Source organism: Cydia amplana, chromosome 3 (genome assembly GCF_948474715.1).
Source record: "Cydia amplana chromosome 3, ilCydAmpl1.1, whole genome shotgun sequence".
Classification (NCBI taxonomy): Eukaryota; Metazoa; Arthropoda; class Insecta; order Lepidoptera; family Tortricidae; genus Cydia; species Cydia amplana.
In genome coordinates, this window is record NC_086071.1 from 7,385,068 (window position 1) to 7,634,172 (window position 249,105).

Consider the following 249,105-nt stretch of genomic DNA (forward strand, 5'->3'; position numbering starts at 1 on the left):
TTTTTTTACCACACCAACGACGCGAAGAAAATAATAAAAATCAAATCCAATTCACCGCTATTAAATATGTATCTCTCGATCCTAATGTAGCTAATTCCAAGTTTATTGACCGAAAATGGTTGAGTTAGAGTATCCTGTGGGGTGCCCGGGACGGGAGGGGCCCGGGCGCCGCCGCTGGTCACTTCGCACGACCCGACGCATGAGTTTTAATTGAGTCGAACCGGAGGAAGCCTACACGGTCAAATGATAGGGTGGCCAGATATATCTGGTGAGGTCAATGTGGCTAATTCCGTCATAGGGACTATTGCGTCTACTAGCGTTTTTCTCGAACAACGCACAAAATTGATAATTTCATCGAGAAAGCAGCGTTTGCTTTTAGTTTCAGCAATCAAAAGCAGATGTTTTTTTTTCCCTACGATTGAAAAGCAAAGAAATATACGCTCGTACACCAGATATATCTGGTAAGTAGGTATATTTTTCTCTGAACACTGTCGACGCATTCAGAGGCACAGTCGACGTAGCGCTTCTTTTCTCTCTGTTTTTGATTGTCGATTGTTACCAGATTGATGCTTTGGCACTATGCCTATTGGGCCACCTTTAACCCTCTTCAACATTATTTTAAGGAAGCAGGGGTGACTTTCCTTCAAAACTAGGAGTCAATTAATGGTACTTTTCAGTGTCAATCGTTGTCTATATATCCTACCTACAAGTAGGTCATAATAGGCTTATAATAAAATATTTTTTTTTACACTCAAGAGCAACGAAAACGGGTCCTTTGTGTGGAATTCTTGAATGTACTGATTTGATTTATGAAACGAAGCAGTTACTCGTACCTATTTATAAGGAAAATACTCAATAGGTACCTATCGGACAGATTAAAAACCAATAGAGTTTTTAGCGGAATTCGTAGGCGAGGCGCAAAAAGTCAATTTCATTTTGAATGGAATACGATGTAATTGATCGAACGAAATTGTGAAAAGTCACTGTCCTAGGACAGATGCTTGGTCACTGTTCTCGTGCCACCGAATGCTTCTGGACGACTGAAAACTAAAATGATTTATAATGAACCTTATGTCTGGTCTGTAAAGACTAAAAGCTTTGTCTGAAACAGTAGAATTGTCGGAGTGCGCGCTGAGACAGTCGTTGCTGTCAGCGTGCGACAAATTGCTTTGTTTATGGGTGCTTATCGAATTGTGTCCTACGGCCGAACTGGAAGGCCCGCCATCCTGCGCTAATGTAATTAGGAGGAAAACGTACTATAGCTTAATAGCAGGCAAATAGACACATTGGCTGAGTACTAAAATCCATCGTTAAATAAAGTGTCTCTGTAAAAAAAAAGTATTGATACGAAAAAGTAGTTAAACCGCATTGTATATAAAAAATCTTTGGCATTTGATACTTCCTCAGCATTAAAGCCTATTTTACTATTTTCCATCAAAAACAAAGCAAGAAAAGTGTTACGTACCCATTAGTGCTCACGGACTCCATATTTGTCTCCGAGAAATGCGCCAGTATTAACTGCCTGATGGCGAGTCTATTATTAGTCGGAGTAATGTGAACTACGGTATCCATAACATAAATCGAAGCAGCAGCCTTGGGAAAAACTTCTCTCAGGGCTAGTTGTGCTGGAAACAAATGAAACCTACAGAATGGTTAAGGAGAATCAACAATTAATAGCTCTTAATTAATTACCTTGCACGCATTCCCTCGATCGCTACGATTAGTTTTTGCGAGCATTCGAAGGCCCGTCGGCCCCGGCGCTGCCGTGCAGCGGATTCGCACCGAACTCACTTAACTTTACTTGCATTCCTCTGATAATAATAGGCACCTATATATACTCTGGGTCCGATAATAATTGAACTCACGTCGGTTATGTTCGGCTGGGCCGTTCAAGACACCCTTATTAGCGTAAAGATTATTGCATTTATTTAATAAAATGCATCGTATGGTAGCTATAAAGTGTTATACATATTATTTGTATTCACGATAACGCCCCCATGGGCGCTTGTAAAGCATTCGACCGACATTGATAAGCGCCCGTGAGTAGTTCAAACTAAACCGATATAGGTAGGTACTTATTATAATACTTGACGTTTACGAAAAATTTAAAACCTAAACTTATTAACAGTGATTGATGATTCCATCCCACACGCCCACGATTATGATAATTTATAATAGTACCTGTTATTTGGATGCTGACAATATCCACTAATGGGCATCTACCTACCCTACCCCAGCATTAATTTTACGCATACTGCGCATACTTAACTTACCAGGAATGTACCATGATCGAGCGATAAAATTGATTTGACCGCTACAAAACTACAGCTACTATTTGGAATGGGCTTATTTTAGAAAAGTCAAGGCTGGTATATTATTTTGTTCATACACATATCGTGATACGTTATAAGTACATGTCGTGATATCCCATAAGAATCTGTATGAATTGACAAAACGTGAAAATAGAGTTGCTGAATAAGCAGTGACAGAGAGGCCGCGAATTTGGTCTACGAGTAAAGCTAGTAAAGGCGAGGTATAGGTAGCGAGTCATCGCCACGGCAGGGCCCTGTGCCGCGCCATCCTCCAAATTAATGATGCTTTATTTATAAAACCATAAAAATACGTAACGTCAAACGTAAGTACATAATTCCGGCCTTGGCCGTGAACTCACTGATTCTATTTCCTGCGTAACTAAAGAGGTAGCTATGATCGCGCTAAGGGTAAACGAATTGCCGAAATCTAGTACAGTCAGCATCAAATAGAAAGTGACGGCCAAAGTGGCCTATAACTATATCGTAACACACCTTTGTTACCACAGAAATAAGGATGTAACTATACTGTATTCTTATATATTTGGCTTTGGCCGTCACTATCTATTTAATGCTGACATATCTACGTTACATTACATACCCGACACCCGTACACTGACAAAGGGCGACGACAAGGCAAAATCAGCAGTCATTTTAAATTGTACACCTCTCACTAAAGACGTTTAAAGTTATATGGTTAACCTTTGTAGTTTATCTTGGTAGCGTAGTTAAGGAAAATGTATAAACATGGCAATTAAGCCATTCTTTCTGTATTTACAATCCCGAGATTCACAGTTACTTATTACCAGAATTTTACTTACAATTTTGGATGTCTTTTGAATTGGATTACAGGACGTCTGGGGGACTCAAGATATTCGTAGAATCGATTTCCATACGCAAAAAGGCAGGTGCGTGACTAATGTAGGAAATTCCGAATGAAATATGGGAAATCAATGGAAAATAAGTTTAGGCTGGTACCTAGTGTTGGGGTTATCTGGGGTGGCGCGGCGGCGAGCACTCGCGAGAGGCCCCGTAAGGACGCGCTGACTTCGTTCCCAAAATAGAGGCCACTTTTATTGTTCGCCGAACCGATTCGAACTGGTTTTCTGAATGTTGGAGTGCCTCATTTGATAGGAGGCGCTAACTCACCCCAGCTAGTTCAGGGGAGAAGTGGCTTGTTGGAATTCAGGACAGTCAGAAAGGGTTACTGGCAACAGAGAAATAATTGATTGTAAATATATAGGTAGGTAGGTAATTGCTAAGCGTTCAACTGAAATATCCCATGAACATTTAGGTTCAACTTTGTATAACAGCATGATTAATTTCGCTTTGTGCTAGTTTTGTATGTATGTATACGAACTTAAGTAACAATTTCAATCAGAGTAGCAGTTACAGCGAGAGGCTTAACGTAAAAATTAAGTTTCGAAGTTCGAAGAGATATTATTTTTTCTGTAAGAAATTTACACTCCGGTAAACTCATTTAATATCGGTACTGGCATATAACATAGGTACCTATTTGGAAATGTCTAGTCGATGTACGTATGTGGTATATAGGTATACTAAAGGGCTAAATACAGCGGCATTACGTTATCAGTGTCGTTTTTGGCGAGCATCTGCTGGAGTCTCAATCTGCGGGTAGCTACGCCAGATAAACCAGCGCGGGTTCACGGTCATCATGCGATCATTTGCGAACATGTACCTAGTCCCCATGTGGACTTTTTATTCCGAGGATTCGTAAAAACACTTTATTATACATACAAAATGTACATTGAACTTTATCACGTGTTTAACATAGAGTAGGCCTGTTATGCTATGCGTTCTTTTAGATAATCCGCCAATGTGTTTATGCGTTAAAATTTGTTTAAATTCATCTTTAATACTGACGATTGATTTATTGTGTACCTACGTGATGGTGGTGGTGCTTCTGAAAGGCATTTTCCAGCTTAGAACAGTGATCCGAATAAGTTAATATAACCCAAGTAGCTTTTGTTTAGATACATCTATGTATACGGTATACCTATTTCCAATACAATAAGTTTTAAAGGCTATGTAAGGAGAAATTCGGCCGAGCTTGCTGGTGATTTTTTGCCATTTTTATATATTGTGACCTTTTTTACCACTTTGGTGTTACCTATTTCTACTCAGAATCACGAGCTCTTTCGATCCTAGTGGGATAAAAAAATGTCCTAGAGTTTTTTCCTATTGTGTTACCACATGGTAATACCCATATACTTTGTATGGTGGTACCAAAAAAAAAAGGAAAGTTTGAAAAAATTATGGAAATTTTAGGACACTTATTTTCCTATAAGGATAAAAAGGGCTCGTGATCCTGACTAGAAATAACAAGTGGCAAGAAATGTCACAATATATATAAAAATGGCAAGAAATAAAAGTAGCGCTTCTGTGGAGCCTTGCTCATGCTCACTCTTATTTTGCCTCTCTGTGTCCATTGTACAGATGTGCAAGTTGCGGAAAGTTTCCATAAAATTCTATAAATTCTCGGAAATTTCATGAAACTTTCACTGGGAAATATGGGAAATTTAAATTTAAAATTGGAAAGTTTCAATTCTCATACAAAAATGTAAGAGATTCTCCGAATTTTTCCTACGTTAAATTTCCGAAACATTTCGCAAGTTTGGAAAGTTTCCTTAGGCACATCAGTAGTTCATTGACATTTTGCTGACACAATAGTGTAAAATTCGCTACGCCGGCCTGACGCGTTCCTATAACTAATGATCTATCTATAAGAACCAAGCAGCTACGCACAAGTAATACTTGTATCGGTTGTTCGTGAGAAGCTTGCCAGTCCGCAGCTTATACAATACGCAGTGCATCATTTATTTCAGTACTTACTGTTTTAGCTGGTTGGTTGTAAATTTTGTAACGTACAGGGTTGGGCAGTATTTCAATTACATGTATTTGAAATACGTATTTGAAATACAAATTAGTATTTTGTATTTGTATTTCAAATACTACCTCAAAAGTATTTTGTATTTGGTATTTCAAATACTGCACTCACATGTATTTAGTATTTTGTATTTCAAATACTTCAAGCTTCAAAATACATTTCTATAAATACATTTTATTAAATTCTATAATCCTAAAATGTCTAATCTCTCGCACAAGCTGTGAGCCGACCGCGAACCTCCGATCCAGCCGAGATACAATTTTCATTGGCTGGATACTGGATCTATATTAGGTCAACTTCTGCGTGGAACTTTTCGTTTAAATCTAGGGGATAGGGTCATTGCAGTAGTTTCCGTCCATGCACTAGTTTTCGACGACTTGACGGATTATCAAATATATATTTCATTTTTAATTTACTACTTTTTGCGAAATTTTCATCTTCCTCGCGTTGTCCCGGCATTTTGCCACGGCTCATGGGAGCCTGGGGTCCGCTTGGAAACTAATCCCAGTAATTGGCGTTGGCACTAGTTTTTACGATAGCGACTGCCATCTGACCTTCCAACCCAGAGGGTAAACTAGGGCCGTAATTGGAATTACTCCGGTTTCCTCACGATGTTTTCCTTCACCGAAAAGCGACTGGTAAATATCAAATGATATTTCGTACATAGTTCCGAAAAACTCATTGGTTCGAGCCGGGGTTCGAACTCGCGACCTCCGGATTGCAAGTCGCACGCTCTTACCGCTAGGCCACCAGCGCTTCTTTTTTGCAAAATATCATTGTTATATGTAGACAGATATATTGCTTAGACGCCTTAGACATAAGGATTGAAATCAGTCCAAATTTGTGCAGGAATGTAGGTATATATTCAAATTTCGTCAAGTGGACGTAAACTAGAGCTGGACGAAAACTAGCGCAATGACCCTATAAGTTTATATGAAAGGATATTCGTTAACGTTAAAACTAAATGCTAAACAAAAAAATAAATAAAGGTATATTTTGTAATTGAAATACATTATTTTAAACACTGTAATTTGTATTTTGTATTTCAATTACCCGTCACCAAAGTAGTTTGTATTTTGTATTTCAAATACTTTTAAAAATGTATTTTGTAATTTGTATTTCAAATACGTGGAAGCCAGTATTTTGCCCAACCCTGGTAACGTATTACAGTCGATGCAACTTTACCGGTCTATAAATCGTCTTATTTAAACCACTTAGGTGCATATTTAAAGTCGCATAGCGAACCGCGCTCTATGTCTCTTTCGTATTGTGTATTATTCGGGTTACTTTTTAAGTAGTGGTACTCCGGCACTAGAGCTTTAGGTTGGACGGTGAACCGATGAAGGGCCAATGATTAGTCTAAATATCAACTAACTATAGTTTGTGTGGCGGTAACTACAGAGGTGCAAGTTGGGGAAAGTTTCCAAAAAATTTTATAAATTCTCGGAAATTTCATAAAACTTTCACTAGGAAATATGGGAAATTTAAATTTAAAATTGGAAAGTTTCAATTCTCATACAAAAATGTAAGAAATTTTCCGAATTTTTCCTACGTTAAATTTTCGAAACATTTCGCAATTTTGGAAAGTTTCCTTAGGCACTAGGCACTAGTACTAAACTAAACAGTATTGCTCTACATTAAGCGACTACTACTTAGTCCCTACCTACTAGCGACCCGCCCGCCGCAGTCTGCGCACGGATAGACAATTTTAGGGCTCTTACACACTAGCATTTCTGCGTCGCGTTTTCTCGGCGGTTCCGTACTAATCGGCACGCCGCGTGAACGTGAACTCGGCGTCTCCGCGGCGTTTAATTATGTATGGAAACGCCTAGAAAACGCGGCGCAGAAACGAGTGTGTAAGGGCTCTTAGGCTTGCCTTATTTTTTCATTAGCATAAAGCCGGAACCTCACGGCTGCGCGCGGTCAAGCTACGCACAAAAAACGCTTCGTACCAAAATGTAGACCGTATTAGATACTTTAGTCTAGTCCAGGGCTCTCCAAACCCCGGCCCGCGGGCCAAATTCGGCCCGCGAAGCGTTCCAATCCGGCCCGCGGGAGCCAGGCTCCAGATGTTCAGCCCTAACAGCAGCAACCAGATACACCCCTTTGAAGACCCCTGGTCTAGTCGACAAGTTCAAAATGTTGAATAATAGAGATCCCACCAAAAACATTTTCATGTAAAATGTTGCCAAGACGAAACCACAAGGCTCACACTGACAAAAAGTTATCAGATCTCTTGTAGAGCCAAGCTTCTAACTCTACAAGCCCTAACTTCACAAACTCTACACCTTAGTCAAAATATGTGGCTTGACCGTTTCGCTACTGTCACATGGACGTAAGGTGAAAAATGTATTCACTATTCATTATTTTTTATAATACAATAGTTCTTGGAGTAACAAAACGGCCAAGCCACATATTTTGACTAAGGTGTAGAGTTTGTGAAGTTAGGGCTTGTAGAGTTAGAAGCTTGGCTCTACAAGAGATCTGATAACTTTTTGTCAGTGTGAGCCTTGTGGTTTCGTCTTGGCAACATTTTACATGAAAATGTTTTTGGTGGGATTTCACTTCTTTTTGTAAGTTGCTTCCATCCCCTAATTTAAAGGGTTGCGCGTGTGATTTAAGGTACTATTAAAAATCCTGAAATACGTACCTCGGGGCATCTTTTATACATCTGCTTTTTACTGATTCCCCATACAAACTTCAACCCTCTTTTTCCCCTAACGCCCTTTTCCACCCCCTTTTCGTCGCCCGTTTTGGGGTTGAAAACTATTCTATGCCATTCCCCATTACAAAAACTATCTACGTACCAAATTTCAACTAAATCGGTTCAGCGGTTATTGATTTCCCATACAAAAATCCACCCCCCTTTTCCTCCCCTTAGGGGCAAAAAATTTCAAGTTTTTGAATTATTTTGTTGTTTGTGTACTAATACTATCTTACAATACCAAATTTCAGCTTCCTAGGACTTCAGGAAGTACCCTAGAGGTTTTGATGATCAACAGTGAGTGAGTGAGTCAGTGACGAAATTGGGGTTTTTTTAGATATGAATAAAATCTTAAGTATAAGAGCTATGCAATTGAAATTTTTTATGTTTAATAAGTCCACTATTGACATCATATCCCGAGAATTTTGTTTATCTGGTATAATCCAAACCCAAGTTATGAGGGTTCAAAAAAACGACGAAGCGCTTCGAGAAAAGGTAGGTAGTGCCCTTGCGCTTCGCTTTGCTCGTCTTGGCGGGGGCACTACCGTGCCCCCAGATACGTGTGGTACCTCATTGGATTCGGAATTATGTACTTACATATAGAAAAATGTATTCGAAGCGTTTATTAGCACACAAAAAAAATTCAAAAGTTATACACAATTAAAGGCGGAAAAAATAATATTTTTCGACAATATATGAAAAAGTTTGAATATTTAAGAAATGTAAATAGATTTTTTATTAAATAGGAGAAAATTTCCAATAAAAAAGTCCTTACCTACTCGCAGAACTGTATCTCCAATTCTCCATTATATTTATAAGTAAGTAGGTACTTTTTATTTTTGCAGGTTACAGGACTTTATGCTCGTAGAACGCGACCCTGTTGCTTACCTACCTGTTTACAGTTCGTTAGTGGCATTGTCACGAATTCCAAAACCCCCACCCCCACCACACATAACAACAACCGTAGGTACCATCAGCCATTGAATGTTTACCATATTCTCGTGTAGCACAATATTTTTTAAATCCAATATCTTATTAAACATTTTATTAAATAAATGAAGTTACATAAATCGTCAATTAAAAAAAATCAGATTTTACTGTGTAATTAAGTATTGATTTATTTTCTGTAATCCATAAAGACTTCTGTATTGCCAACGTTGAATTCAACGTCCATACCGGGCTTAATTACAATATATCATGATCTACTTACTCATAGAGGTCCAGTGGCTGACAATATTATGACTTGTACGTGAACCTGAGCAGGTTGGGAGGCAATTTCATAATTATCAGCGGCGTTCTACGCAGACAAACGAACGTAATATACCGATTACATCGTCTCCATCAGGACGAAAGATTGCGTGCTGAAGCAGGCCCCGCCCGAAATGGTGTCGTGCTCAAAAAAGCTCGCTAAATTGGCCACATATCACGCTACAAAGCGTAAAATAAACTCGAACACGAGGCGCAACATCAATTATATCGATCAGACAATCATCGGAGACAAAACGTTTCGGCCGACGTTTCCCACGGGGCGGGTGCCGCCCGCCATTCCGGTTTTTGCCAACTTTTAAATGTTTGTTGTCAAATTAATCTCAAGTCACTTAGTATGCGCGGTCGTGGACTAGTCGAGCGACTATTCATTCATAGCGGTTGGAATTCTAGATAGCTCGTGGCTTGCCTCGACCGACCTTCGCCGCCGGCGCGCGGCAAAAAGTGTGTGAGCGCCAAATAGCCTGCGCAGCCGCACCCAAGTATGCGCCCGAGTCGGCGCTGCTGCACTCGTTGCGCTGTTACATTACAGGACATTACTCTCGCCGTCTACTTATTTTAACTATGTACTTACTTCTCTTCGATAAACAACAACTGATTGAGTCTAACAATCGGAAACCTTGTTGTACTTGGTGAAATAGACACATAATGGATCAACGCATTTGAATTTTCATTTATTTTAATTAATATTTTCATTTCATTTTCATTCATTTAATTTCATAAGCCACTAGGTAGGCGTTTCTAATCTATGTATAATTTACCTGATAGGGTCTGTGCGGAAAGAGAAGAGTCTTAGCATAGAATGTTTTGGTTTCCTTAGGTACCTATATGTATTCATTCCACGACTCTACTCTTTCCGCGCAGACTCTAAAACTTTTGGCGCTAAACTGTTATTGACTTCCATGAATTATTTTTCTCGATCCTAAAGATCACCGATAAGCTCTACTTACTTCAATAATAATAATCCATTTTTTTATCCAAATGGCATAGGTGGAATGAATTTGATGCGACTGGCTCGTTTTTATTCCGCGAACCTAATCGAATCAGTGAGGAATGACGTATGAACAGTCTATAGCACAGGTACAGCGTCGAATGTGGTTTAACTTTACTGTAGGGTGTTTAAAAGCAAGTTCAAATTCCGTGATACGTGCTGCAGTGGCCGCGAAACATTTTTCGCCAAGTGTATGAATCCGGCATCGCGCTCACGTAACCATTATTGTGATTGGGCATTATAGCGCGGCGGCTTTCTTTTAAGCGTTTTCATTGCCGGGATTCGTGGCGGTTAGATGGTGGCTCTGGCTGGCGAGCCAGTCACTAACCTCATTATCGCCGCATGTGAGAGAATTTTAATTATTCATTATCAATACATTTTTCATAATTACCTGTTAACATATTTGCGTTATCTGTAAATTTGTAAGTTATAGTATTTGAATATTTTGTAAGAACGCATATTTTAGGAACTTCCATGTTTATTTTGAGTAGGTACCTATAAAGGCCAGGGCTGTTAGAGTCTGTGCGGAAACAGAAGAGTCGTGGAATGTAGGTATGTAAGTATGGTATGGGCCCCAATACATTCCACGACTCTTCTCTTTCCGAACAGACTCTAGTTTCCGCAGCCATTTTCCTGCCACGTTGTCTTCCACTATACATACATACCAGCATACATACACACAGACAGACAGCGGGAAGCGACTATGTTTTATACTATGTATAGTGATGATGTTACCGTGAAAACACATTTTTTATGGTTAAGTCTATAGTCTTAATACTATAGTATTCCAAATTCGCCTTGGTGAAAACTAGTATTAACTAGGATTTCTTAGTAAAAGCTGTTTGCTGTTGGCAACGTCTTGGTGAAAACTACGAGTAGTTTTGACTAATTGTTACAAAAATGTATCCATTAAGTCTAGTTTTGACTAAAGAAAACTAGGTTAAACTAGTTTTCTCGATATTCTGTGCGACGTAAAACAGGTGCGACGACGACCGAAGCGAGGAGGAACGTGTTAGGTTAATCGTGACCAAACAGCGACAGACTTTTTTTATATTTTATTATGTTAACTTAGAGAAACCGATTTTGACCGAGGCATTTCTGAAAACTAGTTTTCACTAGAAATGGGTTTTTACGAAGGCAGATCATTGTAGATATTAGGTAGCTATTGCACATTAAAGCATTTATTGTAAAAATTCGGCCTGAGCGCTCGGCCTCCGCGCTGAAACCCATCGGCACCTCCGTGACGTCACTCCGGCTCCGGATACCGCCGAGCCCGCCGACAAGGACAGTAAACATTCGCCAGGTCAACGCACGCTGCTATCGCTAGCACAAGAGCTTAATTTGCCCATAAAGTACCCGCTAGTGGCGGCGATCCGCAGGATGTGTGTGTAACGAATTCACATGTTTAACCGTTGAGTTTGAAATGGGCTATCACTACCTACCTAACCGATCGCACGGGAAAATGCAGTGTTTGCTTTTATTACCGGCCACTTCGATATCTTTTATGAATGTAAGCATTTTATTTTACACGACAAGTATCGTATACAACAAAATTTTCAATAGTCTGTACCTATAACTAGTTATGTAAGGTACTGTGAAACCCGCTTAAGATGAAACAGGAGCTGAGATTTAAATATTTTAGGTAAATATACCCGTCTCGCTAACGGAAGTGGCTCCTAAAACTAGTGCGATAAAGACAAGGCGAAAAATCCTGCGTAAAAATCTCAAAAATCGAGGTTTCGTACTCGATTGTTTCCTCCTCCAAAACTTAACCAATCGTAACCAAATTTGGAAATCTAAATGATTATGAAATTATCTGTGTCGGACCGTTTTGCTTTTTTGGCTAATTGATGTCAGTTTTGAATACCACGCCTCTCATTGCGGCATAGTCAATTAGGCCATTTTTGAAGGGCTCTAGCGCCTTAAAAACAAAAGTATCAAAAAAAGCAAAACGGTCCGACACAGATATTGACAATATTAATCTGTGTTGAAAAAATCATTGCTCTAGCTTCAAAATCCACGGAGGAAACAGTCGAGTACGTTTGTATGGAGAGATGACCACCTCTGTTGGCTCTTAAGAAGATTCTGAAGGTAAAACGTCTTAAACGTGGAGAAATGTATAAAAACAAGTTGCAGTAACCAATGTAAAATGCCTTAACTATTAGGCATCATCATCACGGGAAATCGTATTAAACGGGTTCTAACTGTATATGTAGGTAGGTATTGTAGGTGGGGATGTAGTGTTTATTAGTGCGTCCCTTCGCATTTCGATAAGTGTTACATTGTCTATAAGCCTAATTATTCCGTACGCGGCGGGAAGAAGTTGATAACTGGTGAGAAAAATTGAAGAAATTTGAACCTTATGTAATTTTATTTTAAGTTTAAATTTTACCAATAAAAATATCTCGAATTGTCAACTTCTTGACGCCGTGTACGGTATTATTTTCAGATATCCCGGGGCTTCCCCTGGTTCCTGTATGTTTCTACCCGACGTACAAACACAACACACACACACACACACACACACACAACCAAAGTAATTTTAAATCGACTAATAGCAAACCGCGACGGTTGCATAAGGCACCGCATTGTTTGTAGCAATATGTCTGACGACTTAGGTAAACTTTTATCGTGGAGATAAAGTATTTATACCGCTTATCATTTATCCGACCCATATTCGTAGCTAATTCTTAGATAGATAGATAGATAATAGTTTATTCATCACACATGGTAATAGGTACATTTAAAATATACATAATGTACCTACACAATATCTAATTATCTATACTACTAACAAGTGCGACTAGTCAAAAATTAATTATTAAACTAAGGTGCATGCATGTCATAATTTGTAACATTTACACGTCATTAAATTATTTTATGCTATACAAAGTCTTTGTTAATAATAGGTCTTTCACTTGAGCACTAAACAGTCAATCTTGATTCCTTTTTGAGATATTCAGGTAATTTATTATTAAATTGTACAACGGGACTTAATCGCGTATCTAAGTTTTAAGATTTACCTCCGACGTTTCGAGGACGGCGTTGTCTCCGTGGTCTCGGAGAAGACTGGCTTAAGTTGACATCAGCATCTTCTAACCGCGCGAGTTTTTCGAACTACCCGCACTTGGTCTTGTTTACACCCTCCTCCTCCTATCCTTCCTCCAGTCCTTACAACCTGGCGGGTGCTGCTTCTGCGTGCGTCCCATGACACGGGCAATGGCAGCACCCGCTCGCCGGTGTACCCCTTAAATATCATTATATATAGTGTCCAAGGGGGTCTACGTGTCGGCGTTGGTTGCGTGCACGCTTCCCAAATATCCGGAACATCATTGTCTCGTGATGGTTAAAACATACAAATACTATATAGGTAATCTATATATATAAATGCAAGTGTCCTGACTGACTGACTGACTGACTGACTGACTGACTGACTGATTCATCAACGCAGAGCCGAAACTACAAAAGATAGAAAGTTGAAATTTGCACACTAGGTTGCATTTATAAAGTGTACAAGAGATAAGAAGCGATTTTGAAAAATTCAACCCCTAAGGGGGTTAAAAAGGGGATGAAAGGTTGTATGGGGAACAAGTTTTATTTTAAGCTAAGAATTTGAAACTTTGTAAAAATGTATTATATTAAAAAACAAGAAAACTAATTTCAGCGTTTTTGAAAATTCATCCCCCAAGGTAGTGAAAAAGGGGTTAAAAGTTTGTATGGTGATCAAATATTTTTGTGAGTGTGGGACTTGAAACTTTGCATATGGGGATATTATTATAAGACAGGAAAAGTAATTTCAGCGTTTTTGAAAATTCATCCCCTAACAGGGTTAAAAAGGGGTTGAAAGTTTGAATCCATTACAAATGCTTTGAAACTTCTTAGAAAGGCATAATAGCCGATTACAAAAAAAAGTAATTGCAACGTTTTTGGAAATTCAACCCCTAAGGGGGGTTAAAAAGGGGATGAAAGTTCGTCTTGGGGTGCAAATTTTATTTTGATCTAGGAACTTGAAACTTTGCAAAAAGGTATTAAATTAAAATACAAGAAAACTAATTTCATCGTTTTTGAAAATTCATCCCCCAAGGTGGTGAAAAAGGGGTTGAAAGTTTGTATGGAGATCAAATATTTTTGTGAGTGTGGGACTTGAAACTTTGTATATGGGGATATTATTATAAGACAGGAAAAGTAATTTCAGCGTTTTTGAAAATTCATCCCCTAACAGGGTTAAAAAGGGGTTGAAAGTTTGAATCCATTACAAATGCTTTGAAACTTCTTAGAAAGGCATAATAGCCGATTACAAAAAAAAGTAATTGCAACGTTTTTGGAACTCAACCCCTAAGGGGGTTAAAAAGGGGATGAAAGTTCGTCTTGGGGTGCAAATTTTATTTTGATCTAGGAACTTGAAACTTTGCAAAAGGGTGTTAAATTAAAATACAAGAAAACTAATTTCAGCGTTTTTGAAAATTCATCCCCTAAGGTGGTGAAAAAGGGGTTGAAAGTTTGTATGGATATCAAATATTTTTTCGAGCGCGGGACTTGAATCTTTGCATTTGGGGATATTATTAGAAGACAAGAAAAGTAATTTCAGCGTTTTGTATAATTCATCCCCTAATAGGGTTAAAAAGGGGTTGAAAGTTCGTATAGGGTTCAAATTTTATTTCAAGCTAGGAACTTGAAACTTTGTATAAAAGTTATTAAATTAAAATACAAGAAAACTAATTTCAGCGTTTTTGAAAATTCATCCCCTAAGGTGGTGAAAAAGGGGTTGAAAGTTTGTATGGATATCAAATATTTTTTCGAGCGCGGGACTTGAGTCTTTGAATTTGGGGATATTATTAGAAGACAGGAAAAGTAATTTCAGCGTTTTGTAAAATTCATCCCGTAACAGGGTTAAAAAAGGGTTGAAAATTCGTATAGGGTTCAAATTTTATTTTAAGCTAAGAACTTGAAACTTTGTAAAAAGATATATTTTTAATATGCAAGAAAACTCATTTCAGCGTTTTTGAAAATTCATCCCCTAAGGTGGTGAAAAAGGGGTTGAAAGTTTGTATGGATATCAAATATTTTTTCGAGCGCGGGACTTGAATCTTTGCATTTGGGGATATTATTAGAAGACAAGAGTAATTTCAGCGTTTTGTAAAATTCATCCCCTAATAGGGTTAAAAAGGGGTTGAAAGTTCGTATAGGGTTCAAATTTTATTTTAAGCTAGGAACTTGTAACTTTGTAAAAAGTTATTAAATTAAAATACAAGAAAACTGATTTCAGCGTTTTTGAAAATTCATCCCCTAAGTTGGTGAAAAAGGGGTTGAAAGTTTGTATGGATATCAAATATTTTTTCGAGCGCGGGACTTGAGTCTTTGTATTTGGGGATATTATTAGAAGACAGGAAAAGTAATTTCAGCGTTTTGTAAAATTCATCCCCTAACAGGGTTAAAAAGGGGTTGAAAATTTGTACGGGTTTCAAATTTTATTTTAAGCTAGGAACTTACAACTTCGTAAAAAGGTATTAAATTAAAATACAAGAAAACTAATTTCAGCGTTTTTGAAAATTCATCCTGTAAGGTGGTGAAAAAGGGGTTGAAAGTTTGTATTGATATCAAACATTTTTTCGAGCGCGGGACTTGAATCTTTGGATTTGGGGATATTATTAGAAGACAGGAAAAGTCATTTCAGCGTTTTGCAAAATTCATCCCCTAATAGGGTTTAAAAGGGGTTGAAGTTCGTATAGCGTTCAAATTTTATTTTAAGCTAGGAACTTGAAACTTTGTTAAAAGTTATTAAATTAAAATACAAGAAAACTAATTTCAGCGTTTTTGAAAATTCATCCTGTAAGGTGGTGAAAAAGGGGTTGAAAGTTTGTATTGATATCAAACATTTTTTCGAGCGCGGGACTTGAATCTTTGGATTTGGGGATATTATTAGAAGACAGGAAAAGTAATTTTAGCGTTTTGTAAAATTCATCCCCTAACAGGGTTAAAAAGGGGTTGAAAGTTTGTACGGGTTTCAAATTTTATTTTAAGCTAGGAACTTGAAACTTCGTAAAAAGGTATTAAATTAAAACTGCAAAAAATGTATTTCAGCGTTTTTGAAAATTCATATCTCAAGGTGGTGAAAAAGGGGTTGAAAGTTTGTATGGAGATCAGATATTTTTGTGAGTGCGGGGCTTGAATTTTTGTACAGAGGGATTTATTAGAATACAAGAAAAGTAATTTCAGCGTTTTTAAAAGTACATCCCTTAAAAGGGTTACAAAAAGGGGTTGAAAGTTTTTATGGGGTTCAAATTTTATTTTAAGCTGGGAACTCGAGACTTCTTAAAAGGGTATTTTATTAAAAGAGAAGAAAACTTATTTCAGCGTTTTTGAAAATTCATCTCTCAAAGTGGTGAAAAAGGGTAAAAAGTTTGTATGGAGATCAAACATTTTTGTGAGTCTTTGTAAAATGGCATTTTATTAAAATACGAGAAAAGTAAATTCAGCGTTTTTAAAATTCATCTCTTAAAGGGTCGAAAGGGTGTTGAAAGTTTGTAAAGTTGCAAACAAACTTGAAACTTCGTAAAAAGGTATTTCATCAAAAGAGAAGAAAACTAATTTCAGAGTTTTTGATAATTCATCCCCATGGTGGTGAAAAAGGGGTTGAAGATTTGTATAGAGGTCAAACATTCATTTGAGTGCGGGACTTTAATCGTTGTAAACTTTGTATATAGGCATATTATTAAAATACAAGAAAAGTAATTTCAGCGTTTGTAAAAATTCATCCCCTAAAATGGTTAAAAAGGGGTTGAAAGTTTGTATAGGGTTCAAATTTTATTTAAAGCTAGGAACTTCAAACTTCGTAAATAGGTAGTTAAGTAGTAGGTTTTATTAAATAGTTAGGGGCTTGAAGCTTCGTAGGTTGTGAAAGACAAGTATCATGCGTTGTAATATTAATAATTAACCAATGATTAACAGTCTTACTGCGATCTTTTGCTGCATAATGTTCTAAGCTAATGTAGAATATATAACCACCAATATACAAATCCACGCGTACGAAGTCGCGGGCAACAGCTAGTAGACGTATATATTTATATAGTCGTAGGGACGTGACGACCCCATCGCCCGCTGGTTGTACCAGACCAGGCCAGGGCAATGTTAACGCAGGGCATCTTGTATTTTTTTTTAACTTAAAAGTACAAAACTAAGTATCGGCTCATAAAATACAACATTCAAAATTTCATTCAAATAAATCGTAGAAATACGGAGTGAAATGGCTACAACAAACGGCTGCGGCATTATAAATTATTATTTGACTACGGAACACTAAAAAAAGTGCACAATGGAAGGGAGTAAGACCTATTGGGATACCCTCCTCCAATTGAGGGGGGATTTAAATCTTCTGGGGGCAGAGGTGTAGGGTTGGAGCCGGTGTAGCTTTTATTTGACGTTCATAAGCGCATTGTAATTATGCCTACTTGAATAAACTATCTTTATCTTAGTAACTAAATATGCTCTCATTTGAGATCTGTTCAACTTCAAAAATCCTTGCGAACTCATTTCTAAACAAGACTTCGCTTACGCGTGACAAAATGGTATCACGTACCTATATTTTAACAACAGCCCTAGTAGCACGGTCGCATTTTTATCGTTTATCACCATGCCTGTCACGTTCTAACAAGTATGTAAGTGCGAAAGTGACGGGCATAGTGATAGTCGATAAAAATGGAACCGTACTGAGCCCGCGGTGAATGGCCGTTGTAAGTACGTGCAGCCGAATGTTGCCAACCGAGGTTTGCCGAGCGGGCCTCCCGCCGCTACGGCTGGCAGTGCTACGTCGTCGTAGCATTCAAGGTGAACATTGCTACAAAAAACTGTCTCTACAAAGAAATGTAGTGCAAGTTGCTAACTCACATAAGTATAAGCGTATTTCGCTAGGTGCACGACTGGTGCTGCCCTCATTTTGGCAGACTTTCTACGTTAAATCTTATGGAGTAAAATTAGTTCAAGCGGCTGCCGCTAGTACTAATGGCGGCCATTCCATAAGATTACCTGTGTTTGTGACGATCAGCGCCACTTCCCCCTCCACCGACTTCGCACCTTGCCAATAAGTTATGACAATTGTATATTACTTTTACTAGTATTTTTTCTTAATTAAAAGGGTGACAAGCTACTTTCACGCGTCCTTTTTCCAGGATCTGATCCGGACGTTCAGGTTTACGGAAAAAAAATCAACATACAATATGTCACTATATAATTATCACATAGACATATTAATATTACACATACCGTATGCTTATACATACAATTGCTACATATAATATAACACCGGACATAACTATGTATTTAGTAGTAGTATATAATATGTCACTGCTTCATAATATACCTAATTATTTACAGTTACATATACTTTATTTATCTACACACAATGACACATATTATAACTTTATAAGCTCTCTAATATGATTTTATTCAGGAACCGCATATTACGACCGGTGTTACGGCATGGTTGCTCTGTCGTAGATATGGTGTCTCCGAAATATCTTGATCGCTTATTTTACACGAAAGTGGTGCGATAGCTTATAAACAAAACAAACTACTTAACTAAAAGTTAAACTGAACCTGTAGGGCTAAGATGGTCGGCTTTTTATCATTTGTCATCATGCCTGTCACGTTCTAACAAATATGTAAGTGCGAAAGTGACGCATGGCATGACAGGTGATAAAAATGTGACCGTGATAACGTCAAATTGATGTAAATGAAAACTTTTTTACGCATCATGTCACGTAACCGTGGGTTTTTTTTATTCATTTAATGACTGACTAGAGCCAGCCAACAACCTAGCATATTGTTCGATATCATGTATACTTGGTCAACCAGATCTTGACAGTAGAAAAAGGCGGCAAATTTGAAAAATGTAGGCACGAAAGGATATCGTCTCATAGAAAATTTGAATTTCGCGCCTTTTTTAGGGTTCCGTACCCAAAGGGTAGAAACGGGACCCTATTACTAAGACTCCGCTGTCCGTCCGTCCGTCCATCCGTCCGTCCATCCGTCCGTCTGTCACCAAGCTGTATCTCACGAACCGTGATAGCTAGACAGTTCAAATTTTCACAGATGATGTATTTCTGTTGCCGCTATAACAACAAATACTAAAAACAGAATAAAATAAAGATTTAAGTGGGGCTCCCATACAACAAACGTGATTTTTGACCGAAGTTAAGCAACGTCGGGCGGGGTCAGTACTTGGATGGGTGACCGTTTTTTTGCTTGTTTTGCTCTATTTTTTGTTGATGGTGCGGAACCCTCCGTGCGCGAGTCCGACTCGCACTTGGCCGGTTTTTTTACTGACAAGATTTGGTTGACCAGCTTTATCAAGTAGTATAAATAAATAAATATTATAGGACAATCTTACACAAAATCGACATAGTCCCACGGTAAACTCAATAAGGCTTGTGTTGTGGGTAAGACGACGGTATACATATATAATATATAGATACATATAAGTACTTAAATACATAGAAAACATCCATAACTAAAGAACAAATATTTGTGATGAACACACAAGTAAATGCCCTTACCGGGATTCGAACCCGGGACCTCCAGCTTCGTAGGCCGGGTCACTACCGACTAGGCTACGGAGGCCGTTACCAACATACGAGATTACCTATAACATACGAGACGTACGTACGTTACGTACGCTAGTATAACATACGAGATTTTCAAGTTTGCAATTGACATTGCATTTCGAATATAACGTCATCTCGACTGAATTAATTTGCTTTGTTTTTCAGAGTTGTTCGAAACTTGAATGTAATAATAAAATCGTTTTTTTTTTAATTATAATACGTAATTAATTAATATACAAAAAATTTACAGATAAGGAATCTGTATCTTAAAGTGTCATTCAATAGAACTTGAACTATGTAAACAAACCGCCATACTAAAATTGACACTGAGTGTCAATTTAATAGTAACTTTTGTTTACATGGTTAGCAAGTTCTATTGAATGACACTTTATGTACTTAGGTCGTAATTTGCGCTTTTTGAATGCAGTATGGTGGCTTTATTATGATATGTGTGTAGATAAAATATGTGTACCTAGCGATTTCTTTACCAACTGATAAAAGAAGACTCATATTTTGTGCGATTAAGTACAAACAGCAGTTCAACACTCTTAATTTTCCATCGGTGGACCTTATTGCAAAAGGCATAAGATGGACAGTTAACAGTGTGGGCGATGGTAGTAATAGGTATTATAATATTAAATGTTTACGGTATTTAATTAAAAAACAGAGATGAATGCGTGTTTGTGTCATGTGCATTAATAATAACGCATCAATTTCCAAATTAATGATGTGCCGCGTAAACTGTTCAGAATCACCACACTTCTGCCACTTCCCCAGACGGTTAAACCATCTAGCACATGTCTTCCGTTCACGCATATTTTGTACTAATCTTAGGGTCAAGGTATACTGGCGATTCGCTCAAGGAATCAAAATATTTTGTTACTAGATAGGCAGCGCAGAGGTCATTCAACTCCCTCGCAACACTAGATGCAGTCTGGTGCACCGAGTGCACCAGGCGCGGCCAAGCGCGACACCGGCTTTGCCCGCTAACTGTTCATAACACTGATCAGCTGATCAGATCGGAATTATGGTTTTTATGTCTACTGTAGCAAATACCTAATGGGGCTTCCATGAACTCAGGTAATAGAGGTCATTGACGTATACGTATGTTAATTAGGCAGTTATCGTTTTTATTCCTATTGTTTGTCTTATGTAAAACGCATAGTTTAAGTCTAGAAAACTGCACCAATCTTTATTAGGTTGGGTATTGTAATGGCCCTGCACAATACCTAAGTACATACGTAGTTGCTTAGGAATTTATTCAGAGTTACCTTTTGTGTTAGGTAACCAAAGTTTCGTGTTGTTAAAGTTAACGTTGTGGTGTTTTGTCATTGTCATTTAGAGAAATTTTAAATATGTCTCAATTACTTACCTATTATTCCCACAAATCAAGTTCTAATAAACTAGTTTTTGTGCCCGACCGAAGTTTTGGCTTCGGCATAAAAATCGTGATTCGTCCGAAGGTTCGGTTTCAACCAAAAAACTACCGAACCTTTCGACCGCGCTTAAACTTACATCATTGTATTTTCGGTAATGTCCGACCGAAGTTCCGGTTTTGGCAGGTTTCGGCATAAAATTATGTTTCTGAAACCGAACCATCGGCCGAAACTAGAGCAAATCCGAACCGGTTTCGGTCTGACACTAATACCTACAATAGTAGCATCTTAGTAGAATGTGAAGAATTTGATGTCGATCAAGGGGAGAGGCACATTAAGTACATAACAGTAAATACTCCTTAAAATTTCCTACAAATCGGCCTAACATATGATATAGGTACCTAATACTTGGAATTTACGGTCATTATGTAATTTAGAATCGGAAAGTAGAAAAAAAGCTCATTTTAATTTTTCCAATATTTCTAGTTCCTCCCATTGAAACTCCACATAGGGAACCATACCTACATAATTAAGAAATTCGGCCTCTATAAAATGAGGTATCTGCCAATATATCCTTTAGGCAAGCACGAACGCCTTTGAACCAACCGCTCATAACGACTTAAGATAAAACGCAAATAGATACCTAACCATTTTATGAGTAAAAAAAGCGGCCAAGTACGAGTCGGACTCGCCCATGAAGGGTTCCGTATTTAGGCGATTTAAGACGTATAAAAAAAAACTACTTACTAGATCTCGTTCAAACCAATTTTCGGTGGAAGTTTACATGGTAATGTACATCATATATTTTTTTTAGTTTTATCATTCTCTTATTTTAGAAGTTACAGGGGGGGGACACACATTTTACCACTTTGGAAGTGTCTCTCGCGCAAACTATTCAGTTTAGAAAAAAATGATATTAGAAACCTCAATATCATTTTTGAAGACCTATCCATAGATACCCCACACGTATGGGTTTGATGAAAAAAAAATTTTTGAGTTTCAGTTCGAAGTATGGGGAACCCCAAAAATTTATTGTTTTTTTCTATTTTTGTGTGAAAATCTTAATGCGGTTCACAGAATACATCTACTTACCAAGTTTCAACAGTATAGTTCTTATAGTTTCGGAGAAAAGTGGCTGTGACATACGGACTGACAGACAGACGGACAGACGGACAGACAGACAGACAGACAGACATGACGAATCTATAAGGGTTCCGTTTTTTGCCATTTGGCTACGGAACCCTAAAAAGCTAACTATAAGTTGGGATTGGATTTACTCAAGGTACTTAACCCACCTACCTACCTAATCAGCATTTTGTTTGTGAACTGAAGCCCGCGTTTAAACAAAGACGACCAGATTCCTTGTCAGAGAATGGTTAGCATTAGCAGGCCAACTAGGTAGCCGGTGCCGAACAGAAATGGGTAGCTCAGCGGAGTTTAGGAAACGGCGGGTTGATTCTGTGCGTTCGAACGCAAGTTTTAACCCAGGAGCTATCACGTTCGCCGCATTCCCTTTTCACCAGCCATGAATTTGAGCTGAAACGCAAGCTTGGTTCGAACCCGTAGGGTCAGAATAGGGAGGCAGGCCGGTTGCATTCCTTTTCGCCGCGTTGCATTACGTCCCTCGTGATTCCGAGAAAGAGTGACGTCCCGCTCGCACATCGTATCCGCTGATATGCCTATGTTTTGGAATGCTGTTCATTGTTTGTGCCCGGTTTGCTTTAATATGTAGGTATAGGAAAGTTAGGTTCGGTAGAGTTTTATCCAGTGTTCGAAAAGCTTTATTTTTCTCAAACATGCAATGAAATGTCGTCGCTCCGGGCGTTATATCAGGCTTCGAAGTATCACGTTTAGGGCGGAGCAACTCCAGAGAACTGTAAAGGAATTTCATACGAAATTGAAGGCCTAGGCCGGGAAGTAATTTTTTTTTAAATTCTAATGTAAACATGGGGTCTGTGTCTATGAACAGGCTAAACAGCCGAATTCTATTTTTTTTTTTTATATTTTTAGTGTATGAATGGTTATTGGACCAAAATATCCGTGTTAACGCCTGTTATACACGAACGTACTGATATTAAGAATACGAATCTGTATGATTCAATGTGTTGATAAATAAATTTAAAATCTTGTCTATACGTAAGTCACCAGAGACTATAGACAATATTTAAAATCCTCTGCATTTATTTTATTTATTGAAATTGAGATTCTTATTATCAGGGTGTGTATAATGGCCCTAATAGGGTCTATTCGAACACTACACACGCGAAATACGGACGACTTCCGTAAAAAAAAGTCATTATGGCAGGATTGGAAGGAAAATTAAAAAACTTTTGTCGTGTAGCTATTGGTGGTTGATATTTATCATTTGTTTTTTTGAATGGTGAATTTTTTTATTTCATTGCGTATGTTTGAGAAAAGCACTATACATGCCTAGCCGTGAAAAGGTCTTGCCGGCTTCGTATCACTATCCGGCCTCCCTACGGTCGGCCGTCTATACCTACTCACCCGGCAAGCCCTTCTTTCCCGGCGTCTGCAGTAATGTACTATTACTTTACTTACGGAGTACTGAGATTTTATATTGAAATGAAACGTTATTTTCTGAATGTATTAACATCTTTAGAGTGTAAGTAATCAATATCTTCGTCGCGATGGCTTTGTTTTCTTACCTACTTATGTATATTATGTAGATATAGATAGATATAGAACAGTGGTTCCTAACCTGGGGGTAATTACCCCCCTGGGGGTAAAACTGGTATTTTACGAGGGTAATAAGCTAACCTAATATAACAATACAACAAACGTACAGTCGTACACGTTTTATTTTTTATTACCATTGGGAGGAGGGGTAAAATCAGGTTCCCTAGTTAGTTATAGGGGTAACCGGACTGAAAAGGTTAGGAACCACTGATATAGAAGATACAGTCAGCAATACTATTAGTTTAGCATCTTTGCATACAAACCTTTTCTCTGCAGCTGACTACATATAGGTATACTTACACAATGTGTAAATTGTGTATATGTAGTCAGCTGCAGAGAAAAGGTTTGTGTGTATAAATGTATGAGTAGGCTTATCTCGCACGAGAGATAGACTACCCGTCCCTATACTAGAGCTACAGTTAGAAAAAGACAGGTAGTGTATCTTGTGGGCGAGACACTATCACGGCTGTATAAGTAAGTATGTAATAAATAGAAAACATCCATAATTCACAATCAAATATAACACATGATTAATTTTAATGGGAAATTGGTGTTAATTTTTTTACAATCTTTGGCAGAGCAGAGGACAGAGGTCACAAATTTACAATCTAAAGCAAAATGAGTTTTTGACTTTTTGACAATAATATACCTAGATGCTGCTGTTGGCAAATCTCTTACGCCGTATATATATATATATATATCCGTCATAGCATAGTGCGAATTCATAACAAAACTCAAATGTCATCACAACCGCAGAATGCGCGTCGCCAGAGAAAGAGAAAAAGAATGAAAAATGAATGAAACAATAAAAGTGTCGCCCTTATGCGCGCGCCGGCCTAGCATGCGCGCCGCGGGCTCCCGCGGAGCAGTGCAGTATAAAGGCTTCGTCACACAGGCGGGTTTTCCGGGCGGGGCGTGAGCGGGGCGCGCCGCTTTTACATATAAAACGCTCACGCCCCGCCCGGACAACGCGCCTGTGTGACGGCACCTTAAAACTACATCTTCCTCGATGTGTATAAAACCGCATACTTAAATTAAAACCCTATGTGTTCATCCTGACAACTAAATGGTATACTCGCGAGCTCATATCAGGGTCCTATTAGATAATATAATACAATACAAGCTAATACTATTAGTGATACTGATTTTACATACAAAATCACTATAGTATTTTTGCGCCAGGTGAACTATTTCACTCCATAAATCCAAACAGAAAAGATCACCAAGTAGGATAATGTCAGGTGATTTTTTCTGGAAGTCTCCTTCAATTTTCTTACCACTGAAAGCGTAACCTTTCTCTATTATAGGTAATGTCTGTTATTAGTAAAATAATTGGAGCGTTTCAGATACGAAACGTAGCTTAGAGACAAATGTAGCCTGAACCGCTTCGAGAAAAGGATGGTACGGCCGTGCCTCTTTGTTTTGCTCAACTTGGCGGGGGCACTACCGTGCCCCCAGATGATGTATGTATCCCTAATTGTAGGTAAATCTACTAGACTAGCTAGAGGATAGCAGCTGCTATCCTCTAGCTAGTCTAGTAGATTTAGTGTAGGTAGTAGGGATAGTAGCTACTATTGACGAGTTATTATATTCGCTGCAATTGAGGCTGACTACTTATTGACAGAGTATTACAGTTATAGACTAGACTGGTCTATTTAAGCTAACACGAGCTATTATATTTAGTTACTCTATTTTTGAGGATAATTACATAGACACAGACACACCTCATTCGGTTCTCGTATGCTATTTTATTTTTATTGTCATTTTCTTACTTAATGAATGTTTTAATTAGGTATACAGGATTTTGACTCTTGGAGACCCTATACATCTCTAAGGATAATTTGATTGACTACTATATATTGTAATCTTTTAGTTATGATGACACTTAGAGACATTTATACATCTCTAAATAATTTTAGATTATAGTTTTGTATCTTTGTGTTCTTTTTTTCAATATTATTGTTATAGCGTTTTTTTTTGTAATTCGACATTTAGAGACTTTATACATCTCTATGTAATACTTCAGTTTGATTTTATATTTGCGCCCTAAAAAGTTGTATTTTATAATTGTAGATGTGTTTTTTTTTTGCTGTATGTAAATTCCATGTTGACGTGTAAAAGTGCCCTTGTGGCCTATTTGCTGAATAAATGTTGATGTTTGATGTTTGTTTGATTTATAACTAATAACTAATACACTGCGAAATTCATTAAAAGATTGAAAGTATACCTACATAACAAAAAAAAGCGCCAATGGTACAAAATAAACAAAAATAACAAACTTAATACATAACAGAAGATTCCCGTTTATACACACGAGACAGTGTCTTTAGTTAGCAGTGAAGTCGGATGTGTATTGTGTAGTGTCTATTGTCTCCGAGTTTGACCTTTCACTGGCATGTGACTGACACTTGACAGTTATAGGTAGTAGTCCCCTGTGCTCAAGCCATAAAAAGGTCAAATACGGCGTTCTCTGAATAGATATCCTTTGGCTGAATGAATCTCTGTCTGCTAAGATGAGTAATATGTATTTAAGAAGTGGAGCCACCCAGGTTTTTGATGTAAATTTTTAGGAGGGGCTCTCAACTTTATCTTGATATGTATACCTATCATGTAAGCTACTAGGCCAAGTTTGGTATCGTTTTCGTATAAAAGGAAGGAACTATTTTTTTTATGATATAGGAGGCAAACGAGCAGACGGATCACCTGATAGTAAGCGATTACCGCCGCCCATGGACACCCGCAACACCAAAAGGGTTGCAAGCGCGTTGCCGGCATTTAAGATGGGAGTACGCTCTTTTCTTGAAGGTTTGAAGGTCGTATCGGTCCGGAAATACCGCAGGCGACAGTTAATTCCACAGTTTGGCTGTGCGAGGCAGGAAGTTTTTGAAGAAATGCACAGTTGAGGACTGCCAACCATATAAGTGGTGAAGATGGTAATGTTGTCGCGTAGGGCGATGGCGAAAAGAAGCGGCAGGGATTAATCCGAACAATTCCTCGGAGCACTCCCCGTTATACATGCGATAGACAATGCAGAGCGAGGCCACATCTCTACGCAGCGCCAAGGAGTCAAGCCGTTCCGAAAGACGCTGGCAGTCGACAATTTGAGCCGCTCTTCGTTGGATGCGGTCCAGAGGGAGAAGCTGGTATTGGGGTGCCCTGCCCATAGATGAGAGCAGTATTCTGGGCAAACCTGCGCCTTATAAAGCTTTAGGCGCTGGGCCGGTGTGAAATGCTGTCTCGATTGAGCACACCGAGCTTCTTGAAGGCTAATTTAGCCTTACCCTCTAAATGACCGCGGAACTGGACTTCACTCGAAATGTCGACACCAAGGATTCCGATACTGGCTGCGGCACTCAGGGGAGTGCTTTCAAAACGAGGTGACACGACAAACTAACTTTTTTGCGGTAAACGCGCAAACCTGTGTCTTGCTAGGGTTAAAATGCTACTGACCCATACACATAATCTTTCGGGAAGCCCATAGGATGGTAGCTTCGAAAGAAGTCCTCTGTGCCAAACGCGATCGAAGGCCTTCGCAATATCCAAGCTAACAGCCAATGCAATTAAAATAATCATTTATAAGAGTGCAACTGGCTATACAATATATTTTATAATACAAGTTAAATAGTTATGTTAGCCGATTATTAGTTAATATCTGGGACACCGAGCTTTGCTCGAAAAAACATATAAAATCTCAAAAATTTGCGTTTTCCCAGAGATAAGACCTAGCTAGATCGATTTTTCACCCCCGAAAACCCCCATATGCCAAATTTCATCGAAATCGTTAGAGCCGTTTCCGAGATCCCCGAAATATATTCACCGTGTTTTTTTTGATTTCCGTTAATTTCAAGGGTGCATTCCTGAGCTTAAATCAAGTAACTTTCTCAAAGACACCGATATTCTAATTAACTCCATTTCGGAGATAATCAATAATTTATTTTTTTTCTTATAAGGCCTCTACAAGCGTGTACACTTGCCTTGGGGCTGGTTTACATATTGTTACATATGTTCGAAATTACATTGATATGTCACAGATTTCAGTTGTTTGGTTGAGTTAAATGTAAATCCCGTGTTACAACAACGCTATATGCTACATTTAATTCGTTTTTAAACTTTTTTTTTTGTTAAAGAAAGCAAAAAAAATATATTTTTTTAAATTAACTATGCCATTTAGTTCTCTTAAACGTACTTAACCATACCCCGAAGTTAACGGAATTCAATAAAAACACGGTGTATATAAATAAATAAATATACAAGAATTGCTCGTTTAAAGGTATTCGATACATAGATAGATATGTACATTATGTTTAGAAGACCGCAAAAGTTTAGGGAAATGTAAATGAGTAAACGATTAATAAAATTATAACAGTTATAGAATTTACAAATGATTATCCCTACGTTCCATAATAGACGACATATTATACAGCCAAGAGTTACTTTTTCATTTTATACAATTAAACTAATAGATTAGATACCTACTGTAAGTACTTAAATATTACTTTAATTTTACGTAGGTATATGTACCTTTAAAAAATCCGGCCAACTGCGACTGCGAGTCGGACTCGCGTTACAATGGTTCCGTATATTAAGCCCGACTCACGCTTGACTGCACATTTCTAATAGGTTTTTCTGTCATCTGTAGGTAAAGAACTACATATAATAGTATATTTTTCAAAATTTTTGACTCAGTAGCTTCGGAGATAAAGGGCGAGAATGGTCGGACAGACATACAGACAGACGCATGAGTGATCCTATAAGGGTTCCGTTTTTTCCTTTTGAGGTAAGGAACCCTATAAAGGCTCAATATTTATTACCTATACCTATCTCTCTCATCTTAATGTACATACCTACTTTTGGTCACATCACATTATCTGCTGCTGCTGCAGAGCCCAGGGTCTTTCCGACTTCTTCTCCTTAGGGGTCATCCATTAATTACGTCACACGAATTTCTAGGTTTTTTGACCCCTCCCCCCCTCCTTGTCACACTTGGTCACATTTGGCAAACCCCTCCCCCTAGTGTGACGTCACATTTTTTCTACGAAATCGCCAAATCGAATTAAGTACTTAAGTACCTAAGTATTATTAATATTTTATCAAAATATTTTTGACTATATAAATATTAGTAATTTTATAACCCAAAACTGCTTAGGAAAGAAAATTAAACGAATAAAAACGATTATCGTTTTAAAAACTTGTTATTTAAATTTAAATATATGTATATGCATTTTATGAACTTAAAAAGTAAAAACTAAACACTATTTAGGCGACAAAACGGCGTGGCTCCGTTGAATCGTCTGGTCTTGTGTCGGATTCGGCAGTTTGCCCCTGAACCTCCGAAACACGACACCCTTTGGCCAGAAGTTAACATACCTATGTTATCTTACCTATTACTGGGGTTTCCTTAATATGTATATTATGTATGTATTATGTTTATGCTCGCGAGTTTATGCTAGCGCGGCCACCACGAAGGAAGCCGCCGAGCGGTGATTAATGTCGTGCGGTTATAGCGCACTTCCTGCGCAGTGCGCAGCACTTGCGCAGGCTCCCATGCTTAGGCCAGGCTGAGCCAAGCCGGCCCAGGCCAATCAGGAGTCAGGCCACTCAGGCCTTATCCCAGTGCTTAGTTTATAATGTATTCAAAACCAGTGCCCAATGCTCCCCTTCACTAATAATTCATTGAAATATTTTTTGTAGTCTAATATTTTACCTGCATGATGTACTTATTTGTTTGTTAAGTGTCCCAAAAATTCCATACATTTTTCGATCTTTCCATTCCGCGACCGCCATACAAAGTCTATGAAAATGGTGACGGAATGGAAATAAAAACATAAGGACACTTTTTTTCTCCTCTTAGGATAGAAAGAGCTCGTGATTCTGAGTAGAAATAACATAAAAAATCCCAAATTTGAAAAAAAAAGTGTAGGGGACAACTTTAAAAAAAAAACGCCATTTGTACCTATACGATTAATATTAGCTTTCAGAAGCACATAGGTAATAGGTACTATACGATAAATAAATAAACTTACGCGCCTTTTCCCAGATTACGTTGTTATATTTATTGCAAACACGAGCGAAAATCGTCTTTTTTTCCTCTTTCGTTCGTTTGTAGTCGTATGCCATGTCTGGCCACGTAGCCAACATGCCAATCGCAAACGCTCCGAAAAGATAGGAACGCAACTATGGCACTAATATGGAAGAGTGATAAAGAGACCCAAAGCGTTTCGTTGTCGAAGCGATAGCGATTGTAACTTTGTCTAGGCCGGCAGATTAGATTATTGAGCTTAATTTCATTACTGTTTCTTGCCTCACTTCACTTAGGTAAGTAGGTACGTGTAATAAACTGTTTAATGGGAAAACTAGCGGTGGTACGATTTAACCGGCAGTAGGATACAGCCGAATCTCCAATACCTATACATTTTCTTTAAAATGATCCCGTATTTCATGGTAAACTCTGTATTTTATGGCTTAATTTTAGGGTTCCGTAGGTACCTCAAAAGGAAAAAAACGAAACCCTTAAAGGCCTGGCCAGACGGGGACAATTTTTCGCCATTCTGATTAAAGCTGTGTCCAGACGGGCTGGGCCGACTTGATCGACCGATTTGATCAGGAAAATAATTGGCGCCAATCTCATCTATCGTCCACACGTGACACGCAGGGTTGGGCAAAATACTGGCTTCCACGTATTTGAAATACAAATTACAAAATACATTTTTAAAAGTATTTGAAATACAAAATACAAACTACTTTGGTGACGGGTATTTGAAATACAAATTACAAATTACAGTGTTTAAAATAATGTATTTCAATTACAAAATATACCTTTATTTATTTTTTTGTTTAGCATTTAGTTTTAACGTTAACGAATATCCTTTCATATAAACTTATAGGGTCATTGCGCTAGTTTTCGTCCAGCTCTAGTTTACGTCCACTTGACGAAATTTGAATATATACCTACATTCCTGCACAAATTTGGACTGATTTCAATCCTTATGTCTAAGGCGTCTAAGCAATATATCCGTCTTCATATAACAATGATATTTCGCAAAAAGGAAGCGCTGGTGGCCTAGCGGTAAGAGCGTGCGACTTGCAATCCGGAGGTCGCGAGTTCGAACCCCGGCTCGAACCAATGAGTTTTTCGGAACTATGTACGAAATATCATTTGATATTTACCAGTCGCTTTTCGGTGAAGGAAAACATCGTGAGGAAACCGGACTAATTCCAATTACGGCCCTAGTTTACCCTCTGGGTTGGAAGGTCAGATGGCAGTCGCTATCGTAAAAACTAGTGCCAACGCCAATTACTGGGATTAGTTTCCAAGCGGACCCCAGGCTCCCATGAGCCGTGGCAAAATGCCGGGACAACGCGAGGAAGATGAAGATTTCGCAAAAAGTAGTAAATTAAAAATGAAATATATATTTGATAATCCGTCAAGTCGTCGAAAACTAGTGCATGGACGGAAACTACTGCAATGACCCTATCCCCTAAATTTAAACGAAAAGTTCCCCGCAGAAGTTGACCTAATATAGATCCAGTATCCAGCCAATGAAAATTGTATCTCGGCTGGATCGGAGGTTCGCGGTCGGCTCACAGCTTGTGCGAGAGATTAGACATTTTAGGATTATAGAATTTAATAAAATGTATTTATAGAAATGTATTTTGAAGCTTGAAGTATTTGAAATACAAAATACTAAATACATGTGAGTGCAGTATTTGAAATACCAAATACAAAATACTTTTGAGGTAGTATTTGAAATACAAATACAAAATACTAATTTGTATTTCAAATACGTATTTCAAATACATGTAATTGAAATACTGCCCAACCCTGCTAACACGTACACAATTTAATCACCAATTTGCATTCCATAGATACTAACTTCGAAAATTGGCATTTTTGTGTCCGCACCTGCTGATTTCATCGGGGAATCAAATTGGCATTTGCGTCCGCACGGCCTGATTCGATCGGACAATTTCATCAGATTGGGGAAAAATTGTCTCGTCTGGACTCCACTCAAACTATCCGATCATCCGATTGGCGAAATTTTTTTCCCGTCTGGTCTGGAGTAGTCTGGACAGGCCTTTAAGGATGACTCGTGCGTCGTGCGTCTGTCTGTCTGTCCGCCTGTCACAGCCCATTTTCTCCAAATGTGACCCAAAGACGGACATGTAACGTAAACGAATGAATTTTAAACATGGGGGCCACTTTTGGGGGGAAATGAGAAAATTTAAAAACTATAGGTATCAAATGAGAGAGCTCATTTTGAGAATCTCAATAAAAAAAATGAATTTTAAAATAAATAGAAGTTATTTAAGAAAATAGCCAAAAAATTACCACAATAAAAAGTGTCTTTTCAAGATTGTTTACCTTTTTTCTAATGCAAAAAAAAAACGGACTACGGGTAGATTATGTAGGTGTCTTTATACAGTAGATTCCTACGAACAGGTACAGGTTCTAAATAACTTTAGAACAGGGTCGTCTTCAAAAAATAATAAAAATCTACGAAATCTCAGATCTGCTTTAAATAAATAAAAAGTTTGACAAGCTCTTTTAAATACTTGAATGCTAACAGTGAATGAGAAATAAGATTTAAAGCAATCCTACGAGTGAGCGGGTGGGAAAACAATGTAGGTACCTATTCGATTTGAACAGCAATATGAAGTCGAGTCGAGCCGGGCGGGAGAAACCTGCGTGCGGGCCTCACGGGCCCCGCCCCGTGCCCCGCTCCCCGCCGATCATATGTTCGGCGCGCCGGCGCGCAGCGACCGCTCACTGCGACTCGGGCACCCGCCGTCGTCGCAACGTCACGAGCTCTACGTACACGCCCGCGCAGGATCAGCTGTCGCGACTGATACGCACCGCACGGCGAAGCCCTGTAATAAGCCGCAGTGCGGTGTGCCATGGAGCTGCTTTGTGCGGAACGCGTGAGCCCGAGCACCGAGGGCGCAGCGGCGCCGGCGCCGGGCCCGCGGGCCGCCGTGCCGGACCCGGTGCTGCTGCGGCGCCGCGTGCTCGACAACCTGCTGCGCACGGAGGAGCGTTACGCTGTCACCAGCAACTACTTCGGCACCGTGCAGACGGAGATCACGCCTCACATGCGTCGCCTCGTCGCCGAGTGGATGTTAGAGGTGAGCGCGACGACCATGCCGCACCCACACCCCGTTCGCCATCTTGTCGCGCTCGCAGGCCACGTGTGTTATCGGCTTCCCGGCGGCACCAGTGGCCCTCGTATGCTTTCGCCACTGTCTGCCCTCGGCCGCCGTCGCCGACCTTCGAACCCCCCCAAGCCCTCATCGACGATCATGTGTTCTATTTCCAGCTGCAGCTCGGTGACATTATGGTAAAGATAGCACGTATACTCGCAACCTGCCCCGTCCATCTATTAAAAAGTAAATTTAGTGACTTTGTTTACACGATCAGCTGATTATTGTTTTCGTAGCTCTGATAGAATCTTATTAGAATATCTCTGAATATATTACGTCGTTTGAGTCGTTTCTACTTAGAATTTGTAGCGTTTTGATTTTAATTTAACGTTATATGAATAGGTAGGAATAATTGCAGTCGGTAATGTGTGCGCGAGGGGCCCCGCGCGGCGCCGACATTCTATTTGAATAATCAGCTGATTTTGACACGCACGCACACAGCCGGACGCGCTTTTATCATTTACGCGCATTACATATAGGCACAATTGCTATCTCGTGTACAATACAAGCGCGGGACGGGTCAGTGACCTCCAATGACGTGAATTTAAATGATTTTAGCCCATAACTATCATGCACCAGTGTGCGAGCTAATTACGAATTAAATGTTGTTTTAAGCACGTCACGGATTAGTTAAAAGAGTCAGTCGTAATTAAGTTGGAAGTGTAGTGTACGAGGCTGGACTCTGACGAGTATAAGCAACGAGTCGTGTAGTTTGATGGGGAAGGCAGTCAGCTGTGAAGCGGCCACGTGGTCGCGCGGCGCGACGTTGGCGATGACGTCACGGAGTGCGATGTGCTGCGCCGGCGCCGCGCCGCCCGCGTCTTGTCCGCACAATAGGGTTGTTACTTGTTACATGCTACATGTAATTTTAAATAAAACGTAAAATTATTCGTTGCATCTCAATTTTGGGCTGCCAGTGAAAACGAATATAGGTAGTAGGTACCCAATTGGACGTTTTTATGGATGGAATCAGACTTAAAATCTGGTCAATTTGTATATTGCTTTCGAACACGAGAACATAGCGCCTACCGCGAACCACGTTCGACATGTGGCCTCTCTGTCGCACTTGTAAATTCGTACACAGCCAGTTCGCTTTGTTGTGCGACAGGGAGGTAACACTTCGAACGTGGTTCGCGGTAGGCCCTTATAATACAGAGGTCACTGGCCTTAGGTATTATGCCGTACCTGGGGTCCCTTTGTTTCCCATAAAGTTTTAAGTCATAATGTATTGTTTGTCATATTATCATTCATTAGTCCTAAAACTGAAACCGTTAACTTTTCAGGATTTTCGTAAGGTTATCCTATAGATAGGTTAGGTTTCTTTTATGGCAATCCTGAGAAGTGACACGTTTCTGAACCAAATGGAAACAATAGTGACCCGCCGTACCTACCTACTTGCTCAAAAGTTTAGCATTGGCACTCGTAGGTAATTGTTAGTAATTAATATCATGTAGGCAGACATCGGTTATCAAAATCGGTACCTACCTACCTAGGTATCACAATGGACACGAGAAGTTTGCTACAATTGCTTAAACCTAGACATTATTTATTTCATCAGCATCACATGGACTCTATTTCGATATTTATGTTAACATTGTGGTGCATTCCAATTCCAACATAATTAGCATTTTAATCATAAGGAAAACATTCTCACGTCTCTTTTGCAGCACACATGTAGTTGAGCTTAGTTAGCCTAGATAGGAATCCTACCTGTCGTCTCGAAAATAAAATTTCTTTTGAACCTGTATTGCATTGAAATAGTTGGTTAAGGACGTTTTATATTTATTAGTTTGAATAAAGCAATGTATTTCCAAGAACGATGCTTCAGGAAGAATCAGCTGACGATCTCGAGCGTGGGACCATCGTGGGACAGTCGGTCAGCTGTGACACGTATGTCTAATCTAACAACGTCTTGGTTGGTGTCATAGCACGTTACTCGTTCGTTCCTTTGGTCCGTGAACGCGGGCGAGTCGAGCTCTCCGGTGAACCACTGTATCTTGGCCCCGTCCCTGTAACATCAGGTTGACTGATCTTATGTTTGTTCGACTTAGCGCGTACTTTGGTTAGCGGTTGAAATTTGAAATGTCATCTCCGGACGGGCGCCTCGCGTTACACCGTGCGAAACTATGCGGGCACGATCCCGGCACATGACACTCGCTTCATTAAAGGCTTCGTCACACAGGCGCATTGTCCGGGCAGCGCGTGAGCGGGGCGCGCCGATTTTACATATAAAACGCTCACGCGCCGCCCAGAAAACGCGCCTGTGTGACGAAGCCTTAAACGTTTGTCATCCGCTTTCGCTTTCCCTGTGCTTTTCATTTCACAATCCCCAATCAATATTTCCATAAAACCGATTCCCACCGCCCGAGTACACGCTACTTTCCTGTGGGAACTGGCTGTAATTGAAATAAATACTTCTACAGTTATTAGATAATGATGTCTTGTAAGATTCCGTTTTACAATAAGACTTAATGTTATTTCTCATAGGAATCTTGGAAGCCACATGGGATCTACATTGAATAGTTGGTTTCATTCATCGTTAACACCGATAAGGAGTAGGTATAGGTATAATATATGTACATTGTAGCCATTGTAGGTGAACTGTTCAACTCGATTTTATCGCTACGCGTATTTCCATTTTAAATATAGGTTATCAGGAATTCCGTGTGATAAACAAGGAGCTCGGGTGTGTTGTTACTTCCTTCCAATGAAGTCGTTCAGTAGCCTAAGAAGTTGCTGACATTTTATTATTATTACTTACCTACATGTCTTTATAAAATGTCAAATTAAAAGTATTAAAACTACAGTAATTTAATAGAAATGAAACATTTTATCTTCTAAATATTCTAACGTAGGTATGTTTGGACCAACCTGTAGGCCAGGATAAAGTTATTGTGAATTTTCAGATGTTCCAGCAGGGCCAAGTTCTAACAAATCCTTTATTTTCAGGTATGTGAAGACCAAGGATGCCAAGAGGAGGTGTTCCCCCTAGCGGTGTCGTACCTGGATCGCTTTCTGAGCATTTGTCCAGTGGGGAAGAGCCAAGTGCAACTCCTGGGCACGGCGTGCCTCCTGCTGGCGTCTAAACTGCGGGAGCCCGGCTCACGCTGCCTGCCCGCCGACCTGCTGGTCTTCTACACCGCAAACAGCATCACCCTCGCCGACCTATGCGTGAGTCTTTTACATTTTTATCGGGTTATTCGGGTTGGTTTCGGCCTTCAAAGATCACTAAGTTTGTTATAGGTATGTCCACTTCAAAATCTATGCATTTTGAGTAGAAAGATTGGTCAGTTCGCCGGTAACAAAGTCAGTTTCTTAAAAACCAGTTGAGTTCGTGCCGGGACGCAGCATTTTGGACTTGCACTTAATCTATTGATGCGCTTTTCTTGTATCATTAATTACAATGCCCATTCCATTTGCAGTTATTGAATACATAATGAAGTAATGAGAAGACAATTAACTTTCTTCTTCTGTGGAAACAGCTGATCTTGTTAGTCATACGGTGCCGCTTTTTGCCGTACTCACGCGCGCTGATTTGCTCGGCCGAGGCAACTAGCACGAGACTTTCGTGTAGCTCGCGCTGTTTTCTGAGCCATAAACCGTTCGAACATCCGTGAGAGATTGGAATTTATAATTTCTGAACGTTCATGTACCTACTTATACTTATTATTCAAATACTTAACTTAAAATTCTCACTTTACATGGACTATCGTCAGTCCATTTCTAATAAAATGATATTTGTTTGCTAAAATACACGCCAGCCATTATAATTTTATTGTTTTTAGTTTCACAGGTTGTGACCTCCAAGATAGATTGAGACTTGAGACATGACGTTGTTAAAATTGGCTACATTTTACACAATTATGCATAAACGATAACCGTTCAGTTGTGATTTGGCACATCTCGTTTCATCAAGTTTATATACCGAAGTAATAAGTTCCTACATGTCTGTATTATGATGTTTAAAATGTTTGTATTTAGGGATAGGTAGCTATGCATAAACGATAACCGTTCAGTTGTGATTTGGCACATCTCGTTTCATCAAGTTTATATACCGAAGTAATAAGTTCCTACATGTCTGTATTATGATGTTTAAAATGTTTGTATTTAGGGATAGGTAGCTAAAAACAGCCCCGAGCTCTCTCAAAACTAACTTCGTATTCCATGAATAGAATCCTGAATCGTACACTTTTTTCTACACGCTTAATCGCCTATTCTAACGTAGGTAACAACTAGATATTCCTCGCAATCTTTAAATCTGACCAGTGTGCCCTTTATCTCAGAATACGTACCTACGCACAAGGCATATCATATCTAAGATACCTGGTCTATCTAACATTAAGAAAATTAGATACTTATCTAAGTTAAATCTATAAATGTACTGTCATTCTAGGGACCTATCCATTTTTAGGGTTCCGTACCCAAGGGTAAAAAACGGGACCCTATTACTAAGACTTCGCTGTCCGTCCGTCCGTCTGTCACCAGGCTGTATCTCATGAACCGCGATAGCTAGACAGTTGAAATTTTCACAAATGATGTATCTCTGATGCCGCTATAACAACAAATACTAAAAATAAAATAAAATAAATATTTAAGGGGGGCTCCCATACAACAAACACGATTTTTTTGCTCTATTTTTAGTTGATGGTGCGGAACCCTCCGTGCGCGAGTCCGACTCGCACTTGGCCGGTTTTTTTTTTAACCATTAGTTAATATCGCTTTTACTTATGTATGGTAATGTCGGTATGTTGACCTGCAATTAACACGCAAGTTGACGCAAGTAAGATGCAGATTATTGATTATTGTACGTAGCTCGAAGAGTATTAATATTTTTAGGTACGTTAGGTGTTTGTTTATTCTTCATAGGTAGGTACGACTACTTTATAAGATAGTTCGAAATAGTTCGAATGCGCTTGATGACACGGAGCTCTATTTCCGTTGCGGACATTTTCCCACTACTTACTCCCACGACAAGGCATTTTAGTCAGGAATAAACTTGTAAGAATCTTAGTATTACAGCGTATGCTAGGCAGGTAGGTTACTATATAGGTACACTAGGTAGGGATTATCTACACCTTAGATTTAGTTCAACCCGTTAAACTGGCGTTAACACTCGATGCGCAGTAGGAAAGGCGGTTAAAATCGTTGTTAATTGTTATGTATTAAGCATAGAGGTATATATTTAAAAAACCGGCCAAGTGCGAGTCGGACTCGCCCATGAAGGGTTCCGTATTTAGGCGATTTATGACGTATAAAAAAAAACTACTTACTAGATCTCGTTCAAACCAATTTTCGGTGGAAGTTTACATGGTAATGTACATCATATATTTTTTTTAGTTTTATCATTCTCTTATTTTAGAAGTTACAGGGGGGGGGACACACATTTTACCACTTTGGAAGTGTCTCTCGCGCAAACTATTCAATTTAGAAAAAAATGATATTAGAAACCTCAAAATCATTTTTGAAGACCTATCCATAGTTACCCCACACGTATGGGTTTGATGAAAAAAAATTTTTGAGTTTCAGTTCGAAGTATGGGGAACCCCAAAAATTTATTGTTTTTTTTCTATTTTTGTGTAAAAATCTTAATGCGGTTCACAGAATACATCTACTTACCAAGTTTCAACAGTATAGTTCTTATAGTTTCGGAGAAAAGTGGCTGTGACATACGGACGGACAGACAGACGGACAGACGGACAGACAGACAGACAGACATGACGAATCTATAAGGGTTCCGTTTTTTGCCATTTGGCTACGGAACCCTAAAAAGTGAATGTCACTTAAGAGAAACTGTGACACTGCAATGGCGGACGGTTTGAATGTGTGCGTGTAGACGAGTTAACACTCGTCACTACATGGTAACCCATGTAACACAAATTCTCCCCTAATGGAGAAACAATTATTTTTAATATCGTCCTTGTTTTCAAATAAAAAAATTAGGACAGTTTTACGTTAGACAATAAAAAAGGTGTGTACGTATCTGATTTTATAGGTCTTGAAAACGCGTAATATTGCACAATTACTTTGTGCAAACATTATTTCCAATACCTAATGATATTTAGCATCGTAATGAAATCAATTCGTCATGTTTTTTTATTTATACATTTAACTTGAAATATATCTGGTTTTCAACAAAAAAATGATATACATAACAAACAAACGTTAACTATCAACATGCATGTAAGCGTCTAATCTCCTTAGTATCGGGAAATTACCATACCGACCTAGTTTGAAATGCACAATCAATAATTAAACCATTTACCTAAATGATCTCTTATACCTATACATAATTATTTAATAAGAAGGGTATCAATTACCCTACTTTCGGGAAATTACCCTATTCATGTTACTGGTCACACTCCTGTTTTGCAGTTTGATAATTTATAAACAACAAATTATCGTGATTTTACGTACTAATTGATAAACTTAAGTATGAAAAGATATTCCGTGACTTTTTTCTTTCGATCGGTACAATTCTAGCAGGATTTAACTACGCATGCCGGCATATTTTATATTTTTCTTCGACATGTTTACTTCAATGACGTTTCGATTCGTCTGACGGTAAACTGGTGAATGTGGGCTGTCAATGTGTGTGTGTCACGCGTGACACACACACATTGACGCACTATGAAACTGGTGGATGTTGGAATCACAGTAGTGTTGTAAGCGAAACTCCGAGTTATTATTTAAAAAAAATTGAGTTATTATTTAAAAAAAAAGAGTTATTATTGTAAATGAAAACATACCTCTTTCAATCAAGATGATCGGAACTTGTATCTTTAAAAAAAATAAAGCAGTTGTATTATACTCATAAGATGACTGCTAGCAGTCATCTTATGAGCCTATAGACAAAGCATTCAAATGACATTGCTTTAGATATCACTGTCAGTCATTTAATTGACACATTTAAGTGCTGGAGTAGAAAAAAATAATAATAGTTTCGCGAAGTAAACAGACGAACACCGGTATTACATGAAACCGGGAAGTTAGGTCAGACAGTGCTCAAAGCGTCTACCTACACTAGGTACACAGACACTGACACCTGTAGGCAATTGGATATCGGGAGTAAAGCTGTCGTAATATTAATATGGTAGGTATATGTTTTATGGTAGATAGGTAAGGTAAATGTGGCTAATTCCGACATAGGGACTATTCCGTCCGCGAACGTATATTTCTTGGATTTTCAATCATAGGAAAAAAATCCATCTCCTTTCGATTGCTGAAAGTAAAAGCAATCGCTGTTTTGTCTATGTAATTATCAATTTTGTTCGTTGTTCGAGAAAAACGCTAGTAGACGGAATAGTCCCTATGCCGGAATTAGCCACATTGACCTTACCTCGGATATCGAATAATGGACGATGGGCGCTCAGAAGTCGAGCCAAATCAAAATTAATAAAATTATGATTGAGCTCAATAAAAATCGCTAGGGTCTGTGCGGAAATAGAAGAGTCGTAGAATGTATGGGCTCCCCTACATTCCACGACTCTTCTCTTTCCACACAGACTATAGCAACTACCACACGTGCGACACCTTTTTTTGCCAATGATTTTATAAGTATTTAAGTAGGTAGTTCAGTTTGCTTATACATTCGTTATGTGAGTAGGTATTCGACGCCGCCGGTGCATTCTGCGCGCCACCCGCGGGGCCCCGCCGTCCCGTAGATAATGAGCGAGGCCTCCCCGTCATGCATGGCGACCCGTTTTACCTACAAGTGCACAAAGTGCATTCCACATGCAACGCTCGAGACAATGACGGAAGCGTTACCGTGTTTACGGCATTCCTTGACGTGTGAATACTGAGATTAGACACAAACTTAACAGTTAAAATGTGGGACAATATGTGACGTCCCACGGATAAAGGTACCTTATGGCCGTTGGCGCTTACGCTATTATTAACGCCGCTCCGCCGCCGCGCCCTATTATTATTGCGGCGCTATGCGACGTAAGCGCCAACTGCCATAAGGTGCCTTTTGCCGTGGAACGTCACATATTTTTATGTTTCTAAGAACATAAAATTAGTGAACATTTTCACACGCATTTTTAACATGTTAGTTCATTGTTTGGTTTGGAGTTAAGTATTGTAAAGGCAATACGAGTAATTATGGGTTGTTTCTTGTTCTATTAATTTAAGAATAATCGATGAGGTTGGTAAAGGAGGAATGGCTGTATGTGGAAGCACACGGGTCTCGAAATGCGACATGAGGGCTGGGTCGTTATTGCCGTTCATTAGCTCATCGCTTTCATCAGCTAGTATTGTGCAACCAGGAGATCTATAAAACCTGTTTTTAGGGTTCCGTACCCAAAGGGTAAAAACGGGACCCTATTACTAAGACTCCGCTGTCCGTCCGTCCGTCCGTCTGTCACCAGGCTGTATCTCACGAACCGTGATAGCTAGACAGTTGAAATTTTCACAGATGATGTATTTCTGTTGCCGCTATAACAACAAATACTAAAAACATAATAAAATAAAGATTTAAGTGGGGCTCCCATACAACAAACGTGATTTTTGGTCGAAGTTAAGCAACGTCGGGCGGGGTCAGTACTTGGATGGGTGACCGTTTTTTTGCTTGTTTTGCTCTGTTTTTTGTTGATGGTGCGGAACCCTCCGTGCGCGAGTCCGACTCGCACTTGGCCGGTTTTTTAGTGAGATGATGCGTGTAGTGGCTGGGCCGAGGCGGGCGGCGGGGAGCGATAGGAAGGCAGGGCGCGGCGGACAGTGTCCCCTGTTCTCGGAAGCTGAACGAGCCCCGCGTTTCAATCAGACCAATTACAGACGAAGCACGCCGCATATTTTTTCTCACGCCGCGACCGCCTTGACCTTGCCGAACGTCATATCGCGAAGCGCGAAATCTTGTATGGGCCCGATTCGGATTTTGAACTAGACATCTACTAGTAGTTCGCCCCGAACTAAGAATTCGCGTTTCGCCAAAAAGATCAATATTGAAGGCAGTGCTACTTAGTCGTGAAAGGATCAAAAACCGCGTGCGATTTATTGCAAGATCTGTGGAGCCCTTCATTGATAAATTTAAGTCACCATAGAGATTAAAATAAACTGTATCTGTGGCAAGCCGTAATCTTTCTTGTCAAATGTCAAATACTAATATTATGTTTATTTTATTTCGTTTTTATCTTGCTAATTATTTTAAAATCTTAAATTCAAAAACAATATTATAAATGTGTAAACCGAGCACTTTCATTTGATACCAAACTCGACCATACTTTTTTGCAATTAAAATGACCAGAATAGCAAGACCCCTCACAAATAGCTTTTTAGCATTTTAAGCTCTTCTAGCTCAATAATCTCTTGATCGAGCCTGCTCAAAATTTAATGACTAAAATATAATGCCCTCAAGTATACGTTCACCCAATTTCATTTAAATTAGAACCAATTTACTTAAGTTATTGTGTATCAAACTATCCTCTGATAGTTCAGCTTAAAAACATCGAAATGCCAGGACGTGCTCCTAGCCAGCCGTGTGTTCCAAGTTGAATGTAAGAACTTCACTTCCCTTCGCTCGCTCGTTCGATTAGACATCTATTAGACGTCACCAAGATACGACAACGATACATATTTTTTTCCGGTCAAATTTGACATTTACGCGATTCTGAAGATACTCATCCAAGTCACATCTAATAGATATCTAATGGAAATCGTTCGTTCATACGATATTTTAACGTCAAAGTGACATTGGTTGCCCGAATTGAACTGCAAAAGATGTAGTTGAAATCTAAACTACAACGTATCTAGAATGGATCTATTACGTGTCGTCTCTTGTAAATATTTTGAAGTTCAAATACGGCAGTATGGGAACGTGACCGTTTAGTTTGATAGTTTTCTCCATTTAACTATTTTGATCATTTATACTGATACCTAATTTACTTATTATTTAAGATAGGGTACTTTTAACTGTTTTTATTACTCCTTAATATGAAATGTAATCATGTCACAACATTATGAACGCATTACGATTTCGCGATAATTTCATAACATTTTCCGTATGCAATCCCTATCAACAAAGTTTAAAACCGGCGATAAAAACATTTTTGCTAACATTGCGATAAATATAAGATAATATCGAAATGCAATGGAATTTTTGCAATGAAAAGTATGTATGAAACTTCTGTTGTAAAACATTTTTATTAGTCTTATTAGTAAAAAGACGTTCAAGTTTAAACAAGGCACCAACTCGTAGCAGTCACGTAGCAGAGCTACGAAACTCGTAGACGTTCAGTCAGAACCAATTAATAACTATCTACGATTTTTTTCATAGCACAGATGTGTGGTCTAGAACTCTAGACTCTTTAGAGTGTAAACCGTCCCGCCGCTGTATTTCTACTAGTCCCTGGCGCGGTCTGGCTTGCCTTGTCTTCAGGAGGCGTAACGGTACCGATACCGTCTCGCTAGAGTCGCTAGTTGCTTAATAAACTAATGTTTACAACGACCCATCCGAGTGCAACGAATATTAAACACCTGCTTTAGTGGCGACGGAAAATCAACTTTGTAACACACTCGGCTATGGAAATCAAAACCTTCCCCCATGCGGTTGTGTCTAGTGTCGAATTATGTACCTTTGTAATAAAATAATTGCAAGTGATTTTTAAGTACACATAACGAATGCGATTGTGGAAAAGGCAGCGAATCCGGTTTTTCGCAGACCGAAGGAAAGGTAGGTAAGCAAAAAAGGTGCATACTTCGGCACTCGACGCTATCGACCCTGTGCTGCCCACTGGCCAGCCCGAGCCGCGCAGCGCCCGCTGGCCACCGATGTCTTACAATAAAACAGCCGCATCACCACCATAAACCATTATAATAATCAAAACGCAACTTTACGACCCATACCCGAGCCTGTCATAACGATGAATTTAATTGCACTTCTAGCCTGGAATGTTCTTACTGCGGGCTCAGCACGGATCCATTTTTATCCACTATCACTAAGCCCGTCACTTTCGCACTTACATACTTGTTAGAACGTGACAGGCATGGTGATAAATGATAAAAATGCGACCGTGCTACTAGGGCTGTTCATGGCGAGATAATAAACGTCAAATTCTATCTATACTATACGAGTATGAATTCCGTGCTACTAGGTCTACCGTCAAACACTAGAGCATGCCCGCAAACGTTATCGGCGTCGGGTTCCAGTTCCGATGAAATCCGTGCCACGGCGTCCCTTTTATCTTTCTCGGTCGATTCTGATAAACTAAGGTGTTTGTATGGGACCTACTCCTTGCAATATCGAATTTACAACAACGGCACGATTGGAAACAGTAAGTATATACCTACAATGAATGCTTACAGTGCAATCGGTAATAGAAACTATTGATAAAGAAAAAGCGTTTGAATAGCCCAGTGCTTGTTTTTGCCTTTATAAACGATGCGTGAACCCTGCAAAAGCGGGGAGAAATTATTAAATTAAGCTCGCGGCTTGAGTTCAAGTAAACTGACTCAACTGTTTGCAGATCTCACGCAAGAACGCCTCTTCCGTTTAAACTAAATTCAAAGCTTAAACTTGACTGCAACTGCTAATAACATATTATTGAATCTTGTATGTCTTTATGTAAACGTATAGTTTTCGCATGTTCCATGGCTTATTGTTTCCCACGAGTGTACCGAATTGGCTCGCTCGGAGGGCGAGGGAGGCAGGATTGGAACCAGTCGCATTCCATTCGGCGGCCTTCTTGTCTGAGCCTGCGCCCGCGCGCCGTCGCGCCGCTATCTCATCTCGGGCCCTCATGCCTCATGATAAACATACCTACCCATGTTATAATGTGTTGGTATTCTCTAAATCTAAGGCTCGTATTGGCGGGGGCACTACAGTGCCCTCAGATTCCATATAGCAAGTAAATTCATTTCAAACACATAACTTGTCTGAACAGTTGAAACATTACATATTACCTACACAGGTTACTAAACCTCTTGATTCATATGCCAGCATAAAAAAACCGTTTGGTGAATTATATTCACATGGATAAGTAAAGAAAGTACATGATAAAATGTTGATTTTCAGCTATAAAATAGTTAATACGGCAACTGCAACTATACATTCATACTTGTACTTATACTTACTACCTGTTAAACTGGCTGTTTACTGCTCTTTTGTATACCTAATTGAACAATTCGATGCTAAATAATAAATATGTATATTGCTTCAATACCAGACTGACAAGTCTGACATGCGGGCAGCGACCCTGAGGGTAGGAAAAATGAAAATTTTGTGGTGAAGACAGTTGCAATGTCGGCAGTGCATTCAGAGATAGGGACAAAGATAATATGTATTACCATCAGGGTAATTAATTCGTTATAAAGTACTTAATGACTTTAACATGCGATCAATGGAGCGGCCTTTATAACGAATTGACAATGTTTGAAAGTCATCCTTGCAAAGCAAGTCGCTTTACAGGAATTCGCTGATGTTGGATCTTTACGTAAGATTTAATTCGGACTGCATGTCACGTTTTACTCACTCGCGGTAACTTTAATATGCAGTACCTACTTAGAACTGAACTCTCGATTGATATCATTATTCACCGTGTTAAATTTTCCTTCTATATATTGACCCAGGCGATATAAATTGACTACTTTGCCACGGTGCCTGGTAGTGGCCTATTCGGAAAATTCCGTAGTTTAGTCTCAAGAGTCACGCGACACCGAGCTCATTGTTCAAATCAAGCTCGCTGCCACACCGTTGGATGAAATTGGATAAAGCATGGGAACCGAGCGAGGAATTTCACAGTGACCATCAAAAAGGGCGTATGTGCTATGAAAATAGGAATAACTATGGGACTTTTCGATTTGCTGCTAAGGGATTAAGTGGACCGTCGGCAAGGGCTGTTTGCATAGCTTGCTTTATTGGCTGTAACGTTCTCACAAGTACTCGCGCCTTCACGCTTCTCCCGCCTGCACCACATCCTCTAATGAACACCCGTCAGGGCTCGCGCGTTTACGACCCGGCATTCCATCAACTCGGGTTTACCCTAAACGTATGGCAGTATCAGAATTCGACGTTTAATTATTTGCGAAGATTTATTTACGATCCGCAGAGCCGCTGTTGCGAACGGCTTTGCATTCTGCAATACAATAAGTAGGCATATGTTGTAAATTGTAAATACTAGTGTAGAAGACTTGCTTGCTAGCGAGCAGACGTAGGTAGGTACCTATAAAGCGCTCCGGTCTGCGGTAAATGCTTTATGGGCACATTGTTCCGAAAACCTTATCTGGCCCCGCGACGAGAGGCTCAATTTTTCCATTTCGTGGTCGACCCGCATAACGGCCATGGGCTCAACCGCCACTCCAAAAAGTAGACTTAGTCCAGCAACAAAGAAACAATACTTAAAGACAACCATTTTATGCGAAATCTTTAGCGATCTTCGTTTACAACCGTAGACAAGACGAATATACAATGTAGTTATTTCTTAACTGACAAACATTCTCATTTCGAATTCCTGTGATGAAACTCATTCATTCACAAATCTCTCTATTAAGATCTAATAAGGCCTATGCCGTAGCCCATGACAAACGACTCACGACTCTAAAGCGAGAGGCAGGCGACCCGCAATGCTTTGCGAGTGGAACGCTGTCGAGTGCCGCAGCGCCGACCCCGTCGATTGAGTTAAGTAAACATCGAGTATTATCTGTCAACGGACATGCATCGCTTACATGTATGCGTGTATGTGTAAACGAAATAATCAAGTTATTCATAACTAAACCATTCAGATAACGCAGCTAGGGGTATCACTATAGAATTGTGAAGTTTATTATTAATTAAATTAATCTAGGTCAGGTTTCAGGTAGCTTTTAGCTACCTTTAACTAGGAGATATTATATTTGAAATAGAGATGAAATTAAAGTTTGTGTTTCCTAAAATCATTGGCTTCATCGTCGAATGCACATAAGTCGAATAATAGGTACAGGTAATAGGTAGGTATAAATACTATTAGGTTTAGTCGGTTTAGAAGGGATTAAGTAAGATTAAGTGTACGTACTTATTAGATGGGAAATAACATAACAAAGCTATTCTACATACAGCTCGTTCCGGGAAGCCGAGCGAACTCGCCGTGTTTACGATTATACGACGGATGTGGCAGGAATGCCATTTTATTGTTTGAACAGCCACCGCTTTCGGCTTTTTAATGGTTTTATTACTGTTTATTTTAAAATACGTAACAAAAATTCGGGTTGCCAGCTTTAAAACGGTTCAATCGATTCATGTTGCAGTTTGTTGTTTACTATGACCATCATGAGAGCAGTTTTTTTTCCTAGAACACCATGATATGTTTAGTGATTTCCTACAAGATATTTCAAGGGACACCTTATATATCGGAATCGTATCTTTGTCAACAGAGTTGGGAGTTGCTCGTGTTGTCGAAGCTCAAATGGGACGTAGCCGGAGTGACGGCGCACGACTTCCTGCCGCTGCTGCTGTCGCGGCTGCCGCTGCGGGGGCTCGTCAACACCAACATGGTGCACCGGCACGCTCAAACCTTCATTGCGCTTGCTGCCAGAGGTGAGTTTCACCCTTAATAAAATAACAATGCTCAACGGATACTATCCAATTCAACTTCAAGGAGACAACTTGGATTGGAAGTACTCGTGGTTGTGCCGCACGGAATAGAAATTCGACCCGGACGTCCACGCCTAATTATTGGCAAGCGGAGGTTTTGTTTGGAGGCAGACGGTAATTAGCATCGCGCGAGATACCACGTCACGACGACGCGCCTCTTTAGCCTTTGCCGACACTTAGCGTCACATATGTCAATGAACTTGTGAGAATTTTGTACTGATCAAATGAAGCGCAATATTATATTAACGTACAACAAGCTTTTGAAAGTTGATTTGTTAAATCAACATGTCCATCATAATATAACATGTTATGTTATGATGAATTGCAATATTTCATTCTCTCCTGCATACTGTGTTTGTAGGAGAGAAACTGTATCACGATAACGCACTCAGAGTTTCTCACGTAGAACTAAATGGTTGGGGAATCGTGAAGCCCAATACTTGATTCTAGTGGAAGTAATTATGGTTTAGTGGATGTAGGAGTTGTAGGGGTTATTTGTTTGGTGGGGCGCTGAGGCGGGAGACAGGCCGTGTGTGTGGCTCGCGAGTGTGGTGCGCCGGCGCCTCCCACGCCGCTCGCCAGAGCGCATTCCAGCACGCCTCGGGCTCCCCTCCCGCCCCCACCTTGCCCCCTCGGCCCTCATGGGATCATATGTTTTTGTGCAACGGTTTTTGTTGTTCGCCGCCGTCGTCGTGTTGTTTTTGTTCAAAAAGTTCACACTCCAGCTCTTTTATTTTACTACCTCATCTCGGGAGTCGGGTATCATCTCTCGGACGTTCTTTCTACTTATAGAACAAAACTGAAGCTCTTTGCGCAAAAAGATTAAACATTTCTCTGTGCGGTAAGTGCAATATTCCGTTTACAGAATGATTGCCATAATAAAGTTTCCCGTGGGCGACTCCAGTTGCGGTATGACATTTATGAACGAGGGCCGAGGTGAGGAATTTATTTTATAAATTATAATGTCACACCAGTTTTATTATTATGAGAGTGCATCTCGAACAATACAGCTACCCTCGAGCGGCCTGCCATAATCGCGCGCATAGTTCGCGGCGTTTGCACAAGCGCGGGCGACCAAGAGAGCCCGCATTATGTATCATTATTTGAATGGCACAATTTACTCTGGAATCATAACTCGTCTGGATATTAAATTTGTAATGGGTTATTTTAAAGACCGTACCTACACCATGCGCTCTGATGTGGCGGCGACGAAAGCTTGTTTCATTTCAAGTTAGGTACCTAATTATACTTTTTGGTTCGTCGTTGGATTGCTTTAGGGAAATCGTATCTAAGGCGGATCAATTAGATTTGTAAGGTGTTGCTGGTCGGTGGACGTTATCTACGGGCGGGTCGCAAGCGGCGGCCGGGGGCCCGCGCGGGTGCTGTTCCGGTGCGAGCGCGGGCACGAGCACTAGGCAGCGACGCCGGCGTCGCCCGCGCCGCGCCGTGGCCTCGGCAGAGCGTTCACCTCGCGAATACTCGAGCGCGAGCCCGCACCTCTTCTATCGCCACATCCATTCTATGTTCAAGGGCAAAGCGACGATTATGTCACCACTGATGGCTCGGCTCGAGCCACTTGCGGTTTCTTGCCGTATTCATACAATTTTCTGGGAACATTATAGTTTGAAATAAATGATCGACGTGAATGCTGGAAGTTAAAATTAACACTAGGTACCTATGCTTCGGCGAGCAGTTGATCCGAACATAAGCATTCGTGTGCGCGCGTAAACCAACGCGCGTCGCCGAAATACAAATTACTTATATGTATAAAAGCTCATATGAAACTTCCTCGGGACTTCCTCTACGATGCAAGGCTAATGCGCTACGGCACTAATAAGGAAGATACGACGACGTACGATCGGGGCATCCGCCACGTGTGGGTTCCGGCCGTCCGGTCTGACGCGATGCAATAACCATACCAATACCATACTAGGGCACGTAGGATCTAAGAGAGACAATAGTTTTAAGTAGTGTGTTTAGTGTGCTGTGAGGATTAACTATGGGTAGGTAATGATAAGAGGATTAAGAGGCAGAGATGTGAGCGATTTGGTCTCGTTGTAGTAACCGGTCGCCGTGCCGGCCGCAGCGCGGGCGCAGGCGAGGCGGTAGGGCTGTCGCTGTTTGATTAACATCAGATTATGCAAATGCCTCGAGTGAGCGGTCGCTCTCGTTGTTTCATCTTTTTTCGCCCGGTTTCTGCCTCCCTTTATCTCGGGAATGCCGACATGCAAATTAAAAAAAATGAAAATAAATCTTTTAAATGAGCTGAAAGAGTGTTCGATATCCCTACGGTCGGAATAATGGAGTCTACTTAATGATGAATGGGGCCCTTGAAGGTTCGCTTATTGTGAGCGACCTCGAGCTTTGGCCATTTGTGGTTTCAAGCGGCTTTCAATACTGATCTTGTGAGGCGTGGGAACGGGTTCATTTAAATTAGGTTCTTATTCTCACCCACATAACATGGATGCAGAGAGGATAGATGTTTCTAAGACTCAATATCTTGATGATTCGCAGGGCTCATATTTACTTAGGTACACTTGGATGCGAATAAAAAAGTCACTAACTACTAAAATCACTAACCTAATCGGTCGGTTCTTTGTTTTTCTGCATATCGCATCACAGGCAGTAATTTACCTTTGTTCTTATATTTTACAAACAGCAATCAGTTTAACTAACCCAGTACTTAGATCATTCTGGCTTTAAATAGATATGACGTTGCAAATGCGATACTAAATATAAAAAATTACGAATATAGTCATGGTTCAATCGGTTTACCTAACTATTCACTGGCTAACCCGTACAATATTTTGTTTAATCAGCCGCTGGGTGTCTGATAAAAGTATTCGCACACCGTGACACTCGTCGCCGTAGATATCAAGCCTGTATTATTCTACATACCTACTTACATGTGATCACTGGAGCACATCGGCATAAAGAAACAAGCTATAAATTATAAAAGCTTGGCCGGTAAATGCCAACATGTACACCTAACTTTAATTAGATTGCATTACATAAGGAACATTAAAGCGGTGGCCAGTTTTATTTGCATTTCATGTCAATTATCACACTGCCGCTCCATAATACTCGAGACGTCCAGACCTAAAATGGCTGAGGAGTATATACGTATAATGGTTTCGCCAAAGTATGTCCGTGAGAAATATTCGAGTGAATCGGGTCTCGGGCGAGGCTGTGGAATGTGGCCGAAGGCGGGTGCCGGCTCCTTTGAGTCCTCCGAGAGGGACCGACGACCGCGCGAGGGAGAAAGCGCCATTTCTTCACCGGATGTACCCACGCGTTTGAGCCTGCTTTCATCGAGGCTTCAACTTTCAGGGAGCTCATTAAAGAGATGATATGAAACTACATATTATGATTTCACAGGCTCATTACATACCTACGTACTTTAACCTTTCGTGACATTTGAATTAGGTACAGTAATGTGAATGCCTACGACGTTTTATACTCCAGAATACTGCTTACCATAGGACATAGGAATATAACAGGAATAACTTTAATCTCATACAGGAAAATGTTTGCATCCGGAACACACATAGTTACGGAGATATCGAGCACAGTTCGGTATATCGCCATCCACACACACACACACACACGCACACACACACACTTACTGGCTCCTTTATTCCTTTATTTATTACTGCATGTCTGTACAACCCAGATATTTACCTAGTTCTATAAACAATTGTTATATATGATCTTAATTGTATACATATGTTCTATTACACTTACTTAAACTAGTACTTGAAATTTTCGTGTAACAATCTGTTAATTAAGGAAGAGCGGTGTTGCCCAACACAGGCAAATTTTGCTTACCGGGCAGCACTATCCCCTACTTTATTTTACTTGTATATTTTACGAAAATAAATAATTTTAATTTTTTTTTTTTTTTTTTTAATTTAATCCAATACCGTCAAAGCTAGGTATGTTATGCAATCGTTTCAGCTGAAAATTGTAAAATTTATTAGGAGTACCTATGATTATTTACGTTTCTCTTCTTCTTCTTCTTCTGCCGTGCCTTATCCCTTTATTTGGGGTCGGCCCTCCTCGTTTTACGGCGCCAAGACAGTCGGTCTTGGGTTGTCTGCTTGTCCAGTTGAGCTCGTTCTAGATCATTAGCAACGGTTGTCCACCACGTGGCGGGCGGTCGCCCTCTACCTCTCTTTTTATCCGGGATTGCCAGGGCCTTCTTTACAGCGTTGTTTTCGTCCCGTCGCATTACATGACCGTACCATCGCATACGACTTTCCACCATCTTATCCACTATGGGAGCAACTTTAAAAGAGCCTCGGATATATTCATTCCGCACTCTGTCCAATCTCGTTACTCCGGCTGCCCACCGTAGCATTCTCATTTCAGTCGTGTGCATCTTTTGTTCATGCTGCTTTTTGACGGCCCAGCACTCGCTACCATACATCATGGCTGGTCTTACTGCCGTTTTGTAGACTTTGCCCTTCAGCCGAATCGGCATTTTGGCATCACACATTTTATGATTATTTACGTTTCTAATGTTCTTAAAATTTATTAAGAGTATGATTATTTAATTTTCTATTTATAAGTAGCCTTGAGTAGTCTTGAGACCCAGAAACATTTGTTTTGATGTTGAATTTGGAAACCTTAGTTAGAGTCTGTGCGGAAAGAGAAGAGACGTGAAATATATCCAATACATTCTACGACCCTTAGACGACGACGACATTCTACTTAAAAAGTAATAAAAGTTCAGAATATATTATGTACTTATTGTGAAATATTAACCTACAAAAATTTGTACGAATGGTCAATCGGCCCTCAGTCATCTATTACACGAATATTTTCATTTAGTGTCGTGACTATCGCGCAACGTGCTGGATACCCTCCCTACACCCTTTTTTTATCGAGAAGAAATGTAAAAATGATGTTTTGTTTGTTACAGATTACGAGTTCATGTTGTACTCGGCGAGCACGCTGGCGGCGTGCAGCATCGCCGCGGCGCTGCGCGGGCTCAGCTTGGACGGCCATCTGCCGCGCCTGCACGACCTCACCGGCATCGACTTGGTAAGTTACCACGGCCACATTCATATGCCATCATACCTTCTGGTATTGTGTTTGATATAAATATCACTTAAAATCTTCCCCTTTTACGAACACTACCTAAGTAGAGCTTAGTGCTTCCAAAGATCCGCCAGCCAAACTAACACAAAGAACGTAATGAGACCAGTCTAACCACGTCTCTCATTGCAGGACTGCCTACACACATGCCTCGAACAAATAGAGGAGATGGTGCAGCACATGATAGAAGAACGCCCGGTCTCGGCCCCAAACGGGCAGAGCAGGGAGGCGGCGGGGTGGACCCCCCCGCCCTCCCAAGACAAGGCGCATAGCAACGCCGCTACCCCCACCGACGTCAGAGACGTTCACTTCTAACGCCGTATATTGATAATCATACAGTTCGCTTAAAAGGTGCAAGTACGAAAATACTTTAAACTAAACCTATAGTTATTAGGGTGCATAGTGATCGAGGACTGATACCAAGACTGACAAGCACATGTCTACACGTAGGCACGCGCCTACTTACTATAAGTATAGTACATGTATAGAGTAAGTTTAAATAAGAATAAGTGTGCCCTGCGAGCTACTTTGTTGGCCTCCTAGCTTCGCCGGGCGTGAGGCGCAGCACTCAGTGAGTTTACTTTATAAACACATCTTCCGGTTTTAGTAAATATTTTTCTTGAAATTAAAATCTACCTCTTATTATTTAAGGCAAAAGTTTCAGTTTCGTCCGGCCGTAAGCTCTAATATCATTTTATAAAGCACGGTACACGCTGACTACATTTTCATGCTATTTGCATGGGACCAAAGCATCATTTTGTTTTAAAAATGATCTGATATCTGTAACATAGAGTGACTGTTATGTTTAATCATAACAGTATAGTGGTACATACTTATTCCATATTCGAAGGGTTGATTACGATGAGAACAGTATCCACATTAAGTGAATTCCGTAAAGTTGATAAACCTGTTATATATCGCGATATCCATCAAATTCTACTTATATCGGGGGAAGGCAATAAAATACGCTTTTATATTTTGTAAAAACTAATGTTACGTTCATTAATTGTATCATATTTATATATACTATAGGCACTACATATAAACAAATTCATAGGTTGGTAGTAGTTGATTTGAAGGACACCGTATGTTGGGGACTTGTATGGATGTCTCGAGGGTGGACACGCGCGCACGCGCACGCAAGGGCTGTATTTTTGTTTCCGCTCTCTCAAAGATTCTCTTAAAGACTAATTCTCTTTGTAGGCAATTAAATCTTGTTCCTCTTGTAATACAGTGATGTTTAGATTAGGTACGCCGCGGTAAGGCGTCAACAACTGTAGGTTTAATTTTAAAATTTAATGTGATAGTGTCGAAAGATGATTGAACTTCATATCATAGTCACTTCAAGTCATAATATGTAAACGTAGAGGTACTATTTGTTGGATAAATTAAGAAAATAGATAAACAATGTGATTTATTAAAATATCCTTGATAGAAATTTGTAATTTACCTAGATTAGGTATGTAATTAGGTAGCACATACTAATGTTTGTTACGTTCCTATGTTAGCAACTGTCAATGTAATGTTACGCATGCAATAGTCGAATTCCACCATTATGTACTTAATATTTCATTACCAAAACTACAATAAGTCAAATCCAAGCCCACATTACTATTATTTCATAATTGTGATATTATACCTACCTTGTTATTGACATTAATATTAAGTTTTTAGGTTTTCTATTCGTATTTCTATTTCGGGTTCTGAAAAATAACTACAGACCTACCTAGTTCTATATAATTGAACGATATGATCCTGCATTGTACCCGCTCGCTAACTTGACTTAAATGTTGAAGATAACTCTTCACATTTTGTGGCCTCAACATAGTTATTATGTCCATAAAAAGAATGTTAAGTTTACATTGCTTGGATATAATTACTCTTAGCATTTAAGTATCCAAGTAAGCGAACGGAAATTTAAGCAAAGAATTATAATTTCCTTATTGTCTTTTATAATAGCTAAGACTGTGACGAATGGAATTCAACTTCTCACTCTCTCTCAACACTCACTGAGCAAAATGCGATTTTGCTCACTGTTTTAAGTAGCAAAGTACCCTTGTTCGAGCTGCTGAGGTGAAAACTTAATTGTTGGTATATCTTAAGAAAACATGAGTGAATAGAGGTAAGATGATGACGAAGGAATGCATTTTTCGGGTTCTCTAATATGTTCTCACTGCTGAGGTGATAAGTTTTGTGAACTACACGAGATCAACGTTATTTACATCTCGTGCGCTTTTGAGTCCCTTACTACGCTCAAGATTCTAAATTAGATTCACTCGCTACGCTCGTGAATCTAGTATAGAATCTTTCGCTTGCACGGGACTCAAAATAAGCACTCAAAGAAATATCAAACTTTGATCTCTTGTTGTACAAATAACTATTGCACTTAGTAAAGAAAAAAAATGTGCTCAGTAGATTTACATAGATTAAGTGAACAATCAGTCCAGTGTCTTCCATGATATTACTGAAGAACAGACAACAGGCTGTCCACGACCACGACGTGAAAGTCGCTGTTCAAGCGATTCAAGTCTGTTTCTGCACTATATAAGTATAGATTCTATATAGATATCTAACAGCGGTAAATAGATTAGGCCATTTGTTAATGTAGATATTATTTTATAGTTATGTACCTAAATAAGTAGATTGTTTTTATAAAATTATGCTGTAAGCATGTGGTGCCATAGTAACACTCCTAAAAAGTATTGTATAAAATATTAGAAGTAATAATTTTATTACCTACCTACTTATAAAATGTAAGTACCGGCAATGTCTGCGTTCCGTTATAACCAGTACGCACTTTAGAATTCAATTTATTTTCTATACAAAGTATTTCAGTTGACATGAATGAAAGTATTCATTTTATTATTTAGTTTATATCGTGTATAAACAAAGTTATGTGGGAAAATAATACGCATTACATAGATAGTCTTATTGAATGCTTGGGGCTTTGGGCTAGCTTCAAATATTTTAAGAAATGTTATTATTACATTGACATGAAATGTAAGAGGAAAATACATTTTTCCTAATTTTTATTTAAGAGTGTAAGTTCCAAATAAGTTATGTTTTGTATGATGTATGGAATCGTACAATTGACGAATAATCGTAATCTTAAAGATATGGCAAATGAGCGCCGAAGCCGTGATTGTAAATTAGTGTAGGTATAGTTTATAATATTGTCTGAACGTTTTGACAAGGTATACTGAAATGTAAATAAAAACAATAAATATATACAAAATTATAATGTGTTTTTTTAGTTCTAAATATTCTAAGTGTAAGGCCTGAGTGGACGCTCGAAGCGGAGCGTTCGGCGGGGCGTGCAGCGTGGCGTCGAGCTCCCAAGGGATTTGAGCAGCGTGCACTAAGGCCGCTCCTATACGTTTGCATTTTGTTTAACATGGACGCCGCACGCCCTGCCCCGCTGCACGCCCAACTCGAGCGTCCACTCAGGCCTTACCCTTAGAGGTTAGAGATACTAGCGTCTCCAGAGCGTTGGCATATGGCTGCTACAACACTCGACGCAACCATGGCGCAACTGCGCAGCGACACCGTTATCCACAGCGCTGACTAGATGCCGACGCTCAAAATACCCTGCCATGGGGTCTCTCTTATTGAGTGCCTAATATAAATACATAGCGTCATGCCGCCCAAAGGCCTATTTTTCATAAACGTTAACATCTGACACCAAGAATGAGATTACAACACTCAGATTATAATGGTTAGAACTGGAACCCTAGAACAGTAGTGTATGTTAGAGTTAGACCAAGACAAGTGTGCAACGATTATGATAGCACACGCAGTGCAAGTGTTATTTTTAACGTGAAGCTATTACATAAACGTAAATAACACTTTCACTGCGTATGCTATCAAAATCGCTACAGACTTTTCTTGGGCTAACTCTAGCTAGATAAATCCGTAAACGTGATATAAATCAGCAACATTTACCCTCTGGGTTGGACGTTGGAAGGTCAGATTGCAGTCGCTTTCGTAAAAAACTAGTGCCTACGCCAATTCCTGGGAATAGTTGCCAAGCGGACCCCAGGCTCCCATGACCCGGGACAACGTGAGGAAGATGAAATCGATTCGATTGCATTGCAGCACCACAGAGCTTAGCTTTAAAAGTAAGAATCTAGCATATATTGTCCGTAGAAAAAGTTACATTTATTTATACTGACATATCCAGCTTGACAGACTATACGTGGCTCGCTATTAAGGCCCCAGTACACAATGGGCCAGAGTGGGCCATTCTGGGGGACGCATTTATGCGTTAGAGGGAGCAAGTGATATTGCTATCTCATTCTACCGCATGGCTGCGTCCCTTGGACTTGGGCGTTTAAAGGGTCGACAGACATAAAGCCTGACCAGGAATATATGATTGATCACGCGCGCCATGTTGCGGAATTTAACTGGAACTATTTTTTCATACTATACTGAACTGTCACCCTATACATGAGAATAACAGCGCCCTCTTGACAATAATCATATATTACTGGCCAGGTTTTAGGTAACTATTACTAGAAGGAGACAGGGCGGACACGCCATACATCAAAAATGATTTGTGTTTATATGTGTGCGCGGCACGTCTGTACACGCGTCATTGAGTTTCTGACGGAATCTCAGTAGAGCGACTTACGCACACATTCATGTCGCGGGCGAGGTAATCCGAATCGGGGCGGGGCGGTGCGTGTCCGTTCTGTATGATAATACTATTACTTATTCTGTGACCGTAGTATTGACATATGCATTGTAAAAAAAATCGAGTTTAACAATGAATGAAATGCCATTTAATCAAAAAACAAATTTACATTCGTTCATATACAAAGATCCGCATTTGGACCATTGATTTATATACATATTATACAATAATACTTATTGGTTAGATACACTCGATTAAATTAATGAATATAAATGAAAAGGCTTGTTTTAAAAGATTATATAGAATCATTTTACAATTAAAAAGTATTTTATTATAAATTTTGCTTTACTATTTAACTATGAAGCTTAGAATAAATTTACTCTCGAGACTCACCCAAGATAGTAATTTTTCCACTTTTAAAATTTATTCTAAGCTTAATAGCATCGGTCGTTTCTGCCTGTCAAAAAAATTAACTATGATCAACATGTCACATTTCTGCTATTGGAGTGAAATAAATATAAAGATACACTTGTAAAAAGGACACGTCAGTATTTTATAAAATGAAATCTAGCGTTGAAAGATAAATGAAATTAAAATAGTCGTGATAGGAATGCATATTGTAATGAATAACTCGTAGTCGTCAGTCGTTCGTTCACAAATTCGTAGTTAGAAATAGCATCATTATAGTCAGAAAGAACCAGGAAAATTATATTCATCCCTTTCTTTTGGGTGATAGTACTAGCGTAAGACAAAGACACAGACAGTAAGATTCTCTCTGTCCATGGTTGAAATGAAAGTCTTGGGCCAAACTACATTATTAGCCAATATCGGTTTAAAAAAAACTGAAACAAAACCTTGTACATTTATAGAATATCTACAGTGCTAGCAGAAAAAAAACCCTTTATATAATAAAGTTAGAATAATAAAATTGAGCTAAGGATTGAAAATTTGGCTAAGTTCTTTAGTGAGTGAGTTGATAGCAAAATAAAGAGAACATTTCAATGGAAAATGCTTTGCATCATACTTTCAGGATGGCTTAGTGGTAGCAAAAACAATCTTAACATAAATGCATGTCTAACAAATAAACATAATCTATCGGTTTCTAAAATGTATGTGCTTATAATAAAATAACACCATGTTATAAAGTTATAAGTTATAAGGGCGTACCACACTTATCAGTTTGAGCCGATCACATAAATAACAAAATTTATAACAGGAGTTATGTTTATCTTACATCGAATTGTCCCGTTCCCCTCGTGTCGAAGAGGTACACTGTCCCTTTAGCCAGTTGTGCCGGCCTTTCGATGGCTTTCATCTTCTGTATTCAAGGTGTAATAACGTGACCTGACAAAAATTCTTAGAGAAGCATTGTCCGAGCCGTGATGATGCTTTCAATCTTGGTAACTTTTTTTTTCTCTATAAGTGTGGGGTCCTTTAAGTAAGCTTACTAATAAAACCGCGTTTTCCCCAGCGGTGGCAGTATCATCAGACTCACATGTGCACGACTTTTGGCGTACTCTTGCCCCGGAGCCAATTCAGGAGGACGGTAGAAGTGCTTTGAGAGTCTCGAGCTGAAATGTAAAAATAATACGATAAGTATAACTGTAAATTATGTTTTTGGCATAAACAATAGGCTACATGACAATTTTTTGTATGGTATCAATCGATCGGGTTTGTTTTTAGGATCAAATGTCTATATGGGACCCATTGCATTAAAGTAACACAAAAGTCAGAAATTGTAGTCAAAGTCCGACAGTCGCACTTCACTCGCGAAACGCCCTATACAAAACGGCCAGAGGCCGTCCGTGACGTCATCGCCCATCTTGTAGTATGGACAAAACAAGAAAATTGCGTTTTTGTCGGTGAAATATTGCGTTTATGTATATAGTTGCTATACAATATTTTTTTGGATGAAATGTAAGGAATTGAGTACCCTTACTTTTATCGTTTTTTGGAAGTTAAAAAAAAATTAAATTTTGAAACTTTCAGGTCCTGTAATTTTGTAATTTTTCAATATTTTATTTTAATATCCACATTATTGTGATAAATTGCTCGTTTGCTATCTATTTTACTAGATTTTGTTATAAAATTCAACATGTGTCATCATCCCTATTGAATGTGTCGGGCATGCTGTACTGTACTCACAGAGTGTGTGGTGCGCCTGTGTCAGCTGGTGCACGGCCTCGGGGGGAAGGTTGGCAACGTCGCGCTGCAGCAGGCGCATGCCGAGCTCCCTCGCCTCGCTCTCGTGCCGCAGCACCACATCGCGGCTGTGCTTGACGCTGCGGAGCTCCGATAACCTGTACGCATATTTTTATATAAAGATGTAGGGTTACTAAAAAAAACATCGAGTTGAAGCTCACATCAAACGAGTTGTGTTGTTTCATTAGCAGCGTTACTATGGCTACTCTCGCTCTGTAATTATCGAACGAACTAGTTTGCCGTGCAATAACATTGCATTATTTGCATTGTCACAAAAGCGTGTACAATTACTCGGATGCAATTTTTGAGTTCAATCAATAGAGGTTTTCAAATCACTTACTTGGCTTGTAACTTTGGTTTATCTCCATCAGGATCGCTTATGGTGCTGCTTCGAGACTGGCCGCGGTGCGTGTCCACAAACTGCTGCTCTTTCTCCACGCCCACGCTCGGCGGTTCCACAACAGCCTCACTAGAGCTCGTCGACACGTCCAGTCCGGCCGCCACACACTTCGACTTGATCTCCTCGCACGACCGCAGGCTGTCCGACAAACGCAATTGGAGCGTATCCCTTTCCTCTAACAACCGCGTGAGTTCCATCGTCAGCTCCTCGCAGCGGACATCTCTCTGGTGCAACATGTACAAAGCCAGATCTAACTCCGCTCGAGGCACAGCGTCTAACAGATCACTGCTCATGTCCTCAGACACCTCGCCTTCGGCCGGAGGCTTAGTGTCCGAAGAAAACCTGACGTGTTTCTCTATCTTGCTATTTGTGGAACGTAACGCGTCTTGAAGACTCGCTATTTCGTCTTTCAAGGTTACTATTTCATATTCTTGATTCTCTAAAACTTCTTGAGTTTCGGAAGCCTTCGTGGAATGTTCTTCGAGAATTTTATTTAAATCTGCTATCTGTTTATTTAGATTAGTACATTCTACAATTTTTTCATTCAGTGCCTGAGCCAAATATGTCTTTTCTGCGTCATACTCTTTTCGCAGTTTATCAAAGTTTTGATTGTTATCGTGAATTTTTAATCTAAGAACTGCCAGTTCGGACTCCTTCTCATAGGTTAAGTCTTCGACCTTCTTTTCGTAATCTACTAATTGTTTCCTGACGTTTTCAAACTCCTCGTTTCTTTGAGCTAATGCAATAGTGTAGTCATGTGTTTTTTGGTATATCTCACTATCTTTTAATTGCAGTTGGCTATTCATTTCAATAATTGTAGACTCTGCCTGCTGTAATTTCTCATTTAGTTGCAACAATTGCTGTTTTAATTCAACGTTAGCCTCTCTTGTTACTGCCAATTCGGTTTCGAGAGACTGAATTACTGGTTTAAAAACGTCCGTGTTATCTTGGTTTCTATTATTGACTTCTTGTAACTGTTTCTCATATTCTTCTTGCTGAACTAATAATTTGTTTTCATGCATATGCTTCTCATCCTCCATTTCTGAGCGTAACATATCTAATTGACTCAATACTTCGCCATACTTATCTTGTAGGTTACTCAAATGTTCCTCCTTGTCTTTTAATTTATTTTGCAACGAACTAACCTGTTCCATAGTTACTAATTTGTTAGTTTCTTCTTGATTGGACGATTGGACATGATCTAAAAGCTGTTCGTATTTAGCTTCCGAAGCACTCAATTGAGCTCTAAGTTCGTGTTCCGTGTTCTGGAAATCTACTTCTCTTTGTGCTAAGTGTTGTTTCCACAGTTCTGCTATCTCGAAACCTCTCTGGTCGACTGCCGTCGACACGGAAGAACGCAGCTCGGCTACAGTGGATAACAGCTGATCGTTTTCATTGTTAAGATTTTGAAGCTTATCGTTCAGCTCCTTTATTTTAAGCTCATATTCTTGAATTTTATGTATGAAGTCGCTGTGTTGGTCAGTTTCTGTATTATGATTTTTAAGTTTGTCTTTCAACTCACTGATTTCTAGCTCATGACTCTTTATTTTTAATAAAAGGTTACTGTTTTCTATTTCCAAGTCGGAAAGTTTATTATTAGCTTCTTTTAAACTAGATTGTAAGGCCAATGATTGTTGCTCTAGAGCGGTACATTTCTGATTAAGAGCGGTATTGTCAGATTCGTTAGATTTTAATTTAGTCTGTAGTTCATTTTCATACAAAAGTAGTTTAGCATTGGCTGCTTCTAGTTCTGTTATTAATTCGGACGATTTGGAAACTGCGTTACTCACATCAGTCTTTAAGGAATAAACTTCTTCTTCCAATGTATTATTTTTAGTAGTTAACTCTTTTTGATTATTGGTCGACAATAATTGCAATTCCTCATAATCTGATTTAATTGATTCGGCATATTGGCTTTTTTCGCTTAATTTAAGTTCAATTTCGCTCAATTGTTTCTTTAGTTCTTCAATGTTGCGCGATAAGTCAATATTAGTATTTTTCATGCCCTCTAATTGGCTTGTATGAGTCTTACAATTGGTACAAGTTGCATGTTGTTGACTTACATTTTTAGTTAACTCCTCCATCAAACTAGCTTGTTGTAAACTTAACTCTTTATTTTGGCTGTTTAATTGCTCAATCATGAAATGTAGTTCGTCATTTTCTTTTTCAAGCTTTTGTATTTCGTCATAGAGATGTGCTTGATTAGATTCTGAAACAGCAATAGAGGGCTTGTGATCTGGGGAATCTTTGGTATCTGCTCCCCACTGTAACGTCGACATCTTATCATTAGCTTCCTTAAATTTAAACTTCCAAAGTTCTATTTCACTATCCATTTTTTCTTTCATTTCAGTTAACCTTTCATTCGCATTTTGAATAATGTCGTTTTGTTTCTTAATAGCTTCCTTCTCTCTTTTTTCTTTGTTTAATTCTGTACTTATATCATCTAGCTTCTTCTCTAGATCTTGTATATTAATTTTCAATTCATCCTCTATGGCTGAATCCAAAAATGATGATTGAGATATTTGCTTAGATATTTTAAGTTCATTTGCCAACATATCATTGGCAGATTTAAGCTCTTTTAATTTTTTCATCGCTTTAAGTAGCTTGGTATTGCTTGCTTGAACTTCGGCTTTTAAAGTATCATTATATTTCTTAAGTTGATCCAGTTGTTCTTGCAAATGGGACAAGCCTGGCGTGACATCTGCCGTTTCTTCACCCTCTGCTAGGCCCCAACCTTCATCAGAATTGAATGGATCAGACTCTTGTGGAACATCTTCTCCTTTATAACACAAATAAGACTTCTTGGGTACGATTTCTGGCTCAATGACTTCTGTACCGGCGTGCAATGCCGCAGTTTGTTCTTGTGAATCTTTAGAAACTTTCGGAGCTTTTGTTTTAGTTTTAGGTTCAACTAACGGCACATCAGGAAGAATTTGAGATTCAACCGAGGAAACATCGAAAGGTTTAACCTCACTCTTCAAAGGTTCAATAGTTGATGAGATAACCATTCCTTCAGTTTTTGGAACATTTATTTCGAAAAACATTTTCTTATTCTCAGACATTTGTTTGATTTCTTCATCTTTTTGGAAGAGCATTAACTGTAGATGTTCATTGTTTTGAGTTAAGGTTTGCGTTTTGTAGACAAGTTGTTCTAGCTCCATTGAACTATTCTGTAATTTAGCATTTAATTCCGATATATCAGTCTCCAATTTGTATATTGCTGCCGCATTGTTGGCCTGCAGTGATTGTATTTTGTTGTTGATATCAAATGTTTCTTGATTTTTATTATTAAGCTCAGAGTTCAATCTATTTATTTCACTGATGTATTGTTCAGTATAATCCGCAGGTTGAACTTGTTCTTTAGTAGCAGAAATTTCTCTTAATTCCTGATTGATTTTGTTTAGCTCTTCAATATTTAAATTTAATGTGTGAATAGTATTCACATACTCCTGTAATTTGTTGTCTAATTGATTAACATGCTCACAAGTTTTTTCGTATTTCTCGCTCAGTATTTTCTTCTCTTTGATGGCGTTTTCAATTTGTGTATTAAACTCTGTTTCTAGTTCTTCGACGTCGTGTTTTCTTTGTACTAAAAGGGTCTGGTGATCCTGAGAAATTCGTTTTAATTGATTTTCGAGCTCATTGACTTGCGTTCTGTACTGTATAAGATCAGACTCCGCGGAATCAGCTCTACTAGCTTTTTCGGTAAGTGTATTACAATATTCTTGTATGTCCGATAAGGATGTTTTCAGGCGCAAATTTTCTTCACTCAAATGTTGTACTTTGTATTGTAGTTCTTTGTTTTCACTTTCGATTTCGTGTAATTGTTTTTCAACAACTCTGTCGTGGTCCATTAAGACAGCTAATCTACTTACTAGCTCATCTTCTTGGCTAGTGTATTGAGTGTAAGCTTTATGTTTTTCTTCTAATTGACTGCCAAGCTGATCCGCTTTGCGTTCTAACGAATGGCGCCTATCCTCCATGGCAGATATAGTATCCTCGAGGCGGCAAATGCGACTTTTGTATTTCGTTATTTCAGAATCTAGACTTTCTATGTATAAGTCTCTTTCTTGCAGTTTGGCGTCATATCCAAACCGAACTTGACTAATTTGTTGCTCTTGAAGATTAAGTGCATTTGTCAACTCTTCTATTTGATTTTGTTTTTGATTTAATTCTGTTTCCAAGCTACCAATTTTAGTAACAAAGTTAGTATTATTTTTTTGTTCTATTTCATATTCAACCATCTTTTTATTGTAGGCGTCAACTTGATTTTTAAGCGATTTATTTTCCTCCAAAACAGCATCTCGCTCACTTGCCAAGGCATGAATTGAATTATTCAGACCAGAAATTTCATTAACAGCATTCGTCAAACGGTCGTGGGTTATTTTTAATTCACCATGTAAATGTTCAATATGCTTTGTGTTCTGCTGTTCCAAAGCCTGGTTTTGAGTTTTTATTCTAATCAATTCGTCTTCAGCATTCTTAAGCTTATCTTGCATTAATTGAAGAGACTCGCTTTGAGTCAATAATTCCTCCAGTTTCGCATTTTTCTCTTGAAGTTGTTTTTGAATTTCGCTGAACTCTGTTTCCAATGCAGCATATCCGGTGGTTTTCTTCTTGAAATTAACAGCAAACTTTTTCAATTTCTCCATTAGCTCCTTGTTTTTATTTTCCGCTGTTAAGAACTTTTCGTTCAATTCTTCTTTTTCTTGTACCAACTTTTCAAGTTTTGCGTTAATTTCATCGTATTCTTTCGTAAAGCTTGTTGTAGCGTTATCTTTTTCAGATAAACTGTTGCGTAACTTCTCATTCTCAATAGATTCTTTTCTCAGCTGTAGTTTAATTTCATGAATTTCTTCGTCTCGTTCTTTTACTTGTTCGGTAACTGAATTCATTTCTTCTGCGTGTTTCTGTTGTTGTATTTGTAATTCTTTAATAATGGCTTGTTTTTCAGACAAGGCTTCCTGCAGTTTTTGCAGTTCTGTGTCGAGTGCTGTATTTTTAGCTTCCATTGTATTTTTTAAATTAAGCATTTTCAATTTTTCCTCTTCGTACATTCTCAGTTTTTCTTCATATTCAGTTAGCTTTCTTTGGAAAGCTGCGATTTGTTTATTTAACGACTTTATTAAATCTGCGTTTTGATCTTTTGATTTCTCTTCTTCAAGTAGATCAACAGTTGATTTTAATTTTTGAGACACATCGTTTAATTTCGTTATCTGATTGATATATTCTAAAATTTCCTTGTCTTTCTGTTGCAAAGTATTACTATATTGTATAATCTGCTTCTCGTAATCAAGTAACATATTTTCCACTTCATTTATCCTGGCATCACGAGTGTCTATTGCAGTTGCGTATTCTTTCTGTATGTTTTGTAGTTCTAGATGTAATAAATTATTAGCTTCTTGTAATTTAATTAGTTGTTGTTCAGCTTCTGTTTCTTTCTTAACCACACCCAATTCTTCCCTTAATTGTTTGTTTTCTTCTATCAAGGTTTTGATCTTACCTTCATAGGAAGCGTTATTCTGAATGAGTTCGTTTTGTTTCTGATGCCGCTCTTCTAATGATAAGATTTTCATCTGACAGTCTCCAATTTCTGCTTCTCTTTCTTTGATAGTATTTTTAAGTTTCAGTATTTCTTTTGTCAACTGTTTAACAGATTTGGTTCTACTAATAGCTTTGTCGCCAGTTGACTTGTCATCGTGCTGTGGATCAGACGCTATTGCTTCAGCAACATCCTCGATACTAGATGGCTTGGTGGCCTCCACGCTGCCCTTCATCATTTCAGCGCGTTCACGTTTGAGCTCTTCGATTTGACGATTAAGATCTTCAGTCAATGCTTCAAAACCGTTTTTCTGTTTTGTCAATTCGTTAATATTGGACTCTAACCAGCTGCACCTTTCAGTCAAATCCACTATAGTCTTTTGAAGGGTTTCGTTTTCTGAACTAATATTTCCCATTTTCTCCATGACTTCCTGTCTTTCTTGAGTAAAAAGTTCAATTTTTTTATTTAACTCGGCACTTTCTTCAACTAGTTTTTCGATATTTTCATTGCATTCTGGTGTTAACGTTCCTTTGTATTCGTCAGTGTGATCCGGATCTACTTTACTCTCGGTTATTCCCTTATTGTACTGTTCAAGCTCAAGCTTTTCTTGAGTTGTCAGTGATTCAACGATTTCTATGGATTCAGCAGAACTGACTTTTTCTGCACTAAGTTTCTCAAGTTTGTCAGTTAATTCGATATTTTCTTGGGCGTAATGTCCTAATTTGTGATTAAGTTCCTCTTTATCCTCTTCTAACAACTTAATTGTGTCATTTAAATGTTCCTTATCAAGTTTAAGGTTTTCCACCACAAGTTCTAGTTCTTTTCGTGAAGCTATAAGTTCATCAACTTGTTCCTCTAATTGAACAGATTTCATTTCGGAACTGACTTGTTCACTGTGTAAATGAGACATATCTTCCAATTTGTCTTCCATCTCAGCGTTCTTTTGTTGTAAAACGTGTAATTCTGAAAGAAAAAATACTAAGTTGTAATTGTAATACAATACACATTCCGTCTAATTCCACACAATTTTTAACTTAAAGAGTCTGTGCGGAAAGAAAAGAGTCGTGGAATGTATTAGGCCCCATACATTCAATGAATCTTCTCTTTCTGCACAGACTCTATTAAGTACATCTCTAATTGTCTATCCATAAGAGCTCGCGCTATAGTTCTATTTGACGTTGTAAAGACAACACTTATTTTTCAAAAGTGTTTCTCAGTAAAAAGTTACTGAGAAACACTTTTGAAAAATAAGTCACGGAAAATATGTAACAATTATGAATCATATACGATTATTTACATTCTTTTGCTTTCATAATTAATAGTTACTGATTTAAAAAGAGTTTTTCAATTAAAAGACAAGTCAAGATCGCGTAGTCTTTTCCTTATGCTATAAAAAGATATAGACGAACTAGAGACTTGAACAACCATTTGATAGATATTTGGCGTCAGCTCTTGTGAATCAATCTGTAGATATTAAAAAGTACGTTCTTCCTGGATACTTAATTTAGCATGTCTTAATTTTTTCCTTCCAATGATTACATATACATATTATGGCGTTTTACAGAAATTGTTCATTAGACGAAATATACATAAAAAAATACCTTGGACTAAGTCGAATTTTTGCGCTTCTAAAACACTGATAGATTTCAATCTTGCCTCAGCTAAGTTCTCCATTTCCAAAAGTTTCTTGTACACATCTGATTCTGTCACTGAAACAGAAAATAACAATTACGATTTATTACTTACTGCAGTTTAAATTATAAACGCATTTAAAACTAAATTTCTAAAGGAATGTGAATTTAAATAAAAAAGAAATAGATTGAACTTACATCGTCCACTATCATAGTCAACCAAATGCAACTGCAGGTTGCCCTTCTCTTCTTCTAACTCTGCCACTTTTTGCGTCAATTGGTGCATCTCTTCATTAAGTTTAATTATTTCTGCGTTAGAGTCAGACACTTTGCTAAAATTGTCGATAGTTTTCTGCATCTGTTTTAACTTTAACTTATGGTTTGATTTCACTTTAACCATATTCTTATTAGCAGCTTCAATTTCACTTGTAAGACTTGCAATCTGATCTTCTGCTTCTTTTAGTTTAATTTGCAGGTCTTTAATGTCTTCAGAACTAATTTTTTCACTTTGACCTTCTAGAGAAGGTGCAACCTCAGTAGGATCTGTTGAGCTTCCAACATCAAGTGTCTGCACAGATTTTTTTGGTTGTTCTATAGTATTTTGAAGTTCTTTCAAAGTATTTTCAAACTTTAAATTTGTAGCCTGAAGGTCAGAAATCAACGCATCTTTTTTCGTTATTTCATATTCTTTATCCAAAATATCTTTGTTGAGTGACTGAATAACTGTCTCTAGCTTCGAGAAATCAGATTTAGTTGCTTTTTTCTCTGCTTCTGTAGTTGCTGGTTCAGAAGAAATGTTACTCCAAGGTGATTTTGATTTAGCAGCTCTACCACCTTTACGAGTGGGAAGAGGACTTTTGGTATTTTTGCTAGGGGAAACTGTAGCAGTAGATTTAGATTCAGGGATATTTTTCAACAAGTTATTTTCTAACTCCTTGTTAGTTTGTCTAATTTGAGAATTCAAATTTTCCAAAAATTCTATCTTTTTCATAAGCTCAGATGTATCAGTTATCTCCAAACTTGCCTTTTCTACTTCAACTATTTCAATTTGGTCAGGTGAGGATTTTTGCGGACACATTTGTTCCAGTAACTCAATTTTCTCTTTTAAAGATAAAATTTCGTTGTTTTTGGACTCAAGTTCTTCAAGTAGCTTTGACTGGCCAACACTTATTTCAAATCTAGAATTATCTAAGATGGACTTAGCTTCCTCCAGGTTTTTAATTTTATCATCTTTTTCCTTGAGCTCTTCAGACAATTTATTTTTTTCTTCATTCCATGCACCTTCTATTTCAATGAAATTTTCTTGCATTTTTGACATTTGCTGCCTAGTGTCCTCAAGTATAACTTGTAATTCTTTTTCTATAAGCAACAAAATAAAAACAAGTCAAATATATGCCTGATATTTTATTTTATTTTATTTATTAGGCACACAAAACAGATAACATTTGTTACATGAAATAATTATTTTCAGTACAGGTTTTGGTTGGGAATGCCATCCAAAGCATGTATGCACATCATGAAAACATATTGGAGCGAAAACTACAACTATGCTCAGGCTACAGCTAACTAACTTAATTACACAGCAAAGCAATTTTTGACACAAAACATAATAATTCACATCAAGAAAAGAGTGAAAATAAAGCAAAGAACTTTAGTATAAACACACATTAAAGGCAATAGAAAATTAAAAAGTGATTAACGAAACTTAACCTAAAGGTGTTCAATGGCAAAGAACTTCCATAACCTGCTTCCGAAAGATTGCAAAATTCGAGTTGAATATATCAATATGGCTATGCTTAGATACTAGGTCGTTGTACAGACGGCACATTCTTACAATGGGGTTGAAAAATGAAGTATTATTTCTATGTACCTGATATAATAATAATAAATAATCTGTTCTTAGTAAGAAAATTATATTACCTTTTTTATTAAAACTTTCTGACATAAGTACATTAGCTTTATTTTTTGCTTCAATTATCTGATCTTTTTCATTAATCTTTTCTTGTAAATCCAGAATGGTGTTTTCCATTGCCTTCATTTTTACCTGGATTAAGGTCAATGCATTTTCCTTTTCTTTGATTGTGTTGTGAAGCTGCGTATGATCACTGGTACCTAAACTCTAAACATAAACAAAAAACATTTGAGTTAGTAAATACACATGCTGCTTTCATAAAATACATGCAATAAATAAAACACAATAACTAACTTCACCTTTTAGCTGTATGTATAGGATGTTAAATACAAATTTGTTGTTAGGTACCATAAAGCCTGTTGTTTTCAAAGGAGATATAAAAATATATAATTTAAATCATTTGGATTAAACAGTGTGTATGGTAATCAATTGATAAACTATACACTAACCTTTTTGACTTCAATGGACTCTGAAACTGATTCTTTTCTACTAATTGGTGATTTATAAATAGGTCTTTTACTTATTTCCTTGTATTGCTTTATCCTTTCCATTAGTAATTCTTTCTGCCTTAATGTATTTGCTAAACTTTCACTGATGCCTGGAACTGGAAGCACATTGGGTGAATGTAAGTAGATAGTATAATTATACTTTGGGCTTTTACAATGACACGTTACACATTTATGGCGTTATTCATAAACGGCTGCGAAGTTAATCAGTTGATGATCTTTGTTTGTCCCTATCTGTCGTTATGCGATTGAGAGGGACAAACGACTATCATCAGCTGATTAACTTAGCAGACGTTTATAAATAACGCCGTTAATGTACAAAAATAGATTACAATGTGAACTTTATCCCTTGGAATATTATTTAGTCAACTTTTGAGCAAATATATCTAATGTCAGACAGGACAGATTTAAGTCCTAATTGACATGAACGCCTCTTTAACGCTTGTTAAAAGGGTGAAATATGTGCTATGAATAAGAAGAAAAAAACTGGACATTGAATTATTGCATCCATTGTATTAAAGTATGCTTGTAAAAATTGTCTCTTACTGTTTAAGGCTTCTTGAACTGAGAGAGTGGTGGATGTATCAGTGGCCACGGAGTAACCAGTTCTTTCACTCACGGTGGAAGCCATCTCTGACACCGAGTCGTCAAGGTCGTCATCTTCTGTAAACCATATTATACATATAGTATAATTTGAAAAAAAAAAAATATCTACATATATGGTACTTAGGAGAATATGACCAAAAACCATATGACTCAGTCATTGAACTAATGACATAATTCCATAGATACAAAATGTTGTACCTCATTGGCCAAATAACTGGGTCTCATGTCTCAATTATTAAAAAAAAAATTAAGATGTATATGATCAGTGCAGAGTTAGCTTAAACAGACTCTAAAATAAATGAAATAATAATAAGTATATTATTATTTCATTTATTTTAGAGTAATGCATGCCACTTTTCCCGATCCTGCGCCGTTTTCTGCCAATTATCGGGTTGAAGCTAAAAAGACAAAATAATATAGCTTTTAGTTAAAATATAAATATCACCAACCAAAGGGTCTTCCCAAGAGTTCTGCAGTAGCTTTGCGGTGTTCCTTGATCCGTTTTGACACGAGTGCAGCATTTTCTAGGCACTTCTGAGCTCTTTCAAACTTGATCTGTCTCTCAGAGGAAGATGATACTCGCTGGTGCGTCTAAAATGATATTTGAATTTATATATTACACTGTTTATACTAGACATATGTCTAAAGTGATATTTGAATTTATATATTACACTGTTTAGACTACTGTTTGTCTTCTTACAGGCTAAATAGCCATTGCTAATAAGAATTGCATATCCAGTTAATAGAATTTTAACAACAAACAGAAAAAGAGAGAATGTAAGTAATATTAATTAATTTTATAAGATGTATTTGGGTAGTTCCGAATGTCAAAGGCCGTCGGATAAATCCGAAAAGGTAATCTGTGATAGAGTTATGGGTGGTTTACTTTCGGAGTTATCCAACATACGAGATTACCTGATTTCAAATTTGCGTCGTAGTTATTAAGCGAAGCATATGGACTGGTTGATATGAATGCTTCGCAAAAGATGTTGAAACAAGTTGATGTCAAGGACATACACATCTCGCAAGCTAAGTAAATATTATATGACGTACCTTCACACTTTTTACACTTCCTGCTACACCGGACACCTCACTGGTTGCTACTGCTATATTGATATCAGGGGCCTCCAGTTGGCTCGTCTCGGGAATGTTATCGACGTTTTTATTGTCAGACATAGCTCACTACGATCTGCTAACATTAATGACGGAAATATACGACACAATTCACCGTAGTAATATAAATTTTCGGGGCCACCCGATAAAACAAGGTTATGATGTATAAATCGAATAATTAACGATAAACAAAACGTAATAATATTTTTGCCACCACCACCACTTGCTATTGCTATTTCTTGAACTGACGTGTCAAATGTTGAAATTACCGATTCAGTGACATCTGTCAGTTAAATTCCGGTTTTTACGGTTCAATTATGTTACTTCCGAATCCTTCATTACCATACATGGTTGGATCCTAATAGATGTGGTAATGCGTGCGTCCGTGAGGGACACGCAATGCGACACTATGATTGGTCGAATTTATTTGTTGCCCACCATAATCCATATTAATCATTAAGTGGTATCCAGACCGGACCGGAAGGAAAATCATTGGCCAATTTGCATTCCATAGATAATGAAAATTGGCATTTATAGATGGTCAAGCAGATCTTGTCAGTAGAAAAAGGCGCGAAATTCAAATTTTCTATGGGACGATATCCCTTCGCGCCTACATTTTTCAAATTTGCCGTCTTTTTCTACTGTCAAGATCTGGTTGACCGAGTATATGTGTCCGCACCTGCTGATTCGATCGGAGAATTTCATCAGATTGGCGAAAAATTGTCTCGTCTGGATATCACTTTATACTAATTTACCGTGGGGAACAAAGAGAATATAATCACTAGTGGGGAATAAAAAAAAGTGAGACTGACAATAATAGCGCTAAAGGCGTGTCCAGACGAGGACGATTTTTCGCCAATCTGATTAAATTGTCCGATCGTATCAGGCCCTGCCTTGGAGGATACAACTAAACGGAGTAGCCATTAACAGGCTTTCCCCTCTGTCGAAAATAGGCGGCCAACGGTCATACACAATGTATGGACTGACGTTTATCTGACATGGCTATTTTTACGTTACGCATACATTTGACGTTCCCCTCCCCCGCAAAAATCGGCAGACTGTTTTGTACAGAAAATTACAGACATGGCGTCTCCGTTTGATTATATCCTCCAAGGGCCCTGCGGACGCAAAGGCCAATTTGATTCCCCTCAAATCAGCAGGTGCGGACACAAAAATGTCAATTTTCGAAGTTAGTATCTATGGAATGCAAATTGGTGATTAAATTGTGTACGTGTGGACGCTAGGTGAGATTAGCGCCAATTATTTTCCTGATCAAATCGGTCGATTTGCCCAGCTCGTCTGGACTCTACTTAAATTGTCGATCGACGCCAATTTAATTTCTGATCAAATCGGTCGATTTGTTCATCCCGTCTGGACTCCGGTAAATTTATAAATTGGACTTTAATTTAAATGATCAATGTAAGATTACTAGGTATTACAATTAAAATAATTTCTAATTCTGTGAAAATAACCATATTATTTTGACAATATACATAAATTTACAATTTTGTCTAGCAAAATATTGTGACGAGTACAGCGTCTTTTACGCTACCTCAAATATTCTTTTCTTAAATGTCAAGACAGATAAACGAAGAAAAAAAACCATACTTATCTTTTACCACACATCATTTATGTCTGGCAAAAAAAACACATTTAAAGAGGCATAAAACCCTGATAAATTGGACCTAGTGATAGTCTCAAATATATGACGATCCTAAATTTGTATTGATATTTTAGGAAAATATAAATGGCTTCGTCACGCATTCAGGTAACCATTCTTTATGTATTTCATCACCCTTTGAATAAACTCACTCATTGCCACGATCTATATTCGTATGTTTCTTTCAGGCTACTGCGCGGCATTTAGCTAAGATGTTCAAGAAAAAAGGCAGGTTTGATGTTGGAATAGCAGCTGACTTACCTCAAGCATACAAAAAATTTTGGCGAGAATGGAAGGTTTTGAAACCTGCTGCTGTTCATTTCGTCCCTCAGGAGGGCAAGTGGAAACGAGACGAGCTGACGGGAGAGACCTTGCCTATTCAAAACGTCGCTTTTCCCCTGAAGCATCCTACGGAAATACATGAGGGTATCTGGGGTGGTGAAGCTGTGATTAAAGGTTGTTATTGTGTTTATGTAATACCATTGTTTGCCAACATTACCGTCTAAACTACTGCGTAGTTTTAGTTCGCAAGTTTTTTAATTATATGCAATTCATTGCTGTTATTTTTATATTATTTCTTTTTTTAGGTTTTCAAAAACGGGATCCTAATAAGCGCCGCGTGCCACACTACTGGGTCCCAGTATTGAAACGTACAGTGGTCAAGTCCGAAGTCCTCAACACTCATCTCTCAGTGACCGTCACTGATCGGACTATTAGACTCATCAATGACCACTATGGATTTGACCATTACCTGCTCAAGACACCGGCCTGTGATCTGGTGTCTATGCTAGCCCTTAAATTGAAAAAGCACATTCTAACAGAATTGATGAATGGATGCCCAAGATATGCACATGACCCTACAAAACAAACCGAAATCTACGAGGAATATAAAACTTACTTGTCTTCGGTAATTATTTATTTTTCTTTTAGTGTAGCATTAAGTTTTTATGCTTTTACTTTTAGTGTATTTATTTTGTAGCCATGTGTTGACACACTTAATATGGCATGGCCAGTAAAGGGGGTTGTGTATTATTACTGATATGATCATAGACATTGTTATTGTACTTACAAGCAATACTTTTATTTCAGTACACTCCGGAAGAGATTGAATGGTATGGATTGACCTGGTATGAGGCTTTGTGTAAGGTAGCTAAGCAGAAAGAAGCTGCCTCCAGACCTGTACCTTTAAAAAATGTGTACAGAAAGAATTTGGTGGAGAAATTAAAAGCTGCTGGTATTGATGGTAGCCCTGCATCCGCAGAGGAAATTTCGTGAGTATTGTTATTCTTTATATTGGAAATGATGATATTCACTGATAACGCTAATATGTAATAAAACGCTAGTCTATATGGGTTACTATACCGTTTTTTTAATATTAGAAATTTTAAGTAGTGGTAATTTTTTCCCTCGAATATTAAATATGTACTGAATTCTAGCGTCATTTACATATGATTATACCACAATATCATAGGACTCCAGCATTTTGGAAGAAAAAGTTCATGATTACCACTACTTTTGAGGTTAGAAAAATACTAATCTTAAAAAAATTGAGTATAAGAATGAGAATATTGAGAACTGATAGATCGCCTCTGCACTGTAGTTTGACCTAAAATTATTTTGCAAATTGAATACTGCAATAATATTCACATTAGTAAGTTAGTTATTTTAAAAGGAAATAATTATTGTATTTCAGAAACACCACCTCCTGGTTGTCAAAAATGAACCTGTTTGGGAAGAAAGACGAACAAGCATAGTGAAGTTATGTAGTCAAATGATAATTAAAACAAATTGTTATGTAAATGTATCATTGAAAGAAAAATAGATAGGTACCTAGTGAAGTTATGAATATAGTTTTGTTTTTTTGCGAATTGGTTTTTGAATGAAACCTCATGTCACAGGAACAAGTAGTTTATTAATACATATGGCTCATTTGAGATAGGTTTTAATTATCAAAATAAACATTTGATACTTATTCTATTCTATTTAAAACTATTCAATGATAATCATGTCTACATCTGTCTTTGAAGAAGATTGAAAATATGAATTATTTGTGCACAAGGCATAATTTGTCTATATTGGCTATCAAAATTAACAATATAAAATACTCCCAGTTACTCTTATGATGTCTGCCTTAAAACTAGTCATCTCATCTAACTGTATTATAACATAACATAATTAAAATATACAAAAAGCTAGTATAGCCAATTTGTGAATTTTGTGACAAGTTAACATCTTATTAATAGGCCAATCAAATTAGATATATGAAAAGCGTTTTGAGGAATTAATTTCCAATATAATAAATATAAATAAAAGCTTCTAATAAAAAAATAACATATCAATCATATCATAATCCAAAGTCACTCAGGAGCTAGGTAGGTACATTTTGAAATCTGATACCTGAGGATTATTTGAGCGTTGAATTGTATTTGGGCGTACTTTGAGACTATTCTATCGTCATGGTAGTAAACAAGTAACATATCAACAATCCTGTTTTATTTCGCTTTACCATAGAGAAATATAGTAAGACAAGAGTGCTCACTGCTGCTGCGGAACTATCAAAACTGCTACATCTATTGTCAAGTAGCAGTACTGATAGTTCCGCTACTTGATCAGACTATTAATTTCAGTGTCTACATCTAGCATCAAGTAGCGGAACTATCAGTACTGCTACTTGACAATAGATGTAGCAGTTCTGATAGTTCCGCTACTCGATGCTAGATGCTAATAGTCTTTTTGGTACTAAAACTGATGTATGGAGTAAGCACTCTATGTATTTTTTTCTCTATGGCTTTACTTAATATATTAGTATACGAGTGTTTACATGAAGGTAATTAGTGGCTTGGCGAGATAGCACTATCAATATGAAACACGAGTCTATGATTTCCTAAGAAAAAAAAACAACGGGTTGCACTCAGGGAGTGCCAGCAGAAGTGAAAACTCAGTGACTAGTGCAAAATGCACTATGTATAGGTAATTGAGGTTAACGCCATCTAGCGTTAGCGTTAATTACTTGAAACCCCTAAGCACATCACGAGTTATATTAATAATACCAGTTAGAGCGAAACTCACTAGATGGCATTTAAATCATAAAGAAAAACTCAATGACATTACATGTAACAGTTTTTCATGTAATAGTTTTTCTTTATTGATGTAAATGCCATCTAAATGAGTGGCCATCTAAATCTTACGGTCACGTGATCGTCTGACGCTGTCTCGAGTTTAACATTTTGTCCCCACCTCAAAAGTGCACAGCGCCGCTAAAGAAGTTTTCACTTCAAAAAGCGGTTCGTTTTACCTATAAACTAATGCTATTCATTTAATAACATTTGCCGAGAAAGCGGACCGGGAATATTTCATGACTGCTTCTGCTAACAAGTCGGCAGGGTATACTCGAGCTTCCCGCTCCGACCGAGGCGGCCGCCATACAAGGCGAAAACATTTCGCGAGCGACATTCCTGGAACGCCCCATAATCGGGTTCTTGTATGGCCGCCGGCGCCGGGTGGGTCGGGGCTAGGGTTGCCAGATAGTCGGGATTCGGCGGGATTCTCCCGATTTTTAGCATGTGTTCCCGATTCCCGACAAAGTGAAAATTGTCCCGAAAAACAGCTTCACGTTATAAAACAATAATTTCAAGTTCCGAACTGTCGTCGAGCGAGAGCGCGACCCGCGTCGAGCCCGTCAGCGCGCGTGGCGAGATTGGGCAGAGCAGCTGACGTAGTGCCAATAATGTAAAATATCGTTGTTTTTAATACAATTAATTTAATTTGAATGCTATTTTTTCCCTACTTAAGGCCCAAAATCCCGATTTTTTTTTATTTTTTCCCGATAATAGCGCCTTTCGACGAAGCGCTGGTGGCCTAGCGGTAAGAGCGTGCGACTTGCAATCCGGAGGTCGCGGGTTCGAACCCCGGCTCGTACCAATGAGTATTTCGGAACTTATGTACGAAATATCATTTGCTATTTATCAGTCGCTTTTCGGTGAAGGAAAACATCGTGAGGAAACCGGACTAATCCCAATACGGGCCTAGTTTACCCTCTGGGTTGAAAGGTCAGATGGCAGTCGCTTTCGTAAAACTAGTGCCCACGCCAATTACTGGGATCAGTTGCCAAGCGGACCCCAGGCTCCCATGAGCCGTGGCAAAATGCCGGGACAACGCGAGGAAGAAGAAGAATAGCGCCTTTCGATCTGGCAACCCTGGTCGGGGCGGCCTACGTGATGGCGCACTCGACGGGCGCCCCGGGCGGCAGGCGCTCGGCCAGCAGCGCGGCCACGGCGCGCGCCAGGTAGCTCATGGTGCCATAGGAGCCGCTGGGCGCCGAGTCGTACAGGTGCTGGCACACGCCCGCCGCGCCGCCGCACAGCAGCGCGCCCCCCCCTCCCCCGACCCCGCCCGCGTCCGGCTTCGCGCAGCACAGCGTCGCGTCGCCGTTGCAGCGCATCTGAAAGTTGTCGGTGACCGGGGTATTACGATGTTTAGGGCTCATTTAGACCGCGCGCGAACTCGCGTGCGATCGCATTGCCATAGAGAAAAAATACATAGAGTGCTCACTCCATACATCAGTTCAGACTATTAATTTCAGTGTTTACATCTAGCATCGAGTAGCGGAACTATCAGTACTGCTACTTGACAATAGATGTAGCACTGACCGGAAAGTCTTATCTCAACAGCATAAGACTTTCCGGTCGGTGCTACATCTATTGTCAAGTAGCAGTACTGATAGTTCCGCTACTCGATGCTAGATGCTAATAGTTTTTTTGGTACTAAAACTGATGTATGGAGTGAGCACTCTATGTATTTTTTTCTCTATGGCATTGCGGACCATTGAGGCACAGTACAAGAACAGTAGTGAATCTATCTTCATAGAAATGTGCCGCTGCCGGCTTGAATGTGTGCGTGCGCGCCGGGCGCCGTGTACGCACGCGCTGTCACGCACACATTCGCAAAATATACGGGGGAATACGGTGGCGGCAGTGTGGGCCGTACCGCGACTGTGATCGCGCGCATTCGAGTACGCTCGCATTTGCCTGCTCTTACCGGCCTTAATTTATACCTCATTTATGAATTGATAGAACATTTCATTATATTATATAAATAGAAACCTTGTGCTACTCATAATACGCAAATAATATTTAACTAAAAATAAAAGTGACAACCCTAAGCGCCAACGCAAGAGTAGGTAACAGGGATCGGAACCGGTTTTTTGCAAAAACTTAGAAATAACCATATTTTTCGAATTATTTTACACTCGAAATGTAGGACTCAGTTGTGTTTTTAGGTTACGACTTCGTATTATTAGATTGCTCAATTAGAAATATAGTAATTAGCAAAGAACGAAAAAATACCGTTTCCGTTCCCATACAAAAAATACCGGTATCCGATCCCTGGTAGGTAAATAACTTACTGAACGGCCTTAGATTCACTACTGTTCTTAGTGTAGGTACTGTGATCGAGGTTACAACGATTCAGCCGACCGATCAAATAACGCAATGTAATGAAACTCGCATGCGAGTTCTCGCACCGTCTAAATGGGCCCTTATAATGGATGGTCACAATATAGTGACTATAGTACATTACTACAGAGCCCGTGAAGTAACGGGTTGCCGTTAAATACATTATACGGTGTAACCTGGATAATTCAAATCTCAAGGGACCGGCAAACGAATTCTGGTATTATTTAAAGATTTTACCAGTTATAAAATAAAGTTATCGTTGCTATAAAAGTATTGTTTCAGCTATGTATCCTCACCTGATCTTCCAAAAATATCTGATTAGCCTTATGCACCAGATGCTCTACTGTAATAGTCCCGCCGAGGTGGCTGACCGCCTTGTACTCGACCACGAGGGTCAGCACCATGAGCGCTTCCACCACCAGCTGCCGGTACTCGGGCTGGGGTATGGAGTTCAGGACCGTCTCGACGGCGAGAGCGAATTTCAACTCTCCGGACGTCATCTCTTGGGTCAAATTCGGTTGCAGCACTTTGCCTTGGATGACTAGACCTTGGCACTGGGGGGAAATATATATGGTTCAAGAAAGTTTTGGATTTTCAAAGTGCATAATGTATAAAAATATTCATTTAGTCAAAAAATTTTTTCAATAAGCTTCTACACGTAGGTACATACAGATTTTGGAAAAATTTACAGTCAACGACAAAATCATCAATATTGTTATTTTTTGCGAGTCAATTCCAATTATATCGAAGAACAAAAGCTTTGACCAACCTAGGTTAAGGGACTATAAAAGTCACAAACGGGAGAAAAAGTTTTCTATACATTTAGTATGAAAGAACGTAAAAAAATCACATGCTCTTTTTTACGCCATTTAAAAAATCCAGACTATATAAGTGGTAGAGTAGAGGCAAAGAGAATTTGAAATAGAGACGGATTGACAAACTAAAGAAGAATGGTGCAATCTTTTCGAGCGATGGCGCCGTACATTTACTTAAGCTTTGGATTCCTCCGAAAACGGTGCCGTCATATAGCGGCCGCAAAAGACGGCCGTCTTTACGGTGGCGACATGTGGAAAGTACCACGGCGTCATAACACACCGTCATCCACCAAGGTCAAAGCGGCAAATTTGAAAAATGTAGGCGCGATGGGATAACGTCCCATACAAAAATTTGAATTTCGCGCTTTTTCCTACTGACAAAATTTGCTTGATCGTCTATAATTTACTTGGAGGATGAAATATCATCAGAAGAGGAAAATAATCGTAGTACGGAATCATTTATTCAAATCTCGTGTCATTTATTCAAAATGGCGTCACCGCTATCTAATAAAACGTTCACGAAACTATCGACAAGGTCATGACGGCCGTCATCTTACGTTACGTTGACAATCAACGTAACGTAGCGCCGTCTAGGAAACCGCGCCATCTTGTTTACATAGACAACGTTCTAGTGACGTCAGTCAACGCTATATAGCGGCCGTCATATTACGGCACCGTTTTCGGAGGAATCCAAAGCTTTACTGTAGAGTAGATGTCGTTAAGAGCCAACAGGAGCTAAGATTTAAATATTTTAGGTAAATATACCCGTCTCCCTAACGGAAGCGGCTCCTAAAACTAGTGCGATAAGGACAAGGCGAAAAATCCTGCGTAAAAATATCAAAAATCGAGGTTTCGTACTCGACTGTTTCCTCCTCCAAAACTTAACGAATTGTAACCAAATTTGGAAATCTAAATGATTATGACATTATCTGTGTCGGACCGTTTTGCTTTTTTGACTAATTGATGTCAGTTTTGAATAGCACGCCTCTCATTACGGCACAGTCAATAAGGCCACTTTGGCCATTTTTAGCGCCTTAAAAAACAAAAATATCAAAAAAAGCAAAACGGTCCGACACAGATATTGACAATATTAATCTGTGTTGAAAAAATCATTGCTCTAGTTTTAAAACCCACGGAGGAAACAGTCGAGTACGTTTGTATGGAGAAATGACCACTCCTGTTGGCTCTTAATTTATGACATTTAACAAATTGACACATATCAGTGAAAGAATAAGGATCAAAGTCAAATGGCGTTCTAACAGTTTTAATCTTCTGTCGAAAGATGGCAGTAAATGTAGGTACATAATTTACCATGACAGCTCTCTATACACTCTGTTCTCTTTGGTAGAGGTATACCTTTTCCAGCACGCCCCACACGCGCGGGTAGAAGTCCCTCGGCACACGGTTGAGCGCGCCGTCCAGCCGCCGGCGCCGCAGCCACTGCCCCTGCCGGTCGGGCTCCGAGATCGGCGCGACTGACAAATATCGAGCTGTATTACTATGGTAGGGGTATACCTTTTCCAGCACGCCCCACACGCGCGGGTAGAAGTCCCTCGGCACACGGTTGAGCGCGCCGTCCAACCGCCGGCGCCGCAGCCACTGCCCCTGCCGGTCGGGCTCCGAGATCGGCGCGACTGACAAATATCGAGCTGTATTACTATGGTAGAGGTATACCTTTTCCAGCACGCCCCACACGCGCGGGTAGAAGTCCCTCGGCACACGGTTGAGCGCGCCGTCGAGCCGCCGACGCCGCAGCCACTGCCCCTGCCGGTCGGGCTCCGAGATCGGCGCGACTGACAAATATCGAGCTGTATTACTATGGTAGGGGTATACCTTTTCCAGCACGCCCCACACGCGCGGGTAGAAGTCCCTCGGCACACGGTTGAGCGCGCCGTCCAGCCGCCGGCGCCGCAGCCACTGCCCCTGCCGGTCGGGCTCCGAGATCGGCGCGACTGACAAATATCGAGCTGTATTACTATGGTAGGGGTATACCTTTTCCAGCACGCCCCACACGCGCGGGTAGAAGTCCCTCGGCACACGGTTGAGCGCGCCGTCCAGCCGCCGGCGCCGCAGCCACTGCCCCTGCCGGTCGGGCTCCGAGATCGGCGCGACTGACAAATATCGAGCTGTATTACTATGGTAGGGGTATACCTTTTCCAGCACGCCCCACACGCGCGGGTAGAAGTCCCTCGGCACACGGTTGAGCGCGCCGTCGAGCCGCCGGCGCCGCAGCCACTGCCCCTGCCGGTCGGGCTCCGAGATCGGCGCGACTGACAAATATCGAGCTGTATTACTTTCATCAAAAAAAGCGGCAAAGTGCGAGTCGGACTCGCGCACGGAGGGTTCCGCACCATCAACAAAAAATAGAGCAAAACAAGCAAAAAGCAAAAAAACGATCACCCATCCAAGTACTGACCCCGCCCGACGTTGCTTAACTTCGGTCAAAAATCACGTTTGTTGTATGGGAGCCCCACTTAAATCTTTATTTTATTCTGTTTTTAGTATTTGTTGTTATAGCGGCAACAGAAATATGTACATCATCTGTGAAAATTTCAACTGTCTAGCTATTACGGTTCGTGAGATACAGCCTGGTGACAGACGGACGGACGGACAGCGGAGTCTTAGTAATAGGGTCCCGTTTTTACCCTTTGGGTACGGAACCCTAAAAACGAAAGAATGTTCTATACATTTATAAACCTTAAACTAACAAGATAACGTTTACCAACAGTCTGCGTGTTGCATGCAATATTATTATTTAACTAGCTGTGCCCGCGGCTCCGCCCGCGTGGAATTCGGTCTGTGTCAGTAAGCTAATTCATCCCTAATTTGTCTTTCTCTCCCCTGAAGGCGGAACTTGAAGTAAAGTTGACAGATGAATACGATTAGCGGACTGAAGTCCAGATAAGTAAAATATTTTACAATTAAGCTTTGGATTCCTCCGAAAACGGTGCCGTCATATGACGGCCGTCTTTACGGTGGCGACATGTGGAAAGTACCACGGCGTCATAACACACCGTCATCCACCAAGGTCAAAGCGGCAAATTTGAAAAATGTAGGCGCGATGGGATAACGTCCCATAGAAAATTTGAATTTCGCGCCTTTTCCTACTGACAAGATTTGCTTGATCATCTATAATTTATTTGGAGGATGAAATATCATCAGAAGAGGAAAATAATCGTAGTACGGAATCATTTATTCAAATCTCGTGTCATTTATTCAAAATGGCGTCACCGCTATCTAATAAAACGTTCACGAAACTATCGACACCGTCATGACGGCCGTCATCTTACGTTACGTTGACAATCAACGTAACGTAACGCCGTCTAGGAAACCGCGCCATCTTGTTTACATAGACAACGTTCTAGTGACGTCAGTCAACGCTATATAGCGGCCGTAATATGACGGCACCGTTTTCGGAGGAATCCAAAGCTTTAGGTAGGTACCACTAAACAAAACTACACTCCAAAACCGATAGTTTTTTTCGCCCTTATTCCAATATTAGACGTGATTTAAACGACACAGAGTAGTAGGTGTATAACGGACAATACAGTACTACTTTTGTATTTTTACGTTCTTGACTGTACCTATCCAAATCATGTCCATGGCAAATATCATCCAATTCTGTCCTCCAGTCAAATCATTCAGGTCCGTAAACTTTTATGAATAAGGGGGAAGTAAATATTGCCAATATATGTATACATATAAATATGCCAATTTAAAAACAAGTATTAAATATATAACTCTTATTTTTTAAGTAGCGTTTTATCGCTATAGTTCGTTTTTTTTATTTTAGCATTAGAAATAAGGTAAACAATCTTGATGTGTCTTTTAATTGAAAAACACATTTTAAAAATAAGTTACGGTAAATATGTAACAATTATGAATCTAATACGATCTTTTATAGTCTTCTGCTTTCATAAGTAATAGTTATTGATTTTTAAAAAGTGTTTTTCAATTAAAAGACATGTCAAAATCGCTTAACTTCTTTCAAGTTCTTTCTAATGCTAAAAAATAACAAACTATAATAGAACATTTATAAACCTTAAACCAACAAGATAACGATTACCAACGGTCTGTGTGTTGCATGCAATATTATTATTTAATAGATGTTTCATTGAAAATGTGGCAGGGTTAATTGTATGTAAGATAATCAAACTAAGTGCCAAATTGTTTCCAAGTATCCCCATTGGTATGTCACAAACATATAATCATAAGTAAAATAAATGAAATAGCAATAGAGACTAACCCCCTTATTCATAAACGTGCTACAAATCTCAATTAATTAACTAATAATCGTATGTCCTTATCTGTCATTTTGACTTAAGTATTTGTAAGAAAGGGATAAAACATAATTTAACTAAATCAGGTCCGTAAAGTTTTATGAATAAGGGGGTAAGTAAATATTGCCAATATATGTATACATATAAATATGCCAAATAGAATTTATAACTCTAAAAACAAGTATTAAATATATAACTCTTATTTTTTAGTAGCGTTTTATCGCTAGGCATTGGCGACAATAATAGGTTAAACAAAGACGCACAAATAAGTGAAATTTTTTGTATCTGCAAGTTTGACGTGTGAAGTAGATGGTGTCATACTCTACCAAACAGTTGTCTACATCTAACCCGGGCCGCACACGCACGGAATTTTCATTCGGTTTCCATACGGAATGACAGGTGGGAACGGGACGTCGCTCTACAATTACATAGCGCTGTCTCGCTTGCACATGTCCTTCCGTACGGAAAATTCCGTGCGTGCGCGGCCAGGGTAATAATGGGGGAAAATCGAACGAACCACTATAACTGTGTCATAGAGAAAAAAATACATAGATTGCTCACTTTATACATCAAAAAATAGATGTACCTAGCACCGACCGGAAAGTCTTATGTTGTTGAGCATAAGACTTTCCAGCAGGGATCGGAACCGGTTTTTTGCAAAAACTTAGAAATAACCATATTTTACGAATTATAAAAAATACCGTTTCCGTTCCCATACAAAAAATACCGGTATCCGATCCCTGCTTTCCGGTCGGTGCTACATTTATTGTCAAGTAACAGTACTGATAGTTCCGCTACTCGATGCTATATGTAGACACTGAAATTAATAGTCTTTTTGGTACCAAAACCGATGTATGGAGTGAGCACTCTTGTCTTACTATATTTCTCTACGACTGTGTTTATTATGGTACAGTGTATACATACTGTCCTCAATGTTGCCCTGAAGCGACTGACCAGACTCCAAGATAATTTGCGATTTCTTGCCGTATCGGTGCGATTTGTTGCTCACGATCGAGAAGTTCCCGCGACCCACTAAAATTAATATCATATATTAGGGAAAACTGTTGTTAGCATTTGTTTTTGTGTTAATTCTACATGTATGTTGCTATTGGAGTTGCAGAAAAAAAGATGAGTTTTCCTTATAATATTGCATGTTCCTGTTCTAGGCTAAAAAAGAATTATTAGATACAATTTAAACAAACAACAGTACATAACACATATTACAAACGGCGACATAGGTAGGTACATCATATCTTTTCATCTCCTATAAACTACAGGTGTCCTAGTTTTATATGGTCCATAAAAATATAAGGAGTTGTATCAACGGCGGAATTAGTAAGGAATGCTATATGAACAGCCGATAGCAGAAATAACTAAGCGGATGAGGTGTCAAAAATATCTGAACAGTATTATATAATCTGATTCTAAACAGTTTGAGAAAATAAGAGCGTTTTAGACACCTGGCGCGCTTAGTTATTTCTGCTGCTAACTGTTCATAAAAATAATGAAGCTAATAAAATTACGGTGAAGAGGGGCCATTTGCATGTTGGTAGAACCACAACAATGACGTCACAAATACATACACGTACATAAATAAACATAAAACTAGATACCGTTGGATTTGATTAAAAAGGGGGTTGTACACTCAACATATACAAAGGCAAAATCCGTAGTGCACAAGAACTCGCCTTTACTCTTGGCGCACTTCTCCTTTATAACACACAGAGAATTTGCTGGAAAGGAAATATATACTATTTTATACGGAATTTCCTCTTTCCCCACTGAGTAAAAGTATATTAGTTGAAGAGAAAATTAAAAGTATTTTACAAACCCTATAAAAAATAATATTATATTCTGTAACAGTATTTCTATACAGCGAATAAGTGGGTACTAAAATTGGAGCGATTGTACATAACGTTAAAATAGACATTCACACGAAACAAAAACAATTCTTTTTATGGTCTCACTATAGATAGACTAAACAAAATCACCGTTAATCTACGATTATAGATTATAGTATTGGTACATTATAACTATGTACAATTATAAGTTGTGTGGGTACAAGGGTGTTCCCAGATAATCCACAAGAGGAAATAAATTGATTCTTACCGCTGTTGATGGCAAATTCCTTTCCGCTGAGAATGTGGTACAGCAAGTTCTTCATTTCGAATGGGGACAAGTTAAGAAGGTGCTCCGATGCTTCCTCGCCGTCGCAAGATAGCGTTCTGGACAGTTCCGTGGCCATTACCTGGGCAAGAAATACTTTTGAAGTGAAAATTTCTTTTCTCAAAAATGGACGGCAAAGTCGACGTTGCCGGTTAAAAAATAGGTCGCGAAGTGCGTAGTTTATGGTCATTCAAAAAATTAAAAAGTTAAAAACATTGCGGTCTCGATTTCGGGACTGCAATGTCGCATACAAATTCCATTATTTAACGAGTTCCAAACTTTTTAAAACTTTAAATGGCCATATCAAATGAAGGCATAGGTCCCTTAAACAGCCAAACAGATGATCAGCACTTATTATTATAAAGCCTATAACAGACTATCGCACCGCACCGCGACCTTGGAGCGTCGCACCCATAAGTGAGAGCGAGAAACAGATATCTCTTTCTCGCTCTCACTTATGGGTGCGACGCTCCAAGGTCGCGGTGCGGTGCGATAGTCTGTTACAGGCTTAATGTTGGTACCGCGACTATTTAGGTGTCTCAAATAGGTTGGCGTATTTTCAGCAGAAAAATACACTTCTTTTTTTTTTTTAAAGGCGGCAAGCAAATTTTTTTAATGGTTGTATATTTTTCTGTGAAAATTAGAACGTTGCTTCTGTAAGTTCTGTAAAATATTTCTATTTCTTGCACCATTTTTGAGAAAAGCACTATATATGACTCGGCTGGAAGGCTACTTGCTGGCTTCGGATTCAATTAAACGGACTCCCAAGGTCGTCCGTTTAAAACGAATCCTCAGCCTGCAAGTAGCTACTTCCGAACCTCGACAATAATGTACTATTAGCGGCGCTATGCACTCTTTGAGGTGGGAAAAAAAGTTAAACTCGAGACAGTGTAAGACGATCACGTGACCGTAAGATTTAGATGGCCACTCATTTAGATGGCATTTAAATGAATAAAGAAAAACTCAAAGACATTACATGTAATGTGATTGAGTTTTTCTTTATTGATTTAAATGCCATCTAGTGAGTTTCGCTCTAACTGGTATTAATATAACTCGAGTACTAACAGTGATGTGCTTAGGGGTTTCAAGTAATTAACGCTAACGCTAGATGGCGTTAACCTCAATTATACATAGTGCATTTTGCACTAGTCATTGAGTTTTCACTTCTGCCGGCACTCCCTGAGTGCAACCCGTTGTTTTTTTTGTGACTATATCAGTGATTATAGTCGTTCGATTTATAGCTGGCCCCGAACGGCTAATCCTTTGTCTATTGTTAAGTAAAACCGCACTTCATCTTCAGAACTACACTTTTACGCAAACCGTTAAATGGGGCATTATCTATGAAAAGGGACCTTATTGTCGATGGCGCTTACGCCGCACAGCGTCGCGCGGCATTGTATTTATATCGGAGCATCGTTAATAATGGCGTAAGCGCCATCGACAATAAGGTCCCTTTTCATAGATAACGTCACAAATTAACTCTTTTCACGAATATGCAAAAGTAACAAAACTATGATAGTACATACAAAGAATTAATTCTAAAGTGAAAGTTAATTATTTACAATGTATTATTATTTTTACTAACTAAATAGTTTACCTAATAATTTGGTTGTTATTAATTGGTATCTAGGTAGTACTTATGTGCGAGTGGTAAACATCATAAGCGCCCCTTGAACCATCCCACTAACCCGGGGTTAACCGGGTTTACCATGGTTACCAGTACAATTTGTCACTGGGTTAACGTTTTAACCGCTTACCCAGGGTTAGTGGGATGGTGCAAGTCGGCCTGTCGTTTTTTAGTTGGCAAACTTATCTAAGTTCAGTCCAGGGACTAAGGGGGTTAAAAAGAGTTTATATTTATCGTTTTGTAGGTACCAAAAACGTTACTAAACCTGAATAATAAGTCCGACGCGTAGTCTAAGCATCTCCAGGAACAGCTGTGGCTCTGTCCTTATGAACATGGCCAAGTACACGAGGAGTTCCTGTGTCAGCATCGCCGTACTCTCGTCGTCGCCATATGCCTGGGGCGAAACAACACGTCACTGAATATCTACTAAAGGGGCCCACTGGATACACAGACAAGACATCCTCTAGACTGAGCAACGTAACGCTACCCAGGGCCGGATCTAGGGTAGAGCGAGTGGAGCGGCCGCTCTAGGCGCCGGATGGCAAGGGGGGCGCCAAAATGGCAAATGAGAAAAAAAAAGTTATAAATGGCGAGGGGGGAAAATACGCTTGAAAACTTCAACGAAGGGCGCCAAAACCCGATTTCGCTCTACCCTGATCAAAGGCTCGGGCCGGCGCTGACGCTACCCCCTCTGCCACAAATATACGGTAGTTTTACTCCATCTTCGAGTCAAAGTGTCAGAATCCTGTGCCGTGATTGGTCCGTGTCTTTGAACGCACGGCACGGGATTCGCTCACCTCGTCCCCCTGCATCCCAGTATTTTTGGCAGCATCGGTTTCATGAAATAGTTGCTCTGAACTCCGTCTAGAGGATTCCTAGTCTATGACTGGATATCAGTCGGCCGGACAATATCAGCCTGTCTGTTGTTCGGAACTGTCAACTTTGCGTTCTAACTGACAGGCTGATGGGCGGACTGATAATCAGGGGGCCTCTTAAGAGATCTCGTAGAGGCTGATGTGGAAACGAAAAGGCGTATAAAGTCATATAAAAAAAGTGCGAGTCGGACTCGCGCACGGAGGGTTCCGCACCATCAACAAAAAATAGAGCAAAACAATCGTGTTTGTAGTATGGGAGCCCCCCTTAAATATTTATTTTATTTTATTTTTAGTATTTGTTGTTATAGCTGCAACAGAGATACATCATTTGTGAAAATTTCAACTGTCTAGCTATCGCGGTTCATGAGATACAGCCTGGTGACAGACGGACGGACGGACAGACAGCGAAGTCTTAGTAATAGGGTCCCGTTTTTTACCCTTTGGGTACGGAACCCTAAAAAGTCCACTCACGTTGTAGTTATTTCTTGTACAGTCAGCAGCAGAAGTTGCTAAGCGGGCGAGGTGTTCAAAATTACCTTGACACGCTCTTTTAAAAATCTTATTCTCTTAAAAATCATTTTGAACACCTGGCCCGCTTAGCAACTTCTGCTGCTTGCTGACTGTATAATACATTATCCCCTCTAGAACTTGACCCCTCTTGTAAACTGTTCTAAATGTACAGTCAGCAGCAGAAGTTGTACCCGTTCTTACCCAGTCAATAATTAAGGTGCGTTTGGATAATTTAGAACGTCTGGCCCGCTATGCTACTTCTGCTGCTGACTGTATATAAATTTTCCTACTGTATAATAGGTACAGTCGACGTCAAAGATATTTTTACATTTTTCGCCTTATTACAAAGGAGTAAGGTGCAAAAGTGTAAACATATCTTTGAAGTCGACTGTACATACGTGTTTGTATGTAAGACAAACCATATCTAACTAAAGCAGAGACGCTTTTCATATAGATTAGAACATTGAACCGCCTGTTGCTATCTCTATTGCACGCGCATAGTTATATTGCTGTCCCGCCCAATGCCGGCTGTCAATGTCATTGTGTGAGCTTGACAGCAATATAATAATGCGAGTGCAATAGAGATGTACGAAATCTATGCGCAAAAGTCTCTTCTTTATACAGTGTGGAAAGTTAACTCGGGCCCTGGAGGGAAAGTACCTTAAATCCTTGAGCTAGCTCATTTTACTTAAAGGAGACATTCCTTTATTTTTAAAAAGAAACAAAACTGCATTCAAAGATTTTCTAAAACTCGCTTGCCTCGCTCGGGACTCGAACCAACTAAAATTAAAAAAAAAAAACACACACACCCTATTTTATTATACTAATCGATAGTATTAATATTCAGGATAAAATTTCTCTAACAAACATTTGGTCTTAAAAATAAAAACAATCGTTAAATCTAACATTAACTTTATTTTACTATCAATTTGTTACACTTAAATTATTTAACTGATAAATTGTTCGAAATGAGCCGGTGGTCCCGTCTACACAAAATTAGTCGCCGTTGAAATTAATTTCTTGTAGCCTTCATCAAAGTGTTGTGGTGTACGCTCCTAATAACATTTTCTACCGCAACCCTTAGCTCTTGAACGGTTTCATAGCAAGTTTCATAAATAACATTTTTTACATGACCTCATAAAAAGAAGTCCATGGGCGTCAGGTCTGGACTTCTTGCAGGCCCGTTTGTACCTATCCAGGTATTGAAATGTTCATTGAGGTAAGCCCTGGCAATTCTGCTGTTGTGGGCAGGTGCACCATCTTGTTGAAAAATGATATTATTTCGTTCCTCTTCTGGTAGAAGGTTTAATTGATTTTGTAGAAGCTCCAATATTTCAATGTATTTTGCTGCATTCAGATGTCCTTCGTAAATGTGCACCAAAACAACCATATTACTTTTGATTCCACATCAAAAATTAAACGAAAATCTGACCTGATTGTTCGTTTCACGGACACCGAATGGATTTTGACGACACCAGTAATGATTGTTATGAGAGAGATAACAGAATTGTTACGTGTCTTTTACTTGTTACAAGTGAACAGTAACCAAATGTTTGTTAGAGAAATTTTATCCTGAGTATTAATACTATCGATTAGTATAATAAAATAGAGTGTGTGTTTTTTTTAATTTTAGTTGGTTCGAGTCCCGGGCGAGGCAAGCGAGTTTTAGAAAATCTTTGAATGCAGTTTTATTTCTTTTTCAAAATAAAGGAATGTCTCCTTTAAGTAAAATGAGCTAGCTCAAGGATTTAAGGTAGTTTCCCTCCAGGGCCCGAGTTAACTTTCCACACTGTATACTTGGTCAACCAGACCAAGACATCTTGATCTTGACAGTAGAAAAAGGCGGCAAATTTGAAAAATGTAGTCGCGAAGGGATATCGTCACATAGAAAATTTGAATTTCGCGCCTTTTTTAGGGTTCCGTACCCAAAGGGTAAAAACGGGACCCTATTACTAAGACTCAGCTTTAAAAGATTTAAGTGGGGCTCCCATACAACAAACGTGATTTTTGACCGAAGTTAAGCAACGTCGGACGGGGTCAGTACTTGGATGGGTGACCGTTTTTTTGCTTGTTTTTTGTCGATGGTGTGGAACCCACCGTGCGCGAGTCCGACTCGCACTTGGCCGGTTTTTTACTGACAAGATTTGGTTGACCAGCTATACAAAACATTACCTTGTTCCGTTAGAAACTATTCCTTTTATAACAAAAAGGTTTGCTTGTCTGTGGAAACTAAGTTCAGAAAACAGAAATGACTAACTAACAAAAAAAAATTACCTTCTTATGTTCGTGATCATTCTTCTCATTGCGAAATGTCTGCGTGTAACAAATAGTGGAATATTTTAAATATAAAAAAAAAATTAAGGCATAATTTTAATCAAGGGTTAATTTCGTTCATTTCGTGGCCGAAGCGTTGTGGTTGAAACACAGACTAGACACTTACACAGACACCACATTATTACAAAGAGCACAAGGTCACCACATGTGCAATTTTACTTGTAAAATGGTACGATTCTAGAAATTCAACTGAGTTGTATTGTATTATACACCATTTTATACTATAATATCCCAGTTACACCGTTAAAGCTTATTATTTGTAAATATTTTTAAATTACACGAGTGTCACGAGTAATGCTCGTAATTATAAGCCCAACTGAAATAAGCGGTCGCGCTTCCATACTAAATTTATCCGGGAGCGCTTATGTGTGGTGACCACGATTGTCTTATGTGCTTCGTCTAAACTGTCCCGCCTGTTACTATCTCTATCGCACGTGCGTAATATTACTGGCATGATGCCGGCTCTCAATGTCACTGCGCGAGCGGGACAGCAATATGACGTTTGTGCAAAAGAGATAGCAACAGGCGTGGGATAGTTTGAGGTGGTGAACTCACCAAATGTATCAGCTGCCTCAGCTCGTTCTCGGGCAGCGGCGCGGTGATGGTGTGCTCGTTGTTGGGCGGCATGCCCACGGTGATAATATTGCTGTCCCGCCCATGCCGGCTCTCAATGTCACTGTGCGAGCGGGACAGCAATATGACGTTCGTGCAAAACAGCAACAGGCGTGGGATAGATTGAGGTGGTGAACTCACCAAATGTATCAGCTGCCTCAGCTCGTTCTCGGGCAGCGGCGCGGTGATGGTGTGCTCGTTGCTGGGCGGCATGCCCACGGTGATAATATTGCTGTCCCGCCCATGATGCCGGCTCTCAATGTCACTGCGCGAGCGGGACAGCAATATAATTATGTTCGTGCAAAAGAGATAGCAACAGGCGTGGGATAGTTTGAGGTGGTGAGCTCACCAAATGTATCAGCTGCCTCAGCTCGTTCTCGGGCAGCGGCGCGGTGATGGTGTGCTCGTTGTTGGGCGGCATGCCCACGGTGATAATCTGATAATATTGCTGTCCCGCCCATGATGCCGGCTCTCAATGTCACTGTGCGAGCGGGACAGCAATATGACGTCGTGCAAAAGAGATAGCAACAGGCGTGGGATAGATTGAGGTGGTGAGCTCACCAAATGTATCAGCTGCCTCAGCTCGTTCTCGGGCAGCGGCGCGGTGATGGTGTGCTCGCTGTTGGGCGGCATGCCCACGGTGATAATATTGCTGTCCCGCCCATGATGCCGGCTCTCAATGTCACTGTGCGAGCGGGACAGCATTATGACGTCGTGCAAAAGAGATAGCAACAGGCGGGGGATAGATTGAGGTGGTGAACTCACCAAATGTATCAGCTGCCTCAGCTCGTTCTCGGGCAGCGGCGCGGTGATGGTGTGCTCGTTGCTGGGCGGCATGCCCACGGTGATCTGCTTCTGGCGCACCAGCAGGTCCGTGACAGCCTTGGCTAGGTCCTCGACGCGCTTGCCCAACATGCCGGCCGTGTGCCGCACCAGCCCCCACAGCTTCTGCGTGCACGCCTTCTCGTATAGAGCTTTGAGGAGCTCTTTCACTGTTACAGCTTTCCCGTTCTCTGTCATGCCTGGAACCAGTCGTTGATTGTGTAAGACTAGCTTTTGCCCGCAGCTTCGCACGCGCAGGAGAGTTTTTTTAATTTTTTTTTTTTATGAATTTTGAAAAATCCTTTCTTAGCGGACGCCTAGACCTTATAAGGAATCTACTTGCCAAATTTGGACTTTCTAGTCCCAGCGGTTTGGGCTGTGCGTTAATTTAAGTCAGTCAGTCAGGTCTTGCACGTTTATATATATAGATAAACGACACCGTAGGGTTGAAGCGAAAAAAATGTTCATCCAGACTTTACGTGTAAGGTTGGTACCTATTCCACCTGTCCAATTTCTTTGTCCAATGTGCATTGCGTCTCACTCTCTCACCAAGCAAAATGTGAGACGCAAATACACATTGGACAAATACATTGGACAGGTGGAATACCACCCTAAGGGAGGTACCTACCCTAAAAAACTTTAAGTCTAGTTTTTATTTCACCTGTTTGTCGCATTTAATGATTTATACACCGTGTTTTTTTTTATTTCCGTTAATTTCAAGAGTGCATTCCTGAGCTTAAATCAAGTAACTTACTCAAAGACACCGATATTCTAATTAACTCCATTTCGGAGATAATCAATAATTTATTTTTTTCCTATAAGGCCTCTACAAGCGTGTACACTTGCCTTAGGGCCGATTTACATATCGATTAGTGTTTATTATTATTATTTATTGAACACAATGTAAGTTTAGAATGAGTTCATACATTTGCTACTAAACTTAAGTACAATCTCGGTCGATCGATGTTCGAAATGACTTTATTAAGTCACAGATTTCAATTGTTTGGTTGAGTTAAATGTAATGCCCGTGTTACAACAACGCTATATGCTACATTTCATTAGTTTTTAAACTTAATTTTTTTAGTAAAAAAAAAATATATATTTTTTAAAAATTAACTATGCCATTTAGTTCTCTTAAATGTACTTAACCATGCCTCGAAGTTAACGGAATTCAATAAAAACACGGTGTATATCCATGCCAAATTGCAGCGTTCTAGCACTAGCGATCACGGAGCAAAGCCTCGGACAGACAGACAAACAGGTGGTCTAGCATGAGTTGCGTTTTCGCGCGCGAGTCCATACTTGAAGTCGCGCTTGATGTATGGAGTCGCGCGCGAGAACGCAACTCATGCTAGACCGTCAGACGGATATGGCGAAACTATAAGGGTTCCTAGTTGACTACGGAACCCCAAAAACACTAATCTTAGTCCCAAAACTCAGCAACTTCTTTCCCAACCCAACCGCCTGAGATATACTATGGCAAATCCACTTTGTCAGTAGAAAGAGACGAGAAATCCAAATTTAGTTGTACCAAACCATAGAGAAATATAGTAGGACAAGAGTGCTCACTCCATACATCAGTTAGACTATTAATTTCAGTGTCTACATCTAGCATCGAATAGCGGAACTATCAGTACTGCTACTCGACAATAGATGTAGCACCGACCGGAAAGTCTTATCTCAACAGCATAAGACTTTCCGGTCGGTGCTACATCTATTGTCAAGTACCAGTACTGATAGTTCCGCTACTCGATGCTAGATGCTAATAGTCTTTTTGGTACTAAAACTGATGTATGGAGTGAGCAATCTAACCAAACCATTAAAGTTCATATTTCTTTGCTGAGTGACGTTGATCAGTCCGTCATCTGTGGTTGGTGCAACTGGCCCCGGTGATCTGTAAGTATCGGTTCGGCGTACTTACCGGTATTGAACTCAAGCCCGTGCGTGTCGACCAAGTACTGCAGGATGTCGCCCTGCTCGTCCAGGCTCTCGGCCTCGCGCAGCATCGCCACCAGCTCGTCGGTCTCCTGCTCCGCGTACGACACTCCCTGCGACTCCGACGCGGTGCGGTTGATCAGACCGTCAACTGGCCCCGGTGACCTGTAAGTATACGTTCAGCGTACTTACCGGTATTGAACTCAAGTCCGTGCGTGTCGACCAAGTACTGCAGGATGTCGCCCTGCTCGTCCAGGCTCTCGGTCTCGCGCAGCATCGCCACCAGCTCGTCGGTTTCCTGCTCTGCGTACGACACTCCCTGCGACTCCGACGCGGTGCGGTTGATCAGTCCGTCAACTGGCCCCTGTGGTCTGTAAGTATCCGTCCGGCGTACTTACCGGTATTGAACTCAAGCCCGTGCGTGTCGACCAAGTACTGCAGGATGTCGCCCTGCTCGTCCAGGCTCTCGGTCTCGCGCAGCATCGCCACCAGCTCGTCGGTCTCCTGCTCCGCGTACGACACTCCCTGCGACTCCGACGCGATGCTGTAATCAGTCCGTCAACTGGCCCCTGTGATCTGTAAGTATCCGTTCGGCGTACTTACCGGTATTGAACTCAAGTCCGTGCGTGTCGACCAAGTACTGCAGGATGTCGCCCTGATCGTCCAGGCTCTCGGCCTCGCGCAGCATCGCCACCAGCTCGTCGGTCTCCTGCTCCGCGTACGACACTCCCTGCGACTCCGACGCGGTGCGGTTGATCAGTCCGGTCAACTGGCCCCTGTGATCTGTAAGTATCCGTTCGGCGTACTTACCGGTATTGAACTCAAGTCCGTGCGTGTCGACCAAGTACTGCAGGATGTCGCCCTGCTCGTCCAGGCTCTCGGTCTCGCGCAGCATCGCCACCAGCTCGTCGGTCTCGTGCTCCGCGTACGACACTCCCTGCGACTCCGACGCGGTGCGGTTGATCAGTCCGGTCAACTGGCCCCTGTGATCTGTATCCGTTCGGCATACTTACCGGTATTGAACTCAAGTCCGTGCGTGTCGACCAAGTACTGCAGGATGTCGCCCTGCTCGTCCAGGCTCTCGGTCTCGCGCAGCATCGCCACCAGCTCGTCGGTCTCGTGCTCCGCGTACGACACGCCCTGCGACTCCGACACGGTGCGGTTGATCAGTCCGGTAAACTGGCCCCTGTGATCTGTATCCGTTCGGCATACTTACCGGTATTGAACTCAAGTCCGTGCGTGTCGACCAAGTACTGCAGGATGTCGCCCTGCTCGTCCAGGCTCTCGGCCTCGCGCAGCATTGCCACCAGCTCGTCGGTCTCCTGCTCCGCGGACGACACTCCCTGCGACTCCGACGCGGTGCGGTGATCAGTCCGTCATCTGTGGTTGGTGTAACTGGCCCCGGTGATCTGTAAGTATCCGTTCGGCATGCTTACCGGTATTGAACTCAAGCCCGTGCGTGTCGACCAAGTACTGCAGGATGTCGCCCTGCTCGTCCAGGCTCTCGGTCTCGCGCAGCATCGCCACCAGCTCGTCGGTCTCCTGTTCCGCGTACGACACTCCCTGCGACTCCGACGCGGTGCGGTTGATCAGTCCGTCAACTGGCCCCTGTGATCTGTAAGTATCCGTTCGGCGTACTTACCGGTATTGAACTCAAGCCCGTGCGTGTCGACCAAGTACTGCAGAATGTCGCCCTGCTCGTCCAGGCTCTCGGTCTCGCGCAGCATGGCCACCAGCTCGTCGGTCTCCTGCTCCGCGTACGACACTCCCTGCGACTCCGACGCGGTGCGGTGATCAGTCCGCCATCTGTGGTTGGTGCAACTGGCCCCTGTGATCTGTAAGTATGCGTTCGGCGTGCTTACCGGTATTGAACTCAAGTCCGTGCGTGTCGACCAAGTACTGCAGGATGTCGCCCTGCTCGTCCAGGCTCTCGGTCTCGCGCAGCATCGCCACCAGCTCGTCGGTCTCCTGTTCCGCGTACGACACTCCCTGCGACTCCGACGCGGTGCGGTTCCGGACTATTATGGGGATGTTCTTGTTTATGAGCCCTGAAAACAATATTCTTTTAGTTTTAACGTCTCAAGTCTCAACTAGAGGTTACCTACTTAACCCTGTACCGCATACGAAGCCATATATGGCGGATATGACATTCAACTCTATTGACAGCTATTAAAGTCCAAATTTAAATAATTTAAACAAGTTTTGTAAGAAAAAATTAAATTCGCTGTATTTTTTTTAACTAAATATAGTATCTGAAGCTACATAAACTATTTACAGGCATAGATATACCTTATCATATAGTAAGTATACAGTTTTAGAACAATTTAACTTAGTAATTTTAAAATGAGAGCGGAACTGCGTTTCAATAGAGAACCGAGCTTGCTGCGGACTCTTAAAGTTACATACGCCACGAATATAAGTTATTTCTTAATCACGAGCTCTGTCGATCCTAATGTATGGAAAGTGTCCTATTTTTTCCCCAGTCCATTACCATTTTTCATAAACTTTGTAAGACGGTAACGGAATCGAAGGAACGAAAAATATAAGGATATTTTGGCTTATGTTTTTTTAGAATTAGGATAGAAAGAGCTCGTGAAATTGAGTACAAATAGGGAGCAAATTTTATTTAACCCTCGAGCCCTGACCCCCTCGCAACAATTTTCTCCACGTCAGTCCTTCAGGGCCTCGCTGGAGCATTTGCAATGCAACTACCACCAAGATTCACCAAGAAGAATTTTGTAATATAACGCTTGCTATTGCGGGTATCAATTAATAGCACGAGGGGTTAAACAACAACTTGTAAAACAATACAATCTATGTACAACAAGGGCATAAAGTGACCCATTCTTACCCGAGGCAATTTTTTGGTCTGAGCGAAGCGAAGACCAAAATAGTAGACGAGGGTAAAAATGGACATTTATGCCCTTGTTGTACACTCTGCTTTTCACTTCGATTGCGAGGAAAATATACATACAAAAATATCCAATATTTTAGGTTATTTTCCCGTATTTATTCAAGACTAAAGAAAATTGTATTCGGGCCGGTCGGGGGCGCGAGGCACGCCGGGCGGGAGCGCGCTGGCCGGGCGCGGGCGCGCCGGCAAGGCTGGCAGTTTGTATGGCAGATTTTGGACTTTATTGCTAGATCAATAAGGGTGACAATAGATGATTTTACTTTATGCTCTAGAACATAATAAGCAACTTTATGTCGTCTACGCACGACATAAAGGTGCACTTTTTGAGCATGAGAAGTGAAAATAACTATTCTTACACTGACCTTCCGCCGTCCGGCCGGCCGGCTTTGGCCGTCCGGTTGGTCATCCTAAATATCGTTGGGCGGACAGAGTGGAGGCAGATCTCCGTGAGCTCGGCGTCGGCGAAAGCTGGCGTCACAAAACAGATACAGTACAGAAGTCAATCACATGTATGTACTTCACTTTTCATACCTACGCTCGGCGGTCGCTCTAGGGTTGTTAACTGTGACTTATGCACAAAAAACTATCGTGGTAGTGGCACTCGTATCTAGTAGTGGCCGGGGCGGGGTGCTTACCTACCTACCTAACTGTTCTGTTTAACGTTAAAACAATCAAAATACAAGCAGATACCTACTTACCTCTCTGAAACCACTAGTAGCTTAAAAAACGACAATTCACCGTTTAATGTTGAATTTAAACAACCGTCCACTGAACAGTTATAATAACTTTTTTTTTGTTTCTCCATTATTGCACAAAAAAGTTCACAGACGCGTGTCTCAAGCGGATGGCACTCGCGCTCGGACTGGTCTCAACCGGTCCGAGATATCGTGTCCGTGAGCAGTGTCTATGTGTGCGTCGCTCGAGCGCACTTTGTATGTAGATTGATTTCTGTACTGTATCTGTTCTGTGCTGGCGTGATGCCGCTCTGGACCTAGCAAAGTGGCGTGCTCATGTGTTGGAGGCCAAGACTCATTTTGGGTCATCGTGCCAGCCAAGTAGGTAGTAGTAGTAGACTGACCTTGTTCTTTGGGTGGCGTGGGTAGTTTTTCTTTGGCGACTTCCGTAGGTGTAATCGTGCCAACGGCTAAACCGGTTGTAGACGTACCCCTAAAATATTATTTATAATGACAATTATTTCGATTAAATATATGCAGGTACATACAGTAGAATGGTACTTACAGTGTAAGATGTCAAATTCAGTTTAATATTTTAAATAGTAAATTTTTCAATCAATAACAATAAATATTTCCATCTAGGAATGTAGAATTTGGGTATTAGAGGCATGGTAACGGCATTTAATGATGACTTCACCCACTGACAATCCAACCTCTAGACTGAGCTTAGTCCAAATTCTTTCATGAAACCGATGCTGCCAAAAATACGGGGGTGCGGGGGGACGAGGTGAGCGATTCCCGTGCCGTGATTGGTCCGTTCAAAGACACGGACCAATCACGGCACGGGATTGACTCGAAGATGGAGTAACGCTACCGTAAGTGTGGCAGAGGGGGTAGCGCGACTATGCTATGTCTAGAGGTTGGATTGTCTGTGACTTCACCTTATCCAGACTCAACTATATACTCTTCCGTTCCGGTGTGGGACCGGGACATCGGTATACACGTGCATGGAGCTGTCTCGCTCACACCGGAGCGGCGTGCGGATCCTACTCAACCGCGTGAATGTGTGTGCGTGTGTTACAAGCCATACTTGGTGATAGATTTCCTCCTGGCGTCTTCAGGGGAGGGGCTGCGGCCGTAGTACGGTTCCACCTCGAGCCAAGATGGCTTCCTCTCGAGCTGCGGACCCACGTACTCGCCTTCCATACCGAGTGTCTCCGCTGGAAACGTACTTTTTTTTTTTAAACTTTATTGCACAATACACAAAAATAATGTACAAATGGCGGACTTAATGCCTAATGGCATTCTCTACCAGTCAACCATCGGGCCAAACAGAGATATGTAAAATTGATGCAAGGAGAAAAAGGAATTTAATTATTAGAACTTAGTAAACAACTAAACAATTAATAATTCTGATAAACTACATGTAGAATACACAAATAAAAACACTAGAATATATATAAATAATATACTACTACATATTTCATACATACTCATAATATATAATATAATGATGAACGCTACTCGAACTCTTGTTTCAGCAGATACTTATGTAGCAACCGCTTGAAAGCTAACTTGCTCGGGGCTTGTCTTATATTGAGAGGGAGTGAATTCCAGAGACGACTCGCCTGGACAGTATTGCTGTAGTACAGGACGTATTGCTCATTTTAACATAAAACCACAGAATAAGGGCTCATTTAGACGGAGCGAGAACTTGCATGCGAGTTTGATTACATTGCGTCGTTTGATCGCTAGGGTTGAATTGATTTAACTTCAATGGTCCGCAATGTAACTAAAATCGTATACGAGTTCGCTCGCCGTCTAAATGAGCCCTAAGTGCACAGAATACGCACTGTCTAACAAAAGTCTTGTTTTCAACCGCTACAGTCGCTAGACTAAAAATTAAAATGTTTGATATTTGGCGTAAAACAGTCTACATATTCACATTATTCACAGGCTTCAACCTCGGCTCATACCAATGAGTTTTTCTGAACACATGTACTAAATATCATTTGATATTTACCAGTCGCGTTTGGATGAAGGCACTCATGGTGAGGAAACCGGCCTAATTCCAAAAGGGTTTAGTTTCCCCGCTGGGTTGGTAGGACAGACGGCAGTAGCTTTCGTAAAAATTATAGTGACTACGCGTTGGCATCAGTTGCCAACTGTTGCCAAGCGAATCCCGGCTCCCAAGAGCCGTGGCAAAGATAATAGATAGTATAGAGGGGTCCTGTCATAGTACATTGTAGTCAATGACAATGAATAAAACTATCAAAAAAATGTATATATATGGATAAATGATTTTATTATTTTCATATCATTTCGACCCATGTTCTTTCACTGATACCTATGTGTTAAAATTGTTAAATATGAAACGGTGTCGTCAACGCCATCTAGCCGAGCATAGGCCAAAGGTATGTGCGCCATCTATCCGAGAATGACTTTTTCTTCATTTCCGAGGCACGTTTTTTCCTTAAATTTTATTCATCTTATACGCAGTTACACATATGTCTTTGGCCGTGGTGGGGCACAACGGTAGGAAGATGATGAGCCGTATCAACTGCCCATAGCAACCTGCGGGTTGAGTTCTAGAAACATAACTCACAGTCCACGTTGATGGAGCGCGTCTTCTTGATGGCGCCGCGCACGGACATGCGCCGCTTGAGCATGCGCGGCCGCGACAGGACGCTCAGCTTGTTGCTGAACGACCTCAGAAGGTGCTCTTCCAAGTAGCTTCTGCACCTGCGGGTTGAATTCTAGAAACATAACTCACAGTCCACATTTATGGAGCGCGTCTTCTTAATGGCGCCGCGCACGGACATGCGCCGCTTGAGCATGCGCGGCCGCGACAGGACGCTCAGCTTGTTGCTGAACGACCTCAGAAGGTGCTCTTCCAAGTAGCTTCTGCACCTGCGGGTTGAATTCTAGAAATATAACTCACAGTCTACATTGATGGAGCGCGTCTTCTTGATGGCGCCGCGCACGGACATGCGCCGCTTGAGCATGCGCGGCCGCGACAGGACGCTGAGCTTGTTGCTGAACGACCTCAGAAGGTGCTCTTCCAAGTAGCTTCTGCACCTGCGGGTTGAATTCTAGAAATATAACTCACAGTCCACATTGATGGAGCGCGTCTTCTTAATGGCGCCGCGCACGGACATGCGCCGCTTGAGCATGCGCGCATTGGGAGCGCCCGCCGGCCGCGACAGGACGCTCAGCTTGTTGCTGAACGACCTCAGAAGGTGCTCTTCCAAGTAGCTTCTGCACCTGCGGGTTGAATTCTAGAAATATAACTCACAGTCCACATTGATGGAGCGCGTCTTCTTAATGGCGCCGCGCACGGACATGCGCCGCTTGAGCATGCGCGCGTTGGGCGCGCCCGCCGGCCGCGACAGGACGCTCAGCTTGTTGCTGAACGACCTCAGAAGGTGCTCTTCCAAGTAGCTCTGCACCTGCGGGTTGAGTTCTAGAAAAAAAAAACAACTTACTAAGGCTCAGAATACAAGAAAACTTGGCGGAGGAATTTAAACCAATAGTGTAGGAAATGATTTTCATTTATTTTGTTTAAAAATCGTACGAAACAAAGAGAACGCATTTCTATGTTCAAATTAAAAATAAGACTTCTACATGTACAACCGTGGTCCTTAGGAGACTAAATCACTACATAGTATAAAACAAAGTCGCTTCCCACTGTGTCCCTATGTATGCTTAGATCTTTAAAACTAGTACGCAACGGATTTTGATGCATTTTTTTTAATAGATAGAATGATTCAAGAGGAAGTTTTATGTATAATTTGATAACCCGTGCGAAGCCGGGGCGGGTCGCTAGTTTTTATTTTAATTCATGAATGCAAAACGGAATTAATTCAAAAATTAGGGAAGGTCTCCTAAGACCATTTTCGAGTAGCACGCTCAAATAGATTGTATGTTTCATACAGGTTGTATTTTCTAAATATGTCGTGGGAGCGTGCTACTCAAAAATGGTCTTAGGAGCAGTGTTGGCCGTAATCGTTAATTCTAATTAACAATTAATCAATTCCATTAACCATTAATTCCGCAATTAATCAATTGCATTACGCATCAATTTAATTAAAGTTAATTAGAATTGAATTTTGAGACGTTTAATTACTTACCTCAATATTATTTCTATTATGTATGTGTATTTTCATTGTATTAACATTCTCTCTCATGTAAGTACTTACTATCTGGATAACCGTCTTCTTGACTACCCAAGAAACTCAAATTGGTTATGGCAGACGTGCTTAAAAAGTCCCCCAGATGTCCCAAAGTCACGCGGGTGCCATTAATGTATCCGGACTTCAATTTCTTCATGGTTGTGATCATGGCCATAGGGATTTTGCCCTGGTCTGAAAAGTAATGTATGAATCTATTAGATGAAAAATATTGTTATTGAAAATATAATAAAAAGCTAGAAGCAAGCAAGCAAGTTAAGGGTCAGCATGAAACCTAATACATAAAAGTAGCTCAGTACGAAGAATTTAGTATCTACATTTCCTGTCTCTATCGCACGCGCATAATGCTGTCCCGCTCGCACAGTGGCATTGACCGCGGACATCATCGGTGAAATATCAATATAACTAGGTATGCGCGTGCGATAGAGATAGAAACAGGCGGGTCAAAGTAAGAAATTCTTCATCCTAAGCGTCCTTCCTTTTAGCATTATTTGTAAAATTAATATTTGCAAGTTGATTAATTATAAATAATTACAGTCGACTTTATGCGACGATATGGATATACATAGTTTATAAAACTGTTAAATGTACTTAAGTAGGTAATCCCCAACAAGAGGCGATTCTGTTATTCGCCCGTATTTTACAGTAAGTATAGTCAGAATCAAATAGTTGGTGACAAAGTAGCCAAATATATCGCAACATATCTTCATTTCTATGGTAACTAAGAGGTCTTGTATTTTACTCACTTTGTCACTATCTTTTCCAGCAATCATAATAATATTTGACAGAATACTATAGAAAAATATTTGAGTCAGTCAACTGTATCTGACGAACCGTCAGATCTTGCCAGCTATTTTAGATGCATTGTCATTATTATTATGATTACAGAAGCTTCTAAATTTTCATTCTGTTGAAATCTCTGTAGACTTTTAATACTTGTGCAAAAAAACGCCGTGCATACATGCAAATTGTTAATTAAATATTGATTACATAAAGCAAAAGATCTATCAAATGCATAAAAATATTAAGTCTGATTTTATAAATTACAAAGTTAACTAAAATAAGTGAACTACCTACAATACCTACATAATTGGCCTGGCTATTACGGCTATCAAAGACGAACGGGTCTACTTAACATAATCTAATTTATTGTTCGTATCATAGAGAAATATAGTAAGACAAGAGTGCTCACTCCATACATCAGTTCAGACTATTAATATCAGTGTCTAAATCTAGCATCGAGTAGCGGAACTATCAGTACTGTATTGTCAATAGATGTAGCACCGACCGGAAAGTCTTATGTTGTTGAGATAAGACTTTCCGATCGGTGCTACATCTATTGTCAAGTAGCAGTACTGATAGTTCCGCTACTCGATGCTAGATGCTAATAGTCTTTTTGGTACTAAAAGTGATGTATGGAGTGAGCACTCTATGTATTTTTTTCTCTATGGTTCGTATATAGCTTAATAAGTAATATATAGCATTTGTTAGTTTACCTAACAAATACTGCGTGGCTAGTAGCGTGATGGTCGGGCGGCCGAGCATCTGCTTCCAGCTCATCCCAAGGAAGGCCACGTTCGCGGTGAATGTGCTCGCGAGCAACGCCGGGTCGCGCGACATGTAGTATTCCTCGTAGTCGAAGTTCTAGGGCACACCCGAGTGTTAACACTTTGAACGCCCACGACGCTTAACACTATAGGTACTATTTAGTAGAGATGCCCCGAATAGTGGCCGAATATTCGGTATTCGGCCACTCTCTTGGCCGAATACCGAATATTCGGCATGAGATGCGAACATTCTGAGTCACAATTATTATGAAAACTGATCGCCAACAAAGCACGTTTGCTAAGATATATTTTTTGTAAAACAAAACTAATGAATGTAGTTAGAGTCAATCAAATCAGACCCGTGATAAAAATAAAATATTTCATAATCAACAAATGCTTAAAAAAGTCTTCCTATTTAACAATTTTCCAATAATAATTTTTCAATATTAAATATACCTCATTTTTTGTATTTTTCTTTGTGTAATTTTTCTTTTTGGTTAGGGGCAACAGATATTCGGTATTCGGCCGAATAGTAGGCAACATTCGGCCGAATACCGAATATTCGGCAAAGTGGCCGAATAGGCCGAATACCGAATAGTTGCCGAATATTCGTGGCATCTCTAAAACTACTTTTACTATTTAGCATCGCGTGACAGCACCAATCAATAGCGGGCGCAGCATGGTTCCATTTTTATCGCCTGTCACTATGCCCGTCACTTTCGCACTAACATACTTGTTAGAAAGTGACAGGCATGGTGACAAGCGATAAAAACGCGAGCGTGCTACCACCGTAGGTATCCAGAAAATCTGAGGGCCTACCTCTAACCATTTTTCTCGCTCGTCCGTCTATTGACGCTCTATTCTATATAACGCTGGAATCTTATGCAAGTGATAGAAAGGCAGATAAGGAAATATCTATTTTCGCGGTAGACCCTCTGACTGTATAATATATATGTCGTAGTCAGATCGTATAATCCGCGATATTACATTACGGCTAGCCGTTTTCAAAAACAGGAGCGTTTTGAAATGCGGCGGTTCGACGATTAGCCTAACTACGACTACGACTAAGTGTAAGTGTAAGGCCTGAGTGGACGCTCGAGTTGGGCGTGCAGCGGGGCGGGGCGTACGGCGTGCGTGTTAAACAAATGCAAACGTATAGTCGCTACTATACGTTTGCATTTGTTACGGCCGCTGCCTTAGTGCACGCTGCTCAAATCACTTGTGAGCCCGACGCCACTAAGGCCGCTCCTATACGTTTGCATTTGTTTAACATGCACGCCGCACGCCCCGCCCCGCTGCACGCCCAACTCGAGCGTCCACTCAGGCCTTACACTTAAAGTGAACATTTAAATAAAACAAATTAGTACCTAAAGTATGTGTGCCTCTTCTATTCTGTTAATATACCAATGTGTTGAATATACCTTAGGTTGACACATACATGATTAATGTGTTAGTAAAAATAAATGAAACTCTCTTATTAGCTTAATACAGCAAATTTGGATCCTAATGAAAAACCTTCATAACTAAGGGAATCTATAACTATGTGGAAACTCCATAAAAACACATTTAAACTGATACTAGGGTTCACAGCAAGCATATCGAAATTAAAATAAATCAAAACAATACCTAAATATGTTTGATTCAAAGTCAAGACAATAAGTGGTCGGCCAAGGAGGTTTTGCCAAGATGACTTCAGGAAATTAATTTCTGCTTTGAGGGTGTCAACCATCAGCTCGTAATCGGAAGCAATGTAGAAACGCTTCACGTCAGAAAACTAGCAAAATAAATAAAAACCGATTATCTTAAAAAAAAAATTGATTATGATTACTCACCTAACTAGACAAAGATAAAAAGTAAAAATGAAACGAATAAAAATTGTATAGAATTAGGTAATATGGGCGTTTTTTTTTGTTGTCCCCTACACTTTTTTTTTTCAAATTTGGGATTTTTTATGTTATTTCTACTCAGAATCACGAGCTCTTTCTATCCTAATAGGAGAAAAAAAGTGTCCTAAGGTTTTTATTTCCATTACGTCACCATTTTTCATAGACTTTGTATGGCAGTCGCGGAATGGAAAGATCGAAAAATGTATGGAAATTTTGGGACACTTTTTTTCTCCTATTAGGATAAAAAGAGCTCGTGATTCTGAGTAGAAATAACATAAAAAATCCCAAATTTGAAAAAAAAAAAGTGTAGGGGACAACAAAAAAAACGCCCATATAGACATATTATTGGATAATAATACATTAGAAAAATTACCTGTGGTGTAAAGGCGAATATCCTATCATTCAACGAGTACAGCTTGCTTGTACTGAGTATACCAACATCTCGAGATTTCCTTCCGGAGAGTCCAAGCTTCTTGTTCCTACCTGAAAATAAAAGCACAGGTTACATAACCTATCCCTATTTTTTCCCTGGAGTAATGTGTATTTAGCAGGGATATTGACAGCTATGTTAACAAGATCTGATTAGTTGTTGAAATAAAATTATGAGTTGCTTCATATGATATCACATTTCTATACATATGTGCATATCGAACATTGAATAATTTACACTTGAAACATGTCGCGCGAGTGCGAGTGAATAAAAAGTAAAAATAAGTGAGTCTAAACCGTAAAATTATTCAATGTTAGTATGTCGGAAATTGGACCCTGGCACTAGGCCGGTAAAACGCTAGGTTGAAGAAGAAGTATGTCTCACAAGAGCGCGAGCTACGCCCTACCAGCGTAGCCGATAACACGGGAAAACCGTATGAAGCGAAAAGCGCCTACGAACAGTGAACTCCCCTAGCGAGTCGCTGGCAGTTAATGTTAATGTTGTGTTTTTTTTTTTTCTCTCTTTTTATCTGCAATCGGCTGTTTTAGCCATAATCAGATGTTATGTCTTTTTTGAGGGTTTTGAGAGGTATTCCATTAAATACTCTCTCTTGACTTTGATAGTATTTATCTTCTAGTGCCACTTAGTGCCTCTGGTCTAATGTTGTGTTAATGCCCATATTATTGGAAGACTTCCAATTTTATTACTCTTTGCGCTAATAATTACGTTAGATATATATCAACAGCCACAATATTAGTATGAACATATAACTATAGAGATCAATTCGAATAATTTTATTACAGTTATTCCCACTAGTTACCACTAAGTTGCTTCCACTGGTAACTCCTACTAAGATTTTTTTCTCACCTGTTGACATGAGAAAAACATCCCTGAACTAAACTGTAACTGTTGGTAATTTTTATTGTCAGTAGTTACCATCAAAATATTTGAATGTTCAATACTGAAAAGGGATGGACAATGGACAAGTATAACCAGTACCAAGGAGATCATTGTTAGAAACAATTTTTCAAGGAAAAAATGATTTTTTGTTTCCTGTGAAATGTTTTACTGACGTCTTTTTTGAAACTGGTCTTAGATGGCTGCGTAAACCATATTATACTGCAAAATTCTATGATTTGCGAAATGTATGAAACAGCAGATGATTTTTTTGCGTCTATGTGGTCGGTCCATAGTAAAAGTTGTTCAGTATGACCTACATGGTCAGACATAACTAAAACATCTGTATAAGCGTAAAAGAGCCTATACCTATAGGTGGTGACCGTGAGTCATCTAAAGCCCCATCTCCATATCGCGCGGCAAACCATCGAACATTGGCTCGCGCGGCAGCCGCGCGCAATGGATACCGGGCTGCCGCGCGAGCCAACTCGATGCGCCCGGTATCCATTGCGCGCGGCTGCCGCGCGAGCCAATGTTCGACGGTTTGCCGCGCGATATGGAGACGGGGCTTTATAAGCTCTGTGGTATGAATTTACCTAAATATGTGTAAAGATGGCTTAGAACTCTAGCTGGTTGCACTTCTATAGGCGCCACCTCGGCTATTGTTTGTACATGCAGGTCATACTCCATCAACTTGTCCCGTATCTCATTGTCCTCAGCTAAGATGACAATCTGGACCACTACATCTGGCTTCTTCTCTGAGCACAATCTTCGGTTTAGCGGGTCTAACTCGCCAACTGCTAGGAAACCCTGCAAACCGATACATTTAAAAATGATGGTCACATGAAATTAAATATGTTAAATATTTATTTCTTGTGAATAAAACAGTGGGCATGGAAATAAATAACTAAAAAGAAAAATATGTCTTAGTAGACACCTTCCCTTTTTCGTTAATAACTTAAGTAGTTAAAAGTTGTATTATCAAAAGGTTTCCTTTGACTTTTACTAGGATTAAATCAATTTGTTACTTAGAAAGTTGGTACAAGCTTTTTATCTTTATGACCTGATTCCTTAAAACTCTACCTAACGGCTTATAACATATTTCTGGGACTCCACATATCAACCTATTGAAATTGCTTACTTGGCATTTTGCTTTAGGGGCTGTTCATAAATTATGTCATCTATTTTTGTCTCCCCTCCCTAAATTCATCCAAAAATCATGCTTCCCCGTTTCCTCCTATGTCATGCTACCATCATCCGATGTCCAGATCCCCCCCAATTTGAAATGACGTAATTTATGAATAGCCCCTTATAATAATAGTATTTTATTAAGGACTGGCATAAATGTTTCCTTACCTCTTGCAAGAGCTTTCCCAAAATATACAAAGACTGGGCCCAAAGAAACGGACAACGGCCCAGGGGTATACGCTCCTGGCTCCCGGGTTGACACTGTTCCAGATCAGCTTTCTCCGGTGGCACAGCGTAAAGTTCTGGCACCAACTTTATTCCATCATCCTCTTTCCTTATCATTACATTTTCTAACTTCTGCATATACCCTGATACATTATGTTTATCTCCTTGGAAGCAATAATCCAAAATTAAGTAGCAGAGGAATAGAGGCCATTCACATTCTATGTTCTCAAACATTCTCAACTCCCAGGGCTCATAATACAACCTATTTGGGTCTTCTCTTGGTGTCTTGTGACCATCTCTAAGAAATCTTTTACAGCCATACTTTCCTTGTAGTTTATTGACTATGGTATCTCTAGTTTTTGTTATTAACTGTGGGTCATCAACCGCAAATGCCGGATAGCTTATAATTGAAAGCAAGCCAGAATCCAACTCTTTACTATTTGATTCTCTGGGCAACATGGACTGTAACACTGCTTGGCATTTCTGGGCTTCATCAGCTAATACATGAATGACACTAGAGGGGCCACCTCTGGCTCCAAAGAGGTCTAGCTCATTCATAGCCTCAAGAGCAGCTTTTGCCATGCCAATAGAGCTGGCATTCAATTCTGGCAACCCATGGTTTGTCTTATCACCTCTCTCCCAGATACCATAATCAGGTGTGCAATAAGCAGACTCAATATAAAACACTAGGTTCTGAATAAAAGCTACCTCATCCAGTGAAAACACAATTTGCAAGCCTGATGCTGTCATTTGGGCCAGGATGAGCAAATAAAGAGAAATGGCATCAACCTGCAGGTGGCCCCACTCATTGTCTTTGACCACGGTGCGGCCAGTGATGGCCGAATACTTGGCATGCAGAGAGTCCAGGGGATGTTGAGTACTTTTGAATTTCTCAACTTTGTCTTTTTGTTGCATCATGGCCATTAACAGACCTGTGGATCAGTTCATAAATAAATATATAAGCAGACTTTAAGTGTGAACAAATTGTGAATACTATGAAATGTGAGATAGATTACTAATAAGAAACATAACTGTAACAAAGTTACTTACCTCTCATTAATTTAACACAGCTTTGTTCCAACTCATATGTTTTGGCACGGTCTTCATCTTGATCTGCAATCTTTTTGAAGGCCATAGACAGGCCCCATACTGCCAATATACAGTACAAGTTGTCCCTGATCCATGCATGATCATTGTCTGGGCTCGCAGGGAACAATCCAGTAACTGGTTGTTGATGATCTAAAATCAACTTATGCACTACCCTTTGGTAATAGTCCAGACGAACTCCGGAATTACTACGAGTCCTCATCGTGGACCACTAATTCACTTTTATGTGTTATTAAAGACTCCTTTAACGCAACATTTTTGCAAAATCGTCTGTCGCAAGTTTGAGATTTCACGATTTGTCGTCTATTTTGATTACCTATGTCATTTGAAAGTCGCAATTGTCAAATTATGTCAAATGGTCTTTACCAGAGTGTTCGAGTTAATGCTGTAAACGCTCAACCATCGCACAACATACAAAGCATGAAGTTATATTTTTTAAACTGGAGCGAGTTGTCACTTTTTTTGCCATACTAATTTGAACCTTATCACCGAGACAGAAAGTTGTTCGTACCAGACTAGAGAAAACGGTCCACTTGAGATAGAAAAACCCGAGCCCTGTGTCTCACTCGCACATGTTGCCAATGTTAAAAAAATACCACTGTGGTAGAAATTATATCATTATACTACTGAATTTAATTACCTTCTTATACAATTTTAGTGCTATATTCAGATTACAGTTCTGATATATTTTAAGTAATTTGTAAATAATTATGATGCCAATATTATTAACTGATTAAACCAAGCGCATACACAGCAAAAAAAACCTAAATTTTAGTATGGTAGGATTTGTAGTAACTTTAAATATTAATTGGTATCCCCAATTTGATGACATTTCTTCAAAACACGTGAATGCGAAATTTCTTAAAAATTGTGAAGAAATGTTGTGTTAAAGGTTGTTGGAGTGAAATAATTGCTAATTGTGGAATATTGTTTCACAAGAAAGCCACAATGATTACATTTTACTATAAAAATACAAGACAACATTGTCAAACTCATTAGGGTGACTATGATGTCGGCACGTTGTGAATCGGTCTCACAGAATTCTTATTATTAACGTAGGTAATGTAAAAGTAAGTTTAACTTAATAGGTATGTCTTTATTTCGGCATGTTTAATTTAAGATTTGTTATAGAATACCTAATTGAAGGGATGTTTACAAAAACAACATAACTGCTTAGAGCGGTTGTCATTTTTTTTAAGAACATGTTAATCGTTTCAGGTGTCAACCAGTGTAGTCAGTTATGTTGTTTTTGTAAACATCCCTTCAATTGCCAAAATTAAAAACCAAAGTGCTTAACTCCTTAAACATTACAGACTCTCATTTATACATAATATTTTGTTACGGAAAAGGTGTGTCAAACTGTTTATATATATGCAATCGATTCTTTATAGGTAGGACACATTTCCGTCAATAGAAAAAAGGCACCAACTTTAAAAAAAACGTCATATTTGCTAAACAGATCTTCAATGACGCTTACACTTAAAAAAAGCTGAAGTGTACAAAAGGGAAGCCTACCTTTATGAACATACCATGAGTGAGTGCTAAGGGAGCGTTCAAGTATTATGTAACGCAATTTTTGGACACCTCCCCCCCATGTAACGCGCCGTAACGTTTTTCTGTACCCCCCCTCCCCCCTAGTAAAACGTGACGTAACCACCAAGTGACCATTTTTTTACCTAAAGGCCACAATTATGTGGCGTAAAGTACTTACCGTAAAATGGCGAAAAGTTCTGAAAGGTTAAAAAACAATGTTACGTAACGCGTAGTTCAAACTCCCCCCTCCCGCCCCTGTAACGCCTCGTAACGTTTTACAAGACCCCCCCCCCCTCCCCCCAAATTCGTTACGTAATACTTGAACGCTCCCTAAAGAGGCCGACTACAAATGAAAGAAAAAACCCGACTACTTAAAATTGAACTTTATTTAGAAAATGACACACCCTACTGATATATTTCATGTTATCCTAATATCCCACATACAGATGTCTTATGGTCACCCTAATTAGAACGAGATGCAGGGCTCTAGTTTGACTTCTCATGTGGACACACTTTTTGGTCAATGTACTCGATCCAGTTTATTAACTCTAAATCCGTGATACAAAGTTATTTGTTTATACAGGTGCTTCCTGTAACAGGAGCAATAAATTAAACTAAAGGCTGTACTCCTCAAACCGACCAACATTTGTTCAGCAACTTTTAAAAATTATGAATCCTTTAGACTTTCTCTTTTTCATACAAAATAAATATTGCCTTCAATGTACGCTGACATCAGTGTGTTTGACGTTGCTTGTCACGCTTTAAACATAACGAAATTTGCAATACATTGCGTCTTAGAATAAACTTGAAAGTGTAATAAAGATCGAAACATTAGTTATTTTCAAAAGTTGCTGAACAAATGTTGGTCAGTTTGAGGAATACAGCCTACAGTTTAATTTATTGCTCCTGTTACAGGAAGCACCCTGTATATAGCTGGTGAACCAAATCTTGTCAGTAAAAAAAGGCGCGAAATTCAAATGTTCTATGGGACGATATCCCTTCGCGCCTACATTTTTCAAATTTGCCGCCTTTTTCTACTGTCAAGATCTGGTTGACCAAATATAATTTTGTTTTGAAAGCGAAGTCATTTATACTTGGTCAACCAGATCTTGACAGTAGAAAAAGGTGGCAAATTTGAAAAATGTAGGCACTAAGGGATATCGTCCCATAGAAAATTTAAATTTTGTGCCTTTTTTTACTGACAAGATTTGGTTGACCAGCTATAAATCTAAAATAGGCGTGAATAGGCCCTTGAGGCATTGTACCAAGGATTCTGGCGCATTTCCTCACTGTATCGCAATGCTGATTAGTGAGTATTATTATATAATATATATATATTATACTACTCTTTGATATAATATCTGGGTAACCGAGCTTCGCTCGGAAAACATATAAAAACTTGAAAATGCGCGTTTTTCCAGAGATAAGACCTAGCTAGATCGAATCTTCGCCCCCGAAAACCCCCATATAGCAAATTTCATCGAAATCGTTAGAACCGTTTCCGAGATCCCCGAAATATATATATTAATTTTTCTTTTTTTTTTTGTGACAGTAATTCAATTTATCAAGCAGTAAAAGACAGGTTAAAATACAATTAAAAAGACATACATACGGTCATACTTACAAACTAACTATGTACTAACTAAACATTGCTGCCGCTCCTAGATGCTTCCGGTGCAAAAGTGCCCATATTAATAATATATAAATAAACAAGAATTGCTCGTTTAAATTATTCTTTGATGCGATACGTTGTGCGAAGTCATTGCGAAGTAGCCGCCAGCTATTTTGTTTTGAAATGGATTTGACAATTTTGACATTTCAACCCCTCAGCATCTTAAAGACCTAACCAGCCCACTAATGGGCGATGCTGGGGAATCTTTACTTAAGGAGCTGACCGCTTTGATTAATTTAATGCTATCAGGTAAAATATGCAGTGAAATCGTCCCTGTCCTTTACGGCGCCAATCTGATAGCTTTAAAGAAAAAAGACGGCGGTATTCGTCCCATTGCGGTGGGAAGTTCAATACGACGGCTCGCCTCTAAATTATGTTGCAGCGAGTTTCGTAACCGACTCACGGACAAATTTAAACCCAAACAGCTTGGTTTCGGTGTCAGAGGCGGGTGCGAAGCCGCTGTACACGCCACACGTTCATTCCTGACCCATTCAAACTTTGAAGTCTTAGTTAAACTTGATGTCAAAAATGCGTTTAACTCTATTGACCGAAGTACACTTCTACAGGAAGTTAAAAACGAAATCCCGGAGATACTTGATTACCTAACGCAATGTTATGGTACCCCATCTAAACTAATGTTTGGCGAAAAAGAAATCACCTCAAGTGTTGGATGCCAGCAGGGCGATCCCTTAGGGCCCGTTATGTTTAGCCTCGCCATCCACCCCATAATTTCCCAGCTAACTTCTCTCCTAAATATCTGGTATTTAGACGACGGGACTCTAGGAGGGATGGCATCTTCAGTTTTAAGTGACCTTAACACAGTTATTGATCGTTTTTCTGAGATAGGTCTCATACTCAACTTCAATAAGTGTGAGGTTTTTGTTTCAGAAAAGTTGTCTGCCAGCGCCCAGGCTGACATTATTCAAAATTTTGAGCGTGTTACGCCCAATTTTACCTTGCAAACCCGTGAATCCCTTACTTTACTTGGCGCACCAATATTCGAAGATGGCATCCCTCCATCCATAAATTCAAAATTAAATAATTTCCATGATTGTTAGGACTTACTTTTTCAAATTAACACCCACATAGCCCTTTACATCCTACGCTTGTGCCTATTCTCACCCAAATTCTTGTATATTCTTCGCTGCTGCCCCTTATGGAAATTTCCCTGTCTGACGTCTTCTATTGACAATACTCTAAAAAATACAATTTGCAAAATTTTAAACATCTCGTTAAATCCCCAAACTTGGTCCCAGGCTACTCTGCCTATCAAATATGGCGGCCTGGGTATTCGCTCCACGGGGGACCTGGCACTTCCTGCTTTTCTCTCATCTGTCCACAGCACCGTCAGTCTCATCAGTGATATTCTTAATGTCATCAATCCCACTGATGTGATAGTGACGGGCTTGGCAGAAGCAGAGTCTACATGGGGAGCCAGATTTCCCGGTGAGAGCCCACCTACAGAAAAAACTAGCCAAGCTGCTTGGGACTCGGTAAATATAAAATCGGCCCACACAACACTTTTGAATGACAGTTGTAACTCCAGTGAGCGAGCTCGATTACTGGCAGTATCTGAGCCAGAGTCGGGGCATTGGCTACACGCTTTGCCATCACGGAACATAGGATCTCTTTTGGACCCAGCCGCACTGCGTGTGGCCGTATGCCTCAGGCTAGGGTTAAAGATCTGTGAACCGCACCCCTGCTGCCGCTGTGGAGGCCCAGTGGACGCCCTCGGACGCCATGGACTATACTGCCAGTCGAGTGCGGGCCGAAATTTCAGGCACGCGGCGCTTAATGATCTAATCCGGAGAGCTCTCGGCACAGTGAACATACCAGCAACCCTCGAACCAGTTGGCTTGTCAGCGGCGGATGGGAAGCGACCCGATGGATGCTCGCTTGTGCCTTGGTTTTTGGGGCGACCCTTGGCGTGGGATGTGACCTGCGTGGACACTTTGGCCCCATCCCACGTCCAGCGCTCGGCCCGGAAACCAGGCACGGCAGCAGAAGACGCCCAACTTAACAAGCGCCGCAAATATGCATTTTTAAAAGACAATTACATATTTGCGGCACTTGCAGTCGAAACCTTTGGGCCATGGTCATCAGACACCAGACAAGCTGTGAAAGAAATTTCAAATAAACTTGTCTGGGTGTCTGGCGACTTTCGGGCTGGCGAATATTTCGCTCAGCGGCTAAGTCTGGCTATACAGCGGGGAAACGCGGCAAGCGTCCTGGGGACGATGCCCCAGGCAACTTTAGGTTTTATTTTGTAATTTATTTTGTTGGAAAATTAAAAAATCAATTACAGGACGGGCTAATGGGGCATTAAACATCGTACTAGTTCAGCGGTGCTACCCACGAATTCCAGCCAATCGTGCAGTCTAACGCGACTAGTTGCGACTTGCGACCAATAGCGCGCGTAATGCGAACTCATTTAATTTTTTCATTTTTGACACCTTGATAATGAGAGACGTTCACTATCCTGCATAATCTTTTTTTCCAAAAACGGCAAAAATGCCACAAATGTTATTTTGACATTGACAGTATTGACACGTCTGGTTGAGCAAACGTCACGGTACGCAATAGCAACTCACATACATAGTAAATTTATTTATGGAATATACTAAAATCAAAACTTTTGAGCCCAAAGTTTTTTGGATTTTTTGTTTACCACGATGATTTTGTGTCGGGTAAGTTTTCTTATCCTATTTATTCCTATAGCCATAGGAATAAATGAGACTGTGTCTAAAATCGAATCTGCCCAGAATACCACAAGTGCACCTAAAAACTTGTTACAAAAAGAAGACAACAGCACTAGGAAAGAAATGACTTTGCCCATCGAAGGTGGTGGTAATATTCTAGTTACGCCGCACAATCCATCGTTATTAAAAGAAAATGATGGCATTTTATTATCTAAGATGCCGTCCGAGGAATTTGGAGATGCTTCTACAAAAACCAAAGGACACGTCGTGGGCAGAACAGGTGCTCCGGTAATTCCAGACATAAAGGAAATTTCAACAAAATCTCCTGTTGTTATTCAGAAAAGTACAATCATAAGTAAGCTTACAAACACAACAAAAGCAGTGCCTCCTCCATCATCAACTAAGGCCCCTCATAAACCCACAGTATTAAAATATGAAGAAGAAAGCAGCATAGTTGCAGATAAAACATCTCATCCCGGTATAAGTGATGGGGCGTCTAAACCCCAGGCTCACAAGGCAGGCAGCCATCCAAGGATGATAATGCCTATTGTAATAACAATACTTGTAGTCCCTTTGTTTGCCGTGCTGGGCTACATGGCTATAAAAAGAGGACAAGAAGCCTGGAAGAATAGGCATTATAAAAGGATGGACTTTTTACTTGATGGAATGTATAATGACTAAATTTGAAGACCATTTTGAATAAGACCTGAATGATTAAAAATCCCTACTTTAAAATTAAACAGAAGCAATAATGTTTAATTCTACTATTTGTTTAACACATTTACATTGGTTATATTGCTAAATTGTAATGTTGAAAGATGAATGGGTAAAGCTTGTGAATTCATGTGTTAACAAAAAACTATGATTATGAACATTAAGTTGTTAATTTAGTTAACATAATTAGAATTTATTGCGGTGCTTCATAATGTGCCTTATTGATGTTAATAAATTTAAAATTAATAGACCAGCAAATATTTTTGGTCTATAGGTGTTAAGTTGCAGACTCAATATTACAATATTTTGTCTTCCTTTTATGATATTACTAAAATGGTATTGTGATAGTAGGTAAAATAATCAAGTATCTACATAATTGGTTGTAATCATTATAATATTAAATTTTATATAAATGTTAAATATTTTGTAAAAACTGTTGTCAAACTGCATTAAAATATAATATCTGTCTTACTTTATTATAGGTAGGAGAAAATTGTTAGGTTGGTTCAAATGACAAAAATGAAACAATTAGTGTAATTTAAAATTTGATAGACTTATCCAACTGCTGATTAGAAACCTGGCATTCGAAGGAATATAATTCATGATATATCATAAAAGCTTTAGACATTTAACTAAGCAATACATCAAGTAGGATATTGTTGAGCACATTAGTGGGTAATAAAGTTATGTAGGTATATAATCTTGCAACAAATTCTGTGATGGTTGAGCAAAAATATGTATGTAGGTATGTTAAATATAGTTATTGTATAATTTTTTATCAGGCAGACCAACTAGCAGATCATCTTTTACTACAGAATAATACTGGTTCCCTGAGTTCTTATCAGAATTAATGCTAATGTGCATGCATTTGCCTCAAGAAAATTGTGTATTTATATAATAATTTTTGTTAGGTTTTTGTGTTTCTAATTTTGTACTAGCTTAACTTTAATTTTAGAGTATTTTTGTATTACTTTGTGAGCGGTAATGTTTCTAAGAGTGTTTCTAAGTACAACCATGTTTATGTTTTTTTTTACTAATCTATTCAAACTTGCTTTTTACATATTTCCCTGCATTTTTATATTACATACATATAAGTGATATAAGTATGATGTTAATGGCTCTGTCTATTTTGTTGAATACATATATATTTTCATAAGTGTTTTATTTTATTTCAACCACTAGTCTGCCGCCTAAGGGGTGAATTGAGACGAGAGACTTAGTGCTGAAAACCATAATTAATTTTGTAGTTATCCAATTGCGGGAATTTTAGCTCTTCTATTTGGTTTAAAAGCAATGTATTATTATTTTGGCAGTACCTTATATTATTAGATTAAATACGCGATTAAGTCCCGTTGTACAATTGAATAGTGTGTAAAAATCGTGAAAGTTTAAATCAGTAGATTCTTGGCTTGCCTGATGGTCAAAAGTTTGGTCAAAAGGTTGAATTTCGCGGCATTTTTTTCTTTCTCTTTTTTTATGTGGACTCGTGGACGTATATACTTGCCTTAAAGCTATAACACATTACCGCACCACACCGCGACCTCGCGAAAGAGATATCTCTTTCTGGCTCTCACTTACGGGTGCGATTACTTAGTGTGTTTTGGCTATTATCAGCAGTAAATAATTTTTACAATCTATTCCAGCAGATGAGCATACATTGCTGATTTTTGTTCGTTTCCTAGGGATACCATACTATTACTTTAGTTTGCTTTACATTGTTACTGACATATCGAGCTTGACAGACTATAACTTTAATCGTCTGGAATCACAGTCTGGAATTAATATTTTTAAAACGCAGAGCATTATAAACCTTGTTTGGAACAGTGTCGTTAGCAAAAGCAAATGTCAACGTCAGTTCAATAAAATAGTAGATTTTTGTCTGTGGTCGGCTGGTCGCAGGCTCTCAGGATTTTCAGCTTTGTGAAGGGATTTACTTTTTCATTGCTGATTTTAGTTCAGTGAAATGATAGACTGGATTTGAAACGTATGTTTGGTTTATGATTACTGATGCAAAAATCTGTGACTTACATTTTTAAGAGTTTATGTATAAGTTAGTGATAACCTTGATTTTATGCATTGCATTCGAATTGGTGCCTTAACTTTGTTCACAGCGATTTTGTTATAATTATCGTAGGAAATACTGATTATCTCATCCCTCATCATAATATATTCACCGATTCTATCTTTCTCAAAAAGGGTGTAAAAGCATAAACGATGAAGTCCAGATTAATGTTTTTTTTATTTATGTCATACAAACAAATCTTGTCAGCTTTTATAATTAGATGCACGAGAGTATTTCAGTTATTATCGGATGTTATGTGTTCTGATTTAAGATCGGCATCCCTTACATATGATATTGAATGCTTTTCTTGTCCCTATTACATTAATATCTCACTCCTATAGTATTCAAAAATGGCAATTTTGGATATTGGACATTATATTATTATTTGTAGATTTCAATATGGGCAGGCCCTACTCTGGTATGATTGGACAATGGATAGCATGAAACACTTGCAATATACACAATGAGTGCCCCAAGTGGGTGTGTCAACTGCAGTGATGGCTCGGAGAAGTCTGACCTGAAACCTGAGGCAGAGTGCTCAGAGGGAGAAGATGCTCAAATTAGACTGGCACCTCATGTGCAGGCGTACCTCGCACACAATAGCCCTACAACCAACTGCTGTGGGCTCACCATCCCCATTGCCTTTGAAAGGGCTGCCCCGGGTACGTGGTGGAATCCCAGATTCGATTCCAAAATACTTGAAGGCCAATATAGACATAGTTCCTTTAGACAAATAAGATTAAGATTCAGGTGAGTTTAAAATATAAATTTAAAAATATTGGTGTACCTAAAATATAAATAAATGCATGAGAACCCATTTCTAAATGTTATAGCTGCTAATTTTTAAATGTTTCCTTAAAAAAAAATGTTTTTCTTTTAATTTCAGATTTGCACTTTTATACATTTTGATATTTTCTATATCATGGTTTGTCTACTTTGTGGTCCTGGGTTTGAATGGCATGACAGTGAAATGGCCATTTCTGTGTTCTATATTTGCTGGAGTCCTGTTGATAACATCTGTTATGTTGTATGTCACATTCACAAATGTATACAAGGGGTATACATTCAAGATATCCTTAGTTATGGCCTTGGCGCTGTGCACTCTTAGCCTGTCACTTGTGACGCTCACCACACAGGTGCAGCCGCATGGGCTGCCTCCCCGCGCGGCCGATATCAGCCAATCAGGACACTTCATCATGTGCATTGAAATCCTGTTAATTATATACACACTTACACCTCTACCACTTTTTGCCTGTGTTATCACTGGAATTTTATATTCAGTTGTTTTTGAAGTGTTGAACATTGTGTTGCACCTGACTGAACAGGAATGGCAAGGCCCTGGGCTATTTGTGAGGGTCCTGCTGCAGCTGTGTGTGCACATTATCGGTATACATATATATTTAATGACATTTGTCAGAATGCGCGGTACATTTATGAAAGTAGGTCAGAGTCTGTTGGTGCGAAGACAGCTAGAAATGGAGAAACAGTTGAAAGAGAAAATGATACATTCAGTAATGCCTCCAAAGCTTGCGAGCTGCCTAATGGAGGAGCAAGTTTTAGAATCAGAGCCTAATCTGAAGAATCATCACGATCCACTCAATGCGAGGCCTTCTAATCCCGCAGCGGGAGATATTAAGTCACTGTTCCGACCATTTAACATGAGCTGTATGGACAATGTCAGTATTTTATTTGCTGATATTGTTGGTTTTACGAGAATGTCCAGTAACAAAGGTGCTGAAGAGTTAGTGAATATACTGAATGATTTGTTTGAAAAGTTTGATGAGCTGTGTCAGATACACGGCTGCGAGAAGATCTCGACGCTAGGGGACTGTTATTATTGCGTGTCGGGCTGCCCGGAGCCACGCCCGGACCACGCCACGTGCTGCGTCGAGATGGGGTTAGGTATGTATAATCACTGACACATGACGAGGTTGTTTACAACAAGGCAGTCGTAAATTGCTTTGCTATTATGCTTTAAAATGAAAACATGCCGCGTAAAACTTCCGATCTGCGATCTAGTAAGAAAGAGTAAGATACTGCCTCACATATTTTGAATCATGAACTACCTTCGATTTTTTTAATACGTTTGCACATAATGCACACCTTATATTTAAAAAAACTAAATGTCAACCGGTGTTGGGGTAAACGTGTCTCTTGTGGAAAATGCGTCTTTTGAAGATATCTTCGAAACGCATCACATTATAACTATTATAGCCGCCTGCAACTCTGCATTAAAAGTTCGATCACACTTCGAACAGAGAGGGTTGCAATAGTTCTAAAATGTTCCGTTTAGAAATAAGACGCATTTAGGGTAATTCCGAGGTAGTTGGCCATAGTTTTTTTAGGACTCGATAAAAAAATAAGTTTACATGTAATTAAAGAAATATTTACTTCTTCATAAACTTTGATTAATTGGCTTTCGAAAATGAAAGAAACAAAAAAATATTTCTATAGCGAACAGCTTGAAAAAATGTTTCAAAAAATTTTTACAATTGGCCATCTCTCCCGAGGTATCCGGGAGTGATGATCATACCATTACAGGAGAGATGGCCATAACATAACTCTTCATTTGAGTATAATTTATTTTTCATTTTCATTCCCCAAGTCCCTTTTCTTCTCAAGACCCCGTTTAGGCCACCTAATACCAGCAAACAGCGCACTCAACGCAGTTATGGAGGAGAAGAGGCACGTGATATTTTTTCCCACACCTGCAATAGTAATCTTTCTAAATGAACTCCATTCTCCTTTTTGAATCGTTATCATGCATAAGGGGACGTCGTCACTGATATCTGATAACCTTTGGAATAACTAATTCGTGATAGAAACATCTTCATAACTGTGTGCCTACGCGGCCATATGGCCATAATACCCCAACTTGAACTGGTCATCTATCCTTTTCCTCCGGGAGAGAAGACCACGCCTAAAATCAAAACAAGTTGATACTCGAGCTTCATTCTTATTTAGAACAATACTACAACTTTGCACCACAAAAGCAAATAACACCATTAGAATAAGACACTAGCATCACCACCATGTAAAATATGAACCCTCTAATAAATGTTTGCACTAATCAAAACAATTAAATCAACAAGGATTTTACGTACTTTTACAAGTTTTTCCCCCAAAATTTTGGCCATATCTTTGCTCCCAAGCATGACGTGAAGCTATTAAACAAACAAAAGCAAATAATACCATTAGAATAAGACACTAGCATTACCACCATGTAAAATATGAACCCTCTAATAAATGTTTGCACTAGTCAAAACAATTAAATCAACAAGGATTTTACGTACTTTTACAAGTTTTTCCCCCAAAATTTTGGCCATATCTTTGCTCCCAAGCATGACGTGAAGCTATTAAACAAAAACATTTAGCCATCAGAACCATGAAATATTTGGATGGGCAATCTCCCCCTTATGGCCATCTACCCCGGAATTACCCTACCTCAATTGACGCATTTATCCCGGTTGACCTGTATATGTGATTCATACTTATACATTTATGATTTCTTTGTACCACGTAGTCCACTAATTGCAAAAAATGTATGAGTGAACGTGCCAATAATTTTGTAGGTATGATAGATGCTATCCAAGAATTCGACAGAGAGCGCGGGGAGGGCGTCAACATGAGAGTGGGCGTGCACACGGGCACGGTGCTCTGCGGGATCGTGGGCACCCGCAGGTTCAAGTTCGACGTTTGGAGCAACGACGTGTCCTTGGCCAACAAGATGGAGTCGACCGGCAAGCCCGGACGAGTACATGTCTCTGAAGAGACCACCAGGTTTCTCGGAGGCTCGTATGTTCTCGAAGAAGGCGAGGAGGTTTTTGGTAATTATTACCCCTAAGTGCATTTTAATGTCTTAATTACAATCGCGTCAAGATAAAGTTTTACGATGTAAACATTTTAATTTTATCACACTTAACTGGGCCATCATTTTTTATTGTTTTTAACAGCTACTCTCATCCAACTTCCAATGAATTAGAATAACTAGGTACATATACATATATTCCGTAGGTGCTCTCGTCACATATTTTGTGTCTTACATTAGCCGTACCTGTAGACCCTGTAGTAGGTAGGTCTACATAAACTTGATGCATTTTGATTAGCAAATTTTGACAATACCTATTGTATATGTCCAGGTCATAAAACATACTTCATAGAGGGCCGTCAGCTGAGCTCCCCGTACGACCACGAGCAGTGCCTCACGCCCGCCAACCCCGTCAACTTGCGCCTCATTATATCCCCCGCAGTGTCCCCTCAGTCCGTCCTTTCTTTCATGCAACCACCTCGCTCTCCCCAATCTCCTCAAGGCTTCAATGACGCTCGGAAATCGGACAACTTTCTGTCGCCAGCTCCCTTCCATTTCCGTGCTAAGGCTAGTTCGCTGCCCAGTATATTGGACTCCGACGAAATGGATGAAAAAAGGGAGAAAGGGTTTCCGGAGAGAACTGACAGCTCATCTAAAAGTCCTACGTCTGTAGGTAAGTTTAAATTATGTTTAGACTTTAGTCTTTCCTTCCGTTTCCTAACATTTTTCATTTTCCAAAAGTGCAAGGTACGTCGGCATATATCAGAATCATATATTTGAAATTGTTCGATAACGTCATAGAATAATATTATCACAGCGTGGTCGTGATACGCTGTTCTATTCGGACAAACTCAGATTATGTTTCGGAATCAATTCTGTAAATATTGTCATTAGGTATATCGGTTTCGTGTGCTTGCTTGGTGTATTTTTCCATACCATAGGTACCGGTGTTATAAATTCGAAAGTAACTGGCTAAACTTAAATTATTTTGGAAATCCTGGGAATGGTAATGAAACTGACTATCCCACGCGGGCAACCTCTAGAGCTAAAAAGATATAGATTGAACCTGAGCACAGTCATTTTATCAGCACAAGGCCCTGATAAGATACGATGACTCGCCATAGGTGATTCTACAAACACAACTAAGATGAAAAAATGAACTTATTTCATTGATAAGCTATGTTTACAAGATTTGAGTGATGATTGTTAAAACATTAAAAATAGAATCACTGATGTACAAAGCCATGTTGCCATTTAGTAAACACTGCAGCCGCATGCACTATCGTAGCGCGTGACATAGAGGTGAAGGACTTCAAACGTTTCCAGGCCAAGTCCATGGACGAACATTATTGCGAATAAACTGCTCGAGATCAACTCTATAGTTACACTTAGGTATTATGTCAACAAATGTAAACCGTAAAGCTAAACCGTTAAGGTTGTGTTTATCATGACGAGGCGGATCGTCACGTTGTCAATGCAATAAAATAAAATTAACACGTGCTTAAATTCTAACTGAGAGTTCAAACAGTTCAGGTGTCAATAAGATAAACGGTTATTCGATAATTAATTGTCATAACACGCCGCCGTTATGGATAAAACCAAACATTTAAGTTGATGCCCAAATTTCAATATATTTAGGTACCTCGATCGATTTTCGTTTACATAATGTTTTATGAATGTTTGTACTTAGGTATGTCTGTTTTCTTTGAATCATTCAGAAACAGTGTCGTAAATTTGTCTCAGTTACGAGTATGGCATGCCGTTATGCATAAATATATAAATAAAATTAAATAGACCTTATCAATCTATTTACATAGCGAAACGAATTTTAACAAAAAGACGCCTATTATCTTATTTAGATTCATAAATTAGGCATTACCGTACCGTATATAATCAGTCGGATATACGTATTATACCTACCTACAACTTTTTTCTTTAACTCTTTAGGAAGTTACGGCAAGTACGCGAGTAAGTTGAAGAATTGGAAGGTGTCGAAATTCTTAAGAAAACATTCCGATACCCCACTGCATGCAATAAAGAAACAAGAATTCAGTGATGCCGACAAAACACTTCAATTACTATCGTGCGGCGACGCGCCGTCGAGCAACGGCTACCAGCAAGTGCCTATAGTAATAGAGGCTCAGGACACTAAGGCCAGGGCGACCAGCAGCAAGCTCAACACGCCGGTGAACCCCGATATGGTGTCGTTTGAGAAGGAGATCATCGATATTCGGTCGTACCTGAGCCAATCAAGGAGTAACATGTCGCCGTTCGCGAGAAGTAGCAGCTATAGGTCGCAATACGGAAGGCCTACTAATATTGACGTAAGTTGAACTTGACAGTAACTGTACTCAAACAGCAGATTTTTTAACAATTGATTCGGTACTACATATGAAGGGTACACGGAAAGAACATGACTAGTCACTTTTTTTGAAAAATTAGTTTTTAATCTCAAAATGTAGCGCTGTCAATGAACTATTAGTTACAGCTTCGTTTATAAATAAAACTACTTTTTTTTTCTCTCTTTAAAAACATCTATACACGAAAATAGTATGGTTAGTTAAATACATCGTTCCTTTCAAACCGTGATTAGGTACTCAAAATATTGTCAGAGTGACTAGACATGTTCTTTCCGTGTACCCTTCATATAAGCTTGACAAATTGCTATAATGTTCTTGTACGTTTAAACTGTTCATACCTATATCGTAGGTTGGCAACGGTACCTACCTACGTAAAAAAAATCGTATGTACCTACTTATCTGATATTGCCAAGCGCTTGTATCATTCACTACTCTCACCTTGTCAGTGCATTGAGGGCATTGAGGCTGGGAGATGCGTATTTTATTTGCCAACCCTAGAAAACAGTTTTGTTGGGTTTTCGACAAATGAGCCGTGTGTCAGAGCGGAAAATCTCGATTCGTCGTCGGTTTTGTACGACGTATAATTTCTAAGCAGTAGTAGGTAAGCGGGTGAGGTGTTTTAAGTGAACACAACTTTGTTGTCAAGATATTAAGGGAAAGTTGCACTTACCATTACCATACTTGACATACTATTAAACGTCGCTCAGTAGAGAACTATGAAATTTCCTTTACAATAAAATATCTACCGTTCTATCGGTGACAGATGGTTTTGTGTAACCGACGGGCACCTGTCCCGCTTAACAACTTGCTGTAAACTAGCCGAGGTTACTTAAACGGGTTTATTGGCAAATTGAAAAAAAAAAAAAATGTGGGTGTGGGAGCAGATTAATGTTATACGAAAAAAACAGGCCAAGTGCGAGTCGGACTCGCGCACGGAGGGTTCCGCACCATCAACAAAAAATAGAGCAAAACAAGCAAAAAAACGGTCACCCATCCAAGTACTGACCCCGCCCGACGTTGCTTAACTTCGGTCAAAAATCACGTTTGTTGTATGGGAGCCCCACTTAAATCTTTATTTTATTCTGTTTTTAGTATTTGTTATTATAGCGGCAACAGAAATACATCATCTGTGAAAATTTCAACTGTCTAGCTATCACGGTTCGTGAGATACAGCCTGGTGACAGACGGACGGACGGACGGACGGACGGACAGCGGAGTCTTAGTAATAGGGTCCCGTTTTTACCCTTTGGGTACGGAACCCTAAAAATGTGGGTGTGGGAGCAGATAAATGTTATACGAAAAAATACAACAGCTAAAATGATGTCTATTTGTCAACAAAAATGCTATGTTTTAGATACCCGTGTGCCGCGCGCGCAGCTCGACGCTGGCCACGCAAGGGGAGCTGCGCGCGTGCGTGCGCAGGCGGCAGGAGGACTCCGTCAGCCTGTGCCCGTCCGTCAACAGCCGCAAGGACAGCGGCATACGGAGCACCAGCCGCCGCTCCAGCATACAGCAGCAGGTACCCATTTACACTCGCTCTTACCCGAGGGCCACGGAACATACGCTCGACGTTTTGGCTTAAAGGACTCGCATCCAGGCCATAACTGATAAAAAAAAAAGCGGCCAAGTGCGAGTCGGACTCGCCCATGAAGGGTTCCGTATTTAGGAGATATTGACGTATTAAAAAAAACTACTTACTAATCTCGTTCAAACTAATTTTCGGTGGAAGTTTACATGGTAATGTACATCATATATTTTTTTTAGTTTTATCATTCTCTTATTTTAGAAGTTACAGGGGGGGGGGGGGGACACACATTTTACCACTTTGGAAGTGTCTCTCGCGCAAACTATTCAGTTTAGAAAAAAATTATATTAGAAACCTCAATATCATTTTTGAAGACCTATCCCCACAGATACCCCACATGTATGGGTTCGATGAAAAAAATTTTTTTGAGTTTCAGTTCTAAGTATGGGCAACCCCCAAAATTAATTGCTTTTTTTCTATTTTAGTGTAAAAATCTTAATGCGGTTCACAGAATACATCTACTTACCAAGTTTCAACATTATAGTTCTTATAGTTTCGGAAAAAAGTGGCTGTGACATACGGACGGACAGACAGACGGACAGACGGACGGACAGACAGACAGACAGACAGACAGACAGACAGACAGACATGACGAATCCATAAGGGTTCCGTTTTTTACCATTTGGCTACGGAACCCTAAAAAACGCTGGACGTTGACGCCGATCGCTATACGTTTGTTTTAAGGGGGGGCTAACGCAAAATTATACATAGTTGAATTGTTACAAAGGGTATAGCCGGGTAAGCATGGCCAAACTGCCCTTAGCGAAAAAAACAATTTCCTTTTACTGGATTATTAACCTATGTATATGTAGTGCTTTCACCAAATATTAAGCCTCAAATGCTTCAGATTTAAAAAAAAAATGCAAAAAAAGAAAAATTATTTTTATTTTATTACAGCCAAAGTACTAATCCGATTTCTTTGTAATTTGGGTATGTTGTATATACAATTAAGGTCGCTTTCTGAAAAAAATAATATTGAATTTTCTCTTAAAATAATAGTAAAAAATTTAGATGAAAATTTTCAGAAAAATAAAAAAAATATATGCGAGATAGCGACAGTTATCAAATTTACATATTTCATGTAGAATTTAATAATGTTTAACATATATTTTTTTCAAAAATTAAAATCGGGATTAACAGTGTTAAAAACTCGAATTTGTAACATCCCATAATACCTTCTCTTCATACAAAATAACTTGTACGTTATACTAGAAAGTTATATTCCCAACGCAATTTGAATTTAGAACGCGACTTATTTCGCTGAGCGCGGACCTTAAACTCCGTGGCTGTATGCGGCTAGGGCGAACGGCATTCAGAGATTTAAAAAGCGGCCAAGTGCGAGTCGGACTCGCCCATGAAGGGTTCCGTATTTAGGCGATTTATGACGTATAAAAAAAAAACTACTTACTAGATCTCGTTCAAACCAATTTTCGGTGGAAGTTTACATGGTAATGTACATCATATATTTTTTTTAGTTTTATCATTCTCTTATTTTAGAAGTTACAGGGGGCCACACACATTTTACCACTTTGGAAGTGTCTCTCGCGCAAACTATTCAGTTTAGAAAAAAATGATATTAGAAACCTCAATATCATTTTTGAAGACCTATCCATAGATACCCCACACGTATGGGTTTGATGAAAAAAAAATTTTTGAGTTTCAGTTCGAAGTATGGGGAACCCCAAAAATTTACTGTTTTTTTTCTATTTTTGTGTGAAAATCTTAATGCGGTTCACAGAATACATCTACTTACCAAGTTTCAACAGTATAGTTCTTATAGTTTCGGAGAAAAGTGGCTGTGACATACGGACGGACAGACAGACAGACATGACGAATCTATAAGGGTTCCGTTTTTTGCCATTTGGCTACAGAACCCTAAAAAAAGCGCGGGAACAGGAAAACAGGCACGAATTTTATACAGAGCGTTAACGATTGAAAAATGTCTGTTCCTTTGATGAATAAAATACGTCACATTCTAAATTCAAATTCGTAAAGACTGCGTTCACAATATACTTCATTCGTTTATGACTACTTAGCTTTGCTTGTATGAAGAGAGAGTATTATGGGATGTTACAAATTCGAGTTTTTCACACTGTTAATCCCGATTTTAATTTTTGAAAAAAATATATGTTAAACATTATTAAATTCTACATAAAATATGTAAATTTGGTAACTGTCGCTATCTCGCACGTATTTTTTTTATTTTTCTGAAAGTTTTCATCTCAATTTTTTACTATTATTTTAAGAGATACTTCAATATTATTTTTTTCAGAAAGCGACCTTAATTGTATATACAACATACCCAAATTACAAAGAAATCGGATTAGTACTTTGGCTGTAATAAAATAAAAATGATTTTTCTTTTTTTGCATTTTTTTTTTAAATCTGAAGCATTTCAGGCTTAATATTTGGTGAAAGCACTACATATACATAGGTTAATAATCCAGCAAAAGGAAATTGTTTTTTTCGCTAAGGGCAGTTTGGCCATGCTTACCCGGCTATACCCTTTAATAAAGGGCAAATGCCATGATTAAAATCACACAAAATTAAATTGTATTTGGAAGGGACGACGTTACAATACTTACAAATACTAGCGGGCTTGTAAGTATTCTGCCTTAGAATGAGGATATTTGAGGGTTGTATAAAAATATAAATCATTTATTGTCAGACAGTGAGTAATAGAAAATTCTTATAAAAGTTAGTTGGCCAGATTTACTGTGTCGTATTTTCTGTCGGTAATATCTTATTCTTCTCTCTAAAATCTAGAACCTGCCAGCATATCTTCTTTATGATGATAAAAATCTTACATTATGAATAAAAAATAAATAAAACGTTTATTCAGAGATCTTGCTTACAACTAATTACATATATTCTTCTGCCAAACCACAGAGTGGTTTGTTGGCAGACGAGGCTCCTTTATGTATATGCAAGCTAGGTAGTTGATAGGTAACTTAAACTTAGGTATCTACTTAACCCTTTACCGCATGCGCAGCCCTATATAGCAACTATTAAAGTTCATTTTTAGGGTTCCGTAGCCAAATGGCAAAAAACGGAACCCTTATAGATTCGTCATGTCTGTCTGTCTGTCTGTCCGTCTGTCTGTCCGTCCGTATGTCACAGCCACTTTTCTCCGAAACTATAAGAACTATACTGTTGAAACTTGGTAAGTAGATGTATTCTGTGAACCGCATTAAGATTTTCACACAAAAATAGAAAAAAAACAATAAATTTTTGGGGTTCCCCATACTTCGAACTGAAACTCAAAAATTTTTTTCATCAAACCCATACGTGTGGGGTATCTATGGATAGGTCTTCAAAAATGATATTGAGGTTTCTAATATCATTTTTTTCTAAACTGAATAGTTTGCGCGAGAGACACTTCCAAAGTGGTAAAATGTGTGTCCCCCCCCTGTAACTTCTAAAATAAGAGAATGATAAAACTAAAAAAAATATATGATGTACATTACCATGTAAACTTCCACCGAAAATTGGTTTGAACGAGATCTAGTAAGTAGTTTTTTTTATACGTCATAAATCGCCTAAATACGGAACCCTTCATGGGCGAGTCCGACTCGCACTTAAACAAATACTTACAATAATACTTGATGTTACATTTGGATATTTCCGGGCTTCGAGCTTTCGAGAAAAATGTGAATGAGTTTGAATTATTTATTTCAGATATTTGCCCTGAACCACACGGCGATAGCGGTGTCGCAGCACGACATGATGCAGCACCGCGTGTCTGGCTACTACACGTCCTCGCAGTCCTCGCTCAACGAGCCACCGTGCCGCGCGCGCCTGCCGCCGCCGCTCAACGACCAGCAGGTACACTCCCTACAGAAGCTGCGCAAGCAATCAGACCTGCAGCTGATCCGCTGCGTCCAGGACAACGCCAGGTCAGGCATCAACTACTTCGTCCAACCTCCCCTTAACAGATTCACTCTCTTCTTCAAGGCGCCAGAAATAGAGGCGCAATATCGCGACAAGGCGCACCGGAGCGACGACTGCGAGGATTTCCCTCCGACTCTGACCACTTCTAGATTTAACACCGCTTTGGATATTCTCGTTTCTGCTATTATCTTCCTGGCCGTTTCCGTTTCGATATTCGTTTTGTATAACGAGTGGAGACAGTGGATCGGGTGGTTCGCGCTGTTCAGTGTCATAGAGGCTATAACGATATCTTGCTGCGTGTACCGACACTACTTGAAGTGGAAGACGAAAGGGAACCCGCCCGTCACGGACACCATCCGGCGGTCCGTGAAGATATTTAGGAAATTAACGGCTTGGTTTCCGTGGCATTTGTCGGGCGGGCTGCTAATCAGCCTGCCGATTCTGGCTATTTTAATTAATTTCTCCTGTAATTACACGACGATGCCCATTCTGAAAGGCGAGCAGTCCTTTTACGTGTATCTGTTGTGCATTAGCATAGTCCACTTCTGTAATTTCACCCAAATGAACTGGCTGGTGAAGAACACTTTGGTGACTGTATATGCTGGTCTCTTCCTGTTCCTCGCCGTGTTCGGATGTCACGAAGTTAATACTCAATATTTAGACGCTGATATTATGCGGCCTTCAATAATAGCCGCTACTTATAATACCTCATTAAACGCGACCGATGACTATTCTGACGAATGGCTAGAGAACAACAGTACAGAGACAGGCGAAAGCATGCTGCACAAGATGCATTTAACGGAGCTTTATTTAGACATAGTTTTGCTGCTGATGCTGGTATGGTTTCTCAATAGAGAGTTTGAGATCAGCTACCGCCTCAGTTTCTACAGCAACGTTGTAGCCAACCGGGACAAGCAGAGGGTTCAGAACATGCGAAACCAAGCGGACTGGCTCCTACACAACATCATCCCGCGCCACGTCGCCGACCAGCTCAAGAACACCGCCAAGTATTCTGAAAACCACAAGGACGTCGGTATTATCTTCGCTAGCATCGTCAATTTCAATGAAATGTACGACGAGTCCTACTTAAAGGGAAAGGAGTACCTTAGAGTTCTGAACGAGTTAATCGCGGATTTCGACGAGCTATTAGAAAGACCGGAGTTTCAGCACGTGGAAAAAATCAAAACTATCGGGAGCACGTTTATGGCGGCTAGCGGACTCAACCCGGACTTGAGGCACTCTTCCCGCGGCTCGCACGATCATCTCTACCAGCTGATGGACTTTGCTTTAGAAATGCAGAAAGTTGTAGACAATTTCAATCAAGATTTGCTAGAGTTCGATTTCATTCTTCGGATCGGATATAACTTTGGGGATGTAACGGCTGGGGTTATCGGCACTACCAAATTGTACTATGACATTTGGGGCGACGCGGTGAATATCGCGTCTCGGATGGACTCGACGGGAGTCGTGAAGCGTATCCAAGTGGGCGAGGCGTGCATCCCTGTCTTGTCACCTATCTACGAGTTCGAACAGCGCGGCAGCGTGTACGTCAAAGGCAAAGACGATATGAACGTATATCTCTTAGTCAGAAAAAAATTACTCTAAGTGAAATAAACTATTTATAATGGAAAGTAGAATCTGTGATTTAATTATATATTTGTTACGTAGCTAACGTAATGAGGTTACAGTTTAAGAGATGCTTGGGTCATACACAGATTTAGGTTTTAATTGGATTGGATTTTTCTGTTCCCGCAAGTTCTGAACTTTGGTGAAATACATGTGGTACAGGCCAAAATTACGTCGGTTTGGTCGTACAACTCTCAACCAGAAAGAACGTTCCAGTATGCTTAACTTTTGGGAACAGAAAAAATAACTTGTGTATGGCCCGCTTATTTTATTGTGTGCATTACAAAAGTGATATAATGGCTTACAGAAATACTCTAAATGTATAAAGGCTATTAATTTATTGTTATTTGGCTTACACCTAGCACCCACCACCCTGCTTGCAGTCCCGCTATAGGTAATATTACTAATCTAATACCTTTAAACGAGCAATTCTTGTTTATTTATATATAATATATATTTCGGCGATCTCTGAAACGGCTCTAACGATTTCGATGAAATTTGCTATACGGGGGTTTTCGGGGGCGAAAAATCGATCTAGGTCTTATCTCTGGGAAAACGCGCATTTTCGAGTTTTTATATGTTTTCCGAGCGAAGCTCGGTCACCCAGATATTGAATGGTAATGTTAATTTCTCGCTTTAGCAGGCAAGCAGGATCGTGTGTGGGTTGTAGGTGTGAGCGTGTGTGAGTGGCAGCGTGTGTGACGCATGTTTGTGTGGAGTGAAACAAATCTCCTTGCCGCATCTAATAATCTGTGACCAGTGCTCTAGTCCACTATGAAATTACTGTATATGTGACTAAATATTATTTACCCGTCTTATGATAGTTATGATGTATTTGACCGTAGTTCATTATGTAATTATTAATGAGGAATATTAACGATTCTTCCAAAGGGTAGCTAAATTATTTGTACCTATTAATAAGATGAAAAACGTGTTAATTGAACGACGAATGCGTAATATAATGGCATCGAATGGTATGGGTTGTGGGTGAAACCTGACTGTGTTAGCCGTGTCGATGTATCGTATCGTACTTAAATCCGATTTAGATTGTTTTTGTAAAATGTACGAGTACGGCGTTCCGAAGCTAATAACGTTTTCCTCTAGCTTACAGAGTAATATTGTAAAATTAGTAGCAAATTATCCGTCGATGTGCAATGCCTCAGCTTTGGCTCGTCCTGTTTCAAAAGTAGAAGCATATATTCAATAATATGATTATTCAAGTAACTTAATAATGATTCATATATTACAATCAACTAGCACAATTTTAATAATGCACAGGGTTGCAGCGTTTATTGTCTACATAAACATAAAATTGTATTTACGTACATATGATATCCGAAGACGATTTGTGTCTTCGTTAATGAGTCTTTTTGTGTAATTGTATATGTCAAATACGATGAGACGTACTTATACTTATGTACTATATTGCCCGAAAAAGATATTCTAAAGCGAAAATTGTACAACCGCGTGTCTTCGCATTACATACCTTGTAAGAATTATTTAAACTTATGATGAAAGCCTTGACTGTACATTCCACTTGTATTTATGATGTTGCCTTCGAATGTCTATTTTCTACTAGGGAAACGAAGAATTTAAAGAATGATTTTTTCAGAGGGGACGGTATTTTTACTGAATGTTGGACCAAAACTGGATTATTAGACGCAATTAGCTCTCTTTAAATCTTACCTTTTCGGTAATATTATTATATTTGCTCTTTGTAGATTACAAATTCAAAGATGTACTGGTATATTTATAAATAGAAACCTTCTTGTGATACGTGAAAATCGATATATATGACTAAATGACTATAATATTTAAGGAAAACATTTTTCTTTATATACATGATAATCCCTACCTTTTTCAGTAAAACATCGTAAAATAATAAACAGATATAATTTAATCTGTCGTATTACTTATCACCTAACCTTTCATTACTACGAAGCTAAGTACTTGGTGTCTGAACGATTGAATTTTCCAAAAATTGTCTATTCTCGATCCTATCTACGATTTGTATAAAAAAACATACAACACATTAAAAGTAAGTATATTGTTTTTGTATGCATTGGTAACATTACTTCATATATGTAGTCTGTGCGGAAAGAGAAGAGTCGTGGAATGTATGGGGCCCAATACGATACAAGATTTAATAATTTAAAAAAAACGTTTTAAGATCGTTAATCAACTGTTCTACGTTGTAATGAACACGGACCTAAGCGGAACTCATTGTGCAATGTCAACACGTAAACATCCGCTATGATAAAGTTACCTAATTGTTTTTCTTTATATATTTAGACGCCGAGTTTGAGACAACACAGCTGCCACCCGCGGTAATTAAAGAGTTAGCCTGTTTGATCAACCACAGTCTTGTTATTAATTAATTTCTCTCTGCTAAAGACACTCATCGACCTTGCTGGCTCTTATTAAGTTATTACTCTACCTAACGTTTTAGTACTTACCTAAAGTCTTGTTCCAGTACTTTAATCTACAGTTGTGTGAATTGGATTTGTAACATCTTAAGTTAATGATGATATTATTCGTTCCTATTTTTATTATGGTATCCGGTATCCATTTTAGCAAATTAGTTTGATGATAGTGTAGGTACTACATTCCATCATTGTCACCAAATGGAAGTGACTGACGTATGCAACATCGGAACGCATCTGCTCAATATAATAAAACGAATTTGCAATAGGTATTACAGACAGGCAAAATTAAAATAATTTAATTAAGTAGGTAATAAAATTTCTGTAAGTAGGTCTATTAGGTACGTCATTTATTTTTCTTCACATTAAAGTGGAAAATTACATTTGATAGATACTTAACGTTATACATAATATTATAATTGCTACTATAGGTACCGAAAGATGAAATTTATTGTATAAACTTAAATATAAATACAAACTAAAAATATAAAAAATAACTACTTACTAAAACCCGTCCCGGGCTGTCCCCGATCCAAAGGTGCCCATCACGCTTTCCGCGCCGTATTGCGATGGACAGCCTTTTCATTAGGAAAAAACCCGGAGCGGGTCATGGTACCTAACAATTTTAATCTAATATGTTTAAACGATCACAGTTAATGTACAGAAGGTTCAATATGATATCTGAGCTTATCAAACATAGGTAGGTTCTATTACTATTATTCTATTCCATTCAAAATAAGTCGGGCCCCGGAGGGAAACTACCTTAAATCTTTAAGTTGGCTCATTTTACTTAAAGGAGATATTCCTTTATTTTTTAAAAGAAACAAAACTTCATTCAAAGATTTTCTAAAACACGCTTGCCTCGCCCGGGACTCGAACCAACTAAAATTAAAAAAAAAAAACCAAACACTCGCTATTTTATTATACTAATCGATAGGATTATTATTCAAGATTAAATTACTCTAACAAACATTTGGTCTTAACTCTTATAATAATTAAAAAATCTAAAAAACAAACAAATAAACAAAGAGTCATAGTGGTTACTATAGTAACCACGATGCGTAAAATTGCGTGAAAATATTTTCCATAGGTAAGTTAACATCCAGATAGGAAATGGGGACCACGTTTGTATGGAAGAGCGGTAACATGACGTCGTCTTTATTCTTAATGAGACAGCGAGTTCATGGGATTGTCACTCCAGGCGAAATCAGTTGCGGAGAACACGTAGACGAGCCAGTAGAAGAGGTTGAGAAGCGCAAACGAAGCCGGGAAGAGGACGCGAGCGGCGCGGTCGATGTGCGACACGCTGTTGATGTGGCCGCGCATTCCTACCGGTAAACAATGGCAGCATTAGCTTTTGAAAAAATCATAGGTAGGTAATATATAGGTACATAGGTACTACTGAAGTGGCCTTTGGCTTTCAAGCCGCGATAATAAAGTCAGCCAGATTTTCTTTATACTTATACATTGCTAAGTATCTAAGTTAAACTAAGTAGTTATCATAAATATAGGTAGGTAAGGTATATAGATCTATCTTTTAACTGGGGCGGTTGGTAAGAAGTTATATATTATGGTCAGCTACGGAGAGGTTGAAGGCTTGGCTACATGAAGTCGATTTGTATAAGTGACGTACCTAAGTAGAAAGGTAATATACCTAGGTATAAACTGGTTTTAGTCCCTAGACTCAGCTACATTCTACAAAAAAATCACGTCGCGAGCTCTTACCCAATACCCAACCACTTAGATAAGCGGTAGACCTGTAGTTACTTGAAGGAAGGAAAGGATGTTTTATAGTTGCTTGGTGGTAGTTGGAAGTCCTCACCAGCTTCGACCTGCCGCTTCCTCCGGTAAAGGTCGTCTCCGGCGAGGCAGTACAGCAGCTGCCGCCAGCCAGGCACGCGCGACTCTGTCTGTGTGGTGTGTTCCATGGTCAGGCGGACCACGGGCTCAGAGCCGGCAACCACTTAAGATAAGCGGTAGACCTATAGTTACTTGAAGGAAGGAAAGGATGTTTTATAGTTGCTTGGTGGTAGTTGGAAGTCCTCACCAGCTTCGACCTGCCGCTTCCTCCGGTAAAGGTCGTCCCCGGCGAGGCAGTACAGCAGCTGCCGCCAGCCAGGCACGCGCGACTCCGTCTGTGTGGTGCGTTCCATGGTCAGGCGGACCACGGGCTCAGAGCCGGCATCCGGGGGGCAGTTGCTTTGTTGCGGCAGAGAGAAACTCTGGGAAAAAAACAACGGGTTGCACTCAGGGAGTGCCGGCAGAAGTGAAAACTCAATCACTATTGCAAAATGTCTGCAGCACTATGTATAATTGAGGTTAACGCCATCTAGCGTTATTTCGTCGCATTACCTACTTGAAACCCCTAAGCACATCACTGTTAGTACTCGAGTTATATTAATTCCAGTTAGAGGTAAACTCACTAGGTGGCATTTAAATCAATAAAGAAAAACTTAATGACATTGAAGTAACAGTTTGTCGATCAGGTCACCTGTCCGTCTTACGTCTTACGGTCACGTGACACCTGTTACGAGTTTAACATTTTTTCCCCATCACAAAAAGTGCACAGCGCCGCTAAAGAAGTTTTCACTTCAAAAATGTTATTTAGCTGTCTTTGTATCTTATGTTCTGGAAACATTTTGTGGTCTCTGTGTGTACTCTACAATAAAGTGCTTACTCCTACTACTAATTTCCAAATGACGCTCACGGCAATAGGAGAGCTTTAGCGTTTATCACTATAAGCATCTTAATGGCTGCATCAAGGAATCGTAGTCCAGGAGAAGTAGCTACCTAGGAACTTTGTTGCGAGCATAATATTATCTCGACTCTGCAGGGGATGAAGCATATATGCAAATAATTTTGAGAGATAATATTTTGTGTAAAGACCTACTCTTATTGGACCGTACAATTTTATTGCCTACTATTGTATGTTACCCTCATGTTACCAGAGGAAGTACGGGAGACTTGCCCGTTTTACCTACCTATTCGGGGAAAACATATACATACCAAAAGAAAAAAACTCACATGAGCAAGTCTCCGACTCCCCCTACATTGTGAGTGGGAAGCTTATTTTAATAAATTCAGATTGCTCACGTAGTTGGCAGAGGATCTGGCGGAACTCCGGCGGCGAGCGGCGAGTTGCCGCGCGGCAAACGCGTCGCCCCCCACCTCCTCTATTAGCTCTTCCCATTCCGCGTCGTCTATCACGATCTCGCCAGAGCCGACCTGGTCAAAATTATTTTATCATCAAGATCAAGTTTTTTTATGATATACGAGGCAAACGAGCAGACGAATCGCCTGATGGTAAGCGATTACCGCCGCCAATGGACCTGCAACATCAGAGGGGATGTAAAGTGCGTTGCTGGCCTTTAAGATGGGAATACACTGTTTTGTTTTCTTTAAGGATTGAAGGCATAGATTGAAGGTCGTATCGGCCCGGAATTACCGCAGGTGTCAGATCATTCCAAAGTTATAGCTGTGCGAGGCAGGAAGTTTCTGGAGAACCGCTCTGTTGAGGACTGCCAACCTAAGTGGTGAAGATGGAAATGCTGAAGAAGAAAAAGAAGAAAAGGAAAGAGAAAGGCAAAAGGTGAGAAAAAAATCTCAGTTGTTACCACTGGTAACTAGTGGGAATTCCCCATAAGTAGCCTAAGAGGCTACAGATGCAAGACGAGTAATGCTACTTTAGTACCTTGGTAAAGTAATGGACGCCAGCAAATTCAAGAAGAGTAGCGATGCAGTAGAAGAAGCTCATGAGTAGAAACCAATCCAGGGCCGTCGCGTATCGCACCTTGGGCAGATCCGTGCGAGAGTCCAGACTTATGGTGGACAGGGTCAGCACCGTTGTGATTCCCAAGCCCACGCGATCCGACGTTGCCTAAAATGTACAATAATGTCATACTCAACAATGAGTAGGTACCTATGTAACATCAATAACAATTTTCAGTTAGGCAGTTCTGTGTAAACGTATATGTTGGTGTTGCTTTTAACAAACTAAGTGACCAAATGAAAATTAGTTTAATAAACCCAGTTGTGGATAGGCTTGGCACCGACTTCAAACGTATCAGTTGCTAGCGCATATAAAACGGGTTGTTATTTTATCCTTTTTGTTTTGAAGTCGTTTTTACTTTTTATTTAAAGAGTAGGTATGTTCGACTTACATTAATATATTTTTTGATATAGGTAGGTAATCAAGTTACAAAAGTTAAGTTAGCACGGTCCAGCAAGGACACAAAGTAGTACCTAGCAGTAGGCCTTTTAATCATCCTTCGTTTGAACCGCACTGAACGCAACATACCTTAATATCTAATGATATTATCGTTATTTGATTGCATAGGTTACCTCGCGGTGTATCCAGAAGGATACCCAGGAGAGGACTACGATGAGGATGCACGGTACGTATACTTGGATGAGGAAGTACCCAGTGTGTCGCTGCAGGTTGAACGATACTTGAAGCACGGAAAAATCTCCTGCGCAAAAAATACTCTTATAACATTTATAGTTGTTTATCTACCTACTGTAGACTTGGGTTACTTTGATTCGTGGGGCTACTTTAGCCATTTGAAACCATAACTTACATACAAACTATAAAGTTGTAAATTATAACTTTACTGGGTGATTCAACTGTACAAGAGCAACAGCCACATTCCCACGAGGGGAACACCGAAATGCCTATTTTAATCTGTCAGTCATTTTCCTTACCGAAACCCATGTGAATCGTTTGAGGCGTAAAAGCAGATTCGTGTTGCGTCACCGTTCTGTAAAACATCATTTCCATTTGCCTTTGGTACAAAAACTGAAACATATTTTTGTTCGATAGCACTTGAACGTCTATTTCGGGCGTGAATGAGACATTCGGTGAACGAGTACTTAAGAAACACTTTGTGATCGGAAAACAATTACCTACACTTATCGTTCTATTTAGATTTTTATTTTAAATTCCTGTGGTAAGAAAACGGACTAGGACAGGCAACTCAATATCAAATGTGCTTCATTTGATATTTTAATATTTTATTTATTTTACCAATTTTTAAATACTAGACAATGCGTATCTACCACATGTTTAACCATTGTGTTCTTCATGGTTAAACTACTAAATTGTCAAAGCTAAAACTTAAACAATTTGGAAACCAATTCATATTAAGACATTACCTACGTAGGTACTTGTGTCCCACCCTGTATAAAGCATAGATAATGTAACATCGTAACGTAATATTGTTTCTGAGAGCAAGCTACATCGGTAATTGGGCACTTACGATAAATAAGTTCTATTAGGTCGGCATTTTCCTGAAGAGCAGAAAATCAAGTTAGTCCGTGAGCGGATGTAGCTTGTCTTTGTTTGCGATTAGTGGAGATGAAAGCTGTTATGAGCTCCTAGGTGAGCCAATATTTATATTTCTAAATATACCTACTATCGCAAGTAATATTCCCGCGAAATGTTTTATGTAACCAGAAAAAGACCTTTTTAAAAATATGTCCGAACACTCATGAACATGTAAAAAACGTAAACTATATAATGAGTCTTTTTAATCCGAATGTGTATAAGTTTTCTGTAAATTTTTAATACAAGCCTTTATCGCTGACTGCACTTTTGTTTCAACGTGACTTTTCTGAATACAAGACAATTCTATCAAACCCAAACACTAGTTGGCGTTGTTTTATCAGAATTCCTATGGCCACCTCCTCTGTCCATCGTCAGATCAGCTCGATGGTACCATAATATTGCATTGTCCCCCAACTTACATAAGTGAAGTTTCAGCTCAACCGAATATTTAATGGGATGTGGGCCTAATTTAGCTTGCTAGATTTTACCTGAACATACATTACATAAATACATACATACATACCTAACATTCATACATAATGTATGTGCAACACAAACAAACGTTGCAAGTTAAATATAAGCTTGTAAAATGAGGAGGTTTTCAATTAGCCGGCATTTTTTAGAATTCCGTAACTAAAGGAATGGAATCCCATGTTATGAAGCCTCCATTGTCCGATTTGTCTGTCAGCGGGATCTATCTCAAGAAATCCAATATTGTTCGCCTTGGAAAAATATAAGATGAAATTATAATTATAGACAGGGTTATATAGCAGGGCCGCCCATATTCCAAGCACCAAAGTTGGGGCTGGTGCGGCCGCATCTTCCGCCAAAAAGCCTTAAACCTATTCAAGTATCCTCGGTTGTAGCTACATATTTCCGGCGTTTGTGATTGAAACTCTAGTGTGGTGTGGGGGACTAGCGCGCGTCGCCTCTATAAGGAGCCATGAAAGTGTTATAAAAAATGCTTCTACATAGTGACCAGAAGGCTAATATTTCGCTCAACGGATGAATACATTGCAGCGGGGCGATGCGGCCAGCCCGAGCAGCTTCTGGGCACCCTACCGAGCGACCACGACTTGGGGCAAGTATTTATAAGTTATGAATCTAAGTGTTTTTTATTATGTTTTAGTTGTACTCATTGTTTAGAATCGCAAACGTTTCTTTGCTCCACAATCAACATAATTCGATTCGAAGACCGCTCTTTACTGGCTCCGGTGCAAAAATAGGTACCCATAACGGTCGCGGTATGTATTATACCATTTATACCACGTTGGATAGTTAGAGCAGCTATGGATGACCTAGTTATTTTACTAATTTCTAACTCTTTTCCTTAATTTTTGGGCGGCGCTTATCCCGTTTCCAGCTTGTTTTTTCAATATTTTCATTTTAGAAATTACAGAAGATATTCTCTAGGTACCTACTTCTACAAAAATAAACTGGCTGGATATCTGGGATCACTTCATCCAAAAGGGTGTCCGTGGACATAAGTTGTAGTTTATAAAAAGGGATCCAAAGTTAGGGTATTTCTTTATTACTTGATTATTAATTAGGGTGCCAATCCATTAAATTGTGATTTGGAATATTGCTCCATGTTAAAAGGATGATTATTTCCGTAGAAATGAAGCTCCGGAAGCTCCAGCCCGGACACTCATCCTTTAGTCAGATAAAAAATGTGGTTTCGATTCACCCTGCGGTCGGAACAAAGCCAGACAAATAATCTAAATGAATCATAAGAATGGTCGGAATTGCAAGACGCTATTTATATTTGTATAGGACACAATTAGGCCGCGTTAATAAGGGGAGTTCGTCATATTTGCCGCAAACAAAGTTACTTGAGAATAAATGCTACTTTGGCTGACAACAATTAACAATAACGAGGAAACTGTTCTCGACGCCGACGGACCACAAACGTGATGAATTTGCTATTTATTTGTGCTAACATATTTAGGCTGTTAAATGTTTTGTTTATAATGTTATATAATTAATTAACTCTATATCTCCAAATGTAGAGTTAGGTTCGTAGAGGATGGAATGACCAGGAGCGGCATTATTTTTTTTTTATCTGCATTGTTTGTACTATGATACGATTGCATGTACTTTTTGCGCGCGATATACCTACTGCCGTATTCGAACTTCAAGATGTTCACAAGAGACGACACGTACTAGATCCATTCTAGATACGTTATAGTTTAGATTTCAATAGTTCTCTTTTGCAGCGCAATCGGGCAATCAATGTAACTTTTACGATAGATCGTGTTAGATATCTATTAGATGTGAATTAGATCTCTAAGTAATATCTTGTGGAAATCGTTCAAGAGTAGGTATCTCCAGAATCGCGGAAATGTCTAATTTGACAGGTTAGATCTTAAACATATTGTTATCGTATCTTGGCGATGTCTAAAAGATATCTAATAGATGTCTATTACAAAATCCGAATCGGGCCCATACTGTGCGATTCGTGTTAAGGTATATCATAACAAAATTAACACTTTCACCGCTGAGCTACCATCGTAGCGCCAGCGCTACGTCATAGTCATAGTCATTTCTTTATAATATTTTAAATATTATATGTGAAGTTATTTAGGCACTAGATACCTATTCAGTTGTTATACTTATAACATTTAAATTAATTAAATAATCAGCTTAATTAAAATATCAGGATAGGTCCTATATGTCAATTAAATTAGATACATTACTTACATCCCTTACGATAGGTAGTATTGATAAAGTTATTTAAGTGAAAGGTACTTACATTATTATTAATACATTCCATTTATAAATTATTGGCTATGTCAAAAACTTCTTTAACATCGTAAAAAGAATAGTCCAACAGCCATTTTTTTTTCTCAAAATCGTCGTAGCCGATCACATGGGTTTCCCGGTATGTAGCGAAAATGCTTCGAGAGAGGCAAAACGGCAACGTGTCGTAATTAGCGCGGAATGGGCTAAAGCTTTATTTAACAAATTGTAAAATCTGGATACCGCTCTAGGAGGCGTCTCGTCTATGTTGATTACTTGCTAAGTTTTTCTAAGGGGCTACCGCGAAAACCGAATTTCGCAAATTGCGGGCATTTTTCCCTGTCACTCTAATTACGCCTTGATTGGAGTAAAAGAGAAAAATCCAAATGTGCGAAATTCGGTTTTCGCGGTAGCCCCTCTGAACAGTCTAAACGTCTCAAATCCTTTGGAAGCTGGACGCCACGTTGGACGTTGCACGTCCTCCGCACCGCTGGTCGCTCGCGACTGGGGCCGTATGATATAAGACACTTTACAATAAGGTAAATTACCTTCTCGCCTGGTGAAGGTGAAGTTTCGGTAAGGGAAGCTGATTAGGTCGAACTGGGACAGCGTCATTCCCGGGACAAAGTTGACGCTTTGCGTGTTCTGCCACTGGTACACCAGCTGCTGGTTGGAGTACGCATCTGTTCAAGCAAAGAAGATGATACATACATTGATAAATGTATATTTGTAGACAATGATATTATAGGTTATACTCATACTTGAGGAGCACAAAAAATACTTTCATATTTATTGCTGTGCCTACGAAAAAATCTGTTATTTTTGATTATTTTCTCATTCCATCCATCTTTGTCACATTCGTTGTTAAGCATAAAGTCGTCTATTTCTCTTTCGGTGTGCGGGAGCTCGTTAGCACGTGCACATTTCTCGCTTGTCCAGCCGCGACTAAAGGCAACTTGTCCAATTTGTCACAAGGTAAGCGCTTTAATTTTGGAACGCCTATAACCCATCGTGTACACGCTTGTAGAGGCCTTATAGGAAAAAAATAAATTATTGATTATCTCCGAAATGGAGTTAATTAGAATATCGGTGTCTTTGAGAAAGTTACTTGATTTAAGCTCAGGAATGCACACTTGAAATTAACGGAAATAAAAAAAAACACGGTGTATAAGTATCATTGTTTGTAGATGTAATTGTAAGCAACGATTCTAATCAGACTAAATATTACCACCCTACCCAAACCCTCTGTTTCCGCTACCCAAAGGTTGTCTGGTTGTTGTTCTTTTCTTTTGTAGCTTTTTACTGAGGTGTGCCAATAAAGAGTATTCTATCTATATATCTATATTATAATAGGAGCAACCTTAACGACTTTTTATATAGGTACCTACATTACTATTAAAGAATTATACATTCATACGTTTATGTATGAAAGAGCATGAAAGGTCTCAATACAATGTTGAGTCGCTATACTATATCCTAAGCTGGGACTGGACGGTTTAACATTTTTTTTATTTGCGTCATCAAATCGACTCTGTTTTCCTGATTACTGTAGGTATATCTTTTGTTATAACGATACGTACCTACTGACCGATACCTATTCCAACGTAACCTACTAGCACCAACCAAAGTTGACGGACTGGCCAACGTCACTCAGCAGTGAACTATGAGACTTCTTATGCCCATTTATAATACTACCAATTTTAGGAACATTTTAACGGTGTCAGACAGTTTGGTACAACCCACCCTAAAACTAATATTGCCTATTACCGGACATGTATAAACGTTACGTTCGTTGCTAAAGTTTACTCGCGCCATATTCGAACTTTAAGATATGTCAAATACTAGAGATTGAAACGATATGGATTGGATATGTCAGTGTCAAACAGGTGTCAAAAGTGACGCGTTTGTTTAAAGAAACGTCACTTTTGACACTTGTTTGACACTGGCATATCCATTCCATATCGTTTAAATCTCTAGTACTTGACGTATCTTAAAGTTCGAATATGGCCGTTACGGTACTGATATGCGTGCAGTATTAAGCTATTTATGTCCCTAAGTCTCGTTCCAGTAATTTTGCCGTTCCATTACTATTCGAATTTCGATCATAAGCGCATTCCGGCCGGATAAGTTTCACCGGTATGCACTGTACAGTCGAGTTCATTTTCAACACGTGTTAGCAGTTTTGCTATATTTCAGAAACACGGAGTTTTAACAAGTTATGTAATTACATAAAAACTGTACCTATAACTTTTAAATATTGAAACAATTCATAGCAATCGAAATGTTTTGGGATATTCATGGTGACATTCGTTTTCTTTAAAGAGGTTTGTACTTAAGCGGATTGGGGGAATTTTGAGGCCTATTTCCAATGAACTTCATTTAACTAGGCCAGTTAAGTGATGTTCATCGGAAAGTTCGCTCGAAAAAATCGTGTCTCGAAAACACAACTATTCGATTTGAGAATACCTGACCCAGATTTGGATAATCTTTCCGTAATCGGTGACTAGGCTGGTAATTATCATCACTCATATCAAGCTCCTATCCTATTACATATTTATTATTTTGGCCTAATGTCAAAATTTGTTAAAATCCGTCAAAATCATCATAAGTACCAACTCCTTAGGTATTTTAAAAAACGGGTTCTGAGAAAAACACATTTAACTGATTAGCAAGACCGATGTGATCCCATAAGTGTACCGCGAACAAAGTTTTGTACGGTACACTAATTAATAAAAATACTAATAAAGCTTATGCATGTATCTTTACACTCTGCGTATATGTACCTAGAGCCTAGAAATAAGCCACTCTGTGAAATAAGCACACACAATGTTCAATTTGTACAAGCATGTCGTACAAAAGCTCGCATCGGTTAGGGAAACAAGGTTAGGGCCCAAGCGCTGCATGCTGAGCGCTTTAATGCAACCGAGACGCTTTTGAGTGAGCTTTATGTTGTACACAGCTTTCAAAATGGGCGACCAATAAAGATTTATTGCTCACAGTAGAAAACAATGTAAAACTGAAAGAAAAACTGAAAAAAAATTGTTCATGTGTGAGTTCAATGTACTTTCCAGTAGGTTTTAAGTAATGTAAGTAGGCACAATGAACAAATGTTCCACTTCAATTGATGACCTCTCCTAACATTTATGGAACAATACCACAGAATAAATAATAGGACTAAGTACAGAAGACTCACTCTCTAACAAAACGCGTCTGTTACGATCAGCACAGATATGGCCGCTAGGTGGCAACAGCGCCACGCGCGGCTTATGGCTTTCCCCAAAATTGGGGCCGAACGGATGTACTTTTAGCTACCTGTAGCAAAGCGACGAAATCGCGGAGTGAGACACGCCTGACAATATACGCCATTTCAAATCTTGCCATGAAATTGCACAATGTAGCCAAGTGGCTATGAAAGGTGTACCTACTTAAAGTTAGTCACCATCATGTAATGAGTAGCATTTAAAAAGTCCAATACCTACGGGCTCTGTTCGATTATTACGTAATTTACTTATTTTTACTAAGAATTTCTATTAAGTACTTACAACTACCAAGTATAAGTGGACAGGACTGGCGATCCATTGGAAAATTCCGAAGCTCCATGGGGCATTTAGCTTTAATAGTCAACCTGTAAAAAATAATGCTTTTAATTATCGGGGTCATGTCACAAAAACTCTGGAATATAATTATACAATAGGGAAAGCTTTAATTGGTTTGCTTGTTCACTTACTACGCATTTACTGCGAAAAACAATTGTTTATTTGTTACATGGCATCTATTTTATAAATACATATAGCTTTAGTAAATGGGCGCAATTTGTTTATATTGATACCCAATGCCAGCGCCTACGAATAAAGAGGGTGGACCATTTCGTCTTACACTAATCAAATGTCGTCTCACAGACAACCCATGACCATTGAGCACTATGCCATGGTAATTAACTAGGTAAGTACACTTGGTATAGTATAAATTTAGTAAGGACATTAGTCGCTTTGCTTGGGTCACAAAAAAAGGGAATAAGGTCAATTTATTGGTCTCAGTGTCTATTAAGTACATCCTAGCAAGTTAGCACTCTGCAATAACGGACTACCTGTTCATAATTTATTATTATTACCGCTACAACCACCATCAGTATCCAATAAACCAGTGGCATACGCATTCGCGCATATTCAGTGCCTACCTAATTAATAGGTACCACTGAATCGAACATAATATGCAATGTTCAATCCAACATTTGACCAGATCAAGTCCCAAAATGTAACAATATGCAGAAAGAGAACATAACGAATAACACATTACTTATCAAATATATTGCAATGGGTAACAGACATCTTATAAATAATCACAATATTACGATTATGTACGATCGTCCTCTAACACGGCCGGATACTTTGGCACCTTGCCATTTTTTGAACTGATATATTGAACCTGCCGTAGCCCGTAGCAATAGATTTGTGTACAAGGGTACCTACCCTTACCCTTCAAGTGCGCCAAGCACTGAAAACGGTTGTAAAGTTTCTTTTTTAAATTAATATTATCCATCACAATTTACGGCCAATGAATAAACTCGGGAGGGTAATCGGAGCGCGAGATTTTTCACTCTGCCAATTAAATGGCGGATGCCGACGGACGCTATGTTTGCTCGGCGGGTATGAAATTAATGATCCCTATTTGCACAACCATTACCTACAGGAAAACGCCTGTATGGTCCTTAAAACTACTCTAGAATAGATGAGTAACTAAGTACATACTTTCTGTAAAAAAATCCCGTCACAAAATTATAATACGTAGGTACTAGTACTACTCTTTCAAGTAGGTATGTTCTGCCATACATCACAGCACATGCAACTTGAGTAGGTAACATAAACCAAGCAAAAAATGGGTATATAAACAAGTTTGTTGGGCCGATGTCCAACCGTCACCCATATTGCCCCAATGCCCAATTGCCCATACAGCGCCGTACGGTAGAAAAAAATAAGTCCCATCAGCCACATTATACGGCCATATTCGAACTTTAAGATACGTCAAATACTAGAGGTTGAAACGATATGGAATAGATATGTCAGTGTCAAACAAGTGTCAAAAGTGACGTTTCTTCAAACAAACGCGTCACTTTTGACACTTGTTTGACACTGACATATCCCATCCATATCGTTTCAATCTCTAGTATTTGACGTATCTTAAAGTTCGAATATGGCTGTCAATCAAAGACTTGTAGAAAACTTAATGAAGAATACATTGATCATTGGTAGATTTGTTTTGATTGGAAGGCAGGGAAACAACCACACTATACTATATACTAAATACTTTTAAAATTAGTTACAACACACACAACACAACTTGCACAATACACAACACAACAACAACACCACACACACACACACACACCACACTACTTGAGACAATATTTGCAGTTGGTAGTCATGTTTTGTATGGGAAGAACTATAAGGTTTAGTTTGTACCTCAATCGTACCTGCTATTCGTATTCGTAAAATTCTGAAAGTAATAATCGTATTTGTATTTGTAATGTGCTATACGTTGCATCACTAATTTGGACATACCTCATCGAGTACAATATATCACCATGCTGACTGATCCTTAACAGCTTGTTGGGCACAGTTATAGTGTGCACATAGGAATGTTTGCCATTGTAGAAGTAGGTGTCTGGGCGCCAGATCCGCTCGAGCATCTTGATGGATAGTGACAGCGAGCGAATGGGCCCGAGGAAGGAGAGTCGGGTGTCGCGCCAGTATTGCCTGAAGTAGCAGTCCATTGAATAGTCCTGGATATAAACCTTAATGTTCATTGAAAAAAATTGTTAATGTTGATTTAAAAAATACTTTTAGGCAACTCGTTTGCGTTCCTTTACCTAACTACTTCAATGAGTATTCCATGTCTAAGTACCTTTATGGCTACCACCAGTTTAACACTGACATATTCGCTAGGGTGTGCGTAATTTACTTTACGTCACCCTAGGCCCGTAAGTGGGATTTTCTTCCCGCTACGCGAGAAGAATATCTCACTTCCTGGCCAAGGCAGCAAGACGTAAAACTTTATACAAACCACGGGCGGTAATTCGTAAAGCCCCAGATCGCATATTTATGGCCCTTACCTTCGGTTCGGGCCACAAACACCTGCGATCTGGAGCATTTACGAATTTACCTCCCTAGGTAATGTACTAATGTACTATTATATGCATCTCGCTTGTATTCGCATATTAGAAAGTAAGTTTAGCGAATATGTCAGTTTGACACTGTTAAGGCAGTCGTAGTAAGGCTATAGAGACCATAATTGGAAAAAACAGAATGGTTGGCGATCATTCTCCCAGAAACCGATTGATTGATGTCGACAGCAACATCTTTGAATGAGTTTTACTTTAAAGTGGAAAAGTTTACTTTCATTGACACAAAAGTTGCAATTGTCGATAGAATATCTCGTTATTATTTCAAAATGAAATAAACGTTTGCCTGCGACTTCGTTCGCGTGGACTTTTATGTTGGTTGTTGTAATTCTTCATTGCAGCAAAAAAATGCCGTGGGATTAATAATTTGACACGTGTAATTTGTCTGGCGCAATGTCTTCTCATACTTACTTTACTGTTTGGTCTTCTCACTCAATACTCAATAGTTATTTGTTTTACAAGGAGGCAAATATTAACTACTACGACTATAAGCTCAAAGCTACTGTTATTTTTTCCTCAACATGCACTGGATGTAATGTTGTTTATAACCTAACGGATAAACGCGCTCACCATATCAAGCTCTGATATCGGGCCCATACTCCTTATCAATATATTGGTTTGCACAACTGTAGGGTACCCTGAAACAAAGTATAATATTAATACCTACAATGGGAAGTATATATCTAAAGTCTTAGGTAAAAGAAATTCGTATTAAAAACAAAAAAAAACCGGCTAAGTGCGAGTCGGACTCGCGCACGGAGGGTTCCGCACCATCAACAAAAAATAGAGCAAAACAAGCAAAAAAAACAAGCAAAAAAAAGGTCACCCATCCAAGTACTGACCCCGCCCGACGTTGCTTAACTTCGGTCATAAATCACGTTTGTTGTATGGGAGCCCCACTTAAATCTTTATTTTATTCTGTTTTTAGTATTTGTTGTTATAGCGGCAACAGAAATACATCATCTGTGAAAATTTCACACACACAGTTAGCTAGAACTGTTCATCACGGTTCGTGAGATACAACCTGGTGACAGACGGACGGACGGACGGACGGACGGACGGACGGACAGCGGAGTCTTAGTAATAGGGTCCCGTTTTTACCCTTTGGGTACGGAACCCTAACAAAGAAATCTATTTTTATTTATTTTAACGAACCTTAAATTATTTTACAGTAGGTACATTAGAGGTGCTACCTTACCGCACTAGTTCGGTAATTAGCACTTTACGTGCCTATGTCGAAAATTTAAAGGGCCATTTGTAATCTATAACGCTGTACCTAATAGGTAATTCGCAACTCGTATGGATTTAAAGACTGGCACAAGAAAGAAATGATTGGCGATTACTACACCGACAAGAGCAAAGCTCTTAAGTTATGATGATTATGATGATATGATGGATTTAAAACTCTATCTTCGGTCGTGTTTTAATTTATCACCACTCGTTGCGAATTTCCTTCTTTTCGCACATGTAACGTAATGTACTATTTATTAACTCACACACTGGGCTGATTTAGACGGCGCGCGAACTCGTATACGATTTTAGTTACATTGCGGACCATTGAGGTTACATTAATTCAGACGACCGACCAAATGACGCAATGTAATGAAACTCGCATGCGAGTTTTCGCACCGTCTAAATGAGCCCTAATATTAAAATATGTCGACACAAACCTTTTCCATGAGTAGGGAGCTGCGAGTTCTCATAATTCTTCAAAAGGTTCTCAAGCACCAGCGTGATGTTTCTGGAAACCGCGTCGTTGATGCTCCTTTTGTTTTTCCACATATAGCGCGTGTCCATTTCACCGAACGTTATGTTCAAATAATTGGAAAGGATTTTGTCAGTCTCCCAGTAGTCGCGGTCGCTATAACCGGGGGCTTCCGGAGTTTTTGTATCAGCGCTGGACAAAATCTTGGGAGAGTGTTGCGACACCGCCTCACGGGACTTCGCGGTCAGCGATATTGGAAATGTTCCATTTTTAGTCGTCAAGTAGATCGCTCCTTTTGCGTCAACTTGCAGGCTGCAAGGAGAGAATGTTGACGTTATTATATTTCTTAAAATGTTTCCGTAGAGCGCAGCAATGTCAGCCGCGATGAAATTGCGCTCGGCAGCTGAATAGTGCTTTTTTGTTTGATTTTTAACTGACGCTTCATTGATCTCGTTCCCATTGGACCGTGTAATGAACATTTTGTTTTGCAATTTTATTGGAAGCTAGACCTAAGTGTTTGTTTCTAGAGGCTTAAGTTATAAGTACCTATACCTACTACCTACCTACCTATCTCAATAATAATTGACCTACATATTATGGCAGTAGTTCAAAACATTAGTCACAATTTGTCACTTTTAGCCCAAAAGTCCCACTTTGTCGATATGGAGTTATTAGTAGTTTCTAAAACTACATACTTAACATAAAAGCTGTCATCTATGGTGAAAGAACCGTTTCCTACATTCTCCGAAAATCCGAAAGGTCCCTTAATAATTTATAATTTATTGTAATGTATTTTTATCTTTTTGCTGACTTTGTCTTTTGTATGTTATATATCAATTTTGTTTTGTATTCATGTTACCTGTCGTGATTGTTTCACCGATCAGCGCTGGAAGTCGCCAGCAACATGCTGAGATGAGACCATTTCGTGGCACTTTATCCTTTTATTCTTTGTTATATCTCTTGTTATCTCTTGTTATATCTCTGTTATATCTGTTACATGTTTCTATTTTGTGTTTGTGCTCACGAATAAAATTATTTCTATTCTATTCTATTCTATTCTAATATGAATCCGAAGCCAAAATGGTAAAAACCGGAATCCACTCTATATATTTTTTGGCGAATCGCAAGTTGTCAGTTCGGGGCGAACTACTAGTAAATAACAAGATTCATTCTAAAGAAATAGTACCTAATCTAAGTCTACAGCTGTCAGGATCCCCCTGAATAAATTAGAATCGGCTTAAACTGTTTCTTTGGCTATATTCATCAAGTCGTATTACTCGTATTTCTTTTTAATTGCTTGAATATGAAGCGAACCCCGGACTAGTTGGAGTAATGGAATTTATTCTGGAGTACCTTTCGAGACCCTTGGCACGGGGCCCAGGCGGTTCTTTGTTTTAGGTTATGTTAAGGAGGGTCTCGGTACAACTCGTGGATTTATTCATCACTGCCTTTAACCTCGCAATTCATTCGAAATCTCTGTACAATATTAGTCCTATATTGTACCTTTACCTAAAGCCAATTTAAGTGCATATTTCCCTCATTTTCACCAGAATCCCATCGCCAGATCCTGATATAATGACAATGGGACTAAGTCACACACAGACTCTGACACTTAGTCCCTACAGTAAACAAATCCTAAATTGATCAAACGTCTTCGAGAAATCTGAAATTTGAGAACAATAAGGGTCATGGTCATACACTGCAATTAGGTTCTCGTCTCTCTTATGGACATACATATTTTGTACATTGTAGTTTATCACACAGAAGCGCTGGTGGCCTAGCGGTAAGAGCGTGCGACTTGCAATCCGGAGGTCGCGGGTTCGAACCCCGGCTTGTACCAATGAGTTTTTCGGAACTTATGTACGAAATATCATTTGATATTTACCAGACGCTTTTCGGTGAAGGAAAACATCGTGAGGAAACCGGACTAATCCCAAAACGGGCCTAGTTTACCCTCTGGGTTGGAAGGTCAGATGGCATCAGTCGCTTTCGTAAAAACTAGTGCCCACGCCAATTACTGGGATTAGTTGCCAAGTGGACCCCAGGCTCCCATGAGCCGTGGCAAAATGCCGGGACAACGCGAGGAAGATGATGTAGTTTATCACACAGATAATTTTCTGTGTGTGATAAACTACAATTTACAAAATACTACTTGTATGCCCATAAGGTATTGACTATTGTTCATCGGACAACAAAAAAGAAATATTCTTATGCCCAAAACTAAAATTGAATCATAATCACTTAAACTAAAATGATGAGATGAGGGAGGTTTGGAGAGTTCTATGGAGGTTAAAATTACCTATTAATTTAGTTATCTCAGGCGGACACTATCTATACACTTTCGAGTTCTATGAGGTACCAAAAATTAAATTACTTGCCTACGGAAAGGGCACGTAAAGGTGGTTTAAAGGCAATACCGATATGCGTCAACTGCAACGCTATTGCGTATGAGTATAAGGTATATTTTAGTGTAAACATATCCTTGAACTATTGTTGGTTAATACTCGTAGTTCCTTCAACAATTTCTGCAGGTGGCCGATATATTAAGAGCGTTGGCCGACATTGAATGAGATCCCTAAACTTCACGTAACATGTTCGAGTTTGGCGCGATTAATCGAATAGCCCGGATGACTTTGTGCATGTGTTCGAGGAGCGTCAGATGCACAGTCGAGTCGTCCCAATTGCCGAGTGACGGGCTGTGATTGCGCCTTCTATGCATGAACTAATTGATTGCTACCCTTTATGCCTCCCATATAATCCTTGCGATTGATTCGTCATTAATCCATATCAAACTGTGTTCTTGACTATCTCAATAAAAATGTATTGAAAAAAAATTCACACAACAAAATTATTTGATGAATTTATTGTAGTAGGTAGGTACCTAATTTGATTGATGATACACCTATTGCAACGTCGAGTGTTTAGAGTTTCGACGTTTAAGAAAATTTCTATGAATAGGTACCTAATTACCTATAGGTGTAGCCCCGCGAAGAGAGACCATGCACACATAACAACAGTCATGTGAAGTAGTCAGTGCCATTTTATAATTACTTTAGGTTTACTTATGTGTACCTATGTGATTATATTCATTTATCATTCGTTCAATTCGCCTCATCTCCAAATTGCAAGACCGCCTTTTATCGCTCTATCTAGAACTCGTATTTCGATATGCCTTTGTCTGAAAGTAAGGACTGAAAAGAAAGGCTCTCCATTGTTACCGCTTGACTCGATTGATCTCGTTACACGCGACAATTTTAATTAATTAAACATTAATAATACAGTGACACTTTGACTTTGCCAAGAGAGGTAATTATGAAATATATTTTTCACCACACCAACTTTACTGTTAAAGGCTCTCTCGATTGTTCAAAAACGAATGAGAAATTGAATTTCATCTACACGTGGGGCAAAGTAATCAGATGCAAATTTTGAGTTGTTTCCTTATGTTGGCTGGTAAAGTTGACTTTAAAATGATAATTTTCAATGATAAACATTTAAAAACGTTCATTTGGATTTGATTTGGTTTGATTTTGTTTGATATTTTACAGTTAGTATTTTCGTCGCTTTGGTGTGGTGAACAATTTTGTTTCACACGCGCGGTATGACACGGTGGAATTTTTTTTTAACCATCGTGCCTTGAAACTCTCGCACTTTCCTACTAGTCAAATCAGCTTCATTTTTTTAGAACTGTCAAAACGATTTGCCAATATGGAATTTATATGAAAACTAGTACGTCACGGTCAACTCGCCTACTTTCTTCCTACTTTTTATATGTATTTCTATCCGATTTATCAAAAAAGTTATGTTTATAAATAACTGCTACCTATCTACGTTTTTCTTATAATTATCTGGTGCTTTATTTCGCGCACGGTGTGAAATAATGTATGTATTTTAAGTAGAGGAAAGTACCCAATTAGTGGCGGGTGTCACAATAGCTTTTTCACCTCAGCAGCTCGAATAAGGGTACTTTGCTACTTAAAAACAGTGAGCAAAATCGCATTTTGCTCACTGAGTGAGACAAAATGACATTCAAGTGATCTTAATATTCAAATGTCATTTTAATATGCGGGGTCTAATACAAGTTCGAAATACTTGGATTCTATTATCTCTGTCCCTTTCACGTCGTTAGCAAAAAGAAAGAGACAAAAAAAGTTCAAACGACATTCAACGGTAATATTACCTAACTGTTTATAATAGATCCCCGAAAAACGTCAGAACGCATCGTTCCAAAACACGTACGAGTATGAATTCTTAATAATTCATTAATGAAAACCAAGCCACCAAGCAGCCTGGGGCACTGGAGGCCTTGGTCAGTTTTTCTTAGTATATGACATTTATTTAAAGTTTATAATGAAAATAAAGTTTAAGATTTGATAAAAACTGATAAAAACACTATATTTTAAGTAAATTATTGTACGATTAAAATAATGAACTCAAAAAATACACAGAATATCACGTAAAATAAATAATTATACTTTTAAGAATCTCTACTATAGTTTACAAAATAGTAAGTATCCGCAATTCGGACCGTAAATTACAATGTTTTTTTTTACAAAAAAAAAGTTGTCGATTGAATTGTCAATCAATTGATGGTCGTTGTTTCCATATATTATTACCTATTTTACTGAAATTTATTGTTTTGTTGTTGTGTTTGATTGCGGTAATTAAACTTAATTGTTAGTATATCTTAAGAAAATATGAGTGAATAGGTAAGTGATGAAGAAAGATTACATTTTTCAGGTTGTCTAATATGTTCTCACTGCAGAGGTGAAAAGTTTTGTGAACTACCTACACAAGATCGCGTGCGCTTTTGAGTCCCTTACTACGCTCAAGATTCTAAATTAGATTCTACTAGGTATAGAATCTTTTGCTTGCACGGGACTCAAAATAAGCACTCGAAAAAATATCAAACTTTGATCTCTTGTTGTACAAATAACTATTAAAGCACGGACGCGGCGTGAGTTCCTTGAAACCAGTATTGCGCCCTGCGATTATGATGTTTCAAGGTCATGTAACTATGTAGACTTTACCTTTAAGTGCTAGGATTCACCGCTCGCGAATTCAACGGAATTTAAATACGCGACCCGTGCTGCCAGGCCTCGTGGAAGTCGTGGACAGAGCCCGCACGTGGCCAGTCCCGCTTTCAGCTGCCGCTGATACTAATGAAAATGACTTCGCTAGTTGCTAATTTGTCTAAATGATAACGTCATACCCCTCCGCAAGCAATTCAGTCGTACCGGATAAGCTTTATCGCAAGATTGCTATTTTGCAAACAGATTTAGCATAGATACCTACCTACGCCGATGTTTGAGGCAAAATAACTAATTAGTTCTTCCAGCTCCTGTTTTATCCCATTATCTAAATTCTAAATGGAAGTAGGAACGTTAGGATCGTAGAAGATAATTAAATGTCGTTTCGAGCGTAGGTACATAAGTAATAAAGTAGCAAACATGTTATTAGAGTCATTGGTTTTTGTTTCCCAGTGGTGACATAAACTGAGCCTAGAGATCTTGTTAGACATAGGTACTTGTAGCAAGTATGTATTTAGTGGAAATTATAAAATTATACCAAGAACATGTCGGGCCATGCTCAGTGTGGGGTTCCGTAGTTCCATTGTCTCAAAACAGGCTAAACGGGGGCTATTAGTAAGTATCATGTAGGTACATTACAAGCGTAAGGGAGTACCAACCTCCGCAGCGCTTAGTAGGTACGTCTTTTTACTAAGAGGAGAAGAGTTTTTGCAATACTTAACTCAAAAACGGCTGTGTTCGCTATACTTTGAAAGTATTTATTATGCTTTTGTTTTACGATTTTTTCATATTTTATGGACCCATGGTTTATTCACTTTATCAAAAACGGTAATTTTTATCAAATAACAAAAAAAAAAATTCAAAAAACCCTTATTCGTTTTGAGAGACCTATCCAACGAAAATCATTTTGTATGGGAGGTCGATACCCTAAAAATTTTTTTGTGGTTTTTAAAATAATATTCTGACGCCATGATTTATGGATTCATGCCAAATTGCAGCTTTCTAGCTCTAACGATCACGGAGCAAAGCCGCGGACGGACAGACAGACGGACATGGCGAAACTCTAAGGGTTCCTAGTTGACTACGGAACCCTAAAAATCTACATTTCAAGCTTGACACCTAGATTTTTTATTTTGAATAAATCAGTTTTAGTAACTCACTTGAAGTAACTAAATCTACTCAAAGGTTAACTGGAAGAGATCCCTCAAAGGGATAAGTTCGCCTTTGTACTTCTTACTAATTGTATGTTATTTTTAATATGTCTTTTTGTACAATAAAGAGTTTACTACTACTACTACTACTAAATGCCTCTTTAGGGAATTTTACGTAGTCTATAGGCATAGGGATAAATTTAGTTTAAGTACCTATAGCACAGTTTTTTCCAGGTTATTTTCGCATTATTTTCGCATCGCACGAGTGTCAGGGAATGCCTCCAAGATCTTTTGACGAATATTTATACCCATATTATGATACTTTCATTTATTCCCTCCCTGGAATATATTTTTATGATAAGACAAGTGACAACAACGATCTCGAAGTTCCTACTACGTATGTATTAGGTAGTTACCTTATAAAAACGAAAGTGCAACTTCTACATAGAACTTAACTGCGAATCATGGGGTGGCTAGTAACGTCGAGTTAGGAGCACTTCGTGGGTACAAATTGAGAAAATAGAGAAATACGAGAATAACTCTCATTAGTACGGCCACAGCTACATGCCAGATAAGAGCTTGGGACATTTTGCTGTAGGTAATATTTGTTCGCACACTTTCAAAAAATCGATGTTGTTACGCTACCAAGATACTTACCTGGAATGGATATGACATCACAGTACAATTTTACTTTACCTAGAATAATACACCCACCAAAAACATTTTCATGTAAAATGTTGCCAAGACGAAACCATAAGGCTCGCACTGACAAAAAGTTATCAGATCTCTTGTAGAGCCAAGCTTCTAACTCTACAGGCCCTACCTTCACAGACTCTACACCTTAGTCAAAATATGTGGCTTGGCCGTTTCGTCACATGGGCGTAAGGTGAAAAATGTATTCACTATTCATTATTTTTTATTATAAAATAGTTCTTGTAATAATGAAACGGCCAAGCCACATATTTTGACTAAGGTGTAGAGTCTGTGAAGGTAAGGCCTGTAGAGTTAGAAGCTTGGCTCTACAAGAGATCTGATAACTTTTTGTCAGTGCGAGCCTTATGGTTTCGTCTTGGCAACATTTTACATGAAAATGTTTTTGGTGGGATTTCACATCTTTTTGTAAGTTGCTTATGACAATTTTTTGATTTAAAAGGTTGCGGGTGATTTACTATTAAAAATCCTGAAATACGTTTTTTTTACATACAAACTTCAACTCCCTTTTCCCCTAACGCCTTTTTCCACCCCTTTTCACCCTTACAGGGTGATTTTGGGGTTGAAACTATTTTATATCCTTCCCCATAACAATAACTATCTACATACCAAATTTCAACTAAATCGGTTCCGCGGTTATTGATTTCCCATACAAAATTCCACCCCCCTTTTCGCCCCCTTAGTGGCTAATAATTTCAAGTTTTTGAATTATTTTGTTGTTTGTGGACTAATACTATCTCACATACCAAATTTCAGCTTCCTAGGACTTCAGGAAGTACCCTAGAGGTTTTGATGATCAACAGTGAGTGAGTCAGTGACGAAATCGGGGTTTTTTAGACATTAATAAAATCTAAAGTATAAGAGCTATGCAATTGAAAATGTTTATGCTTAATAAGTCCACTATTGACATCATATCCCGAAAGTTTTGTTTATCTGGTATAATCCAAACCCAAGTTAAGAGGGTTCAAAAAAACGACGAAGCGCTTCGAGAAAAGGTAGGTAGTGCCCTTGCGCTTCGCTTTGCTCGTCTTGGCAGGGGCACTACCGTGCCCCCAGATTTAAATAAGCATACCTATTTTGTTTTAAGTATAAGTAGTTTATAGTAGGTACCTACCTACTTTACAACGCTGATACCAATACGCACACAAATAAACATACGAAATAGCCAATTTCATTGCATAATCTCTCTGAACACAAAGATAAAGTTTATATTCATAATTTCCAGCGTAGTTTTATCATGGTCCTTTATATAAAAGATGAACGTAGAATTTCTCTGATACCTACTTAGGTATCAGAGAAATTCCATACATAGGTACTTACCTATGTAAAGTCTATTTGCCCCGTAATTGGCATGTAGGATTAATTACGGGTCGGTCGACGACGACATGTAATGTGGCCAACGTACAAAAAGAAATTGTGTGTAAGTAAACTGGATTGCCAGTTCTAGATTGAACATTTTCGAGCCTATTGGAGAAAAAGAAGATATAGCTGGTCAACCAAATCTTGTCAGTAAAAAAAGGCGCGAAATTAAAATTTTCTATGGGACGATTTCCCTTCGCGCCCACTTCGCGCCTACATTTTTCAAATTTGCCGCCTTATTCTACTGTCAAGATCTGGTTGACCAAGTATAACGAGATTTTGTCTATCAGGTGACCTTCAGTAATTATTTTCCCTTTGTGTCGACTACAAAAGCCGTGATTGTACAGCCTCATCGGCGGCGTGGAGGGCTCTCAGCACGAGCACTCTCCGCCGGTTACAAATTGTGCCAAATTGTCAACTCAGGCCCCGATCGCTCTTGATTCAGATATCGCAGCTCCGCCACACTTCATACTATAACACATTTATAAAGGTTTCCCCCGGATTATTGTACCTCTAATTATGACTAACTAGGTAGATCTTATCAACGCTTCACGCAAACTGAAATATCACAGAATTGATGATGATGCTATACTATTAAAGTCTGGACGGATTTTAATTTTGCTGTGCTAACATTATGAAGTAGCCAATTAAAATTCTCTGGTACCGACGGACACCCTCTTTTATTAATTATTCTATGCAAGGTTTAATTTATGTGCCTTATTTTAATTTTCAAGTGAATCAACAATAAGTTATCTAGCTAAAATTGGTACATTTGAATTTCAAAAAGACTCGAAACTTCACGAAACGAATTTTGACTCATAAGACTTGAGTTCCTAATAACACTAGATTCAATATAGATTTTAGATTTAAATTATTTAAGAAAAAACATAATACAAATAAGTTGTCCTCATACATAACGGCTCAAAGCTCACGGTGATGTTATATAAGCGGTTAAACCGTGGTTAGTCTGTGCGGAAAGAGAAGAGTCGTGGAACGTATGGGGCCCAATACATTCCACGACTCTTAATTCTCTTTCCGAACGGACTATAACCCAGTGTCAAATTACTGGTAACTCCAGGTTGAACCGGTTAACCCGGGTTAGCGGGATGGTGCAAGTGGCCCAAACTCAAGGCGCTTTAAGACGGAAAAGTGGATAGTTTACCATGTCTTTATTATATAAATTAATTACAAAATTTCAACTATTTTAGAAACCTAAACTAATAATTCACAGATTGGTCTATTACACGGGTGCGCGATTCATGTAGCGACTTTATGTAATCATACAGGAAGACTAGAATGTTGTTCATAAGAAATACGATGTTGATGAGTTGCACGCTGGGGCTGGCGGGGCTGAGCGCGCGCGGGTCGGTGAGCACGCACAGATGACCCATGAGTACCATGCCGCTGGCTACCGGGGCCTCCACCAGGAACAGCTGCTCCAGCACGTACCCGAGTGTCATCACAGCATGACCAAAAAAGGGCAAGTATAGCATAACCAATTTCTTAATTTCTTCCATCAGGTTTTACCTGCCTTGTGAGCAGCCTTTTTCTTAAATGTCGTTGACTGACTTCTCTCTGATACTTATACTTCTTGAAATCTGCTACAAGGGATAATATGCTTGCTACTGCATAGTAGTAGTTTACATTAGAAATACTGGGTTTGAACGATCCTACGTACGTAAAACTATGAGCGATGTGCATTACCTGAATGAAAAATGAAATGAGTTCTCCCCCGAATATGAGGCAGTTGCTGCACCATACAAAACAGCTCATTTGGCAGCGTGTACCGATGTTTCCGGTTATATATCCCAGGCACGCCATGCAGGTGCCCAAAAACGATAGGCAGATTCTTCTGAAATATTGTTGTACGGCTTCCTTGCTTGAAGGTCCACAGCATGTACAAGATCTACCGCACTTTACATTTAACATTATTATGCGAGGTTTCTGGTTCAGTAATATTACTATAAAGCTAAAGCTTTATTAATCTTCTTTGATACGTGAGGTTCCAGATAATAATTGAAATCCATAAATATTATGGTTTAGGACATCTTTTACCCAAATTTCCTCACTTTGGTTTGAGAGTATTTCTTATTTATTTCATTTTGACATGTGCCAAAAGGCAGGTATCACTTTGACTCAGTCGCATCGAATGAGCAACTTCCTAAGTAACTTCTAGCAAAAAGGCTACTACCTTTATTTTTGTCAAAATAGTTTTTAAGAAATCTTAATAAACATAATATATAATTATTTTCTTAATGATAATAACGTTAGCCGGCGTTATTTACAGGTGCAGGAGTAACAGGTGCGTGTCGCCTTGGGCGTTCTGGGAAAAGTAAGTCGTAAAGAAATACTAAGAGGTTTCCTGTGAGGATCGTCAGGTTGACAAACGTGGCTCGGGGCCGGTCTGAAGAGAACGAATTCGGGTCCGCGAGCATGAACACGTGCCCCATCAAAACCATGCCACTTGGGAATGGCGCATTTAACACACCTAAATATTCCAATGCATACCCCAACGCCAGTAAAACTTGGCCTACATGCGGCAAGTACATCTGAATCAAGGTTCTGTGGGGCATGAGTGTAGTTTGCGAGAATCAGTTCATATTGGGTTTAGCCCCTTTATCAATTGGAGAAACATATTGGTACTCATCAAGTCATTGTAGGTATATTCCGTAACAATGTGATATGACTGTTTGCCATTATGGCAATTCATGATATATCCAAGAGTAGATATAATCCATACTCAGCGCGGACTATGATATTTAAATTTTTCAGTTACATTGTTTACCTATTAATTTTGACCATTTTGACACAAGTATGTTTACATATTTCTAGTGATAGATCAGACGTCGTTTTGACGTATCGGTAAATTTTTTATCACTTTAGTTGCGTGCCATTTGGTTGCGTGTTAGCCGATATGAAGGACTTTAGGTAAAGGATTAGGTTGAATCACCTAGTCCTTTTCCGATAGAAGTAGCTACTAGCTACTAAAACGTAGTGATTATAATTATTGTCTTTGGTAGCTACTGCAAATAATAATAATAAAATACCTACCTATCAAGGGTTATAATGTGATTTTTGCGCCATTTTATTTTGGACTTTGAGAAAAATAACTATGGTATAAGAAACACGTTCGAAATAAAAAAGGAAAAATATAAATTCAATGAATCATAATTAGCCCCATAGTGTCTATTGCCGCAGTAAGAGACTATGGGGCAAGAGCAATATTATAAGGGAAAACAACAGTTAGAAATATGTACTTAAAGTAAAACGATAGAAATCATAATACTAAAAACAAAACTAATGCATTAATAAAATGAACTCAAAAACACTTAAGTAGCAGGACTTTCCTCATACTGTTTCTCTTGAACCGAGCAAAATAAACTACATACCTATATAATGTATAAATTCTAAATATAGATGTCAATGACAATGAAAGAATCAACGATGATCAACTCTTACCAACGTGGGACTCGAACTCACATCCTTGGATCTGTATTTACAATTTATGGATTGTAATATTACGTTCCACAATTAAAAAGGAAAAATAGATTAACATTTACCTAAGGTCACTGCGGGCAAGACCGGCATACTTTTTTTTTTTTACTTTGGAGTGATCTAGTTGCGTTAATTATTCACCTACGTTACCGTTTGTAATCGCATACGATGAAGAATTTTATAATTAATAGTTTAGCCATAGTGACAGATCATTTTAATCATAAATTAAGCAAAAACATTAGTATTTTTAAAAAGACGGCGAGTAGACGGACTTCCCTTGTAGTTTAAGCGAAGTCCGTCTAGTAATGATATCAGCCAATCTATGGGTGCGTATATGTTCGTAGTCGAATTCCTAAAAAGAATGAATAAGACAATGAAAAGTGTACTTTCAACTTGTTAATATAGGGTTCAGATTCGAAATAAACGCCATTTTTCTAATATAAAGGCAATATACTACGAAAATGGGGTGGTAAACCTTTTATGGCTAATAATTACACGTAATTATTTTATGGATTTCCGAAATAAAAGACCAATAGAAATTTTAAAATGTACTTTATTAGTTTCTTTTAATTTACTGAGATGAAAATTTAGGAAACTAACATCATGCGCAATGTCAGGAGGATTTGTCGATACCTTATCAAATCGTTATAATATTAAAGTCGCAATAACAGTTGGTAATCTCTGATTTAACGAAAGTGAATATGACGGACTTGCCTTGTACATAGGTAATAGACGGACTTTCAAACTTGGTCAAATTTTAATGTGATAAATTGTGGAACGTATAATTACAAAACTAAGCCAGTTTCTGATATTTTAAACACAGAATAAAGATAACTGGTTCTTATGCTACTTACGTATGTACTTTCTGATGCACAATCTTTTCAAAAAATATTTTTAACAATTTTTTTTCGAACGGCTGTCGAACTATGACTTCGAGTTCAAAACACGAAATGACTTATTTAGGCGGATTGCTCTGAAATTGGTTGTCACAGCGCCATCCGTTTTAGAGTGAGGGAACTAACGCGCAAAACTGATTAATCGACTAGACTCCAAAGCGGCATAAGTTATAACGTGTAGACGGACTTGCCTTGTAGACGGTCTTGTCCGCAGTGACCTTACCTACATAATGATTCTCTTACCCCACCTGGATTTATTTAAGCCGTTACCGCTTCACAATTTACTCAGAAACCGAAAACGCAGATGTGTTATTGTTCGTTTGGGCGGCAGATCCGTCATCATTGATCAGCAAACAACAACTGGACCAAACTTGTTCCTGCGATGTCTACTGAACTGTAAGTTTCCAGCACATCCGGGCATGGATTATTAAAATACCTATTTCATATTTTATTCAGAATATACTCGTATTATACATACTGCCGTATTCGAACTTCAAGATATTCATAAAAGACGACACGTACTAGATCCATTCTAGATACGTTATAGTTTAGATTTCAACTAGTTCTCTTTTGCAGCGCAATTCGGGCAACCAATGTCACTTTTACGATAGATCGTGTTAGATTCTATTAGATGTGAATTAGATCTCTAAGTAATATCTTGTGGAAATCGTTCAAAAGTATCTCCAGAATCACGGAAATGTCAAATTTGACAGGTTAGATCTTAAACATATCGTTATCGTATCTTGGCGATGTCTAATAGAAATCTATTACAAAATCCGAATCGGGCCCCTAGAGTCTTTGAAGAGAACAGTCGTGAAATGTATTGGCTCCCTTACATTCCACGATTCTTCTCTTTCATATTTGTATTACTAGGCGTGTCTCACTCCGCGATTTCGTCGCATTGCTACAGGTAGCTAAATGTACATCCGTTCGGCCCCAATTTTGGGGAAAGCCATAAGCCGCGCGTGGCGCTGTCGCCACCTAGCGGCCATATCTGTGCTGATCGTAACAGACGCGTTTTGTTAGAGAGTGAGTCTTCTGTACTTAGTACCATTATTTATTCTGTGGTATTACATAAATATTACAAACTTTGTAGGGATGCGGTGTTAACTGGACATGTGAGTGATCACTTATTTAACTTTCTCAACTTTTCGAGTGTGTAACCCAAAAACCCATTCCTTTCAAAATTATTAAAGGAAATTAATACGCATTATTAATCCCTCAGAGCCAGAGGTTATCATTCCCTGGAATTGAGATTGATAAAGGTGTCCCTCGCGTAATAAATCTCTTTTAGAAATATAAAACGCTACACGAATAAACATTCTGGCGCCTGTAAATAATGACGCGGTGAAATATGGATTTTATGTTAAATCTATCTTCATAACGAGTCGGAGTTTGCATATAGATAGTGGGTTATGAATATTGCAATAGGTATTGCGGGCCGAAGCTAACGGAGGGTGCGGGTGCATTTAGGCGCGCGCTCATGTGTCCCTAAAACCTCCGGCAGGTAAATACGAATTTAGTTGAGCGCGTTCATTTCCACCTCGATATATCATACAACTAATCGGATTTTTGCGTCTGCTTAATACTGGGTATTTCATTACGCAGTTTCTCACTGTTAAGTAGTTGAAATACTTTGATGTAAGAAGTAAAAGGTGTATACGTATGGTTAGCAGATTCTAAAAGAGGATAAGAATCAGCGCAGTTCTGGCGGGAGGTTGCGCTATGCGTTGAAGGTAAGGAACCTTCAACCACTAAACACTTGTTTAATAATAATAATAATAATAATCTTTATTTCCAAAAATACAAATTACAGAGTGTGGCGGGGTCTCCGCACTAGACTTCGCCTGTGTCGCGGTGTACCAGGAATACATTTTAACCAACAGAATGATAGTTACTAACATAAAGTCCAGCTTTTGGCAAAATAAACTTATAACTAACAATCATATTGCATCACAAAGAAAGTAAACTATATTATATATAGTTAAGTACTTATGTATACATTAATTTTAAAGTACACTATCTAACATAGCTTCTGTCTCGGCATAGCTAAGAGAACTTAAGAATTTAAATAAGAGATTTTTTGCTTCTATGGTGGTGCTAGATCTAAGGTTACACTGTTTAAGTATGGAATTGTAAGTTGTCACTCTGATGCGATCTCCAAAACGTTTTCCAAATGAGGAACGTACTTCGGGAATTGGTAGATTGAAAATGCGTTTTTTAACTAAGGTGTTATATAAAGGCAGTGTTTTAGAGACTTTGTGTGTGTATAAACAGATTTTGTGTATGAAAAGCTGTCGGACGGTTAAAACTTGAGCTTGGGCGTAGAGATCAGAGGTTGGAAACCGATAGGATTTTTTGAGCATCACTTTTAGAACGGAGCGTTGGGCCCTTTCGATTTCCAACATACAAGTCTTTGCTGCACTTCCCCAAACTGTAATACAGTAGCTGATCACAGACTGACAAAGCGCAGTGTAAATCATTTTTAATAGGGATTCATCTGCTGAATTACGGAGTTTTTTGAATATATATATTGACTTTCTGATTCTTCCGGAGAGATTATGAATATGGTGTTTAAAGTTCAGGTTTTCGTCAACTAAAAGACCAAGATATTTTATAACATTAGTTTTCTCAATAGAATTACAGCTGCAGGGGTTTGTGGGAAAGTCAGTACATGAGTGGATTTTTATTGTAGGGTTGAAAGATGGTTGTGACGAGGCGGTTTTGTGAAAACAGAGGAACTTAGTCTTGTTGCAGTTCAGGGTTAGGAGATTGGCACGGAACCAGTTAGATGCTATTTGCATGCCCCTTTCTGTTGTGGTGACTGCGTCTTTCCAGCATGTATCATTAAAAAGTATTACCGTATCGTCTGCATAGCACAGAATTTCAGCATTTGGAATTTTGAGATTGAGGACGTTTAAAACCCGCATACATGTTAAATAGGTATATAAAGTCCGTCAACCAAATCTTGTCAGTAGTAAAAGGCGGCAAATTTGAAAAATCGCGGGTTAGCAACACTGTGTTCAAATAATTCCAAAACGCGTGTCATCTGTGTTTTATCTGTGGAATATGGATCGTGAATGACAGCCGTCACCTTATTTGTTTTCATTCTGAATCGTTTCTGTTTCAAGAGATATTTCTGCTGTCACCATTAAATACCAATACATTAAATAAGAATAAGCAAAGCTAAGGGGCCTACAATGTACAATCATGCTCGTTGATGGTAAACATTACTAAAAATTGAGGTTATGACAAGTACTGGAAGAACTCTTTCGAACTTTTAAGATTATGTTCAGTTTTTTTGTTTTAGGGTTAAAAGGCATAAATAAAATTAAAACGTATGCCTAAATCTATCCAGCAAGACCATAAATCGTGTCCTGGAAACCGTCCATAGGCCCACATGTCTAATTTTTTCAGCAATCAATTGTGACTATTTACAAAGGTAAACCTTTTAAACAGTATTAAGAGCCTTGATTATATCGCCGTTCTTTCGGAATATCTACCTAATCCATACATGTTTGTTGCAGGATTAAATCTTGCCCAATATAAGGCGTTCGTAGTAGGTAGTATCTCTTCAGACAATACTTACCTATGGCGGTTTATGTACGTGTACAACGCAACCAAGTCGAAAAATAAACTTATTATTTAAAAATGTAACAAAAATATTGAGAGCAATGGAACAGATTATTCTTGTAAAAGTTGTCATTAATCATTATGTTAATCATCAAGAAAATAGATTATGTAGGCTGATTTGATTCATGCACTCAGTTACTGCACATATGTACCTATGAGAAATCCTAGTTTATACTTGCTGAAGTAGGGATGTATCTATTTAAAGGAAGTTTTAAGTCGCTGTACATACCTGTTTGTTAAATAAAAGAAAATAATTTATTCAGCGTGCATATGAAGCACTAGTAGTAGTAACTTAAATTACACATTTTGAAACAAATCTGTTTTATGCTTAAGATGCAATAGATTACTACAGAGTATTATGCTTGGTTGAAGTGACCCGGTAACATTGGTAACTTCATTATATTTTTTCAATTAATGACCTGAATTATAGTGTAAGCTAAAGTGACCCTTATCTTATTTACCTTTATGTAAATAAACACCCAAATATCAGTTGTTTTATTTTTAATATGTATATTGTACAATATATACCAATCAAAAAAATTACACAGGTATGTCATATTCATCCAGAAGAGTACACTAATTTACATTAACAAGTGGCATATTAAATTGTAAATAACAAATATAGTCCGTCAACCAAATCTTGTCAGTAGCAATGTAAAGCAAACTAAAGTAGGGCAACACTCAAAGAGCAGTATTGCGTTAAGAAAAGCAGCAATGTACATCGAACCACCAGATTTTTTTTCCGCTGAGCGCGCCCTGCGTACGTCAATTCAAATTGTCACTCGCGGTTTATTGAAAAAAATTGAAACATGGACGGGCAATTTAAAAGCGATGTTAAAACAATGTTAATTAAAATGATGAACAAATTTGAAGATATCAAAAACAACTGCTTATATTCTCTTTGTTCCCTATCTATGTCTTCTAAGTTTACTAAAATAAAATCATATCAAAATGCAGATAATTAGATAGTGCATATATTTGTTATTTACAATATAATATGCCACTTGTTAATGTAAATTAGTGTACTGTTCTGGATGAATATGACATACCTGTGTAATTTTTTTGATTGGTATATATTGTACAATATACATATTAAAAATAAAACAACTGATATTTAGGTGTTTATTTAATTTAAAGGTAAATAAGATGAGGGTCACTTTTCGACTTGGTTGCGTAGTACACGTACATAAACCGCCATAGGTAAGTATTGTCTGAAAAGATACTACCTACTACGAACGCCTTATATTGGGCAAGATTTAATCCTGCAACAAACATGTATAGATTAGGTAGATATTGCGAAAGAACGGCGATATAATAATGGCTCTTAATACTGTTTAAAAGGTTTACCTTTGTAAATAGTCACAACTGATTGCTGAAAATATTTGACATGTGGGCCTATGGACGGTTTCCAGGACACAATTTATGGTCTTGTTGGATAGATTTAGGCATACGTTTTAATTTTATTTATGCCTTTTAACCCTAAAACAAAAAAACTGAACATAATCTTAAAAGTTCGAAAGAGTTCTTCCAATAGTTCCAATACTTGTCATAACCTCAATTTTTAGTAATGTTTACCATCAACGAGCATGATTGTACATTGTAGGCCCCTTAGCTTTGCTTAATCTTATTTAATGTATTGGTATTTAATGGTGACAGCAGAAATATCTCTTGAAACAGAAACGATTCAGAATGAAAACCAAATGAAAACAAATAAGGTGACGGCTGTCATTCACGATCCACATTCCACAGATAAAACACAGATGACACGCGTTTTGGAATTATTTGAACACAGTGTTGCTAACCCGCGATTTTTCAAATTTGCCGCCTTTTACTACTGACAAGATTTGGTTGACGGACTTTATATGCACTATCTAATTATCTGCATTTTGATATGATTTTATTTTAGTAAACTTAGAAGACATAGATAGGGAACAAAGAGAATATAAGCACTACAATAGGGAGTTGTTTTTGATATCTTCAAATTTGTTCATCATTCTGATTAACATTGTTTTAACATCGCTTTTAAATTGTCCGTCCATGTTTCAAATTTTTTCCATAAACCGCGAGTGACAATTTGAATTGAAGTACGCAGCAAAGAGAATATAATCACTACGTGTACGCAGGGCGCGCTCAGCAGAAAAAAAAATTTTGGTTCGATGTACATTGCTGCTTTTCTTAGCGCAATACTGCTCTTTGAGTGTTGCCCTACTTTAGTTTGCTTTACATTGCTACTGACAAGATTTGGTTGACGGACTTTACTTAAGTGTTCAGTGATTGTTGACATTGACTGGCGTCATCGCGGTCGATAGTTGGCAGTCTGTCAAGTTTGCGTTCTGCCCTTGCACGGCACTCATTAAGACCCTCGTGATGATGTGACAGTTTCCACGTTTACTTTCTATTTCTGTATTTATAGATAAAATTCCTGTAATTTCACTACTACGGTGCTACGGTTAAGTAATCTCATAATTTTTACTGACAGTTACTTGCTTTGGACTTCTCGGGACACCTTTCTAGCGTTACACGCTATTTATTACTTGCTACTATACAGGCGTACATAGCCAGTAGGTAGGCGAAATCCGGGAAACTTCCCTAGGTATAATATTAACACAATAAATAAATACATATTGAAAATGTTTCCTAAGTTTGAATATTATTTTATTGATATTATTTTATCGTTTTATTGTTATATGATTGCTCTTTTTAGGGTTCCGTAGACAAATGGCAAAAAACGGAACCCTTATAGATTCGTCATGTCTGTCTGTCTGTCTGTCTGTCTGTCTGTCTGTCCGTCTGTCTGTCCGTCCGTATGTCACAGCCACTTTTCTCCGAAACTATAAGAACTATACTGTTGAAACTTGGTAAATAGATGTATTCTGTGAACCGCATTAAGATTTTCACACAAAAATAGAAAAAAAACAATAAATTTTTGGGGTTCCCCATACTTCGAACTGAAACTCAAAAATTTTTTTTTCATCAAACCCATACGTGTGGGGTATCTATGGATAGGTCTTCAAAAATGATATTGAGGTTTCTAATATAATTTTTTTCTAAACTGAATAGTTTGCGCGAGAGACACTTCCAAAGTGGTAAAATGTGTGTCCCCCCCCCCCCTGTAACTTCTAAAATAAGAGAATGATAATACTAAAAAAAATATATGATGTACATTACCATGTAAACTTCCACCGAAAATTGGTTTGAACGAGATCTAGTAAGTAGTTTTTTTTTATACGTCATAAATCGCCTAAATACGGAACCCTTCATGGGCGAGTCCGACTCGCACTTGGCCGCTTTTTAATTTAAGTGTGTCAATTTTGATTAAGTATGTATGACCTGACATTTTTTTTATTGTTGTAATTATTTGATTATAATGTATGTTTCTTTTCATTTGTTTATGCTTTGCTGACATTGTTTTTTTTATTATAATTTTTGTGCTCCGGTGTATTAATGTCTTAGATGTAGGTGACATATATGTAATAGTCTCATGTAAACGTTTTAGTGTTATACTGTAAGTTTATATTGAAATAAATTATATTAACGATGAATTGTTCAAGTCTGCTACCAAAGACACATTATAAAAAGCCTTCCTAAACGCTACATCAACCATTTAACCTCGTTGCCTTTTTATACGTGTTCAAAGTGTTCGTTCGTTTTATGACCTATATCTGGTTTGGATAAATAGGTAAGTATGTAAAGTTTGTCACGATCTCGTCACGGTGTCGGGCAAGCACTCAAAGGATACTCGTAAATTTCAATACTCTTAAAATGTATAGGGTCGAATCTCTTGAAAAGACCTTTCTATAGACGTCGCCGAGTGCGATAAGCACGTACGTTGCGATATTTTGTGTTAACATCCCTTTGCGTTTGCGATAGCGGGTACCTACTTCGTTAAATTTGGTTGCACGGAAAAATGCATGGGAATAAAAATTAAGATTTGAGTCGGTCGTATTTTATTATTGACTTGTTGCTGCCGGTTTGGAAGGACAGGCACTAGTTGAGTCGATATTCAATATAAAAATAAAAAAAATCTTCTGGAGTTTCTTCCAGAAACGAGACGGAGAGAGGTCTCCGTCTCGTTTCAATTTTCCATTGTATTTACTGACCCTATTTCTCAAAAATGCATAATGTATGGTATGAAATGAATCCGTGCTGGTACGCTTTATACACAACAAATTTATTTACGAGTAAGGTGCACAACAAAAGTAACAAACTGGGGAATAAATAAAGACATTTTAAATCGCCTGTCACCATGCCAATATGGCGTCAGTACCTACACCAAGTCTTTATTATACGGTAGTTTATATAATAGGTACGTGTATTTATTTGTACCTAGATTTCTTGTTAAAACCTTTAACAAATAAGCCTACCTACCTTGTTCTCGTGCATTTCTTTTCATATTTTGCGTAGATTAAACTGTTAAATTAACTAAGCATTTAATTTTATATTGTAAATACATTACTCCACATAAAAAAAGGCTTACAAAGCGCAGCAACAGCAAAATGTTTCAAATGATATATCGATTCGGCCAGCATAAGTACTTTCGAAAGCCTTATAGTACCTAAAGTCTATTTTTTTATTCGGTAGACTAAAATGACATTAACTAATGTAAGGAGGAAATTAATGTTAACCGGACGGGGAATTTTAGGGGGGAGGATGTCATATAAGGGGGTAACGAGACGATTACAATCCCAAAATACGTGTTCGAGAGTACCCTCCGCCAGACCACATTCACATAGAGAGTGGTCTCGAACACGCATCTTTTTTAAGCGAACGGGGGTGCAAACGTGGCCCAGTCGAAGAATAAGTTAGTAACAATATGCTTGAAAAAGCGATGATTACAAGAAGTTAATGAAGTGTCACTTTTGTAATAAGTGGCGGTGACACACACAGTGGGGATACACATATATAATGATATAATGAGTGTTTTATACTTTATCGTGGACGTCCTTCGTCAACGGCACGTTTTACCGGCACGATACATAAATATCGGCACGACATACCTACATTTACTTCCCCTGTCTTTCGTGACGGTAAAACGTGCCGATGACATCGACGTCTGTGGTAAAGTGTAATAAGCGCCCAATAAATTGAAAAACTGTTCAAATCCGTTGCCAAGCTGCGTTGAGTAAGTATAGGAGGTATATAAGAAAGAGAAAATGACTGATGATGAAGAAAGAGGAAATGAATGAAAGATGAAATAGTTATTTACGATACAAGTGCGAAAAAGAGGAAATTCAAAACGAGTGGCGATAAATGAAAACACGACCGAAGGGAGTGTTGGAAAGTGTCTTCGTAAACTGAAAGAATCTTGTTTACAGGTAACTGCATAAACGCACGTGGAACAAGTTTAAATGTTTGAATAATATAACAACTTTTGTTCGCGTGCGTGATGCCGTCACATTCTTTCGACCTTACTACTGAACAGATTAAATTTGTAATCAGTGCTTATTTCTTTCGACAATATATATCTTCGTATGGACCGCTCATAGTTTCCTTTACGCCCGAGATCTAACAGGTTATGGGCCTGCGCGTTTTCAATAAAAATCAAAACGTATTGACACGAGTTGCGAATTACCTATTCGTACGTGTATCGTACAACGTTTTACAGTACAGCCCTTTAAACTTTTGACATCGCACGAAAAGTGCTATTTTACGCACTAGTGCGGGAAAATAGGACCATATGTTTTACAGTACATATGGTCCTATTTTCCCGCACTCGTGTCAATTTAAAACACTCCCTTCGGTCGTGTTTTAATTTATCGCCACTCGTTTCCAATTTCCTCTTTTCCGCACTTGTATCGTAAATAACTATTTCATCTGTGTCTTTATTCCGAGTAGTAATATTCTGTTAAATTTCGTCTTTTTAGGTTGCTGGGTATATAATACGTGAGGTTGACTTTGATAATGTGATTTCTCAATCTATCAGACATTGTGAGTGCAGGACATGAGTGAACGATTGATAAACAACATGAAAAATCTGCTTAACATATGTCCTTGGCTCGTTGTCAACCCTTATGAAGATGAACATCGACTCAGCTTCATAACCGGCCCGTTTTAGTCTGGCGTTTATCAGCTACTTCGCGTGAAAAGTGCCGCTTTCAATGCCAGTAAATCAATAAAATTGAGTTCACTACACCATCTCGTAAAAGCTCTCTTTATTCTTCAAAAACTGATAAGAAAATGGCGCATTTCATCCACGAGACTGGCAAAGTAAATTCATGCAAATATTGAATTGTTTTCTCATGTTAGCGGAATTGCCTCTATGACGATTCCATCACCGGTCTCAATGACCTTAATTTTGAAGACGATAAGTTAGTTTTTAATGTCCAAAAAGATGTGTGATTCGAACATTTATGTTATAAGTGTTATTAGTAATATATAGCTGTTAAATGGTAATAATTTATTACCATTTAACAGCTTGCTATAGAAAAACACCCGTACACACGCATTTAGAGGTAGGTATGCGTCACAGCCAAGACAGCCGTGCTGCCAAGTAAATATTGTGCATAAACAGAGCAAGCTGGGTGTTAAACGAACCTCGAAAGCTAACTAACCAACGGCACGTGATTGGTCTTCCGAGCAGAGAAACAAACGAGCACTAGGTTAATATTATATTACTATACGGACGATAAGTTAAACACAGAATAAATAATAGTACAAATAGGTACAGAAGATTCACTCTCTAACAAAACGCGTCTATTACGACAGATATGACCGCTAGGTGGCGCAAGCGCGAGCAGGCGTCCGTTCCGTAGCGGTGCGCAGCAACTACTATGGCTAGACACCAAAATTGGTGTGGGCCGCATGTACTTGTAGCGACGCGACCAAATCGCAGAGTGAGCCACGCACAATATTACCACATAAATAGTTTGAAAGTTTGAGAAATTGTTTGCTCGGCCTACCTGGATAATCTAATTCTAAACTTCTAATGTCGGATATCGTTTGTAAGAGTAAACAGGGTAAAATCAACTTACAAAGTTATACTTAGAATATTTTTAAATTCATGGTATAATAGTAGGTTGTTTATCTGACTACATAATGGTTACATTCCACGGATAAAGGTAGCATATGGCCGTTGACGCTTAACGGCATTTCAAATTTCAATACTAATGTGGTGCTACGCGAAGTATGTAAGTGCCGACCACCATAAGGTAAGTACCTATCTTTACCCATGGATCGTCGCACAGAAAGCCATTAACCTTTTGGACGCCAATGACCGATATATCCGCACCGTAGGTTCAACGCCAAAGATTAATCGGTCACATATCACAGAGCAACATATACCTACGTGCATATGCATAAAGTTCAATTTCAGTTTTGACACTTCGGTGACGTGGCGTCAGCGTGACAGCTTTTGTGTTTGACATGGCGTCGAAAAGGTTAAAATACGTATATGTGATTGAGCTTGGGTAGGCTCGCTCTGCTCGTTTCATAGTACCTAGATCACACGAGTGTTTTGATGCCTTATTATGTACAGTTAATGTATAAATGGTTGCTTGTTTACGGAATAATAGCGCGTCTTTGCTCGCCAAAGGCGGAATTATTCAGCTTACGGTATTGAGTTGCTCTAAACAACGCAAACGATATGCTGCTTATTTATGCTCTGAATAGTTCACAAAGAAGCAATTAAAAGTTTAACCCCTTTAGTTAAACACTGATCGCGCTGACGACGGCACCTGCTTGTGGAAGTTGTGGATAAATCACTTTTAGTAGGTAAGTATAGGTAGTTAAGATAATCCGAAGGTTAGGTACCGAAGAAGTAATTGCAGAAAAATTGTGAATTATTGACATTTTAGGGAGAAAGACCACGAACCATATTATATACAGGCATTCAGATGATCCTAAGAGGTGATTCGAACCCACAAATTAATGTCAATTTGATCTCATTTGTTATCATCCTCCGATGCAACTCGCTTTAATTTCACAGATTTTTTACTTTTAGGCTTTTGTTTTCATGTTTCTCGATTACTGGAAGGCGGCTGTCTACCGAATTGGATAATATATTTTTCACCTCAGTAAATCCAACAAAAGTATCTCGTAGCTTAAAAAAATAAAAATAAAAGATAAGTACCTATTTTAAACAAACCAATGCAGTTTTTACATTTTTCCAACTAAATTTTTTTGTTTACGTCCTTATTAATATTATAAATGTGAAAGTAACCCTACGTCTTCTTTCAAGCCTAAAGTGCTGAACCGATTTAGATGAAATTTGGAAAGGAGGTACTCAGTTTGAGGAGGAGGGCATCATATATCATCGTTATCGGTCTACGCAGACGAAGTCGCGGATTGAAAGTTGTAAATGATTAATACATAATTAGCTGTGCCAAAGGTTCCATGAGGTAATAGTTATTTGTACAACAAGTGATCAAAGTTTGATATTTCTTCGAGTGCTTATTTTGAGTCCCGTGCAAGCGAAAGATTCTATAATAGAATTCTAATTTAGAATCTTGAGCGTAGTAAGGGACTCAAAAGCGCACGAGATGTAAATAACTTTGATCTCGTGTAGTACACAACATTTTTCACCTGCGGGCTCAGCACGGTTCCATTTTTATCGACTATCACTATGCCCGTCGCTTTCGCACTTACATACTTGTTAGAACGTGACAGGCATGGTGACAAACGATAAAAATGCGACCGTGCTACTAGGGCTGAGCAGTGAGAACATACCTATTAGACAACTTGAAAAATGTAATCCTTCTTCATCACTTAATACCTGCACTCATGTTTTCTTAAGATATACAAACAATTAATAAGTTTAATTACCGCAATGGAACATAAAAACAAAACGTAATAATAAATTCCAGTAAAATAATATAGAAATAACAAATATTAACTGACACTTCAATCGACAACTTTTTTTGTAAAAAAAAATCTTTGTAAGATACGGTCCGAATTGCGGATACGTACCATTTGTCAACTATGGTAGAAATTCTTAAAAGTAAAATAATTAATTTTGCGTGATGATCTGTGTATTTTTTTGAGTTCATTATTTTAATTGTACAATAAAATACCTAAAATATAGTATTTTATCAGTTTTTATGAAATCTTAAACTTTATTTTTATTAATTAATTATTAAGAATTCATACTCGTACGTGTTTGGAACGATGCGATCTGAAGTTTTTCGGGGGTCTTTTATAAACCGTGAATATACCGTTGAATGTCGTTTTAACTTTTTTTGTCTGTTTCTTTTTGCTAACAGTGTGAAAGGGACAGAGATAATAGAACCCAAGTATTTCGAACTTTTATTAGACCCCGCATGTTAAAATGACATTTGACTATAAAGGTCACTTGAATGTCATTTTGTCTCACTCAGTGAGCAAAATCGCATTTTGCTCACTGTTTTTAAGAAACAAAGTACCCTTGTTCGAGCTGCTGAGGTGAAAACAAAATTTCGCCATATCCATCCGCACAGCTTAAGATTTCTAAAATAAGACGTGTAAAATTGTATTAAAATCGGTTGTTTTGCCATGAATACGTCACAGACATAATATTATAGTGAATGAACGTAAGTTTGCAAATAATTTAACAAAGTTGCAATTCTTATACCACATCAAAACTGCTATAATAGGACAGTAGCTGTAATTTTTGTCAAAGTATTAAATTTGCATTCTATTGTATATGTTAAATTGTGGAAAATATGGAAGTTAAATTTGTAAAAAATATCCTTGACATTAAGTGAGTTACATAATAGTATATCCTTCAAAATTACGCTCCACTTTGTTAGATGTTACGATTAATACGATTGATGAAAATAAATTAGAACTATAAAAAGAGTGACTCGCATTATATATTGTAAGGTCTCTTGAAGAGATGCGATTTAGTTCACAGAGGCAAACCTACTTATATATATATATATATATATATCTACATACTTATATTTTTCGAGTTAACTTAATGATTAAACTTACCTTAAGAGCAAAAAACCGCCAACCAGCACAGCCACAAACATAACTTAAAAGTTTCTATATAGTTTGTCAAGTTATTATAAAAGTGGAGTTATAGTTGCCGCGTGTTTATATTGGTTAAGGGCGCGTTGGGCATTTGCGGCGCCGAGACGTGCGACGCAGATGTTCGTATAGACTCGCAGCATCCCGCCGAGCGCGGCCGGACCGCGCATGCGTCCTCTCCGCTAAAATACCACCGCCGACCGCGACCGTGTGCTCCACCAAAACCTGTTCATTGAAACAGGTGTTTTTGAAACTTGAAGGCTCTAAAGAAAGAATACACAATCATTTGAATGAATCCTTTTCAATTACTGTATTGCAACGAAGGTGAATAGGTAAAAATGCTTAGTTAGTAGCATGCTGTTTTTGTACAGTTTACGAAACGTTTAAAAACTTCTAATCAAAGTAAATTAATGTGTTTGCAAAACTTAGGTACCTACGTTATATTACAGATTTCAAAATATAGGTACCTAAGATATGGAACGTCTATCCTTACATATACCAAAGGGAGCTTAGCTTAATTTTTTTACCTATAAAAATACCTGTAATTTACTTGTATTAAGTATTTAAAATACTCTAATGTCAAAACAACACGGATGACGAAACTTGAATGGAAATGGGAAACTAGTTTCAGAGTTCCTTACCATAAATATAATTGTGGCGACAGACTCTTCATTAATTCAAATTGTTTTAGCGTTCAAGCTTTAGTGGAAACTGAATTCATTTCAAGACTTGATTCTGCGTTACAAGAGACTTGATAATTATAAGTCGTAGTTCATTACCATCAACGCAATGCAAATTTATTTTACGAGGATACTCGATGGCTCACTCTGCGTAGGTGTAAGCGGGGAATAGGAACATTTGACTTCCATCGCTTTATATGTTTACTTAAATGTCACAAATTATATATGTAACTGTCCTTATTGTTATCCGCCTACTTCATCATTTATTTTGCCTTTTTTGTTTTTTTGCCACGGCACATTAAGCAACTGCCATCCGACTTTCCCATCCAGAGGGAATACTAGACCGGTTTTTTCACGATGTTTTTTTCACCTACATCTATACCTTAATTTTATCTGCCTACTTAAGTAGTATTTTAGTATAATTCGTAACTAATTAGTGGAATTGTTAGATTTGCGTGCCTAACTAGTGCCTACGCCAATTGTCGGGATTAGTTGTCAAGCGGACCCCAGGCTCCCATGAGCCGTGGCAAAAATACCAGGATACCGCGAGGAAGAAGAAGTAACACTTGTTTAATAAGTATATTATCTCGATTATTAGCTTATAAGTTCGGTAGGGAAATAAGTATTGTTCAGGATTCCTAACTTTCTACTCGAATCAGCCGTGCAAAGCTCAAAAGGTACTCGATTACGAATTATGATTTGACAAAATTGGTAGAATGATTGTATTGTATTATCTTTATTAATCCAAGGGTGGGACATGAGACATGACTGATAAAGTTATGTTTGAGAACGGGACAAGTAGGTACACAATTTTGGGATAAATAATTATTTGTCAGTTTGTCCAGACAGCACTAACCTTTCTCCAGGGCTTGTGATCCGCACAGAGGACTCGGCCAGGGCACAGGATTCTTCCAGGTATCCGAAATTCACAATGTTCGCGGAGCACCACACAGGCGTTTAGGTGCATGTCTTATTTCGTCTGTCTGTAGGTGTCAACTAATTAGAGGACCGCGCGGGCCGGGGGTGTGGGGGGAGACAAATCTGCATGTATAGACACATGTATAGGTAGTATTTTGAACATACCCCCGCCCTAAACATCACCATGTTTACGAGAAAAAAAAATTATATATACTTCTAGTAATTTGTTGCATTCTGGAATGGAATAGGTTAATTGACAGGTTTGTAAACGGGTAAACGAATAATTCTATTGGTGGGTCTGGTCAGAACGCCGGTAGCCGTCCGGACCTGTACAACGCGCACAACGCCATCCTTCCCAGGATGGATTGATATGATGCGACCGCGTCGCCATTCTAACGGAGGAACATTATCTTCCCTGAGGAGTACTAAGTCCCCAACGGCGGGGGGGTCTGTATAGGATGCCCATTTAGGCCTTGTCTGCAAGGTACATAGATATTCTGTTTGCCACCGTGACCAGAAATGTTGAAACATCTGTTGCACCAGCTGGAATCGGGTGAGTTTATTAGTTTTAATATCCTGTAGCGGATATTCAGGAATGGCAGTAAGGGGTTCTCCAATAATAAGGTGTCCCGGTGTCAGAATCTGAAGATCGTTAGGGTCTGGCGATAGGGGGCACAACGGCCGAGAATTAAGGGCCCCTTCAATTTTCGTGAAAACCGTCGTAAGTTCTTCATATGTGAGTGGGGTATCTCCGACTACTCGTTTTAAATGGGCCTTTGCCGATTTTACGGCCGCTTCGAATAGGCCGCCCCAGTGAGGGGTGGTCGGGGGATCAAAAATCCAGGTAATATTTCGTTTTGCCATCTCTGAGCCTATTGTATATTTATTAAGGTTTAGGAAATTATGAACTTCAATAAGATGATTGTCCGCGCCTACATAGTTTCGTCCACAGTCTGATCGTATAAGAGAGGGTGAACCGCGTCGAGAGGCAAAACGTGTAAGTGCTGCGAGAAAGGCTTCTGTAGTTAGGTCCGAGACTACCTCGAGGTGGACCGCTTTAGTCGCAAGACACACGAATATACACAGATAGGTTTTTACGAGTTTCCTATTACGCACCGCTTGTACTTTCGTATAAAATGGGCCAGCAAAGTCTGTACCAACTCCTTTAAATGCACGTGCGGCTGTTACACGGTCTTTTGGGAGGTCACCCATGAAAGGTTGTTTCGCGATGGCATTTAAACGATAACAAGGCAGACATTTAAACACAATATTATTTATTAGTCGTCGAACTGACAGGATCCAAAATTCACGGGCTAGTATACTATGTAACGCGCCAGGTGGGGCATGCGAGTTTTCTTTATGGTAGTGCAAGATAAGAATTTTCACGAAATTACCAGTGTTTGGGAGAAGTAAAGGATGACGCGCATCGAATGGTATATCAGCGTGCCGTATGCGGCCACCTACTCTGATTAAACCGGTTGTGTCAAGAAATGGGCTTAATTTTTGAATGTTAGGGGAACGAACTGTTAATCCACGTTTGAGGAGATCAATTTCTGTGGGGAAGGAGGTCATTTGTACAAGCCTAATGAGGAAGACAAGAGCATTTTTTCTTTCAGTTACAGTCAGGAAAGGGGAAGTTTCACGATGATTAGGTGAGCGAGCATTTTTATAAAATCTAAGAATAAAACCGGTTACGCCGATTAGTTTTTGGAATGAGCTGAAGCGTTCTAGCAGAAAGTCAGGACTTGGAATGCAACTTGCACTGGTGACTAAGAGACAACGTAGTCCAGGAAGTTGTGCGATCGGACATAATTTGTCAGATGGCCAACTAGATGGTGGCTGTTGTAGCCACTTCGGGCACCACCAGAGAGGGTGATTTAGAAGCGCACGAGGGGATAAGCCCCGGGAGGCGCAGTCAGCAGGGTTGAGACTGCCGGGAACATGTCTCCATATAGATGGGATTTCAGCATTTTTAATCTGAGATACACGATTAGCTTCAAAAGTTTGAAGTTCATGTGGTGAAGTATTAAGCCAGGCAAGAGTAATTTGACTATCCGTCCAAGCATAGATGGCGTCTAACACTATTGACTTCTGCAGACAGGAGGCAACGTGTTGGACTAATTTTGAAAGGAGCGCAGCTCCCTGCAATTCCAGTTTTGGAATTGTGAGACGGGTCCGAACTGGGGAGACCTTTGTTTTGGACATTAACAAATGAACGGAGCAATTATTTTGTTGATCTACAGCGCGAAGGTAGATTACGGCAGCGAATCCAGCCTCTGAGGCGTCACTAAAACCATGTAAAGTATAAGTCTGAGGTTTCGGGGGAAAAATACATCTAGGTATTGAAATCTGTTTTATGGTATTCATCAGCTCCTCAGTAAATGTTAACCATTCGGTCGTTAGTTCTGGAGTAAGTGGGGCATCCCAATCAAGGCCCGAAAGCCAAAGCCGCTGGATAAAGACCTTGGCCTTAAACACGATGGGTGAAATCCAACCGCTGGGATCAAAGGTACGAGCTATCAGAGATAGCACCTTCCGTTTAGTAGGATATTTATCACAGTCTACTCGCGTCGTATATGTGAATGCGTCAGTCACGGGGTTAAACTGGACTCCAAGGACCGCTACTGTTTGGGGGTTTTCAACATCTCGGATTGTATGAAGCGGTTGGAGGTAATCAGGGGGGAGATCATCTAACAGTTCTGGCTTGTTTGAAAGCCATTTCCGCAATTCATAACCGCCGGCACGCATTAAAGATTCTAATTCATTTTTAAGGTCACGAGCTTCTTCAAGGGTTGAGGCTCCTGTCAGGCAATCGTCAACATACACGTCGGATTCAATTACCGCCGCTGCACGAGGGTACTTGGAGCGTTCTTGTTCCGCCAGTTCAAAAAGTACGCGGATCGCAATGTAGGGGCTTGATCGCAAGCCATAAGTATTGGTATTAAGTTCATAGGTAAGGAGAGGTTCCGAAGGGGACTCGCGCCATAACAGTAACTGAAACCGCCTATCCTCGGGATGTATCCACGACATTCGAAACATCATACGGATATCAGTAACAAATACAATTGCATGCCTACGAAAATTGAGAAGTATATGGGTAATATCCCGCTGTAACTTAGGGCCTGTGTGTAAACACTCATTAAGAGATATTCCGTTTGAGCTTTTACTGCTGCCGTCAAAGACTACGCGAAGCTTTTCACTGTCAGAAGCTTTAAATACTCCGTGGTGGGGTACAAAATAATGCTCTACCGAACGCAAATCTACGGAGGATATTGACATGTGATTTAACCTCTGATACTCGCGCATGAATTCAATATATTTAGATTTTAGCCGTGGGTTCATTTGTAACCGCTTTTCTAAGTTAAGGAATCTTTTTTCAGCTATACCGCGGGTCTCACCGAGGGAGGGACGATCACTTAGGAAAGGCAATCTTGTCACGAAGGTACCATCAGAGTTTCTAGTAGTGGTGGTCTTAAAAAATGTCTCACATTCAATATCTAAAGGGTTGGGTTGAGGTGGCTCAGGGGGTTCCTCTATTTTCCAGAATCGCTCAACGACTTGAGTTAAAGAAAGGGCTGTCATAGGGGGCTTTAAACTAGGGAGATTCGTAACTGGCCCAGATATGATGTAACCAAAATTAGTTGATATAGCTGTTAGACCGCAGGGTTGTAGCTGAATTACGTCGGGTTGTAAAAAGGATCCAAAAACGTCAGCTCCTAATAAAACATCTATTTGGCCGGGTTTATAAAATAAGGGATCGGCGAGGTGCAGTGATCGTGTTGCTGATCGGACCGATAGGGGCAGTTCCACATCCGGGTGGATACCGGCAATTGTATCTACGACCATAGTTGAGGTAACCGTAGTAACTGGTGAGGAGGAGTGAACAGGCTTGAACGTGACAGGGATACAATCGCGTATTGTCAAGGCGGGAATATTTCCAATGCCATAAAGTACCATTGGAGATGAGGGGGGAGGGGTTAAATGCACATTGAGCCGGGTTACCGCTAAATTACAAGTAATCATACAGCCTTGAGCACCATTATCAATCAGAGCCCGTGCTTCAACGTAATATCCGTTAGAGGTTTTCATATGAATAACAGCAGTAGCGAGTACGACCAGATCTGGGTTTATAATTATTGAAGCACGAGAAGGGAGCGGGGGAGGGGGGCTGTCTAGTTATTGTGGACTCTCGCGGTGAGAGCCCTTATAAGTTTCAGGCCGAGAAGGGCGTGGAGACGCTGCACGCCTATCTCTACTAGTCGTAGGGGTAGGGGAACGCACATCACGACGAGGGGGTGGGGAAGAGTACCGTGTAGGAGAGTGGTTCGGAGAGCGGCGCCATGATCTAGAAGAAGATGGAGGGGGGGATGCACGGGGTGAGGTCGGTGAAGTAGGACGGGGTGAAGAGCGGTTCATGACGTAATAGCGAGCACCCCCGCCCGTGCGAGGGTGGGGGGAGCTAGGTCTGTTTGGTTCAGGAGAGCGACGAAAGGCAACCGATCGATTCTGCGGGTTTTCACGGGGGTATACCGGGTTACGCGGGTCATTAAAACACAAAAGTGTGTGATGGGTAGGACGGCGGCAAGTACTACAACGATAATCGCGCGTACACGATGCGATTGAGTGTTTATCTAAACATCTATAACACAGGCCATTTGATTTTACGAAATTCGAGCGATCGCGGGGACTCATATCCAAAAAATCTCTGCACTCGCGTAGGTAATGAGCTTGGCTCGAACACATAGGGCACTTCGAGGAACGGCCATTGGATTCGACAACCAACGCATGACGTGGGTCACGTGGGACTCGCGGTACCGTACCGGTTTTGGAGTAGGAAGGCGCGGCATCCACCAGAGAGGTATTTCCAACGTTATCGTGGTGCCGGCATTCTTCTTCTAAGAAATCTATAAGCTTATCAAAGGTAGGCAAATCCTTTTGGCCGTCCCCGTGGCGGCGTTCAAAACGTGACCTCAAGTCCGCGGGAAGCTTTCCAAAACAAATATGAACAAGTATATAAGACCAGTGTTTCACTGGTAACTCGAGTCGTTCTAAACAACGATAGGCAGTAAGTAAAGGATTGAGGAAACTGGCGCGTAGTCCAGTCAACCGAGGACTAATATCCGGCAGGGATATTATTTGGGCAATGTAGGTATCGGCCAGGACGCGCGTATTATGATACCTTCTTTTAAGAAGGTCACGGGCTACACAATAATTACCGGCTTCGACTTTCAAATGTTGTACCAAACGTTTTGGTTCGTCAGATAAAGCACTCATTAAATAATGCATTTTATGGGTGGGTAATAAATCACTTCGGGTATCAACGACGCTGTCAAATTGATCAATAAAGCTAATCCAAGCGTCCGATCGCCCATTAAACCGTGGGATTGGAAGATCAGGTAATTTTTGGGGACGCGGGAGGTCAAAATCAGCGGCAACAATAGTAGCCCGGTCGGGCACCGAACGCATTGGAGTACTCGCGGAGATAGGGGCGACTATCTCGTTACGTTTAACTTTAATATCGACAACTTGGTCGCGCACTGTGCGAACGAGGCCTTGAACATAGGTATATTCCTCCACATCTATCGCCTGGTCTAAACCGCCAAGGAGTTGGGCACTAGCCTCCCGAAACTCCTTGTATTGTTCTTCAAGGTCATTTACATAAACCATAAGTCGGGCGCGGTCCGCGGTATTAATTTGTGAGTGCGCATTCGAAATCCACTCACTGGTTAATCTTAAAGTCCCGATTGACTTTCTATAATCAGCAGTTTCCGTGAATAATGTCGATCTAATTGTATCATTATTTCCGTCCTCACCCATTATAACTCAAACGATAAACACCACTTAGCAACAGGAAAATTGAATATTAATCGTAAAGACACTTTAAATTGAAACGTATGCACTTGCAGATAAGGGTCTAATTGGGAAGCGCGATGGTTTGCCTAACAACAACAATTATTTTACGTAAAAATTAACAATTCTATTTTGCAGTCAGAATACTAAAGGGGGTTTAAAGAATACTAGTTAAACGAATTTCTTTTAAGGGGAACGATTATATAGCATTGATTTTATTGAATGTAAATTTTAAATCCACGTGTTAGTTATTAAAACTTGCAAGCGATATTGAGCCGTCGGCCCTTGAAATAAGGTACTAATTACCATACGGCGATCGGGTTAATCTAAAGACGAGTTGATTGCAGGATACCGTTATAAAGTTATGTAACCAATTCCAGAATGCAATTTTACGATTTAAAACTATAGGTAATTCACTGAACGGGGGAATAAAGTTAAGAAAGGGGGAATTGTAGTTGTTTATAGCAAGGGGCGTAAAAATTATTTAAAGAGGGGATCTAACCACGCTCTGCTACCAAAATGTTTGAGAACGGGACAAGTAGGTACACAATTTTGGGATAAATAATTATTTGTCAGTTTGTCCAGACAGCACTAACCTTTCTCCAGGGCTTGTGATCCGCACAGAGGACTCGGCCAGGGCACAGGATTCTTCCAGGTATCCGAAATTCACAATGTTCGCGGAGCACCACACAGGCGTTTAGGTGCATGTCTTATTTCGTCTGTCTGTAGGTGTCAACTAATTAGAGGACCGCGCGGGCCGGGGGTGTGGGGGGAGACAAATCTGCATGTATAGACACATGTATAGGTAGTATTTTGAACAAGTTATCTTGATTTATAGATTTTGGACCCACTCGGACAATCAGCCAATGTTTACTAAACCTTTCGCTTTTTAACTGTTTTGCACTATTTTATAGGTATTTGAATTACCTAGGGCCGAAATTCTCATAATCGGAAATTGCATTATTCAAAATGCCATGGCGGTCAGTTTCAAATTCTGAGCACGGTTTCCTATTTAAAAGCCTCTCTAAAGGATGACTCACGTTTGAACGGGCTAGATTCGTTTGACCAATCGCTTTTTTTTTAATCCGTTAGATTTCCAAAAGGATCACAAATTTAACCTAACGCTTCTACAGGATGCCAATAGAGTTAGAATATTAATGGTTTTTGAATAAAACGTATAAATTTAAATGAAAATTTGGAAAAAGAAACATCTAAGGACGAGCAATTTTTGAAATTTCGATAGGTACCTCTTTTTTACATACTAAGCGAACACGAAAGTGCCTATTTCTTCATCAATATCGGCAACGCGAGTCCTTATTGTGGGCTGTGCCTCGCCTGCCTGATGCGAATTCATAACGCCATCATCAGGGTTACGTAAAACGGTTATTATTAACACGCACGAATAAATGTTTTTGTTGATATGGCTATTAGTTAGAAAATTGTGTTTTTTGCATGAATATGTCCAATTTTATCTAAAACCCTCGTATTTACAAACCATTATGTACACTCAATTAATACAGTATTCTATTTTGAAATAAAATTTACGTCCACTTGACTTCAATCTCTCTGGTTTGGAAGAAATTAGCTAAAACGTATTTACTTACAGTCACACATCTTTAATATTTCATATCTAGTGAATCTCCTAATTATGTAATTTTATTTGAACTAGAAAATAAATTAACCGATCTACCTTCGCCAGTGATATTATGATCTCTTTAGCAAGAACAAGATGTGATGCGAGTAATAACATATCCATGACATATCTTCCAAATATCTAATCTATCTATCTACTACCTTTAAACGAGCAATTCTTGCTTATTTATTTATTTCTTTATATGTTAATATATATATATATAATTTCGGGGATCTCGGAAACGGCTCTAACGATTTCGATGAAATTTGCTATATGGGGGTTTTCGGGGGCGAAAAATCGATCTAGCTAGGTTTTATTAAAACGCGCATTTTTTAGTTTTTATATGTTCCCAGATATTGAATATTTATCAGTCCAACAGGCCCCCGTGCGTATTGGTTTGAGCTCTTGCACGACATGTAAAACGGGCCACAGAACAATGGCGGGCAAATGGCGTGATCCCTAAAGACCGGGCTGATTGCTCCACCGTCGCCTGGACTCCCAAGGTAATGGGATTCGAATCCGCTGACTGATCAATCGTGAACACTCTAATTGCTTGCATTATATTTGAGATTGAATAACTTGGCGAACAACTCGGAGTACTTGGGTAACGGAAGGGATGTTAATTAAGTACCTAAATTATGATAGATTTGTCATAGTCGTTTTTATGAAACCTCAGTACGGACTTGGCTTGTTTGGAATTCCATGTTTGTCTTTTCAATTCTGTCAGGCGTGGCTCACTCCGCGATTTCGTCGCTTTGCTACAGGTAGCTAAAAGTACATCCGTTCCACACCAATTTTGGTGGCTAGCCATAAGCCGCGCGTGGCGCTGTCGCCACCTAGCGGCCATATCTGTGCTGATCGTAACAGACGCGTTTTGTTAGAGAGTGAGTATTCTGTAAGTACCTATATACTATTATTTATTCTGTGATTCTGTATGAAATACAACGCGCAATTCTTCGAAATACACAATTGTATTCATATGACTAGTAGCATTTACATAGAGGCAATTAAACGAAATGAAATAAATTATCCCATTATTATTCAACAACGGCGATAAATAATCCGAAGGCACGACGTATTCCATACGTTACGTCTTATGTACGTACAACATATATTTTATCTTTTTATAATAATAGTATCGCAACCGTGGTATTCGGAAAACAAGATCCGTTCTAGAGAAGAGACCGATACGATATGTACCCTATACCCGGTAGTTTAGATTTCAACTAGATATCTTTTGCAGCTCAATTCGGGCAACCAATGTCACTTTTATGTTAAACTATCGTATTAAGATCGTTTCAAAATCGTTTTGAGATCTAAAAAATACATAACGAGACGTTTTAGCCATTGTGGAAATCGTTCAAGAGTATCTCCAGAATCGCGGAAATGTCAAATTTGACAGGCTAGATCTTAAAAATATCTAATATCTAATAGATGTCTAGTTGAAGATCCGAATCGGGCCCCAAAGCATTCATAATTTTTTATTCTGGATCAATATTCTTAGCGCCATTTTGTTAACTTACAGGTTACAGGCCAATTCTAGTTTTGGTTATTAGATCTGTTTCCAATATGATACTGATCTGTCAGTATCAAAACAGACGTTTTTGGTTGAAGAATTGAAGGTATGTTACCTGCATATTAAATGCGCGCTTAAGCCTTCAAGCAAGTCGCTGAGAAATTCACAACAAAGTTATCGGAAATTACGTAGCAATAAAGGTACTGGCAGCGTTGCTCCGCGACGCTCGTAGCGGGGGCTACGTAGCTACGGCGCTCCAAAGTGCGTGGGAATGGGCCCGTAATGTAAAAATAATTTTGTATGTAAATTGCATTTGGAAGCTCTTGGAAAACATTTGGAACTTTACTAAAGCTCTTTGTTACGAATATGAGTGATGTATTAAGATCCGTAGCATCTGACGCGACCGCGAAATAAATGAAGAAGATAAATTCATGCAAAATAGCACCAAACCATTTTTTTTTAATGTAATAGTCAGCAAACGAGCAGACGAGCCGCCTGATGGGAAGCGGCCATCGTCGCCCATGGACATAAGCAACATCACAGGAGCCACTTAAGCGTTGCCGACCCTTGAGAACCCTAAATACCCGCTTCTTGAAGAATCCCATGTCGTAGCGCAAAGGAAATACCTCAGGAGGCAAGTCGTTCCACATTCTGCACGTTCTGGGAAGAAACGAGCGAGATGCCCGCTTATTCTTGGTGTGCCATGTATCTAAGAAGTGGGGATGAACTTTGCTCCTTTGGCGGATTCATAAATGCTCAATTTGATTACTTGAGCAACCTACATTAGTTTGAAGGCAATTTAGGTATTAATAAAATTGACACTTAATATAATTTTCTAAGTGTAGATTGTCTCGATATAAAAATAAAACAAGCTTAAACATAATAATATTATAATATAGCATACCGAACTCAATGGTTGGTATGAATTATGTAAGGTATGGTTCGGTAGACGTTGTAGTGATGAACGCGGCATCGGTCGGCTTATGAAACAATTTGGAGCGAGATGCGCATCCAGAGACCACCCCTATGCTACCACGGGATCTCGACTTAACATCAACTTTCTTGGAAATTTGCGAATAGCATTAATTAAGAAAAAACAACGGGTTGCACTCCGGGAGTGCCGGCAGAAGTGAACTCAATGACATTGTAACAGTTTTTCGATCAGGTCACGTGTCCGTCTTACGTCTTACGCTTTACGCTCTCGCGAGGGTAACATTTTTTCCCCATCACAAAAAGTGCACAGCGCCCCTAAAGAAGTTTTCACTTCAAAAAACGTGTAATGTAAAAATATACCTTTTAAGCTTCTGCAAAAAATAACGTAAGGACCTTACAGCAATACTTCTTGGTTGATACAAAGCCAGAAAAAATATCAGTGTCTGTTTAGAAGAGTAAAATAATATTTAATATTTTACTCATCTTACTTGGAAAAATTGGTTGTGAGGGGCTGTACTGAACGAAAACCCTCAACTTTTGTAAACTTTGTTAAACAACGGAATATTAAGAAAGAAACTGAGAAGGATAAAAATAATTAAGGCAAACTTTTCGCTCCTAGTTACCTAACAAGTTTTAACCTAGGTATTAACAGGCATAACAAGAGATTGTATTTGTTAAAACCCATTTTAGCTGCCTAGAAGTCGATCCCAATGAACTAATTAATGTAAGTTTCATCGAATTTTGATACAATTTGCGCGTACATCTCGCTGGTACTTATACATTGATTGCCTACGGCTCAAGCGAGTAGGTACCTCTGCGGTTCGAAGCGAGTTATACATAATAATCAGTGATCGTTAATTTTCCAGCAATTTTGGCACAGCATAGTAAAAATAAAGGATGTTATTCATTTTTTTTCTAGGGAGAGGATTGGTCAAGGTTAATATTACTGTTATTAACCCTAATTATCTATTCCACCTAGAGTAGGGCATACAGATGCTTTTAACCAACAATACTGCACCAAAATTGCTGGAAAATTAACGATCACTGATAATAATAATCACTTGAGTATGTGAGTGAAATGCAATACCGATTAATCAGAACGATTTGATAGAAGTGGTTCGGAACTTTTACTGATCTTGTATACCTACATACTTTCGACTTGATTAGAGGGCTATAAGGTATAATTTTCCCACTAGTCCATAGTAAGAGAGCCAACGGGCAGCGTATAAAGCACGTTTCTTTTAAATCACTATCATTAGGGACATTAGGGCAATGTCGCGGCCCAACAAACCGAGGCACCATTACGAAAGCTTCGACCCTTGCTCTACTCACTATTTCTCACGTCTGCTCCCGCATGTCCCGAGCACCTATTTCTGTTACGTTCATACGCCGACAAGAAGCGAAAGAGCTCTTTTGCGCTGTCAATTGCGATGAAAATCTAAAAGGATTTATATATTGGCAACATTAGGCCAGAAAATATTTGAAATAAAATATCGCGAAAACTAAATTTAAGGTAGGTAGTTATTTTACAATGAATTCTATTTTATTATAATATAGGTTGGTAATAGTATGTCCGGTTGGATCGAACTATGCAACAATTGTTTATATTTTTGTTTAAATCTTTGGTTTTGCCACCAGATATTTTGACAAGGTATGAAAATAATCTTAATAGTTAGTGGTTAGTCTCTGTATGTAATATTTAGAATCTAAACACGCGGCAGCGTGTCAAGCCAAGTTCAAAAAAAAAAGAACTGGCGACGCAGCGGCCGTGTGTACACGAATACATCACGAATTCATTTGGAGCCACTTTTAACCCCTGCGTAACTCAGAATTTCCTTTAACGAGAATACAACGACGACCTACGCAAAGGAGACCGACGACGATTTTGGGGTCTCCAAAAACTATTTCATATTATATACAAATCCGTTTACAAAATAATTATGACGGATGTAGACAAAATAATAGATGTAAATGAAACGGGAATTAGAATTACTTACCTACATAATAAATAAAAAAAAAATTTTTTCCGCAATTCTATGTAGTATTTTATTGAATACGTAAGTCTACTGGTCGAATTGGACGTAGATTTAACAAATTATGCGAAGTGTTTTCGACGGCATTTTCTGACACAGAAGTCATGCACGTTCTAACGGCACGTTCATCCAGATCCCACGGTTCGTGCGGATGCTGAATGCTGCAGGCGTGTTTATCGCGGAGCCGTGCAATCTGGCGGCGGACGCGCGGCCGGCCTCGGCAAATAACTTCCGCAGGCACCGCGGCGCACGTGTGCCACTTTGCCAGCATCGCACCTACAGACGTTCCTCTGACAACCAACTCCATCCTGCTCCCAGTTACGCAAGAATAAATTCTAAACCGACACGCCTAAGGACTCTGTCTCTTCTGATTTAAGTACATTGACCCGACCTATGGTGCACGTCACTTTGTGCCCTCTTCCGCTGTAATTACAACACCTAGGTACTCAACGTTGTGTAACGAACGTGGGAACTTCTTTTGTCGAAACACTTTGCAAAGAGAAGTTTTCTTTGAGCGTGTCGTTTGGCGTGAGATAAAGATACGAGTATGCAATTTAAGAATAGAGGTGGCTGTGGAAATAAGAAATGTGCAATAAATACTAGGTACCTATTTAAAGGTAAAAGGGAGCGATCCTACATTTGAACAAGGGCTTAAAAGCCTGTCGATGTTATTTTAAGGACACATTTACTGACGTATTTACTTGCATGCTGCCCTCCTAATGATAACTGCAATAACTAATTTTGAAATCTCATTCGATTGTGTGACACATTGAGAACAATGTATTAGGTATACAATTAAATGACATTTTAATATGAGTTATTGCACTATCGTTAGGAGGGCAGCATGGTCATAAGATAATGACCAGGATCTGTAATAAGCTTACATAATAAATACTTAGTAGGTACTATATATTAAATCTACATACCCAGACATAACCAGTAGACTCCAGGTGTTTGTAAACAAGTGTCTGCGGCGAATCGTAGGAGTCTACTGGCCACGGACCATCTCCAATATTAAATTATGGGAGTTGACCGGACAAAACCCTTTAGCTAAGGAGATACTTCTGCGGAAATGGCGCTGGATAGGTCATGTTTTACGAAGGCCAAACAACCACATATCCAAGCAAGGGCTGACTTGGAAAATTCCCGGAAAAAGGGGGCTAGGCCGCCCACGTACCACCTGGAGGCGCACAGTGGAAAAGGAGGCTGCACCAGTTGGCCTCGGCTGGGCGGAGCTGGAGCAGGCCGCGCTGGACCGCGAAAAATGGAAATCCCTTCTGAGAGCCCTATGTCCCTGATGAGGTATAACAGGATACCATCATCATCATCATCATACAGGGTTCACAAATTCAAGGGCGCTTAAAAAAATAAAACATACTGGGTAATTTTATCTTTCTTGGCATTAAATTTTTTTTAATTCCATTCAAAGATCTAACGATAGTAAATGTTACCATACTGAATTGGCCTATCTATCAGCTTAGCACACAAAAAAAATCAAGCATCTACCGCAATAATTCACGTCACCATAAATAAAAATCTCATCGTACTCGGCGAAAGGTGAAAAATTTAAAAAAATCATAACTCCGAAAATACGAAAAATCGCGGAACATACATGGGGGTGATTCAGATAGCCCTCTACGTCCTCTACCTCCCAGCTTCAGTATATCACTACTTCTTGGGACACCCTGTATATTAAATCTTATTAAGGTTCAGTACCAAAAAGGTAAAAATGATGGCGCGACGGTCTGTCTGTCGCTAAATATCCCGAAAACTACTTAAGCTCTCGATTTGAAATAGTTACTCAAACCATAGAGAAAAAATACATAGAGTGCTCACTCCATACATCAGTTCAGACTATTAAATTCAGTGTTTACATCTAGCATCGAGTAGCGGAACTATCAGTACTGCTACTTGACAATAGATGTAGCACTGACCGGAAAGTCTTATCTCAACAGCATAAGACTTTCCGGTCGGTGCTACATCTATTGTCAAGTAGCAGTACTGATAGTTCCGCTACTCGATGCTAGATGCTAATAGTCTTTTTGGTACTAAAACTGATGTATGGAGTGAGCACTCTATGTATTTTTTTCTCTATGCTCAAACGCATTGAAAGTGTTTTTAGTTCACTATGGAAAATGCCCAATATGAGGAGGGGTACTCCGCGTACTCCTTCTAAATATGCAAAACACCATTGTTCCAGGATGGGGAAGATATATTAAGTGTGTATATATATTAATTTAAACACGTAGATACGGCATACGACAAATAAAAAGCACACTCACGAAGATTCAGATCATGTTGTACCTATGATCAACAATGCATACAAACTAGAGTGATTGATTGATAAACCCAACAAACTTGTTTAAGAACTTCAAACAAACTGTAGCGAACGAAGGCAAAAATGGAACGTCTGCCTTCTAATTGGACATAGAGTTAGCGGGTTACGCGGCAACTTTGGTTGGTCGAGGATCAGCGCAAGCGCGAGGCCACTCCGCGCGCCGCCACTGCCGCGGCCGCTCCTTGGAATCGCGAGACGACGCTGTCCGTCGGAACAAACTTATACACGACGCGTTTACATTTACGATAGCGTCTTTTTAGGGACAAAAAAAATGCCGATTGGCAGATTGTGTTTTAGAACGGCACATTAAACATGCTATAAGATTATGAGCCGCGCTTTATATAACAAAATGTATACGTAAAGTCCAGAACATTTTGAAACTTTAGTTTGATTAATTGGATTGATTTATCTGGTTTCGCGCGGTGGTTGTAAAGGGAAGTGCAGCATGTGAGGTGTCGCGATGCACGCCGCGCCAGAAGCGCGATGAGGCCGCGCCGCCAGCGTCTCGCGCCAGCCCTTGCCCTGGCGCGGTTGCTACCGCTAGTCTTCTCGCTCGTGCGAGCACAGTGAGTACATTCCCTCAATCAACAGACAAAATACAATGGTCAAGTTCAGCTTACGTTGTATACTTACGCGTAATGCGTCAGTACATATGTAAGTAGTTGTTTTTGGCCTCAGCCGATAAACATTCTCTTTGGCCACTAACGCCTGGCGTAGCGTTACGAGTGTAGTTTAGAAGTAAATGAAACTACATATAGGGAAATGAACTTGGTGAACATTATCACGTACCTAAATATTTATTATCTATGTTGTTTCATTATAATGTAGTTAGTGTAAGATAAAGCAGGTATGCCCGAGTTGAATATTCGGCACCGCAAAGACATTCCGCGGCCGCCGCCACCGCATACCGAACCTCAACTATGCAAGCCTTTACACTTTGCAAACTTACACGGGTAAAAGTCATCCAAAAGTTTAATAATTTCAAAAGTATGACAATGTTTAAGAGTTTATATACAAACTTATCCATGAACTAAATAGTAACACAAAAATAACACTAAGCATTAAATTTAACATTTTTTTATAGCTGCTTAAGTGCATGTGCGAAGTTACATATTTATAACGAAAATGACCATTTGAGCTTGAAATCGTATATAGGGACCTATTTATTCTAAGTATAGTTTAAAGAAACTTCTACATAGGTACAGTTAGATTCTATAAGTAAGATAACTAAAGAAAAATAAACTAAGTAAGTAGGTAACTTATATTGTATTCTTATTTTTGACCGAAAAGGGCCACATGGACCATACTTAACATTATATATGAAATAAATAGATGACGAATAAAAAAAATAAACCTAATTTGGTGCAATAGGCACCATCAATTTTACTGTGCATGGTGTTTTCATTCGGCTAAAACATATTTTTAAATAATAAGGAAACTCGCAGAACACAGATTAGGTATATCTCCCGCCGCGCCGGTGATGGAAACAATTTGAATTAAGTAATATTAATCTCGAAAAAAGTAAATGAAATGCTTCCGCAACAGCTAATAAATTGGCAAATTGATTAGATCCCGAGCTGTCATGGAGTAGGTAACTGGCTTAGCAGTCGTCACCTGGCTTAATTTAATATGAAATTGGGGAATCACCATTTCGCCATGCTAAATGGTAATTTTGCTCGCTGCCCACTAAGAGCTCTACTGATTAATTCAATGCTGAATTCAATTTAGTTATGGAAATGTAAATTTTCTAACAATATGTAATAAATAGATATTTACCGCTTATATTTACATGATCTATCCATCAGCTGTGCTTCAATGAATTGGGATTTTTATACATTTTTATTATTTGTATATTAATAGTCTTCTGGTACCTAAAAATGGTCAAATTACCAGGTAATTTTTAATGAATTTTTTATTTATTTCTGATGTAAGTTAAGTAAATTTCGTAACAATTCATTAGGTAAGTAAATAAAACATATGGTAACAGAAGTGTTCACTAATAAAAAGCGATATAAAATAGGCACAGAACCAGCACAATGTTGCAAATAGGAAAATGTAAAGGTTATACATATTTGAATATATTATCCGTTTTAGTTGCTCTTGAGTGTATATGCCACCGCGTAAGGTTGTGCACCCGTTAATAATGTAATATCTGATCTGACCGAAATCAATGAGCCTCAAGATCCGATATGTTTGATCCTACAAAGTAATCTTACATCTCCAAGTACACGGCTATCGCAAGAGCCCTTGAAGGGTTCACAGCTGAGATGCCAAGAAAAGAAACACTTTGATGCACGATATATAATTAAATACACCCGTAAATTATATCGGGAGATGAAAGCGTTGCGTGAAATATAATTAATTGGTTCTGGAAGGATTCTGAAAGATTGAATCGGTCTTCTTTCTTACCACGTTGGTGTAAATCAGACGTTTGCAACTTAAGGGGCGTCACAGGCGCGTTGCCGTTTTATTAAGAAGTTATCAGTATCACTCTGAAGCTGAATACACTTATTCATTATAAATATTATTCTGGAATTGCTTTACTTTATTTTTCCTTTTACTTACTTAGGTATCATAAAGGGAGCTTACAATCATCAACACTAAATAAAGTTACTTTGTTACCCGTGTCTATTGTTAGAATATTAGTTTGGTAAAGTAAAATAAGTACAAAGGGTATGTTAGAAATGAATGCATGTAAAGCCTGTTAGTGCTACGGTGGACGCCCGAGTGCTCGCCCCTGTCCCAGTCCCACTTTATGAATGAATTCCATTCATAAACTGGGTATGCTCTTTTGCAGCTGTATGTACAGTCAGCTGCAGAGACAGTTGACCCCCTCCCCCCCCCTGCAATCTAATTTCTATGGACCATACCTACATGTGCAACAACATTGTGGTGTCAACTGTTAGGCAGTACTATTAGCAAGTCGAGCACTAGGTCATATACAAATCAAGGGTGAACAGGCACCTTCTGAGCAGACTCGCTCCATCGTAGGCCACGTCTTCGCCTCGGCTAGTCTGTGGCCATGAGTAAGCCAATTTTTAATAATTTTAATAATTAATTACCAATGTTAACCACATTCGACTTTTGGTTCAGAAACGAGCGTGCTGCGGCCGCGGCTGATCGTTTGGAGAACGTGACGCACACCGTGTCACGGATTCTTGACGGCTACGATATTCGTCTGAGGCCAAACTTTGGAGGTAAGAACGTAAAATACTAAATGTTGTATATTTGCTAGGTGAAATGATTTCATTATTTTTCACGACACTCTTCTTCTTCTTAAATAAAAAGCGGCCAAGTGCGAGTCGGACTCGCCCATGAAGGGTTCCGTATTTAGGCGATTTATGACGTATAAAAAAAAAACTACTTACTAGATCTCGTTCAAACCTATTTTCGGTGGAAGTTTACATGGTAATGTACATCATATATTTTTTTTAGTTTTATCATTCTCTTATTTTAGAAGTTACAGGGGGGGGACACACATTTTACCACTTTGGAAGTGTCTCTCGCGCAAACTATTCAGTTTAGAAAAAAATGATATTAGAAACCTCAATATCATTTTTGAAGACCTATCCATAGATACCCCACACGTATGGGTTTGATGATAAAAATTTTTTGAGTTTCAGTTCGAAGTATGGGGAACCCCAAAAAAATTTTTTTTTTTCTATTTTTGTGTGAAAATCTTAATGCGGTTCACAGAATACATCTACTTACCAAGTTTCAACAGTATAGTTCTTATAGTTTCGGAGAAAAGTGGCTGTGACATACGGACGGACAGACAGACGGACAGACAGACAGACAGACAGACAGCCAGACAGACATGACGAATCTATAAGGGTTCCGTTTTTTGCCATTTGGCTACGGAACCCTAAAAACTGATGAGAAAGTTGCATTTTATCCACAAAAGTGGCAAAGTAAGTAAGTAAGCATATGTTGGCTGGTAGAATTGACTTTTAACTGATGATTTTAAAAGATAAATATTACCTACTAGCGTTCATCTCAATTTGATTTGTAACTTTTTATCGTTGGTGTGGTGAAGTCACTCAGAAGAAAGGTTTTTTTTACCCTCGTTCCTTGGAACCCTCGCAACGCTCAAGATTCCACTTTTCGAATCATTCACTACGCCCGTGGATCAATTTTAAAATCTTTCGCTTGCCCAGTTATCAATATTACCCGATAAATACATATCCCTACTTCTGCGGAGATCCTAAAAATAAAAGTATGTAAAGGTATACGCATTCGGTATTGCTAATTTTTGAAATAAATACCTTTAATAAATTACCATACCTACTGTGTTCTAGCTAACATATCTAGACATGATATTATTGCGCATTAAAGTAGACATTACATTAAGCATTAAGAAAGATAAACGCTCAAATATATATTACCTATCTTAACCTAGCTAAATGAGATTCTGCCTCGCTTACGGCGGAAACGCGTAATCATATCGGCCTACATCCGTGTTGCACGCCAAACACTACCGTTCAGCAAATAGCAACAAATTCGAAATGCATGCTATACGGAGCGAGGCAATCTCGCCGAAGCCTTAGACTGCGCGGATGTTATTGCGGGCTCCGGACCATGAGGATTCAATATTGAATTTACTCTGGTAAACACGATATGATTTGTCAGCGACTAGCTTGAATGCTCTGCTTCGCAGATGGCAAGTTCGCTGCTGACTGTATTTTATTGCTTCGCAGGCGACCCGTTGTACGTCGGAATGGATTTAACTATCGCGAGCTTCGACGCGATATCTGAAGTGAATATGGTGAGTCTGGACCCGATTCCGATTTTGAACTAGATATCTATTAGACATCACCAAGATATCACAACGATATTTTTAAGATCTAGCCTGTCAAATTTGACATTTCCGCGATTCTGGAGATACTCTTGAATGATTTCCACAATGTCTAAAACGTCTCGTTATGTATTTTTAGATCTCAAAACGATTTTGAAACGATCTTAATACGATAATTTAACGTAAAGGTAACATTGGTTGCCCGAATTGAGCTGCAAAAGATATCTAGTTGAAATCTAAGCTACTAGGTATCTAGTACATATCGTATCGTTCTCTTCTCTAGAACGGATCTTGTTTTCCGAATACCGCGGTCTGTCTCGCATCTGTGTGAAAACTAAACATTACAGGTTGTATAATGCTTAGGTGCGTATCATTATGCGTTTCTTCAGTAATGATTTTGCAGGTTCGTAGACGGTAATAAAATGTATGTTTTTCCGTTGAGCGATAATACGAGTAGGTACCATACGTTTTCGTAACTCAGGAAAATTTTTCAGAATACTGTGAAATTGCGCTTATATATTGTACACTAACAGAATGTGGAACTCTATCTATCCACCAAATTTTATCAAAATCTGGCATATAAAAATGATGAAATCAGATGACATGTAATATGGGCAATTTTATGGCAGAGAGTAAAAAATTGCATTTTGTTTATCTTTTTGTTCATAAACCGTTTATTTACGATATTTAAGATATTATGTAGGTAGAGTCTGTGCAGAAAGAGAAGAGTCGTGGAATGTATGGGGCCCGATACATTCCACGACTCTTAGACACAGACACACACAGACAGAGAACAGACTATATTCACTATTCGCTGTAGGGAATCACTTTGATTTTAGACAGTTGTTTTATTGATGCAGTGCTAGTTAAATATTTAAATTATATTTCTTACATTTATTTTCGTCCTTAGATATCATTTAATGCATAAATTCTATATTAACACATAGGTACTCAACATTATTTCAAAATTATGTTGGACGAGACATTATTTCAAAAGTATGTTAGTACCCACATAGGTACCTAACTATATACAAGCGAGATTGTAGATAGGTACCTACTGAGCAAACTGAGGCTAAATTAAATTCGCAACCTGGAGAGTGTTATTTCTTTCGTAAATGGTTAGCTCCTTATCATGCTTCAAAGTATAGGACATGCGTCAACATTTCGGCATTAACATATTTGCCTTCTTGGCCTAGTTCTAATCTACAAAACATTAACCTATTTTTAGCGAAGATTGATTGATAATGTCGCTTAGAGCATCAATATAAAATATCAGATAATATACGATAAAATGTGGCTAGAGGTACGCATGACAGATTTTGGTTCGCAATGAGGACCCTCGGTGGCTTGACTCTCAAGGCTCGTCCATCATAATTCATTAAGCTTTTAATAGCAGCAAAAAGAGAGCAAGGCTGCGGTCACTTGACATAGTTGGAGGGTCGCTGATGCCGGGGGCGGAGTGCTGCGTCAGCCAATCGATGGCCGCCACTCGGCTTAGGTCACCGCCCACTCATACTATACTAAATGCTAATTTAAAGAACACTGCATATAATAATGCATGTAAGAAGCATCCTGCTGACGCCAAAGTGCCTGTGCCTCCAATATATTTAGTGGTTTCAGTCCCAAGGGTTGACCGCTCTAACTTCCTCTTTCTCGTGCCATCATTTCAACAATTGTTGTCAGCTTTTTTCAATAGAAAAGGTTAGTTTTCAATGGGAAAATATAAAGGTCAATGCGGTAGATATCTCCTTCCAATATCAAACCGTGTCACTAGTAAGAATTATAGTAGACGTATATCCTTTAATATCTATTTGGTTTAAAATATAACAACAAATATGTTATATTTTTAGTCGACTGACGAAAGGAGATTTGTTTTTTAGATAAAATAAAAAAGGAAAAAAAAAAAATATTTGACCATAGAGGATCATTGTGTTAGTAAAGTAAATAAACTTATCCCAGATTGTTAGAACTATACATACATACATATATACATTACTAGGTATACTTAATATAAAAAAAAAGATACAGATTAAATTACAACTAAAGCACATTTCACTACGAATAAAGCGTGTGAAAGATAACTTTTAATATTAAACAGGGAATTGGTTGAAGGATTTATGTTTCAGGACTACACAATAACGCTGTACTTGAACCAGTACTGGAAAGATGAGAGATTAGGCTTCGGCCTACAGGACGAGGTGCTCACGTTATCGGGGGACTTCGCCGACAAGATTTGGGTGCCTGACACGTTTTTTGCTAATGACAAGAATAGGTAAGATAATAATATAATATAACATAAAAAAACTTTCGCGTTTTGAACACATATTAAAACATATTTACCGGGTCTATCGCGAAACGAAACGAAACGTGTCGGAAATAAAGGTAACAAAATAAATTCGCGATATACCTGGTTATAAATATGGTAAATACTTATATCTTTTATACTAAAATATTAATAGGTTTAAATGGTAGATGGTAGGTATATTTTTTCTGGTATCATCATATAAATATCAGGTTTTTTTTTACATTTTTATCGTGTTGTTTATCTCACTACTAAGAAAGCGCGTGGTACGATTTCCGAAATTTTCGTCAGTCGTGTTGAACGTCTCTTTGGTGCAAGACCTGAACTGAACGTAGCTCAATTATGCAGAATAGGTATATGAAAATGAATGGGTATCATAAATAAGGGTCACCCCACATCTAGCGTCTTTCAAGCGTCGGCGTCGGTCAGCGCTATGGAAAATGACGTCGCTGCGCAGTTGCGTCGACGTTGCGTCGAGCAGGGCCATAGAGTTGTAGACGCCGACGAGACGCCGACGCTCGAAAGACGCTAGATGTGGGGTGGCCCTAAGTATTATTTAAGAAAATCCTTATTGACTATTTCATAATTAGGAACTTTAGTATTTTAACCTAGTAAGATATAATATATATCACCGAAAACGTGTATTGTTCCAGTTTCCTGCACGACGTGACGGAGCGCAACAAGCTGGTGCGGCTGGGCGGGGACGGGAGCATCACCTACGGCATGCGCTTCACGGCCACCCTGGCCTGCATGATGGACCTGCACTACTACCCGCTCGACTCGCAGAACTGCACCGTCGAGATTGAAAGCTGTGTGACTCTTACACTAGTAATACGTGGCCGCTCACCGCTTCGTGCATCCAGCCTGATACACGTCATTTACCGCAATTTTTTTAGATAGCCCTTACGAAAAACGCAAGTTTCTGTATGCGAGGCTTTCGGACGAGGACGCTATCGATCGTGTTCTCGGTCTTGTAGTATGATGAAAATATTATTCGTTTTCAAATGATGCCTGTGAAATAAACCTGGAGGCGTATTCTGATTATAGTAACCATAAACTTGACATAAAGTTGACTGTAGCGCTCTCGCCACCAAAAAACGTGCCGAGCTCGAAGATACCTCTGACCCTTTCTTTCTTTCTTTAGGGCGACTATAACGCAACAATTGAATTAATGTTGCCACATCTATTTTAAACAAAACATGCTACCACTTTCATAAATATAAATGCCGTTATTATAGATCTACCCACTCAAATAATTCACTTTAGAATATGATAAATAAATACTTTTTCAAATTTCATGCAAAATAGGTACCTACTTAACTACCAAACAAGCTTCATTTTTCCTGATTGACAACATTTATGAAGGGACAGAAGTTCGGTACATTTTCCTCCTTCCTCCATACTAAGCGAAATGAAACTTTAGGATAATATAAATGTGTTGTCTAAACCCGTCTAAACCTTATTGTCTTTTAAGAAAATAAAATTGTCAGCCAAACTAGAGTAGTAACTGTACAGAATTTCAAAGAATATAGTGCTAACATACCAGCCTCCTAAAACAAAAATGAAAATAAATCTAGCCCAAACGTTGAAGCTAACGAAGACGTGTTAGACTTTTACTATACAGACTTTGACGATTTTCCCGATTGGCCAATTAGTCTTGCATGGCTTGATTTGGTGCTACGTTAGCAAATGCTCCATACACACTAGGTACCTACTCGTATTCTGGTCATTTTTCTCGCACCTTTTTTTCGCGCGTCAGTCACATCTTAGAATTTTAGTTTGCAAACCAACAAGCTTTAGTTTTGCCAAATTAATTTATGTCATTTCGTGAGGTTTTTATTTTAAATATAATCACCGTACAGGAAGTTATTTATCGAATATTATTAAAACGTTTTGTTAAATTCCTAGAATACATTTTTCTACAGAGAAAAGACATCAAGTACTTTCTAAATAAAATAGGCTAGATTAGTATTTTTGGGTAACGAACGAAAGTAGTAAGCTAAGCAGATGGAATTGTCATGTCTTAAGATGATCTTTTAATATTAAGTGTCTACTCAATACCTAATACAAATGTACCTACCTACCTGGCAATGACCTTTTCAAAATTACAACGGTGGCCCGTTGTACCAAGAGTTGCCCCAGATACTTGAAATATTGGGTCATCTTGTGACAGCGTACGCGTTAACAGCATGCTAACATATCGTTCACGCTACAGATGGGTACACGGTGTCGGACGTGGTGATGTATTGGAAGGAGACGCCTGTACGCGGTGTGGAGGACGCCGAGTTGCCGCAGTTTACGATACTGGGACATGAAACTAATGATAGAATCGTAAGTTATACAGTTATATTTTAAGCGATCTTATTTTATTTAAAAAAAACCGGTCAAGTGCGAGTCGGACTCGCGCACTGAGGGTTCCGCACCGTCAACAAAAAATAGAGCAAAACAAGTAAAAAAACGGTCACCCATCCAAGTACTAACCCCGCCCGACGTTGCTTAACTTCGGTCAAAAATCACGTTTGTTGTATGGGAGCCCCACTTAAATCTTCATATTATTCTGTTTTTAGTATTTGTTGTTATAGCGGCAACAGAAATACATCATCTGTGAAAATTTCAACTGTCTAGCTATCACGGTTCGTGAGATACAGCCTGGTGACAGACGGACGGACGGACGGACGGACGGACGGACAGCGGAGTCTTAGTAATAGGGTCCCGTTTTTACCCTTTGGGTACGGAACCCTAAAAATTAGGTACACAGTTGGATTGGCCCAGGCCAAATCCAAAAAAAATATTGAAACTGAAAATTATGATCCGATTTGAATAAAAAACCATCAATGGTCCTGTCAGCAATGTATTAATGTCACAGACAAGACATCCCCTAGACTGAGCATAGTAGCGCTACCACCTCTGCCACAAATATACGGTAGTTTTACTCCATTTTCGAGTCAAAGTGTCTTTGTGTGACGTCCGTGTCTTTGAACGGACCAATCACGGCACGGGAGTCGGCTCACCTCGTCCCCCGCACCCCAGTATTTTTGGCAGCATCGGTTTCATGAAATAATTGCTCTTAACTCCGTCTAGAGGATTCGTAGTCTATGATTAATGTTAACGCATTCACTGTCAACAAACCCGCCAAACGGGCGCTCAGTCCATACTCCCGTAGTCGCTTTTTTCTACATACGGGTTTTCACATGTTCTCGGCTACGCTCGTAGCGCGTAACATTCGCTGGCACTGAATGTGATAGTTAAAATTAGTTAAAAATGTATAACCTCACTACTAAGTTCAGTGTTAAAAGCATTATAAAATTACTGAATAATAGAATATTCTACAATTCACACTATAGACAAATCATGTCTATATTGAAGTGTGTAAATAAAGATTACCTCGCCTACACTGCGATTGTTTATAAATTGTTCACTGAAATTCAATATTACAGGAGAAGTTAGCAACGGGCGTGTACCAGCGGCTATCGCTGAGTTTCAAACTGCGCAGAAACATCGGCTACTTCGTGTTCCAAACTTACTTGCCGTGCATCCTCATTGTGATGCTCTCGTGGGTGTCGTTCTGGATTAATCACGAGGCTACGTCGGCGAGAGTTGCGTTAGGTGAGCTATTTGTTGCACTTTCTGTACTTAACTTTTACGCTACAACACGATACAGTTGTTGTCTTTTTTGCAATCAGTACCTATTATGACGGTTGTTACAAAAGAGATCGTGCTAGCTGTATGCCAGCTAGTCTGTAGAGAAATTGAAGTCAACCCAAATTTTACTAGTAAAGCTTTTACACAATTGTAATGAATCGCACTAGGTATTATCATGCCGCGATCAGAAAGGGATTAGAAATAACAGATTTCCATACACTTACGTCAAAATCAATATGGATTGACAGCTATCTCAATCCCTTTCTAATCGCGATTCAGTAATACCTATTTACAAGTTTTTTTTAAAACTTGCCTTGTTAGTATGTAGGTATATTATTTCGTAAGTGTGGGTCAAATCTTGGAAGCTAAATTTGACCGACTTCCCGATTTCCGATTGAGCTGAAAATTTGTAATATTATGATGATGGAGACAGAAGCCGGCCATGGGAACTTAGTGATTAAAAAACACAAGCTAATTGTGTTTGGGGTTGTTAGAATTGTCTCGACGAGTATTAACTAATACTGTGGAAAAAAAAGTGCAGTCAGCGATAAAAGCTTGAATGAAATTGTTGTCAAAAAAAAATAAGCTTGTACTTAAACTAGTATTCTACCTCCAGGTATAACAACGGTACTGACGATGACCACAATAAGCACGGGCGTGCGCTCCAGCCTCCCGCGCATCTCGTACGTGAAGGCCATCGACATATACCTGGTCATGTGTTTCGTGTTCGTGTTCGCCGCGCTGCTCGAGTACGCGGCCGTCAACTACACCTACTGGGGCGCCAGAGCGAGGAGAAGGGCCAAGTTAAAGAAAGGAGATATGTCAACCAGCACCAGTGTCGAGAAAGACTTGAAATGTTCTGGTGGTAAGACATTTTTTGTCATTACAGTCGTTAGCAAACAAGCGCTGGTGGCCTAGCGGTAAGAGCGTGCGACTTGCAATCCGGAGGTCGCGGGTTCGAACCCCGGCTCGTACCAATGAGTTTTTCGGAACTTATGTACGATATATCATTTGATATTTACCAGTCGCTTTTCGGTGAAGGAAAACATCGTGAGGAAACCGGCGGACTAATCCCAATACGGGCCTAGTTTACCCTCTGGGTTGGAAGGTCAGATGGCAGTCGCTTTCGTAAAAACTAGTGCCAACGCCAATTACTGGGATTAGTTGCCAAGCGGACCCCAGGCTCCCATGAGCCGTGGCAAAATGCCGGGACTACGCGAGGAAGATGACAGTCGTTAGCAAACATTATCTGTTCTATGTTTTACTATATCTATGTAATAAGGGTTGAATAGAATGTCTATCTATAGACACTAAACGTTTCTGACCAAGTTACAGAGGTCACGTGAATGTTAACATTTCTACTTGTGTTTATCTATTAGACATCAAGAGTTAGGGCTCATTTAGACGGCGCGCGAACTCGTATACGATTTTAGTTACACTGCGGACCACTGAGGTTACATCAATTCAGCCGACTGGTCAAATGACGCAATGGAATTAAACTCGCATGCAAGTTCTTGCACCGTCTAAATGAGCCCTTAGAAGCTTTAGTTTTACAAGCATGAAATTATGAAATTGACTTCAAATAGCAGTAAAAGCAATTAAAACACGTTACGTCCAGGCTCCCGCTCTCCGGAAGAGATCATAGCGCTCCGGGAATGCACGAGCTCCTCGGGGCGTGTGTCCCCGCTGTTCGGGCTGCGGTCCAAGCCGCTGCCGGCCGCGGCGGGTGCGCCGCCGTCGCTGCGCCTTCAGCGGGACCACACGCATCTACGCTACCGCACCAGACCGCATTCTAGGAATTCAAAAAGTTGGTGAACAAGTATACTATTGCCTTTATAAGGCCACTGCAGTTCTAGTTAAATACTATAAAAGCGGATTTTAAAATGTCCAAATGATCGTGTCCCAATAGGTTGGTGATGTTGGTAATGTTAATCTTATGTATCAGTTTCATTTAACATTGACCGTCAAACTTCACAATGCACTTCATTTCGCTAGCATTAAAGGATGACTTACGTTAGACCGGGCCGACCGGACCGTGTCCGGGCCGGAACTTCCGGCGCTTACTTTTCTATGACAGATGACAGGCGATCACGTGATGCTTTCCATAGAAAACGAAGCTCCGGCCCGGACACGGCCCGGTCTAACGTGAGTCATCCTTAAGTCCGCAGAGTATTCATGGCCCTCATTAATATGAACGCGACACGACATATACTGCGTTTTGACCAGAGATGTGCAAGGATGCGTTACGAGGGAGGTGTTTATTAAGACACAATAGAATCACTTCATTTGTTTTCCTCGCTTAGCGTGCAGTCATTCTTTTGGTTTGGAAATCAAAACCATAGAGTACTCACTCCATAGATCAGTTTTAGTACCAAAAAGACTATTAGCATCTAGCATCGAGTAGCGGAACTATCAGTACTGCTACTTGACAATAGATGTAGCACCGACCGGAAAGTCTTATGCTGTTGAGATGAGACTTTCCGGTCGGTGCTACATCTATTGTCAAGTAGCAGTACTGATAGTTCCGCTACTCGATGCTAGATGTAGACACTGAAATTAATAGTCTGAACTGATGTATCTTGTCTTACTATATTTCTCTATGTCAAAACGCAGCTATTGTATTTAGGTACTAATTATCTTGTGAATGTTATCAATCTATAACTGTTTTATGTTTTAGATGGTTCGACCGGTAAACCGAAGATGATCCACGCCTTGCGGCGCGGTGCGTCAGTCATAAAAGCGTCCATGCCCAAGATCCGAGACGTCAACGTGATCGACACGTACTCGCGCGTCATCTTTCCCGTCTCTTTCCTAGTCTTTAATGCCGTTTACTGGGTCTTCTACATCTTTGATTGAATTCTCATATTATGAGAAAAATAAACCGATAAAAATGCAAGTCCAGGAATTCCTTGAGAATAAGGGCTGATTTAGACGGCGCGCGAACTCGCATGCGATTTTAGTTAGTTACATGCGAGCTGTTGGTTACGTCCAATTCAACCGACTGATTAAGAGCCAACAGGAGTGGTCATTTCTCCATACAAACGTACTCGACTATTTCCTCCGTGGGTTTTGAAGCTAGAGCAATGATTTTTTCAACACAGATTAATATTGTTAATATCTATGTCGGACCGTTTTGCTTTTTTTGATATTTTTGTTTTTTAAGGCGCTAGAGCCCTTCAAAAATGGCCAAAATGGCCTAATTGACTATGCCGCAATGAGAGGCGTGCTATTCAAAACTGATATCAATTAGTCAAAAAAGCAAAACGGTCCGACACAGATAATGTCATAATCATTTAGATTTCCAAATTTGGTTACGATTGGTTAAGTTTTGGAGGAGGAAACAGTCGAGTACGAAACCTCGATTTTTGAGATTTTTACGCAGGGTTTTTCGCCTTGTCCTTATCGCACTAGTTTTAGGAGCCGCTTCCGTTAGCGAGACGGGTATATTTACCTAAAATATTTAAATCTTAGCTCCTGTTGGCTCTCTCGCATGCGAGTTCTCGCTACATCTAAATGAGCCCTTAGGATGGGAACACAACTCGTCTGGAATCAAATGCACTATTGGAATTAAAGTAACCTTTACTTAAACAACCTATGTTTTCCAGTTTCTTTAGTAGGTTGTAAAACTAGCATTTTTATAAATTTAATGAGACAAATTAGTATGAGTGACAAGGATGTAGAAAGACCAATGTTAATATGAGTGTAATGGGCATTTCGCTTGTATAAATAAAATGAAGGTAGAGTATTTAACATACTTTAAACTTTATTCTACTATGAATACTACTTACACACTATCTGGATATTCTGGATCTAGGTCAAAAATTCGTAGGTATCTGTGCGAAATTTGTTGGGTAAGTACTATTGACCTTTAGCTATATGTACCTATTTCCAATAATATATATATATATATATATATATATATATATATATAATTTTTTCACATTTTGCCACTCCTTTATTTGAAAGAAAGAAAACAAATTTATTTAATGCCACAACATATTACACATAGAAACGATACATACAGAAAAAAAAAGATAATAACTAGGTACTCAGCATAATATTAATATTTGACACTTAGAGAAAATATAACGGACCTTATATTATAATAATATAATATTTGAAATAACATAACATAATCGTGTCATTTAAATCAAATGTCTTAGAATATTTTCATATTAAATAGAAGTACGAGTACAGTCAGCAAGCAGCAGAGGTTGCTACGCTGACAAGGTGTTCAAAACGAACTGATCACAACTTAGTGTTAAAACAATAAGAGCATCATCAAGGTCATTTTGAATACCTCAATTCATTTAGAAAATATTACTGAAATTGAATACGTTTTGAGTTACCTTCCTGTTTATACATACAGTTTATGTATATGTAATGTATTATTGCCAAAATAAAACTAAAATACCTATCGACTAAGAATTCTACCTACTGTTAAGTCATAACTCATAAGTAACAGAGATATATACATATATGATGTTATTATTTCTATGAAACAATTACATATATGTATTGTATTTAAAAATAGCTCTACCTGCCAACCTTTTTTTCTGATGATGATTCTTCCATTCAATATCATATGTATGCTTGTTGTAAATAACTATAATTATTTATAGTAGGTACCTATGCCCTTGTCTTAGATGACGAATTAGTAAATATATTGATGTTTATAGAATGACATTACAAAACGAATAGTTTAATGATAAGTACATACCTAAATGTTACTTGTAAAATAAAGTTTATTAATAAAGAGTTTTATTTTAAAGATCGTTAACCCTTAAGTACCCTTAACACGAGTCACTGACAGTGTCAACAGTCAACACTGACATATAAGTACTATAACTTCTACGTAACTTACTATCTATGCATCTCGCTCGTACTGACATATTAGTATGTTAGTGTGGGTCAAATCTTGGAAGCTTTTGGCCCACTTACAGATTTCCAATTGAGCTGATTTTTTTTGTACGTAAGTAAATCGGATGACAATGCAATATTATGATGACGTGGAGTTGATCTGATGATGGAGACAGGAGGTGATTCTGTGATAAAATAACGCAAAAGAATTGTGTTTGGGGTTGTTAGACTTGCTTCGAAGAGTATTAGGTGCCTGTGTGGAAAGAATAGTACAGTCAGCGATAAAAGCATGTACCAAAAATGATTTTTTTCCAAAAACTTATTATTTAAAAAAAATCGAAGACATACCCCAGGCCTTTTTCTATAGTCACATGTACACAGACTAATTTAAGTCTGTGGTCACATACCTGTTTGTTATAATTCACTTAATCCAGTTTCACTGACATGTGTGGATGCGCCATCTATGATGAAGCACCAACAACAAAATCTAACATCTACAGACTAGAAATTAAAATGTTTCTTTAGGTGGAAAATATTGAGTCTTCACCTAGGCCCTAATAAGCTATGTGGTATTGCCATCTATCGTCAACACACGAAATGCGAATGCGATTAGAAATATGTGGGGTATCGAGGTCATGTTGTTTCAAACGCATGCTAAATGGTGGCGCTGTTTAAAACTACAGGATCTGAAGCGGTGTTCCAGTCGGTGTGAGGTGTGTACAATAGAGCAAAACTTTTTATAAAAAAAAGCGGCCAAGTGCGAGTCGGACTCGCCCATGAAGGGTTCCGTCTTTAGGCGATTTATGACGTATAAAAAAAACTACTTACTAGATCTCGTTCAAACCAATTTTCGGTGGAAGTTTACATGGTAATGTACATCATATATTTTTTTTAGTTTTATCATTCTCTTATTTTAGAAGTTACAGGGGGGGGGGGGACACACATTTTACCACTTTGGAACTGTCTCTCGCGCAAACTATTCAGTTTAGAAAAAAATGATATTAGAAACCTCAATATCATTTTTGAAGACCTATCCATAGATACCCCACACGTATGGGTTTGATGAAAAAAAAATTTTTGAGTTTCAGTTCGAAGTATGGGGAACCCCAAAAATTTATTGTTTTTTTTTCTATTTTTGTGTGAAAATCTTAATGCGGTTCACAGAATACATCTACTTACCAAGTTTCAACAGTATAGTTCTTATAGTTTCGGAGAAAAGTGGCTGTGACATACGGACGGACAGACAGACGGACAGACGGACAGACAGACAGACAGACAGACATGACGAATCTATAAGGGTTCCGTTTTTTGCCATTTGGCTACGGAACCCTAAAAAGGGACTCCTTTTTATAAATAATAAAATAGATGTTTTAGGATTTTTAGTCAATCACCCCCACACTCTTCAAAACCATTAATTTTCCCTTAAATAACATAATATATCAGTAGGTACATGAGGTTTAAATCGGTTACTTTTAAAGCCCATCTATCTACTTAACTAAGTAATATACCTAATATGTACCTATTGAACTTAATATGTAAATTAATAATAATAAACGACAGACACTTAGATAACAAACACTGTCAAAACATTTCTGTAGTAGGTACCTAAATAGTTATAGTTACCTACACGATAACGATGTTTTCATTTAAACTGTTAGTAGCTTGTTGCAATGATCCATACGTTAATTAGGTACCTAGGTATATACTAATCTACATTTATTTTACAAAACAACATGAATTTAAAAAAATATTTTCATATATACTCGTACCTAGCTCACAAATACAGTGCAGAAATTGGGACTACTATTTCTATCTAGGGTTATTTCGAGTGTCGAATAGAAACGAATGCAGCAGAGCACTGAAAGAGAATTTTATAGCGGAGAAAGGTATTAAGGGGAGGAGTGGTCCATTCATCGATGGAAGCGCAGACTGCGCGGGGTCCGTGGAGAGGGGGTCGAGGCTCCAGTTCACCTAGGGCTACCCTAGTCGTAGTCGCGGCAGTTGCGCGAGAACGGCACTACCGATGAGGCGTCCGTGCTCTTTGTTCAACTCCTATTGACAAATATATAAAGAAAAGGACTAAAGATACATTGAGGACCGTTTCTAAATACTTGTGAAATACTCTTTCCCTGAGACTTGTGTGGCGTGACTTGGCTATATGTGGTATTTTAGTGCTTCTCCTGTCCTAACCGCTGCAAAAGTCAGATAATGCTGAAACACTAATTTCGTAAAGGTACTTATTAGACTAAATCAATGTTAGTGTTAAACATTTAGTTTCATAATTTGACTAGTTTTCGTCAAAATAAATAGTGTATTTAATATTTACTGCACATAATTAGATAAAATTACATATTTAATTATGTTCGGCTAATGCCTATACCTATACCTAACTGCTAAGCTAAAAATAATTGGTACCTATTTGCCTACAAAGATTTCATTTCCATGGTCGTCCGTGGGCGGGTGGGTGTAAAGTTGCGTCCGTAACTTCTGGGCTGGAAGGAGAGGTATATGCGCGGGCGAACGTGGACGCAAGACGCCCTGCGCACCCTGTATTGATTCCTCGATAAATTCTATATTTATTTCTTTAATTCAGCCATAGCATCCTTAAATTTACCTTATTTAACAAGTCCTAAAAAGTTTAATACATATTTCCAATTAAAAATTTTACGGTCTATCTAACTAAACATTTCATGATTCAGTTGATTTATTTGACACCTTGACGTAGAGAAAAAAAAAACCATACCGATTTTTCATGATCGATATTTAGCTTTGGGGTTTTAGAAAGCTTTGATTGTTATTCGGTACGAGATATGGTAATAGGTACCTACTTACTTCTAATTAAGATATTGGGTTCGTCATTACACTTTGATAAATAATGCTTCCTAGGTAATTGCTTTCCGAAGACACAAAATATAAATAAACAAATTAATATTTGTTTGTTTTAAACAATTATGATATCTTTATCTTACACACTTTAATCACAAGTAACTTTCCTCTTTTCTCTTATCGCTGACTTTCAAATTGGAAATTACGCTAGCAAACTATCCTTGATTAGATATTTAAATATATAAAACAGTAGCCATAGATATATACTTAAACCATTACAGCAATTACTTATATTAGAATACAACCTAAACCATTGAAATACCTGGAAAATAACAGGCTCCACTAAGGAAGGCCTTTTTTCATACATAATTATAGATAACACTAGCAGAGACAAACTAGATTTTTGTTTTTCAGTAAAATTATTATCAAAGCACTTAAACGTAAAACATACCTATTACCACTGGAAACTTAACGTTTTCTTAACTGTGGAAGATTTGTGCTAAATAGCTACGAACCCACTCGTAGTAATCCCTATCTCTAGGTACCTATTTTTAAGATATGATAACAATTATATACCAATCATAGGGTATTCTGCTCGCACTTACTTATTGGTGCCTGGAGGATGAGGATGTATAAAAATTGATATGCTATTTGTAAGTCACACTTTTTTAAAAATCTGAATTATACGCTTCCTGTAGCTCAATTGACAAAATGACTAGTTTCGGCGTAATATAATCAATTGGTTTATGACTCTGTCCCACTCAACAACAAATTGTTGTGTTTATGAGAGAGAAAGAGCGTAAGTAAATGAATAATATAATTTAGTGACAATATAATTTTCGGCATGGAAGGATGAAAGCCCGATACTGCAACCAATAATTGGATTCCCAGCAGGCCGTGGCCGGGCCGTAATGTATTTATTGGCCGTGAATTTCAGCCGAACAGATCGCTGGTAAATTAATTTTAAACCTTTGTAGTAGCCAGTAAAGCTTTTATGCTTTTCACAATATTAAGTCGCAATACTATGAAACTTGTTCAAAGAACCTAGATGCAGTGTCGGTTATTTTTTTATACTATATTCCTGTGCCCTCCAAGGGTATCTTAGGTTATCTAATATGAAGTAATGTAAATCTGCCACGTAGGTCTCGTACTCGTGTAGGTAACTGCGTAGAATGCGCGGAGCCGTGCGTTGTGAATGAAAAAGATATCAACAAGTAGCTGGAGAGGCTTCTGGCTCCGGCGCGCGCAATTGCGATGCAGGGTGGCTTCTTGAAAACAGGCTAGCGACGCAATGAAAGCACCCGCCATTTTTATTAGAAGCTGATCGGGATATCCTGACGTTTGACAGGTTTTGAAAGATTGAAACTTGTATTAGTGATTAAGGGCACATTTTTTTACCAAATAGAGCCCATAATGACGCTTATAATAAATGCGTTAGACACAAAAATGGCCCAGGAGGCTTTGACGACATAGAAGAAAGATGCTGCCACATGCTACAGTGTGCCGCGGTAAAAGTTACGTAAAGCACTTGTCACAGGTATTTAGTTAATAGGCAATCTAGGTATTACACATCCTTGACTCTGAATTTGTATATGTAGGTACCTACTTTCAATTTAATTTTTAGGTACATACACGTGTTTTTTTATTTCTCTCTAATTTATTTTTACCAAAAAATGGATATTAAAAGTGGTAGCTTTCAAAAGCTCGTAAGTAAAATATGATGTCAATACGGCGACTGAACCGTGGTCGTATCTTTCGCAAACTCTATTATAAAATGAATTGAAAAATTCTAAACACACCATTTTATAAAGTAGATCAGCCAGTGAACATCTACGTCAATTTTAGAGCTACATTGTTAAAACTCGCTTCGACCCTTAAATCATTTTACGTTACTTCTACGATACAGTCGTATCGCTACTTTGCAGGATTATTTGATTTGATTTTAATAATATTGACATCCGGAAATTATCGAAATTTTCTTAAATGAAGATGATTACAGTTCAGAGCAATTAACTTTTCAATCACCGTAGGGTCACCTCCGGTTTCCACTTTTTCGCATTTTTTTTAGAAATGGATGGGTGAAGAAAAGTAAAAACTGTCGTCATATATGATGGTCTGCTAGTAGCATAATATTTACTGAAAAGGTTATCAATTCAGCCCACTTTACAAAGGAAATGGCGACTAATACGCCGAGAAAATGGTAAATAAACACGTAAAATGGGGATTAATTTGAAGTGTAGGTAACAAATTTTTTACCACGACGAAGTTATTTTGTTAAAAAAGGATCCCTGTGTCTCCTATAGTTTCGGATTTACCAACATGTCCCAGTTAAAAAATAAAAAACTCTGTGCGAGTATGACTCACTGATGGTAAACATATTAAATTGAAATTATGAATGTTTGGCCCTCGCGTATTATCGCGATTATACGCGAGGGCCATGAAGCGCGCACTCCGAGCAGCGCCATACATCTGTTGTTTTATTAACGAATGTTATGGCTGTCGATGTCAACGTCGAGCGTGGACGCTCGGGGCGTGCATTTCGTGGCCGAGGCGATAAGGTTTCACTAGAGTCATGTTTTTCAGATCACAGCGTGAAAGGAGAGATGGTCAGAGTGCGGAGGCGCGCCAGCGCGCGAGTGACCTAGGCGATGCGCCGTCCCCACCACTGACAACACCATGCCAGCGCCAATAGCCGCATACATAACGCTCCTCACCGTCGTATGGCTTTGTGGTCAGTATTCGAATGCATAATCTGCATAATTAAGAATTTTAATTATTTTCGACTATCGAACCTACGTATACAGGTAAATTAACATGATAATGAACACGCAATCTATCTATGTAAATATACTCCCTTAAAGCTTTTTTTAACATCCACACTTTAGGTCTTTGTTATTTACTACACCTGCAGGAAATAAGATCTTTTTCGAGCAAGTGTGATGAAAAATAAATAAATATTGTAGCACAATTTTACACAGATCGACCTAGTTTCACAGTAAGCTCAATAAAGGTACCGTTCGGATTCAAACATTTCAGACTAATTTAAATGAATTTAAAAGTGGAAAAATTACTGTCTTGGGTGAGACTTGAACTCACGGCCTCTGGATCGATAGATTTGCTGGCTATGGATGAGGTCTTTGTGGCTCAGATGGCAGAGCGCTGGAATATCGATCCAGAGGCCGTGAGTTTAAGTCTCACCCAAGACAGTAATTTTTCCACTTTTAAATTTACTCTAAGCTTTATAGCATCGGTCGCAGACGTTTCTGCTTGTAAAATTAAATTAATTTAAATGAGTTGAGAGAACTCCGCGTTTAGTACACGGGAAAACAAACAGCCGGCCTAGCCAAGGGACAATCGCTTGCGCTACGACGACCAAACGCTTTGTGTATCTCTATTACTCTTCCATAATAGTGCAACAATGACAGTTGCGTTTCGTTCGCTACGGAGCGTAAGCGATTGGCATGTTGGCTACGCGGCCTGGTGCAGGTGCTGCAAACAGCACGTAATTGCGGAAAACCTAGAACATAATAAGGCTGACAAAATACTGGTTTTAACTGAGTAATGTGTGTGTGTTTTATCAATAAGGCTTGCTTTCAAACTATAGAGGTCTAAGCTTTAAACCTTGACATGAACTATAGATGGTCAACCAAATCTTGTCAGTAGAAAAAGGCGCGAAATTCAAATTTTCTTTGAGACGATATCCCTTCGCGCCTACATTTTACAAATTTGTCGCCATTTTCTACTGACAAGATCTGGTTGACCAAGTATAATATATATTTACTTATCTGAATTTACTTATTCAAAGGTTATTTATGGTCTAAAGTTTATTATTTGCATGTCGCTAAATGATTTTTAGGGTTCCGTACCCAAAGGGTAAAAACGGGACCCTATTACTAAGACTCCGCTGTCCGTCCGTCTGTCACCAGGCTGTATCTCACGAACCGTGATAGCTAGACAGTTGAAATTTTCACAGATGATGTATTTCTGTTGCCGCTATAACACCAAATACTAAAAACAGAATAAAATAAAGATTTAAGTGGGGCTCCCATACAACAAACGTGATTTTTGACCGAAGTTAAGCAACGTCGGGCGGGGTCAGTACTTGGATGGGTGACCGTTTTTTTGCTTGTTTTGCTCTATTTTTTGTTGATGGTGCGGAACCCTTCGTGCGCGAGTCCGACTCGCACTTGGCCGGTCTTTTTAATTTAAAAATAATTGTTATCACGCACAGCAGTGCACAATGAAAAACAGGCGGTCTAGCATGAGTTGCGTTCTCGCGTGCGAGTCCATACTTGAAGTCGCGCTTGATGTATGGAGTCGCGCGCGAGAACGCAACTCATGCTAGACCATCTGAGGTTATCAACAATGTGCAGCGTTGGGTATTAGGTACCTAAATAAATAATGTTTTGATACGGATGGACGGTAGTGTTGGTAGGAATCTTTTGTGTCTAAATTGCATAACATAATCGTTTTTACGAGGCTCAGAACTTTAAAAAAAAACAACGGGTTGCACTCCGGGAGTGCCGACAGAAGTGAAAACTCAATGACTAGTCCAAAATGTCTGCAGCACTATGTATAATTGACCCATCCTTCTTTCTATTGAAAAACTTTAGTTCCGCTGTAATTGCTGGTCAGTGAGCTTGTGTAAAATTCGAAATTCAAATTTGTAGCGTTAATTGTTTAAGATCCTCGTATTTCAGCCCGTACAAGATTAGAACGTTTTTCATGTAACGTCAGTAACGTCACTGGGTTTTTCTATATTGATTTAAATGCCATCTAAATGAGTGGTCATCTAAACCTTACGGTCACGTGATCGCCTTACGCTGTCTCGAGTTTATCATTTTTTCCCCACCTCAAAAAGTGCCCAGCGCCGCTAAAGAAGTTTTCACTTCAAAAACTATCGAATCTTTTATTTAAGTCCCGAGTCGAGACATTTATTGTATCTTAAGCACAACTCAAATAGACTGAGCCTCCAAATAAAGACTCCGTCAGCAATTTTTTATATTAGGTTTTATCTAAATAACAGTAAAGAAAATAGGCGTTATTGTATAATTTGTGTATCGAATATACAATAACATTTTGTATTTTAACACATTTTTGTGTAAGTAAATAAATTGAGAGTTAGGTAATCTATAAGGACTATACTCTATACAAAGTATCGGGTCTCTAATTACTGCACGACGATATAATTATATAATACTAACTACGTATTATATAATTATATCGTGTATATGAATACCTACATAGAAAACATCCATAACTCAGGAATAGTTATTTTCGATACAAGTGCGGAAAAGAGGAAATTCGAAACGAGTGGCGATAAATTAAAACACGACCGAAGGGGTGACACAAGATAAGGGTTAAACTTTTGACATCGCACGAAAAGTGCTATTTTACGCACTAGTGCGTGAAAATAGGGCCATATGTACTGTAAAAAATATTTGTGATAAACCCACAAGGAAAGAGAAGAGTCGTGGAATGTTTTGATTTTTTATTAAATATTCTGTGGGAGGCGGCTTCGACGTATTCCACACGGTCTGATATTAATAATCAGAATATCTATGGTTACATTCGGAATAAAAATTCATATCATGATTGTATCTCCATTTTTAAACAAAATATATACCTACCTATATTTTAATGTATCCACTTCTGTAATGTAGTGCACATCATGACATCACGAAATTAAAGTGACCACATGACAGTTAAAGTACCTACGACTAGCCTAAACACGTCGTTGTATATATCATTGCAGGGTTCCGATGAAAATTGTATAGTATTTATGATCATTATGATTAAGTCCGAGTAATTTTATAAGCCTAAATTGGTCTTAAAACACAGGTCACTTTACCAAATGAAATTTTATGATTTTAAATGAGCAACAATTGATGAAAATACATGGAAATTGCTGCAAGAGCATACTATACGCCTATAGATAGGCGCAATAATTTTTAAGATTTAGGGAGATTCTCAATTAGTCATACTCTAGCACTTACGTACGCAGTACCTACACACCTATTCAGTTTGCCATTTTGGCGCCCCCCTTGCCATCCGACGCCTAGAGCGGCCGCTCCACTCGCTCTACCCTAGATCCGGCCCTGCACCTATTACACACGTATCGACGTATCGACGTGGGTGTGTGTTTGTCGTACCTATACCGTGCAGTAGGCAAGTAGGCAATGTTCTAATGAAATATTTTTTTTACCAGCAATCGCGGATGAGATCCCGTCGGCGGCGGTTCCGCGGTCCACCAACACCACGTCGGTGCCCGCGGACCCGCGGTCGCCCGTGGGCCGCGTGCCGCCGTACCAACCGCCGGCGGGAGCCGGACCCGTGCCGGGCTATCGGCCCCATAACCCGTATACACGGGTGGAACCATGGCATCGTGAGTATCGATTTACATAAAGGTTTACAAATCGCGCGCACACTATCACCCATCTATAATTTTATATTTATTTGAAAAAAGTTTGGTTATTACCGTAATAAGTTTTTGCCAAAAATTTCATTTTTGGTACAAGCTTTTATCGCTGACTGTACCTACTTTTCTTACGACAGACAACTAATACTAAAACACCTAGACAATTCTAAAAACCCCTAACACAATTAGGTTGCGTTGTTTCATCACAGAGTTCCTATGGCCACCTCCTGTCTCCATCATCAGATCAGCTCGATGGTACCATAATATTGCATTGTCACCCGACTTACATGTGTATGCAAAATTTCAGCTCAATCGGAAACCGGGAAGTGGACCAAATTTAACTTGCAAGATTCCATTACATAGTTACATACAGGTCGACCTAATAAAAGCTTGTTAAAATGTGCCTACTTTGTAGTACCGTAGTACTACAAAGTGTAGTAATCTTTGACCCTGCGTCACTTCATAACTCGCTAATAGGTGCTAATAGACACCATATTCTAACAACGCATAACTACTTACCTAATTGTTGTAACCTACCTAACCAACCTAGGTACATACCTACCTACTTAAATTTTAATCAATGATTTTTGCACGCAGAACTACCATCGATATTCGATAGAAACGCGGACGTCATAGCGGAAGACATTGACCACGAGGAAGACGATGGCGGCTGTAACGTTCCGTGTCCTAAGGAAAACTTCTCCTGCCAGGTACGTGTTTATTGACTTTGTGTTTGAAAATCAAGGACCTACGTATAGCTGGTCAACCAAATCTTGTCAGTAAAAATAGGCGCGAAATTCAAATTTTCTATGGGACGATATCCCTTCGCGCCTACATTTTTCAAATTTGCCGCCTTTTTCTACTGTCAAGATCTGGTTGACCAAGTATATATACCTATATACCTCTGCTTACGTTCCAAGAAAACTATCTAAATTGAGAATGTGGATCGTGTTCTAAAAGACTTAACCAGATTATGTTACTACCTACTACTTTTTACTACTTACAACTTTATGCAGAAAGGAAAACACTACAAACCGTTTTTTTATATATAGGTATTTATCCCTAATTAAAAATGAAGGTTTCATTCTTAAATTACTAATAAAAAAACTATAATCTGTGAAATACGTAGTAACAATTAAAACAATTCTTTGTTATTAGACAACTAAAGGTCAATCAACGTTTGTCTATTATAAAAGTGTGAGTAAATGCTACAAAAAACTGCCGTTTTCAGTCAATAACTTTGCTAAGCCCGATGTCTGTTTTATAAGAAATTATTGTTATATAAATATTGTTAAATAATCTACTAAATAATTATAATTTTATTATAACACTTACCTTATGTAGGTATACGAGTACTAACATAATTGCGTTATGTATGTGGCATATTATAGTAGTTTATGCAACAGTGATATAATAAGGGTTCTTAAAATTCAAGGGTCGAAGTTACAAAACGAGACGTAGTCGAGTTTTGTAAAAAAAGACCCGAGAATTTTAAGAACCAATTATGAGCTGTTGCATACATTACTTTTTCTATGACAGCTGCAGCAAAAAAAAAAAAAAAAGAGTTATTATTAAAAAAAAGAGTTATTATTAAAAAAAGAGTTATTATTAAAAAAAAAGAGTTATTATTTAAAAAAAATTGAGTTATTATTAAAAAAAAAAAGAGTTATTATTGTAAATGAAAACATACCTCTTTCAATCAAGATGATCGGAACTTGTATCTTTAAAAAAAATAAAGCAGTTGTATTATACTCATAAGATGACTGCTAGCAGTCATCTTATGAGCCTATAGACAAATCATTCAAATGACATTGCTTTAGATATCACTGTCAGTCATTTAATTGACACATTTAAGTGCTGGAGTAGAAAAAATATTTTTTAATACGGAAGGTAACGTAAGTAACGTAAATACCAAAGCGCTGAAATATTCGCTGTCACAGAAAGAGGATAACCTTTTAAGCTTTTTCCAATAGTTGTAAAATCCATATGTTTATATTACCGATGCGCGTAAAACCGAAAGTTATTCAATGGAGTTAAAATAAATCCGAGCTAAAATCAGATGCACTCGATCAAATTGAAATGTTATATTTAGATGTAAGTTTAAGCGATATTGAGTTCATTGCCCTCTCTATCGGGATTATAATGGATATTGAAACTTCGTAATAAATGGGAATATCACGTCAGTAGCACATTAGGTACCTACCTATGTGGCGCGCGGTATCTATGCACATTACTAGGTACATATGTCGTAACTCGTAACAAAGCTTTGCTTGGCGTCTTACGAGTTAACATGTCTATAAAAATAAAAAGAATATTAGTAAATATATTATGACCACACCAGCTGATAAAGGCTCTCTTGATAATTCTATATGGCAAAGTAATTACCTTACCTATAGTTCGTTTTTTTAGCATTAGAAAGAAGGTAAACAATCTTGCTGTGTCTTTTTATAGAAAAACACGTTTTAAAAACAAGTCACGGCAAATATGAATCTAATACGATCATTTATATTCTTCTGCTTTCATAAGTAATAGTTACTGAATTTTAAACAGCGTTTTTCAATTAAAAGACATGTCAAGAACGCTTACCTTCTTTCTAATGCTAAAAAAACGAACTATAGATGCAAATCTTGAGTCGTTTCCTCATTTTGGCCAGTGGAATTGACTTCTTGAATTGATTGTGGAAGTAATGATTTTGAATGATAATATTTAATAGCGTTCATTTGGATTTGATTTGTACTGTTTTACACTTAGCATTATCCTTGCGTTGGTGTGGTGACAAATGTTGTGTTTCATTCGACAGCAAAGTTTGTTGAATCCTCGTGCCTCAGTATTCTATTTTCGAAAGACTCGCTACGCCCGTGGTTCAACTTTGCAATCTTTCACTTGCTCGGATATATTAGCACGGGGGGTTATACAACAAATTTTTCACCTTGTAAAACAAATAACTATTTATTGGTAAAGCAGAGAAGTGTCTCTGACCCGCCTGTGGCTATCTCTATTGTACACGCGCATAATTATATTGCTGTCACGCCCATGATGCCGGTTGTCAACGTCACTGCGACTTTGAGAGCAATCTAATTATGCGCGTGCAAAAGAGATAACAACAGACGGGTCAATGTACGAAAATCTATCTTGAAAGCGCCTATAAGGCAGAATATGGTATGGAAAAAAGTATTAGAAATATTTTGCGTTTTCTCAGATTTTGCGATAATTACTGTGCACCACCAACCCACTGTCAACCAGCTTACCCACTTTACTAGTTCAGCTAATATGGCGACGTGGGTACTTAAGTTGGGGCCCTAACTGTAGGTACTAGTTCTAAATGAAATAACGTTAACCTTGCTATGGGAGGGGGTTATAGTGTGTATACTACACCATACCCATATATCTTGAAGTTCGAATACGGCAGAATGGATTTCCACTTGCTACGATCCTGCATACCTCTTTCGCTTCCGTTACTTTCATAACATTCCTCATGCACGCTCTCCTCTTGACCTGGCCTTTCTTCAGGATTTCCCCGATCTGATCAGAGAAAGTCCGCAGAGGTCTACCCCTTCCAACTCCCTCTTCTTCTTCTCCCTTAATTATACACTCATAGGTGTGATTATATTGTATGTAATATGGGGTCCCTTTGTTTCCTTATGGGAATAATGTAGGTATTGTTTGTCATACACTCAGCGTTTTTTCTTTCAAGCGGTTTTAAACCTTATATTATATGTATAAGGCAAGATACGAATATGGGGCCTTATTTGAAAGGTTATGAAACCCTCTATTGGAAAATCACGTAAAATTGTCGATCTACCACATAAAAAAGGACAATTTTCAGGAAAAAGGAATCAACGTGTATTCAGGTTAACATTACACAGAATAAAAACACTACAAAATCAACAGATACCTACAGAAAAAAATAACTTGAAACTAAACTCAAAACCTAGTGCTGCCTCTCCTCTTGCCCTCCCCAGTACCTTCGATGCGATCAGTCATGACTGTCATGAGTGCCACGATGCGTTTTTGAGGTAAGTTGTTCCTCACCTCAATAATGGTGTCTTGAAGCTTGTCAAGAGTGGCAGGAGCAGGATTATGCGACCAAACCCACGGTCTTAGCTGATCCCAGAGATGTTCGATAGGGTTCAGGTCAGGTCTCCATGCTAGCCACTCCATTACGGTGATCCCAACCTCAGCAGGTAGTCACGCACGATCAACGCAGTGTGGCAGCGGGCATTGTCATGCATAAACTGGAAGTTGGGTCCAACAAAACCAGCATATGGAACCACATGTTCCTCCAAGACATCCGTTATGTAACGCCGAGCAGTCAGTGATCCCTGGCTGTGACCGCCTTCACTGCGGGAAATGCACACGAAATCAGTTTTCCCGCCGATAGAAATGCCGCCCCAGAACATGCGAGATCCGCCCCCTTAGCAGACGGTTTCTTCGGTGGAGGCATGCGTGGATTGCTCTCCCTGCCTCCTATACAACCTCCTGTACCTGTTATTGGTGTAAAGGTGTGCCCTCGTCTCGCCGGTAAAGAGAACATTCCTCCATTGTTCAAGCGTCCAATCTTCGTGCAGTCGGGAAAATTGCGTCCTGGCTATTCAATGCTCTGGCTTTAATTGGAAGCTTGTAGCAGCTCTACGGGGCAACATCCTGTTCTCTAGCAGCCTCTTCCGATCGTAGAGATGCTCACTACTGTACTTCGAGCTGCTCGAAGCTGCTGCTGCTGCTCAACAGCGTGGAAGAAACGATTCTCTCTAGCGGAAGAGCAGCGTTGTCTCCCAGATCCAGGTCTCCTGAAGTAACCACGAGTCTCCTGGAACCGCTGCAAGGCTAGACGCACTCGGAAACAGCTTATGTTAAATCTTTCAGCAACTTGATTGATACTGCCATAGTCTTTGTTGCAGCAGTGCCAACTTTTGAGCTGCTTCTTCTGGCCTGGTATCCATGTCCAAGGATTTTTCTTGCTGTAACTGTTCAGTAGTGACCTCAGTGACCTCTGGAGAGCGAATGAGCCATAACTAACCTTTACCCCCCATTTTATACCCGTCCAGGATTGCACAACAAGTGACCCATTAAAATCCGATCTCGGCCTTTTTTTAAACAAACCGCCGATGTTTGGCTATGGTTATTTTTACGGAAAATGACGATTTATCTTTTTAAAGTTTATTAATTGTGCTTTCAAATGATACCAATATCGATAGGATGCAATACATAAGATAAGAGCTATATTTGCTTAAAACTAATTTTTGACGAGGTGCAATTTTTTTGACGCCGAGTGTATTATCATTAGTCATAAAACTGAAACCGTTAACTTTTCAGGATTCTCGTAAGGTTATCCTATAGATAGGTTAGGTTTGTTTTATGGCAATCCTGAAAAGTGACGTGTTTCTGAAACAAATTAATTAATATGACTAACGAAAATGTGGGCAAACAATACATTATGACTTAAAACTTTTTGGGAAACAATAGAGACCAAATTTAAAAGTGGAAAATTTTCTGTCTTGGGTGATACTTGAACTCATGGACTCTTGAACTCTGGAGTTCAAGTCTCACCCAAGACAGAAAATTTTCCACTTTTAAATTTATTCTAAGCTTAATAATAGCATCGGTCGCAGACGTTACTGTTTGTAAAAAAAATAAAATAGAGACCAAATTCCAAATGACCCACGTAATATGTGTGTATGTATTGCTATGGGATCGGTAGATCTCATGCACCTGCATCTCAATGGAGAAGCGGTGCGACGGCGTCGCGGACTGCGCGGAGGCGGAGGACGAGGCGGGCTGCACGCGCGCCTGCGACGAGCATGAGAACAGAACCCTGTGCCACACCACCAACGTGTGCATCGCCGTGCACTGGCTCTGCGACGGCGATAACGACTGCGGAGATTTCTCTGACGAGACACACTGTGGTAAGCGCTGTCTTGTCAATCTCGTGCCGCCATATTACGCGAGTTTAATGTATGTATAGGTCGTACAAAGTACCTACTATGGATTGGAATATATAGTTACCTACTTTAACAAATAATTTGAAATTTGACTGTTGATTCAAACAATGAATGTACCTAATAGAATATTAGATTGCGTATATTATATCAAAATATGGTAGTTGTCGCTAACTCGCAAGTAGTAATAAAAATAATACGTTTTTGGCATAAATTTCATTTTTGGTACAAGCTTTTATCGCTGACTGTACTTGTCTTTCCACAGATAACTAATGCTCATCAAGATAATTCTAAAAACCCCAAACACAACTAGGTTGCGTTGTTTTATCACAGAGTTCCTATGGCCACCTCCTGTCTCCATCATCAGATCAGCTCCATGGTACCATAATATTGCCTTGTCATCCGACTTACATATTGATGCAAAATTTCAGCTTCATTGGAAGTCTGAAAATGGGTTAAATTTAGCTTGCAAGATTTGACCCGTACAAATATAGATAACTACATACCTACATACATATTTACATAGGTACATTGCAAGTTAAATAAAATCTTGTAAAAATAAACTTAAATAGTCAAAAATATGTAGGGTGCATTGGGGTAATTCCGAAGACGGGGTAATTTTGAAAATGGCAAATATCTACTAAACTAGAATAGCTTTCTACTGTGTAGCAACAGCACGCAAGATGCTATGTAAGCGTTGCAGTGGCATAAGTGTAGCTAAAGTATGAAGTGCTTCTAGTGTAGAAGATATTTGCCATTTTCAAAATTACCCCGTCTTCGGATTTACCCCAATGCACCCTACTTCAAAAAACGTTAGGACTCTTATTATTTTTATGGCTTAGTTGTATTTTATAATTGTTGATGTGTTTTTTTTTGCTGTATGTAAATTCCATGTTGACGTGTAATAGGCCACAAGGGCACTTCCTTGTGGCCTATTTGCTGAATAAATGTTGATGTTTGATGTATATAATGTCTTAAATACACGTATAAAATATCCGATGAACGACTTATTACCTCTTACAGACACCTATAGAGGTGAGGTGAGGTGAGGTACAGGTTGGCTATAGAGCCAAGAACAAGATGCGCGAGGCGTTGGTATCGTGCGTCCACGGAAATTTAAAAATACAAGTATTAACAAAAAATGAATTACAGGTGGTCCAGCCAACTGCACGGCAGACCAATTCACGTGCGCCAACGGCCTGTGCATCCACAAAGACTGGCTATGCGACGGCGATGACGATTGTCGCGACAGCTCGGACGAAACCAACTGCACCAAAGACAAGTGAGTAACGTCATAGAGAAATATAGCAAGACAAGAGTGCTCACTCCATGCATCAGTTCAGACTATTAATTTCAGTGTCTACATCTAGCATCGAGTAGCGGAACTATCAGTACTGCTACTTGACAATAGATGTAGCACCTCTCTCTCTCTCTCTCTCTCTCTTATGCGGTTGAGATAAGACTTTCCGGTCGGTGCTACATCTATTGTCAAGTAGCAGTACTGATAGTTCCGCTACTCGATGCTAGATGCTAATAGTCTTTTTGGTACTAAAACTGATGTATGAAGTGAGCAATCTATGTATTTTTTTCTCTATGGTAACGGGCATACTTCTCTTTCTCCCTTCATAGCGTTAATGTAAGTTAAGATTGGTAAATTTGTCTAGGATTGATTATTGTAAATCTATCTAAAATATTAAGATAAGGTTGCTAGGCGTTTCTTTCGTCTTACGTGCTGCAAATTTCTAATCAAATTTCTTGGTAATTTTATGTGTAAAGCAAACCTATTTAAGGCATATTTACAAAATATTATTGTTGTTTTGTTTGCTTGAGTACAGTCTACAATAGTCTACAAGGCGCCCATGATAAACCAAATAGTTCGTAGTCGGTCAAAAATCAACAACAAAGTCCGAATGATGGACTATTTACTAGAACACTTTGAGACGAAGATCGTCTTATAGAAAAGTTTATTTTTTTCTGAATAACATGGGTTTAGATGTAAAGCTTTGAATGGAAATAATAGGCAAGATACTAAATTACTGTACACAATTGTATTTTTTTCGTCGGTTGTTACGTTTTTATAAGTTATTGTAGTAAAAAAACCGAATTGCGTGTTATATTTTTTTACTTCCTATATCATTGAAGTAAAGGTTACAGTTAATTTTGAAACAATGTCAACTAATGCGGAATAATTATTAAAAAAATCCAATATTATTGATCTAAAATTATAGTTTTCCCCTAAGTTTCTCGTAGCATTTATAGGGACTTCTCGTTTATCGACTTCCGATTATACATATGTATATCGATAAATACAGAATACAATAAATATGTAAAATATGATTATGAGTAGAAGCAAACAACATGCAGTCTTATAGCGGTTGAGCGATCTCTTCGGGATAACCTTTGGATACCAACTTTTAGGAAATTATAAATATAAATTAAAATAATAATATTTCATTGTTTCTTATAAATTATAATTACTTCTACTCGTAATCATATTTTACCTACTGTATTCTGTATTTATCGATATACATACTTATGTATAATCGGAAGTCGTAAACGAGAAGTCCCTATGACAGCTCAAAAATGCTACGAGAATTCCGGGCTCTGCTTATTATCTAGCCAACACTTCAACGAATACGCAGCTGACCGTAATAACTTCTTACCAACTCCCTCAGTTAAGCGATTGAACTTCCTCATTGTATGAATTGCACCAGGCGCACGATTTTTGGCCTTATGAATATTCAACCATCCTCTGGCTAGTCATCTCTGACTGCAAAAGGCTATGTACACATGAACATTGCGTTTCAAAAAATATTTTCCATCCGTAGCGTATCCGTATCCATAAATCTACATGCATTTGCATTTATTTTGCACGAAGTAAACTACCGCTTAAAACGACTTATCGGTTTTTTGGATGTAGGTTTCTAAACACCTACAATATAGTGGATCTGCGAACTGTAGACCTCGCAAACTTTCATGGCTCCGTCATTTTGAAAAAATCCAAAAGAAAAAAATATCATAATTACCGAACTTGCTCACACAATTTCACGAGAATTGGTTGAGAAATGCGGTCTGTAGAGAAGAATAACCGGGTATAAAAAATCATTTTTGCCCATGCGGAAACGGAAACGCTATGAATACGTATAAATAAACCTGACTAGTTAGCTCTTTCTGATATTCTAAAATAATGCTTTATTATTAAAATAGTACCTAATAATTTAGTAAAACTGTGCCTATATTTCGTTTCCTTTTCAATGTAAAATACGTCACGGGTGAATAAATAAAACAATAGCTCCCTCAAATACAGAACTCGTTCCAAAATCCAAGTAATCCGACCCCATTGAATTGCATGCCGAGCATGTTTGCATACCGACATCGAATATAAAATCAAACCGTAACGCACATGGGGTGTATTCTGCATGAAATAATAGGGATTGGAAATATATTTTGACAGTAGGTACATGATTTTAAATGTGATAAGATAGGTAATTGTTTATTGATTCCTATTAAGTTTAGGGTCAATACATTTTACTCCTCACTACTACGACTAGACATGTGGAATTGATAATTAGATACAATGATAACCAAGTATTTCACAGTATACTATTTAAAACACACAAGTATTTACTTAGACATATTTTCGAAGTTCATCAAATTAATCCATCATCAAGAGGTTATTGTAATGAGTAAGTAGGTATGTAATTGCCTATTATTTATCTAATTGTTACTCTTTATGTTTATATTTTGCTTTGTTGTGTCCAAAGCCGGCATATACCTAGACTAGAGGGCGAACGGCGGAGTAGGTTCTGTAGATCAATACTGGCACGGCGGGCGGGCGGCGCGCTGCGCCGTTGCTATGGCGACGCGCCTACGCTCGCAGCCTCCGGCCCGTGAAGGAGACTGGCCCGATATATCCGAGTTCCGTGGGCGGTTTCATTATAGAACGAAATCGTTCATGTGATTAACGTTTTGAAGCCTACGTCTGGTTCAATGTATAGGTACTTAATAGCGACTAGTATTCAGTCTTCATGAGTTACGTTGCAGAAATCTAACAATTCATGAGTTAAGTTAATTCTTATAATAATTTATATTTAAAAAAAAACCTGACCACCCACATTAGGGATCACGCTAGACAAGGTCCATAATTTTTATTTAGGGTCGTGGAAAAATATGTTTTCCTCTGATTTACAGAATTGTTGTTCATGAGTTTTCATGTTTCACTGCCTTAGAACGTAGATCACATATACAGTCTATATTCTTATTCATCTTCCTAGGTCTCTGTGGTCTCTATATTTAGAATAACCATGTGCTGTAGGTAATAAGGATGTTACGTAACGGTGCCGGATTACCATTTCTAGTTAAGTCTGGCGCTCGGATAGTACTATTACTATCATTTACAATGAACCGAGGATTATTTATCTAAGTAGCGACTAGATATAGCAAACCGAGTGTGCATAGTTGCATATATGCATACCCTGTTATATTTAGCTTGTATCTGAAACCATAGGTTGTTATAATGTAAAGTTCCACGAATAGATTTCATTTACTCAAATTAGGCCGTATGGCGCGGAATGAAATCCTATATATATTTTAATCAGTTGCGTACGAATGAGGGTGGGATAATAGAAGTACCTAGCTATAAAATTTAAATACAATATTCAGACGATGCTTCGACTTCTATACACAATATGAGTAATGAGTATTACCCGTAATATGGAGTAGCTATATGTATATGGATATATATATATAAAGGCTACCCCTTTCCAATGCAATAAATCTTTATTGGACAATATATTGAAGGACAAGGTTACACTAGATTAGAGATTCAATAACAGGACGACTTTTCTCTAAAGAGCGACCAACGATCACATTTTAATGCAGTGCGCGCAGAGGACTTTTGATTTGACGTCTTCTTTTCTTATTCTAAATCAGGTGCAGAGACAACCAATTTACGTGTGCCACCGGTGAGTGCATACCATCACACTGGCGTTGTGATAAGGAGGCCGACTGCCCTGAAAACTCCGACGAGATAGACTGCCGTGAGTATGCAATTATATTTTTGATGTATGTGAGGTACATTTCTTAAGCGTCACGCATCATATTCGTCCAACTTTTACTAATAAGCGACTTGCCGCTCTTTAGTACGGAACGGACTAAGTAATGCCGTGAGCATTACTAGCATCCAAATCATCAACATTTTGCATACATATTAAACTAGCTCCGTACGCGTTGATTTGTATTTTGGTTGTTACATATTCTACATGAGCATAAAACAAACTTTCATCCCCTATTTTACCCCCTTAGAGGTTAAATTTTTCAAAATCGCTTCTAATTTCTTGTACTTACACTAATTTGCATCAACTTTTAGCTTTTATAGTTTTGGCTCTGCGTTAATGAGTCAGTCAGTCAGCACATACGCATTTATATATAAATAAACAAGATGAGTTGTTCAAGTATTGATGTCGTAGGTACATGTCCCCCATCCAATTACCTCAATTTTCACCAATGAGCTCACTGGGGGGCCTTGGGACACTGAACCTTGGCAACGGTTTTGATAATTTAATAGTACCTACATACCTAGGAATATATTTATCCGGTATCACTGAACATATAACAGTACATTATTGTCGAGGCTCGGAAGTAGCTACTTGCTGGCTGAGGATTCGTTTTTAACGGACGATCTTGGGAGTCCGTTTAATTGAATCCGAAGCCAGCAAATAGCCTTCCAGCCGAGTCATATATAGTGCTTTTCTCAAAAATGGTGCAAGAAATAGAAATATTTTACAGAAGCAACGTTCTAATTTTCACAGAAAAAAGTAAAACCATTAAAAAGATTTGCTTGCCGCCATTAAAAAAAAGAAGTGTATTTTTCTGCTGAAAATACGCCAAGCTATTTGAGACACCTATCTTAAATAGTCGCGGTACCAACATTATAATAATAAGTGCTGATCATCTGTTTGGCTGTTTAATGGACCTATGCCTTCATTTCACATGACCATTTAAGGTTTTAAAAAGTTTGGAACTCGTTAAATAATGGAATTTGTATGCAACATTGCAGTCCCGAAATCGAGACTGCAATGTTTTTAATTTTAATTTTTTGAATGACCATAAACTACGCACTTCGCGACCTATTTTTTAACCGGCGTCGTCGACTTTGCCGTCCATTTTTGAGAAAAATTACTTAGGTATTTAAATTTGTTTTGTCTGTAATATTGTCTTCGGTTACCGTTACCGCGATAGTTACTCATGAAATATATTATTAATTGTTTTGTCTGTATTATAAGATGTTTTTCTGTTGAGACTGAGACTGGAATTAGTAATATAAACCTTGATACAAAACACCATAGCATGAATATTATTTTCGTAACACTCACAATGTTAAGACGTAGGTATAGGTACTCAAATGTGGGTGGACGTAAAATTAGTAATTGAACAGCCCCAGCAGCAGCAGCCTTATATAATCCTATTATTTATAAGAGTCTTCAAACCCCGCCTGTAGATTTGTTTTGTGTAGATAAATAAATAGGTCCCTAATTATTGTTTGTTTGTTTTATATGACTAAGTTCCAAATAGGAGTCATTATGATGTTCCCTATATTTAGAAAAGCAATTATGGATTTTTTCAACAGCTTTGGACTTGATACGCTGCGCTGAGGCAGAATTTCAATGCGACAACAAGAAATGCATTCGCAAAGATTTCCAATGTGACGGCGACAACGACTGCGGCGATTGGACCGACGAGGACTTCTGCCCGATGATGCCTGGCAGCTGCAATGCTGGCGAATTTAAGTAAGATTTTAAATAATAATAATTATCCTCCTAAGGCCCAAGGTCCTACCCATAGTACTTTGTATTCAGACCCAGCTCCTACAACAATTGTGTAGTCATATAGCGTACCACGGTCCTACCAGTAGGACTTAATAGAAAACCCATCATTTAGTTTTCAAATTTTGCGCTTATCGAAATTGGCGTGTCCGAACTTGTTGTTGACTGTTTAATTGTTTTACAGTACATATGGGGCTACTTTTCCGCACTAGTGCGTAAAATAGCACTTTTCGTGCGTATGTCGAAACTTTAAAGTGCCATATGTACTGTAAAACGTTGTTCGATACACGTGCGAATAGGTAATTCGCAACTCGTGTCGATTTAAAACACTCCCTTCGGTCGTGTTTTAATTTATCGCCACTCGTTTCGAATTTCCTCTTTTTCGCACTTGTATCGAAAATAACTATTGTCTGTGAGCCCTTTAACAAGTTCGTAAAAAAAAATCAAAGTGCTGTACAAGGTGCTGTATAAGTACAATAACATTAAAAAAAGTCTTTTAAGTTACTTGGGTCTGAATGAGTATAATAAAACAATAGTACTACTGGTAGGACTACGGGCCGTACTGACTACATACTCAATTTTTCGTTGGGCCTTAGGAGGATATCTGGGAGACCAAGCTTTGCTCGGAAAACATAAAAAGTCAAAAATGCGCGTTTTCCCGGAGATAAGACCAAGCTAGATCGATTTATCGCCCCCGAAAAGCCCCATATAGCAAATTTCATCGTTAAAGCCGTTTCCGAGATCCCCGAAATATATATATATATATATATATTATATATATATATATATATATATATAAATATATATATATATATAATATATATATATATATATATGTGTATATATACCTAAATAAATATACATATAAATAAATAAACAAGAATTGCTCGTTTAAAGGTATTAGATATATCATATAATCGTACGCCATATATATTATCAATAGATAAATTTCCTGACAACAAGGGATCAAAATATCTGCCACTAGCCCAAATATTCAGTGACGAGAATGTATTGCGCAAATACCTACATTATCCATTGATTCGATTTGGGTATGCAATTACCGGGAATTACGGCGCGTAGTCTAAATATGGATGTATGCCGCTATTGTACGGGTTTAAATAGTTATATATGTATGTTTTTTAAGTGTCATAAAAAAAGTAAATACTTAATAACAGTTTTTAAACGTTGAACATTCAATTCATATAATAAAACTATAATCATTTTTTCCGTACTTTTTAACGTGCAATTAAAGCTATTGAATTTAATTTAAAAAAGGCACTTTTATTTATAAACTAAGTATTAATATAGCATAAAATTAAAATCGTATTATCGCAAAATAAAACCCGTAGCATATCCATATCAAGTTTAACGTTTATGGTCATTCACCCCGAGTAGCACGCTTTAATCCGGTCATCCAATAATAAATTGCTGATAAAAAATGTAAACCGATTTTATCGGCCTTTTCTCCTTGTGAACTACTATCACTATAAGCACCTTATAAAACAAAGTCCCCCGCCGGCGCCGCGTCTGTCTGTTTGTGTGTAGGTATGTATGTTGGCGATGAAAACTACTGAACGGATTTTCATGCGGTTTTCACCTATCAATAGAGATATTCAATATCAAAGGAAATGATTCTTGAGGAAGGTTTAGGTGTATAATTTGTTAAGATATTGTGTACTTAACCCGTGCGAAGCCTGGGCGGGTCGCTGGTTAAAGATAAACGAACAGTGCGAAGCGAACAGTGGTTCCTATTATCGAGGATGATGTTTCTACTTATATTGAAACAACAGAAAACATTATGTTGTCCATAAATGCGGATGTTTTCATTAAGGTGTAGCGACGGCAAATGCATCCCAGAGCGATGGCGCTGCGACACCGAGCGGGACTGCTCGGATGGCGGCGACGAGCTCAACTGCGAACACGGCATGCGGAACTGCACTAGCGACGAATACACCTGCGCTGATAGGCGGTGTATATTGGTAAGTTCGAACAAAGCGACTGCATGCTCCGTAGTCAAATAAGCCAATGTAGTGCCCTAGTGCCTCCCCATAACGTTTATCATACTCCGCTTAATTGTATCACAGAAAACATGGCTTTGTGACGGCGTCCGTGACTGCTCAAATGGTGAAGACGAAATGCATTGTCAAGTATTTTGTGAAGAAGACCAGTACACATGCGCGACTCAGGATCATCTCATCAGCAGCGCGTTTAGGAACTGCGTGAATAGAAAACATGTGTGCGACGGAATGAAGGACTGCCCTAAGGGTGATGACGAGGAAAAATGTCCAACGAAGAGGAAGTGCGGTCCAGAAGATAAATGCGAGAAGCAATGTATCACGACTTATGATGGACTCCCTGCGTGTGCTTGTCCTTTGGGTTTTTTATTGGCTGATGATGGTTTTAGGTAAGTGTCAATTGCGATATAAGGACATAAATAGGATAGAAGTGGCTAAACATCGAACTAACGGTTTGATTATATTTCCAGTTGCCGCGACATTGATGAATGCATGTATGAGCAAGATCCAGTCTGCTCCCAAACATGTTCTAATACGATGGGTAGCTTCCAATGTGGATGTATGACAGGATATGTCCTTCGCCCTGATGCAAGATCTTGCAAACCTACGGGAGAATCGCCAACCCTGCTATTCTCGAATCGCATTGGAATTAAACAGGTACTTGTTAACGCAACCACCTTAAATAATTGTAAAACTTAGTTTATTTACTATTAAGTAGTTTACTTAATTCCTTATTTTTTTAGGTTTGGCTCACTGGCGATAACTACATGTCTGTGGTAAAAGGACTTCATAATGCGGTAGCATTGGACTATCACTACGAGAAACAGCTAGTCTTTTGGACTGAAAACAATCTGAGAGTCATACGTGTGGCACAAATGAACAACAATAACATTACAGGTATAGGTGTTCTCATACTAATTGAATCCTATCGGAATCATTAGGTATCTACCAGGGATGTTGCGGATGCCGATTTTTTGACATCCGCGGATGCGTATGCGGATGCGGATTTTAAAAGGCTCACATCCGCGGACATAAAAAACATCAAATATTACATTTTAGTAATTTTTATTTAAAAAAACCGGCCAAGTGCGAGTCGGACTCGCGTTCGAAGGGTCCCGTACATTAAGTCCCATTCACGCTTGACTACTAATTTCTAATAGGTTTTTGGCTAATGACTAAATTACCTAGCAGTCTAGCACTTACGCCGATGCTAAGACGTTCCTGTACCGACTTGTTCCACATTCGCATCCGCATTAAATCCGCATCGATTTTATGCGGATGCGGATGTTGAAAACATCCCTGGTATCTACATGTACCTAATTAAAAAATATTCCAAGACTAACTAGCTATATTTCCACCTTAAACTTGTTTAATAATAAGGGTGACTAAATATTCTTTGTAAAGTGTCATTCAATAGAACTTGCGAACTATGTAAACAAAACTTACTAGTAATTTGACATTCAGTGTCAATTTTAGTATGGCGGTTTGTTTACATAGTTAGCAATTTCTATTGAATGACATTTTATACGGAAATAATATACATTTATAACATAGTTATGTAAACTTTGTCACCTGGGACGTTAATAGGTACTCGTATCATGAAAATGAAAGGCTTTAGCACAATTTTCTACGGTGAACAGGTAGCATTCGAAGCTTGGCCAATTTTTGACCGATTTCAAAAACCCAAAAGGAGGAGGTTCTCAATTCAGCTGTTTTTTATTGTTATGTTTCTAATTTTTTGGTTACCTCAGAACTCCGTGATTTTCAAAACAATTTGGATAAAAAAAAAATTGCATAATATTTTTTGTTTGGAAGTTTAAAGTTACCTGTTCCAGTTCTGATGATAGGGTCCACGGAAAATCTAGGGAACTCCTCAAATTGTACAGTATACATATAGTATTTTTTGTATTTTCATCAACAAATCCAGCATTTACATTAAAAAAGTGACATTTGATGAAGAGGAACTGATGATGATCAGACCGGAATAGCTCAACGACACGTATTTCACGTCTGGCTATTTGTCTTCTTTGTCAAGATTGTTCAGCAAGTTAGATTTTTAAGCAACATTTTTGTTGAGGTCGAGTTCTGATGACGAGTTCCACGAGGAATTGAGGGAACTTATTATGAGCATATTTGAGCATATAAGAGATAAATGTTATGAGCATATTTATGCCAAGCATACGTATAAACAGTGCTATTTAGTGAAATGGAACTGCTGATGACAGAATGGAACTCTTCCACAATTATTTACGTCTTGGGGTTCATTGTAATTGTTATGATATGCACTGTGGTCGTAAACGAGCAATTCTTGTTTATTTATTTATATATTTATTTATTTACATATATTTCGGGGATCTCGGAAACGGCTCTAACGATTTCGATGAAATTTACTATATGGGGGTTTTCAGGGGCGAAAAATCGATCTAGCTGGGTCTTATCTCTGGGAAAACGCCCATTTTTGAGTTTTTATATGTTTTCCGAGCAATGCTTGGTCTCCCAGATATTAATTTTAATGGCATTTCAAACTGTTATGTGAAGTAGGTTTTATTTTGTTAAAGATTATTTAAGTCTTATGTTTTTAATGGAACTTCGTTTCTTTATTTAGAATATAACTCTACATTTTACGAACAAAATACCATATCAGCGTCAACATGTCATGTCAGGTCTTTATATGCATGTACTCAGTGTGATAGATCGTAGGGGAAGTCCGGGCATAGTGAACACCTTTACCTTTGACTTGACATAACAGAAAAATTTAACGAGGAAGAAATGAAAAAAGTATCAATAATAAGTCTTTATTTAATAATCTTTTAATTTAAAACAACACTAGCACTGTTTAAAAGTTGCTGCAATTTTGAACAAAACGTAAAAAAAGATATTTTATTCGCTTTGCCCAGGGTGCCGGGCAAAGTGAAACAGGCCCCCGGGCAAAGCAAATATTACTCATAAAATCTTAGTGAACTTAATAACTAAGTGAAAATAATATTAATTAGAAAAGGCTGTCACAAGTAACTTTTGATATATTTTCAATGATTTCATAAGCATAAGTCTTCACGGCGTTTCTGAAGACATTTTAACACAGCGAATCCACGTTCTGATAGCCATTTCCATGACGTCTGTTAGCCAGGAGCCATTATCGATCTTTTTTTGATATTTATATACCATCTGTAACAAAATATTATCATAAAAAAAATTACCTAATAAATTCAAAGTGAACACGCTATTCGCTTTGCCCGATCCACTTTGCCCAACTAGTCAGTTTAAGAAATTAATAATTAAAAAAAAATAATCGTTGGATTGTTTTAAAAGAAATGCGTTGTAAAAGGAAGATACTTTAATAAGCAATAGAAGCATCTTGAATTAAAATTCGAGGGAATTACTGTGACAAAATAACATACAATGTACTTACCTTTCAAAATCGAATATTTTGCACTAAAAACACATTTTGACTCGTCACCGACGACGCTCACAGCGACCGCTCCCTGTGACGCTTGCCACTCTTAGAGCGAAGGATCCTGAACATCATATAGGCGCGTGGTGCGACAAAGTCGAATAGTTTAGGATTGGGAGCCCGAATTCGCTTTGCCTGGGGTGTTCACTTTACCCGGACTTCCCCTATATGTTACAGAAATTCGAAACTTACCTGGGTGACGCACTGCATATCGATTTTATGTAGGCGCTTCGTAAATTTACGGTTAAATTCAGAAATAGGACTGAAATTTCTAAACGTTTGGCCTCTAAACTTTAACCTTTAGGCTACCTTTATACGCTAAACACGAATTAAATGCTAAATATGAAGTTAGTGGCTGCTAGAAATACATTCCTTAGGTTTACTAAAACAAAATTGATACAAACTCGTATCTTAGTAACTTTCGAGACATGTATCGGAGAGCTTAGGTCTCGATTTTCAAACACTAACAATGCTGAAATCGCTAGAGCCGTTTCCGCGAAATATATATATACTTTTATGTATTTTATTTATGAAACTTGCTACATATATATACAAGAATTGCTCATTTAAAGGTATAAGATTAAACTAAAATCGTAGCAAAATTGTCAAAGATTCAGAAAATACGCCCCCGAGTTGCTTCTGAAAAAGGACTTGGCGGAGGCACTACCGTGGTCTGTTCTCGCTTACACCCGATACCTCTACAGAAATTATGAAACTAGCTATAATTTTGTGGTTGTTACAGATGTTATAAGGTGGGGTTTGGAAACACCGGGTGGTGTGGCAATAGATTGGATCCATGATTTAATATTTTGGACAGACTCGGGAACCAGACGTGTTGAAGTAGCTACTTTAGAAGGTCTTCATAGGGCGGTAATAGCAGCCAACGATTTGGATAAACCGAGGGCTATAGCCGTTCATCCTGGAGATGCTTTGGTGTTTTGGACCGATTGGGGTAAGACTGATTTGGTGCTATTTTATCGCCTGAAGTTTCTTAAATTTTATTGACAGATAACAAGTAAAACATTTAATTTTTATAATTTTACTTTTAGGTCCTAATCCAAAAATTGAGCGAGCTGATATGGACGGCAACAATCGCAAAAGTGTCATTGTAAGTCAAATATTCTGGCCTAATGGCCTGACTATTGACTACATTGAATCGAAGATATACTGGGCGGATGCAAAGCACCATGTTATAGAAAGTGCATCTTTCGATGGAAGAAATCGAAGACGGGTATATACCTATTAACAATTAAATCATATATAAGTAGTTTTTTTAATATGTAGGAATGTTGTTATAATAAAATATTTTTGCTCAGATCACGAGTAAAGGATTGCCCCATCCGTTCGCTCTAACAATGTTTGAAGATGCAATTTATTGGACTGATTGGCACACAAAGAGTATATCGACTGTCAATAAGAGGACTGGAATGGGAATACAAACTGTCCATGCTGGATTAAATGCTCCTATAGATATTCACAGGTTACACTATGATTTAGTTATATTACGTGTTTTGATACTTTGAAATACGAGTATTCATAAATGAAAATAAATACATATACATATTTATTTTGTTGGCATTCATTACAGTTATCACCCGTTGCGCCAACTGAGGACGTATAAGAACCGTTGCGGTGGAAATAATGGCGGATGCTCACATCTATGCCTTCCTAACAGCAATGGCTACTCCTGCCGATGCCCTGTTGGCTTTAATTTGAATACTGACGGGTAAGTGCCGCGTTCTTACATTTTAAATTTTTTGCATTTGAATTAAATAAGTATTAAGAATACATTAATTTGTGTATTCATTTTACCTTTTTAGACGAACATGCGAAGAATCTCCGGAAAAACTTTTACTGTATGCTCAAAGGAAAGATATTAGACTGAAACAACTATACCCACGCAAGCAAATGGATTCCTTAGACATGGTAAATTCTCGAATTATATAAACTTTCTGATTTGGCTTCGTTCACAATCTAAATGCTTTATTATTTTTCCTATATACTATTTTAAAACTTGAAATATTGGCTTCGGATCAGGTGATACCGGTGGACCATATCAAATCGGCCATGGCTTTGGACTGGGATCATAACAGCAATTCTATATTCTGGACCGATGTTGAAAAGGATACGATCAATCGAGCTTATTTGGATGGGTCCAATCAGACGGTTGTTGTAGGGTCGAATCTAAGTAAGTAACGATACAAGTATAAACTTAAAGTCTTTAAAATAATTTAATGCGTGGAAATATCGTCGTTATCATCATAATCATGATCACAAAGCCTCGAGGGAGGCGTTTTACTGCCATCTGACCTTCCAATCCATTACTTACACTTTATTTTTTGTTTTTAGTTTCTCCTGCTGGTTTGGCATATGACTGGTTAACTGACAAGTTATACTGGACTGACGCTGGAACTAACAGAATTGAGGTGGCGAATGCTAATGGCAGCATGAGAACCCTTTTAGCCTGGGAAAATATTGACAAGCCCAGAGATATTGTATTAGACCCTACAGGTAAGAATCTGTTTAGGTTTAACATGAATAGAACTGTATTGAATTTTAAGCGCTACATTAAAGTTATGAAAAATGTAATCCAGATAACAATACAATAATTTAGTATTTACTAATGAGCTGATCTGATGATGAAGCCAGGAGATGAATAGTGAAACTTTGTTAATAAGTAGTAAACCTATATGGGATTAAAATACTTAATTCGTTTTGACGAGTTCCTTTTTGTCATCGGTTCATGGTTATCTTACAGGAGGGGTGATGTATTGGTCGGATTGGGGTCTGAGCCCCTGCATTGAGCGCGCGGACATGGACGGCGGAAACAGGGAACGTCTCATTACCGGTGACATGGTTTGGCCCAATGGTTTAGCCCTAGACCTTGATCAACAGCGTATTTACTGGACAGATGGAGGCAATAAAACTATTGAATATGCCCGTTTCGATGGCACTGGAAGAACTATTTTGATAGGTAAGGGCTTGCTTGCTGTATTGTTTATTTTTCTATTGTGGTATGTAAATTATTAAAGAGTATTGTTCTTGCACAACTCAATAACCGTACTTTAGTCTCAATTTTCATGCCAGTCGCATCAGCAAAATTGCATAACGTCAACCTAAAAATTGCATCAATGGTCTATCACCAACAGGTCAGGACCTTTCACATCCGTTCGGCCTGGACTTATATGGAGAGGAAGTGTTTTGGACAGATTGGGACACACAATCCATACAAGCTGCTAATAAGCACACTGGAAACAGCAGAAGAACTCTTGGATCTGGCGTTGCTGGTATTATGGACGTCAGGGTTTTCCACAAGGAAAGGATCAGTGAAGCTAATCAGTAAGTACCTTGAGTCGTTTTAGTTGCAGAATATGTTTTAGATTCTGACAACAAAACTATTATTTGTGTGAACAACTCGTATTTTTAGGATTCCGTAGTTAAAATGGCAAGAACGGAACGCCTGTAGTTTTGTCACGGCCGTCTGCCCGTAAGTCACTATACTTAAGCTTTATTTGAATGAAATTTGGAACATAGTGTGTTTTGTCAGCCGCTACTTAATTTATAAAATAATGTATTTTTTTTGGGTTGGGGGCACTCTATACATGTAGGTAGTAGGTACCTAACTGAAAGTAAACAGTAAAATTAAACGTGTGGCATATCATATCATTAATTGATCGTTAGGGTTAAAGCAACTTTAAGGAGTATTCTGATTGAAGTAAACACTTTTGAAAATTATCGCTTAAAAAGTCCAAAAAAATGTGCCCATATTATGTTAAAAAAAAAACATTTTATTATTAAATCGCGTTTTTTCTTTGAAATACATTATAAGTAAGACGTAAGTGCCGTTAAGGTACGCCCTTTTGCTTGTATGGTTTTTACCCTCCATTATGCGTGGCCCGCTACGCACTTGGTCGGTTTTTTTAAGTAGGTAACTATTTATAAAAAATAAACGCAGGTATTTAATCCTAATTTAACCAAAATCCATACAACAGGACTGATTCTATTTTATTAACAGATGCACCAAAAACAACGGAGACTGTTCTCATTTATGCTTGCTAAAGCCAAGAGGTCGTTCATGTGCTTGTCCCATTGGAATAAAATTAAGCGTAAGTATAATTTTTTAATATTTTTGCTAACTGACAGTCAGATATGAATTTTCTGACTTAAGCGCGGGATTCTTATTAATTATTAGAGCTGAGATGGCAGATGAATTCAAATGTTAAAAATTAGTAGTCGAATCTCGTTCCTTCTGTTAATTCTTCAACATCTATCGAGTGTTCGGAGATGGTTAAAATGGAATATTGTAATATATGTTTATTTTATATTATTTAGGTGTAAAGAACCTTTAACGGTGTTAACTTTATTGCAGAAGGACGGTAAAACCTGCACAAACGGTCCAATAAACTTTCTTATCTTCGCCCGTCGCACCGATATCCGCGTGATTTCGCTGGACGTGCCGTACCAAATAGACGTTGTGTTGCCCTTGCCGCCACTAAAAAACGCCCTTGGAGTTGATGTTGACCAAAAGACGGGTATTTGTTCATAACATTACAAACCTTTGAATTCTGTCTATTTTTTACATATGTGATTTCAAAACAACCTTACTAATCACCAACCAACTCTCTTCTTATTTACTCATGAGATTCATCATTTCATTAATAATTGATTTACTTTATAATTCAGTTAATCGGTGCATAAACCATGTTATTTTTTCGTTCTGTCTTTTCGATTAGGTAAATATCCCCTAATTATTTTTTGATAACATTATATTTATATAAACAGGTCTTATATACTGGACTGACACCGGTGAGAGGAAAATTCAACGCTCTAACAAAGGTGGTGAAAATATAGAAACCATAATTGGCAAAGGTCTTCATACTGCAGATGGTATCGCGATTGATTCAAGCGGGAGGAAGGCGAGTTTAATAGAAAATGACTTTTGAAAGGAAACTGTAAAAGTGTTTATGCTCAAATATGCCTATGCTTTGTTGCAGATTTATTGGACTGATGGCGGTCGTAACAGTATAGAGGTCGCTGAATTAGATGGAAGCAATAGAAAAGTTTTAGTGTGGACTGGGCTAGGTATGTTTTCCACTAAAACATGACTAACATCACGACAGTGGAAATAAAGACTACATTAATATAACGTTTCACATTGTCGACAGATTCTCCACGAGCGATTGCTTTACACTATGACCTGGGTTATATATTTTGGTCGGACTGGGGCACTTCAGCTAAAATTGAAAGGGCAGACATGGATGGAAAAAACAGGCAAGATTACGTACTCTCATCTCATGTAAATAGCTCAGTACTGTAATCATATAAAGGTAGTCTTAATTTCTTTATAATTTTAGGCGTGTTATTGTCGACAACGACATTAAATGGCCGAATGGCTTAGCCGTTGATCGTGTCGAGGGTCGCCTCTATTGGGATGACGCAAAAGTCTATACTATTCAGACCTCAGACTTCAGTGGTAACGACCGACGCACCATTCTGCATAAAGTCCAATATCCCTACGGTATCGTGATCGTAGGTCCATATATCTATTGGACGGACTGGAAGACGGAAGCATTGCACAGAGCCAACAAGACGAATGGGAATGATTCAATAATTATTAGAGAGAACTTGAAAGGTCTAATGGATATTCGAGCAGTTCAGGTGAGTGCAGCGTATGAAGCAATATTAACATGTGACACTAACAAAAAACCCGATTCGTACTGGCTTGGCGTTAAGACAATGTTAATAAATTTGTAGCAAAAGCAGGTAGGGTTAGCTGTAGATAGTCAGAATAACATTGCACCAAACAAAGCCTAGCTAGCTAAGACAGATAATTCGCGAGTACTTACGTTTACCTATATTTGCAGAATGAACACCTCGCGAAAAACTTATGCGGTCCTAACAATGGGGGTTGCTCCCATCTGTGCCTCCGTTCACCGGAAGGATATTCCTGCGCTTGCCCAACCGGTATCTTATTTGAAAATCAAACGGAACAACACCCAAAGAAGTGTAAGAAACATCCAGATAATTTTCTTGTGTTCGCGACAAGAGGAAGCGTGGCGTTTATATCGTTGGACACTCCAGAACAGTGGGACGTCACCCTTCCAGTCACCGATGTTCAGAATTCTATTGCAGTTGATTTTCACTGGGACAGAAAATTAATATTTTTTACTGATATAGAAAAGAACGTAATAAGGTTTGTAAAACTCAACTTGCGTGAAATTTATCAAACTTGGAAAATATATGGAAAATAATTTCGTCGTTCTGTTTTAGATCTATTAACATGCTGAACATGAGCGATACTAAAGTCGTAGTGAAGAACAGATTGGATGCTCCAAATGGCCTAGGTGTCGACTGGATAGCGGACAATATTTACTGGACGGACAATGAGTATAAGGCACGTAATTTTGTGTTTATGTATATTCCTATTCCTAAGTAAACATTGTCTTAAAATCGAAAAAAAAAACGTGTAAACGAATAACTTTACATTGGTTCTACCTTATTTGTGAAAGCATATGTTTGGCTGCAGGTGATCGAGGTCGCACGATTGGATGGATCGTGCCGAAAAGTCTTGATTAATGGCCTCACAGAACCAAGAGCGATAGCGTTATTCCCCGCTAAAGGGTAAGATCACGTTAAACTAAACTCATATGTATAAAGCAAGTTATGTACTCTTTTTATGGAGAAACTAATATGTTTAATTTATTTTTCAGGTACTTGTACTGGAGCGACTGGGGCGAACACCCTAGCATTCAGCGAGCTTACTTAGATGGAACCCAGAGAACAGTGATCGTAAATAAAGACTTAGGCTTTCCTAACGGAATAACGATAGATTTCAGAGACAGGCGATTGTACTGGACTGACGCTTTAAAGGACAGAATCGACACGTCAGATTTGCACGGTAACCACAGAGTACAGCTGATACCCGATGCTAAACATCCTTTCGGTATGACACAGGTAAGGCGAACTATTATTTGATCTAGTTAAAACTTATATAGGTAATATAAGTAATCCATCAATAAGCTATATTGACATTCATGAAGTTGCAATGAGATGTAAATGCTTGACTTACCAAAGAGGAATAGATTGAAAACAGTTCATGTTAATTTTCAGTTCAACGACTACATCTTCTGGACAGACTGGTTTAAAAAGTCCGTAATGCGAGCCGACAAGAAGACAGGAAAGAACATCACAGCGTTGCGAACTGACCTGGAAATGGCGATGGAGATAAAAGCGGTGACGTCGGAAAAACAGCGCGGATGGAACCCGTGCAAGGAGAGCAATGGCGGTTGCTCGCATTTGTGTCTCTTCAGAGGACACGATTACATCTGCGCCTGTCCGGATGAAGCAGACTCGAGGCCTTGTGAAACAAGTAATGCCTCAGCCACAGAAAACGCCCCGAACTATTTTACGCGACGCTGGCTCTATAGTTTAAGTCCCTTTAATTTTCACGCCCTATGCTCAAGCATCAGCGTTAAGCAAAATCGTTTGTTGCTTAATTTTTATTGAATTAGAGTTAAAAGACTGAAATTTTACATGCGCAAAGTAATTAGAATAGGTTCTTCATTTTCGTTGAATCTAGGTACCTATACCTGAATTTCAGTATAGGTTACGCATTTACCAAAATATCTAAACGAAATAGTGTCAAAACGCTTGAATCCCAGAATGCCTAAAAATATGTTTCTCGAAAAGAATAATCTCAAATAATTTTAATAATGAAAAATATTATTGTCTTTATTAAATAATTAAAAAAATTGTTACCTAATAAGTAGGACAAAGGTTTTAAAATTAAACGTAAGACAAAGTATTTGACAAATTATATAAAAAAAAAACCGTCCAAGAGCGTGTCAGATCACGCATATTGTACCTTCATATTCATAATATGATGCAAAAAGCCGTACAAGAAAAGGGCGTATCATGGCGGCACCTAATTTTTTGGAAAAAACTCATTAATGTCTGAACCGATCATCATCAGAATAATTATAGTAGTAGAGTCAGAGTAACCTATCACGTGAACAAATTTTAAAAATAAATTCTGAATCGAAATAATTATGGCATTACAATAAATATTTTCGTTTTGCAGTTCCAAATCCCAAGGTGGACATTAGTCTGCGGCCACCATATCCGGACTACGAAATAGATCTGGAGGACCTCGACAAACGGCCCCCAACGCCCACTCAAATCCCAGACACAAGTATCATGAGCATCTTGCTGATTGTTATCGGGGTTCTGGTTTTCATCATCTTGGCTATAGTTGTCCTGGCAATTGTTTGCGGTAAGTTTTAAGGGTTTATCAACTTAATGATTAATAATAATACGACCGTGACTTCAAAAACCAGTTGCCAGATTTAAGTGGTGGTGAGGCAAATGTCTTTTAGAACCAACCGAAACAAACTGAAAGCAGAAAGTTTCACGAAAGACGTAGGTGAAGTAGCATCACTTGCTTCGTACATAAGTATTCTTGCGATGTAAAAAGTCAGCTATTGCAGAGTCAATTTACCCAATTTATAAAAAGGTAGGTACTAAAATAAATATTTTTATGTATTAAATTGTTTGAATTGAAAAAGGTTGTGATGACTTTGTACAATTACAGTAAAAATAAAACGCGAGCACGGCGGAGAACTGAAGGAGAACTACCGAGAATCGGGCGGCCACATCTCCTTCCACAACCCGAACTACAACTGCACCACCGGCGGCGGCGCCGACTCAACTGAGCGCAGACCTAATCGATTCCAAGGCATCTTCAAATATGACAAAAACCAGGTAAGCCATTTGTTACATAAAATGTTATAAATTTACACATTTTTGATAAGCTCGGCGTAGTTGAATTTCCAGCGTAATGTACAAAAGCGAACCTTAGTTCGCTCTCGAACTAAAATGGGGAAAAAATTATTCATTTGATAGTCGACGGTCACCGTAGCTAAATTACTTATACCCATAAATACCTATAACCAAAATTCTTGGCTCCAAAAGTTCATGTTACACTACCGATTAGTATGGCTACCATCAGTTTGGCACTGACATAAACGCCGTCGAGAACGTAATTTACTTTCTATACATCCCGCTCTTACTCGCATATTAGTGCAAACGAGATGTACCTATAGAAAGTAAATTACGTTCTCGATAGCGTAAATGTCAGTTTTGACACTGTCAGTGACTCATGGTACGGGCTCTGATGAGCAATGACTGTTTATTCAAGCAAACCAGTAATTTATGACCAGGGAGCGTACATTTCATGCCGGTTTCGTCATAATGACGTATTCATATAAACACACAGGATGTTTCAAAAAACGTAGTGACACAACTTAGTAACCGGAAACGTAGTGACTTTTATTTTATTTTTAATTATAGGCCACAACTATGTCCATCCTGTATGTAGGTTGACGTCATACGCCTGTCATCGGCATGAAATAAACGCTCCCTGTTTATGACGTATATTTACGGACACTGGCAGTGAACCGAAAGTGGCTTAGGCATGACTTACCTTTCTGTATTGCGTAGGAGCGCGTCACAAACGTGTACATCCCAGAGGGAACCAGCTTGCTCCCGCCGCCGCCGCCGCCACCGCACCGCCACCCGCCACGGCCCGCCACTCACGACGACTTTGAGCCCGTCACGCTGCACTCCTTCGCCTAATGCGAATAAGACATTAATGTGTATCGCATACTGTACAGCAAGAACAACAGGCGCACTGAGGTGAAAATTGGACACAAAGCTATATTTGGTTTTATTTTTGGCAGTGCGTGATAGGTACCTATAGTATTTGGCCACTAGGTATCGTACAAAGTACTCATATAAATGGGTCGTCATAGAATATCGCACCAGAAGCGATATTCGACTGGATATGTTGTAATGTGCCTACATATCTACGAAGTATTTCGTAATATAAATATTAGAAAACAAAACTAACCTTCACTTTATCCAAAAAAAAATGACGTTGCTTTCTCCACAAAGTCTAAGTCTCATCGACTATTTTGTAAAGTCTTGTTCGTGTCTGTTCACCTCCGTCGCCTCTCTTCAATAGACCTATAATTAAGTCAACTGAACACAATAATGTAAAGAAAAGTTATTCAATGAAAGGATTTACATCGACGTAACAGCCATACGAATGATATCAAAGTAATTTTAATAGCAATATAGATTAGATGCACTTACCCGGCCATGATTTCACTTGACAACGCGTATTGCTTTAATAACAAGGTGCACGCCACACCAATGAATCGAATTGTTCGAATCTTAATGTACTTACTTGTTAACTTATGGTTAGGTAGTTCATTAAAATTGTTTGTTATCATCGAACTCTTGTACGCTTTCAGTATTTGAACTGCGTGTCTGGACAATTGCAATTGTTTCATAGGCATGTTTGTGTGGATTGCTCATAAGGTCATTGCTTTAATTATTTATGACCGAATAAAGGATTTACGGTGCGGATATGATTTAGATTTTGTTAACTCCACTCGTGAGGTAAACAACAATGTCTCTGATTATGTGAATGATGGCATGTGTGAACTCTTAAATGCTGGCGTAATTTCAACGGCAGTATTTCAGGTTTAAATTAAATAATTTATTATAAAAGAAAGAAATTATTATTATAAATAATAAAAGAAAGCAAGTAAAGAAATCAAATATCGTAATATGGCGGCACAAAATATCCTAAACAAGTCGAATACCTACGGCTAGATTAATTTAGATCCAGATTTTAACGGGATTTAAATTCAAATATATGAAGATACTTGTCAATTGCAGCCTCTGAAAATTACCTACACAATAATAAAAAAAACAACAATTACCTATTTAAGCTTATCTACTAATGTAATAAATTCATGTTATTTGTATGTAGGCCGAGAGACTATATTTAGTTCTAGTTTGTGATTGACAGACGGTTTTAAGATTTGATTTTCAACGTTACCTATAATGAGCCATAGTTAATAATAGATAACTAACGATAACGCTTGTTATAATAATGAAACCATAATGAGACTATATATATATATATATATATCTACTTCATTGGCTTTGGCCTGTAAGTAACATTAATTACAAGCCTGCCCCCCAATACCCCCGAAATTAATAAGAATTCTTTATTGAAAAAAAAAAAATTGCGTCTCACAAATCCAATTTAGCTACTTCTATCACAAACAAGAACTAATTTAGGTACCTGTACTGTGTTAGCTAATGGTTAGCTACGTTGCACCAACGAGTCGCTTTCAAGTCAAGAGTAACAATTTAAATTAAGGTAAAATTCAAAGTTATTCCGTCAAATAGTATATTACATGTATAATAAGAAAAATAAAGATAAACATATTGTTATAATTTACAAATAGGAATAAGTGTTTAGAGTATGAACTAGTTACAAGCCAAAGGCTTAATTTGTACATAAAAAAAGTATTGATACACGCAATACGCGCATTACCTATTATGCGTGTATCAATACACGCATAGATATTGATACACGCATACCTACTTAAAATGTAGGAAATGTCAGTGATATGACGATTACTTTGTAATAATTATTGATTGATACGAAATATAAGGAACTAAGGATACATTCGTCCTATCCTCTATTTTGATAACATGTTTGATAATCTCATTCTTAATAACATGTCAGAGGCTTTGATATTCAAACATGATTATTTCTAATTCACGAACAAAACATACTTATCGCGATGGGTTCTTTCCAAGAATTAAGCAATTACAGTTTTAACATGAAACATTTATAGAATCTTTAAAACTCTAATGATAATGGTTGTATAGTTTCCTCGAGAATGTTTGCTAGTTTTTCGGAATGGTATAACTGAATGGTAATAATTGTATGAAAAGGACTCCTAGATTTTTAAATAGCTAATAATATATGTATTATTTTTGTACAGGTTTCACGTCTCACTCGGGCTCAGGGCTGAGACTTAAGAAACTCTATAAAATCATAATTTAATTAGTTTAGTACGTATATAAGTGGTGTAATATGGATAAATGTATCCATAGGGGCGGGTGCTAGTATGGTAGGTACTAGCTTATGCAATGCACCCATCAACTTTAGGCACGGGTAGCTGTTTGTACAGATATAGGAAATGGTATTAACAGCATACCTTTACACATATATCTATATATATGTGTGACTTTCAAACACTATGAATGTATTACATTGTTATACTTAAGTATATGTACCTATATTATTATCCTACTAAATTTTATTTTCAGTTAAATATTTTCCAAACAATAAAAAAGGTGTTATATATGTTATAGAGATAAATTTCACCAAAATAAATATGGTGACAATAATATATCAATGTAAATAATTAGTTTTAATCATGAGTTGATGACGTATGTTACATTACATTGTAAATAACAGATTTTTTTTAGTTTACCTACGGATACTAGGTTATGCTAGCATGGCGCAGTCCCGGCTTCTCAACCTTACTACTCGACATTCTACTACTATAAACAACCCTTCGGAGGAATGTAATCTCATTTTATTCCAATTGAATTCTCAACATTTGTTCAAATTGCCGAATATTTTTTTTCTAAAATGGAAAATCTACAAGTATCTGCAAAATGGAACATACCTATTATATCCAGACTATCCAGATGTTAATTCAAAATCTAGTTTGGTGTTTTATAAGAAAATGCTGGAGCGATATCCGATCTTGATTTTTGACATACAGGACAGGACAAAGTATACAGGCCGCTTTCAGACGTAGATAATGTCTTCACGACAATCTAGGTCCAATTCCAACATAGGTCGCAGTTTCATAAGACGAAGTTATTCAATCAGTCTGTGTTGATTGTATACAGGGTGCCATTTGAGTCGTGATCAGTTATATGTTTTTCTATCTTCATAAACAACGAGCAATTTAATGCCCCTACTCTTACTAAAATCAGACAAGACTTTTTTTATTTTTTTGTTTATTTTTTGTCATTTATTTTACTTTTACAAGTGCCAATGTGTTATTTAAACAGCTTTGTAAGATGTTTCAAATGAAAAATTAAGTAAATTTTATTTCTAACTGGGACAAATGACAAAATTGATGTCAATGACAGTTCCAATTCAAAGAGGCGATTCAATTTACTAATTTAAATATCTTAATAAGCCGTTGTAATATCCTAAATCCACTTATAAAAGAAAAATAAATGACAAAAAATAAAAAAATCTTGTCTGATTTTAATAAGAGTAGGGGCATTAAATTGCTCGTTGTTTATGGAGTTAGAAAAACATATTACTGATCACGACTCAGATGGCACCCTGTATATTAATTAGACTTCATAGGAGCTCATAATTGCCTACCTACTCAACGGACAAAAGAGCTCACAAAAACAAGATCTGACGGAGAATTAAGATCGTCAGCGAGTTAAAGGTAGTGGATATAAGTTCCCGAAAAATGCAGCGCCGAAACGCCCCAAGATATTTTGTTGTACAATACTTAGGTATACCTACCTAGAGTAGAGTACCTAGGTACTCTTGTCGGATGTATAGGTACTGCTAAATAAAATTAAAAGCATCTAGTTAAAAACCAGACCTAAAAATTTGTATTTCGGGAATAGAACTTTGATCCTCCAATCGGGTAAACCAGATGAACGATTCAAATGTATGTTTTTTTCGCGCAATAATGCAGACATAAAGTTTCACAGGGTGTATTAATCTAAGGTAGGATTAGGATGGTAATTAAATGAACAGATAGTTTCAGTGAGGCGAAATAAAGTATTAACGAAGAATTTTGAGACTAATGTGAGTTGCTTTTACGTTTTTACAAATACAATTGTTAAATATGTTTATGTAAACATTTTCCTATCTCATATTAGGAGTAAGTGAAGCAGTTAAACCAATCACAGACGAAATAATAATTGTTATGTATATGTTCATGAGAAGACATCTCGTCGCAATAAGGTACATCGATGGTCATGTTAAGGTACAGACAGCACCAGAAGTAGGTAACATAGCGGAAGAAATGCTCTAAGTATCTACTCTGTACAAAACCTTAATTGGTTGACAACGTTGGAGTTTAATTCCTCGCCCTAATATTGATATCCGAGTAAGCGAAAGATTCCAAAATTTTAAATTGATTATCGAAAACTGGAATATTAAGCGTTCCGGAGATTTAACCCACGAGGGTTAAGCAAACTTTGCTACTGATTGAAACACATTTTGTTAACGTTCAAAATCATTGCATAAAAGTCAATTTCACCAGCCAACACGAGGAAACAA

At 38.8% G+C, this 249,105-nt stretch overlaps 10 protein-coding genes across 12 annotated transcripts; 6 read left to right on the forward strand and 4 right to left on the reverse strand.

The window, feature by feature from the left end:
- The first annotated feature begins 32,508 nt into the window (after positions 1-32,508).
- On the forward strand, positions 32,509-54,105 carry LOC134662469 (G1/S-specific cyclin-D3). Its single transcript, XM_063518701.1, has 5 exons — positions 32,509-32,973; positions 35,998-36,219; positions 47,389-47,551; positions 52,533-52,654; positions 52,841-54,105. Exons 1-5 carry the CDS (start codon positions 32,746-32,748, stop codon positions 53,021-53,023), a joined length of 918 nt encoding a protein of 305 aa, XP_063374771.1. The 5' UTR covers positions 32,509-32,745; the 3' UTR covers positions 53,024-54,105.
- A 4,647-nt stretch (positions 54,106-58,752) lies between these two features.
- LOC134662485 (protein lava lamp-like) lies at positions 58,753-71,492 on the reverse strand. Its single transcript, XM_063518720.1, has 10 exons — positions 71,194-71,492; positions 70,590-70,731; positions 70,081-70,197; positions 69,478-69,632; positions 69,037-69,235; positions 67,315-68,475; positions 67,087-67,194; positions 59,884-66,448; positions 59,487-59,641; positions 58,753-58,912 (listed from the first exon to the last, which is right to left on the reverse strand). Exons 1-10 carry the CDS (start codon positions 71,314-71,316, stop codon positions 58,833-58,835), a joined length of 8,805 nt encoding a protein of 2,934 aa, XP_063374790.1. The 5' UTR covers positions 71,317-71,492; the 3' UTR covers positions 58,753-58,832.
- A 1,354-nt stretch (positions 71,493-72,846) lies between these two features.
- On the forward strand, positions 72,847-74,781 carry LOC134662470 (large ribosomal subunit protein bL28m). The gene is made up of 5 exons (XM_063518702.1): positions 72,847-73,021; positions 73,102-73,369; positions 73,501-73,820; positions 74,003-74,184; positions 74,607-74,781. The coding sequence occupies exons 1-5, from the start codon at positions 73,001-73,003 to the stop codon at positions 74,665-74,667; spliced, it is 852 nt and encodes a 283-aa protein (XP_063374772.1). The 5' UTR covers positions 72,847-73,000; the 3' UTR covers positions 74,668-74,781.
- A 2,340-nt stretch (positions 74,782-77,121) lies between these two features.
- On the reverse strand, positions 77,122-109,670 carry LOC134662531 (probable phosphorylase b kinase regulatory subunit alpha). 2 transcript variants are annotated; one of them, XM_063518792.1, is made up of 18 exons: positions 109,344-109,670; positions 108,237-109,225; positions 107,477-107,690; positions 105,927-106,036; positions 105,294-105,441; positions 102,130-102,294; positions 101,226-101,393; positions 99,021-99,150; positions 98,335-98,423; positions 96,205-96,390; positions 92,351-92,607; positions 87,520-87,648; positions 85,571-85,709; positions 85,156-85,194; positions 84,386-84,493; positions 81,333-81,451; positions 78,663-78,920; positions 77,122-77,354 (listed from the first exon to the last, which is right to left on the reverse strand). In XM_063518792.1, the coding sequence occupies exons 1-18, from the start codon at positions 109,600-109,602 to the stop codon at positions 77,124-77,126; spliced, it is 3,738 nt and encodes a 1,245-aa protein (XP_063374862.1). In that variant the 5' UTR covers positions 109,603-109,670; the 3' UTR covers positions 77,122-77,123. The 2 variants fall into 2 exon arrangements, with proteins under 2 accessions (XP_063374862.1, XP_063374863.1); XM_063518793.1 differs by lacking the exons at positions 85,156-85,194; positions 105,294-105,441 and adding an exon at positions 103,617-103,764.
- Positions 109,671-115,201: 5,531 nt separating this feature from the next.
- On the forward strand, positions 115,202-116,068 carry LOC134662471 (uncharacterized). The gene has a single exon (XM_063518703.1). It carries the CDS (start codon positions 115,278-115,280, stop codon positions 115,983-115,985), a length of 708 nt encoding a protein of 235 aa, XP_063374773.1. The 5' UTR covers positions 115,202-115,277; the 3' UTR covers positions 115,986-116,068.
- Positions 116,069-117,908: 1,840 nt separating this feature from the next.
- LOC134662472 (adenylate cyclase type 9) lies at positions 117,909-131,598 on the forward strand. The gene is made up of 8 exons (XM_063518704.1): positions 117,909-118,002; positions 118,472-118,830; positions 118,967-119,982; positions 121,653-121,907; positions 122,220-122,561; positions 123,836-124,212; positions 125,603-125,767; positions 129,512-131,598. The coding sequence occupies exons 2-8, from the start codon at positions 118,544-118,546 to the stop codon at positions 131,327-131,329; spliced, it is 4,260 nt and encodes a 1,419-aa protein (XP_063374774.1). The 5' UTR covers positions 117,909-118,002; positions 118,472-118,543; the 3' UTR covers positions 131,330-131,598.
- A 3,331-nt stretch (positions 131,599-134,929) lies between these two features.
- Positions 134,930-135,737, reverse strand: LOC134662527 (gamma-aminobutyric acid receptor alpha-like). Its single transcript, XM_063518787.1, has 2 exons — positions 135,596-135,737; positions 134,930-135,101 (listed from the first exon to the last, which is right to left on the reverse strand). Exons 1-2 carry the CDS (start codon positions 135,699-135,701, stop codon positions 134,938-134,940), a joined length of 270 nt encoding a protein of 89 aa, XP_063374857.1. The 5' UTR covers positions 135,702-135,737; the 3' UTR covers positions 134,930-134,937.
- Positions 135,738-135,761: 24 nt separating this feature from the next.
- On the reverse strand, positions 135,762-176,123 carry LOC134662666 (gamma-aminobutyric acid receptor alpha-like). The gene is made up of 10 exons (XM_063518937.1): positions 175,900-176,123; positions 149,684-150,030; positions 148,584-148,651; positions 147,394-147,614; positions 145,378-145,460; positions 142,384-142,518; positions 138,115-138,242; positions 137,465-137,650; positions 136,867-136,998; positions 135,762-135,995 (listed from the first exon to the last, which is right to left on the reverse strand). The coding sequence occupies exons 1-10, from the start codon at positions 175,938-175,940 to the stop codon at positions 135,762-135,764; spliced, it is 1,575 nt and encodes a 524-aa protein (XP_063375007.1). The 5' UTR covers positions 175,941-176,123.
- Positions 176,124-191,879: 15,756 nt separating this feature from the next.
- On the forward strand, positions 191,880-205,493 carry LOC134662918 (gamma-aminobutyric acid receptor subunit beta-like). Of its 2 annotated transcripts, none has more exons than XM_063519224.1 (10): positions 191,880-192,405; positions 194,933-195,036; positions 196,537-196,604; positions 198,761-198,906; positions 199,590-199,744; positions 201,152-201,267; positions 202,374-202,542; positions 203,195-203,443; positions 204,197-204,385; positions 205,256-205,493. In XM_063519224.1, the coding sequence occupies exons 1-10, from the start codon at positions 192,323-192,325 to the stop codon at positions 205,432-205,434; spliced, it is 1,458 nt and encodes a 485-aa protein (XP_063375294.1). In that variant the 5' UTR covers positions 191,880-192,322; the 3' UTR covers positions 205,435-205,493. The 2 variants fall into 2 exon arrangements, with proteins under 2 accessions (XP_063375294.1, XP_063375293.1); XM_063519223.1 differs by having other exon boundaries at positions 191,883-192,405; positions 199,590-199,747.
- Positions 205,494-212,857: 7,364 nt separating this feature from the next.
- On the forward strand, positions 212,858-244,670 carry LOC134662529 (low-density lipoprotein receptor-related protein 4). The gene is made up of 34 exons (XM_063518789.1): positions 212,858-212,995; positions 216,473-216,649; positions 217,280-217,392; positions 222,381-222,585; positions 223,771-223,900; positions 227,551-227,657; positions 229,247-229,406; positions 231,274-231,421; positions 231,527-231,846; positions 231,928-232,114; positions 232,201-232,354; positions 235,651-235,860; positions 235,958-236,139; positions 236,225-236,388; positions 236,497-236,634; positions 236,729-236,834; positions 236,946-237,096; positions 237,258-237,419; positions 237,667-237,882; positions 238,058-238,247; positions 238,924-239,014; positions 239,278-239,440; positions 239,691-239,824; positions 239,903-239,990; positions 240,074-240,179; positions 240,263-240,566; positions 240,773-241,101; positions 241,179-241,302; positions 241,435-241,529; positions 241,619-241,862; positions 242,019-242,277; positions 242,989-243,180; positions 243,499-243,668; positions 244,407-244,670. Exons 1-34 carry the CDS (start codon positions 212,941-212,943, stop codon positions 244,539-244,541), a joined length of 5,709 nt encoding a protein of 1,902 aa, XP_063374859.1. The 5' UTR covers positions 212,858-212,940; the 3' UTR covers positions 244,542-244,670.
- The last annotated feature ends 4,435 nt before the right edge of the window (positions 244,671-249,105 follow it).

Bases quoted from the DNA above. Each gene is read 5' to 3' on its own strand.
- LOC134662469 (XM_063518701.1), top strand. From the start codon at position 32,746: ATGGAGCTGCTTTGTGCGGAACGCGTGAGCCCGAGCACCGAGGGCGCA. The intron at 32,974-35,997 runs GTGAGCGCGACG...CTTTATTTTCAG, and splicing joins TCGCCGAGTGGATGTTAGAG to GTATGTGAAGACCAAGGATG. The intron at 36,220-47,388 runs GTGAGTCTTTTA...CTTTGTCAACAG, and splicing joins TCACCCTCGCCGACCTATGC to AGTTGGGAGTTGCTCGTGTT.
- LOC134662485 (XM_063518720.1), bottom strand. From the start codon at position 71,316: ATGTCTGACAATAAAAACGTCGATAACATTCCCGAGACGAGCCAACTG. The intron at 59,642-59,883 runs GTAAGTGATTTG...ATATGCGTACAG, and splicing joins AAACCAAAGTTACAAGCCAA to GTTATCGGAGCTCCGCAGCG. The intron at 58,913-59,486 runs GTGAGTACAGTA...TTTACATTTCAG, and splicing joins ACAGGCGCACCACACACTCT to CTCGAGACTCTCAAAGCACT.
- LOC134662470 (XM_063518702.1), top strand. From the start codon at position 73,001: ATGGCTTCGTCACGCATTCAG. The intron at 73,022-73,101 runs GTAACCATTCTT...TGTTTCTTTCAG, and splicing joins TGGCTTCGTCACGCATTCAG to GCTACTGCGCGGCATTTAGC. The intron at 74,185-74,606 runs GTGAGTATTGTT...ATTGTATTTCAG, and splicing joins GCATCCGCAGAGGAAATTTC to AAACACCACCTCCTGGTTGT.
- LOC134662531 (XM_063518792.1), bottom strand. From the start codon at position 109,602: ATGAGGACTCGTAGTAATTCCGGAGTTCGTCTGGACTATTACCAAAGG. The intron at 85,710-87,519 runs GTTTAGTAACGT...TTTCTTGCCCAG, and splicing joins GCGTCGGACTTATTATTCAG to GTAATGGCCACGGAACTGTC. The intron at 81,452-84,385 runs GTATGTATACAC...GATATTTGTCAG, and splicing joins TCAGGGCAACATTGAGGACA to TCGCGCCGATCTCGGAGCCC.
- LOC134662471 (XM_063518703.1), top strand. From the start codon at position 115,278: ATGATTTTGTGTCGGGTAAGTTTTCTTATCCTATTTATTCCTATAGCC.
- LOC134662472 (XM_063518704.1), top strand. From the start codon at position 118,544: ATGAGTGCCCCAAGTGGGTGTGTCAACTGCAGTGATGGCTCGGAGAAG. The intron at 119,983-121,652 runs GTATGTATAATC...ATAATTTTGTAG, and splicing joins CTGCGTCGAGATGGGGTTAG to GTATGATAGATGCTATCCAA. The intron at 122,562-123,835 runs GTAAGTTTAAAT...TTAACTCTTTAG, and splicing joins TAAAAGTCCTACGTCTGTAG to GAAGTTACGGCAAGTACGCG.
- LOC134662527 (XM_063518787.1), bottom strand. From the start codon at position 135,701: ATGGAACACACCACACAGACAGAGTCGCGCGTGCCTGGCTGGCGGCAG. The intron at 135,102-135,595 runs GTGAGGACTTCC...GTTTACCGGTAG, and splicing joins GAAGCGGCAGGTCGAAGCTG to GAATGCGCGGCCACATCAAC.
- LOC134662666 (XM_063518937.1), bottom strand. From the start codon at position 175,940: ATGTTTGTGGCTGTGCTGGTTGGCGGTTTTTTGCTCTTAAG. The intron at 137,651-138,114 runs GTAACCTATGCA...TGTACATTTTAG, and splicing joins CCTTCTGGATACACCGCGAG to GCAACGTCGGATCGCGTGGG. The intron at 135,996-136,866 runs GTGAGCAATCTG...TTTTTTTCCCAG, and splicing joins CCAGATCCTCTGCCAACTAC to AGTTTCTCTCTGCCGCAACA.
- LOC134662918 (XM_063519223.1), top strand. From the start codon at position 192,323: ATGAGGCCGCGCCGCCAGCGTCTCGCGCCAGCCCTTGCCCTGGCGCGG. The intron at 192,406-194,932 runs GTGAGTACATTC...CTTTTGGTTCAG, and splicing joins TTCTCGCTCGTGCGAGCACA to AAACGAGCGTGCTGCGGCCG. The intron at 201,268-202,373 runs GTAAGTTATACA...TCAATATTACAG, and splicing joins ATGAAACTAATGATAGAATC to GAGAAGTTAGCAACGGGCGT.
- LOC134662529 (XM_063518789.1), top strand. From the start codon at position 212,941: ATGCCAGCGCCAATAGCCGCATACATAACGCTCCTCACCGTCGTATGG. The intron at 227,658-229,246 runs GTGAGTATGCAA...TTTTTTCAACAG, and splicing joins CTCCGACGAGATAGACTGCC to CTTTGGACTTGATACGCTGC. The intron at 241,102-241,178 runs GTTTGTAAAACT...GTTCTGTTTTAG, and splicing joins ATAGAAAAGAACGTAATAAG to ATCTATTAACATGCTGAACA.